The sequence below is a fragment of the Mytilus trossulus genome, chromosome 2 (assembly GCF_036588685.1).
Source record: "Mytilus trossulus isolate FHL-02 chromosome 2, PNRI_Mtr1.1.1.hap1, whole genome shotgun sequence".
In the NCBI taxonomy this organism is placed as follows: domain Eukaryota; kingdom Metazoa; phylum Mollusca; class Bivalvia; order Mytilida; family Mytilidae; genus Mytilus; species Mytilus trossulus.
Window position 1 is genome coordinate 96,727,486 of NC_086374.1, and position 217,503 is coordinate 96,944,988.

Here is a 217,503-nt window from a genome sequence, read left to right on the forward strand (position 1 = left end):
GATTTTGGCTTATAATTCTGAAACCAAAGCATTTACAGCAGATTTGACAACAGGTTAAATTGTGAATCGATCAATATCTATTGAATCTATTATCTATTGAAATATTCTGAATTGCACAACTGGTTGTTTGATTGCTGTCCCCCAATTGGTAATTTTTAAGGAAATTTGATGTTTTTTGGTTATTATCTTGAATACTGTTATAGATTTAAACTGTAAACAGCCATTATGTTCAGCAAAGTAAGATATAAAAAAAGTCAACATGACCAAAATGGTTAGTTGATCTCTGAAGGAGTTATTGCCCTTTATAGTCAATTTTATAGTTCGATTCTGTGTGTTACATTTTAACGTTGTGTTTCCATTGTGTCATTTGTTTTCTTTTATATTTTAGTGTGAATTCACATTACTATAAGATGTGTCATGGTACTTTTCTATCCCAAATTCATGTATTTGGTTTTGATGTTATATTTGTTATTCTCGTTGAATTTTATCTAATGCTTAGTCCATTTCTGTGTGTGTTACGTTTTAATGTTGTGTCGTCGTTCTCCTCTTATATTTAATGCGTTTTCCTCAGTTTTAGTTTGTTACCCAGATTTTGTTCTTTGTCCATGGATTTACCACTTTTTTAAACAGCATTATACTACTGTTGCCTTTATTTAACAATTTTCATTAATTTGGTAAATTTTTATAAAATATTTTTCTCTGTATCTAAAGGGCCAAGTTTATTATAGGTGGAGAAAATTGTAAGTAGCAAGAATGTTCAGTAAAGTAAGATCTACAAACAAAATTTTGTCATGAATCCATAGACCAAGGTGAGCGACACAGGCTCTTTAGAGCCCCTAGTTGGTTACTATCTTGAATACTATTATAGATAGAGATAAACAGTAAACGGCAATAATGTTCAGCAAAGTAAGTTCTAATAATAAGTCAGCATGACCATAATGGTCAGTTGACCCCTTAAGGAGTTATTGCCCTTTATAGTCAATTTTTAACAATTTTCATTAATTTGGTAAATTCTTTGTAAATTTTTACAAAATATTTTCCTCTGTATAAAAAGGGACAATTCTATATAGATAGAGAACATTGTAAGTAGCAAGAATGATCAGTCAAGTAAGATCTACAAACACATCACCATCAACAAAACACTATTTAGTCATGAATCCATCTGTGTCCTTTGTTAACATATAGACCGCTGAAACAGTGAAATAACACATGTGCCTGAACACAAAAAAAATAATCATGGAAATCTATATTTGACTTATATATATCTTATGAAAGATTCTGACATCATTGATACATTTAACTTACACAAAACACCTGTTATATCTTGAATATAATTTCGATAGTATTTGACAATTTAGGGTTATGACGTCTCAACAGGATGCACACTAAACTTTTCTTTGTCAGATCATTGTCACAAACAATCGCCATTGAAATGGAAGTATACCAGAACTTGTATAATTTATTATTTATACTATTGGTATATTATCTTAAAGCCAAGTAATGCCAGTCACCTCCCACTATATGATTGATGTACTCAATCCGTGAGTAAAGCCAAGTAAGGCCAGTCACATCCCACTATATGATTGATGTACTCAATCCGTGAGTAAAGCCAAGTAATGCCAGTCACATCCCACTATATGATTGATTTACTCAATCCGTGAGTAAAGCCAAGTAAGGCCAGTCACCTCCCACTATATGATTGATTTACTCAATCCGTGAGTAAAGCCTAGTAAGGCCAGTCACCTCCCACTATATGATTGATGTACTCAATCCGTGAGTAAAGCCAAGTAAGGCCAGTCACCTCCCACTATATGATTGATTTACTCAATCCGTGAGTAAAGCCAAGTAATGCCAGTCACCTCCCACTATATGATTGATGTACTCAATTCGTGAGTAAAGCCAAGTAAGGCCAGTCACATCCCACTATATGATTGATGTACTCAATCCGTGAGTAAAGCCAAGTAAGGCCAGTCACCTCCCATTATATGATTGATGTACTCAATCTGTGAGTAAAGCCAAGTAAGGCCAGTCACCTCGAACTATATGATTGATGAACTCAATCCGTGAGTAAAGCCTAGTAAGGCCAGTCACCTCCCACTGTATGATTGATTTACTCAATCCGTGAGTAAAGCCAAGTAAGGCCAGTCACCTCCCACTGTATGATTGATGTACTCAATTCGTGAGTAAAGCCAAGTAAGGCCAGTCACATCCCACTATATGATTGATGTAATCAATCCGTGAGTAAAGCCAAATAAGGCCAGTCACATCCCACTATATGATTGATGTACTCAATCCGTGAGTAAAGCCAAGTAATGCCAGTCACCTCCCACTATATGATTGATGTACTCAATCCGTGAGTAAAGCCAAATAAGGCCAGTCACATCCCACTATATGATTGATGTACTCAATCCGTGAGTAAAGCCAAGTAAGGCCAGTCACCTCCCACTTTATGATTGATGTACTCAATCCGTGAGTAAAGCCAAGTAAGGTCAGTCACCTCCAACTATATGATTGATGTACTCAATCCATGAGTAAAGCCAAACAAGGACAGTCATCTCCCACTACATGATTGATGTACTCAATTCGTGAGTAAAGCCAAGTAAGGCCAGTCACCTCCCACTATATGATTGATGTACTCAATCCGTGAGTAAAGCCAAGAAATGCCAGTCACCTCCCACTATATGATTGATGTACTCAATTCGTGAGTAAAGCCAAGAAATGCCAGTCACCTTCCACTGTATGATTGATGCACTCAATCCGTGAGTAAAGCCAAGTAATGCCAGTCACCTCCCACTACATGATTGATGTACTCAATTCGTGAGTAAAGCCAAGTAAGGCCAGTCACCTCCCACTATATGATTGATGTACTCAATCCGTGAGTAAAGCCAAGAAATGCCAGTCACCTCCCACTATATGATTGATGTACTCAATTCGTGAGTAAAGCCAAGAAATGCCAGTCACCTCCCACTGTATGATTGATGTACTCAATCCGTGAGTAAAGCCAAGTAATGCCAGTCACCTCCCACTATATGATTGATGTACTCAATCCGTGAGTAAAGCCAAATAAGGCCAGTCACATCCCACTATATGATTGATGTACTCAATCTGTGAGTAAAGCCAAATAAGGCCAGTCACATCCCACTATATGATTGATGTACTCAATCCGTGAGTAAAGCCAAATAAGGCCAGTCACATCCCACTATATGATTGATGTACTCAATCCGTGAGTAAAGCCAAGTAAGGCCAGTCACCTCCCACTACATGATTGATGTACTCAATCCGTGAGTAAAGCCAAGTAAGGCCATTCACACCCCACTATATGATTGATGTACTCAATCCGTGAGTAAAGCCAAGTAAGGCCTGACACATTCCACTATATGATTGATGTACTCAATTTGTGAGTAAAGCTAAGTAAGGACAGTAACCTCCCACTACATGATTGATGTACTCAATCCGTGAGTAAAGCCAGTCACCTCTCACTATATGATTGATGTACTCAATCCGTGAGTAAAGCCAAGTGAAGACAGTCACCTCCCACTATATGATTGATGTACTCAATCCGTGAGTAAAGCCAAGAAATGCCAGTCACCTCCCACTGTATGATTGATGTACTCAATCCGTGAGTGAAGCCAAGTAATGCCAGTCACCTCCCACTACAAGATTGATGTACTCAATTCGTGAGTAAAGCCAAGTAAGGCCAGTCACCTCCCACTATATGATTGATGTACTCAATCCGTGAGTAAAGCCAAGAAATGCCAGTCACCTCCCACTATATGATTGATGTACTCAATTCGTGAGTAAAGCCAAGAAATGCCAGTCACCTCCCACTATATGATTGATGTACTCAATCCGTGAGTAAAGCCAAGTAAGGCCAGTCACATCCCACTATATGATTGATGTACTCAATCCGTGAGTAAAGCCAAGAAATGCCAGTCACCTCCCACTATATGATTGATGTACTCAATCCGTGAGTAAAGCCAAGTAATGCCAGTCACCTCCCACTATATGATTGATGTACTCAATCCGTGAGTAAAGCCAAGTAAGGCCAGTCACATCCCACTATATGATTGATGTACTCAATCCGTGAGTAAAGCCAAGTAAGGCCAGTCACCTCCCACTTTATGATTGATGTACTCAATCCGTGAGTAAAGCCAAGTAAGGACAGTAACCTCCCACTATATGATTGATGTACTCAATCCGTGAGTAAAGCCAAGTAAGGCCATTCACACCCCACTATATGATTGATGTACTCAATCCGTGAGTAAAGCCAAGTAAGGCCTGACACATTCCACTATATGATTGATGTACTCAATTTGTGAGTAAAGCTAAGTAAGGACAGTAACCTCCCACTACATGATTGATGTACTCAATCCGTGAGTAAGGCCAGTCACCTCTCACTATATGATTGATGTACTCAATCCGTGAGTAAAGCCAAGTGAAGACAGTCACCTCCCACTATATGATTGATGTACTCAATCCGTGAGTAAAGCCAAGAAATGCCAGTCACCTCCCACTGTATGATTGATGTACTCAATCCGTGAGTAAAGCCAAGTAATGCCAGTCACCTCCCACTACAAGATTGATGTACTCAATTCGTGAGTAAAGCCAAGTAAGGCCAGTCACCTCCCACTATATGATTGATGTACTCAATCCGTGAGTAAAGCCAAGAAATGCCAGTCACCTCCCACTATATGATTGATGTACTCAATTCGTGAGTAAAGCCAAGAAATGCCAGTCACCTCCCACTGTATGATTGATGTACTCAATCCGTGAGTAAAGCCAAGTAATGCCAGTCACCTCCCACTATATGATTGATGTACTCAATCCGTGAGTAAAGCCAAGTAAGGCCAGTCACATCCCACTATAAGATTGATGTACTCAATCCGTGAGTAAAGCCAAGTAAGGCCAGTCACCTCCCACTTTATGATTGATGTACTCAATCCGTGAGTAAAGCCAAGTAAGGACAGTAACCTCCCACTATATGATTGATGTACTCAATCCGTGAGTAAAGCCAAGTAAGGCCAGTCACCTCCCACTACATGATTGATGTACTCAATCCGTGAGTAAAGCCAAGTAAGGCCATTCACACCCCACTATATGATTGATGTACTCAATCCGTGAGTAAAGCCAAGTAAGTCCTGACACATTCCACTATATGATTGATGTACTCAATTCGTGAGTAAAGCTAAGTAAGGACAGTAACCTCCCACTACATGATTGATGTACTCAATCCGTGAGTAAGGCCAGTCACCTCTCACTATATGATTGATGTACTCAATCCGTGAGTAAAGCCAAGTAAAGACAGTCACCTCCCACTATATGATTGATGTACTCAATCCGTGAGTAAAGCCAAGTAAGGCCAGTCAACTCCCACTATATGATTTATGTACTCAATCTGTGAGTAAAGCCAAGTAATGCCAGTAACCTCCCACTATATGATTGATGTACTCAATATGTGAGTAAAGCCACATGCGTAGTCTTTGTCTTATCAGATGCTTGGTTCATAGCAGTCTACTAATAGTATAGTTTGCAGAGCTTTTATTTAATTTAAACTACTTTTATACTTGGATGACTTAATATATCTGAGACATTTTGCTTGGCAGAAGAAAATGTTCTCACCCAAGAAGGACTCGAGTTTCTAAATATGAAAATAAAATTACTTCTGATAGACAATGCAACTTAAACATTCCCTCCAACTGTATTAAAATTGAGGAAAAAAATATACTAACAAGGATAAGGACACCAACTTCTGGTCAAAATTTGTGTCATTGAAAATTCAAGATACAATGTATAAAGTACAATGGGGTTAGCTTTTCAACAGATTACTCAAATAGGACCAATTGGTCAGAGAACACAATTATCTCGTAGTGCATTTTTTTTAGAACATATATGAAAATTAAAAAAATCCCACCTGCGCTTTCTCAATGAAATTTTTACAGTGCTTTGTCCTACTTTTGGGACAAATTATATCAAAATTATAGAAAACTTCATCGGCTCTAACTCAAAATATGGACAATTTTATGTTTAGGGCGTCTTGAAATCTTTTGACAGTTTCCAAAGTTCTAAATTTTAATCTTTTTCAGCTGGACCAAATCACTACTTTCCTTTAAAATTCTGGACCCAATTTTTTTTACAGTGTAATTTTACAATGTAAAACATGGAGAAATAAATTTGGAAGGGATATTATAAAAAAAACATTGGCAAGTAACTAACTGTCAACACTAAGGACTATAACTATCGTTCTAGTTATATTAGCCTAAGTACTTTTTCATTATCACCTGCACTGTGTGAATATTATGGCCATGAAATCATTGTAAAAGGTATGAAATCTTTTCAAATATCAATCCGATAAAAAGAAAATCAATAAAGGACCGTAAAACGTACATTCAAATTGTAAGGTATATCAACATGACCTTTTATCTAAAATTCTGGTCATATTCTGCTGTTATTTTGAAGTATTGCATATAACTTCATTAGAACTGATCCATAAACGATAAGTAGACTGACAAATCAAGTACTGGGCATCTCAAAGGGGCAGTCCTGTCTGCCTTTATTATTTCACTGTTTCACAAACTCAAATCTGTCTCTTTACAGATGAATAAATTTTTATCCAACGTTTCTATAACCTTAAAAATTGAAAAACAATGCCATATTCCAATTTGACATTATTGAGGAACGGTAGGACCTTTAAAACGGGACAAAGGAATTTCGTGTCTTTATTTCAGGGTTTCGGAATCGGACACCCTAATCCATAACCCCTAAATCTATAGATTATGGAACTAAAATACCACCGATGCTGCTACCAAATAGCTGATGGAGAAGGAATTAAAAGAAGACTTCGATCATTGTATTGATGATAGTGTGCTACCAAGAAACTGCCTGCCTTGGAAGTACTGAAAACTTGGAAAAGAGCATGCATGATTGTCCGGTCTTGTCATGCTCCATGTTCATCGCAATATGGATATCAGCAGACCAAATATTCTGAAACAATTTGACTGAACCCGCCATAAAAAAAATTGGCAAACTTTACTGAAACGATGTTTGTTCTATGTTCTGGCGACAGACTCAAATTGAGATTTGGATGATTATCTTACATATAAATTTAGATGAAGTTGTTAAAAATTTGGTGTAAGTAAAAGTCTTTAAATATGAAAAATTTATATAAAAAGTGTCCGAATTCAAAACATTATAACTCTCTGGAAATGCCTAGAATGCAGGATTTTGCACCATACATTTCAGAAATTTTTTTTCCAAAAAATTAAAAAAAAAAAATTCGCCTTGCTTCGCTTGGTTCAATTATCTTGCCTCACTAAAATAATATGCCTAATTACGGTCTTGTAATAAAGCAGCAATTTCAGTATTCTATCTAAAAGCGTGGTTGCTTGGCAACAAGAATGGTGTATTTTCGGAAGAAGAGAACCAAAGTAATTATTTTATTTATGTCCACAATATACTCTACACCCACAACACGTCGGTATCTTAATGGACACTTTCTTGTACTGCCAATGAGATCCTTGCCAACAAAGGGCATATATGGAAACCTTCTTGTACTGAGTATACACACACCATGAATGTCCAAATATGGGTGTCACATGGCTGCATCGATGATTACTAAAAATGAAAAATAAAGGCAATATTCAATGATTTACTCCCACAGGTCTTCGAAAATTAAAATAACTGTGACTATGGTGAACAGTAAGATTTATGATTAATTATCTTTCCTCCGTATATAAAAAGATTTTACAATTTACATTATACAAACAGCATCAAAAACATTACACAAACATATTTACATACCGCATAGTCTAAAGTCAGTGCCGTAGCTAGGCTAGTATTTTCTGACATTAAAAACTAATCAATAGCAAGTTGAGCATACCTCAGAGACCATCTTACACGTATTTAATCTTTCATGTTTAGTTTATACATTGTTTGATTTGGAATCTAATGGTCATTGGTGTTAGAGAAATAAAGATAAAAAAAATATCCAAACTAGTTGCTTTAAAATATGTCACGTAAAAATGAACCGTGGCCGTGGGTCAAAGAAGTAACTCGAACAAAACCCTTTTCGTACAAATGTCGTTAATTTATATGAATTGATTGATTTGCACAATTGTTTAGGTGCATTATGAAAATTCGTAAAGGGTTCTCGCCTGGGATTGCCGCTTTCTGCGAATTTTTTTTGGGGAAAAAGATGAATTTATGGTGCCATCTCATACTTTCGATTAGACCTGCTGAGTTATTTATTTTCAATACATTGTAAGTCAGGTAATTTATTTTCAAACAACCACAGAACAGACCATTTATTTTTGTGATTATCAAGGGCTGAGTTATTTTTTTTAATTTATTTTCAAAATCCTCCTATATTTATTCAATGAGTATAGAAGAGCAGGAAGTGCCGAATGATGGCATACAACACATTTTCAAATGGTATTTCGAAATTACGTGGGATTTCGGTTATCACATACATAAATGAATTTCGTAGATATTGCCTTTAAATGTATATGAAAGATGATATAATACTTTTAAAAAAAATTGTATGTAATGGATTTTGTTTCTACATTTCAAAGTGTATATTCACATGTCCATAAATCTTCTAAAATGGACCCTCTTTGAGCATTTCTGATTTGTTGGCATATTCTTAAATACAACCTGGCATTGTTACAACATCAAGTTACGGATATACATGATGGTTTATATCTTTGGTTTAATGACTATTGGCAGTGCATATTTACCAGTAACACAGCAGCTTGTCTCCAGTATATTATGATATCATAAGTTAACAAGATAAACTTACTTAACACATCTTGTCCATGGACAATGACGATGTCTAAATGGCCAGTCTACCCAACAACCGCCATACCATGAGCCTATTGTAAAAATTTCTGTTTTTGCTGGACATAAATCTAAATAATTTGGCTGCCATATAGGAATGATGTCTGCCTTGCTGAAAAAAAATATACATGTTCATAAGAAGAAATATCATTAAAAACTTTAAATGTTTTACCTTGTTAAAATTCTGGTCAGATTCTTCATTTTTTGTCAGAATAACTTCCTGAACATGTATGAAATAGTTGCCACTGGATGTGAAGCAACCACCTATCATCATCTTAAAAAGGACCATTCCTGTCGGTTATTCAAAGCGTACTCCGAAAATAAATATGTGTCTTTGTTGATTATCTATATGCAGTTTCATGTTTATCAAGTTCTGTAAATAGTTTTTAATAAAGATAACAGAGTGGAAAAAATTACAAATCATAATTAGTCAGATCAATATTCAAAGTTTTGTATATCTCCATTTGAAATGAGTCTAAATTGAAAACTACGTTCAAACCTATGATTGCATTGGATAAAAACCGCAATTTTTATACTTGTGGATGTAAAACACATTTCGTTGTAGAAGGGTCTAAATACAGCACAAACAACAGTTTCCAAAAAAAAACAAAAAAGTGAAAAAGTATATTTGAACAAAACGTATTTGACTAACAGGTCGAACAACTGATGTTCTTTAACCCTGCTGACTGCCATTATTGCGATTGCGATTGCAAAATAAAATTGATCTCAAAATAAAATTGATCACAAGATGTAACAAAATGGATCTTTATACAAATTAAAAACTAAACAGAAAACAATTAACTTGTGGCCACGATGTTATGCCACAAACATAAGGTGTCAATATTTTTTTTTGTACACCAGAGCCGGATTTCGACAATAAATGTCTCTTCAGTGATGTAAGGGACGAAACGGTATTTGGAAGGCCAAATAAAATGTACCCTCATTTTAAGATAGACTCTTGAATTTTAAGAGTCAATATAGGATGAACGGCTCATATAAACCGGAGGTAAAATATGATACAAGCTTGAACGAAAAAATATAAACGAGTCTAGATTGAAAACTACGTTCAAACCTATGATTGCATTGGATAAAAACCGCAATTTTTATACTTGTGGATGTAAAACACATTTCGTTGTAGAAGGGTCTAAATACAGCACAAACAACAGTTTCCAAAAAAAAACAAAAAAGTGAAAAAGTATATTTGAACAAAACGTATTTGACTAACAGGTCGAACAACTGATGTTCTTTAACCCTGCTGACTGCCATTATTGCGATTGCGATTGCAAAATAAAATTGATCTCAAAATAAAATTGATCACAAGATGTAACAAAATGGATCTTTATACAAATTAAAAACTAAACAGAAAACAATTAACTTGTGGCCACGATGTTATGCCACAAACATAAGGTGTCAATATTTTTTTTTGTACACCAGAGCCGGATTTCGACAATAAATGTCTCTTCAGTGATGTAAGGGACGAAACGGTATTTGGAAGGCCAAATAAAATGTACCCTCATTTTAAGATAGACTCTTGAATTTTAAGAGTCAATATAGGATGAACGGCTCATATAAACCGGAGGTAAAATATGATACAAGCTTGAACGAAAAAATATAAACGAGTCTAGATTGAAAACTACGTTCAAACCTATGATTGCATTGGATAAAAACCGCAATTTTTATACGTATGCATGTAAAACAAATTTCGTTGTAGAAGGGTCTAAATACAGCACAAACAACATTTAAAAAAAAAAAAAAAAAGTGAAAAAGTATATTTACACAAAACGCATTTGACTAACAGGTCGAACAACTGATGTTCTTTAACCCTGCTGACTGCCATTATTGCGATTGCGATTGCAAAATAAAATTGATCTCAAAATAAAATTGATCACAAGATGTAACAAAATGGATCTTTATACAAATTAAAAACTAAACAGAAAACAATTAACTTGTGGCCACGATGTTATGCCACAAACATAAGGTGTCAATATTTTTTTTTGTACACCAGAGCCGGATTTCGACAATAAATGTCTCTTCAGTGATGTTAGGGACGAAACGGTATTTGGAAGGCCAAATAAAATGTACCCTCATTTTAAGATAGACTCTTGAATTTTAAGAGTCAATATAGGATGAACGGCTCATATAAACCGGAGGTAAAATATGATACAAGCTTGAACGAAAAAATATAAACGAGTCTAGATTGAAAACTACGTTCAAACCTATGATTGCATTGGATAAAAACCGCAATTTTTATACGTATGCATGTAAAACAAATTTCGTTGTAGAAGGGTCTAAATACAGCACAAACAACATTTTAAAAAAAAAAAAAAAGTGAAAAAGTATATTTACACAAAACGCATTTGACTAACAGGTCGAACAACCCTGCTGACTGCCATTGGCAATTGCCAAATAAAATTGATCACAAAATAAAATTGATATATATATATACACACACAAGTCTTAATTGAAAACAACGTTCATGCACACCTGTGATCGCGTTGGATAAAAAACTGCATTTTGTATACGTGTGCAAGTAAAACAAATTTTTGGGTAGAGGGGTCATAGATTAAATTGAACGTTGTGTTCAATTTAGACTTGTTTATATTTTTTTCGTTTTGGGCTTGTATTATTATTTTCATTCTGATTTTAATTTATGATCCGTTCATCTTATTACGACTCTTAAAAATTCAAGAGTCTCTCCTAAATTGAGATAAATTATATGTCCTTTCAAATACCGTTTCGACCCCTAACATCACTGAAGAGACATTAATTCCGAAAATGGTGTACACATTTTTGCATCTCGTGTTTGTGGTATACCATGTTTTCCGCAAGTTTTATATTTTTTGTTTGGGCATGTATCATATTTTCTCTCCGGTTTATATGATCCGTTCATCCTATATTGACTCTTAAATTCAAGAGTCAATCTTAAATTGAGAGTAAATTATATGGCCTTCCAAATACCGTTTCGATCCCTTACATCACTGAAGAGACATATATTGTCGAAATCTAGATCTGGTGTACTAAAGAAATATTGACACCTAATGTTTGTGGCACAACATCGTGGCCACAAGTTAACAATTTTTTTTCTGTGACGTATTATATTAATACTAAGATCCATTTTGATACATCTGCGGATCAATTTATTTGGCAATCGCCAATGACAGTCAGCAAGATTTAAGAAAACCGTTAGTGTAATGCGTTATTAATATATATATATTTTTTCATTTGTTTTACTGTTTTACATGCACACGTAAAACAATTGCTGTTTATTTAATGCAATCATGTTCTCAATTTAGACTTGTTTATATATATATATATACGAGTCTAAATTGAAAACTACGTTTAAACCTATGATTGCGTTGGATAAAAACCGCAATTTTTATACGTGTGCATGTCAAACAAATTTCGTTGTAGAAGGGTCTAAAAACAGCACAAACAACATTTTCCAAAAGACCAAAAAAGTGAAAAAGTATATTTAAACAAAACGCATTTGACTTACAGGTCGAATATATATATACAAAAGACCTACTTTTTATGACAGTCACATTTAAACTTCCTCAAAGTCTCCGTGTAATCTGATGGTCTTTTAGATTTGAATGAACTCCTAGCCACCCTGAAAAGAAACAAAAATAACAATTCATTGGTGTTGCTTTGTGATTTATTTTGTATATTGAATGAACTCCTAGCCACCCTGAAAAGAAACAAAAATAACATTAACGATTCATTGGTGTTGCTTTGTGATTTATTTTGTATATTGAATGAATTCCTAGCCACCCTGAAAAGAAACAAAAATAACGATTCATTGGTGTTGCTTTGTGATTTATTTTGTATTCACATTTTTCTCTGAATAAACTAGGAAATTACCATAATCTGTCGTAAAACATCAACTACATTTTCATCTATTTGTTTCCGATATCTATTTTTATTAAGAATAGGAATTACCCATGTTTGTAATAATTCTCAGAAGCGTGATTTACAGTAAAATATCTTAAAAATCAAGCTACATGTAAGCTTTCTGTCATTTTGTTAGAAATACTTGTTGTGCTTTTATAAATATAAATATACAAGAAACACGATATATATTTTACGACTGTAATGGACTCGTATAGAGTGTTAATTGTGTATAAATCTTTAGTTAAATCCTATTTATCAAGTAAATAAGTGTCACTACAACAAAAGTGTATACTAACTTTAGTGCGTTGTCAGGCTTTCCCCCCTTACTTGGAGTTTCTATATCGTCGGTTCTGTTAGCATTAGAGGATCTTGGACATGATGTTAACTTCTTTTGTGCCTCTGCCAGTGCTAGCACATAGAACAACAGAACTATTGCAAAGACTACCAACTTCTACAGAAAAAAAAGAAACGATATTTCAGCAGTTTAGTTTTAAGTAATGTCAATTTTAATTTTCAGATCATAAACAATAATCGAATATGGAATAAAAGTCTTTTGCTAAATGCAGCAACAACTGACAAATCTTTAGACAAAAAAAAAATAGCAAGTTACAAAATTATTTATCTGAAAAGGGTAAAATTATGTTCTATATATCTATATAATGATGTAAAATAGTTAAGTAATAAAGACTTCTTTTATGTGAAAAAAATACAACACAACGTCGAAATAAGCACAATAGTGGACAAATCAGGCCATGAGAATTGCGGACAGGAATACGTGAACGTGCTGTTCCTAGACAATTTCACGTCCGAAACTCCGCTGTTCTAACAACAACTTGCAGACTAATTTGTCACTTACATGATTTGTGGATCACTAACCATGGCCAGATCTATGTGACTTCAATAAAATTGAGAGACATATTTACGGCTGCAACGTCAAGTGTCTATTTATCAAGCCGTCGAGTACCTTGGCAGACAGATCTACGCAATGCCAAAGACAAAGACTACAGAACACATTTTAAGAGTGTAAACGGTATAAATTCTAAAACACGCTGTAAAGGATGGGAAATAGATTGAACGAGAAGGTAAAAAACAGAACTTAAATGATCTTAAATCATGCGCAAAAGAACTGGTTGACTTTTATGTCAAGCATTTAGACTTTGACAGAGACATCATAAGTCCATTGATAAAATGGAAACCAGAGTTTCAGTGCATATCACGTGATTTAAACCTTAAACTTGGCGTAATCAGTTAAACTTTTTGAACTGGATTTTTTTTATACAATAAAGTAATGAAAATGTTTTTACATTTATTTTACAAGAAATGCATGTATGAAAATAGAATTAAATTGAATAATCTAAGTTCCCGTTTTTAAAGTACATCAGTTTTATTCAACGAGTCAAAGTGACAAACAAAATTGAGAATGGAAATGGGGAATGTGTCAAAGGTACATCAACCCAACTGGAGAGCAGAAAACAGACGAAGGTCACCAATGGGTCTTCAACCCAGGGAGAAAACCCGCATCCTCATCCCATCCAATTTACAATTTCAAAGGAACCCAGAATAGGTCAAAGTTCAATCTTCAACACGGAGCCATGACTCTCATCGAACAGCAAGCAATTTTAAAATATAGTGAAACAACACCCAAAAACACATTAATTAAGTTCAGGCGATGATTTATTCCTACTAGTGATTCTGAACAATTTTATCTATATATGCTGGTCTACGACGCCAAACTTATTTTGTAGCACATCTCTTTGAGTATTCTGCTTCGGCACTACTTGTGTATGGATCAGTAACTGGCACTATAGTATTGCGTAAAAACACAATTTTGACTTAAACATTTGAAAAACAAAAGGCATTGACGCATCAAGAAAAAGAATGTCTATTGATAGCCAATACTTACTTTTGATAAACTTTTCTAGCAAGATATAAGCTATTTTGTTTCGAAATTTCGTATTAGTTTTAGTATAAAATACTAAATACAAAAAGTTATAAAATGTGATTTCTATTAAATAAATTTTCAACTCTACTTACACAATATTTCTCCATGCTTCCAAAAGTTTAAGCAGGTTACCTCACACAGTGAATGTTCCTTATATACTCATGTGACATATTGCTTGATTATCCCTTCTTTGTAAATGCATGTGTAACAGTGTTAAGTGGTTGATGACTTATTATTTTTAATCATATATTTCCATTCCTCTTGAAAGAGTTTTTTGTACTTTTAAATGCATAAATTTGCAAATAACAAAAAAAAAACTGTTACACCTTAAGCTTTTTTATTAAAAAAAATATAGTCGTATAATATTAGATATAAATACTAAGCTTGTAAGTTGTATTATAAAAATCACATCAAGTAGATGCATACTATAAGTTACGACATAGTTAAGAAAACACAGTTTTTTAAACTGTATTTTTAATAAGGTGTCTTATAGCAAACCTTCAAGTCAATGCTTTAGCAGATGTTACACACAAAGACTAAAGAAAATCCAGGCAAACAGCAGTCTTCAATACAATACTGGAGCAATTACTATACTGTAGTATGACAAAATCCAGGCAAACAGCAGTCTTCAATACAATATCATACGTTTTTTGATTGAGTTAAGTCTGCCAATTGATATTTTATCGTATGTTTTTCTATGTTGTGCTGTTATGCTATTGTTTCAGAAAAAGGGAGAAGGTTTGGATCCATTAAAACGTTTAATCCCGCTGCAAATGTTTGCACCTGTCCTAAGTCAGGAATCTGATGTACAGTAGTTGTCGTTTGTTTATGTAATATATACGTGTTTCTCGTTTCTCGTTTTGTTTATATAGATTAGACCGTTGGTTTTCCCGTTTGAATGGTTTTACACTAGTAATTTTGGGGCCCTTTATAGCTTGTTGTTCGGTGTGAGCCAATGCTCCGTGTTGAAGGCCGTACTTTAACCTATAATGGTTTACTTTTTAAATTGTTATTTGGATGGAGAGTTGTCTCATTGGCACTCACACCACATCTTCCTATATCTATTGAGCAATTACTATACTGTAGTATGACAAAATCCAGGAAAACAGCAGTCTTCAATACAATGCTTGAGCAATTACTATACTGAAGTATGACAAAATTGACTAGATTCCTTGTATTGCTTGCTTTGTTAGTTTTTGTTTCCAATACAAAAAGAGGATGTTAAACGAATTGCTGTGCAGAGAATTATAGGGCAACAAATTGTTTGGGTTTTATACTACTACACTTTGGCTATTTAGTACGATATTGGATAGTAATATTGTTGCGTAATTACTATATTCTGTTAGATATTGTAAATTTGCAATTTCTATGTCAATATAACTAAAATATATAATAATAGATCTAGATTGTTGCTATGTAATATAAAAAGAAAGAGATGTTTCTATTCTTATTTTACTTAACAAGGTTTAGCTTATAAACTATGTAAATAAAAGTCATATCTATCTAAAAAGATAAATACATGATTCTTATGTTTATAGACTTTTGACCTACAAATTCTACTGCAACAGTTTGTCATCGCAACTCCTCTGAAACCACAAAACTGAATTTCATGAAACTTTTTAATAATATGGACATACGGCTGCCGGTATGTTAATGTGCTTATCGACAGGAAATTGCGATTCGATTATTTTTCTAGGAGTTATGCCCCTTCGAACGTAGAATTGTGTCCTAAATATACTACTACAACCGTGTTTCATCGTACCTCCTCTGACACCACACAACATAATTTTATGAAGTTTAATGTTAAAACAATTCTATGTAAATGTGCATATTCACAAGAAAAAAATTATCAGTTGACTTTTGTAGCGTTATAAGTATTTGAACTTAGGAACCTGGTGATATTGTGTTTCTACAGTGACAATGTGAGGGCATGGGGTATGTGATCGTGCTCACTTCGGTTATTATGTTAGAAAGCATGTCACACAGCTATAAACCATGTCACACAGGTATAAACCATGTCACTCACACATGTATAAACCATGTCACACAGGTATAAACCAGAACATTTCATTTCACCAGTAAGGAAATGTTATTATTTACATATTAAAGTTATATATGCATACCTTGTTCTCAAGCAGCTAATTCAACATCAATTTCCTTATCATTATTAGATTTGACGCAACTATAATCTATTTTAGCATTTGATATACAATATGTATTTATATGCACAAAGATTTATATACATATGTTACAAGCAGTACATAAAAGTTTTTGAAAAGCTTGAGATTTTCATTGGATTTTGTTCACCCAGGTATATAGTACCGAAGCCATATATGGCATAATATTTGGTCATTTTCTTCACTGATTGATCTGAATGACTTCTGGTATAACCAAGATAATTTAGTTGTAAATGACACTCTTAAGTATTTTGTCAAAACTAGAATATTTGATCAAGCTTATCAATATTTGAATCAATTATTGGATGGCTCGCCAAAGTGTTTTTTATATAAATACTGTGTAAATAATGTTCGTTTACAATTTTACCTTACTAAACATGTGAATTTTAGAGTGTATCTAACTAGAATAAGATTGTCTTCACATAACTTATTTGTTGAAACAGGACGATATCACGGGGTTAATAGATCAGAAAGAAAATGCACTCTCTGTACTTTAAATACGATAGAAGACGAGTTTCATTTTATTTTACAGTGTGATTGTTATAATGAAATTAGGAGGCAGTATATTAAGCCATATTATTATAAGCTTCCATCGTCATTTAAACTTATACAGTTGTTGGGCACAGAAAATGTAAAAGACATATGTAACCTTTGTAAATATCTTTTCCATGCATTTAAACGTAGAACAGACATGTCATAAGTTACCAATACTTAATATAGATTATTACTCTTCTCGGATGTATTCATATATCAGTTATGTATGTTTTGTGTATTTATTTATGATATATTGTATTTGCATATATATCATATTTGTACTGATGAGCATCATTTGCTCAAAGTAATAAAAGAATTGAATTGAATTGATCTGATGTAGGTAAGGCATATCAATTCATAAGCCTTTAAGTCTTGATTTGTTTATTAATTAAGGAAAGTGAGACGACTTTTCTTTTGATTATTGTTAACAATCCTTAAATGATGCCTTCACTTAAACACAAGTTATCGTTTGAAAAACTACAAAAAATGCTTATTTTGAGCCCCTTTTTCCTAAACTATTGGGACCATAACCCCCAAAATCCATCCCAACCTTCCTTTAAATTTTTACTAGGACCTCCTGGTAAAAATCTATATAGAAATTCATTCTCTAAATCCGAAGTTATTGTCCGGAAACTAAATGTATCTTCGGACGAGGCAGACGACGCAGACGACGACGACATGATACCATTATACGATGCTAACCACAAACCCGGGTGATTTCAGTTGCTTTAAAATGATAAACAGTCTTTGCTCCACACAAATAATCCCTTGCTATATAGAATCCTGGCCTCGTAGAATAAATGATAACTTTCACAGTATATGTTATGTAGGATGTTCGAGGGAATACGAGCACATGTCTCCTTTTTAATCCGAATAAACAATCAAATTATACTAGAGTGTTCATATTTCAACTTTAAATTTAATTACCATTAGTACGATTTTCGATTGCGTTCTTATGAGCTTATTTAAACTAATCAACTTGCATGATAATATTAGTTGGGTATTCTACTGCCGTAGATTTACAGACCAGATCCAGGAACCAGGACTATATGGACACTTGCAGGAGGTTTGGAGGAAAACCATTAGATGAACACTCCCGTATAGAAGGGTGCCCAATAAACAAATTTTATCGATTTGCCTTGACGGAATAACACACGGCTATATTTTATATCGTTGGAAAGAGGGGAGCAAGCCTCATTGAAATAGCGTTGTCGTCGTTGTCTGCCGTGGTCACGTTTTTTTTAAACATCATGGTCAAAGGTCAAAACAAAAAATCAAGAAAAATGTACAGTCACATTTAGATAGCGCTTGTTTCTCCTACATATATACGTTTTGAGCAAAATAAAAACAACCAATTTATATAAAAATATCTTTTGTATGTAGAACTTGTTTTATATTTTTATCGCCAAAAATGACTTTAGATTGACTTTTTGCATATAGGGTGCAAATTTGAAATTTTCAAAAAGCTGTTAAATAACAGTGACCATGACCTATTTCAATTTTTCAATTTTATTTTTTTGTATTCAATTTGGTACAAGTACGATCTGAAGATGTTTTAAGATCTGCACTTGAATCATTTGTCGGAGAGGAAAAAATGTGATTTTCACGTCTTTTGATAGTAAGGTGTTCGTCAATTTCTAGATAAAAATAAAATTTCTGTTATTGGGTGTTAAAGAGTATATATAAATGATTTGTTTCGAAATTAACGTCGAATTTGGTTGAATATAAAAATGACAATTTTTCAGCATTAAATGGTGCGATATGATTTTTTTTCTGTGGTAAGTTGACTTTTGGTTGTTGTTCGAGCATAAACGTATTTGATCATGTGTCATTGCAAAACAAAACTACAAAATATCAAACCTTTAACATTTGCTTGGTGAATTTTCAACTGTTGATTCACCGTTAGCAGATGGTAAAAGAACAATGACTATAATGATGATGATTTTTAAGAGACACCACTTGGTCGATGCCATTGCTAGTGGATGTTTCATCCTGGAGGGTATCACCAGCCCAAGAATAAGCACTTCGGTGTTGACATGAATATCAATTATGTAGTCATTTTTATAAATTGCCTGTTAACAAAACTTTTAATTTTTCGAAAAACTAAGGATTTTCTTATCCCAGACATAGATTACCTTAGCCGTATTTGGCACAACTTTTTGGAATTTTAGATCATCAATGCTCTTCAACTTTGTATTTGTTTGGTTTATAACTATTTTGATATGAGCGTCACTGATGAGTCTTATGTAGACGAAACGCGCGTCTGACGTACTAAATTATAATCCTGGTACCTTTGATAACTATTTACTTATTTGCAATATAAGTATTTATTCAAACAAACACACAATTGATAATTGATTTGTCTTCCCCTCACAATGATGATGAACAGAAAAGCAGAGTATATACATGAGAACAGCTATTGACCATCCACAAACCTATTGGAAGAGGGACTAAAAAGTCGTAATAAGACAAAAATATTTATATCCATTTTATTTGGACTAAAGAATTCTGAACATCTTCTTTTCGAGATAATCTTTTAAAAGTCATCTTTCACTGGTTGGTACCTTATCGGCTTCAGATTTGGTACTGTAAGGAGAGAAAATGAAAATAAGATTAAAAAATACTTTGTTTAATACTTTTTTACCTTATTTTTTTCAATATATAGCAATGGATCATGCATTGATTTTTTAACGTCGAGGTTGCATACACACTGAAGCTTTATCAAGTTTCAAATTAGTAAAAAATTATAATTATAAAACATTAAAGAATTAATTTTGAAAATACTTCAGACTGTTAATTGACTTGAATATGCATTGAATGCATGTAAAACAACTGATTACTTTTTATTTAAAAGTTATAGACAATGAAATTTGTGTTTACAAAACATGTTTCAAAGAGATCACTGGTGTCAATGTATATAATTGCTACGCCTAGGGAAGTTCTTCCTCTGGAAACATCGTTATACACACTCATATTGTTTTTCCTGTTGGAACCAATATTCTATACCATTTATTCCGTTTGGAACATAATCAACATATACTGTTACATTTATTCCAGTGGAAATAATATTCCAGAATAACTTCCACATGCATTTGGAACTTATATTATGAAGGATCTTCTATTTCGTGACATGGCTAAAACGGAAAAAGACAATGATAGTAATGTCAAGAAAACAGTCGTATCGGAAGTCAAGACAATTTGTTGGTGACTACTTACTAATTCCTATAACTGGTCCCCTGTTGGGTGAATGACCATATCTCGTTGTGTTCTGGTTTTTATTAAGTTCGGGAAACCTCGACGGTGGACAATAACTAACCCTCGACGTGGTATCTTCTGCGTAGATGATTTCTGGTGCCTTTCCTGGTTAAATATAGACTCGAAAATTACATTTTTAATACGCTAATTGATATACTAATGACTATTGTGTAGAACGTCAGCTTTGTATCGTATAATATTGTTGGTCCGTATTGAACGGCAACAAAAAATAAACAAGAAGTGAAAATACTATTCACTTTTTAGCAGTCTGCGAAATTAGCTAATAGGACCAACTTTAATAAATTAATAACGTTTTACGTATAAAACTTTTTAATGACATGGCAATAGATAATCCTATGTTTCCAAATCTATCTGATACACAAAAACTAGTAATCCTACTAAATCCTTCTAATATAAACCCAGTGAAAAAAACAGGTTCCTATATAAAACAGTCTTTAGAGCTGAGGACAGGGGACTCTTAGTTAGTTTTAATTTTATATATATAGATATTATGTGTGTGTTCAACTCAGTTATTTTATTGTTGTTGTTACTTTTGTTTATGTCACAAGTATAATGTTACTTATATGACAAATAAAGATTAGTTTATTAATAAAGTATCACGAATTACAAAAGCAATTGATTCGTCTTTACTATTCTAACAAGAGTGCACATGCTGAAATGTCTCTCCTTCTTAACTAATCATTGATATTATGTTGGTAGTCCTAAATAATTGTCACATAAACATTAACCAAGAAAACTAAACATTGACCAATAAACCATGAAAATGAGGTACGAATGAACCATGCCAGGCAGGCATGTACAGCTAATAATTCTTCAATACATCAAATATAGTTGACCTATTGCTTCTTGTTTAAGAAAAACAGACCAAAACACAAAACTTAACACTGAGCAATGAACCATGAAAATCAGGTCAATGTAAAAAAAAACCTGCACGACTGACATATAGATCATAAACTATTTCCAGACGCGATATATAGTTAAACTATTGCATATAGTATAAGAAAAAAGACCAGAACTCAATAACAGAACTTTGATCACTGAACCATTAAAATGAGTTCAAGGTCAGATGATACCTACCACTTAGACATGAAAACATTACAATCATTCCATACACCAAATAAAGTAGACCTATTGCATACAGAATAATAAAAAAAGACCAAAACTCAATAACTTAAATTTGACCACTGAACCATGAAAATGAGGTCAAGGTCAGATGACACCTGTCATGTGGACATGTACAGCTAACAGTCCTTCCATACACCGAATATATTGCTTACAGTATATGAGATATGGACTTGACCACCAAAACTTAACCTTGTCCACTGATCCATGAAATGAGGTCGAGGTCAAGTGAAAACTGTCTGACGGGCATGAGGAATGAGGACCGTGCAAGGTACGCATATACCACTTAACTTTTTTTCAAGAAGTCACTGAACCATGAAAATGAGGTCAAGGACATTGGACATGTGACTGGCGGAAACTTCGTAACATGAGGCATCTTAATACAAAGTATGAAGCATCCAGGTCTTCCACCTTTTAAAATATAAAGCTTTTAAGAAATTAGCTAACGCCGCCGCAGCAGCAGCCGCCGGATCACCATCCCTATGTCGAGCTATCTGCGGCGAAAGTAGCAGGCTCGACAAAAGCTGTTATAACTAATTCCACAAAATTCGTCTGTGATAATAATGATTTCTACTGGACATTTCTTGATAATGCGCGGATTTATTTCAAATGTAAATATGTAAATAAAACTAAGTTTTAAGAAAAAAAAATGATTTCTTTCTTAATATATAATTCAAATAATATTTATCGGAGGTCCTAAATATGCTGCCGTAATTTCAGTTTTGCTAGTGTTTTCTGAACATACAAACTGCCCTAGAGTCGAACAAGAAATTTCTTACTTAACAATGAACCACAATACAATTCCACAGTACCTTTTTCTGAGTATGGTGAGCTGTATCGTCCATTACAAAAATTAACCCATTCTGCAACAAATTAATAGATATTTTCAATAATTGCATAGACAACATTAATTTACAGAAACATAATAATATCAAATTTGCTATTCAGGGAAGAACAAACTTAGAAAGTCCCCCGTGTACAATCATTTGACAATTTGAAATCGTATTTTTTTTTACCGCTATGGTATAAATTTGAAAATAGATTTTTAATTCCCGCAAAAATAATCACAACATTTATTTCGTTCGATACTCTTTTTATGTTAACAATTTTTTTAAATGCTTACACCAAATCCTTGGCGCAAATTTTAAATTTACTTATCTTATCTTATGACAATTTTTGCCATTGCTCGTATATGAAAAAAAAATGTCTTACTTGTATGCCGTTTCATCGCTGGAATTCTTACGTCTATCTTCTGGAAATTGGGATGCCAAATACCATAACTCTATAATAAAGACAGATAAATATTGGACTTCTCCACCGTAGAGGAGGGGAATTAAAGTGTTACCGTACGTCTGTACGTCCGTCCGTTCTCTAACTTTAGTTTCCCTCTACCAAATGTTCTGAAACTTATACACAATGCGTATTACCACAAAACAAAAATCAGGTTTTAATTCTGGAGTTATGCGCCTATACAAATGGAAAAACAAATGTTGAATTTTGTTTTCCGTTCTCTAACTTTAGTAAGTCTCAACCAAATGTTTTGAAACTTATAATCAATGCGTATTACCACAAAACAAAAATCAGGTTTGAATTCTGGAGTTATGCCCCTAATCAAATGGAAAAAAATGTTGAATCTTGGTTTCCTTTCTCTAACTTTAGTAAGTCTCAACCAAATGTAATGAAACTTGTACACAATGCTTATTATCGCAAAACATCAATGTATTCGGAATTTTCGGAATGTCACTTAAATGGTTCTAGTTTCCATCAGTTTTGGATTATCAGTCATATGATGGCAGACAAAAAGATCAAGAAGTAAAAGAGGGGAGAAAGATACCAGATGAACATTCAAACTCATAGATCGATAGTAAACTGACAACGCCAAAGCTAAAAACGAAAGAGACAAACAGACAACTTAAAGTACACAAGACAGAGCATAGTAAGATGGCTTTATGTTATAGATATTTCATATCTTTTGGACAGTTTTGTGGTGTTTCGTAAATTATACCATAGCTTTTGTTGAAACCCCGGCATTAACCTCACGAGACGGAGTCGAGTGAGGTTGCCGAGGGGTTTCAACAAAAGCTATGGTATAATTTACGAAACACCACAATACTGTCCAAAAAATATGAAATATCTGTTTTAACCTATTGCATTCTTCGCTGTTAAAAATTGTGTATTTCACATATTTGTGTTTGTTTACATCGAAATTACTTTAATAAGAATCTGTAAAATAACCCTTTTCGGACCTTTCAATTAAGGATCCGCCTACTTTTTAAAACTAGCACGGGCTTCAGAAACGGCCAGTATTCAGTTTAAAAAGATTTTTCAACAGCGGTGGATGCATCTTTACATTGGTGATGAAAAAAACTGTTAAAGATGTTCTGGATAAGGACACAAGAACTTTCTAGTACAGATTTCTGATATTTTGGAAGATTGCTGCAATCCCAAACTTACATACAATTGAATTGCAAAGGGTAGGTTTTTTAATTTTATTATTTATTTTCAAAATGCTCGAAATGTTTTAATTTTTTTATATTAACTAATGATGTTAAGGAAATTAATTTCACAAGAATCTGTCTGAGAGTTTGTATGAATTATTCCACTTTTAACTTTAAACTAAAAGTCCATGAGGTAGGGTAGGAGTAGGAGGGGTCCTGATTCCGCAATCCCGGGTTTAAAAACACGAAATCACGTAATGCCGGGTTTTAAAACACGAAAATCGAAGAAAAAAATAAATTCCCGGAACCCGAAAGAGTCAATTTCGAAATCCCGAGCTTAAAACACCCGATCCCGGAGTCCCATCCTCTCTTGCCAATAGCGTACATTAATTAAATAGGATTTCAAAATGTTCTCGATAAAATTCATTAACATGCGACGATATACTTAAAAAAAAAATCGCTCATTTAGAGGTGGGAAGTATATCTAACATATATAAATTCCCGTTTAGAGTAAGGGAGCTACCATTTGATTTTTATGGGGGGGGGGGGGGGGGGGGGGGCTAGGATGAAACCTCTTGCGTCGTTTGCTTGTTGTACACGAATTTCAGTCAACTTGCCGAAAAATTGTTGTTTTTAGGTAAAAAATGACCGGATTATATCACAATTATTTTTTATGAAAAAAATATTAATCAAATATTTGAAGTCTGAACTTGAATGCGATACCACGGCAGAAAAAAAATTCCTGTAAGAAATTGCTTAAAAAAATAATGAAATCCAACAAAAATGATTCAAACAAATATAACTAATGGGTTCTGTATACGTGTCGTGACTAATTTTTATCTTAAAAATGACCGACTTAAACCTAGAATAATTTCAATTAAAAAAAAATCAACTCAAAGATCCTGCTTTGAATTTTCTAAATATGTCACGGCAAAAAGTTAAACGTCAATGCAAATGGATAAAATCTCAATTCTTAAAATTTTCTTCTATATATTTCTTTATAACGATAATAACTAAATAACTTGGATAACTGGCGCATGCGCAGCAATGGATGGAACAAATTCTGCCATATGCTTATTTTTTTAGTTGTAATCTCTGTCCTGCCTTTTTATTTCTTACTCTATTCGGTCCTGCCTTTTTTTTTACTGGTTTATCCTGACTTTTTTACACAAATGGTCATCCTGCCTTTTTTTTTTACCAAGTTGCTCATCCTGCCTTTTTTTTTTACCAAGTTGCTCATCCTGCCTTTTTTTTTACTCCTGTCCTGCCTATTTTGTTTCAAATTTCATCCTAGCCCCCCCCCCTTCCCCCTAAAAATCAAATGGTAGCTCCCTAACTTGACAAACGCTTTCTAATTTTAACGACCAACATAGAGTAGCCTCATTTAAAGTCTACATGTCAGCAGTGTTTGATAAAAGAAATCAATCTGCAATTTTTCAGATAATAAAAGAGGTAAATGTATTATTTTTTCGATTTTCAGTTGAAGTTCAACGAGCCAAGGTTGTATGCAAATTTTTAGCAAAATCTGCGACATAGCCCTTTTACTGTTCCTTGACCTTAAAGTAGGGGAGGGGTAAAGCAAGCAAACTTTTGAAAGTACTAATTAAAAGATTATTTGTTCATAATATTTAAAGTTCTTCAAAAGGAGCGTGCTGTGCTCCCTGTCGCCTCCATCTCCAAAAATCTTGCCTTGCCAAACAAACGGTTAGATGTGATTCATGTAAATGTAGCTGTACCATGGAACCTATAGAAAGTTTGCCATTTAATAACCGAAAATCAACATATTTTTAAACTTTTTTGTTTGTTCTGGGAGCGAATCTTGATTCATTTAAAATATAGGACAACAGAGTTGGTGTATGTGGGTTCGATTCCCACCCTAAGCAATAATTTATTTCAGCTGGTGCAAAGCGGGCAGTTTAGCTTAGTGGCCCCACACTAACTTTGTTGTTTCTATCAAAAAATTCAGGCGGCCGCGGCCAGGTCTCGACATTTTTTTTCTTTTGAATTCCTTATACACCAAACCATGGTATAATTGTGAAAATTATACCATGGATAGCTATGGTATAATTTTCGGTTATTGGGATTTATACTCGGGTTGCACTTCCATAGGTTACATTGTACAGCTATAGGTTAAAATACCGGTATACGATACCTTACTTTTTTCTCTGTAAATATGTTTTGAAATATCATTTAAAAGTTGGTAACCTGAACCTTGTAACATGAGATATAATCTTCCAAGATGCTCTTAAATCCGAACAAATCAACACAATTCTAATACTAATGAACACAAGGCAAAGATACCATGTTGACAACAAAGAATAGCAAGTCAAAGAAAACAGAAAGCACCATGGACAAAAAGAAAAACGCCGAAAAGACATATGAAAAGTCAATAAAACACTACATAGAAAACTAAATACTTAGCAGTACAAATGTTTATCAAAATCGCAAGCATAATTCAAACTCGCGCGAAAATATTTTACACTATGTAATACATGTATACCCTTTGGTTCTATAAATAGTATGGTACAAACCTTTTTCTGATTACTTATGGGTTGGTAAAACAGGCCAACAGGATGTGGGTTAGCTAGTCTCGTTGGAGAATGTGCTCGTGGAATTAAACGTGAAGCTGTTTTCTCTGGCCCACAGAAATCCCCAAGCGTCGTGGATCTAGGTTTCCCTGTCCGTTTCGTGAAAACATTAGCCATTCCTACGACGTACCGTAGTTGAAGCGGTTCTCCTCTATCGACGCGCTGTCATGACAATAACGCAAACGCAACAGTGGCAGACAATGCACCCGGGATCATTGGCGATACGTTGAACGAATCATTCAACGTTATTGACGATTAAGATGGTTTATCTCCGAGTGGTACAAAGTTACCAACTGTAACATTGTAACATTCTTTTAAGAATCCAGTCCTAAGCAAGGAAGAAGAAAGACCTTATAAGTCTCATAACTTTATTTTATATATGTTTCTAGTACTTTTCCTGTAACTTTTGTTTAAATGTAACGCTAATCACAGGAAAGTATGAGGTCAACTCCTTACCAAAAGAAGTACCAAATAAAAAAATAAAAAATGTCAAATGTCAAAATTATCCCTTTTTGACAAAAATCATAATTTCGAATGTAATTAGCTGTTAAAGCCGCAAAATGTATTATCTGGATACAAAGCAAACCATTTTGCCGTTTGAAATTTCATCTGACCAGGAAACAGGTCGGCCAAATCAAATGATGAAAATGTTCGGGGACTTCATGATTGGTTGAAATATAACTGTATACTTTGCACAAATCTTATTGCACTTTTTTATAATTTTGACGCCAGACCTTTAGAATGATAAGAGTTCCAACCAATCCGCTCTGTCCCGTTGCTATAACATAAACCCAGAAAGAGTAATTAACCAGAGATTAATATTGTAAACTTATCATTTTTGAATTTACAAACTGGGAAAAAAAACCTGGGGATTTTGTGACAAATAGTTTCCGCACTTGCAAACAGTAAGAAGTTGAGTTGAAGTTCCGGTCCACCTTTTATTCTAGTTCGTATATGGTCATTTCGATGAATGAGATTATACAAAAGGTCAAAGTTCCATAACGTCATTCTTATCTCGTATATTTCTCAATAAACAGAAACACAAATATATATAGAAATGTCGTACAAAGTCTTTGTTGTTTGTGTGATTCTTATACTCATAAGTTCAACAGGTATGTTTCAAATATGTTCATTTATGGACCTCGGGGTCACTTTTATTGATATTGTATCGTCGGGTTGCTGTATAATTGATTTGCCATGGTACACCACGTCAATATTTACTCAAATACCAATTCTTATTCATGATATACTCACGATGATTATTTTCCTCAGTGCTATCAAAAAAGATACAGGGAAGTGTAAATACAATTTTAAAGAGAGGGAAAGGACACGGCCAGCACAGACAGGACATCCAGTCTACTACTGAAATCCAGCCTGGGGCTAAATGGGGCGATGATATGTTTGGTCACGGATGTAGATGTACATTTCACCTTCATTGTCACAGTGACACACAGTGTCACCACCATGGTTCACATTATACATGTCATTATAGTTGTTGTGGAACGAGATGTGTCAGATCACCTATCGTGGGACGAGATGTGTGAAAAGAGGGTTAGTATTTTTTAAGATTATATTTTTTGAGTTTTAACTTAGTGTTGTTTTTATATACTATACCAGTGACACCGTTGGATAGTAAACTTTATATCTATTCACATTATACAATAAAACTCGAATATACTGATTGAAATAAATGAAAAACAAACTGAAAATGGATTTTGGAAGAAAAAAAGGGAAGGGTGAAAACAATTGCTCTATCCGCAAGTACCAATGGTACGATATCTTGTATAACCAGAGACGTAATACAATTGTATTATATGTCTCTGGTATAAAATTTTACATTTATAGCTGTCTTGCGAAAAAAATAATATAATAAACGAAATTTTAAGTCTCCTTTATCATTTCAGGTGATGTATGGCAAGGATGTTTAATTCAATAAATGTTATGTGAGGTATTGAAGAATGATATTGTTTTTTGTCGATAGTCTTGCATCATACTGTAAAGTATGTGAACGAATATTGGGACGAAGACATTGGTAGATACAGGCACAAAATGGAAACTAGAAGAGTGTTAACAAATATCTAAAGGAATTTAAACTCATAAGCCGAAGTCAACGGCATAAACATAAAAACAACGAAAAAACAAAAAAACAATCTACCAAACAAAACACAGAAAACTTAAAACATGACCTATACGATCCCCATCAAATACCGAGGGTGATCTTAGGTGGTTCGTTATGGTACGCAAATCTGGCTCCACGTGTTATACACATCCGTTGATAATATAAAAATAAGAAGATGTTGTATAATTGTCAATGAGACAACTCTCCAGCAGAGACAAATGTCATAGAAGTAAGTTGTCGTTAATGCAGTAAGTTCATGAAGAAGTAAGTTGTCGTTAATGCAGTAAGTTCACGAAGAAGTAAGTTGTCGGTAATGTAATAAGTTCATGAAGAAGTAAGTTGTCGGTAATGCAATAAGTTCATGAAGAAGTAAGTTGTCTGTAATGCCATAAGTTCATGAAGAAGTAAGTTGTCGTTAATGCAGTAAGTTCATGAAGAAGTAAGTTGTCGGTAATGTAATAAGTTCATGAAGAAGTAAGTTGTCGGTAATGCAATAAGTTCATGAAGAAGTAAGTTGTCTGTAATGCCATAAGTTCATGAAGAAGTAAGTTGTCGTTAATGCAGTAAGTTCACGAAGAAGTAAGTTATCGGTAATGCAATAAGTTCATGAAGAAGTAAGTTGTCTGTAATGCAATAAGTTCATGAAGAAGTAAGTTGTCGGTAATGCAATAAGTTCATGAAGAAGAAAGTTGTCGTTAATGCAGTAAGTTCATGAAGAAGTAAGTTGTCGGTAATGTAATAAGTTCATGAAGAAGTAAGTTGTCGGTAATGCAATAAGTTCATGAAGAAGTAAGTTGTCTGTAATGCCATAAGTTCATGAAGAAGTAAGTTGTCGTTAATGCAGTAAGTTCATGAAGAAGTAAGTTGTCGGTAATGTAATAAGTTCATGAAGAAGTAAGTTGTCTGTAATGCAATAAGTTCATTAAGAAGTAAGTTGTCGTTAATGCAGTAAGTTCATGAAGAAGTAAGTTGTCGGTAATGTAATAAGTTCATGAAGAAGTAAGTTGTCGGTAATGCAATAAGTTCATGAAGAAGTAAGTTGTCTGTAATGCCATAAGTTCATGAAGAAGTAAGTTGTCGTTAATGCAGTAAGTTCATGAAGTAGTAAGTTATCGGTAATGCAATAAGTTCATGAAGAAGTAAGTTGTCTGTAATGCAATAAGTTCATGAAGAAGTAAGTTGTTGGTAATGCAATAAGTTCATGAAGAAGAAAGTTGTCGGTAATGCAATAAGTTCAAGAAGAAGAAATTTGTCGGTAATGCAATAAGTTCATGAAGAAGTAAGTTGTCTGTAATGCCATAAGTTCATGAAGAAGTAAGTTGTCGTTAATGCAGTAAGTTCATGAAGAAGTAAGTTGTCGGTAATGTAATAAGTTCATGAAGAAGTAAGTTGTCGGTAATGCAATAAGTTCATGAAGAAGTAAGTTGTCGTTAATGCAGTAAGTTCATGAAGAAGTAAGTTGTCGTTAATGCAGTAAGTTCATGAAGAAGTAAGTTGTCGGTAATGTAATAAGTTCATGAAGAAGTAAGTTGTCGGTAATGCAATAAGTTCATGAAGAAGTAATAAAATCAACGGTACCAATTTTGTTGCACCAGATGCGCATTTCGACAATACATGTCTCTTCAGTGATGCTCGCGGCCAAAATATTTGAAATCCAAAGCATATATAAAAGATGAAGAGCTATAATCCAAAAGGTCCAAAAAGTATAGCCAAATTCGTGAAAGGAATCAGAGCTTTGCATGAGGGAGATACATTCCTTAATTTATAATAATTTCTAAGATTTTGTAACAGCAAATTTTAATAACACAAAAAATTGTAAGTAAGTTGTCTGTAATGCCATAAGTTCATGAAGAAGTAAGTTGTCGTTAATGCAGTAAGTTCATGAAGTAGTAAGTTATCGGTAATGCAATAAGTTCATGAAGAAGTAAGTTGTCGGTAATGCAATAAGTTCATGAAGTAGTAAGTTGTCGATAATGCAATAAGTTCATGAAGAAGAAAGGTGTCGGTAATGCCATAAGTTCATGAAGAAGAAAGTTGTCGGTAATGCAATAAGTTCATGAAGAAGTAAGTTGTCGGTAATACAATAAGTTCATGAAGAAGTAAGTTGTCTGTTATGCCATAAGTTCATGAAGAAGTAAGTTGTCGTTAATGCAGTAAGTTCATGAAGGTAATGCAATAAGTTCATGAAGAAGTAAGTTGTCGGTAATGCAATAAGTTCATGAAGAAGTAAGTTGTCTGTAATGCCATAAGTTCATGAAGAAGTAAGTTGTCGGTAATGCAATAAGTTCATGAAAAAGAAAGTTTTCGGTAATGCAATAAGTTCATGAAGAAGAAAGTTGTCGGTAATGCAATAAGTTCATGAAGAAGTAAGTTGTCGGTAATGCAATAAGTTCATGAAGAAGTATGTTGTCGGTAATGCAATAAATTCATGAGATGACATGTTTCAGATCAAATTCTGTTATAGAAGATGAATTAATATCAATTCAAGATGTGCTTGGGCTTCTCATGTAGACATAAAGACAAATTATGACAATGCAGCTTTACGTTTTAAAAACATTTAAGCTTAAAGCTCGTATTGAAAAATGTTTCTACTTTAGTTGTCAAACCCTATGTAACGATATCCTATCTATCAAATAAGAATTATGGTTTGAGTCGGGTTAGAATAAGGATTCAGATATGGATTGTGATAAGAGGTAGGTAAAGATTGTGTGAAGTTGAGGTGACATTGAAAGGAGGGTGACATAGCTGTGTGTATTATTGTGAGACACAGTGGCATAGCTGTGTGTATTATTGGGAGACACAGTGACATAGCTGTGTGTATTATTGGGAGACACAGTGACATAGCTTGGTATATTCTTGGGAGACACAGTGACATAGCTGGGTGTATTCTTGGAAGAGACAGTGGCATAGCTGGGTGAACTTTTGGAAGTTACTGTGACATAAAAAAGGATGACAGAGCTGGGTGCATTATTGGAAGACACATTGAATAAGCTGTGTGTATTCTTGGAAGACACAGTGACATTAGAAGACACGGTGACATACCTGGTTGTATTCCTACCAGAGAACCTGGGATCATACCCTGCTTTTCCTACCAGAGAACCTGGGATCATGCATGCTTTTCCTACCAGAGAACCTAGGATCATGCCCTGCTTTTCCTACCAGAGAACCTAGGATCATGCCCTGCTTTTCCTACCAGAGAACCTGGGATCATGCCCTGCTTTTCCTACCAGAGAACCTGGGATCATGTCCTGCTTTTCCTACCAGAGAACCTAGGATCATGCCCTGCTTTTCCTACCAGAGAACCTGGGATCAGGCCCTGCTTTTCCTACCAGAGAACCTGGGATCATGCCCTGCTTTTCCTACCATAGAACCTGGGATCATGCCCTGCTTTTCCTACCAGAGAACCTAGGATCATGCCCTGCTTTTCCTACCAGAGAACCTGGGATCAGGCCCTGCTTTTCCTACCAGAGAACCTGGGATCATGCCCTGGTTTTCCTACCTACCAGAGAACCTGGGATCATGAAGTTGAGGTGACATTGAAAGGAGGGTGACATAGCTGTGTGTATTATTGTGAGACACAGTGGCATAGCTGTGTGTATTATTGGGAGACACAGTGACATAGCTGTGTGTATTATTGGGAGACACAGTGACATAGCTTGGTGTATTCTTGGGAGACACAGTGACATAGCTGGGTGTATTCTTGGAAGAGACAGTGGCATAGCTGGGTGAACTTTTGGAAGTTACTGTGGCATAAAAAAAGGATGACATAGCTGGGTGCATTATTGGAAGACACATTGAATTAGCTGTGTGATTCTTGGAAGACACAGTGACATTAGAAGACAGGGTGACATACCTGGTTGTATTCTTGGAAGACACAGTGACATAGCTGGGTATATTATTGGAAGACATGTTGACATTAAAAGAGAGGGTGACATAGCTGGGTGTATTATTGGGAGTCAACAGTGACATAGCTGGGTGTATTCTTGTAAGAAAGTGACATAGCTTGGTGTATTATTGGGAAATACAGTGACATAGCTGGGTGTATTCATGGAAGACATGGTGACAGTGAAAGAGTGACATAGCTGGGTGTATTATTGGGAGATAGTGACATAGCTGTGTGTATTATTGGGAGTCACAGTGACATAGCTGGGTGTATTCTTGTAAGAAACAGGGACATAGCTGGGTATATTATTGGAAGACATGTTGACATTAAAAGAGAGGTGACATAGCTGGGTGTATTATTGGGAGTCAACAGTGACATAGCTGTGTGTGTTCGTGGTAGACACAGTTACATAGCTGGTAGTATTTTTGGGAGATACAGTGACATAGCTGGGTGTATTCATGGAAGACATGGTGACAGTGAAAGAGTGACATAGCTGGGTGTATTATTGGAAGACATGTTGACATTAAAAAAGAGGGTGACATAGCTGTGTGTATTATTGGGAGTCAACAGTGACATAGCTGTGTGTGTTCGTGGTAGACACAGTTACATAGCTGGTAGCATTTTTTATTCAGTTTTATCTGCTTCTTCTACCAGAGAACCTGGGATCATACCCTGCTTCTTCTACCAGAGAACCTGGGATCATACCCTGCTTCTTCTACCAGAGAACCTGGGATCATGCCCTGCTTTTCCTACCAGAGAACCTGGGATCATGCCCTGCTTTTCCTACCAGAAAACCTGGGAGCAGGGGATCATGCCTACCACAGAACCTGGGATCATGCCCTGCTTTTCCTACCAGAGAACCTGGGATCATGCCCTGCTTTTCCTACCAGAAAACCTGGGATCATGCCCTGCTTTTCCTACCAGAGAACCTGGGATCATGCCCTGCTTTTCCTACCAGATAACTTGGGATCATACCCTGCTTTTCCTACCAGAGAACCTGGGATCATGCATGCTTTTCCTACCAGAGAACCTGGGATCATGCCCTGCTTCTTCTACCAGAGAACCTGGGATCATGCCCTGCTTCTTCTACCAGAGAACCTGGGATCATACCCTGCTTCTACCAGAGAACCTGGGATCATGCCCTGCTTTTCCTACCAGAGAACCTGGGATCTTGCCCTGCTTTTCCTACCAGAGAACCTGGGATCATGCCCTGCTTTTCCTACCAGAGAACCTGGGATCATGCCCTGCTTTTCCTACCAGATAACCTGGGATCATACCCTGCTTTTCCTACCAGAGAACCTGGGATCATGCATGCTTTTCCTACCAGAGAACCTGGGATCATGCCCTGCTTTTCCTACCAGAGAACCTAGGATCATGCCCTGCTTTTCCTACCAGAGAACCTGGGATCATGCCCGGCTTTTCCTACCAGAGAACCTGGGGTCATGCCCTGCTTTTCCTACCAGTGAACCTAGGATCATGCCCTGCTTTTCCTACCAGAGAACCTGGGATCAGGCCCTGCTTTTCCTACCAGAGAACCTGGGATCATGCCCTGCTTTTCCTACCAGAGAACCTGGGATCATGCCCTGCTTTTCATTTGGGTTCATATTACTCAGTCTTTTGTTTTATGTGTTGTGTATATTGTTGTTTGTCTTTTGTTTTATGTGTTGTGTATGTTGTTGTTTGTCTTTTGTTTTATGTGTTGTGTATGTTGTTGTTTGTCTTTTGTTTTATGTGTTGTGTATGTTGTTGTTTGTCTTTTGTTTTATGTGTTGTGTATGTTGTTGTTTGTCTTTTGTTTTATGTGTTGTGTATGTTGTTGTTTGTCTTTTGTTTTATGTGTTGTGTATGTTGTTGTTTGTCTTTTGTTTTATGTGTTGTGTATGTTGTTGTTTGTCTTTTGTTTTATGTGTTGTGTATGTTGTTGTTTGTCTTTTGTTTTATGTGTTGTGTATGTTGTTGTTTGTCTTTTGTTTTATGTGTTGTGTATATTGTTGTTTGTCATTTGTTTCACCATGGCGTTGTCAGTATGTTTTTGTCTTATGAGTTTGAGTATTCCTTTAATATATTTTGCTTCATTTTGACTGTCAGACTGAAATTATTCCTTTACATATATTTCTCATTTCAGAGACTTACAATTAAGTTCAAGGCCCTTTTACAGACACCTGTGTACAATATAGTCCAAGGCACCCTTTCATGTCAAAAAATAAGATTTTTTATTCAATAAGATTTATTGCTAACTGATAACAATGGACATGACAAATTAACAATAACAAACAATCAAAAACAATCTACTTAAGGTATTTTCTAGCTGAACTTCCCTCATCTTTGATCCTTGATTATCTCAATTTTAACAATATCACATCAACGGCCATCACAGTATAATCCTTTACACCCAACATTTTGTTACAACTAAATATGTGAGAACCGGAAGCAAATGTATTTTGAGAAAATTGTATTTCTTTCTTAATGTTTCTTTAAACAAAAAATCTTTAGATATAGCAGTTATAAAAAAAAAAAAATTCCAAACTTAAATAAAAAAATTGATTTTTTTAAAAGATAAATGTAGGCTAGCTATAAGGACAAAGTTCATGAAGTTTTTATTTAACATGGAAAATATGACCTATTGGAAGGTGACCATTTGACTTCTTCAGCAACCAGCCTTATAATTTGAAGGCTCTATTTTAATCCGAAGAGTTTTTTCTTACCTTTAAATCAAGCAACTCATAAATAAAAACAAAAAATATTTCTGAATTTGTTACAATGCAAGTAGTAAAACTTTCCCAACAGTTTTTTAACAACAGGGCTAAAATAACATTTTTTGTTTTAACTTTTGCTTCTTTCCCATTCTTACATACAAGAAATAACAAACAACCAAACAACTGGATCTTTCCAATAATTGTTTTCTATTTACAAAAATGAGAATGACTAGAAATATTGCAACATATCTAAAAACAGTATCAAACTTTATATAATATTTATATATACATACACATTTGAAGGCACAGTTTATTGAGATTTAATCCCCCTAATAGGAACGAAGATGTGGTATGAGTGCCAACCAGACAACTCTCCCCCTAAGTCTTCAAATGAATTGATATTTATTATCTTAAATTATTTATTTTTGTAATATTGACAAATAGTGACCGTCACATTTTTAGTGATGTTTTTGTCCAAGTAAAAAAGTTTTCTATCAGCTGTACTTTAAAATACAAACAATTTCAATCTGGTTTAATTTTGTTCATCAGCTTTGACTTTAAACAAACACATTACAAAAATTGCTTATTTTTGAAGATTCAAACAGAATTTTGAAGGAACAAGATTTAAAAAAATATACTAAATATTCTAGATTTTCACAAGACATCACATAAATACACATTTCTCTGTACATAAATTATTGCAAAATGTTCCGGCAAGTTTAAACATCCCCTCACCAAATCTTTTTACAATAATTACATATACGTGCATGTTTAACAATCTATCCGTTCATCAAATGACAGTTTTTCATAAAGAGCTCATAATACATGTACAAAATTGAAATTATTAACATACAAAGTTTGTCAATAACTTATTTCAATAGTAAATTACATGAAAATATCAAGTCAAAACTGTGAAATAAATGTTGTTGCAAAAACATCATAAATGCTATGACTTTTCCAATTTCCAAAGACTTATTTCAATTTAATTAGAAGTAGATTATAAATGTATATCATACATGGTACTCCTATATAATAAAAATATTTTGAGACATAAATTTTACAAAACTATTAACACTATAATGCATCTTATCATTTTCATCAGACATCTATAACAATTGCACAGATCATTCAAAATTTACAGAAAACAACCTTATTATTCAATAAAATTATTAATCGTGCATATACTGAACTGGAAGACATCAATTATATAATAATATATATGGAAGACTTTTTTAATAATATTTAAAATTTTCTAATATACTGGAATGTCAAAGTATATAATACAATATATTGATATATAAAATATAATTGCACAGTTTATTGCAATTCTCTAACCTTATCTAAACAACATATTGTGAATACAATTCTGTCAATCATGCATGAAACCCTCAATACACAAACACATTTTGTAGATATAAATTTCTTCAATTGCAATGCCATCATACAAATCATGTTTTTGAGACATATTTCAGAATGCCCAAGAATTATGAGCAGCTATCAAGTTACAAATAATGATACTAAGGTAATACCTTAATCCAGATAGGAATACATGTTCTATTGCACAAAGACAAATGCTTAGATTTTGTAGATTCTAAAATGATTATTTTTACACAAACTATTATGGAATATGATGTTAGCATATTTTACATCTAGTTAAATTCAATGTCATCAAATTAAATCCAATGTCATCAAATTAAATTCAATATCATCAAGTTAAATTCAATATCATCAAGTTAAATTCAATGTCATAAATTAAATTCACTGTCATCAAATTAAATTGATGGTCATTTAGTTAAATTCAATGTCATTGTCACTAATTAAATTCAATGTCATCAAATCAAATTTAATGTCATCAAATCAAATTTAATGTCATCAAATCAAATTTAATGTCATCAAATCAAATTTAATGTCATCAAATTAAATTTAGTGTCATCAAATCAAATTCAATGTTTTTAAGATGGTTTGAATATCAGCACTATAAATATATACAAGAATCAATTGTTGTTTTTACTTATGGAATTCCTATATAACTAATTGGTCCTATTTTGTGAATTTGCACTATGAAAGCTAAAGCCACTCTGAGTACTTGATCCACTTGAAATACTGGAGAATCTCCCTCTCATATATGATGGTAAAATTGTCTGTTTGGTTTTTGGACACATCACTAAAACTGGTTCATTGGTCCACAAGCGCTAAAAAAGACAATATTAGCATAAAATATAAATCAAATTATTACAAAATTGCAAAGTATTTAAAAGAATGCTCATCTTGTTGTGCAAAGTATCTGAACTCCTAAATGACCTATTCTTTTGACATTTTTACCTATTATGACTGATAGTTTTGTTTAAAATTGTTGTCAATATCAATGTATATGGAATTTCATGTAACTGTCATACAAATGAGAAGTTTAGCCAGCTATAAAACCAGTTTTAATCCACCAATTTCTACAATGGAAATGCCTGTACCAAGTCAGGAATATGACAGTTTACTATCATTTGGTTTGATGTTTTTGAGTTTTTGATTTTGCCATTTGAAAGGGACTTACCAATTAAAATTTTCCATTCTAGTTTGGTGTATTTGTCATTTAATTTTTTTCAAAGTATTTGAAAATGGTTATCTTTTGTCTGACAGTTTGAAAAGCACACACACTTTACAGCTTATCACTGTTGAGTTGCAGACCAATAATGAAGTATTTCTGTCCAATGGTATTGAAGAAAATATTCATGGATGAGCTGGCTCTTGCAATATCTTTTTACAAACGACAATATTTAGCAAATGCTACCACACCAGGAATTCTCATAGATGCAACAAGACAAATTATTAATGGACATAGCTGCTACAGAATAAAATGGCTTTACCTCATTTGGTTCTTTTCTCCATTTCAAAACAGATTCATCATCTCCATAGCAACCAGAAAAGCTTATAACACATGGCTCACCACAACTCCTGTTAAGATAATCATATAAAAAAAATATAAAATAAGAGTGCATACACTGACAAGTCTCGCCTTCATTACTAACCATGATATTATTTTGATAGTCCTAAATACAAAGCTTTACTACAACTATCACATAAACATGACATGATCCAAGAAAATGAGGTTATAATCAGATAAACCAAACAAGAAATACATGTACATTTTACAATCATTCAATACACTAAGTTGACCTCTTCAAACGGTTATAGTTTCTACGAAACAGACATAACAAATAAAACTAAACATTGAAAAATGAAAATGAGGTCAAGGTCAGATGAACCATGCCAGGCAGACATGTACACCTTACAATCAATCTATGCATTAGATATTGTTGACCTTTTGCTTATAGTATGTAAGAAAATTTAACCATGAACACTTAACATTGACCAATCAACCACCAAAATGAGGTCAAGGTCAGATGATACCTGCCAGACAGACATATACAGCCTACAATTCTTTCATAGAACAAATATAGTCGACCTATTACTTATAGTTTCTAATAAAAAGACTAAACCAGGAAAAGTAAACATTGACCAATGCAAATGAGGTCAAGGTCAGATGAACCATGCTAGGCAGACTATACACCTCACAATCAATCTATTCATTCAATATAGTTGACCTTTTGCTTAAAGTTCAAGCAAAACAAAAAAGTCTTAACTTTTTAGTCACTGAACCATGAAAATGAGGTAAGACAATGGACATGTGACCCTATTCACCTTAATTTCATTATAAAAAGTGGTCTGTATTTCTAAAATACCAGATATTTTCAAAACATTGTTTGTTAATGTGCAGAATTCCTATATATTGTACAACCTGATATATCGACCTAGTTAAGTAATTTACTAATATCTGGATTTAGTTGAAAAGTGACTGATTTAAATAAGATGTTTATAGAAACAACTTTGAAATGAATGATGCAATACTATAAAAAAAAAAATGATGTGAATAAGGTTCTACACCTTTTTCTTCCAAAATGTTTTCTACAAAAGAGGATCACCCACTCTGAAAGATTGACATTGCATCTGATCTGTCAAACTTATTTTGACATAAATTTAGAGTTATTTCCCTTTACTGCCATGTTTAATAATAAACCAAATTTAACTTGATTTACTGAAGCCTACCTTTTAGACTAATATATAATTTGCATTTGATTAAGTCTTGCATGGATCATCATTAAGGACCTGTTAAGGATTGTTATAAAAGCTTGCATGTACCACATATTTTTATTTTGAAATTTGGCTATTAAAATGACAAAATCAACCAGTTTGCCGTCATCTTTGTAGTCATGGGAAATAACTCCAAATCAAATTTTGTCAATAGAATCTACCTTTAAGTCAATTTTGATATTGTATGCTAGCTCACCTTGTTTTGACAAAGCTTCGCACAGGTTTATCTGATATTTTAACTTTTGCCTGCAATGTCACATCCACAGTATATAGTGAATCCACCATGCTACATAGAGAAGAATTACTTGTTGTATGAGAAATCAATCCACTTAAAGTCTGTATTCGTCTTCCGAAACCATCTGCATCTACTTCATCATCTTTAACAGAGGGAGTTGATATCTCATCGTAACTCGACCAAACAGAGCTAGCTTTACTGCTGATGCTTGGGGTCCGTAGAAAATCTTGTACCTTATTGAAATCCATAGAGCTACGACCACTTGTAATTGAAATTTTATTGCTACTTAAATCATTCCAGTCCAGCCTTTCACGAGCTACTTTATTTACCGATATGTGTCTGCTCATCAGACTTGGTGTCTGCATTAGTTCTAACATTTTTGTATCTGCCGGAGTGGTGACGGCTGAATTACTAGCACTTGCACTAGCGCTAGCACTAGCAATTGTCCAATTATCTAATTTGTTCAATTCCATCATAAATACTTTATCCATTGCGGGCGTGAATGGTTCATCCATTCCACTTTGTCTACGAGATTCTAACAGACTTAAATCACTTATTGAATCTGACCTTGACTGTCTAGCCCCATCCATTTCAGAATCAGTTTCTATGTACATTCCAGAAAAGTCAAGTCTATACTGAACTTCTGGGTCATGTGACCCTATTTTAGCAGCTGCAGCCGCCATTTCACTGTCGACAGATTCTATCCTCTCCATTGTCTTCTGTCGATGATTGTATGCAATCATTCTCTCAGAGAGTCTCTTTGTACGTAACCTAGAACCCCTGTTATTAAAACTTTCATCTGAGTTAACTGACTTTCTCCGAGGGGAAGAACTGTCACTATTTTTACAACTACTGTTATCTGACTGAACGCTGTTTTTCTTTGTTAGTGCCAATTTGTCCACAGAATCCTTTGTTTTTTCAGGGGAAGTTTTCACTGCATCATGTTCAATCTTTTTGTCTGATTTATCATTAGAACTCTCAGATTTCATATTGTCTGAATCTTGTGCTATACTTGAATCAGAAAAACCACTTTCATTCAAACTGTTATTATCTTGCTCTGCCCCCTGTTCAGAATTAGACTCTCCCAACTTTTCTGTCTCTTCAAGTGAACTGAGCCATGTGTTGACTTTGTGATGTCGAGATATTTCTTCAAAATTGCACAAAGTTTTCTTTTCCAAAGCGACATTTTCTTCCAAATTAGATTCACCATTGCATTCAAGATATCCTTTTTCATTAGCATATTTTTGTGTGTTTTCTTCACTGCCTTTCTGTGTTATTTTCATTTCCTCTGTTTCATTTAGTTCATCCTTTTTGTCTGTCTGCACCACATCATCTTTTCCAATGACCTTTTGACCTGAGGACACACATCCATTTCTTGACTTAGCCTTGTCTATAACACCATTTAACTGTGTAAGTGCAATATCAAGTTCATCAATAAAGTTTTGACCTTTAGCTTTGTTTGATGATAACCAGTTCTTTCTATTATTGACCTTCAACTTTAGGTCAGTAGGTCGATTTTGTAGATTACCATCATGGCTTATTTCTTGAGGTTGATTTTCTTCAACATTTCCATCCATTTTCAAATCTCCTTCTTCAGAATCAAAAGATAGTCCCTTAACTATTTTTTCTTTCTCTTCACTTTCATTCACTGGTTGATCAGCCTCTTTTTCATCATTTTCTACAGTTTTACGAACCTCTATCACACTATCATGACTATCTCGTCTCTCTTTCTCATAACTTTCTGTTGAACTGTCTCGTTCTTCTAAGATATTTCTTTCAATAGCTGGTTTCTTTTCTAGATGTTTTAAACGAGGAGAAATATTTTTAGGGGTCACAGATCCCGTTGAATTGGTATCAGAAGCAAGGTTTGAAACTTCCAAAGACTTAACTTGTAATTGAGAAATAGAAATTTCACTAGACAGACTTCTCTTGAGTGGCTTTTTATCTACTTTATCTATACATTTTCCCGTATTTTCCTCAACTCCTAATGAGAAAGATGGTTTTGCTATACTTTCCCGTGGACTTTTACTTCTACTCCTTTCTCTGTCTTTCCGTCTCCTGCCCCTTGAACTTAAAGAACTACCATTTCTGGGACTAGGAGATAGAAATAATTTCCCTGATCGGCTTGACGGTGTGTCTATTGATGGAGACATATCTGTGGTAGGAGTTTTAAAGTTTATGTGTTCTGCTACTTCGTATACCATCATATTTCCCTCCCCTGTACCAATCCAAACAGAATGTCCCATATCCATAACAGCTGTAATCCGTGATCTGTTAAAGTAAGTGTCATCCTCCTGGAACACAATCATAAAAATTAAAACTTTCCTTCATTAATTTAGTATAGTTGAATTTAACAACAAAACAATAATTCAAAAACATCAAAAACAAGAATATGTCCAATAGTACATGGATGCCCAACTTGCACTATCATTTTTTCTATGTTCAGTGGACCTTGAATTTGGGGTCAAACTCTAATTTGGCATTAACATTAGAAAGATCATATCATAAGGAACCATACCACATCTTCTTTTTTATATGTGTACTAAGTTTCAAGTTGATTGGACGTCAACTTAATCAAAAACTTTCACCTGAAGCAGGACAGACTGACGATCAAACAGATGAACAGAGGCACAGACCAAAATATATAATTCCCCTAGGTGGGTTATAAAAAGTAAAATTTATTAACAGTATCTGACTCTGCAGTAAACATTTCCAGTTTTCTGTTATATGCACATTAACTGCTTAAGAAAGAACATGACAACCTCAGTATATAAGTTTTAAGGGAATATTGTTTGTAGATTATGCTGAAAGACTAATTTTCTTAGTTTCACATTTAAGATTCTGTCATAATTAGCAGGAGAATTTTAAAAGTAAATATCATTAAAAACAAACTGCACTTTATTTACTTGTGTTTATCGATGTTCATTTCCTATTACATTTTGAAAGGTGTAAACTGTGTATTCTGTTTTAAGAATGTACCAATTTTCATGCATTGAAGAAAACCTTTTTGTGGTTTTGAAATATTCTGTATAAATAATTAATACCAATCAAATAATAATGATTTCAAGGATTTTTTCTCCCTTTCTAATTTTTCTCTAAATATTATAACAGTTACAGAAAACAACAATACCTTTCTGAGTTGTGGATATCTGTCTGTTCTGGTATCATACAACATTTTACAGTGTAGCGATCTTGGATCCCACAGTTCCAGGATAGACGACCCTCTCAATGTAATCCAGATCCCGTATTCACTTGACACCATGGCAAGGATATGATCATATGGATTAACAGATACGTTAAAATTGTCCATTCCATCAAGGGTTCTGTAATAAAGATCATAATACTTCTACATTGAACTTCCAAATTATGATGAGGTTAATAATTTTTGTATGTGTTTCAATTATTGTATGTGTTTTTTTTAAATGTTAATAAAACAAATCAAATTGATCTATGAATGACTTTTATTTTGGTATTGGTATTGCAATAATAAAAAATCCCATTTTGATATCAAAAGACAATATTAGTCTACATCATTTCCTGATATCATTTAGAATTGTGATCCTGTTGAACAACTACAAACATTTCTGCATTTAACAGTCTATTATTTCAACTTGGAATTATTTTTAATTATGGAATTTGCATAATTTCTTGTGCTTGAAATTTTTAGTGGATTTTATGATAATCTGTATTTCAATGTTCTGTGCCACACACAACCCTTTCTATTACAAAGAAGATAGCAAATTTTCAATAGAATGTACTGTGCTGCGCACAACACTATCTATACAAAATACATTGTATGGAAAATCTTAAGGGTCACTCAAAAGTTTTTACTACAGAATAAACGTGAAATTTATTTACTCAATTTAAAAAAAATCCCTTATATAATTGTCTGTCTTAAATGGGATTGTCACATAGAAATCTGTTAAAACCCAACTGAATCATAGACAGTTAATTCAAAATAATAAATTATCATAGGATAAAACATATTTATATGAGGTTATTGATGATCTAACTGGACCAATGGGATAGCACAGTTAATTCATTTATAAATTGAGGAAACTCATGTGCTTTATCCTGAAGATTGTTAACCTGTATATATGTTCCTCCTTAATTCAAGATTATTTGTAGAACCCATGCCTCCATTCATATGCATTGTTAATGAAGAAATTGTTTATATATTAAAGCTGTGAAAATAGGTCAGTTTGCTAACATGGTCTAACAAAGTGTAAACCATGGAAAGAAATTCAAACTAACCAATCAAAATCAAGTATTTGTAGATATGCAAATCATGCTGATTAACTATTATTAAATTAGAACATAGGGACACACAAACACAATTTTAAAGGGTTACATTTAGAGCTATTAAAAGTCCAGATCAAAAATACTAATATCTAATCGTAAAAAAAGTCTAGTACAAACATTTCAAAGAATATGTAATAATAATTTCCAGAAGGAGCTAGGCTTGACTAGTGGATGCAAAACCAGACATGCAATAATGTACAAGATCAGATAAGAATATACTCAAGTCATTTGTACTATTCTAAATATATATGTAAAAATATACTTTTTAATTAAAGTAAGATAACTACATAAAAATAATAGAACATCAACAATCAAATATTTGTCAGAAAAAAATCAGTCTTACGTCAAGTTTTCAGAAAGACTAAAATTAATAAATGCATTAAAAGTAAATTATTGTATGTCTGTATAAATGGGGAGGTACTCTTCAAATAAAATTGTTTGGCATTTTAGCCAATGCACTTATAAAGGAGGGACATAATGGGGGGATCTTCATGACAAATAAAGATAAAAGTTCTTGCCAAATGATGTCATTGGTAATTTTGTTGTGCTCTTTTTTTAGGAGGATAAAAATACAATTGATTTTGACAGTTCACATTATTTATTTTTTCAAAATTAACTGTTAACATAATTATTTGAGACCTCCGACAAATCAAGATAAAGATATTTTGATGCACTACAGTATTTTAACTTATTTGAATTTAACAGAAGCCAAAACAAAAGTTTGAAGCCTGAATATTAAGTGCATTCCTACCATAAAGTTCAACATGGCACACATGATTTGTTAGGAGTTTTGATGACAGAAAGTGCTACGGACCCCATCCACCTGTGCTAAGTGCAATGCCATAAGTGTCCCTAGCTGGCATAGTTTATATGAAAATAATTATAAGGAATACTACACATACTAATATATGATGGGGTGACCACTTGATTTCATTTACCAATTTATATATTATATGCAATGGCATGGTAGTAATGTATACCTGCCAACTGTGACTATTTTCAGGGGATTTCCCTCATGAAAGCTCAATTTTGAAAGAGCAATTTTGTTCCCATATTAAACAAAACGGTTAATTTTAAACAATGGCTATAGGCTTTAAAAGGTATGAAGAGGCCAAAAAACAACATTAAAATACATTTGAAGGCCTGCTTGAAGCTTTTTCAGGACTATAAACATAAAAACCCCATGGTCATTTGGAAAAGTTGGCAGATATGAGGGGGGATAGGACCTTTATCAGGACCCCTCCTACCCCCTCTCAGGTATGTTAAAGGAAGGATGTTAAACTGCATCAAACAATTGGAATTCTAAGTATAACATTTATTTGGGTTTTTGACATTAGAGCTAATTGTACTAACCTTGCATGTATAATGTAAACTGTGTTACCACTGGCGCACCACAACATTTCATCCAATAGCAGAAGACAAGCTACAGGTGCTTGACCAATGGAAATATACATAACATCATTTCCTGGAGCTGGCTTCTCTATACTTTGTTGCTAAAATTAAAATATGACAGAATTGTCTACTGTAAATTTGAAATGAAAAAAAGTAATAAAAGGGCTGTTCATTTTCTTTTTGTGATTTTTGCTCTGCATGTACTTATTTCGTGTTGTTTGATGGATACCCCATATCTTTTCATTTCTGCTAAAATAAAGGCTAAGGGTTTGAATTTCGTTGTACTTCATTTTCTCAAAAACACCAACTTTGAACTTTTTATATAATAAAGTCTTGTCTTGAATAATGGCATAAAAAGGAAATGACAAAATTACCAGAAACCAATATTAAAGTTATGTACCATGCGTACAGAAACACTTAGCAGAAATACCATATAGTTTTTTTAATATGTTTTTATTTTTGGATATCTTTTAAAATTGATATACATTCTATAATATTTTTGTGTTTACCTCCAAAACTGCACATGTTCCGTCTGCTAACCCTGCAAAAATCCTAATGTTTGGTGAATCATCATCAGAGTAAACACACAGTGACAAGATGGCATCGTTCAGACGTAAACTCCATAAACATTCTCTGAAATCATTGAAAAAACATCAGATATTGAATACCATAAACATTCTCTGAAATCATTTGACAAAACATAAGTTATACTGTTCCCAGATCTACCCTGAGACTACTTTACATGACAATGTGCCATGGGAGATTTTTTTTACTGCACTGTAATCAAAGATAACCCATGACAGAGTCTTAAAGGGAGATAATTACCTTGTGACTGCACTGTAAGCATAGATAACCCATGACAGTGTACCAACCAAGACCACATTAGCATTAACTCTGCTCATACACATGACAGAGTCCCAAAGGGAGATAATTACCTTGTGACTGCACTGTAAGCATATATAACCCATGACAGAGTCCCAAAGGGGGATAATTACCTTGTAACTGCACTGTAAGCATACATAACCCATGACAGTGTACCAACCAAGACCACATTAGCATTAACTCTGCACAAACACATGACAGAGTCCCAAAGGGAGAAAATTACCTTGTGACAGCACTGTAAGCATAGATAACTCATGACAGTGTACCAAAGGGAGATAATTACCTTGTGATTGCAATGTTAGCATAAATCACCCATGACAGTGTACCAACGGAAGCAAGTTAACTCGTACAAACGGAAACTCGTACCATGTTAACACGTACCAAAAAAGTTAACTCGTAACACAGGAAAGTTGTACCACTGCAAACTCGTACCATCAAAAATATATAAAATATTAAGAAATTTTATTTTTTGTAAACTTAATAAAACTAATGTTGAATTACTTGAATTTTATACTGGATTTAATAGACAAAAATACGATTTTTTTTCTAAAAAGCTTTATTTTTTAAGCTGATCTTTCAAAGTAGTTATAATCCAGAAGAAAGAAAAAAAATTGTTTTAACTGTACCTTAAGTTGAATATCTATATCCAAATTAAATTAATTAATGCTGTAATCCATGATCACACATTGAATGCTTTGTTTACAATTGTTGAAAGCCATGTGCTTTTTGGCGGGAAAATTCGGGAACAGGAAACGTTTAACTTACATTTCATTGTAACTTGCTATTTATAAAAAGTAAGAATTTCATTCATGAAAAATTACTTTGGAATGATTAAAAATTAAATTCAATAATTATCAGTAAAAGTTTTAAAAAAGTCTTTTCATAAGAGACAACAAAGCAAATCTGCCACGGTATTTTCTATCCAAATTTTTATAGACAGGGAACATTAGCTACAAATTGGTCATTGTACTTTCAAATTATATACATTTTACAGACTTAAAGGTATTGAGTGAAAGTAAATTACATACATCATAAAACACCATTTAAATGCATTTAAATAAGTTGTTACGAGTTAGCAGTGGTACGAGTTTGCAATGGTACGAGTTTTTGTAAAGTGGTACGAGTTGACGTTGGTACGAGTTTACAATGGTACGGGATAACTATAATTCGTACCAACTAAGACCACATTAGCATTGACTCTGCACATACACATGACAGAGTCCCAAAGGGAGATAATTACCTTATGACTGCACAGTCAGCATAGATAACCCATGACAGTGTACCAAAGGGAGATAATTACCTTGTAACTGCACTGTAAGCATAGATAACCCATGACAGTGTACCAACCAAGACCACATTAGCATTAACTCTGCACATACACATTATTCTGGTGTCAAACTGAAAATAATATGCATAAAAGTATAAATTCAATGAATGATGCTGTAAATATATGCATAAGCTAGTTTCCTAAATACATACAAAAAAAATTCATGTTTCATGTTTCTGAAACCAATCCTTTAGCAGTACATTATAATCAATGAAAGCAAGCTATATGTATTACATTCAGAGTCCTTTGTTTTCAAACAATTGTATTCAGACTTCAACTTATCCAGAACTAAATCACCTTTAATATTTTCTTATTAAATATATAATAAAATTAATACTTCTTTCAATGGAGAGGGCATAAATGTTATTGAACAATTCACCACTCCACTAGGCATTTCATAATTGTGATGGAAAATTTAGCCTCACTTTTCTTTAGCTTGTAATTTGGATCTCCCTGTAGCCTTATACTTGCCCACATTTTGCCATATGACAAGAAATAGTAGATGTGTGGTTATAGCATTGGTAAAACCAATTACTGAAAAAATATAATTATTAAAAAGGACCCCCTTTCTAAAAAGATATGTGTTGAAGAAATATCCTACCTGTACAGGCATATCAAACATCAGTCCTTCTTCACATGTGACTTTACAGACCTTTCCGATATGCTGGTCACCATAGCAATACCATACTTTACCTTCAAATATTGAGAACAAAATGTTTGAAGGTCAAATAATCAGAATAAAATGTATGAAGGTCAAATAATCAGAATAAAATGTATGAAGGTCAAATATTCAGAATAAAATGTATAAAGGTCAAATTATAATAAAAAATAAAGGAATGTAGGTCTAACTAAAAAAAAAAAGATTAACACTATTAACATACAAGATGTATCTCATATAATTCCCAAAGCACTATCATGAAAAGATGTGATTATACTAATGGTATGTTTATTGTTATTTAGTACCACTTTTAGCATCCTTGGTACTTCATGGTAGTCATTTTTTTTTATGGAGATAGGAAGCCAAAGGACCAAGGAAAATACAAGAATATTCAGCAGGAAAACCTGAAATCCTTGTCAATTTAGAAGTATGTGCACTAATTAGACCTCTCTGCTAAGATAACAATGGTGATTGGACAGAAGTAAAGAAATGTTATTTAAAATAACATAGACAAACACTTCAATCAAAAATTAAATCTTTTTATAAAGTACATTTACACCTACCTTCATCAAAGACAACTGCTGTACCTATTGCCATAAAATTGCCTGATTCTGCTTCCATTTGCATATACTGAAAAAAAAAACCAGGTATAGCTGTTACAATCTGTTATTCAGTTTATATAATCGTCCAAATTTCTTTTAAAGAAATGGGTTTTTTGTGCTAATGCGGCGTAAAGCAACCAACAATCAATCAATTTAAAGAAATGGGAAATCTTTGAAATATTTTGCTTTTATCCTATTTGGACCCAAAGTCAACTTTATAGAAGCTCACACAATTCCTATGACCAGTTTTTTTCTGCATGGATAGGCATATTTTGGGACCTTGAAAATGTGTTGGTTAAAGCAGGATGTTGAATACTCAGGTGTCAGATAAGGCAGGTTACACTGTAGTTCTATTTTATATTTTAGAATATCAAAAATGAATTGCAGAAAAAATTACTCCATGTAACTTAGGTAAATATAAGTTCAAATCACTAAAAGCAAGGGGTACATGTATTGGAATCAATATTCACATAATTTAAAATATCGTATTGAAAATTCAAAATCTAATTACCAGTCACAAGAATATGACTGGTTCCTGGTTGTACTATAGAGTGTTATATTTACCAGATGTTCCCGCTCAGTAAAGGCAAGCCTCTGTAGCTCTTTCTTTTTATATTTCTCCTTCAGTGTATTCAAATAACATGTTTGTTTTGTACATATTATATTTCTCTTTGTAAATTGCCCTTCAAAAGCCACCTGAAACAAAAAATAAGAATAAGGTAAATGCCTTTTAAGAACAGGAACTGTTTAGCCTTTAAGAACAACTGAGTTCACCCATGGTTGGAGTTTTTTTGTAATTGTTCTTTTGTTTGTCTTCTATTGCTTTTGTTTGGCCATAGTGCTTTCTGTTTTTATTGGACTTCTGATTTTTGATTGCCCTCTCATCTTCTCATATCTATTTTGTTATAATTTTCAATGAAATACCCTTTACCTTTATCCTTATCTATATCTCAACGCCAACTTTCATTGACAAGAGCTGTCTGTTTTCATATCGAAGGTAGGTAGTTTTCTACAGGCACTGTGGCTTCCTCTACCAATAACAACTGGCTTCCACAAAATAGCCCAAATGTGGCACTTAAAAGTGGCATTAAAGCCCCAATAATCAACAATCAATCATCTAATTTTTGTAATCCTCAATGAAATACACTTTACTCTTATCAGTATCTTGACCATAACTTACCTTAACCAAACCTTCTACATCAAAGGAAAGTTTGGCGCTGGCCTTCACGTGTCTCATTACACTGATGGTATCTGATCGCTGGATAATGTCCTTTTCATGAATCTTCAAAATTGCCATCGAAAATCGAAACAGCACTTTTGGTCCCTCCATCAAAAAGCAATCCCAAACTCTCAGTAATGTCTGAAAAGGTAATATATTATTTAAATATCTTTTATTTTTTGAGAAGATAGTATGAGTGGAAATTTGCCTGATGAATTCAAATTTATTCCATAATGAATAAAATTTACATCAACAACATATTTCGCTTTTTTCCTAAACACACAGAATAATGTTTTCAGCACTAAAGCATGCCAAACAAGAATGTGTCCATAGTACTATGTTTTCCATGTTCAGTGCACCATGAAATTGTGGTCAAAACTCTACATTGGCATTAAAATAAGAAAGATATATCATAGGGAACATTTGTGCTAAGATACAATTTGATTGGACTTCAACTTCATCAAAATCTATCTTGACCAAAAACTTTAACCTGCAACTCCAACTTTAATATTTAGGTACAAATGACTGTAAAATTGGGGTCAAAAGTCTAAATTGGCTTTAAAAGTAGAAAGATCATAGCATAAACAACAGGTGTACTAAGTTTCAAGTTGATTGGACTTCAGCTTCATCAAAAACTACCTTGACCAAAAACTGAAGAGGGACAGACGGATGAATGGACAGACAGATGAACAGACAGACGCAGAGACCAGAAAACATAATGCCCCTCTACTATCGTAGGTGGGACAGGACAACCAGAGTGACACAGACATTCTGGAGATACAAAAATGAATAATAAACAGTGATACTTGAGAAATGGATTCAAGAATTATTATAACTGAAAATTTAGTTTCCATCCTAATCAGTTAAATTAATTTACCTATTTCATCTTTATCTTATAATTTACCTACAGTATTTCATCTTTATCTTATAATTTCATATATTTCATTTTTTTCATTTCATCTTTCTTTGCTTTCGATTGTATGTTAATTTTTATCTATTTATTCAATAAAAACAGAAAACAATGCTTGACTGGTGTTTTTTTATCAGTTAATAGAAGGTGTAAATTAGCCTTAAAGGTTACATGAACTTTTGACTAGACCACCCAAACTAGCTGTTATCCTAAACAATTACCTTATAAATTGATTATTACTTCACAAGAAGATCACTTTTCTATTCCAATTATATATTCATATTTCATTTAAACCCCAATTAGGCCTAGCAAACTTAACTACTGAAGCTGTTCCGTTCCATTCATTTCATAAATAAATAAATGGTTTGAAACTTTGAAATTATAGTTCTGTTATCTATATGTGTAGACGAAAAGGAAAATGTTCTTATATATCCTCCATACTGGTTATTCTAATTGAAAACTTAACCTACACTTTTAATGATTTTTTTTTTCATTTTGATAAAAAATTTACAGGTCTCTAAAAGTGTACTTTTATCCATATTTTTAGGGGATCTGATTCATTTATAAAATATAAAGGACATTAGTAGAAACATTCTGTACAATCAAATTTGTCTAAAACTGACAACCAGAAAAAAATGTATTTTTAATATTAATTATATTGAAATTGGTCCATTATGGTACTATCACCAAACACAGAGTTATACTGATGATAAGAAATTATACAGGTCAAAAGTCAAATTAAGGGTCAAAATTCATGAGGTATCTTAGGGATTACTTGGAAACCAGGAACATAATGTATACACTCGTGTCAATTTATTGTCCAAAAGAAGTCAGGTTCAATAATAAAGTATTTATAAAAGTAGAATAGGTAAGCTTAAGGGCTCATCAATTATAATGGCAGTGGGCTCACATGGAGACTTATCTTTGTTAAAAGTTGACTGTTTATAATTCTCAAGCTGGGTTAGAAGTGATATTTTCTAATCAATTTGATATAGAACTTTGACTTTATATACAATATTAGTATTGTTTATATCATTTCTCAAAACTTGGCCTTTTTATTACCTTTATGAGCAGATTGATGAGTATGCGAGAAATATTTAAAATAAAAATAGTTACGTTCAGGATCAAAAGACATAAATTTTTAAATTGACATATATAACAATCAAAACCTTGTATTAGCTTGAAATTTTTCAAATATTTTACTACACCTAAAAAAATATTTAATTTATCATATTTATTTCACATAACTAACAATCAAATGTTCTTGAATAATGTACCCTTTATGTAGCCTCTAATAATTACAATGGATTCTAGCCTCCAATCAAAACATACTCACATGTCAAATAACCAGCACTGAATAGTGACAGTGTTACCCAAGCTATGGAGGGTTATCTATCAAATTATTATTTGGGGATCAATGAAGTTATACTATTCTGATTTTACATTCTTGAAAAAAAATCATTTTTAAAATGTGCAGGAGGCTTGCAACTTTATTCTTGCTTCAATTGTTTTGTTTCATCAGTGGTCAGGTGACTGAAAAGCAGACGACATTCAGTCATGTGACAGAACAGCAGGAGACAGATGTGACAACTGAGGACAAGGTGACAGTTCTAGAGGCTGTGGTAAAAAGTTTACAATCAAGCATTGAAGAACTAAAAAATGAAAGGAAAACTGACAAGTAAGTTTATTTTTTCATTCTTTTTTTCAATTATATAAAAAATATTTAAACTGCAGATTAACATCTGGTGCCAAGCACAGTAAATGAGTTATCAACTTAATTTATTATAAAGCAAACTTGCATGAACTTATAAATCAGATATAATATTATTTTCTTCAGTTACAATTCTTCTTTTTTCATCAAGCAAACTGAATGAACTCATAGATCAAGGGGTTTTTTCAGTCTTATTTTTTCTTGTATTTCAAACCTCGATGAACTCATATGTATGATATATTTTTTTCCGTAAGTGAAATTTTTTCCTTTTTTTTCACACCCATCTGCTATACAGATTATCTCATAAAAACTATCTGCTTTTTTCAACTTTGATAGAACACATCATAAAACAAAACAGATCTTTTGATATAATCATATAATAGTGCAAATGTATGAAAATACAGATTAAAATCTAATTATTAACTCAGACCAGCTGCATGGGAGCAAATTACACACCTGTCTAGGTTAAAAAGAAAGATGTGTTTTTGTCACAATAAAAATAAATGGACAGGTAAAAATGGATGAGATTTTTTGTACATGTTTGTACAACTTAGTTTACAATTCTTTTAAAATAAATCAATCATTATTATTCTCTCAAAATTATTTTCAATGTTAAAAATGAGACTTTTGACCAGTTAAGCTGTGCAAAAATCCCTGATATTAACTTAAAACCAGAAATTCTACACACGAAGTTGGGTTAATGAATAATTATTATTCTGTTTAAACAAACGATACTTGATGACTTCTGATACTATTTTGTTTATGTTGCATAACTAGTATTTTTGCCAGAAATGTCATATCTATCGAAAGTCTTGTTACCGAAATAAAACTGTCATATTTGTATGCCAATATGCCTCCTCCCTGATATTTTTAATTAGTAGTGCTGTTGACTAGTTCACTCGGTATAAATAATGAATACAAAAAATAACATGTTCATTTCTTAAAAGGGAGATAACTCTCATTTTCATTAAGTTTTTGTATCCGTAGGCTTAGGGATTGTAGGTGTTTGTATTGAATCTTATAAATGAAACATTAATTATTTGTGCTCTTTATTCCAAATGTTTCTTTACAATGACAAGTGTGGATACAGATCAGTGTGGATAGCATGTTTAGATGTTAGACAGTGTTTTCTGATAAAGAGTTATCTGTTTTCACCATAGAGTTCTATGTTGAACTGAAATAGCAGTGTTGTTTTTTTAATATTGAGTTTTAATGTTCAAGACTGTCATGGAAGAGACACTACTCTTAATATTATTTTAATTTTATCAATTTAGATTTTATTTATACCTTGCTTTTAATATCAAATCTACATATTGGCCAATTTGTCTGGTATTAAATTAAGTGATTGTAGATTTAGAAAACATAATGAAACATTCATCTCTCTTTTTAACATCCATTCAAGTAATTTTTTTCTTCTCAATCCATGAAAATCAGTTACCACTGAAAATGAATGAATCCACAGTACCAAAGAGAACCAATAACAAGGTTCTTGGATTGATAAATGCACCTAACAAATGTAACAGGATTAATTTATATACTCAAATCTCCCCGTTTTTTATTTCAATCAGTGAAATTGTAAGAAATTAAAATCAAAATCAATGACTATGAATTTGATTTTTTAAAATAATATAATTAGATAAATATATTTTCAGACCCTCATGAATTTTTCTCTTCTTGACAAGGAATATAACGATACATTTTTAAGAGTAAATATAGTAAAAGTTGGGAAATATCTAAATTCTAATGGTCATTTTTTTTACAAGCATTTTGACAACCTTAGCTTACAACTATTTTGGTTTGTGCATTCTCCATGAGGCAAAATACAGAAAATTACTTTGGTCTAAAGCACCTGATTTATATAACAAGTCTTTTTTTCAATTTCAGGACCTACTATGGGGAGGTAGAAAATAGGATGATCCTGACCCATGCAGAAACTGTAACACTCCACAGTGATGTCATGCAACTTATAACAACACAGACAGAAATACAAAACAAAATAACCACACTTGATGAAAGTGTCGGAGATCTTAAGCTAGAGTCAAAACAGTTAAATTTTATACAAAAACAACTGCAAAAAGATATTGGAAGCTGGATGCAACTGAAAGACAACACAAGAAGATCCCAAAGAAGACTAGAAAAACGCCTGAAAGAAAAAATAGAAACCCTAGATAAAAAGTCAGACGTTGTGTCACAAGACTTACAGAAAACAAAAGAAAACCTTTCTCAATATTTTGAGAAGTCTACAAAAGATGCAGCAAGATTTAAAATATTTGTTCAAAATAATACTGAACAGCTAAAAGAATTCATTACCAATCAAACTGCACTATTCACACCTCTGAAGAAAGAAACAATAGGTAAAAGATTTGAAAAACTCTACAAAATATACAATATAAGCAGACCTATTGTTCCTGATAAAAGCAAAGTTTTTCAAAGCTCTGAAAGTACTGATAGAATTGAATCAGAATTTTTTCAAATTTCAAATTCAGTGGAGAATAAACTATGGAACGAGGTAGGAAGTGGAGAGGAAGGAAGTGGAGCCACTATTCCAGTCCTTACAGCTCATTCACATAGTAATTATGTGCAAAAAAATGATCTATTGATAGAACTCCAAGAACGAGACGTTGAAATCACAACTTTACTTGATATGTATGACAACTTAAAACAAGGGCTCGCAGTAATGGAAGGGAGAATTCAGGAAATAAGACTTGGAAATTTCATGGAAAGATTGCAAGATTCATTTATAAATTTCACCCAGAAAGTTTTGACGATTGACCAGTGGAAAATGGCTAGTGGCCAACTTATAAACTCTACACAAGTAAACCAACAGCATATAGCGGGTCTAACAAGTATGATATTTAATAATACAAACTTTCTCAGGGAATTAGACATGAAAATATCTCATGCTCAGTCTCTCAGTTATCAACAATTCAGTTTGTTACGAATTCATATCATACAACTTAACAATACAGTACAAGACATGAAAGAAGAATGGAATCGTAATGGACGTAATAAAAATACGCATCATATTCCTCCACCTGTTTATGTGCATAGGATACAAAACGACCATCAAAATACAGGAACACTTCTGTCAAGGATTGAGGATATTGCCTTACAAGTAGTGTATAATGAGAACAGAATCGCCAAAATGGAGCTGAAAATTTTAAATGAAAGTTTGTTAGAGTGCAAAAAGGTGAATGCCGATATATATCAAGATTCCAGAATGATTCAAATAGAAAAGTCTATGGTAAAAATGTCCGAAGCTTCTCATATGGTGAAAGAAATACTAAATCAGGTCCAGCGTGACTTGTACCAGGAATATGTAATCAACAGAAATCAGAGTGATGTCATTAATGTAATCATAAAAGATATCAACAAAATTGATCATATCTTCCCTCAGATAGCCAACATACAACGTCAGATAAACTACTTCCAGTTTATGATTCCAAAAGGTAGTCTATACTGAACACTATAATAAAAATCTGCATGATTTCTTATGTTTTTCAATATTGACTGATTAATCCTATATTGGTTCTATAATAAAGTCATTAATAAGTGCTTCAAACAAATATCTAAAAAAAAGACCTGTTTATATGGGAAAACAAAGATTCATTGCTTGACTGATTGTTAGTGTTTTCTGCACACAAGGCTATATCAAAGCAACCTGTTTTTTTTGGTTTTTTCCCCCTTAAACTGGTTAATAATATTGATAACCGAGTTTGCAGTCATTAACAAAATTGTTTCATTACACATACTCACATACTACATGGGTAATTGTGATATAATTTCATTTTAAAAATAACATTTTTTCACAATAATTGAAAAAAATAACACTTTATTTGCTTATTGAAAGGTAAATACATTTTTCAGAGATAATTTCAGAACAGAGCCAAATTTGTGGTTTGGACAACTGTAAGAATGAACTAAGAAAAAAAAGAAGAAGCCTGTTACATTGTATAAATATGTTTTACTCAAATACAATAATTCTATGTAAATCTTTGTCTTTTAGACTGCTATGGTTACCACAGAAGAGGATTTAAGGATTCAGGTGTTTATATAATTAATCCAGCCAATACAAACTTATCAATTCAAGTTTATTGTGACCTTGAAGATGAGGATACTGGCTGGACATTGATACAAAGAAGGATGGATGGGACATTAGACTTTAATAGACCATGGCAGGAGTACAAGTTTGGGTTTGGTCCGGCTGATAGTGAATTTTGGCTTGGAAATGATCTCATTCATATGCTTACTACCTCAAATTCAACGTTAAAAGTAGACATGATCGATCAAAACAATCAACATTGGACTGTTACTTATGATCAATTTTTTATTGCCTCTGAACGGGAAAACTATAAAATTTCAGTTAGTGGTTTCCATGGAAACAATACAGACAGTCTGGGTTATATCAATGAAATGGGTTTCAGTACATATGACCGTGACAATGACGGCAGCAGTTCACATTGTGCAATGTTTTATACAGCTGGGTGGTGGTATAAACACTGTCACTATGGCAACCTAAATGGCCGCTACCGTTTAGGCATGGTTTGGTACAATTTTTATGAAGGTAAATGGATTCAATTAAAATATGCTTCCATGAAAATCAAACCAAATCTTTGATGTAATTTGAATTTTAGTTTCTAAATACTTGCTATTTTAAAAAGTAAGTAGACTTAGGTTGCTCTGAAGTCTTCTGGTCAATTCATCAACTTATCCCATGGACCAAGATAATCCCCAAAAGTCTGTCATAAGTCAGCGCAGCCTTTGTCTAGATTTAAAATGCAATGGAAAATGTAATTTTATGCTGCTTCTGTAAACCCTGAAGGGGAATTGGTTGATTTGTATTAAATATATTTTTATAAAATGAGAAAATTTTGAGTTTTATTCAAACCAGCTTAACCAAGTGTGATTCATGTAAAAAACAATAAAAGAAATCAAATATAAAACATGTATCAGCAACAAACTATGAAATAAGAACAGGCATATTAGTTTAGTCCAAAATGATCCTAGGATCCTTTAAAAGAACATTTTCCAACACATAGGATGCAAAGTTAAAACTGTCAGTATGGTTTGGTTGTTGGATTAACACTCAGTCAGTAAATCACAAGGAACTTTTCAAATGGATGTGCTTATCTCAAGAGATTGTTTTAAAACATTTCCAACAGGCTTCAACATTTAACTAAGTTCCAACCAGATTCTCCGCAGGGCGCAGCTTTATACAACCGCAGCGGTTGAACCCTGACCAATCATTAACTATCCATGTACAACAAAGGATTCATGTCCATTTCCCCCAAGAGATTTCCACATCTCCTTTAATTTATATATAGGGGGACTTGTTGAAGAGACTTTCATTTATATTTTAGATTCTTATTCAAGGATAAGCTTATATTTTTTACTTGTTGACATCTATCCTTCTTCCACATTTCAACTTTTCCATTTGGATGAATGATTTGTCTTAAAACAATGTAAGTTAAAGTGCGTAAATTTCTTAGGTCAATTTTACAAATACATTATCAAAGTAATTAAATGTAAATAGTTTTATCTAGGACTTAATATAGAAATAATTAACAAAATTAGGTTATCATCAAGAGTACTAACATTGTCCCCTTTAAAAGTAATTTCATATTCATTAGTATTTCAAATTAATAAACAGTTTGTCCTAATAACATGCCATATATATCCTGACAAAATCGACTGATATATTGAACTTTTGGTTTCTAATTGGGTACACTGTAAATTCAGAAATTATTGTGATATTTTTATTATTGCAAAAAAATATGACAGGGTTATAATCCATCAATTTAAACTTGTATTTTGAAATCTAATTGCAATAATTAAATTCTTTTTATGAATTAAACTGGATTTTTCTCAGTATTGAAAAATTAAATCATATTTGTAAAGCAACAAAGATTTTTCTCAAAATCATAAAATTTTTAAATCGCATTTTAGTCTGAAATGACAAAAACACAATAATAAATGCAGGCAATAGTTTCTGAATTTACATGTATTATATTCTTCTTCAGAAATGAACTCATGATTTTTTATACGACCGCAAAATTTGAAAAAATTTTCGTCATATATTGCTATCACGTTCGCGTCGTCGTCTGCGTCGTTGTCGTCCGAATACTTTTAGTTTTCGCACTCTAACTTTAGTAAAAGTGAATAGAAATCTATGAAATTTTAACACAAGGTTTATGACCACAAAAGGAAGGCTGGGATTGATTTTGGGAGTTTTGATCCCTACATTATAGGAATAAGGGGCCAAAAAAGGTGAAAAAAAACATTTTCTTGTTTTTCGCACTGTAACTTTAGTTTAAGTGAATAGAAATCTATGAAATTTTGACACAAGGTAAATGACCTCAAAAGGAAGGTTGGGATTGATTTTCGGAGTTTTGGTCCTAACAGTTTAGGAATTAGGGGCCAAAAAGGGGTTCAAATAATCATTTTTCTTGGTTTTCGCACCATAACTTTAGTAAAAGTAAATAGAAATCTATGAAATTTAAACACAAGGTTTATGACCTCAAAAGAAAGGTTGGTATTGATTCTGGGAGGTTTGGTCCCAACAACAGTTTTGGAATAAGGGGCCCAAAGGGTCCAAAATTAAACTTTGTTTGATTTCATCAAAAATTGAATTATTAGGGTTCTTTGATGTGCCGAGTCTAATTGTGTACTTAGATTCTTAATTATTGGTCCTGTTTTCAAATTGGTCTACATTAAGGTCCAAAGGGTCCAAAATTAAACTTAGTTTGATTTTGACAAAATTGAAACTTTGGGGTTCTTTGATATGCTGAATCTAAAAATGTACTAAGTTTCTTTTATTATTGGCCCAGTTTTCAAGTTGGTCCAAATCAGGGTCCAAAATTAAACTTTGTTTGATTTCATAAAAAATTGAATAAAAGGGGTTATTTGATATGCCAAATTTAACTGTATGTAGATTCTTAATTTTTGGTCCTGTTTTCAAATTGGTCTACATTAAAGTCCAAAGGGTCCAAAATTAAACTTTGTTTGATTTTAACAAAAATTGAATTCTTGGGGTTCTTTGATATGTTGAATCCAAACATGTACTTAGATTTTTAATTATTGGCCCAGTCTTCAAATTGGTCCAAATCAGGATCTAAAATTATTATATTAAGTATTGTGCAATAGTAAGAAATTTTCAAGTACACAGTATTGTGCAATAGCAAGGATTTTCAAATGCACAGTATTGCACAATATCAAGAAATATCTAATTTCATAATATTGTGCAATAGCAAGATTTTCAATTGGAGTTATCTTTCTTTGTCTAGAATAGGTAGTTGAATAAACTTAAATCATTGTTTTATTCAATATACAATGTATATTCACTTTTACTACCAACTGATAAATTAAAACAATCTGTACCATTCAGTGATAACAAGCACTTTTTAACATTTTAATATTTTATGATGTATTTAAATGAGTAATTATTGTTGCAAACTCAATTAGAAATTTGAATTGAGATTAGTTTTGGAATAAAGGATAGGGGGTGTGAAAAAAAAATTGGGGGGGGGGGGGGGGGATGGGTTCAATTTTTCTCATTTGAAATTTCATAAATAAAAAGAAAATTTCTTCAAACATTTTTTTGAGAGGATTAATATTCAACAGCATAGTGAATTGCTCAAAGGCAAAACAAAAAATTTAAGTTCATTAGACCACATTCATTCTGTGTCAGAAACCTATGCTGTGTCAACAATTTAATCACAATCCAAATTTAGAGCTGAATCCAGCTTGAATGTTGTGTCCATACTTGCCCCAACCGTTCAGGGTTCAACCTCTGCGGTCGTATAAAGCTGCGCCCTGCGGAGCATCTGGTTTTATTTTGTATAAAAATTTCTGTATTAACAATGAAAACAAAATAGTGTATACTTTTCCTATATAGTTTTTATCAAGTTGTTGACATGTTTTCTTGACCAAACAACATTTGACTTAAACTGTCTGAAATCATTTTTGAATTAGATTATCACAAAAAATATATTATTTTGTTTGTGATGGCTAGCTTGTATATACATAAACATTGAATTAACAAATGACGGGACTAATCATTTATTTTAAATTCCTATCTAAAAATTAGTTTTGATATTTGAGTTGCTTATATCTACCCTTTCAAATTTGACAATTGGTTCTCTTTGGTTGAATGACATTTCCAGAAACTAATTTGGTCTTTAAATAAACACAAACTCCTACCATTAAGTTGTGAATCTATGCTGCTGTTGTAAAGATATCCAGTCAAATGCATTTCACTGTTTCAGAATCTAATGCATTCTGGGTAATGTTTTCAAAAGAATAAACCAAAGCATTGTTACTGGTTAAAAACGTCATACAAAATTCAAATTCAATCAATGACATGCCTTTTTTTTCATTTTGTTGTACGAACAATAAAATGACTCATAGTCCTTTAGATTCTGCAACAGCCTTATTGGCATTTGAGTATAATGTCTTTATTCTTTCTTGTTTTATTTCTACCCTTAATTCCTTTAACTCTTGAACTGACACCAAACACTAAGCTCAATCAAACCAGAAATGCTATATTCTTCATCCCTAAGACTAGCAGATGCTCTTTGAACTCATTGTTCTTATTTTGTTTCTATAATCCTAGTCAACTCTTTACCTTAGAGCTAATTTCCTCATGCATGTAGAGCAGGACTTTGGTTAGCTTGCTTGCTATGTTTGTACATTGTTCAATTGTATTTGGGATAACGTCCAATCAAATTTGAATATAATATATACAAGTCTAACTATTTCTATGTGTATTTTTTACAGACGTCAATCTTATTACAAATTTTCAGCAAATATTTAAAAAAAGAAAGCAAGCGAGCCAACGAAAGTCTTATTCTTCAAGCTTTAGAAATTAGCTCTAATAAAACAAATCAATTGCTTACCATAAAAGGAACAGCATCAAATAATATGGCAAGGAACCAGTTTAGTGTGACTGTTGATAGCTCTATATCAATTGCTTACCATAAAAGGAACAGCATCAAATAATATGGCAAGGAACCAGTTTAGTGTGACTGTTGATAGCTCTATATCAATTGCTTACCATAAAAGGAACAGCATCAAAGAATATGGCAAGGAACCAGTTTAGTGTGACTGTTGATAGCTCTATATCAATTGCCTCTAGATGTCTATAAAGTTGGGGTAGTCTGTGAGCCAGTAGATCTTTCAGCACTTGTTGGTCTGCCTGAGCACCAATGAGATTCTGGTCAAAGTAATGATTGGAAAAGAACTTCTCAGCAACAGCCACTAAAGTCCTGAAATTTGAAATTCATGTATCAATTACTTACATATAGTTTTTGAAAGCAATTTGACTGTTACTGAATAAAACCACCATTTAAGAAGATATGGTATGAGTGCCAATGAAACAACTCTCCATCCAATATCAGTTTTCTTTTTATAGAGCAGAAAATGTCTTGCCATTGATAAGAGAAGTTCTACAGAAACTTATGTGAAATCCAGGGGAGACAATTTAAATCACAACTATGGGTGTTTTTTTAGTGAAGTAAAATGTGAGAGAAATTCCAAAAGGCCTCAATAGATAGTAACCCAATTTAAAAAGTGCCATCCAGAGGCAGATTTATGAGGGGGGGCCCAGGGGGCCGCCACTCCCCCTTTTAGGGAAACAATTTGGTTGCTTATATAGGGAATCACTGAAGCATGACTGGAGCGGCCCCCCTCTTAGGTCAGTGAGTGGGCCCCCACTTATGAAAAATTCTGGATCCGCCACTGCCATCTGTTGAAAACATACACCCCTAAAAGTTCTACAATTAACTCCAAAATAAGTATTTCCATAATATCTGGCTTTATTTTTGTTTTTTTCACTACATATAATCTCAACTACAACAATTTAGAAAAAATGTCAATAATCTGAGATGAGTGGTTGAAACCTCAGGTTTGAAATTTACATGCAAACTCCTATCATATTCCACAGCTTTAGAGTTATCTCCCATATCTTGAATTTGAAGAACTGAATAACATTTGTAACGGTTTGACAATTTAAGAAATTTAATAATTTACCAGCATAGTTGAAATAATTTTCAATTGATATGTTAAAATATATAAATATGAAAAGTGTCAGCAGAGTAATGCTTCTGGGAATTTTCTAAAAATAAAAATGTCTAAATTTGCTACACAAGTTTAGAAACGTTCAGCCAAAAGAGGAATAACTCCAACTGACTTAAGTTCAAAGAATAAGAAATAAACACACTGCATGCTGAATGACTTCAAACCTATGCTGAGAGACTTTTGTTTTATTGAATTTACTAACATTTTTATTCAATGTGGAAAATATTATGTTTTCTGGCAAAGGTGAAGTAAATTTCAACAATCAGTTTCAATACTAACTGACTATGCAGTATGGGCTTTGTTCATTGTTGAAGGCCATACGGTGACCTATAGTTGTTAATGTCTGTGTCATTTTGGTCTTTTGTGGATGGTTGTCTCATTGGCAATCATACCACATCTTCTTTTTTATATAACACAATGAATCTCAATTAGCCATATTTGGTTATATTTGTGCTTTTTGGTGCTGACTAACTCCAGATCAAACATTTCATTTCAACTACCACGCATTCATGTATAAGACTAGAACTTTTCTCTCATGTATAATTCTTTTTCTTTGTTAAATTACCCAACTACTCACCAGAAGGCGTCTTGTGCATCCATAAACAACAATGCCATACCAACTATAAAGTTCATTCCTTGACAATAGCCAATGGTTGGATTGTGGCAGCAGTAAGCTAGCAGTACATCTTGTAAGTCCATTATCTGAAATCAAATAAGTCAAATTCTGATGCAACATGGTTTATAAAGTTCATTTTGATTGGATAGTGTCATAAACCTTCATGGTATCAATTCACAATTGATGCTATGAAAAGATATGCCCAAGTGAGACAACGTTTGCCATATTTTAAATGTATGTTTTGATGTAGTTTTCTGTCAGTTTCATTAGAAGGGAGATTACAACGTTGTATTTCAAGCTCCAACAGCATCAATTGCCAATTGATAGTAGCAAATACCTGTTTTCTGGCTCAGCTTACGTGTCACCAGTAAACTTAATTTGCGACCATTAAATCACCAATTGATGTCGTCTGTGCTTAAAATACAGTACAGTTATTTCAATATTACTGATGTCATGAAACATTCTTGTAATTGTTCAAAGATGTCAATGAATAAAAAATCTAAATATACTATTTAATATTTAAACAATAAGATAACTTGATCATTCACTTATCTTATTTTTAGAGTGTTTTTTTTCAGCTTTTCTGCTTTTTCTAGGTACTCTTATTCTCCAGTGGAGATACAAGGAGAGACATAATGAAATGGGTGCCATATTTTAGAGTGAGTTACCCTACGCACAGTTTGTAGGGATTTGGGAACTGCAAAACTTATATTGACATGATGGTAAAATAGGTTTTGATCATTATTGAAGGCTGTACCGTGATCTATAGTTTTAAACTTTTACATCATATAGTCTCTGGTTTAGAGCTGTCTCATAGACAATCTTACAACATCCTCTGATTATTTATTTTTTTAAAGAAAATGAATTTTGTGGTGATCAGTTTTTCCTGGAATAATCATGACTAATTTATTTTGAAACGCCAATCATTATACTTACTCCTTTTGAGCCTGGAGCTGAGAATTTGATGTTGCTTGGCATAGTTCTCATCAGATCTAATGATATCTGTTTTCTGTACTGAGAGGCCAACTGGAAATGGAAAAGTTCATGGTTTAAGGAGTACCCAACACTTAGACTAAAATAGATTTGGCTGGTTGCATTTTCATAAAATTTTAACAAAATATTCCCTTTGACCTGTTGACAAAAATATGAAAATGTTTAGAAATTTGAACCGCACAATCTGCAGGAATAATTTGGTTGGATAAAAAAATCTAATTTTGATCATTGAAAAGCATGATTTCTCCTTACTAATAGTATGTGATTATAATGTTCAGCTGATATTTAAAAGTTAACTCCATAAGGTGTTAGTGAGTTACATATAAAAAACTTTTTTGTTGGGAGGGGGGTGTCCAAATTTTAACTTGAATTTTATTTCTTTATTCATAATCACATGCAAATCATATAAGTCACCTGAATTTTTCATAGCTGACAAAAAGTTGAACAGGATTATTAGGTCCGACACCACAATTGTCGTCCCTTGATTTTCGTTGTTCACAAATATAGTCCCTAGCGTTAACAGTGGGTTACTTGCCATTAATTTTTATACCCATTCCAAATTTATTTCTCCATGTTTAATGCCTAAAATTGTAAATAGGGGGATGAAATTACACTGTAAAAAAATTTGGGTCCAGAATATTACAGGAAAGTAGTTATTTGGTCCAGCTGAAAAAGGTAAAAATTTAGTACTTCAGAAGCTGTCAAAAGATTTCAAGACACCCTAAACACAAAAGTGTCCATATTTTGAGATAGAGCCGATGAAGTTTTCTATACTTTTTATATAATTTGTCCCAAAAGTAGTACAACACACTGTAAAAATTTCATTGAGAAAGCGCTGGTGGGATTTTTTAAATTTTCATTTATGTTCTAAAAGAAATGCACTACAAATTCCTATACAAATTTCTGAAGTTTCTTACAGGAAAATCAAGCAAGTGATTACACAAATTCCTGAAGTTACTTACATGAAACCAGGCAAGTGACTATACAAATTCCTAAAATAACTAACAGGTGAATCAGGCAAGTGACTTCTCAAATTCCTGAAATAAGTTACGGGTGAATCAGGCAAGTGGCTATACAAATTCCTAAAATAACTTACAGGTGAATCAGGCAAGTGACTACACAAATTCCTGAAGTAATGTGGTCCTTTCTCTTCCATGATATCTCTACATTTGAAATGTACCAGCTGTCTCCATACTTGTTTTCTAAATCTGTCTGGGATTCCTCCTCTACACAATGGTTTTAACTCTTTTGGCTGAAAAAAACAAAAATCCATTTTCCAACTAAAAAAAGTGTCATGAAAATTCACAATATTTGTTTATTAGTCATATGAAATGAGCCTTTGAAATAAACAATATGAGATCAGTTCTCACTTTTAACTCTAACATCAACCTGGTGTTGTAACAGCACTGGTTGATAAACAAAACTGTAAACAATTCCATTTGTATATGTTTGTTTGTTGGTGTTTAGAATCACTTTTAGCAACCTTAAATATATCGTGACGGCAAGTATTTATTTGATGAGTTATGGGAACCTTAAATATATCATGGCGGCAAGTATTTATTTGATGAGTTATGGCAACCTTAAATATATCGTGAGGGCAAGTATTTATTTGATGAGTTATGGCAACCTTAAATATATCATGGCGGCAAGTATTTATTTGATGAGTTATGGCAACCTTAAATATATCGTGACGGCAAGTATTTATTTGATGAGTTATGGCAACCTTAAATATATCGTGACGGCAAGTATTTACTTGATGAGTTATTGAAGAAAAATGACAAAGTCAGTAAAGCAATATTTGATTGTCTGCTAAGGTTTATGTATTGTTGGGTTGCTGCCTACATGATACCAAATAAACATATCCTTTTATTTATTTTGTCAAGGGTACTTGTTAGGAAGTTTGTGAATTATATCACAATTATTTGTGATATATATATTTATCGCTATTTTGTGCATTTTTCCTTTGATCTTTTTTTGTGATAATTGTCATATCATGCTTCTCGCTTGATATGGAAAAATTATTGCTAGAAACTAAGGAGCCACGTGGCGTTGCTAACGAAATTGACATTGAAATTGACAACGTCGTCACAGGTAAAATAGCGATAAACAGATTATCATTGGTCATCTCAACTCGATTGCTTTTCTCACTTTCGCTGTACCAGCTCAAGCGAGAAAGTCAATCTCGTTGAGATAATCAACGATAATCTATAAATATAATATATGAATATAATATATATATATATTTCGACCTGCTAGTCAAATGCGTTTTGTTTAAATATACTTTTTCACTTTGTTGGTCTTTTCAAAAATGTTGTTTGTGCTGTTTTTAGACCCTTCTACAACCAAATTTGTTTGACATGCACACGTATAAAAATTGCGGTTTTTATCCAACGCAATCATAGGTTTGAACGTAGTTTTCAATTTAGACTCGTTTATATATATGTATATATATTCATCACAAATAATTGTTGAGCCCTTCCCATAACTTAGTGTCACTCATTGCCCAACATCACAGGTTTGAAATTTCATTGACATCTTGACATTTATGGGTTTACAACTTCTCAAAGTAATTCTTTTTCATTGCATAAAAGATTCATGTATCTTGAAAGCTTTTTTCAGGTATAAATAAATTACCATATCTTATAAAGTTACTAAGATCTTTCATAGGACGATGACATTTTGAATCACTGCAAGTTAGTGACCAATCAATACAAGCTGATGTAGCGGACTATTAAATAACACTTATTGTTCATGATGTAACATATCACAAAACTAGTTCAGAAGTGTCAGAAATGTATAAAATATTGAATTAGGCTTTATATTAATAATTGGAGATGTGTGGAGACCATAATTTGGTTGTTTCTGTTTGAAATGTTTCAGTCATTTTATAGCTAGATAAGTGTGAGCCAAGGCTTTATAATGAAAGCTGTTCTTTAACCTATAATAATATATAACTTTTTACAAATTGTGATTTGGATGGAGAGTTGCCTCATTGGTACTCATACCACATCTTCCTATATCTCTCTACAGTACATGTCAATATGACAGGAACCCAATAACAACAAGAATGCACACTTCTCAATTAATTTGCCAAAAAGACATTAAATTTTTCATTTCTGTCGACTTTATTTCATGGTTCAGCTTAAAATTTTGGTAAATATGATAATTTTCTCTTACATGACTAGCAATTGATTTGCCATGTTGTCTCATGAAATGTGTCCATCGTTTCTGATGTTCCTCATATGTTCCAGCCTGCGACAGATAATGTTGGGCCAGTTCCTGACACAGGTAATGCAGTAGCAGGCTCTGGTCCTCAAACTTATGTCGGAATCCATAACTATCTACATGGACTTCCTGATTATTCAAACTAGAAATAAAACCAATATAAAATATTATAAAAGAATTATATACTTGTCTGTACTGAAAATTTGTCTTGCCACAAACGTGATACAGTATAGTGGGTTATTTTCTCGGGGTGTATTGCTTATTTTGTCGAATAGATTAAAATCTCCCAAATAAATTTTGCAAATTCCAAACTGTACATCCAAAGGTATTGATAAAAGTTTAGAATCCGCCAAAATCTTTTGTAATATTATTCAATAAAAATTAAGCGAAATTTTACACCTGTGGAATATAACCTGCTATAGGGTATTAGATTAAGAATCAATTTCTTCATGATATGTCAGTCATCTATAGAAAACATTTCATCTGATGGGAAAAGATGATGTTTGAGCTGAGTTCTGTGATGAATTTACCTGGCTTTGGAAGGGTTGGTGTTAAATTAATATGGAATTAGACATTAGTTTTCATCCTTATTGAAAAGTTGAATATTTGAAAAAGCTATTTTTTTACCTTTCATAAGTTGGCAGCCCTGGATTAATCCTTCTTGCTTCTTCAAGTAACCTCTTTATCCTAATTTTGTGCTGCAAACAAAATATTTGAATACATTATATTTTACTTTTGAGTCTTTATAGTTTCATCAGATTCTACATGCAAGCACTTGTCAGATTTAATAGTTATATTGAATATAAGTAATACATTACTAGAGGTTTATAATGCCCTTGACACCTTAGTAATTAAATTGACCAAGGAATACATTTAAAGAAGAAAACATCACAGGGTATAAAAAGTCAATATCACAGAAAAATCAGAGCATTTTTTCATTTTTTATTGACCTTGAAGTGACTTTCAAATAATTGATCATTTGATCGATGGTTACTTACCATCTTGCTATATATATTTCTCATGATTATTCGGGATGAACGATGTATAATAGCAATAAAAAAAGAAGGCCTATGCTTCACAAAATGTTGAATCATCTATAAACAGTGGCAAGTTATTTTAAGAAGCTAAATAAACTGTTACTGTTCCTAAATAAGGCCACCTTAAACGTTTTTTTATGTATATCATTTCATATTTCAAACATCAGTGGCCCTCAAATCAGACCAGTTGAATTGTTAACAAATTAACAAAGTTATAGGACATTAAAAACTGAAAAATTCTAAAATTTGTGCCAAACAGGGAAAACTCTTGTCATTAATTTCTATACCCTATCTCCTCCAAAGAGAATGAGTTCTGCGTCCTCCACACTATCCCCTGTAGGGAACCGAATACTGGACTGTATCAGGAGCACATAATCCAGTTTCCATTTCTCTATTTCTGCCTCTAATGTTCTTATTTTTCTGTAAAGAATCAAAGACAAACTAATTGTATTGAGAAAACCTACTTCATTCTTGCATTTAATGTCAAAATATCAAAAAACATGAATATTTCTGTAACAGTTGTTTTTATTTGTTTATTTTTGTATTTTGATATCTATTTTTGTTTTTGTGGGAAAAATTTGGTTGAATAAGGAGTCAGTACCAATTTTTCGTGGATAGAGGAAAACTTGGATATTCAGGGATCCTAATTTGTGGTTTTGGCAAAGTTTGCATATTCAAACTTGGAATTATTATTAATTCAGAATTTCTTGTGCCTGAAATTTCTAATAAATTCCATGTTTATTCTGTACTTCAATGGTCTGTGCTCCGAACAACACTTTCTTTTACAAAGAAGATAGTACATTTTCAATAGAATGTACTGTGCCGTGGACAACACTATCTATACAAAATACATTATATGGAAAGTGTTATGAACCGCTCAAAACATTATTATACCAAATAAACATGGAATTTATTAAAAAATTTCCAGCACAGAAAATTTTGCAAATTCCATAATTAAAAATAATTCCAAGTAACTGTTATACTTTCTTTTAGTAATTTTGTATTTCGTTGAACATTTATTTTCGTGGTTCCCCTGTTCCCACTAAAGCTACTAATATTGTTTTCCAACCAATATTAATGAATCCACAGTATCTGATTAAGTTGGTTTACAGTATGTTACTTGAGCTTCTTCTATCTCTTTCCCTCTATTGGCCATCTTTTCTAGTTAATGAAAGGTAAACTTACTCCTCTTGTTGATAAAAACTGTTACGATCTGTCTCTCGTAATTTGGCTAATTTTTTCACTTCTTCATTTAGGAACTTATTCTGATTCTGCAGCACTCTCAATCGCTCTTGTAAATCTTTGTCATTCTTTGATGATGACTTGCTGTAATGGACAAAAATCAGATGAAATAAAATGGGACCTGAAGTGTAATTTTCGTGCTGAGGTAAAAAGTAATTCTCTTGCTTGTAACAACATATTTCAACTAAATTGGTGAAAAAGCAATGAGAATGTTATTTTTATTTTTTCTTTCATAATGAAATGCCTATTTTATTTCAAATTCATATCCATGCACATACCCTGACTATCATAAATCTAATCAGCAACCAAAAACGCCCATGTTGTACAAAATTGGTGCCCTATTTTAAAGAATAATCTTACTGAAATTTCCATATTCTAGTTCTCTCTGAGCACTCAGGGTTCTCTCAACATGAAAAATTGATAACCCACGAGATAACACAAAAGTGCCGAAAATGGTGTTATACATCTATCAATCAAATCAAATAAAACAAATCTAATAAATATTATTGCATCGCGTTTAACGGTGTCATGTGGTACCACCCTTTAAGACCGTAGGAGTTTAGTAAATTTCATAGGGGGTCCTTGACGCGGTAATGGTGACGTCATCTATTAAGGGCATACGGATACAGTTTTGATCCTGTATTTACAGGTTCGTGAATTGAGGAAAATACGTCATTTTTTGCTGCATGTTTATTAAAATTTAAAAAAATCCTCTATTTACAGTTTTATAAAATTTGGGCCACATAATCTCCCTGCAAAATGAATCAAATTGCTGTTTTGAAAAATAGGGGACCATGAACTTGTTTTCAAATTAAACTAGTTTGAATGATAAAAATCAGTTGAAAAATGCATCTTTTCCCGATATGTCAAAGTTTGACATCGCGAAAATAACATTTTAAGTTAGCAACGTCATTACCTCCACTGTAACTGTATCGTATGCCCTTAATGTTGTCATGTTTCATTGTTTATTTTACAATAAAACACAGCAGAAAAGGTCCAGCGTGTGATAAATTCGTTATACAGTGAACTACTGACCCCCTACGGATCCATAGAGGGGGAATAAAATACATAGGGGATTCAGACTCAGGCCTCACGCCCTATGGATTTTACTTACCCTCTATGGATCCGTAGGGGCCAGGGGGTCAGTAGCGAACCATACAACTTATAATATCTTACCCAGACCCTGTTTTAGCAAGTTCACTGACTGAAGAAGTATCTAATCTTCCCTCTAAGAATCTAATTGCATCTTCTCTCTGAACCAGTAACTCTTGGTAACTGGACTGTCTGTTCATTACCTTGGCAAGCTCACATTTTGTTGATCTAAAATTTAAAAAAAATCTGAATCGGGAATTCACCATATTTCTAATACCTTTTTATAATCTAGACAGTTAAATTTAGTTTTAGTAAAAATAAGTTTTGATAATAAAAAAATTACAATTGATAATTATATGAACTTATGCTTATTTTCATAGTTAACAACCTGATGTACTTACTGGCAGATCATAATCCAATTATTTGGCCATTAAATGCATTAAATGCGAAATGATTGTTGGATGTGTGAATTTGAAAAAGAATATTGGAGTTGACATGTATAGATAGTAATCTTCTGAAATACTTAAGAATTATAGATTATCAATGGTTTTAAACAAGAGGGTGTTTTTTCAGGTACATCAAAGGCAACAGCTGTGAAATGAGGTCACAGAGAAACATCCTGAGTTTGAAAGACCACAGATATTCATAATATTTTGCTAAATTTCATTTCATTTATAAAATTTTGTTGAAGTTATCTCCCTTAATAGAAGTTTTATAATGCATTCTATATTGTTTGTTCTATGATCGGGTTGTTGTCTCTTTGACACATTCCCCATTTCCATTCTCAATTTTATATAATTTATATCTAACATGGTGGGGGCCCATATGAAAAATTATAAATGAATTTCAACTTATTTTTATATCCTAAATTTGTATCAGATATAAAAAGTTTATTTTTGCATGCTTTCCACCCATGAATTACATTTCGTATGCTTTCCACCCATGAATCACATTTTGTATGCTTTCCACCCATGAATTACATTTTGTATGCTTTCCACCCATGAATCACATTTTGTATGCTTTCCACCCATGAATCACATTTTGTATGCTTTCCAACCATGAATCACATTTTGTATGCTTTCCACCCATGAATCACATTTTGTAGGCTTTCCAACCATGAATCACATTTTGTATGCTTTCCACCCATGAATCACATTTTGAATGACTCTTTAATGTACTGGTACAACTTGTCTATTGTTGAAACCTATAATTATGCTGATCATTTTAGTCTGGCCTTTATCCCACTTCTTTAAAAGTTTTGTGCTATAGTTGCAACCTCCACTTTTTTGTTCTCGATCAATGTATTAGGATTGGGACATATGATTGCCCCCCCCCCCCCCCCTTTAATCCCTTAATCATGGGTTTGGAACTCCCTTTTGAAAACAGCTGAATACACCCCCTTAAACATAAGTTGACAGTACATGTACTTACAAAATTAAGTTATTTTGACATTATCCAGTATCCAAATTTCCACTTACTAGCACAGTATAAAATGTTGAACTATAGTATAGTGTTTAGTGTAATTGAAATGTAATGATTGTTTTGCAGATCCAGTGGATTAGATGTGATTTTTTTTTTAACATTTCTCATTTTATAACTTTCTGCAAATTATACAGATAGATTCCTTCAATAAAGACTTTCTAATTTGTTATCCTTTTCCTGGTTATAAACCCTTTATGAACTAGAACCATATGGTGCTCTAAATATATCAAAAACATTAATTAATTTACATAAAAGAACTTTCATCATTTTTTTATTTGAAATAATTTTCCTACCTTATTGAATCAACAAAGTTAGCCAACATTTTTATGAAATAATCTAAAATTCTTATGTTTTCATTATATCCATCCCCAAATGTTACACATAACTCTATGTAATAAATATACTACAAAAATCAATAAAATGGTTTACCATAGAATACTGACTAATTTTATGAAGGCCAATATCATGTTTTTGATACTTTACTTTAGGCACCTATTTTTATAGGAGCGCTACACAACTACAGCATATTATAAATAATATGGAATCCAAAATTATAGAATGAATTACAAATATTAAATTATAAAAAATGGCAACTTCAACCAAATTTTTGCCCAGCAGGAAATGAAAAATGCCAAAAATAGAAACTGTATACAGTTATTAACATGAAACTTTCCCTTTCATTGGCTATTTTATTCATTTTTGTATTGTTTTAAATATAATTTCAAAGTCATCGTTTTCCTTTTAAATATTTTTATTGAAAATCTAGTTATATATAAATGCCTGACATAAAAACAAAACTTAATATTTAATGCTAAACAATATGAACGTCTAAAACTCTCTAATACTAGTACCATGAAGTCGTTATGCTTAAATACAGGCCCACCAGCCAAATACTTGTAAAAGATATATCTAGCATGCAAGAAATATCCTACAGTACAGGGCAAACAGATCCTTTTTACAAAATTATAAATAAAAAACCTGAGGATCAGACCTGTGATTCCAAAAGTTTACTGGAAAGACTGTACTAAACAAGTACTTTTCTTTATGGGTATCAGCTCCGATACATGGTTTGTAAACATAATATTGGTTCATAGGTTGTCCAATTTATAGTATAAACATTTACACTTCAGACTCAATGGAAAATATGTATTTTGTAGGGTACTAAATTTAACACAAAATCAATGTAAATTTGTTCTGTTAAACAATAAAACTTTCATAGTAAGTGAATCACCAGTCAGTACACAGTACTCAACAGGGGACAAGGACAACAACTGTTTCCCTGCCCGAAAGACCAAGCTGTTACCATCAGTCAAAAGTCCAAGGGTTAAAAAAAACAGCACTTTTCCAAGTGCATATTGGGTCTAACATAGATGCTGAATCTAAATTGTGTCTTATATCTTTGGTTTCAAGAAAGAAAAAGCATTTGTGGATAAGAACTTATTAGCAAAAATACTGCAAGCAGAAATATGACTATGGTACTACTATATCAAGATATAAAACAAGCAATGCAAAAAGCCTTATAATTGAAAGTCAACATTTTGGTTGGATAAGTGGTAAAACATTGCAGTCTGATAACATTTTATAATTATATTTCAAGAAAAAACAAGAAACAAGAAACAATTATGAACCACATCAACAATTAATGACAACTACTGAACATCAGGTTCTGTTTATTTTTAAATACAACATCTTCTTATTTAAATTTAATGTACAGCAGTTGTATGAAAAGTGTTATAAAAATCTGTGACATGACAAATATTTACTGTAACTTGACCTTGACCCATTTACTTACTGTAAATTGACCTTATTTGAATGCTTGACAAGTCAACACCTATTGGTAGATACCGCTCTTATTGATTTGGAAATTAGAATGGCCTTCATTATCACTGAACTAGTAGATATTTGTTTAGGGGCCACCTGAAAGACACCTTCAGGTGCAGGAATTTCTCGAAACATTGAAGACCTGTTGGTGACCTTCCGCTGTTGTTTTTCCTATGGTCCGGTTGTTGTCTCTTTGATACATTCCCCATTTCCATTCTCAATTTTATTTATAAACAATTGAAAATTCAACCAATGACGTAACATTATTTTAATTATTGTACAAACAATGAGATTACCCATATATATATAGTCCTTTAGATTCTGAAAAGGTGAATTCTGAATCTAGACTGGTTAGTAATTATCAGACAGTAATCAAAACTAAATTTGGCAACTTTCGTTTGACCTAGTGGAAGCCAGTGTTAACCTTTCAACCAGAGTAAAAGAAAGAATTATGAGTGACTTTTTACGACTGCATGACCTTTTGTTAAATCATAGACATGCAAGATCTAAATACACATACTTAAAGCTTGCAGGTGAGAATCTGTAGTCTGAATACACAGTACTAAGCTTGCAGGTGTGACTTATGACCACATGTTAATTCTAACTTACATGAGTTCTTTCTCCAAGTCCTGTAAGCGTCCGGCCAGTTCCGCTGAGCTTGCATCTCCTCTATCTATGGCTGAATCACTGGACAATGAACTGCTGAAAATAATAAAAACATGTATGCTCCTACTCTGTCATAAAAACTATTATGAGGAAGGCATTACCTGTAAATGGGGACGAAGTCTGTATGAATTATTTTTTGTAACTTAAATATTTGTTAAAAAAAAGAAACGAAAATACCGTAAGGTTTCCCATTATGGTTCTGTTGTAAGGGATTTTAGTTGTGATGTTATTTAAATTATGACATCATATGCAATGTAAACAAAGAAACGCTATCTTCAGGTAACGTTTTTTCATATCAAGGAATTATTAAAAATGAAATTGGTATTGCGTTTCTTCCTATTTTATACTAGACTGATAAATATATATTTTACTCATAGTTTTATACAAACAAGACCGAAAAAGGAATTACATTGTAGATTTCTGCGCAGATGCGGGAATTCAAAACATGACATAAAAAAATTGAACAATTTTGAGTTCATTAGAACAATGAAAATTTCAGGATTTTTTTTCTTTTTTTTGTTACTATTGATTTTTCTACTGTTATTGGGGACTTCGTCCCCATATTACACATAATTCTTTTTTGGCAATTTTTAAATTATACAAATGAAGAAACGCAAAAGAAGGATCAAATGAACTTCATATTTGGTTTAGCAGCAGTGAATACACCTATGGGATGGATCAGACAAACACATATGATCACATACTGTACATCCAGTTTATAGTAATTGCCCTTTGCATTTATAATAAAGTATGAAACAATTGTTTAAAAGTATAGAAAAATATGAATTGATACCAACAGATAAGATTTTTCAATATTATGTCAAAGTGTATTAGTAGATGTTCTTTTAATAAATTGTGTTTCTGCTCCTCCCCTATAGATAATGTTAAGTACATTAAAGTTAGTCTGTGTGATAAGTTTTTAAAATTCCTCAAATAAAAATTTATGTTGATGATTTTTAAATAGTTTTGAAAGTAAAATTATCTGATTCAAATATTAAACTTACATTAACATTTTGACTTCATCAATCTGTTCGTGCAGTTTGAAATAATCCAGGAAAATATTCATTTGGCGAGGCTCATAAAAACTCAATTATTTTTTTTTTACGGAAAATGTCATCTACAAACTGTAGATATTTCACAATCACTTATTAACTACATATTTATGCAGAACTATAAATGTTCTTTCCATTATCCAAATCCTTTCACAAATGTATATATAACACGATTAAGTGCATACAGAAAGCAAACTTTAAGCCACACATCCATTGTGTCATTAAACTTTGACAAAATTTATAACTTTTTAAACTTTTAATTCATTTTAATAGTTTCCATTTACCTTTCAAATTATCAAAACTTGTTTTGACGTGGAAACAATTTATCTTAATGCATCTTAAGTTTAAAATGTCCCCATTTTCAGATCACCGCGGAAATTGACATTTTCATAAAATGTAAATAAGTATTGAACAAGTTGTTGAATTTATTTTCACATAAAACGTGTAACACATGTAAATACCAATCATACCTAAGACTGGCTCAAACTTTTAAACAGGTTGCACATAAAATTTTCGTTTATCCGTTTTTTTTGTTTTTTTTTTAACTATTCATTGATTTAATTGTAGAAATCAAGACTTCTTTAACATTATGTCAGTATTTAATCAAGCAAAGTTAAGACCATCATATACAGACCCACAAACATGGTCATGAATGGTTTTAGTTTACTGTTCAACAGATTTATATATAATCAAGACTTTTGATCCAATATATTCAATAGATGTCAAAATGACCTGATTCAGCATAACAATATATGGTATATTAGTTAGGTCATATGAACCTCAGGACAAAAAATAGAAAATGAAATACCTTAAAAATAGCCAATAGGGTAAATGTTAAATTAGGAAGACATTTTTCGGTGAAGGAGAAACAAACCCCTTTACACCTTCAACGTTTTTCCCCGTACATTTATTCCATATAGGAGGGGTCCTGATCCTGTAATTCCGGAATTCAAAACATGAAATCCTGAGGTCCCGAATTTAAATAAAGTAAATCTCGACATCCCAAATTTGAAAAAAAGGAATCCCTTATCCCGAGAGGATCAATCCCGAAATCCTGCGCTTAAAAACACCTGATCCCGGAATCCCGATAAAGGTCCTATCCCCCCTCATATAGTAAAAGAATTGAGAAGCTCTGAAGAGCCTATAAATAGCTCACCAGGCAAAATATGCAACACTATAGATTAATCATTATTCTTAGGAGACCAATATTTGTCGGTAAAGTCGATTCACAAATTCAAATGGTCAACAATGAACAAATAGTATTTTTAATAACAAGTCATCTGACAGTTTTGATGTAACTACCTTAGATTTCATCATTATAAACATTTTTGCTATGTACAGTTACTTGAAGTTGCATAAATGCAAAAGCTTGGTCAAATATGAACAATTTAAAGGGGCAATAATCCCAACAAGAAGTCATCTGATCATTTTGGTGAACTAGAAAATATGTAGGTTATGACTTTCTTAGCATTTTTGCCATGTCAGATTTCTCAATCTTTTTTCAAAAAAGACGGTTTTATAATTATTAGCACATATTTTTTAAAGTAAGGGAAATAAAATTGCAACTAATTAAATATTGTGTTTAAGGAGTGATTAATTGAATTAAATCAATTTCAATATGAAATCAAACAAAAACATGCTTTTTTTACTGGATCTTGAAACTACTAAAGAATTACTGTTGATTCCTTTATTTTCGTGGGAAAAATATTGTAAGGACAAAATGATTTACATTGAAGGATAGGTATATGGAAGAGACTAAACTGTGACTTTTTCAAATAATATGAATCTTTATACCGAACTTATACTAAACAGATGGTATTTTTTTAAAATAAGTAAAGCTTCTTCTTCTTACATACACTAGTGTATGGGTAATATGGACTGCTTGGTTTTTGTTTGCTTAATGTCTTGAGGCAAAGTGAAATATTAAATGCCAGTAAAAAACACAAAAGAAGTGTTATTTTTTTGTGAATTAAAACATTTGAAAATGACCAATTTCAAGCATTTTTACAAAACCTTTTAAAGTTATCCTTCCACTATCTCAACAGCAACTATTGTTCCATCATGGCTTTTGAACTACCATTGTTTTTTATTTGTTTTAAATACACTTTCGTACAGATTTAAGTTAAGAAAATTGACCAAATACGGCTGTTATGGCTTACCCTGTCCTTATGATGAATAAAAAATTTCTGAAGATCATGGACCACATAGTAATTATGACAATTATTTATAAAAAAAGACTTTCCTTTAATCATCTCTCAAGTAGTGTTTGTGTGTGTGTAAAGGGGGGTGGGGCAGTATCATACACCATTCAGAGTTTAACATAACCTTTTATGCTCTGAATGGTGATTAACTGATGTCTTCTTAATGTCCAGTGGCAAATATTTCTTGCATGTTCAGGACAATGGTCTGAATGGTTTGAATGGTGTGTGATCCTTAGTTATACTATGGAATACAAAGAAGTCAAGAAACCTTTAGATAATAAGAGTTATTCAATCACAGGTTGAGAAGATTTACTAAACTAGAGGCTCTTGAATGTCACTCATCTGTATCTACTGTGGTTTGGGAAATCATTTAAAATAAAGTTTAAAATCATAACAAGAGGCTCTCAAGAACCTGAATCGCTCACCTGAATTTTTTTGGTTAAATCTCTCATCAATGATTATTTTGGCTTTTCAATTTATTTAAATGTTCTTTGAATCGTCCTATTTTCTTCAAAGCAAAAAAAAAAATCAATTTCTCCTATGTTCTTTTTTAGCCATGACGGCCATGTTTTTTGACGAAATAAAAAATAAAGCACAAATTTTATTTTGTACACCCTACTGATCATTCAGTTGAAGTTTGGTTGAATTTGGTTGAGTAGTTTTAGAGGAGAAGATTTTTTAAAGTTAGCAAATATGATGAATAAATTGTGAAAAATTGTCATTAAAGGACAATAACCCCTTAAGGGGTCAATTGACAATTTTGGTCATGCTGACTTTTTTGTAGATCTTACTTTGCTGATAATTTTTGCTGTTTACAGTTTATCTTTATCTATAATAATATTCAAGATAATGACCAAAAACTGCAAAATTTCCTTAAAATTACCAATTAAGTGGCAGCAACCCAACAATGGTTCGTTTAATTCATCTGAAAATTTCAGGGCTGATAGATCTTGACCTAATGAACATTTTTACCCCATGTCAGATTTGCTCTAAATGCTTTCGTTTTTGAGATATAATGACCCCCATGTTCTATTTTAAGTAACGGCGGCCATGTTTTTTGACTGATCAAAAATCGAAGCACACACTTTGTGCAGGATATACTAAGGAACAATCATGCTAAGTTTCATTCAAATCCATTCAGTAGTTTCAGAGGAGAAGATGTTTGAAAAATTGTTAACGACGACAGACGACGATGACGACGACGACGGACGCCAAGTGATGAGAAAAGCTCACATGGCCTTTTAGGCCAGGTGAGCTAATAAATAGTGTTAGATACCCTAATGATTGAGACCAAGTTTGGTTAAATTTGGCTCAGTATTTAAATCAAAAGCAGAAGATTTTTGAAAAAAGTTTTCATAAAATTACCAATAAAATGTAGAAAAAGGCTTTTAAGGACAATAACTACAAGTGGATGTCAATTAACAATTTTGACAATGTTTGACTTATAAGTAGATCTTTCTTAAACTGAAAAATTTCATTTAAATGAAAGGATGCTATCATAAGTCACCCAAGTGAACCCCTCGTCTCCAAAATTTATTTCTCCAGGGCTTGTATAATGCTGGAAATGATTAACATTGTTTTTAGGGATCACCCTTAATAAAAAAAAGTTGGCAGGGGTTCCTCTAACCCCTACTATTCCACCAGGTCTAGAGGGGCATTAACATAAATCCTAACCTGATGAAAAATTTTACCCCATGTCAGATGTAAGCCACAAACTGAATTTTACCCCGATGTTCTATTTTCAGCTGTGTTGGCCATGTTGGAGACCCATTGGTGGCCTTCGGTTGTTGTCTGATCTATGGTCGGGTTGTTATCGCTTAGACACATTCCAGATTTCCTTCTCAATTTTAGTTGACAGGCTGGGTCATCACACATATTGTCTAATTGATACTCTAATAATGATTGTGGCCAACTTTGGTTAAACTTGGCCAGGCAGTTTCAGAAGTAAATTTTTGTAAAAGCTTACAAACAACAAATGACAATGACAATGACCATGGATAACGGATACCAAGTGATGTGAACTAAATTATGACATAGTTAATGAAGCAAAAACCACATGTAAATTATTAATAAATCTGCTTTCTTCATTAAGTAGATCTGAAGTAAGTGAGGCATTAAAAGTAGGTCAATCTGATATATTTTTCCCAAAAGTAATTATTAAAGACATGAAAAGTAGGTCAAATTGATCCACTTTCATCTTTTAAAATGCTGACTTACTCATTATTTTCTATGCATTGTTACTACCTCAGTGATCTTATGGTTGCTTTCATATTCCCAATGTAGGAGGTCAAGGGTTTTCATCCCAAGCCAGGTCAAACCAAAGAATTGAAAATTGAAATTTACCCGATCTCTGCCAAAGATGTGGCATTAAAGAGTAAGAGCAAAGAATGGTCGACTCGAAGTATGTGTCCTTTTGAGAGATATTTTGTGAACTAGTACGCTAAAAATCTGACTGAGTCACTCAGTGCATGACTCTTGTACAAAGCTGATTACATATCATATCAAATCATCATGTTCTTGTCCTGATATGCATGAAATATATGCCACTAGACATAAAATATCAATTCATATGTCTATGCAGTTACAATTATTCTTATTCTATTTTACCCCAATAGGTCCCCTCCTGAGCAGTGAGAGGTGATTCAAATATGATTCAAACACAAAACAGATACTGATATGTTTGTCTACACTTTTAAGATGATTCTCTCTTCTATATCTTACCAGAAATATTCTTCACTGGCTTTCACTAGACCCATATTCAAGTTAACAATATCTAAAATATGTAGTCTCTCTGACGAAAAATGCGAAATTTATGAAGTTAAGTTTATAATTTGTCATAGTTTATGTAAAAATTGTTATGATGATTCACGTATGCCATCTGTTACAGTATATTATTGATTTTGATTACTCATCAAGCAAACATTACTATTTTTTACTTTTATTTAGTACATTGATAGATGTTTCTAGTCATCTAGAGTTATTTCCCATTGCATAACAAAATCTTGAACCTTTTAGAATTCATATTTACTTGGTAGTTTAGCTTGTATAAAAAAAAGTTAGGTACAAATGTATTACACCAAATTTAGAATATAACAAGAATGTGTCCCAAGTACACAGACGCCCCATAGGGTGCAATCAACAGTTTTTTTCTATGACGTCATATTTTGAGGGACCATCTATAATTGACCCTTAGTGGTGTTAATGTTAATGGAGATACTTGTATAAAACTAGATATCATTAGAATCAGAATTTTCTCCAGTTTATAATGAAATAAAAATAAATTGTACTTTTAATAGTACCAAAAAGTTTTATCCAGAGAAAATGGGAAAAACATTGCCTAATCTATGCATAAAAAACATGAAATCAGGCCATGTGCACACCCATGCAGACATGATACATGCACATTTTTCATATTCAAAACTGTATGAATTTCATAGGTTTTTACCTGGTCTTTCTAAAAAATTATGTTTCAGGCTACGTTCGCCTGCTCCGAAAAGAGCTACAGTGGGTGCAAATAAGTTTTGCACTTTTCACTGCCAAAAAAACAGGATGTTTACAGTTTGTCTCCCCTTAAAACATGTGTATTTAGTCTAATTTTTAAAAATTATTTTAATCATTCAACCTGTTTTAATTGAAGCTAATTAACTGATTTTTACAATCAAATATAAAAAACATGATACTTTTTTACCAATTATGTTGATAAAAAGGGACTTCCCTTCAAGTCTATTTTTAGTCGGGGAATAACCCCTAGTTTTTTATACGAAACTGTTTATAGCACCCTTAAGCAAAACCTTGTATGCGATATATAAAAACTTCTCAGCTTTTATGAATCTGTACACAATACCGATTAAAATGATGTCTTACTTTAAGGATTGTGACCCCGAATGGTGAAACTACAGCTAATTTTATATGTCGCATAGTTGTGGTATTTTGGCCAGTGGCAAATAGTTTAACTGGCATATTCCAAACATTTCCTGTATCCTATTGTCATCAGTTTATTTAAAAAGAAAAAACATAAAATTGGGTTTCTTTTGAATAAATAGAATAAAAACTGTAAAATAAGCATAAATAAAGTTACTTTAAACATATTTTGTCCCTATTATTATATGAACTAAGTTGTAGCTGAGTTGAGAAAAATATTGAAATAGTGTATTTCTTATATATGATACTTGGAGCCTTTTAACTATAAAAAGTACAAAAAATATAAATTAATGAAAAAAAATCCATGTTACACTAATCAGTAGTACAAGCCAAAGAAGAAAAAATCAACACTTTGCATGTGCAACTTTTGGTTCCATATATAGGAGAGAATTAATAAAAGTATCATGACGTCGCAATAAGCTGAAAAACTTCAAAATTTGAACAGAGTCTGGTTTTCTTATATCTGGTTGCTATGTACAAATCTGTAATATTTGCATTAAATATACCAAACTGATGCTTTAGAATTAATGTACACATGCCATACAATATTTTTCAGAATTGTTTTAGTCCATTCACTAACACATTTCTATGTGAAAACCTCACTATATTATATGTTTGTCCCTTTAAGCAAAACCTTGTATGCGATATATAAAAACTTCTCAGCTTTTATGAATCTGTACACAATACCGATTAAAATGATGTCTTACTTTAAGGATTGTGACCCCGAATGGTGAAACTACAGCTAATTTTATATGTCGCATAGTTGTGGTATTTTGGCCAGTGGCAAATAGTTTAACTGGCATATTCCAAACATTTCCTGTATCCTATTGTCATCAGTTTATTTAAAAAGAAAAAACATAAAATTGGGTTTCTTTTGAATAAATAGAATAAAAACTGTAAAATAAGCATAAATAAAGTTACTTTAAACATATTTTGTCCCTATTATTATATGAACTAAGTTGTAGCTGAGTTGAGAAAAATATTGAAATAGTGTATTTCTTATATATGATACTTGGAGCCTTTTAACTATAAAAAGTACAAAAAATATAAATTAATGAAAAAAAATCCATGTTACACTAATCAGTAGTACAAGCCAAAGAAGAAAAAATCAACACTTTGCATGTGCAACTTTTGGTTCCATATATAGGAGAGAATTAATAAAAGTATCATGACGTCGCAATAAGCTGAAAAACTTCAAAATTTGAACAGAGTCTGGTTTTCTTATATCTGGTTGCTATGTACAAATCTGTAATATTTGCATTAAATATACCAAACTGATGCTTTAGAATTAATGTACACATGCCATACAATATTTTTCAGAATTGTTTTAGTCCATTCACTAACACATTTCTATGTGAAAACCTCACTATATTATATGTTTGTCCCTTTAAGGGTGCAATCAACAGTTTTTTTCTATGACGTCATATTTTGAGGGACCATCTATAATTGACCCTTAGTGGTGTTAATGTTAATGGAGATACTTGTATAAAACTAGATATCATTAGAATCAGAATTTTCTCCAGTTTATAATGAAATAAAAATAAATTGTACTTTTAATAGTACCAAAAAGTTTTATCCAGAGAAAATGGGAAAAACATTGCCTAATCTATGCATAAAAAACATGAAATCAGGCCATGTGCACACCCATGCAGACATGATACATGCACATTTTTCATATTCAAAACTGTATGAATTTCATAGGTTTTTACCTGATCTTTCTAAAAAATTATGTTTCAGGCTACGTTCGCCTGCTCCGAAAAGAGCTACAGTGGGTGCAAATAAGTTTTGCACTTTTCACTGCCAAAAAAACAGGATGTTTACAGTTTGTCTCCCCTTAAAACATGTGTATTTAGTCTAATTTTTAAAAATTATTTTAATCATTCAACCTGTTTTAATTGAAGCTAATTAACTGATTTTTACAATCAAATATAAAAAACATGATACTTTTTTACCAATTATGTTGATAAAAAGGGACTTCCCTTCAAGTCTATTTTTAGTCGGGGAATAACCCCTAGTTTTTTATACGAAACTGTTTATAGCACCCATATGCACTATCATTTTCTTTGTTAAGTGGACCATGAAAATGGGATAAAATCTCTAATTTGGCATTAAAATTAGAAAGATCATATAATAGGGAACATGTTTACTAAGTTTCAAATTGATTGGACTTGAACTTCATCAAAAACTACCTTGACCAAAAACTTTATCCTGAAGTGGGATGAACGGACGGACAAACAGATGGACAAACAGACGGACGAACGGACGGAAGGACGAAACAGACCAGAAAACATAATGCCCATAAATGGGGCATAAAAATTTAGAATAACGTCAACAAACTTATTTTTAAGACTCATGCAAGAAGAAAATTAACATGAATTCAAATCTTTGCAACTATTACAAAATAAATAATTCTCTAAAAAGAATGCGTCAATAAAGCTTAGGGATCCTAAATGAACATTGCAAAGTCGTTAGAAAGGTCAAAACAGGGAAAAAAGAATCCCCTATGAATAAGATGGTTTATAGTATACCTTGTCTCATAGACATTCCTCAGTATGAACATATTTAAATTGCTACTACAATTGAATGTGTGTATTAAATCTTTATAAAATTAAGCACAGTCACAACTCTGTTTGGCTGTACTGGATGTATAAATTCACAGGTAAGGAACATTTAATCCAATGTCATCAATTGAGAGAGTGCCAGATCTCTTTATACCCAGAAATGAATCTGTGAAGGGTCCAAATGATGTTGTTTTGATTATTTTAAAAACAGGAATTGAGGTTTTAGTTACCAACATTTATTTCCTAGAATTGGGGATTGTGCATTTTAAAGTACCAATCTGCTTAGGAATCAGACAGTGGTGAAAACATGACAAAACAAGAATGTGTCCAAAGTACATGGATGCCCCATTCACACTTTCATTTTCCATGTTCAAAGGACCGTAAAAAATTAGGTAAAAAATCTAATTTGGCATTGAAATTAGAAAGATCATATCATAGGGAACATGTGTACTAAGCTTCAAGTTAATTGGACTTCAATTTCATCAAAAACTACCTTCACCAAAAACTTTAACCTGAAACTCGCACTTTCATTTTCTATGTTCAGTGGACCGTGGAATTAGGGTCAAAAGTCTAATTTGGCTTTCAAATTAGAGAGATCATATCATAAGCAACATGTGTACTAAGTTACAAGTTGATTGGACTTCAGCTTCATCGAAAAATACCTTGACCAAAAACTTTAACCTGAAGCGGGACAAACAGAGGGACAGACTAACAGACGGACGCACAGACCAGAAAACATAATGCCCCTCTCCTATCGTAGGTGGGGCATAACAACTCAAGTTAATATTGATGTATGTTTAAAAGTATATAATATTGCATGTTTGCTTTTCCTGTTCTAATAACTCAAGATATGATTTGGTTGAAATTTACAATATATAAACAATTAAGGGGAGCTTACTTTGTAATTCACTATAATTCTAACCAAAATTTATACAGATATTTTTCAAATTACAAGACACACAGAAACAAAAGACCTAACATTTCTAATTCTTAACCTTAAAATAGGATTGTTAGGTCAGTGGGTTTTTTTCTGCCAATTTTTAATGTTTTTTTTCAAAATTGCCTCATTCTTACAAAGACTGGCACTTATTTTCTCATTACTACTCACCAACTGCCTACTTCTTTCCTTTCGACAGGATCAATTGTTGGTGAGCTGTCACTAGCGGAATCAATTGTGTCTAGTTTTTGTAAGTACGCCAGATAATGTCTATCATCACTTTGTTCTGACAAGTCAAACACCTCGTCACTATCTCCGCTGCTAGACTCACGCCTCAAAAACCTCTTGTTACCTTGGTCTCGGAAGGAACGAGATAAATTTTCTAGTCCTGCTATTGTGTATTTTCTTGGAACATCATAACTTCTGCTCAAACACAAGGTTGTATGGGCAGATGATAGCTTAGGTGCTTCCATTGCTAAAATATTTTAAAACTTTTGATAAATTTCAGTTTTAATTGGTAGTTGAATTCATTTATGTGTATTGAAAATTGAATCAGAAAAATTATTTTGAAATTATTTAAACATCAAAAAATAATTCAATTCTAAAATAAATCTAATTATTTTCTTATTTTATTAAACTCACATAAAAGAAAAAATCTTTCAATCATTTTTCTGAAGCCAAGAAAAAATAGAGTGAAAGTAAATAGACATGAAAAGATATCTTTTGAAAAATGTATATAATTTCTGTTGAAATGAAAAATATCATTCATTGCAATTTGTGAAACGATATTATTTAGCAATTATTTTGATTAGACTGATGAATTGCTGGTTACTTAATGTTCAGTGGCAAATAGTTCATGCATGTTCATGTGAGATTCTGATTAGGAAAGTAAGAATGAATAAAAACAATGCATTTGGCATCATCAACATAAACAATGATCAATAGTTCTAATCCATGAAATCATCCTGGAAATACTTTCAACAGTTTAAGATTTATGTATGTCTTTTGTGTATCACTAATATTTTAAAAAAATACACAGCACTTATAACGTGTTAAACTGTGGTTTTTGAAGTTTAAATTCAAGACCAACAAAACCAGCTTCATTTTAAAGTTTACTTGATTATATAAGTTTCAAGGTTTTTATCTTAAATATGATATTTTGAATTTCAGCTTTGCCAGTTTTCAAGAGATAATCGAAAAGGTTTTGTCTTGGTTTTCCATTAATAGTAAATTAAAAAACAAGAATTGCTTTTCATGTGATTTAAATTTTCAATGTCAAATAAATCAATTTAGAAAGACTGTGTATCGGCATCAATAGTTCATTTGAAATTGACATAGTTCACAATATTATTTTAAATTCCATGATGTTTGACCTTAACTAAAACAATAAAAAGAAGATAAAGAGACATAACCACATAACTTTAAATGATCTGCCTTGATTCAGTTTTCATACATTTATATCAGAAACCATCAAAATATAGCTGTATATCAATTAAAAAAAAATAAAAAATGTCACAGATGTTATCAGATGTTCCTTATGTAGTAACTACAATCCTGTTCCCTTTCCACAAATGTGATCTACTGAATTAGACTGTTTACTGGGTTTGCAATAACATAAGAAACATCAGGAGTGCCACATGTGGTACAGCATCTGCTTACCCGTCTGGAGCACCTGAGATCACCCCCAGTTTTTGGTGGGGTTCATGTTGCTAAGTCTTTAGTTTTCTATGTTGTGTCTTGTGTACTATTGTTTGCCTGTTTCTTACTATTTTATATATAGCCATGGCGTTGTCAGTTTATTTTTAGATCTATGAGTTTAAACGTCCCTTTGTTATCTTTAATACCCCTCTTTTCTATCAGCCAGATTTTCCAATCTGATTTAAACACAGATCCTGTGTCCAATTTCTGTTTAGTTTTGAAACAGTTAATAGGGGGTCTCATTGGGGGGTTCTGATCCCTGATCCCGCTTACTTATGTCAGATTCCCTTATCCCGCTTATACTATGTACCTAAGCAATTCTCATTTTTTGGTAATTTCCCGTGTCCCGCTAGACCTTAATTCCTGTTTTCGCGGCACAATAATTTGACTTTCCCGTATCACGCTCAAGAAAAAGCAGCAATCCTGCGTCACGCTTCGACCCCAATGAGACCCACTTAATAATTTGAAAGTGTTCATTCTTCTTCATGTTTATAAGACCATTCAGGATCCTCTAGTTTGGTGGGACTAATACAAAGATTCAGGAATTGGATGGCTTAAGTTTCACTGGCTGATGTAATAAATACCAGAATAAAAGGGAAAACAGAGTGTAACGTCAGATCCTTGTAAGAAAGCAAGGACACAAGATTTGAATATACATATTACTGCTGTACAGACATTTAAAATATGTTTTAGAATTGGCGTGATCATTTTATCTTTATTAAAAGAAAAATTGATACTTTACTGTGTCTTTCATAAAATATTTTTTCAATTCAAAGTATTTAGAGGAAAAAAAAATTATAACAAAACTTTTCAAAATATGTGAGGCACATTATTGCTATTCATGTACAATATTCTTTTTTTCTTTTTTCAATTTTTAAAAGAATTTGATAAACTATATATATACCTCTCCTAAAACACTTTTGCAAAATTTGATCATCAAGTTTTTTTAATCTTTTCACCTGTTTTCTTTCCACCCAAATAAAATAATTTTAACAAAACAAGAGATTGTTTTACAACGAGCTTAAAAACAAACATTAAAGAATTATTCTTTTCCCAAAACAATCTACAAGTTTAAGTAACTGAATCAAAACAGTCATTCAAAACAGAAAAAAACAACCCCTTTATCTACAACATATAGATACTCACGGATAGCAATGGGTTGTGCTATAAGAAGGAGTATGATATACTTGGTTAAAAGCCACTGTCAAAAATATATACAGCTGGTTCAAATATAGCATTAAGCAGAGAAAATTAGTAGTGTAAATTATAGATTCAGTGAAATATAAGTGGATGTGAAAAGAATTCTGTGATGTGGTTAGAAACGTAAATCTGAAGCTGATTAGCATGATGGGATAGTATGCACTTGTACTAAAAATAGATTTATTCACCACTGTTTTTCTTTCATAGAAAAATATTTTTTGGATTATCTCCCTTACAGTGGTGAATAAAAATGTTAGGTAGTGTCAGTTCAGACCAAACCTGAAACACATTTTACCTTCAAAAACAGGTGGCAGTGACCTAGATCTACTTGCTTCTTGATGGTCTAAACATTGATAAATTAATGATAATTTTAATATGTTTTTTTCTAAATAGATAGTTAGTTAAAAGCAACCTAATAGTATGTAAAATTTTGTGATACTAAAAAATGCTGTTCTTTTTCAACAGCAATTCTATATTTTCCCAATTCAAAATAAATATATTGAAATTTTCTATACATTTTTGACAAATTTTAGTAGAAATGAAACATAGTTTTACAATATTAAAAAAAAATATCATTTTTCGACTTATTTAGAAAAAGAAAAAAAGTCCCCCAAATATATGTTAGGATATATCATATAAATCAATATACCTAGTACATGTATCATACTTTTTTCAATAAAATTAATATAATAAAGTGATATTTATACTAATCTGGTGATGACCTACATTAAAATTAATTCAATATAATATATATAACGATTAAGCCATTTATAAAAGTGATGCATAACATAGATAAATATAAAGCTGTTGCATGAAAAACAAATATCAAAAGTTATTTATAAAATTGATATATCAGCAAAAATCAAATATCATATACATAAAGCCATTAGCAAATTTATACTTTTAAAAAGAAAATTTATCAGGTAATATTCAGTGCATATCAATTGTTTGGTGAATAATTATTCTACTTTATAAAACATCATTGAATTGTTTTAAAAGATTGAAAACTATTTGTTTAGCATGAAGGAGAAAGTATCTTTCAATTTGTAATTCATATATAAACATTTATACAATTTTGAATCAGAAAATTTCCCTCAAAAGTCAGTGGACATGATAAATGACTATAGCTCACCCTGGCCTTTTGCACTAGTATTATAAACATGTATCAATAAAATTGAGAAAGGAAATGAGGAATATGTCAAAGAGACAACAATCTGCCCAAAGAGTAGATAACAGCTTCAGGCCACCAATGGGTCTTTAACACAGTGAGTAAATCCTATCAAGTTTTCAAAATGAGTTTTTACTTCGAAAAAGTCTGAGAGTTTTTCCTCTAGATTTTCCCATATCTTTAAAACAACATGTATTTATGAATTTCAAAAATTGATTAAAATTAATTTTACGAAAAAACCCTACTACAAAAAAAAATCATAATAAATACAAACAAATCCAATGTGCATAAAATAATATAAAAAATCACAAAATATGTATTATAATCATTATTTCAAGTCATATTACATTTATACTAACTTTTTGTTCTGTAGAGGGCAGAGTCGAGAGATTCAGCTATCCTCTGGTTTTTATATGTCTGCCAATTCACTTTCCTTCTTGTAACACCCATCGGTATGTTAGACTCACAACTATCTACTATTCTCTGAAAAAAACCCACAGTCATTGATAAATGTCATTATAAACAATAAAGGGTGGATATATATTTTCTTTGATAATTCAGCAATTTTGTTAAATTCAGCATACAAGCATGTTTTTCATTTTTTATCAGTTTGAGAACATTTTTTTTCATACAGCCAAATTACCCAAATCTAGGAGAAAGGAGTAGGTCCGGTAAGGACTGATTTTGGCCTCAAATTTCAGTTTCATCTGACAAAAGATTTTGACCACTTTTTAAACACTTAAGTGTCTATTTCATATGATTCAATTAATTTATGTGCAAGATTTTAACTTATTAAGTCATTAAAAACGATCTGATTCAAGCTCAAATATGAAAAATCTACCAAATATCCGAAAAAATGTCACTTTTCAGATGGTTTTTGTCAAAAACGAAAGTGGCCGCATCCGTGTTCATCCTCAATCTTTACATATATTATGTATTATCATCAAATACAACTTCCATTTCAATATTTTGGATGAACACGAATGCGGCCACTTTCGTTTTACCCGGAAACCGTCTAAAATTTAACTAAAATGCTGGAATTGTGAAGATTTCAGTAATTTAGCACGACTTCATGGTGCTAGTACCCAATATATGTGCATTGTATTGTCAAAAACAGCCCATATTTATGTAGCAGAACCATTCTTCTGTCCAATAACTAAGTAAAAGTTTATATTTTAACAATTTTGTAAAACCGCTATATTTTGGGGCCAAAAAGAGGTCTTAACGGACCTACTCCTTTAAATTTTTTATTGAGTGAACTCAATAAATGGCCAGGTTTAAACACAAACTGATTTTGTGGAAAGGTTTTAATATAAATTCATAAATTATTGTAAGATTTTTATTAAAGCAAATAATGTGACTGGATGAGTGTCATGAGTATTGCATTTTGATAACTAATAAATAGATCTTTAGACAGATTGTTCTGAAATAGCAATAGTCAAACTCACATTTTGATCCATTCCTGAAACCTCAGCTGAGTTACTATGGTCCACAAAATAATGCATAGAATTCTCTCATTTTTTTTAGAATACACTAAGAGGAATATGCATGCTGCCCTCTACATATGAATACAAAGATATATGGGGTGACAAGACAACAACCCAACAACTATCATCTTGTTCCTGCCAATGCTTTTTGTTAAAAAAAAAAAAAAATAGACAGAACAATGCCTCTCCCCCTACCCAAATAGCTCTGTCGAAATTGGCCGCAATCCACTTAGAGACTGAGAAAAATGTTTGTAAAAAACACACGAAAATGAATGACATATGACTACAGTATAGATTTACACTTGTTCATAAGTACATGTAATTTTGGAAACATTTTGTTTTCTTGTTTCAAAGTTGAACGAAGGTTTAAGGACATGCACTCTAAAAATGTAAAGCATCTGTTGAAACTTACAAGTACCAACTTGTTGAACTTTATAATAATACATGTATATCATATAAAAATAAGATGTGATATGATTGCAAATGAGAAAACTGTCCACCAAAGATCAACCACGTAGAATATAGCAACTGTAGATCCTTGTAAGGCCTTCAACTATGAGCAATACATGTCCATAGATATTGAAAGATGTGATACGAGTGCCACCGAGGCAACTTTGAAAAAAGTAAATAAATATTGGTCAAAGAATGGTCTTCAACCTGAAGACTTAGCTCACAACAAACAACAAGTTATAAAGGGCCCCATAAATTACTAGTGTAAAACCATTCAAACGGGAAAACCAACAATTTAATCTATATAAAAAACAAGAATTGAGAAACACGTATGAACCACATTAACAAACGACAACTACTGAGCATCAGGTTCCTGACTAGGACAGATGCAAACAAATGCAGCAGATATAAACATTTCAATAGGTACCAACCTTCACCCTTACTGGAAAGAATAGTGTTACATCACAATCCATGTTGAGTTAAGTGAATGATTGTACACTTACCTTGCTACAGTGTGATTTGCCTTCTGGGGCTAATACGACTTTATCTTGATCTTTAATATAGGTTTCACGCTTTGCCTGTGGAAATGTTTTATTATATATTTTATTCATTCTAAATAAAATAAACCTGTAAAAGTTATTCAGAACTAATTTGTAGTTGTTCATGTCATAATGTAAAGTTTAACAAATGTCTTTTTAACATATTCAATTCCTGATGCACATGACAGACTTAAAGATACTCCTTTTGCCTCTCATACCCAAAGTCATCTTTTGAGAGACACAAACTAAACTGGGAAAACATATCAAAATGGTCAATCAAAAACCATAAGTCAAAAGGGAACAGCTATAAACAACAGTCCATAGAAAACTAAAGATTAAGCACCAAAGATGTGGGGATGATTCATGTTCTCTTGAGGTTCAGCAGACTATACTGGTTGAAGGTGAAGGTTAAGATGGCGAATACAAAATCAAACTTCTTATAACTTTTCACTTATTATGAAAAGATGCATAAGATAAGATAAGAAGATAAGAATTTTATTAATCTAATCAAGAACCCATAAAGAGCATCATTTTACAACACAATATGATTGGAAAAAGCAAAACAGAAAACTAATACCATACTTTAACGTTATTGTCATATGTTTGAAAGCACATTTTTTTTCTTTTTTTTAAGCTAATGGATTTTTAAGCTATGAAATCATATTTTCAATCAATACAAATACTATCAAACTAAACATCTAAAAACATCTCCAGTTATGAGGCCAAAACTTGGATCTAAATGTTCAAATCTACAGTTGTGACTAGGCCACTCTGTTACATGTCTGCATAAATATATGATAAATAATAAAACACCTGCAACATTTTTATTCATGAATTGCATAATTTGTACTTGAAATCATCCCTATTATTATATAACATGTATTTATAACTTGATTCTGACTTTTCATACAATGTGTCTTTCTATGTTTCTTTAGTTGTTTGGTTGCTGTCTCATTGACTTACACCCAAAATTTCCTTTTATTCAAATACAAAAATGTCAAATTGAATGTGGAAATTTGAAGTATAAGCACATCTTTTTACCATGTCAGAATTAGAGTCTTTTCGTACCCTTACCATTTGGTAATCCCCAATTCGTTCCTTAGAAAAAATCATTTCATACCTTGACCATTTGGTATATAATATATACAATATTAAAATGTACATACCATTTAATACCTCATGGAAAATTTATATTTAAATCATTTTGTACTTCAATGAATATTTCTGTGTATGCCATTTTGTACCTCATGGAAGATTTATGTGTATGCCATTTCGTACCTCATGGAATATTTCTGTGTATGCCATTTCGTACCTCATGGAATATTTCTGTGTATGCCATTTCGTACCTCATGGAAGATTTATGTGAATGCCATTTTGTACCTCATGGAAGATTTATGTGTATGCAATTTCGTACCTCATGGAAGATTTATGTGTACTCATGGAATATTTCTGTGCTTGCCATTTCGTACCTCATGGAAGATTTATGTGAATGCCATTTTGTACCTCATGGAAGATTTATGTGTATGCAATTTCGTACCTCATGGAAGATTTATGTGTATGCCATTTCATACCTCATGGAAGATTTATGTTTATGCCATTTCGTACCTCATGGAAGATTTATGTGTATGCCATTTCATACCTCATGGAAGATTTATGTTTATGCCATTTCGTACCTCATGGAAGATTTATGTGTATGCCATTTTGTACCTCATGGAAGATTTATGTTTATGCCATTTCATACCTCATGGAAGATTTATGTGTATGCCATTTCATACCTCATGGAAGATTTATGTGTATGCTATTTTGTACCTCATTGAATATTTTTGTGTATGCCATTTCATACCTAATGGAAGATTTATGTGTATGCCATTTCGTACCTCATGGAAGATTTATGTGTATGCCATTTCATACCTCATGGAAGATTTATGTGTATGCTATTTCGTACCTCATTGAATATTTATATGTGTATGCCATTTAGTACCTCATGAAATATGTCTGTGTATGCCATTTCATACCTAATGGAAGATTTTTGTGTATGCCATTTCATACCTCATGGAAGATTTATGTGTATGCCATTTCATACCTCATGGAAGATTTATGTGTATATCATTTTGTACCTCATGGAAGATTTATGTGTATGCCATTTCGTACCACGTTGAATATTTATGTGTATGCCATTTCCTACCTCATGGAAAATTTCTGTGTACGCCATTTCATACCGTATGGAAGATTTAATTTTATGCCATTTTCGTACCTCATGGAAGAGTTTTAGAACTTTTACAAATATAAGATACAAAATAGTGAACATGAATATAGTTGATGAGGTACCAAATGGTAGATTCATTTTGGCCATAGGGTACAAAATGTTTTTTTATCATGGGTAAGAATTGTTAAATGTTGGGATTGGAATGGTAATTTTGGGTACATACCTGTAGTCCAATCAACCATATCATATGACATACCTGTAGTCCAATCAACCATATCATAAGACTTTCATGGTTCTCTGCAGTGAAGATATATTCTTTTCCATCAGATCTGGAAAAAAAACATCGTTAAATTAATTTGGTTTCCATCTTCTCAAAAATTACGCTGATTAAATAAAAATTTGAAACCAGAGGTTTAATTGCACCAATTTGTTAAAATAAATGAACAATCAGCTTCTTATTCTACATTAACACAGCTTCTTATTCTACATTAACAAAAAGGTACCATCTTTATTTTACATGTGGGCTCTTTAAACTAGTCATTTTTGGGGCCCTTTATAGCTTGCTGTTTGGTGTGAGCCAAGGCTCCGTGTTGAAGACCGTATTTTGACTTATAATGGTTTACTTTTATAAATTATGACTTGGATCTTTTATAATTAAGTTATGAATTTGATACAGAGTTGTCTCATTGGCACTCATACTACAAATTCTTATATCTATCTTTAGAAATAATTCTAAAGAACAATTATACATATTAACCTTTAGTAGCCTCAGGGAAGATAAATAGAGACTATACTGACTTGTAAATTGTCTCACTCTTTTCAAGTTATTCAGGAATATGTCATCATCGTTTTTTTTCACAAAAATGAAGTATGAATTTCAGGAATAAGATGAAATGAGGACTTTTATCTGAGACTGCCATAGCTTTTAATCAGAGCTTATGGAAAGAACATACATGAACTTTATCAGAGGTATCTACATGGAATGAACGTATGGCCCATCAGAGGAGAATTTAGAGGGGGAAGGGTCAGTCCTTGACCATCTCTTATGGTACTGTATTTATGATAAATACATGCTTTTCAAAATCTGAATCCACAGCTGCCTTTCTTCTCTCATAAAATCATACAATGCTCAGGACACATTTAACCATTTTTAATTATTCTAACAGTAATATTGTAATTTTACTAAATGGTTAATCGTTTTTTCTGGGTCACAGTAGGACCTTCAACAATGTGCAAAACCTGTCACACACAAGTGTACTTTAATTAATACTAACCGAATTCCTTCATTTTAAAATCATAAACAATAAGATAAGTTATGAAATGTTTATATAATTCCTTTTATGTATCTTTGAACAAAAGATAAATAAATTATTGAATTTATATTGCCGATATGATTCATACACCAAATGTTACCTCCCTTTAGTGATGATGTGGGGGCATTCAGAACACACAGTAATCTCTATTGATTTGTGGCTCGAGTACTTTTATTTTTCTGTTCAATTCAGTTGTATTATAATATAAAACCCTGACTTATTATCAGTCTAGTACTGAATTACTGTGTTGCACATTTAAGAAAGCTGTATGCAATCTACTTATAATTCCAATATTCACTTAGTACTGTGGAGTGTGGATTCATTATCATTCATAGGGCATTGATTTTATGGTTTCTGTGGGTATAGTTAAACCATCAATTCAAACATTTAAAGAAATACATATTTTCTATAGGCTTGTATGCAGATTTTTTGGGAATACCCCAAAATTAAACATCCACGAAGAATAAATGTTTTTCTTTATCCATGAAAATTGGAATCAACAAACATATATGAATCCACAGTCATGACAGTGTGTTATGTAACTTTTGTAACTTAGCTACCTGAAATATGGACAAAGTATCAGCCCATTTTCAACCTTTCAATAGTGGATATTATAAATATGAATATTTCGGGACCTTTTACAGCTGGCTATGCGGTATGGGCTTTGCTCGTTGTTGAAGGCAGTTCAGTAACCTATAGTTGTTATTTTCTGTGTCATTTAGTCTCTTGTGGAAACTTGTCTCATTGGCAATTATACCACATCTTCTTTTTTATATTGTACATACAAGTTACTCACATATAAATTAAACTAAATAACAAAATATTCAACTTAAAAGATAATGGGCAAAACTTTCATTTTGCCCCCAAATTGTTTTGAATGAGTTGTCTCAAGAATGATTCCTGTTTCGATTCCCGTTCTGGGATGAAAATTTCAGGAACTGAATTTTCGGCCCTCCCTTGACACCATATGCAAGTATGGTCCAAAGGAAATGATGATAGTGCAACAGAACTCAGAAGGGGACAATAAATGGTTGGTCAGTGTTAAGAGAAAGCCTTATATCTTGCACGTAAAAGACACCCATGTAGATTGCTACCAGGCAGCACTCACACCCGCAAAATGGAAAGGGATTAATATAAGTTGCAATAACTTGTTTCCCAATCCACTAAAAATAAATATGTTAAAACTAAGAATAATTCTGATCCAGTTTGCTTTCAATCGGTCCAGCAGTTTTATAGATTTTTCTTAAAGTTAATGGATGATGACCGATGCCAGGCAACAAACAGTTTGGTTAAGCACTTGCTTTTTTTTTTATCTAAGCACTGGCCTTTGTATTCCTAATAGATTTTATATCCTTTGTCCTTGAATTTCTGTCTGCTATTTATTTCTATTCTTTCATACGTAAGTTTACTGCATAAAAGACATTACAAATGTTGTTTAAATTGAAGTTTATTTTTTTACTCCGATACTGTGAGAGAGATTACATAATTGTGCACCATACTGTATCAAAGCCAAGTTAAAAGTAAGGTTACACAAATCAATACATATATTGCCATGCAAATCCTACTTTATACACATCAACAACACAGTGTAAATAATACTTATAAAATCTTTTAAGTGTAAAACCATTTAGGGACCATCCTTGCAATGATTACCTGCCAATGAAGCATTTCTAGGAAGGAGACTAGCACATTTAATCATTGCAACAATGTAATGAGGCAATTGTGAAACTCCCCAAAATGACAAGTAAAGAACAACACATGCATTACAATTCCCAACACTATAAGACAACAACCCATTCATTACAAATATCTCACTTGAAGACAACAATCCATACATTACTATTCCCAAATATTCCACTAGAAGACAACAATCCATACATTACAATTCCCAAAAATTACACTTGAAGACAACACTCCATACATTACAATTCCCAAATATTCCACTAGAAGACAACAATCCATACATTACAATTCCCAAATAATCCACTAGAAGACAACAATCCATACATTACAATTCCCAAATATTCCACTAGAAGACAACATTTCATTCATTACAATTCCCAAATATCACACTAGAAGACAACAACCCATTCATAACAAATATCATACTAGAAGACAACAATTAATTCATTATAATTCCCAATTATCACACTAGAAGACAACAACCCATTCATAACAAATATCACACTAGAAGACAACAATTCATTCATTACAATTCCCAAATATTCCACTAGAAGACAACATTTCATTCATTACAATTCCCAAATATCACACTAGAAGACAACAACCCATGCATAACAAATATCATACTAGAAGACAACAATTAATTCATTACAATTCCCAATTATCACACTAGAAGACAACAACCCATTCATAACAAATATCATACTAGAAGACAACAATTAATTCATTACAATTCCCAATTATCACACTAGAAGACAACAACCCACTCATAACAAATATCATACTAGAAGACAACAATTCATTCATTACAATTCCCAATTATCACACTAGAAGACAACAATTCATTCATAACAAATATCATACTAGAAGACAACAATTCATTAATTACAATTCCCAAATATCACACTAGAAGACAACAATTCATTCATTACAATTCCCAAATATCACACTAGAAGACAACAATTCTGTGAACAAGGTCCATGTTCCATTAAAAGTATGTCAACCGATAAAAATGCATATTTGATCTGATCAAACTTTTTTTAATAGAAACTAAGTTCCATTTGTTCCATGAAAATTAAGTGAACAAAAAAATCAACACCAAATGTACCATTAATTAAGAAACTACATACTTGAAATTCAGAAATCCTTGGAAGGTTTTTATCATTGCGAATAATGGGAATGGAAGAGTATTAATAAGAACACAAATTTTGATATGCTATACATATATGGTATGCATATTGTCTTCAAATCACAAAACGTAATTTTGAATTCTATTTTTCAATAATCACAAAAGAGAAATGTATGCAATAATTTCTGAATTTACAGTACATTTACTTAAAATCAGGTCAATATATAAGCAGGCCATGTATTAATTTAATGATCAATAGCACAATTCCATTTTTCTATCAAATGCAGATCAAACTGGTCCTCGATTTAATATTTTATTATAATATCATAGCCAAGCTATTTAATAAAAAATAATCTCAATATCTGATATAAAATGAGAGTAAAAATCCTAACAACTGTTGTTCTTCTAAAATGATGGAATGATAGTCAACCCTAAAACTATATGTCTTGGTCACTTTATTGAAGCCTGATCGTAAATCAATTCCATCATGTCTAGGTTATTGTCCTCTAGATGATAGTCCTTATAATAAACAAACCTCCAAATATAAGTTAATGTGTTCAGATGGCCTTATCAATATATATGTTCCGGACCATATGAGTATCTGGACCATACGCGTATGGTCATGACCATATGGGTATATACTCATATGGTCCGACCATACGCGTATGGTCGGACCGTACGCGTATGGTCGGGGTAATCAACACGTATACTTTTAAACTCTTCATTAGGTGTGACCCTTCTGGTTGTTACGTCACTAAAATGTCATTTTATTATTTATTAAAAAAAAACCAGTTTCACACAGTTAATATTACTTACTATTTGTAAGTACAATTATAAGATGTCAAAATCAAACGAACATATTGTAAAAAGGAATTTTATTGTTTAAAGTAGGTGACATCACCGGCAAGGATCATGATATAATTAATAAAGATCATGATATTTATTAAAAAGTAAAATATTAAAAGTGTACGTACTATGTTTACTTTTTTTTCTATTCTTTATTTCTATTCTTCTATTTTAATCTTAATTATAAGACCGGTAAAATAGCATTTAAGAGCCATGAAATAACTACTTCCGTTATTTAATTTGATCTGTGATATTCATTTTATAATATTGAAGATCTACACGCTCTAGAGTTTCTTAAAAACACCGTAGACACATCGGAATTGTCCGAGTCGACATCACTGCACGCAGCCAAAACAAGCAATCCGTGCAGAAAAGCTACATGTATGGTACCTTGTGAATGTCATTCTAAGTATACAAAAGCATCCACGAATACAATTAGCGATGAAAACTAAGATCAACTGACTGACTGTGCCATTAATATTTAATGTTTATGTAGCTTTTGAAATGTAAAATTAATACGTATTATTTCTATGACTTCTATTGTATATTTGAAAAAATACCTATATGGTCCAAATACTCATATGGTCCGGCCCGTTAATAACCAAACGAGTATAATACTCATATGGTCCGACCATACGCGTACGGTCGGACCATACGCGTATGGTCGGACCATATGAGTATACGCATATGGTCATGACCATACGCGTATGGTCCAAATACTCATATGGTCCGGAACATATATATATATACATATATATATATATTAATTTCGAAAGTTAAACAAGAATCTGGGCGTACAGTCATAAATCAGGAACCTGATGTCCAGTGGTTGTTGTTTGTTGGTGTGTTTCATAAGTATTTCTCGTTCCATGTTTTTCATATAGAATAGACCATTGACTTTCCTGTTTGAATGACTTTACACTATTATTTTGGGGCCCTTTATATCTTGCTGTTTGGTGTGAGCAAAGGCTCTGTGTATAAGGCCGTAGGACCTTTAATGGTTTACTTTTATAAATTGTCACTTGGATGTAGAGTTGTCTCATTGGCACTCATACCATATCTTCTTATATCTATAAAACTTTTGAGTATGATTCATATACTCAGACTCAAATATCAACCAATCAAAATATTTAATTTTGCATTTCAAGCACAAGTTTTGTACTCAAAGTACTGTTTATAGTTTTCAAATTACCTATAGCCAGTTTTTTTTTTATTATAGTCTTTAAACTAAATGGCCAACAGTCATGTAAGAATAAGAGAGATTGTAAGTCAAATAAACTATCGATTGGTCCATCAAAATAATAATTGTAAATAAATGGGAAATTTGTTCATTTGTAAAGGGGCATAACTCTAAAACAGTAAAAGTGAAGCCACCAAAATTCAAACTTGATCTGTGTTTTGTAGTAATGAGCATTGATTGTAAGCTTTTTAACATTTATTTGAGGCAAACTAAAGTTAGAAAATGGAAACAAAAAGTATAGTAATGTTTCCTATTATAAAGGGGCATGAATGTAAAATGTTAAAAGTGACAACTCCAAAATTCAAACTTGATCTGTGTATTGTGGTAATGGGTATTGCGATTTAGTTTCATTACATTTAGTTGAATCAAACTAAAGTTAAAGAAAGGAACAAAAATTCAGCTAATTTTTCCATTTGTAAAGGGGCATGAATGAAAAAAGTGATCTGTGTTTTGTGGTAATAAGCATTGTGTTTAAGTTTCATAACATTTGGTAGAGGCAACCTGAAGTTTGAAAACAGAAACCAAAGTTAGAGAACAGAAACGTACAGATCTCCGCAACGGCAGGGGCATAAAAATTGTGATCTAAGGTACCACTCCATATTTCTATGCACCTTAATGATTCAGTTTCATTCTGTACTAAGGCCGTAGTTTTTTTATTTTTAGTTTTAAGAACCCTCCTACCCTAATTTTTGCCAAATAGGAAAAAAAATAAAATTAAAAATGTTGATTTTTATTTTTTTTTCTCCTCCGACCCAGTGTTTTTCATGCAAAAAAAAATAAAGTTTTGTTCATAACTGCATGAAAGAATCTAAATTTATGCTCTTGGTGATTTAGTAAGTTGTTGCACATTGATTTTCAATTCAAACCTTGTCAAGAAGAAAAAAATAGTTGTTACACTAGTAGAAAATCTCCTGGTGAAATAAAAAAAAAAAAATTTTGATATTGACGGTTGGTATTAAAAAAAAAATCAGCAGCAGCAGCAGTTTTTTTTTTTTTTTTTTTTTCGTCCTCCTACCCATTGGTTTTGTCAAAAAATTTCGTAAAACTAAAAATATAATAACTATGGCCTAATACATGTAACCCTGACATTCATTAAGTGTTGACATATTGCGAACATATACGTTTAAATATAGCTCTAAAATCAATCATTGCATTAGTTGTTAGACTGCATGAAATAAGCCTTTTTACTTCTTAAACAATAAAATTCAATATAGACATAATCCATAATTCTTTATATATAAATGTGTTTGTTCATGTGATGGGATTACGACCTTCAGTCATCAATTTGTATTGTGTTATTAAAGTCATGGACAAAGAAAAAAATTAAGGATGATAACATATACGAGAGTCATAGAAGGGGTATTTTCAAGAAGAATGATAATAAACTAATGTTGCCAACTGACGTTAACATTAATTTCGGGTGAATAAAGATTATGTACGTTTTCTGTATGAAGATTAAGAATTTGATTGATTATGATGAATCAAATTATTTTTTTCCCCAAAAATAACAATGAAGGATAATTCTTTCAGCCCTCTGCTGGATCAGGATAAGAATATTTTGACAAATCACAATAAAATTTTAACCAATGTGACAATAACAGTAGCAAAATTGAATGTTTGGTGCCTGAGGGTAAAGGTCATTCCTACCCTAATATTCTTTTAAAGTTTTGATAAAATGGTGTTATATTTATATACTAATATCTGCAGATTTTACAGGGAATCCATACAATACAGTGAGCAGGGTTTGTTCCAAGTTGGAGAGGGTTGAGCACTCACAAAATGTCTAACCCGACCACAATCTTTATTTGCCTGTCACAAGCTAGAAGCCTGTATTCCAATGTAATTGTTAGTTTCAGTCTAGCTTAATCACTTTAGAATAAGTGTTAAAATAGAGTATAAAAAAGAAGATGTGGTATGATTGCCAATGAGACAACTATTCACAAAAGACCAAAATGACACAAACATTAACAACTATAGGTCACTGTATGGCCTTCAACAATAAGCAAAGCCCAAACCCAATAGTCAGCTATAAGACATTGTAAAACAATTCAAACGAGAAGACTAACTGCCTTATTTATGTAAAAAAATGAACGAAAAACAAATATGTAACACATAAACAAACGACAACCACTGAATTACAGGTTCTTTTTATTTCTGAAAAAAAAATCACTTTAAAGCTATATTTCCTTATTTTGGTAATTTTATCCTCAAGTTTTCTTTCTAGTTTCATCATTCATGATGATTACCTCGTATTATCCTTACAAGTTATACAAAATGTTAGAACTTTACAAACCTTTAGGTCAAGAACAAGTTTGCTGACTCATATTTCAACCTCATTAAGCAAAGCATAAAAAAGTTCATTTGTTTATGATTATAGTTCAATACAAAAGTGAAACTATAAACTTTGAACATTACATCAAACTGAAAATATTCCTTAAAAAAATAATTTATTAATGAGGCCAAATACTAGATTTGCCCTTTTTGTCTATTAAAGATATCAGAACAATGACATTTCTTGTCAACTAATTATGACTGTATACAGCAATGTCAACTAGAGGTCAGGTTTTGCTTTTAACATATGTTGCATCCTGTTTGAAGCTTGATTTCTCTCTTAGTCACTAACCTATAGAAGGTGGTTGTCTTTAAGTTATTAAAACAATGAATAGGATCTTCCATAATTTGTATATATATATTGAGTTACTTAGTTATTGTCTTTATTTGTTTTTGTTGTTTTTATATGTCACAAACTGTAAAGTTTATATACCAATAAAACTTTGAAATTCAAAAAAAAAAAATATAATAATAAGCAAGATTTACAGGCATTAGCATCACATTTATTTCAACAACGCATGTCTCTTCAACAATGCTTGTTGATTCCAATGTAATTTCCAATGTACAATTTGGAAATAAGTATGGCGTTCATTATCACTGAACTAGTTTATATTTGTTTAGGGGCCAGCTGAAGGACGCCTCCGGGTGCGGGAATTTCTCGCTACATTGAAGACCTGTTGGTGACCTTCTGCTGTTGTTTTTTTTATGGTCGGGTTGTTGTCTCTTTGACACATTCCCCATTTCCATTCTCAATTTTTTTTATTTCTATTGGTATTATTTGAATTCTTTATGAATGGCAATATAGAGATTGACAAATGGTATATATTGGAATATCAATGTTTAGGTTCATGTTTGATTGCAGGGGTCAAAAGCTTTGCACAGTACTTAGAAAATACAAAACTTGTGGTCGAAACACTGAATGCTGTACTTTTATTATCTAAATTCTGAGTCTATGAAACTGATCTCCAAATTTGTATGCCCTCAAGGTCATATGTGGATATCTACAAATGTAGATATAAATAAAGGAGACATTGGGTTTTTATAGAATCACTTGTCAAAATTCAAATAGAGAAAAATATTCAACAAGTGACGGACAACACATTAATTGACGAATAAGGGCAGTGCATGAGTTAACAAGTTGAATTCAAGAGCGACAATCACAATTTCTATATAGACAGCCACAGTATTGCAGCATCTTTTGTTATAATCATGTGCGTGTGATTTTTTCAAGAAATTTATTATTAAAAACAACTAAACTTCCAACAATTAGTTACATAGGTAAGTTTTACAGGTGACCATGCTATTTTTTCATCTTAAAAGATTTTATTGCACAATAAACAAACTTCTGAAAAAGGCAAGTGACCTTGTTGTTATGGATAATTTAAATATGGCGGGTTCTATCTTCTTCTGTAAAAAAAAAAAGACATTTGCATCCGTATTGATATTCAAAATTGACCAAAAATAGTATCTATGATGATGGGAGTCCCTTAAAATTTGCATAACTACCAATGACTTAGTGTTAAATTGTAACTGAGGCTGTGAAAAGGAAGACTGAAGCACATTAATCAACGCCTTTTTTCAACAGATCCACATGAATATAGTAGTTTTCTGAGCTCACGAAATCCAATGATTATTACTTTTTAATTGTTATTTCAGTTGTAGAATGATCTTAACAATGCCCATTACATAATTTTTATATTTTGTATGTACTAAAATTTATTTTATTTTATCAGGAAGCCTACCATCTATGTCAATGACCTTGACACAGAAATTGTTTACAATCACAGTGTAAACCTTCACGTTTAAGGTTTGCAACACATTGTCTAATAATCACATTATATAGAATTAATCATACTTTTAGCCATATTTAATGACAAATGTAAACATCTGTTGCTCAGAGTCATTACTAAGGAAAACTTTGATCAGCAAATGCTTTTTTTCCTGGTTACTCAGATGGTGCACCTGTAATTAGTTGCCATCTTAAATACAGGTGCATTGGCTTTGGTAATACGGGGGAATTTTAATGTATTACAAGAGACTTGAATACTGGTCATATATTTTCAAAATAGAACTAGAAAGAAGATATGGTGCCAATGAGACATCTCTCAATCCAAATCACTTTTTTTTTTTTCTTTTTTTCTTTTTTATTCAACAATATATTGCTTGCTGTTAACAATTGACTCCACTAGTCCAGCCTCCAAGTGAAGAGTACCTGCATTTTAATATCATTTCTCTCTGTGTAACAATGATAAAGTACAATTTATCTAGACTATAGTGTATATAATTCATTTTCAACCGTAAAATAAATAATTATATATGAAATTCTAATTTATCAATATGTATATCTAGTTTGTTTAGAAATAAAAAGTTTCCGGAAATAATTCACACTTGCCGTTATCGGTTTCCTCAATCCAAATCACAATTTGTAAAAGTAACTTTTATAGGACAAAGTACGGCCTTTGACACGGAGCCATGGCTCACACTGAACAGTAAGCTAAAAAGGGCCCAAAATGTAAAACAAGTAACAGTAAAGGATTCAGATTTTTTAATTCAAAACTTAAGTACATTTGTACTATTAGAGGTAGAGTTATAACTTTAATAAGTTCCAAAACTTTCATTTTCTTATTACACAGGAATCAGAATTAAAAAGTTTCTGAATATTTTTTTTTCAAAAGTTCCTTATTTATACTTAAACTAATACTATGAATAAATTGTAAGTTCCTGCAAATGTCCTATAATGTCTTTAAAAAGTAAAATCCCAAAAATGCTGAATTCAGGATAAAATTCAAAACAGAAAGTCCCTAATTAAATTGCAGAATCAAAAGTTCAAAGTCAATAAAAAGTCAGTCTATTGGATATCTTGCAGAAGTTAGACCTTGTTTCAATTCTTATCAAACTGATTCTTAATAAAAAGTCCAAATTTAAACACAAAATATTCTGACCAATAAAAATCTTTCTGAAAAGGTAATACTCATAGAAAATAATGAGTTACTTCAATATTACTGTTTGTAAAATGAAAACACTCTCTCACAGATCCATGAAACGGCAAATTGAAACTTACACATTAATTTTATAAATATATTTCTAGCAAAATTTTCTCATGTTTTATAGATTGTATGAAAGTTGCATTCTCATGGGTACAGAACTTCTTGGTTTGATACAATTTTGCATAAACTTTACAGGGGAAAAGTTTGTATTTTGTCAAACATAATAAAAGCATTCTTGTGCTTCTAAGGATATCCCACTCCTACTTTAAAGTAAAAGTATCAGAAAACAGGAAGAAGGTATGTATATGACAAATTTGAAAAAGTGCACACACATATCAACTGATCAATGTTGAACTGCTGAACAAACATTTAGTTCAATAGTATTGGAGATATGTCTGACAAATTTTATAAGATAATTCCTCATATCAAAATGTTCAAAGTATCACTGCAGTCTTCACCCTGAATGGCAGCCCAGGCCTGTAAAATTGCTTATGGGCCTATAAAAATCATATCTACAGGCCTGTAGAATTACAATTCATCTTGAAGACTGTATCAGTAAACAAATAAACAGCTGCGCCATGAGTGCATGAAACGCCCGACGTCTTGTGTGGAAGTTTTATGCAATAATCATAAATAGTTTCTGAAAAAGTTTTAAGCAATAACCATATATTGTTTTTGAGACACTGCGGGACATGTGAAACCCTCAACCCTGTTTTTTTTTTACAAAAAACTAAATATCACTAAAATAAAATTTTGAATTAAAACCAAAAAGTATACAGATCTTTAGATTAATATAACAAAGAAGTGTGTAAAGTTTTAAGCAATAATCATAAATTGTTTTTGAGATAAGGCGCGACATGTAAAAAAAATAAACAGCTGCGCCATGAGCTCATGATACGCCCGACGTCTTGTGTGGAAGTTTTATGCAATAATCATAAGTAGTTTCTGAGAAAGTTTTAAGCAATAACGGGACATGTGAAACCCCCAACCCTGTTTTTTTTTTTACAAAAAATTAAATATCACTGAAATAAAATTTTGAATCAAAACCAAAAAGTATACAGATCTTTAGATTAATATAACAAAGAAGTGTGTAAAGTTTTAAGCAATAATCATAAATTATTTTTGAGATACGACATGTTAAAAAAAAACTCCCTTGTTTAACAAAAAATACTCAATTACTCCATAATAAAGTTTTAAATCATCACCAAAAAGTATACAGATCTTTAGATTAATATAACAAAGAAGTGTGTAAAGTTTTAAGCAATTAACATAAATTGTTTTTGAGATACGGCACAACATGTAAAAAAAAAACTCCCCCTTTTTTACAAAATACTCAATAACTCAAAAATGAAATTTTGAATCATCACCAAAAGGTAAACAGATCTTAAGATTAAAATAACAAAGACATGTGTAAAGTTTAAAGCAATAATCATAAATCGTTTTTGAGATATGGTGCGACATGTAAAAAAAAAACAACCCTTTTTTACATAATACTCAATAACTCAAAAATAAAATTTTGAATCATCACCAAAAAGTATACAGATATTGAGATTAATATAACTAAGAAGTGTTTAAAGTTTTAAGCCATAATCAAGAATTGTTTTTGAGATACAGTGTGACATGTGAAAAAAACACACCCCTGTTTTAGTTACAAAGTGCCTTAACTCAAAAAGTTTTAATCTTATTTTCACCAAAGAGTATACAGATCATGTGACCATCATAAGAAACATAAGAAACAACTATGTTAAGTTTCATGAAATTTGGATAAGTCGTTCTCAAGTTACAGTGCGACATGTTTACGCCGGACAGACAGACAGACAGACGAACGGATGGATACCGGACATTTGTATACTATAATACGTCCCGTCAAAATTTTGACGGGCATATAAGAAGTAAGTTACTGGCAGATACAATAGGTGATCAAACATTACAACTCGTTACTGTCAAGCTGCAGAGCAAATATGAAATCCTCCTATGACTATGAGGTAGTTTCAGGAAAAGTGTGTTGATGAACAGATATGTGAATGGTTAGACAATGTGAATACAATATAGCCCCACTCTTAGGGTGGGTGTATCATGTAGTTTATTAATGATATGCAACATTTTAATGCATGTTTAAGATGAAAAATTATATTTGAATACACTACTTACAAGATAATAAACTGGTTGTGTGTATCTAAATCCAGAGATATCCCAGCTCCTTTAATGTTAATACTGCCGATTGGTGTTTTGTTGTGTCGCAGTTCCTCCTCGTTCTTGTAATAAACTAATTTACATTGACCTTCATCAAGGACACACCAAACTTTACGCTTTGTTTTCAAAATACTTAGACCTGAAATCAATGATTGAAAAATAGTATATTCTTTAAATAGGCCAAAATTCTTAAAATCAAATGTACAGAATTGAACCCAAAAAATCACATTTTTCAAAAAGGGGTCTTTTATAGGACCCTTTATTCGGTCTACTTGGTGACCTTCCGAATTAGATTTATCATCAGGTTTGTACTTACATGAACAACACAACAGGAGCCTCATGTGGAGCAGAACTGCTTAACTTTTCAGCACCTGAGATCATTCACCATGTTGTGTTTTGTAAATCATCTGTTGTCAATTGGTTGTTGTTGTTTTATTGACACAGAGTTGTCAGTTTGGTTTTGACTTATGAGTTTGAATGTCCTTTTGATTTTTTTTGCCTTTTTTGCACAATAGGGGTATTAAATAATAGCATTATTTTCTCCATTAGTATGTCTTAAATTGGCATGGTTTTTTTTAAAACTGCAGAAGTTACCATTATTTCAAATAATGAAATACATACTGCATAAAAAAACTTAATTTTCCTGGAAGTTAGTTACTGTGGATTCATTTATTTTCGTTGATACCAATTCTTTGTGGATTAAGGAAAACAGAATGCAGTGTTTTGAGGCCCATACTGATGCATATAAATGCTTATATCACCTCCATTTGAACTCTGATGGCGGCCGGGCCGGATCATTAAATTTTGCACAACAGGGGCGACATGTGGGGCAGGATCTGTTTACCCTTCTGGACCACTTGAGTCTTTAGTTTTCTATGTTGTGTCTTGTGTACTATTATTTGTTTTTTTGTCTTGTTCTTTTTTAGCTATGACATTGTCAGGCAATCATACCACACCTCCTTATTTTCATATAAGTTCATGAGACTTTGAATTTTACAAATTATAAGACCTAGGACTGAATTCAGATTGTGAGGCTTCAGAAGTAAATTCTGAAACTGTGTATTTTGACAGCAATTTCATAAATGTAAGGTAACCAAAAAATTTGTACACTGGAAACAGGGGAGGATCCAGCCATTTTAAAAAGGGTGTCCCAACCCAGGACAAAGTGGGGGGGGGGGGGGGGGTTCCAACTACATGTATATGTCCCCATTCAAATGCATTGATCGTCCAATAAAAGGGGGTATTCCAACCCCTAGAACCCTCCCCCCTGATCTGCCACTGGGAAAACACAAATTTGAAGAAAGAAATTACATACATGAAAAAGCAGGTGCTTCTCAAAATTTGTCATTCTTAAACAAAAACTAAGATTTTATCACAATTGCTACCAGGGAATCAATTTTGGAAGTACATTGTATATCAAACTCAATAATCAATTCAAATCGAAAAAATATCTTAAAATGATATTTTGTGAATTTTCAAACAAAAAGTCTATAGTCGAATCCCGGAGAGGGAAGAACAAAAAATTTGCAAAAGCGTTTTCACAGATCTTACATTGTTGGGTTGATGTTTAGACGAGTATATACAAGGAATAAAATGTTAAACCTATCTATAACTTTTGTAGAAATCCTACCATAAAAAGACATTTTGGGAAATTTTAACAAAAAACTAAGAATTTACTAAATTAACATTTAATATGAGCAAAAGCAATTCCTTAAACGTACAACTACTAATTTGGTTATGAAGGTCAATTATAACATATTTCTTACCGGTAGGTTACAGTAACATCAACTTTTCTGCCCTAGAGTATTATTATTAGGTAACAGTAACAGCACAACTTTTCTGCCCTAGAGTTTTATTTATTAGGTAACAGTAACAGCACAACTTTCTGCCCTAGAGTTTATTTATTAGGTATCAGTAACAGCACAACTTTTCTGCCCTAGAGTTTTATTTGTTAGGTAACAGTAACAGCACAACTTTTCTGCCCTAGAGTTTTATTTAGAACTAACTTTTATAGTTTGTAAATACTGCCAGAAGAATAATACTACAAGTACATGTACTAAGTACTGTAAATTCAGAAATGATTGTGAAGTTAATTTATTAATATGAATAATGTAATTGAAAAGTACTGCAATAATAAGATCTTGCATTCTGATATCTCATAATCTGATACATCTTTTATCTGTTTATAAATCTCTATAATTTATCTCGCATTTTGTCCATTCTTCAAAAATCAAAATAATTCTGAAATTAAAGTTTAACAGTTTCATAAGCTTAATAATGGTCTTATGAAGTCTCTGTGTGATATTTAATCTTCCAAGGAATGATAAACTTGGCTGGATTTAGCAAAACTTTTAGGAAATTTGGTTTCTCAATGCTCCTCAAGTTTTTTCTTCTGTTGCACTGTTATACCACTGTCCCAGGTTAGGGAAGGGTTGGATTCCCGCTAACATGTTTAACCCTGCCACATTTTATATGTATGTGCCTGTCCCAAGTCAGGAGCCTGTAATTCAGTGGTTGCAGTTTGTTTATGTGTTACATATTTGTTTTTTTCGTTCATTTTTTGCACATAAATTCGGCCGTTAGTTTTCTCGTTTGACTTGTTTTGCATCGTCATTTCGGGGCCATTTATAGCGGACTATGCGGTATGGACTTTGCTCATTGTTGATGGCTGTACGGTGACCTATAGTTGTTACTTTCTGTGTCATTTTGGTCTCTTGTGGAGAGTTTTCTCATTGGCAATCATACCACATCTTCTTTTTTGATATTCATACTTTATTTGGCCTTTTAACATTTTTATATTCGAGTGTCACTGGTGATCGAGTCTCTTGTAGACTAAATGTGCATCTTTCAATCATGGTATGTATGACAATGAGTTTATTTATGGGACAATATAATATGAGCAATTTTTTTAGGATTTAGAATCAATTTACCAGAGGGTAAGACAGAGGTCAAAATTAGTTACTTTATATGTCCTGTATAATATCATCTATAAATAGAAAAAATACTCAAATCATTGGATGTTCCCCAAAATTTTCAATCAATTGAGACTTTACATGTTTACAATGTCAAGGTCAAATTATCTACTTACCACCTCCTCCAGGTCGAAATTGGAGGTATCCCGAAAGGCTATTCCAACCAGACATTCTGTACTCATCTGTGCTAATCCTTATGATGACTGTATAGAGAGTTGATGGGAATGAAAAGAGTTGATGGAGATGAGGTCATCCTTTATAGTTCACAATAATGACTGTCCTTCACATCTGCTGGCGATAAGAAATAAGTTATATTAAAAACTTAAATCTCCAAAACCCACTGAATTTAAAAAGACATATAAATACACATCCAATTAAAGACAAAATAGATTAATTATGCAATAAGTTCAAATTCACGTAACAGTCTTTATTCCGATCAATAATTCAGATTGTAAAGAAAATCCAACTAAAACTTTTAAAGTGTATATGCATAAAATTAGTTGTATCAAAACAATTCAAAGTATCCGATCTCTATATCTATTGTTTCTCCGTCCAGTATTGGATTTTTCCAAATGAACAAATTTAACACTGGTATTATATAACTGACCGATTATAAATCACATCAGCTGTTTTTCAATTTTGTCAAGTAAGCAAAAATATATTAGTCCTTGCGGCTCGTTCTTTCTTCAGTGAAAATTAAACTTCAGTTTAATGATCAATGTTTTTTATCACTCAAAATACATCAATGATGCATCTTAAATTAAAGAATAATTTTAAGATTTTCTTTAAAATATCACGAAGGAATATCCTGACTCAACCAGGGATATAAGAATAGAAAACATCTGTGACGACAACCGTGGTTCAATAGCTACCGGCTGATTCATATACACTCATTATTGATGTATTGTATAAAATTTATCAAATTATATACTTCAAAAAATTAATTTTAAGCATTAGTTGGAGCAGAAATTTATTAATGCTTTTAAGTTCATATTTAATAATCTATGCTTGGTGTACTGGGTGCATGCTCAATTTTATAAAAATTAGTCTTTGGTAAATGTTATAAAGCGAATAAGCAGTTACCATTAATTCATAGTATAAAATGCGTTTATTTCACGATTGATAATACTTAAGTAAACTAAAATTAGACAAAAACACATGACTTCCACATATTCAATCTAGTAAGGAATCTGTTGTTCAGAGGTTGTAGTTTGTTGCTGTGATTCATAAGTGTTTCTAGTTTCTCGTTTTTCATAAAGATAAAAGAGTTTGTTTTCCTGTTTGAATTGTATTACACAAGTAATTTTAGGGCCCTTTATAGCTTGCTCTTTGATGTGAACCAAGGCACTTGTTGAAGGCTGTACTTTGAGTTTTAATTCTTTACTTTTTACACATTTTGACTTGGATGGAGAGAGATCTTATTTGCACTCATATCACATCTTCTTATTACTATTGTTTTAAGAAAGTTGATGTTTTATTGAAATTCATCCCATTTTTGGCTTCATTTATATCTCACTTTTATTACAAAAAAAATGATTGCCAATGAGACAACTCTCCACTCTCCCTGAAAATTATCTAATGTTCATGAATTATGCATAATCACAAGAAATTCTGTCAGGGATTAAACATAATAACTGGAATGAAGATACAGTGTTATTATAAAGAAACAGTTTAAAAAAAAAAGAGGTAAAAGATAACAGAAAGACAATAGTAATAGCATGACAAGAACAAAAACATGATTCAAAAACAAACAACAGTATACAAAACTTAACATAGAATACTTTTATAAAAAGACTTAAAGAGCAACATGAATCCCACAAAAACTGGAAACTCAGAAAGGTGAGATGTTATGTGATATATTCTAAAAATCATAATATCTGCATTGCAACTGGTCGTTTTGTATTCAGAGGGCAAAGAACCACACATTTTGTCATAGGATCATGAGGCCCACTGCCAGGTGTGGGAGTTTCTCAGTACATTGAAGACTTATTAGTGGCCTTCGGCTGTTATCTGCTCTTTGGTATGGTTGTTGTCCCTTTGACATATTTCACATTTCCATTCTCAATTTTACGGTTGAAAAATATTTAAACAAAATGTTAACATGACATTTGACTTATTCATACTATTTAATCTTTGTTTTATTGAAAGTCCCTGAAACCAAATCAGGAAATGGTATAATGATTAAAATTTCCAGTGATTATTATCAGGGATTATATATAATCATTAATGATTTTAGTGATTATGAATTAACTTTTTGAAAAATCATTTTTTCTATAAAACCCCTGATTATGCAAATTCACTGTAGCTTATATGTATTTATGAGTACAAAAAAGTTAAAGAAGCAAGGGGTCAACCAAACATAATGAGGTCAGGTAAACATATATACAGAAAACACCATACAAGACAAAAAGATTAACAAACATGAGGGACAAATTCATCTTACCCCCCCCCCCCCCCAAAAACCCCACTTGATCTGAAATAATCATTTTGTTTTCATACTTAGTACATTTTTTACACCCTTTTTCTGCCCAAAAACAATTTCATAGAGCCTAGAAACCTATGCTAAGATTGATTTGTATTAACCTCAGCAATATAGTGTTCTTTGTATAAACAATACTAGCATTACATATTAGTAACCTAACTACATTGATTCAATTGTAAAAAAAACCAAATGGTTGAGGATGACTTCACATGTTGTCAGTACAACTATAAATGCAGTACAATCAAGTAATCCAAGAAAAAATAGTCCTGAATGCACTGATATTGATACAATTGAATATAAATAAATCCAAAGAAGATAAAAGTCAAATTCTTGTTATAAAACCTTAGCTAGATATAACTAATACGGTTGTACCTAGAAAAGTAATATGTTAGAACTGTTGACATATAATTTGATCATTGTGAAAAATTTCTCCCGTAACTATGAAACCACTAATAGTCATTTAAATTTGCAACTTTTTCATCAACAATTTCTATCAAATCTGATCAAGAATTTGGTCTAGATTTCTGTGATATGTGGGATGACAAGTTTTAGATATACTATGTAAGGTATGGTGGATTAACTTTGATAACATGAAATTGTATTGGTCTAATCTTATATATGATCTATGTTTTCTTAATTTTTAGACTTAAGGACATAGTGTTTAAATCACAATTGGTTAAGTACGTTAATATAAGAAAGAAGATGTGGTATGATTGCCAATGAGAAAACTATCTACAAAAGACCAAAATGACACAGGCATTAACAACTATAGGTCACCGTACAGCCTTCAACAAGTACATATGATACAATCAGCTTAATTTGTGAACTTTTTCTTTTAATAATTTAAAAAAAACTTTTTAGAAGCAGAGGTCAAGGTTAAAATAAAAACCAAATCACTATAAAGAGTCTTTTGCAAAAGATGCATGTTCTAACTCCATGGATCCAGGATTTTGAAAAATGAGAGTTCTCAAACTTGGCAACTTTCGGAGTTTGAAATGTTAAAAGTCTTTTCATTTACCATATAGCTCCATAAAGGAGGGCCTTATAAAGATAAAAGAGGTCATAGCACCTTGATACTTCATTTTGCACAAATTCTTTCCAAAATTAAATTGTCCAGTGGAAGACATAAAATGCAAAAAAAATATTCAAATATCCATAGTGATCAAAAGTAAACTTTTCTCAAATTCTGTGTGTCTGTTAACTGTTTACTCTATTTGCAATGAAGAAATTGTTTAAATAAAATAATTTTAAATAGGAATATAATGGGTTTGGAGCTTGAGCAAAATTTAGATTACCATATTTTACTAGGAACCAAGTACACCTTATTTGTGTGTGTTGGAACATAAATGTCATAGATAGCTGTATTAGCAGAATTGTGTTCTGTTATTATAAGAAAAATGTTAGATTAATCAGTGGCGGATTCAGGGTTGTTGTTCCAGGGGTTGGAACACCCCCTTTTTTTTTGGCCAAACAATGCATTTAAATGGGGACATATAGTTGGAACCCCTCCTTTTTTTTGGCCGATCAATGCATTTGAATTGGGACATTAGATTGGACCCCCCCCCCCCCTTTTTAAAATGACTCAATCCGCCCCTGTTAATTATTGTGATTTTAGAAAAATCTGCAAAACCCTTATATGTATCAGATATCACAATGCCAGTTGTTATTATTGCAATACTCACCCAGTTGCAGTATTGACATTAATCAAACCCTCACAATAATTTCACAGTATCAATCTTATTAGAATATCTTACCACAGACTACATGATGATGGTATTACATTCTGTCAACCCTGAAATAGATAGTTAAATATCTTTCTTATTTTTAGTAAATATTAAATCAGCCATGTATTGTTATATTTTAATGATAAAAGGTACAAAAATCTATAAATGGCATAAAAATATTAATATTCATTGCACACATCTGAACAACTATTTATATATCAACCTGCACATCTTCACTTTTTATAATCTTGGGATATGTAAATTACCAAATAAAGTCTTTCCCTGTTATTTGTGGGTTGTTGTTAGGGTTTTTTGATACGATACACCTAAATCAATGAAATATGGGTGACAAAATGAATATCAAATATAAATTTTGGTAATACCGGGTTGTTGTTGCCCAGTTTTTAGTTTTTATATTGTATTTTGTTTACTGTTGTTTTTATTGTGATTGTTTTGTTTTGTTTTTTGTTGGTTTGTTTTAGACTTTTTAATGTCTGTTACCATGGTTACATCGTGATCATTTGTTTTGTGACTAGATGGCAGTTGTTTCATTGACATGATACCACATCTCCTTTAACTTATGTGAGAAATATTCAAATTGAAATGTTTTTCTCTTTTATTGTATAAAATGTAAACATTAAAAGGTTATATTTGTCCTATTTGTTTTGAATTTATTCATCTTTTATTAAAATTTGACTAAAACATACGTAAGTAGATAAACAAAGAACAGCTAGTGCATCATACATCATTTGTACATGGAAGAGTTGGTATTTTATGTTATTATTTGTCTAGGGTGCAGTAACTTCCTACACATAAACCTAATGTCAAAACAGCAAATAGATATGACCAAATGCAATATTAACCAAATCTTTTGTTTATAAAACTAAAGAAAAAAAAATTGAAAAGATTTTTCAACAAATTTGATGATTTTTGGCCAGAGGCCTAAAGATCTGCAAAATTGTTTTTAAACTGCAATGAATATGAAATAAAATGTTCTTGCACTACAAAAATACACTATTTTATATTCAAATGTTCAAACGTTAACCAGTAGTGACATCGTTTATAGCTTAATTCTTTTTATATATTACAGATTTCTATAAATCTTTTTCTCCCTGATCTGCCGGTCCTCACTATTATTTCTATACTAAAATTGTGTTGGTCCTTTGCAAACTTTTGGTGGTTAGGTCTTTAGGATCACCACTTTTCAAGATCTTTGCAGTATTTATCACTAACCAATGTTTGTAAATATTTAGATTATTCATGACATGATAAAATCCAACAGAAACTTAATTTGAACTTCCTGGATAATGCAACCAATGAAATAAATGGCTGCATTATTTTTAAGACACTGGTAACAGCTTTAATTACCGGTAGGGCGAAAAGGATGTCACTAATGCTGAAATAACTTGTGTCCAATCCCTTTTGCTGATTTTGAAAATAAAAGTACATGTGTATGTTTAAACAAAACAGCTAATCTGTTCTATCTTACTGATGTAACCAATGAAAATAATGATTCCTGTTCCTTCCTTTTGACACATGCCAAAATTGCTAAACAACTCAAAATTTACGACAAAATCAAAATGCCTTCAATAATCATCTTTTGCGATTCACAGCAAAAACAAAACCTCCTCTTCAGTCATCATTGAGGGGCCTGAGACAGTGGTTGAGTGGTCTAAGTAGTGGTCTAAGTTGAACTTCCTGGATAATGCAACCAATGAAATAAATGGCTGCATTATTTTTAAGACACTGGTAACAGCTTTAATTACCGGTAGGGCGAAAAGGATGTCACTAATGCTGAAATAACTTGTGTCCAATCCCTTTTGCTGATTTTGAAAATAAAAGTACTTGTGTATGTATAAACAAAACAGCTAATCTGTTCTATCTTACTGATGTAACCAATGAAAATAATGATTCCTGTTCCTTCCTTTTGACACATGCCAAAATTGCTAAACAACTCAAAATTTACGACAAAATCAAAATGCCTTCAATAATCATCTTTCGTGATTCACAGCAAAAAACAAAACCTCCTCTTCAGTCATCATTGAGGGGCCTCAGTGGCCGAGTGGTCTAAGTAGTTACTACTGTAATCACTAGCCAGTCATCATTGAGGGGCCTCAGTGGCCGAGTGGTCTAAGTAGTTACTACTGTAATCACTAGCCAGTCATCATTGAGGGGCCTCAGTGGCCAAGTGGTCTAAGTAGTTACTACTGTAATCACTAGCCAGTCATCATTGAGGGGCCTCAGTGGCCGAGTGGTCTAAGTAGTTACTACTGTAATCACTAGCCAGTCATCATTGAGGGGCCTCAGTGGCCGAGTGGTCTAAGTAGTTACTACTGTAATCACTAGCCAGTCATCATTGAGGGGCCTCAGTGGCCAAGTGGTCTAAGTAGTTACTACTGTAATCACTAGCCAGTCATCATTGAGGGGCCTCAGTGGCCAAGTGGTCTAAGTAGTTACTACTGTAATCACTAGCCAGTCATCATTGAGGGGCCTCAGTGGCCGAGTGGTCTAAGTAGTTACTACTGTAATCACTAGCCAGTCATCATATGAGGGGCCTCAGTGGCCGAGTGGTCTAAGTAGTTACTACTGTAATCACTAGCCAGTCATCATTGAGGGGCCTCAGTGGCCGAGTGGTCTAAGTAGTTACTACTGTAATCACTAGCCAGTCATCATTGAGGGGCCTCAGTGGCCGAGTGGTCTAAGTAGTTACTACTGTAATCACTAGCCAGTCATCATTGAGGGGCCTCAGTGGCCAAGTGGTCTAAGTAGTTACTACTGTAATCACTAGCCAGTCATCATTGAGGGGCCTCAGTGGCCAAGTGGTCTAAGTAGTTACTACTGTAATCACTAGCCAGTCATCATTGAGGGGCCTCAGTGGCCGAGTGGTCTAAGTAGTTACTACTGTAATCACTAGCCAGTCATCATATGAGGGGCCTCAGTGGCCGAGTGGTCTAAGTAGTTACTACTGTAATCACTAGCCAGTCATCATATGAGAGGTCTGTAATTACTAGCTAGTCAACACAGAGGTTGTGCATTTGAACTCCTTGTTACAAAATAGAAGAACAACAAATGTGTTTTAAAGAAAAGAAAAATGGCATATTTCATCTTATAAGCATTATTTCAGTGTTCTCCTCATTGATTCCTTATTTCACCCTGGTAAACAGAAAATTCTGAAACACCATCTTGTTTCTACAAATCAGGGGCAGATCCAGCCATTTTAAAAAGGGGGGTTCCCAACCCAGGCAGGATAAAGGGGTGGTTCCAACTATATGTCCCCAATCAAATGCATCTATCGTCCAAAAAAAAGGGGGGTTCCAACCCCTGGACCCCCCCCTCTGGATCCGCCACTGCAAATTATAGCCTCACATTCATAACACTATCTATAAGATAATAATTTTGGATAGCATCAAAATCTAGCAATATAGCATCACATTACCATCATGCTAAAAGGCCCTGAGGAGAACACTGTATTTCTAACCTCAAAAAGTCCATATCAAAACATATATCTTAAAGTATAAAAATAACCTGTAAATGCTAATGGGTTTTGTGCAATATCTTGTCTTATGTGTATTTACCGCACATCTTTTCAATTTATAGTATAAAGAAGAAGTCACCATCATCTCTATAAGTATCAGATAAAAGGTCTTAATGTTACAAATATAATAGAAATCTTATCTACATGTAAACAAAGTTACATAAGTACAAGTGTAGTTAAACTGTTGTCATCATGTTTAATTCTCACATGATTTCAAACTAACCCAATAACTGACTTTACAGGATCTTGAAAAGAATAATTGGAAGTGAAAGGTCCTGGACTTTTTATCTTCAGACAATTTATACAGCCTACTGCTCGGTGTGAGCCAAGGCTCCAAGTTGAAGACTGTACTTTGACCTATAATGGTTTACTTTTGCAAATTATGACTTGGATGGAGAGATGTCTCATTGGCACCCATACCACATCTTCTTATATCTATATATGTTTCCTTGAAAACTTTGGAGCCACTTCAACCTTTTTGTGGAACTATAATCACCCTTTTCATATATTTCGTATTACATAAATACATAACCTATTATATATTTTTGACAAAAAAGACAGCTATTGTTAACATGCTAACATGCTATTTCACTATTTCATAGGGACATAAATAGATTTGACAAACATCTGATGCATGTGATGACTAGTTTTAATCGCTGATGACTAGTTTTAATCGCATCTGTTATTAAAAATAAACATCTGATTATGGTATCACCAATGTTATTTTAACTGATCGGGCGGAGCTAATGTTTTAATTTGCATAAAGACAGTCTATTTGAAGATGTGTGTGATAAGGATGCATGATTGCCGTTATAATTATTACTTATTTCTAATCAGTGTCATCAAAGGAATTTACAAAACAATAACTGGACACTCCATTGATGAGTTTATCATAAAACGACTAACTAAAGATGGACTGGTTTATTATTAGTGAACGGATTAGACTCCGCCCAGTCGAGTGAAATAAATCGAGTAAAAGTCTCAATACTTATGATTCAATTAGCAAACTTGTCATGTATTTCATATTAAATTCTCTACCTAATCGCATTTCATGATTTTACAAAAAGCAAACTATTGGGGCTCACCTCTATCACATATTACATAGGAAGTGCACTTCTAAGCTTTAAACAAGAGGCTCCTAAGAGTCTGAATAGCTCACCTGGTAAAGACATGTAATTTTTACCTTTCAATCAATAAAATACTTCTGGTAAATCTTGTATTGCTGATCTTTAAGTTATGGTGTAAATCTTGTATTGCTGATCTTTAAGTTATGGTATAAATCTTGTATTGCTGATCTTTAAGTTATGGTGTAAATCTTGTATTGCTGATCTTTAAGTTATGGTATAAATCTTGTATTGCTGATCTTTAAGTTATGGTATAAATCTTGTATTGCTGATCTTTAAGTTATGGTATAAATCTTGTATTGCTGATCTTTAAGTTATGGTATAAATCTTGTATTGCTGATCTTTAAGTTATGGTATAAATCTTGTATTGCTGATCTTTAAGTTATGGTGTAAATCTTGTATTGCTGATCTTTAAGTTATGGTATAAATCTTGTATTGCTGATCTTTAAGTTATGGTATAAATCTTGTATTGCTGATCTTTAAGTTATGGTATAAATCTTGTATTGCTGATCTTTAAGTTATGGTATAAATCTTGTATTGCTGATCTTTAAGTTATGGTATAAATCTTGTATTGCTGATCTTTAAGGGCATACGATACAGTTTTGATCCTGTATTTACAAGTTCATGAAAATTTGCATAAAGGCTATTTTTTACCTGATTAAATCAAATATGTAATAAAAAATATACCTGCATGTGCTACTTTTTGAGTAAAATGAGGTCGAAATTTTGTATATTTGCTCGAAATTCAGATTTGTGGCCACAATTTCTTTTTCGAAAGAAAGGCATAACTTTTTTGTTATAAAAGATAAACACAATTTGTTTTTTGTTAAATAATCGGTAATTTCTGTATTTTATAAATATCCTAAAAAAATATGCATTTTTTTATTCAGAAATAACTCATATTCATCAAATGTTCATGAATTGAGGAAAAAACGTCATTTTTTACTGCATGTTTATCAAAATTAAAAAAAATCCTCTATTTACAGTTTTATAAAATTTGGGTCACAAAATCTCCCTGCAAAATGAAACAAAATGCCGTTTTGAAAAATAGGGGTCCATGAACTCGTTTTCAAATTAAATCTGGTTGAATGATAAAAATCAGTCGAAAAATGCATCTTTTCCCGATATGTCACAGTTTGACGTCGCGAAAATAACAAATTACGTTAGCAACGTCATTACCTTCCCTGTAACTGTATCGTATGCCCTTAAGTTATGGTATAAATCTTGTATTGCTGATCTTTAAGTTATGGTATAAATCTTGTATTGCTGATCTTTAAGTTATGGTATAAATCTTGTATTGCTGATCTTTAAGTTATGGTATAAATCTTGTATTGCTGATCTTTAAGTTATGGTATAAATCTTGTATTGCTGATCTTTAAGTTATGAATCTTGTATTGCTGATCTTTAAGTTATGGTATAAATCTTGTATTGCTGATCTTTAAGTTATGGTATAAATCTTGTATTGCTGATCTTTAAGTTATGGTGTAAATCTTGTATTGCTGATCTTTAAGTTATGGTATAAATCTTGTATTGCTGATCTTTAAGTTATGGTATAAATCTTGTATTGCTGATCTTTAAGTTATGGTATAAATCTTGTATTGCTGATCTTTAAGTTATGGTATAAATCTTGTATTGCTGATCTTTAAGTTATGGTATAAATCTTGTATTGCTGATCTTTAAGTTATGGTATAAATCTTGTATTGCTGATCTTTAAGTTATGGTATAAATCTTGTATTGCTGATCTTTAAGTTATGGTATAAATCTTGTATTGCTGATCTTTAAGTTATGGTATAAATCTTGTATTGCTGATCTTTAAGGGCATACGATACAGTTTTGATCCTGTATTTACAAGTTCATGAAAATTTGCATAAAGGCTATTTTTTACCTGATTAAATCAAATATGTAATAAAAAATATACCTGCATGTGCTACTTTTTGAGTAAAATGAGGTCGAAATTTTGTATATTTGCTCGAAATTCAGATTTGTGGCCACAATTTCTTTTTCGAAAGAAAGGCATAACTTTTTTGTTATAAAAGATAAACACAATTTGTTTTTTGTTAAATAATCGGTAATTTCTGTATTTTATAAATATCCTAAAAAAATATGCATTTTTTTATTCAGAAATAACTCATATTCATCAAATGTTCATGAATTGAGGAAAAAACGTCATTTTTTACTGCATGTTTATCAAAATTAAAAAAAATCCTCTATTTACAGTTTTATAAAATTTGGGTCACAAAATCTCCCTGCAAAATGAAACAAAATGCCGTTTTGAAAAATAGGGGTCCATGAACTCGTTTTCAAATTAAATCTGTTTGAATGATAAAAATCAGTCGAAAAATGCATCTTTTCCCGATATGTCACAGTTTGACGTCGCGAAAATAACAAATTACGTTAGCAACGTCATTACCTTCCCTGTAACTGTATCGTATGCCCTTAAGTTATGGTATAAATCTTGTATTGCTGATCTTTAAGTTATGGTATAAATCTTGTATTGCTGATCTTTAAGTTATGGTATAAATCTTGTATTGCTGATCTTTAAGTTATGGTATAAATCTTGTATTGCTGATCTTTAAGTTATGGTATAAATCTTGTATTGCTGATCTTTAAGTTATGAATCTTGTATTGCTGATCTTTAAGTTATGGTATAAATCTTGTATTGCTGATCTTTAAGTTATGGTATAAATCTTGTATTGCTGATCTTTAAGTTATGGTGTAAATCTTGTATTGCTGATCTTTAAGTTATGGTATAAATCTTGTATTGCTGATCTTTAAGTTATGGTATAAATCTTGTATTGCTGATCTTTAAGTTATGGTATAAATCTTGTATTGCTGATCTTTAAGTTATGGTATAAATCTTGTATTGCTGATCTTTAAGTTATGGTATAAATCTTGTATTGCTGATCTTTAAGTTATGGTATAAATCTTGTATTGCTGATCTTTAAGTTATGGTATAAATCTTGTATTGCTGATCTTTAAGTTATGGTATAAATCTTGTATTGCTGATCTTTAAGTTATGGTATAAATCTTGTATTGCTGATCTTTAAGTTATGGTGTAAATCTTGTATTGCTGATCTTTAAGTTATGGTATGTACTAATGAAACTGCATGTCAAATATCAAAGGTCTTATATTACCGTAGTACTTCCGCACAAATACAGTTACTCTGATTTGATTTTTGATTTTTAGTGTTTTAACGCCACTTTAAAGCACTGCTTTTGTGCTATTAAGCTGGCAGCCAGTTTTTATTGGTGACAGTAAGCAGGAGAAAAAAAATGACCTTTGATAGGAAAATGCTAGTCAATTAAGATTGGAGTCAAGTGCACAAGCACAAGTGAGGTTAGAAATCACAGCCTCAGTGTTGATTGGCTTAGGTGATTACAGTAGTAACTGCTTATACCACTCAGCCTGACCAAGGCCCTAGTTACAGTTTAGAAAGGCAGGCCTTCATGAACTGTACATGCATACCAAATATCAATGGTTTATTAACAGTAGTACTGTTATACTTATTTATAACAAATTTATACAGCATTAACATTAATGAAGAGGCCTTTCATAGGATTTCCCTGTTGGTCAATTCCCCTTTTTTATCCAGGGTTGGAACTTGGGACCTCCTTTTAAAATTGGCTGGATCAAAAAATGATTCAATGAAATTGTTGGAACAGGAGAGAGGAAGAGTCTCCTTTTGTGATTTTTCTTTATAAATCCAGTAAAATGCTTTTATATCTGGTTGAAAATTCCCGTTTTCTTGTTGTGGTACTTCAACACAACATCCTTCAAAACATTGAGAATTTTCTGTTTTCCTTATTTAGGCATAAGTTGTACAAACATTTAAGACCAAAACTGGACAAGTACTAATAAAATCACTATACATGTAAGTATAACTACATTTCCAATTGTACGAATTAAAGTAAATGTTTTAATAGCCCTTGTAAATGACAGTATTATGTTGTATTATCTGTTATTGTATAACAGTTTTCGTGTAATAATTTTAGCCATGAACCTGACATTTAAAGGTCTGTCTCTTTGTACTTTTTGTTCTGGAGAACATGCTTTACAAATATATATATGTACATATATGTATTGTTCAAAGACAATTTTAATCAGAAGGAATAGATAGTGCATGTTACGTACAGGACGCTTTTTGGAAGTTCTAGTATTTAACTTTAATATTTAAAAACAAAATATATCAGTTTTCCTACATAAATTTTATGTTTAAATTCCTATACTTAAATTCCCATTGCATAGTTAGATTAGGCACTAGAGGCTATTGTTGTGATAACTTATAAAGTAATTTAAAAGTGTTAAGCTTGAAAAAGAATTTGACATGGCAAGATTATGAATATATAACATAAAATTTTTATATAATGTTTTGGTTTCTCTTACCAGTGAGGATTTTGTGAAGTCATCAAAAATTATAATAGAAATCTTTACATGAAAAATAAACGATAGCAGCAGAAAAAAAAACGAAAAAAAATAAACCTGTGAGACACAAATCAAAGCACCATCTTAGACATCCTAATTTATGATACAATCTTAATGAAAAATTTATGCAAATTTATTTTTTTTGGCTGAAGGTTATAAAAGCATTAAAATTTTGTTTAACATCAGAGAATATTGGATGTTCAGTGAATTTAGTCTAGTTATCTAAAAGACTTCGTCTGAATTATCTTACATTTGTCATTTCAGGGAATTTTATAGCTGACTATGCGGTATGTGCTTTGAGCATTGTTGAAGGCTGTACGGTGACCTATAGTTGTTAACTTCTGTGTTATTTGATCTCTTATGGCGAGTTGTCTCATTGGTAATCATACCACATCTTCTTATCTTTATATTGTAATATGATATGTTTTATGATGTCATCTCATTTTAACAGTGGTCACTAAGACCGAAAGTAATAAAATCAAATGCTATATAAAGACTAATGCCTAAAACAAAAAATTTGTGTATTGCAAACAATTTCAAATAAAACATAAAAAACGCTATGTTGTAGTATCTATTCCTATTAGTTCTAATTCGCAGCTTAAAAAGGGCTCAATTAAGGGTTAAAACAACCCCCAAAAAATCTAAATTTTAAAAATTATTACATAATCAGTAAATAAATAATTTACAAAATAGAAATTAAAAATGATTTAATTATAATTTACTCACATTACACTGCCACATAAACTTTTAATCCTAAACAAGCCACTCCAAATAACGTAATAACATGAATGAATTCACCTATATTATTTCAAAGGCTGAATAAAAGTCCATTAGTTGCCCTTGAGCCCAATAACAAAATTCACTATAGAAAGCATATTTTCAAATTTCACTTTTAACGTAAAGTTAATAACAAATACATCATTTTCCATCCATACTCTGTCAAGTGAACGTAACTTCTTATCAAAGCTAACGAAAGCCAAGTTTCAATTAAAATAATAAAACTATTCATAAAAAAAACTGTAAGTAAAAGTTTTTACCTGAACAGGTAGTAAAGATAGGTCTAATCTGTTGGTTTAAATGATTTTGAAAGTATGTTTGTCATGTAACTCACGTTCGTGATTAAAACCTTCTTCAAATCAATTAATTTTTTGCCGATTATTTATAGAAAACCGTGTTAATAGATTACAAGCATGTTACTAGTTTACAAACCCTTTTTGTGTCAAAGTAGTGTATACCATATTTAAGGAAGTTTGCATCAAGTTGTTAAAACTTGTTCAAGTGATGTACCCATAACCTTTCCTTCAAGTTTAGCTTCAGAAACAGGTCATTTAGTGCATGGTATCTTTTTTTATGCTTCATATGAATAAACAAGATGTATCCCAATTTCTCATTAATCTAATGCTACATAGATATTTTAGCTATCACTTCACAGTCTGCACTGTTAGCCACTTCATGGCTTGATTGATTCTTGGTGTTTTAAAACCACTTTTAAGTGCCTCCTTTGTGCTATTTTGTGGCGGCCAGTTTTTATTGGTGGAGAAAGCCAGAGTGCCTGGACAAACCACCAACCTTCGATAGGAAAACTGACAATCGTGGTCAATCAAGATTGAAGTCTAGTGCACCTGTGCGGATGGGGTTTGAACTCACAACCTCAGTGTTGACTGGCTAGTGAATACAGTAGTAGAACTACTCAGACCAGTTGGCCACCGAGGCCTCACCACTAGAAGGATGCCACAGATCAGTAAAATTTGATTTGGACTGGCAGGTTTTTGAAGAATTTTGGTTTGGCAAATAAGAAAAATGTCAGAATATTGGTCTTCCGATTGGAAGTTTATATAGATTTTTGTGTAGAGTAATTTCAGCTTGATAATTTGACATCGGCCAGGCAGCCACTTCCTGTTTGATGATAGTTTGAAATTAACTGTCATTAAAATGGAAAATTTATTTCAAATTTGTTTGGCTTGTATGGAAGGGAATGATTCTATATGTAGACTTCAGCTTGATTATGAAAGAATGGTCAGTTATGCTTCAATATATGCAATCTCAATTATTATACTTCATGCAACAACACAGTTACAGAACTGGTACTGGTTCTGAATAATATCCTTTCCAAAATTGTTCAAAATTTAGCATATATCAGGAATTAAGCTATCCATATAAAAAAACATGTCTTTTTTTCTAAAAAGTTTACTTTTTCCAATTACCAGTGATGTCTCCTTCTCATCTTCATAAAAAATTGTTTTTTTTCAAGATAGAATTTCTTTCTTTTCAATGTCTTATTTTAGTTTTAATGTGGTTTATTTTCTTATATACAGCAAAGAGCTTCATCAATAGTATTTAACAGACAATTTGATTATTCTATTATATCAACTAGACATTATTGAGATGCTAGCCATCTCGAAAGGTGCTGCTTAAAATAACATGTGGTAAAAAATTTGTATCTTTACCACAGGACATGGAGTTCTCAACTGAAACCAAAAGTTTTTGACCTTGACCTTTGACCTAGGAAGTTATGAAACATCCTCTGATGCTAGTTAATATGCATGTCAAGTATTAACTTTGAAATTATAACTGTTCTATAGATATACAGCGGACACAAATTGTTAAAGACCCAGAACAGAAAAACTGATCACTGTAGGGCGATCTGCAATTAGTGGTGGGGCCCTGATAAAAAGTAATGTGGTTATGAAACTGCAACCTGACAACACAACACACTAACTTCTAACATCCAACATACCAAGTATTTTAACAATAGACAAATGTCTTAACCATTTGTCAAGCTTTAAAGCGTCATAATCCAGTTTGTCTAGACAAATTGTTAATGAGATTGGAGATGAATTTCACTTTATCTTAGAATGTCATTTTTTTTTAAACAAGAGAAGAAAGATGACATATTGTTTCGATCTTTCTTTTAAATATAAATTATTGATGTCATCAAAAAATGAAAGAAAGCTTATCAAGCGTTGCAAATTTATAAAAAAAAAAGAAATGAAATTGGCTCTTCATTCTTTCATTTAGTTTGTGATTTTAAAAATTTTGGCCTCTAGCATCCTTAAAAGACAACTATTTATGTTATTGTTGAAATCTCAGCTGCTGCAATAAAATTGGTAGCTGTTAATGTTATTACATTGACCTATGCATACATCCCTTAATGAGTTTGGAAACTTTAATTTTCAATAATTCTACCATTCCAATGCAACTTACACAAGATAAAACAATTTGGTGTCATAGCTATCTTGGGGAAGTTTAATTCAATCAAAGTTCGTGCAATGTGAAATAGAAACAATGCGATCAGACCAATCCTGGTAAAGTGACAATGCGTTTTTATCACTGATCACTATTTCAAATATCAAAATAATGCAAGATACATTGAAACTTAATTTAACTTAACTGTGAGGGAGGTCTTTTACCTTGTTCAGGCTTACTTCATGACTTTAACTTTCTTTTGAAATTCAGTAATGTTTATTCATTCATTGTTACAAATAAAGATTTAAATGAACTCTCTACTCTTTTCTTGTATAATTTTGTTTCAAATTAATATTTAAAAATAACTTTAAATTAACTGATTATGTGCAAAACTTTAGGTGAATTAGTTTTAAAATAACATATTTTTTTAAATGCCTGTATAGTGCCAGAGCTTTTTTTGGTATTGTAAAAAATAAGTATGAAGTACCGTATATTATATATATAATGATCACATGCACCGCAGTGTGTTGTTTTTTCTTCTGGGCGCCTTGAATAAAACTAATTTTATTTTTGTTTTTTATAAATGCATTATAAAAAACAAATCTTAAAACATTAAAGTTAAAAAAGTTTAAAAAATAAATAAAAAGCAACTGTCTGCAAAACAAAACTTACATTAGACTTAGTAAAATCCTATTGGAAATATTATCCATGTAAACGAGGCACCATCGGGGAAAGTGTTCAAATTAAATATTGGGTAAGTTAAAAAGCCAGACAAGGACATTTCCTACAGAAAATAAGGTTACCAATAGGGTTCCTTAAAGCTTCATATAAAGTATAAAATAACTTACTTAATTTTAGTCTATCTCAAAGAAAATAATTAATAATCATTTCAATAGTTATTAACTTTCTTTGAAACTGTTCTCTTTTTTTACATTCTTTTATCTTATGAAGGCCCTCTATTGGACCTTTTTATTATGTATTACAAACATATTTAGCCAGATGTTGCCATTTATTGGATTGTCAATATTGATAAAAGTTTGTTTCAAGGTCATTCTAGGTAAATATACTGTGACTCACAAATCAGAAGATTCCAAGATTATACAGGGACCAATCTGGCCTTATCTTGTCCTAAAAATAGAGACCAGCTGATGGGCTCAGGGTCCCCTAATCAACAAGGTCTCCACAATTATATATAATAGGCTTACCTCTGTTCTAAGAGTCATAGGGATCACCGATTATTGATCTTAGTTGTTGCCTTGGAAGATTAGGCATTTGTTCTGTATGTTTAATCTCTGTGATGCTGCAAAAGGTGATATAATATGCACTGAACTTTGGTGCAAGGCTGCTATACATAAGGCAAATGTAATATATTGCCTGTATCTGAAAAAGATGCAAAATACACAAATATTGTAAAATCAAATGGGCATCAAACATTAACCAAGGCTCTGTATTTTGACCAATAATGGTTTTTCTTTTACAAATTGTGACTTGGATGGAGATCGAGTTTTCTCATTGGCACTCATACCACATCTTCTTATATCTATCAAATATTATCATATTGAAGTCCTACCAAATATACTGAAGATAAAAAGAAATGCAAAAATCTTTTAGACTGATTGTTTACTTGTTGTTTCCTTAAGGTTTAGTGTTTTCTAATAGGATAATCATTATTGTGCTTGATAATATCCACAAGATCACTAACAAAATATTGCTGTAGTTTCCAAAATTATTGGGTGTTTTTATTATTGCAAATCCTCAACAAACAGAAAATGAGAAAACTTAATTAGAGCCATTGCAAAAGTTTACTGAAGGACCATCCTGAATGAAATTTAAAAAAAAAATGTTTGTTAACCTGATAATGTCATATCATTTCCATTCATCAAAACATCAAAATTATTTTTAGATTTTTAGAACTGTAAGAACAAACAAATAAACAATGCACAAGATTAAGAAGAGATGATAATCAGTGACTATGCAGTCACCATATATGCTCCTAAGATATTGAGTTTACAGAAGCAAGATGTTATCTACTGTGGAATCATCTATTTTTGGTGGGTATCAATTATCGTGGATTGCTGAAAACTTGCATATTTGTTGATATTTGATTTGGTGGTTTTACTAATCTCTGTATACAAAGCCTATCGAAAATATGGTTTGTTGGACATGTGAATTGTGGTTGACCTGTAGACAAGAAACCAACGAAAATTGGTATCCAACGAATAATAATGAATCCACAGTATTAAAAGGACCACCTCCGGATGCAGGATTTTCTGGCTGCATTGAAGATAGACCCATTCTTTGCCATTCACTATTGTCTGCTCCTTGGCCTGGTTGTTGTTTCTTTGACCAGTTCCGTTCTCAATTGTATTGGTCAAACCTGTAGCATAGAAAAGGGTGATGATGTCCACTTTTATTGAAAAATCTGTGTAACCAAAATTATGAAGCCTATTGCAATAGTTCACAAATTTTATGGTTTACATGTACCCAAAAAATCCATGAAAAATTGATTACCAACATATAATGATGAATCCACAGTATGCTAGAAATTGTACTTTTATGATCCTCCTTATAATAAAAATATCTTTAGTCAGTCTTTATAAAAGTTGCATTCTTGCATTGATAAAAGATAGAATAACACTTTGACTGAACTTTATTGTGGAGTAGTTTTTAAATAGTTTAAACAGAAATAGATTTTTCAGCTAATTTCACACTGAGGCCAAATGTCACATAACAAGTGTGAAGGTTATTGAACCTTTACTTGATTATAATAATACATTGAATAGCAATCTGTAACTTTCTTTACATAAATATCAAATAAAATAACAAGAAATAAAGGCTTTATATGAAAATCAATGGTTGTATACAAACATTTTCCACAAAAGAAGAGCCATATATATATATGAATATATTTTCATTGAACTGTATTTTTATGTATGTATTTACCAAATACATGTAAAAGGGGGCTGACCAATTTCTTTAAATTACTGTAGACAGGTCACATGACTGCAAATAAAGTGCTGCTTTGTGACAAATAGGTGACATAAAATTTTAAAAGTACAGAAAATAAATGAAATTGAGATCAGATGCATTCATATAACAAGTTAAAATATGAGCCATTGCGTACTAATGATACTCCAGCTATCATTTACAGCAGAATGCATCAAGTGTGTAGGTAAAGGTATAATCTTTGGTTAGCTTGCTTGTAAGCTGACCAGTTAAGTCAATATAATGCTAGGTATATACTACCCTCCTTTCGAAGTAGTTTATACGGTAGTCATACAGACAGATAAAGTTGATTAAATGTTAGACTAGTCTACTCTTAAAGGAGATGGGATTACTTAACCTAAAAATTTGTAAGGGTTCCACGGAACCCAGTGTCTCGCCTACTTTTGCTGAAAATCACAGGCTAAACAAAAATGAGGGAAAAAATCAATAAAATTTTTCATCTTTATACTATCTTTTGATTGTAAGAAGCTTCTGTCCAAGTTTGGTAAAAATCCAGGATAGTCTATGAATCTTATAAACCAAAATCCCACCTGCGCTTTCTCAATGAAATTTTAACAGTGTGTTGTACTACTTTTGGGACAAATTATATCAAAATTATAGAAAACTTCATCTGCTCTAACTCAAAATATGGACAATTTTATGTTGAGGGCGTCTTGAAATCTTTTGACAGCTTCTGAAGTGCTAATTTTTAACCTTTTTCAGCTGGACCAAATCACTACTTTCCTTAAAAAAAATTGGACCCAAATTATTTTACAGTGTAATTTCACCCCCATTATATTATATTTAAGAGCAATACTGGATTCAAAATAAAACAAGGATATTATTAAAAAAGAAATACAGAATGCACAGACACTTTGATGAGGGGCGTAAAGAAGGATATCTGCATGAAAGAACATGAAATGAAATTGCCATATCACAATAAACGAACAATTAAAAATTTCTTGAACATGTATTGATCTTTTATCGATTTCATGAAACAAGGTGAATAACAAATAATAAATAGTTACAAGATACCACAGCTACTCTTTGATTTGCTCCTAAAAAAAAACAAAGGTTAATAATAACAAAACTTGCAAAAAACAAGCAACTTTGGTACCAACATGTTTAACTGTCTAACTTGATCTGTTGTCAGTGTTGATTGTAACTGTGTGTTTCTATTTCTGGTCGCATTATGATTAGCCAGAGAAATCTCTGTTTTAGCTCATACTTTTTTCAGCAATTTTTCATTTTTGGGTAAAACGCCTGAAAAGCAAGGATTTCTGTCAAATCCTTATTATTAGAAAGACGATTATTATTGGCTGCATTAAACAACTTTTCTTATAACCCCATTGACTCCAGCTTGTTGTATAAATCTTTTGCAACGTGAAGAAAAAAAATTGAGCATCAGCACCAACAGGGACAAAAAGAGACCGGGGAAAGGAACTGTCAAGATGTTGTTATTTTCAATACAGCTTTGAATGGAAAGTGTCCACTAACTGAATGTGGTCAAATGACAGTCTGTCTAAAGTATAATACCAGAGACTAGATATATATATACACATGTGTATGAATGTCTCTGATTATACTTGTATTTTTAATCTAGATCCTTTTCAAGGTCTTCTAGTAGTACTGAACAAGAACAATTTACCATCAGAAATTGCAGTTTTTCTCAAATTATTTTTTACAGGAACTCTTAAGGAAACTGTTAATTGACAGAAAATTCCGCATTTTCCTATCTTAGTCAGATAAAAAAAAAGTAGTTTTTGATATATGAAGTAAAAATATTTATGTGAAAATATCAACACAATGCCGAATTTATACTATATATTTCTTCATTATTCAATTAATGGTAAAGTAAGGTTAACTGGTAACTGGTCCTCAACCAGTACATATCTGTGAAGCCAGGTTCTCGTCTTGAACTTGACCTTATTTCCCATGGATCAGTGATCAAGGTTAAACAAGTCATGATTATTTTACTTTCTCAGATATGTTTAAGCAGTAAGCCAACTGTATGTGGTGTATGAAATAATTGTAAGGTTTACAAATCTTTCTGGCTGGTATCATTTGACCATGACCTTATTTTAATGTTTCAATGGCCAATGTTACGTTTTCATGGTTACATTATTCTTAATTTATTTCATGTAATAGGTCAACTTTGCCAACTTGTGTTATAGACAAGTCATGCCATTTTCGAGTATGGACTGATGTCCCATGTCTACCTGGCAGGGTTATCTGAGCTTGACCTTATTTTGAATTTTTCATTGCTTAATGTTCAATACAAAATTTAATCCTGGTTTCTATGATGAATTAATTTAGTTTTCTTGGTAAAATATTCTCTATCTCACATGTATCATCTGACCTTGACCTCATATGCATGTTTCATCTGGTCATTGTTTTGTTATTCATGGTTTGTTGGCTGGTTTCTCAGAAACTGAGCAATATATCAACTATATTTGGTTAATGGAATTATAAATTGTCATGAGTTCATGTATATCTAAAAGGGTAAATCTGACCTTGACCTCCTAGTCATGGAACTTTGGAAAAAGTTACTTGTAGTTTAACCTTTTATTTTCAAGGTTTTTAACATAGAATCATGGTAAAATAAAGCCTAAAGCAGTGAGATATATCTGAAATTGCCCTCTTGTTTTATTAGTTTTTATTTTTTTTTAAACTACCTCTCAGGTACTGCAAGTAATTGTGTGTCTTTAGGGATTTTGTGCTTTTTATCACTCTTCCGCCACATTCTATATGTGCCTGTAACTTAGTGATTGTTGTTAGTTGCTGTATAGCATGTTTGTTTTGCTTTCATGGATTTGTACATAAACCAGGTAATTTTTACTCATTTACATTGTTTAACATTTGTCATTTGTCTCCAATAGCTTGCTATGCTGTATTGGTTTTGTTCATTGTTGAAGGTCGTGTATAGAGTAACCTATTATTATTTATTTCTACTCAACTAGGCCTCTGATGAATAGTTGTCTCATTGGCAATAATACCACATCTTATCTTAAAATATTTTGGATAATACAGCTGATGTATATAATAACAATATTTGTACTTATTATCCATTCGGTTTGAGCGTTCCAGATGTAGATAAATTCAGAATACACTTTAGAAGCACCAACATTACTTAAAAGCTTTGTTTTCATTGGCAATAAATAAAACAAGCCATTTAACTCTTAAAAATTGATTAAGTCTACTTCTTCCAAACTTCTTATATTGCTTGTACACAAGTAATATATTTGTTTTCTAATTCAATTGTCTTTCCTTTAAGATAAACAATAAGTGTTGGAACTAATAGAGTTTTTTTAACTGATTTGTAAAGTTTGTTTTTATGTTGTATTGTTACACAACTCTCCCAGGTTAGGGGAGGGTTAAGATCGTGCTAGCATGTTTAACCTTGCCACATTCTGTATGTACGTGTCTAAACAAGTCAGGAACCTGTTATTAAGTGGAAGTTGTTTGTTGCTGTGTTACATATGGTGATTGTACATTAATAAGGCCATTATTTTTCTTGTTTCAGTTTGAATCGTTTTGCATTTGTCATTTTAGGGTTTTTATAGCTGACTACCAGGTATTCAGTATGGGCTTTGCTCATTGTTGAATGCTGTACAATGACCTATAATTGTTAATGTTTGTGCCATTTGATCTCTTGTGAAGTTATCTCATTGGAAATCATACATTTTCTTTTTTTATATCCAATGATAAAACCATTAACAAATGATAAGAATAGGCTCCAATGATAAAAGCGTTGACAAAATGATCTGATTTTTTAATTGACATGAAATGTACATTGATATACACTGTATTATACTCATACATTCCTCAAGTTTAAAGCACAAGTTTCAGTTTAAATATACATTATTTATAAAAACATTCTTACATTAAAGCAAAGCATATTTTGTTAAAATTGTTTTAATTGTTGTATAAAACTTTTTTCATAAAGAGCACTTAGAAATACACTTTGTATACAAGTATCACATGATTATTTAAAATTTTGTCACATGACCACCACATGATCTTAAAAAAAAATACCAAGATCACATGATTAACTTGGTTCTTCCTCACATAATTGACTCACTTACTCAGAAGCATATTTACATGCACATGAAGGACAGTTAATGAGTTATTCAAGTAAAATGCTATCTGGATAATTTATATACTGTGGATTTATTATTATTCGTGGAGTAAAAATTTATGTGGATTTTATGGGTATTGGTATTCCACAAATTTTTAATGTAGAAAAAAAGTATAAATTTTCTATAGGCTGGAAGTCAGACTATAGCGAAATCAAGATAATAAAATATCCATATTTTTTCCTAAATCCATGATTGAATTGAACAAAGTTGAATGAATCCACAGCACTCAGTTTCCATAGTCTTATAATCAAAAGATTATGACTTCTTTAGATGTCTAATTTAAAAACTATTTTGAAGATGCATCTTGATCTTATAAAGCATAATGAGATAAATGAACACTTTTCATGTGTGGATGAAACACAAGCTTCAAAGGATAAGAATTGACCAATCAGAACTGATACATCATAATCAATGTATAATTTAAATGCGATTTGTTCTTCTAATTACCAAAACTCTTCTATAAATATTACCAGCATGAGAAACAAGCTGATAAAAGCTATTATTATTTTTATGTACTTATAAAGTTAGTCTTTCGTATTATTATTGGTTTTCTTCTCTAAACTGCTGGTCAATTTGAGAAGAACAAATCAGTTTATCAAATTAAACGCAATATACTTGTACAAATAGCTGTTATCTAGCGACAAAGACCTTATCCCAAAAAGGACTTAGGCTTTTAACATAATACTTATTACCGGTACTCAATTCAGTGATATGATTCAAGGCTAAATTTTTTTCAATTCTTTATCCCATGCAACTTGTATTTTCTTGCATGTGCACTGCTTTTTAAGCAGAAAGAAGCAGAAAGTATACAGACATTTTACTAAGGAAACACAAACAGATGATTGCTATAATTTGGCAGCAATTCTATCAAACAGGTTATGTCCATGTTAAGGTATTAGCAACTTCAATTACAATTGTTTAAAATGTAGAGTGAAAACTGTTGTGACTTTCATTTTTATTGATTCATTGTTTTCTTGATGGGTAGTTGTAAATATTTCATGCAAATTTTCTACAATTAATTTAAATTAAAATGTCTTATTAAAAATTCACGATCAAGGATCTCTGATTTTCATATTCAAATTTTTATTTTAGACCATTTTGATATGATTGTCAATTTTGTTGAAAATCTCTTCTAAACATTTTATATAAGTTTGTTCTTTTAAAATAACCTTAACATGGACACAAACCATCAGACACTACATGAACATGTTCGGACATTCTAGTTATATATTCAATTCTCTTACAAGTCTCTCAAAATTATGCAAATGCATTAGTTTTCACCAATACAACTCAATAAATTACAAAAATGCTGATATTTGTTTATTACATTTAGTTATTAAATATGTACTATTTACATAGAGTATTATAAGAATGACAGAAGAAAGAAAAAGCAAAGTTTTCACACATTTTCAATAAAATATAATCTTTTCCAAGTACAATTTTAATCTATTATTACATATCATATCAGACAAGGTAATATTATCTATATGTTACCACGATTACATGAACACTTCTATTTTTTGTTAAATACTAGCTCAATCTTATTTTTAAAACCATGGTGGCTTCATTTCTAAGAAATGTTAAATTGAAAGAATAAATCTCAAGCATTAATTATTTTCCCCACTCAAAGTAAGTTTACAGGGAAATATCATTTAATAAAATAAAGGCACATCAAATTATCAATACAAGTTGTATTTCTTTCAACTCTTAGTAAGTTACAAAGGGAAGTAACTCGATGAACTAAAAAAATTGCATATTCATCACATTATTTTTTTTTGCACTAAGTCATGATTTCTTATCACAAATCTAACTTAGACTTTTTAAGCACAGTTTTTTTTATATACATTTCAATTTTACCAAAGTAAGACTTGAGAAATTTAAGATATAATAATGCAAGTTAAATCAGATATTAGATTGTTTCTCTCTTCAAAAAATTTATTTAGTAACTTTTAAAGCCTAAACGAATATATTTGAAATGCGCTTACATATATATAACATGTATCATGTGACAACCCTGAATATTCAATGCTTATTTATATAATTCTGAAAAAACTATACACTACACAACTAGTTTCTAATTCCTATTGGGCTTTCTTAGACCCTATATAACTTCAAATGATCTAAATATTAAAACAGATGTGAATTTATGCATATCTTAAAATCTAGTCACAAGAATCATGTAAATTTATCATTGTGTACTGAAAAAAAATCACAACTCTGCCTCAAGTCATAAATCACAACTTTTCTTGCAGGACTTTTCAATTTCTTAATGTAAAATATCATAAAAATCCAATATTTCATATATATTATAAAAATTATTATTTGTCACAACTTAGTGTACTTTTCCAGTACTTATAACTGCTTCAAAAAAAAAGTTACACCCTTCAAACGTTTGCAACAACTGACTGTAGGATAATGCAGACATAAGTTAGGATTTGATAAAAATCAAACAACTGATGACCATTCCAAAATCTACTGATTCAAATATATTTTAAATTATTCGCAGAATATCCTTTTGGGTATTTTAAGCCAAAATACATTAAAGAAAAAAAGTTGATATCTGCAAACTAACTTTCTTACAACAGGTATTTTTTTTTATATTTACATTGTTGATCGTACAATGTACCTGATTTCTTTTTCACGCCATTATTTCAAATCATTTTGTCTATAGGAATTGAACTTTGTATTTGATATACCTAAACAAGATTTTTTTTCAGCAGGTTTTTGATTTTTAAATAGGCAACCATTTATAACCTCTATTTTCTCTGAAAACTTGTTCATATTTACAAATGAATAGCTTCCATTGTAATTGTAAAATGGTTAGCACAAGTAAAATATATTATTTTTTCTTATCATCTACTTATATACCTATAAACTTACTTGTTTCTATCATGAAAATTACAGCACCAAAATTTGAGATAATTTTGTACTACTTTATGATGAAATAGGAAATGGGAATAACCTAACGACAAAAAATTTCAAAGCAAACAATTATTTTTTTTAGATTATTTGTAAATGGCAATATTTGTATACCAGGAAAGACCAGTTCAAGCAACAATATAATGCTTAGAGCTGTTCCAAAATTAATCACATTAGATTGGAGGCACTTTATTCATGTTATTAGACCCCAACAACCCATGCAATAAAAATGTCCATTTTGTATAATTCTATCAAAATTCAAAGGTTAATTGAACCACACTTATTAAATTATTTTGAGTGTTTCCTCTGCCCATCCCCCACATGATAAATTTTGGAACAGCCCATAATTAACTTTGCATGTCATGTTTAAAATATGTTTAAATATTTCTATAGTTATAATCCATACATTAATAATCAATATCAAAAGTACTGGTCCGATTAATTACAAACAGATTTGAAAAACTTGGTCCAAAATTATGATTAGAATAATTTGAAAATCTAACCATACACATGTACATTACATGTATTTAATACATATCACCTCATTTATAAACATCTTATTATTAGCCATGTAGCACCAAAAAATCTCATTGCAAAAAAAATTATCACATTTTTTCTTCTGAAAGATGACATTTTGGTTGGATATCACACTATATGCTGTTTAATTGGAATCTTCCATTTAAATTGTGCAGACGACAGATAAATTGGTACAATACAAATACTCCAACAAAATCCTAGGCAGTGAAAGATGTAGGAATTTTATTTCCATTTATGAAATTGACATGTGCAACATTAACTGAGTGCAATTTGTTCATTATAAATATAAAACTAAGATGTGGTATGATTGCCAATGAGACAACTCTCACTCAGAGACAAAATGATGTCAAATTAATTAAGCAACTATGGGTTACTGTTAAGCTTTCAACAATGAGCAAAACCATGTCTTTTACAACTTTTTCTTAAACCTAGCCAAACAAAAAGTATGCATGGTTTAGGGATTAATCTGTGAGAAAAATCAGGTAGGTAGGTAGGATTTCTTATGAAAGGTACATCCAAATGTCAATATGTGATCAATAGAATAAGAGAATTGTACTAAAAGTAACACTGAAATAATGTCTGAACAAAATAATGTATCAAAATTGTTCAAAAATGACTTGAATGTATTATGTAGTTATTTTGGTATGTAATGCTACAGCTGCAGTATAATTAGTGCCAGGTTCCTACTTTTCATTTATATTTATTTCCAAAATAATTAGTTATTTCAATATTTATAATTTAACCTAAATCTTTCACTGCATAGATGACAATCTGTAAATGCTTGGTGTACAATGACAATTCTTTAACTGAAGGGGGTCTAGAATAAATACATGTGCAAAAAAGAATCTACTAGTCGTTTAGGCTTCATACAATAGCCAGATACTTCTTTTAATATGAAATAACACTTATAACTGACAACCCTTATTGAGTTTTTTTATAATTCTAAACATTACAAACTTATAAGAGTCGATTAAAATTAAGGCGAATAAAAAAAATCTGTGACAACCTTGAAAAGAAAGCATTCTGCCTCAACACAAATTTTTATACTACATTTGTACTTGTTAAAAAATACATGAACAATTCATTTAATCTTTTTTGCTGGCAATTAAAATGTTAATTTATAAACAATTTATACAAGTTATATATTACTGACCATTGTCTTTGGCAGGTAAAACCTAAAACATACACTGTATTATGCTATTGTGCTTATATTTGGGGAAAAGGCAGGGGGGAGTTGAACTATATAAAATATTTCAAGAATAGATTGATGTAGATTGGAATCAAGTCTCGAAAATATTCTTCGAAAAGTCAGTTATTCTGAAGTGATTTTATATACAAATGAATACGAATTTGGAATTATTTATATATTTAAAAATGATATTTATCTATGCCTCTATACGATCTCTTTGTTCTCTTGTATATTGTACTATCATAATATAATTATTTTCAAATCCAAGTTCTTGATTATGAAAAACAACATATGGCTATGCAAAGACATCATTTTTCTTTTTTTCAAGTCAACTATTCTGATATAAACATATATATCATATATGCTTGTGCCTTGTGGACACTTAAAAAAAGACATTTTTTTTTAATTTGCTTGGCCTGCCTGTGTTTGACAAAATGATAACACCTAGGTAAAATTTTCTATGATAAGTTTACATTAATCACCGTTGTATAAGACTTAGTATTTCTTGAATGGTTGCTTTAACGTCGTTGGTCAACTTGATTCCACTCGCTGGGTTTGCACTGTTGTAGATCTTTAACTGTTCACTATGAGCCTTCAATTGTGATAACAATTCTTTAGCATGAAACTTGGCATGTACTGTTAAATTGTCAATAAAATGTGAACATAGTTCATGAAAAGTTAAAATTTGTTCCGACAGAACCATAAAATTTGTGCTCGTTTTGTTCCCGGCAGCTGTCAGTGACTCTATACAACTATTCAATTCATTAGCAGACTTTAAAACACTTTCCTGTGTCACTTTGGGAGCATCTGAATCAGAATTAGGTCCAGAATATTTTTCAGGCACTGTTTCCAAAGTATCAATCATGGACTTTGACATAAGTGCTGATTGTAGTCCAGATTGAATATTTTTTGGTAAAACAGGTTTATAAATATTGTCATCTTTACTAACATGAGATTTATAATTCAGATCTGATAATGGTCGTGCACCTTCATGTCTCTCAGAAAATGATTCTCGGCCATTTTCATTTCTCGTAAAAGGTTTGAAAGGCCCACCATAATCAGAATTGCCTGGTTTTTGTGATTGAAACATTGCAACTTTTGACAAAACAGAATATCCTTCTGCTTGTTCCTCAGTAATAGATTCTGAAGTATTTCCACTCCACGAGTTTGTAACATTTATATTTTCAGCTGCAGGAGATTCACTTTGCAAAGGATAGTCTCCTGTCGAAGCAGATCTCATTTTATGAGAAAAGGTGGGTCGAGGCGATTTATAATCCGAATGTTTACGTGAATCAAGAACTGAATCTGGACTTCCAATTAATGTCGAGTCTGTGCTAGCTGGACTATGATCAATTCCAACTAAAGGTTTATGTAAAGGTTGAATAACATGTGGGGGATGATCCGTCTCACTACGAGGTTCAAACATACGTGATAACCTTGGACTAGGTTTGGGTTTTTGATCAGGAAAGTTTCTAGCTAACTCATTATTACTATGTGTCACGTCAGACTTTTGTCTCTGTAACCCAGTGCTAGGAAGGTTTTGATTATCAACTATACCATATTGTGACTGAGATTTTACAAAACTACTTGGCTTCACATTAGGTTCTGGCTTTATACCTGGATCACTATTTTCTCGTTGACCATGTGAAACTAGTTTTTCTGCAGCATCTTGTACTGCTTCAACCGGCATTAAGTTAGGACATGATGCAACACTAGCAGTATCAGTTCCTGAATCCTGATCGTCCACTACAGGCAGGTCAGGAATTTGATTTCTTTCTACTTCAGATTCCATTGAAGCTAGATAGGCCTCTATCCGTCGGCCTTTAGGAATAGTTCCATACCTACTGATTGCTTTTGTCACATTATTTACGTCTAGCCGTCCTATTGTCACACTACTTTCTGCATCACGAGTCTTATTAGTCCTACCTGATGACTGTCGCCTAATGAGAGCCTGCTGTGGTAACGGTAATGCTTTTTTAGGATAAAATTTCCCTTTATAATTAGATACCATGTCTTTTGTTTCTTCAGTACTTGTCTCCTTAGAAACACGGTGAGCACTTTCACCACTTTCAATACTATATTGTCGTTGGTATGGCAAATTAAAACTTCGCCCACTACTTCTCTCTTTAGAATGTTCGAAAGCAGAAGATTTCACAGCACTATCAGTATTGATCAAATATTTCGATTTGTCAATTTGAGCACGTTTTAAACTTTCGGTACTACTTTGTGAAATCCCACTATCCTCCATTTTCACATCCTTTCCATCTCTTTGATAACTTTTTGGCGAGCCTAATTCTAGTCGTTTTGAAGGCTGCAGTGAAATAGTTAAACCAACATCACTACCAGTTTCATGATATTCATCATCGTCATAATTTTCTAAGAGAACTGAGCTTTCAATTTTAGCTTTCTGAAGTTTCATTTTAGCCTTCAGTTCATTTTCCATTTCTTTTTGGCTATCAGTTGGATCCTTACATGATGTAGTCCTTCTTGGAGGAGCAGGAGCAGGTCCACCCTTTTTCTTAGCAGCAGCAGCCTTGGCAATAACTGCTTTGGAGACTTGTTGACGTAACAAAACATCAACATTATCCTCCTTTGGTGGCAGCCCTCGTCTAGTAACTGGTGGTGTAGGACCTAAAGAGAATATTGAAAGAGATAATTAAATTGCATTATAACATATGAAATAAAGAAATCAGATTTAAGGTAAATTCTTGCAGATTGTCATACTAACATTTTTTTAAAAGTAGCATTAAGTATGTGTTATTCTATGTTTCAAATTTAAAGAAACTACTCAAGAAATATATAATATCAGAGTCTCTGATAACATATCAACTACTATATTTGCCTAAATAAAAATAACTAGAGGCTCTAAAGAGCCTGTGTCGCTCACCTTGGTCTATGTGCATATTAAAGGACACAAATGGATTCATGACAAAATTGTATTTTGGTGATGGTGATGTGTTGGAAGTTCTTACTTTTCTGAACGTTCTTGCTTCTTACAATTATATCTATAATGAACCTTGCCCATTAGTAACAGAGAAAAATATTTGGTAAAAATTTACATAAATTTACCGAATTAATGAAAATTGTTAAAAATTGACTATAAAGGGCAATAACTCCTTAAGGGGTCAATTGACCATTTAGGTCATGTTGACTTATTTGTAGATCTTACTTTGCTGAACATTATTGCTGTTTACAGTTTATCTCTATCTATAATAGTATTCAAGATAATAACCAAAAACGGCAAAATTTCTTTAAAAATTACCAATTGGAGGGCAGCAAGCCAACAACCGATTGTCCAATTCATCTGAAAATTTCAGGGCAGATAGATATTGACCTGATAAACATTTTTATCCCATGTCAAATTTCCTCAAAATGCTTTGGTTTTTGAGTTATAAGCCAAAAACTGCATTTTACCCCTATGTTCTATTTTTAGCCATGGCAGCCATCTTGGTTGGTTGACCGGGTCACGCCACACAATTTTTAAACTAGATACCCCAAAGATGATTGTGGCCAAGTTTGGATTAATTTGGCTCAGTAGTTTCAGAGGAGAAGATTTTTGTAAAAGATTACTTAGATTTATGAAAAATGGTTAAAAATTGACTATAAAGGGCAATAACTCCTAAAGGGGTCAACTGACCATTTCGGTCATGTTGACTTATTTGTAAATCTAACTTTGCTGAACATTATTACTGTTTACAGTTTATCTCTATCTATAATAATATTCAAGATAATAACCAAAAACAGCAAAATTTCCTCAAAATTACCAATTCAGGGGCAGCAACCCAACAACAGGTTAACCGATACATCTGAAAATTTCAGGGCAGATAGATCTTGACCTGATAAACATTTTCTCCCAGTCAGATTTCCTCTAAATGCTTTGGTTTTTGAGTTATAAGCCAAAAACTGCATTTTACCCCTATGTTCTATTTTTAGCCGTGGCGGCCATCTTGGTTGAATGACCGGGTCACGCCACACATTTTTTAAACTAGTTACCCCAATGATGATTGTGGCCAAGTTTGGCTTGATTTGGCCCAGTAGTTTCAGAGGAGAAGATTTTTGTAAAAGTTAACGACGACGGACGACGACGACAGACGACGGACGCAAAGTGATGGGAAAAGCTCACTTGGCCCTTCGGGCCAGGTGAGCTAAAAATCTTAAATTGAACAATTGAAGCTTATTTAAAATTAAAGATCAAAACATATATAAATAGTCCATTGCAAACAGTTTGTTTTGTAGCCGCCCAGTTTACCTGGCTAAAACGATGAAACTGGTATCAATAGTCTATTTTTGATATCTTGATCATAAATCACAATACACTTGGTATTTTTTCTTCCTTCCTAATGGACAGTATAAAATAAGATGAAGTATGATTGCCAATGATACAACTATCCACCGCTGACCAAATGATGTATGTCAAAAAGGTGAATCTGATATACTGCAGTACCAGCTAAACTATTTTTTTAAGAAATAATCAACAGTGACTATAAAACCCAACACTTCATGGTTTTCCAAGAACAAAAATGTCTTTACTTCAAGGATTTTTAACTGCTTGTTATGTAAAATGTGTTGTCTCCCTTGACAAAATTCTTTCCCTAACAAAAAACTTAAAAAAAGAAAAAAATATTGAGTGGCTAACCTTTAATAATTCTTTCAAATAAGTGAAAATAAGGATAGAACACTTTTGACTATAATTCAAGGTTTACCATTGATTATCTTTTTCGCTCTTTAATTGAATAATGAGTTATTCAGAAACAGTAGTAGAAAGTTGTCCTTCAACATTTAAAAAATGCAAGTTTGGTGGGACAATACAAATCAGTCTCTGTCATTAGTGTAGAAAACAAGGGTTATATTATACAATAAATCAGTCTCTGCTGTTTATGAAGAAAAAAGGGTTATATTATACAATCAGTCTTTTGGGGAAATAAATCTGTAGTTTCATTCATTTTGACAAACCTAATTTTAAAGATTATGGTGTATACCTGCACTGATCCTTCCCTCCCCAAGATCAGGACTATCCAATCCTTGTAAGTTAGCACCAGAACGTACCTGCACTGATCCTTCCCTCCCCAAGATCAGGACTACCCAATCCTTGTAAGTTAGCACCAGAAGGTACCTGCACTGATCCTTCCCTCCCCAAGATCAGGACTATCTAATCCTTGTAAGTTAGCACCAGAACGTACCTGCACTGATCCTTCCCTCCCCAAGACCAGGACTATCTAATCATTGTAAGTAAGCACCAGAATGTACCTGCACTGATCCTGCCCTCCCCAAGATCAGGACTATCCAATCCTTGTAACAAGGTGTAATTTAGCACCAGAACATACCTGCACTGATCCTTCCCTCCCCAAGATCAGGACTATCTAATCCTTGTAAGTTAGCACCAGAACGTACCTGCACTGATCCTTCCCTCCCCAAGATCAGGACTATCTAATCCTTGTAAGTTAGCACCAGAATGTACCTGCACTGATCCCGCCCTCCTCAAGGTCAGGACTATCTAATCATTGTAAGTTAGCACCAGAACGTACCTGCACTGATCCTGCCCTCCCCAAGATCAGGACTATCTAATCCTTGTAAGTTAGCACCAGAACGTACCTACACAGATCCTGCTCTCCCCAAGATCAGGACTATCTAATCCTTGTAAGTAAGCACCAGAACGTACCTACACAGATCCTGCCCTCCCCAAGATCAGGACTATCTAATCCTTGTAAGTTAGCACCAGAACGTACCTGCACTGATCCTGCCCTCCCCAAGATCAGGACTATCCAAGCCTTGTAAGTTAGCACCAGAACGATTCTTCTTTGGGGGAAGTAAACCTTGAAATTTCTTTGGATCTTTATCCAATTCTTTCTCAATCTCTGAAAGAATAAAACAGAACAATCATTTTTAACATTTTCTCTATCGTGAATGAAATTAAACAGATTAAATTTAACATAAGTATTAACCTTAAAATCAATTCCTATTCAGAAGTCTGTTCTCAAAATGTCAGAGTTTTTAATCCAATTTTCAGAGATAAGTGAGCTAGGAAAATCAAAATACATATACAATTAATGTATATTTTGTATATGAAATTTTCTTAAGAATATACAAATGACACTTGGTGATGCAATTTCACATTTTATGTTTCAAATCCACTCAGACCTGTAATATTCTTTCTTGTTCTTTTTTTTTTTTAACCTTGTTGGCAAACATTAATCTATTCTATTTTCTCAATAAGTTAATCACAGTATTTAAAATCGATATTTTATGTAAAATAAATTGTTCAAATTAATAGATTGGAAAATCCAAATTTCAATTGAGCCTGCACTTTCAATCTTTCTCTTTAGAATATCAGATTTGATAGGTATATATTTCCAATGCCTTGTTTACAAAATATAATGGTAATGGAATTCAATTGGTTGAAACGTAGAGAATAACCATCCAGCATTGAGTGTTTCACAGTAAATTCTATACGATTAAGATTCAAATGAATTATAGTCTTTCATAATGTTCATTAAAAATTATTCTGCATCTTATTTATAGTGAATTATGCGTTCTGGATGACTGGTACCAAATTGACCATAACCTAAGCAAAAGCACAATCGTTTTTTTTTAATGTTAAAAGACTACCTTCACTAATACTGGATTTTTCGAACATATGTTCTAATACGTTGTGAATTTCTTTGAAAGTTGGTCTGTCTTTAGGATCCCATTGCCAACCTACAAAAAAATTACAATTTAGAAAATTAATATACCAATTCTAACTTAATATTTGAAACAATTCAACTAAATACATATTATTAATTTCAAAAAAGGATTAACTATAAAAAATTGATTAATTCCATTTTATATCTCTTTCCTTTATTAATTTAAACTTGTTAGATAATAATGATTCATCTAAAATAAAAGTTTTTAAATTGCAAATTTTGTCATTTTAATTAAAAAAAATTCTATCCTGCAATCAATATGTAAAAAATCCAGGTCAACCTGCTTTTCTTTTCAAAGAATATATCATCTGTGTGTACATAAAGGAAAATATTTTTTATTTTTTTTACATAATGGTGCAAGACGTAGTGACGTTTTTTTTCCATTTATAACATTAACAGCTGTTCCATGTAACTTTGTACAGATGAAATAGAAGACCTTCAGTCTGCAGCCATCATTGTACAAATCTTCTGGATGAAAGGATAAATACAAACACAAAATCTTTTATTATTTGCTTGGTTAGTTTCATATGTCTCTTGTTTATTAAATGTTTTAATGTACAATAAATGGGTATTAACACTAAGGGATAGTAAGAATTAAAGGGAGATAATAAACTCTTACATCTCATCATCAGTTCATATACACTGGCAGGACATCCAGCTGGTCTGTCCATCCTGTAACCCCTCTCTAATAAATGGTACACCTCGGTCAATTCCACTCCTGGATAGGGAGACATCCCAAAAGTAGCCAACTCCCACAGTAATACACCAAATGCTAGAAAATAATCAAACAATAATAAGATGTTAAAGTTATCATGCATAACGAAATTTAGAGATACCTTATTTTCCAGTTTTAGTTTTGAAAACATGCTTTAATCAAACTATATACATTATATAGCTGAATGTATATTTGTTTTTTAATGATTTGCAAACTTAATTTCTAACATTTGTTTTGATGCTTGTAATTAGTTGAGAAAGATGAATAATTTTTTTGATACCTGTTTTACCCTTATCTGCTTACCCTTCTGGAGCAGCTGAGATCAAGGCTAGTTGACCAATCAACACTGATAATTAACTCATGTGGTACAAGCTTTCATCAATTGATGTATAGTTACTAATGAGTGACAATGTGTTAGGTCACTCATTGAATATTTTTTTATATTGGAATTCCTGGATAAGTTATTCGTTACTTTTTATTTCTTTTCTATATCTACCCTAGACATCTGACCTTGTAGAGAACCTATTAAATGCCAACCCTTCAGTTTAATCCTATTTCTATACCTACCCCATACATCAGATCTTGTTGAAAATCTGTTAAATGCCAACCCTTCAGGTGCTGTCCATTTGATAGGAAACTTAGCTCCAGCATGGGCTGTGTAAGTATCGTCTTTCATTAATCTGGCCAAACCAAAGTCGGCTACTTTAAGTAGATGGCTTTCCCCTACCAGACAGTTTCTAGCTGCCAAATCTCTGCAATAAAAAAAAAATCTTTTAAAGGGAGAGAGTCTTAAATTCTGTATAATCTTTCCTATATCCTGGTTTAATCTTGATCTTCAAACAAACTCAAAAGTATAAATGCAGTTGTGTGAAATCCTTTTTATGGAGCCTGCAACTTTTTGTCTAAAAAAAAGAGCGAGACAGAGAGATCCTACATTCCTTCCGCGGCAGAGTTCACAAATTTTCATTCTGTGGTTAAAGTTTTTGGGATTTTATCAACTATCTTAAACTATCCTGGATTTCCACCAAGCTTGTATTGTATTGAATTTTATGTCATAATTAAACTGTAGTTATTTTTTCCTAGTATAGGCAATGTGATTAGTGAATAAAATTATGTATTATATTTATTTGTTCCCGTTTTGATGCTATTTTGATCAATAACATTTATATATGATTTTGACTAGAATTTTCAAATGATTTATACGAAAAACTTTACAATTTCTGAGTTATTTTTGACTAGATTCCCTCATGTTAATTTGAAAAAAATATTCATTGATATTTGATTCTAGATTTTAGAGAATTCAAGCACTTTCAATCAAAGAGTATTCTTTCAATTTATCCAATAACAAATATCCTATTCAGTTTCTTTGAGAAAAGCTTCTTTTTAAATGTTTTATACAGTAAGTATCTTTGATATTTTTTCTCAATACCAGGAGCTATATGTATAACAATTACTACCTATGTATAAACATTCTAGCCTCTAGATAGGCCATTCCTGAAGCTATCTGTGTTGCCATGTACATAAGAATGGTGGCTCCTATATCTTCCTTGTTAGCACTACGCATGAAATCAAGGAGGTTTCCATTAGGCATGAACTCTGTTACAATGTAAAAGGGTGGTTCCCTGGTACAAACACCTTCAAATATACAATATAGTAAATCAGAAACGGTTCATGTATAACAAGAGCAAAACACTTTGTAATCAGTATGCTGTCATGCTGTAATGAATATTCATTTACAGTGCAACCTGTCTTATAAGACACACTTGGGGACAAATAATCAGATTAAGCTGGGTGTAGGTATACTGTTTTTTTCAGCAAAATTTGACATATTTTTTTGGACCAGAAAAATGTGATGTTTTAAGCAATTTGTTGGAATACTCAGCAGTCAGATAAGGCAGGTTACACTGTTTTTACAGGTAAAGCAATTTGTTGGAATACTCAGCAGTCAGATAAGGCAGGTTACACTGTATTTACAGTTAAGGTGGTATGGGAGTCTAAAATAAAAATGATAGAATTTGTCCATACTTTGTCAAAATGTAGTATCTATTGATACATGTTCAAAAATATTATAAAAATGATAGGTCACCGTGCATTTTCTCAAGCTACAGGTTGTGACAAAATGACAAATTTTGTATGGATTATACAGGAAAAAACACAATTTTGTGAATAGAAACTAAACAAAATGATAGAATTGTATAATAGTTTAGAAAAAGATAGCTTTCAGACAATGCTTTAAGAATATCAAAAGAAAAGATAGGGTCACCGTACGTTTTTTCCGGCTAAAAGACAAAATAGGAAAATTTCATGAAGAGTCCTTCAGAAAATGCACTGTTTTAGAGTTACCTCCCCTTAAAATGCCAATTTGAAAATATTAAAAAAAAAAAAAAAAATAATCTACACTTGTAAAAATATTAATTTATATTCTTGTAAATTGGTACTTTTAAATGAAAATTCACATTAAATATCTGAATTCCTGCATCCAAATTTGCTAACTTGATAAAAAATATGGACCTTAGATTCTCTGTTTTTTACAATCCAAGATGGCGAAAGGACACCCATACCACCTTAAAGCAATTTGTTGGAATACTCAGGTGTCAGATAAGGCAGGTTACACTGTATTTACAGTTAAAGCAATTTGTTGGAATACTCAGGAGTCAGATAAGGCAGGTTACACTGTATTTACAGTTAAAGCAATTTGTTGGAATACTCAGGAGTCAGATAAGGCAGGTTACACTGTATTTATAGTTAAAGCAATTTGTTGGAATACTCAGGTGTCAGATAAGGCAGGTTACACTGTATCTACAGTTAAAGCAATTTGTTGGAATACTCAGGAGTCATATAAGGCAGTTTACACTGTATTTACAGTTAAAGCAATTTGTTGGAATACTCAGGAGTCAGATAAGGCAGGTTACACTGTATTTACAGTTAAAGCAATTTGTTGGAATACTCAGGAGTCAGATAAGGCAGGTTACACTGTATTTATAGTTAAAGCAATTTGTTGGAATACTCAGGAGTCAGATAAAGCAGGTTACACTGTATCTACAGTTAAAGCAATTTGTTGGAATACTCAGGAGTCATATAAGGCAGGTTACACTGTATTTACAGTTAAAGCAATTTGTTGGAATACTCAGGAGTCAGATTACAAGAGGTAGAAGATATATCTTTTTGTCAAAGTAAATGAAAACTTAAAGAAAATGTGTACCTTAGTTGAAATTTTAAATTCCTGGAAACTATACTCACGAAATCCATAAAAATTGATATCTCCCAAACAATATTTAATTCAAAGTATGAAACACCTGGACATCTTCTTCTGCTATCAGGTGTGTAAATGTTAGTTATAATCTTACCAAGTAACTGGACAAGATTAGGATCAGGTGTGTAAATGTTAGTTATAATCTTACCAAGTAACTGGACAAGATTAGGATCAGGTGTGTAAATGTTAGTTATAATCTTACCAAGTAACTGGACAAGATGAGGATCAGGTGTGTTTATATTATAATCTTACCAAGTAACTGGACAAGATTCGGATCAGGTGTGCTTATATTATAATCTTACCAAGTAACTAGACAAGATTAGGATCAGGTGTGTTTATATTATAATCTTACCAAGTAACTGGACAAGATTAGGATCAGGTGTGCTTATATTATAATCTTACCAAGTAACTAGACAAGATTAGGATCAGGTGTGTTTATATTATAATCTTACCAAGTAACTGGACTAGATTAGGATCAGGTGTGTTTATATTATAATCTTACCAAGTAACTGGACTAGATTAGGATCAGGTGTGCTTATATTATAATCTTACCAAGTAACTGGACTAGATTAGGATCAGGTGTGCTTATATTATAATCTTACGAAGTAACTGGACTAGATAAGGATCAGGTTTGCTTATATTATAATCTTAACAAGTAACTGGACTAGATTAGGATCAGGTGTGTTTATATTATAATCTTACCAAGTAACTGGACTAGATTAGGATCAGGTGTGCTTATATTATAATCTTACCAAGTAACTGGACTAGATTAGGATCAGGTGTGCTTATATTATAATCTTACGAAGTAACTGGACTAGATTAGGATCAGGTGTGCAAATATTATAATCTTACCAAGTAACTGGACTAGATTAGGATCAGGTGTGCTTATATTATAATCTTACCAAGTAACTGGACTAGATTAGGATGCTTCATCTCTTTCATAATGGCCGCCTCTTCAAGAAAATCTTTTAATGCCATGGTATCCTCCTGTATAAAAATAACTTCAGGTTTTAAAAAGATCACATCTATAGTGTTCTAAAGACAAAATCAGTAGATAAGAATGGTCATGTTTTGAAGCTTCAGTGCTTCCCCTTTATTCTAAAGAAAATATCATAATCAAGGATCTGAATAAGCAATGCAAAGGTAACCTCACTTATTGAGGTCGGATTTCCATATTCCTCGTCTGTGATCTTTATAGTTTTAGTTGTTTTATTCGTTGTTTGGTAGCTGTTTTATTCATGTTGTTTGGTAGTTGTTTTATTCATATTGTTTGATAGTTGTTTTATTCACGTTGTTTGGTAGTTGTTTTATTCATGTTGTTTGGTAGTTGTTTTATTCATGTTTGTTTTATTCATGTTGTTTGGTAGTTGTTTTATTCATGTTTGGTAGTTGTTTTATTCATGTTGTTTGGTAGTTGTTTTATTCAGGTTGTTTGGAAGTTGTTTTATTCATGTTTGGTAGCTGTTTTATTTGGTAGTTGTTTTATTCATGTTGTTTGGTAGTTGTTTTATTCATGTTGTTTGGAAGTTGTTTTATTCATGTTTGGTAGCTGTTTTATTTGGTAGTTGTTTTATTCATGTTGTTTGGTAGTTGTTTTATTCATGTTTGTTTTATTCATGTTGTTTGGTAGTTGTTTTATTCACGTTGTTTGGTAGTTGTTTTATTCATGTTGTTTGGTAGTTGTTTTATTCATGTTTGTTTTATTCATGTTGTTTGGTAGTTGTTTTATTCATGTTTGTTTTATTCATGTTGTTTGGTAGTTGTTTCTCATTATTTTATTTTTGATATTTTATGTATTGTATTTTTTCTGAAATTCCAAATTTTAGAGATACATTGAAACATGCAGAGCATTAAAGCAGACTTTTCAAACCTTAAGTGTTTTAACTGCCACAGTTTTGTTGTATCTCTTCCATATTGCTTCATATACATCTCCATACTGGCCACCACCTATTAAACATAAATATATATCAATACATATTAACTCATTCTGTAAATAAAAGAAACTTTAAAGCCTGTGTCACTCACAAAGGACACTCTACAACATTAAAGACAAGAATAGAATTCATGACAGAGTTCTTTGTTTTGGTGATGGTGATTTGGGGTAGATCTTACTTCACTGAACATTCTTGCTGCTATCTCTATCTATGATAAACTTGGCCTAGTAGTTTCAGGAGAAGATTTTTGTAAAAGTTAACAAACGACGGACGCCAAGTAACCTCTGGAAAATAATTTTGGTCATTTCGAAAAATGTCAATTGGATTTAAATCAATCAATATCAAAATAAGGACTTGTGGTATGATTGCAAATGAGACTTTCATTCACAGAGAATTAAGAATGTGGATGTTAGCAACTTAAGGTCACTGTATGGCTTTTCGCTAAGAGCAAAACACATACTTAGTAATAAGCTTAAAAGGCCCAGCATGACCAAATGTGACACAACTCAAATAAGAAAAAAACAACAGCTCGATTTATACTTAAAACATTAATTGAAAAATAAATATGAGACTGAAATCAATATGTCTGTTGCTTACTAAAACACATACAATAAAAAGATTACAAAAGCAACTCTACGGTAACTGCAGAACATTAATGACTTATAGTTGTCAACTTCTACGTCATTTGTAATCTGGTGGAGAGTTGTCTCATTGGCTATCATACCACGTGTTCTATATTTATTTCTAGGAAATTGAATGGCTGTGTAGAATGTTGTATGAAAACGTTCCAGGAAATAACAAACAAGAATCTGAAAGCATAATGCTTATATAATACCTCTGACTTATTTGAAAGTCAAATTTGCTTCAAATTCCTTAAATTGCAGATAACAGAATCACAAATTCAATCTTTATAAGCAAAAAATATAACCAGTAATGGAACCGGTGGTTGATATCACATATCTTATTACCTAATCTATGTTTCATTGCTATTTCTGTTCTTTCTATCTCCCATCGGTCTGGTTCTGGACTCAGACCAAATACGGTAGGTTTCTGGCGTTTAGGAGCGGGATATAGTAAAGTGGTTACCAGTCCATCTGAGTGAATTGAATGGTGATGGACCAGTTCAGCCAAGGTGTTGAACCGGTGTTCTGCTGTAACATACACCTAAAGAAGAAAAATTTATTAATGAAATTAGTGAAATGTAAAATATTTTCTTTTCCAGAAGTAAGTTCAAGAATTTGAACTGAGTCTGAATTCTATTTTTGACTTATTGTGAGTTTTTTTTTATGATATAAAAAATTCAGTTCAGATCGTTTATCCATTGTACATGTATACTGTCTTCCAATTTTTAAGAACCTGACAAATAAATTAAGACTTATCTACAAGGTAGGTCTACATATTAATATATGTGTGTCCAAAAGGTTGATAAATTACAAGAGTAAGGATTGAACAAAGGAAAATTTGCAAAAACTCTATAACCAGAGTAGATCGATAACCTTTGACACTTGTTGCTATAGCAATTTAACTTATAAGATAATAACATCTGGTGTGAAATACAAATTCTTCAAACTGACTTACCTTGCCATCAGAATCCTCACTTATTCTGTAGTGGTATACACGACCTTCAAATCTGACAGAAATCGACCTCTGACCAGGGCTACTTTCACTTTCTCTAACAAGGAAGCTTCCATTTATACCACTACTTAGGAGGTATTCTGATGCATTACGAGATATCTGACCATGGTACCAGGAGAATTTATCCAGACTGTTGACAGGGGCGATGTAGTTGCTAGGCACCCAGCCAAGGTCATTGGCCTTGTTTTTAACCTCACACCATTCCCCTCCTTTGTTGTAACCAAGGATAGTTATTTGTTCACCTTAAATAGAAACAAATATGAGTTACTAATCAGTTATAAATATAGAAACATAATATAATATCATATACATTGTACAATGCAGAACTTAAAAGCTAATGTTCATATTTTATTACTATAACTTTATAGATATGCAAAGTTCATATCTTATAACGCTTCCTGTGTATTGTACTATGAACTGGAAGAATTATAAAATAACTCAACCTTAGGGCAAATAATAAGGTCACATGTCACCAAATCCTTCCTTCTTGTTTTATTTTATGAATGAAATTATAGTACTTTAAGGAAATAAATCATCCAAAAATATAATTCTTACATGAATGGCATATCTTAAAATACTTCAATGGGATTGTTCAGTTAGAATTTTTCTTTTGGTTTACACTTAGAGAAACAATATCACTGAAATTCTTTCGTAATCTATTCATGAGCAATACACATGCAAGGGATCCTGAGGCTCTAAGAAAATTGAAATATGAGCTAATAAAAACACCACAGAACAGTTAATCCTCATTTATTGTCACTTACAAAAACAAATACAAGTAAGAATGAGAGCTTGAAAATATATAAATTCAGCAAAATTTCATGTATGATTTTGGCCCATCAAGGGCTTTAAAATTTAGATAATATCTCATTAAAATAAGGGTTTTTGAGGTAGGTGTTGTTTCATTTTCGATTTTTTTAAATTAAACATTTATATATTGCAGGGGCAGTCATTAATTTATGGCGGCTAACTCCTCATTTACAACATGTCAACTGTGGATTTGACAATAAATAAATGTCAATAAATATCAAATTTTCATTATAAGATTTGCTTTACAAACCTTTAAATATACTTAGTTGGTTTTCACCACCTTGCTGGAAATCATACAAAGCAACAAACAGGTTTGGGTCATCTTCACCCTGATTGGCTAACAGATTTTCTTTAGACATCCATTTTGTATCTAGCAGACCTAAGGGGGCATCAGGTAGTGGGCGTGTCTGCAGCAAGGAATCTGCAAATAAAAATAAAAATATTATTATAAATCATGTTTATGGAAAAATGGTAAAATTGTGTACAAATTTTTGATGTTCAATCCAATAGTATAAAGAAAATAACATATAAAATTATGTACATGTACCAGTTGCATTCTTTTCTTACACTATTTATACAGTGTGATTTTTAAAAATACATTCATGACATTTGTGTGTGCAACATGTGAAAGTTACACCTTGTACTATAAAAATGCACATGTGCATTCATTCCATGGCATGTTAATTTTGAACTGGAATCTAAATGTCAGAATTAGCTAAATACTGTAACTTGACTCCATGATACTACATGTATACAATTAGGCCATTTGGATCTATGTCACTCTAAGTAATAAATAGATCAATAATTGATGACTACTACAAGTAAGTCTGGTTTATAATTTGTCCAGTTCTCTCTTCAGAATCAATTCTGAATTGTCAATGACCATTTGTTTATTAGTAGTACACAATTATTTATCAATCATTAACAAGCATTGACAGATAATTGCTACATTAACAGTCATCCTCTAACTAACGGTCAACCTCTAATGGACAACAACCTTTTAATGGGTTACACCTTCAAGTATACAAAAAATAATGTCTATGCCAATATATATATACATATATATATACATATATATATACTTTCCATACCTAAGTACATGTATTTAGCTACTTGTTTTCGAATAAATACAAAGACATTTTTCAAATACAATTGGTTGCAGATATTGATACAATGAGTATAAACTACATTTATAAGGCATTAGAGACATCTATATCTGATTAAATCAACCTAAATTGCCTTTTGGCCGGAATATATACGGTATACACACTACATGGCCAATGGCCTATGACTTGTCTGACTTTTCTTATTTTAATCTCTTAATTTCTGATATAATTGATTCACTTTTTTTCATGTACTTGGTCAACAAACTGACCTCTAAGCCATTTGGCCTTTTTACAAATAATTCCTTGTTAGCACACATGAGTGCACATGTGACAGGTCAATTAAAGGAAAACACATGTCTTTATAACAGTGTCATTTTTATTTGATCTTTATTTGAATGCAGATGTATATAATCCCAATGGGGTTTGATGGCATTAGAAATTGCTTTTTTTTAAGTTAGAACCAGATGGTATTTGTTTAAAGTCATAAGAAAGGAGTGACTGGTGAAAAATAATGTTCTTCCAATTCTTGAACCAATGCATACAAACATCATTAACTTAGTCTTCTGTGCTCGAATTTATCATTTTTTTCGTGTAAATTTCGTATAATTGTCAATTTTTTTTTCAATCGGTCAGTGTTGTTGTGAAAATATGGCAGGTAATTAAAGTTCGTGTTTTGAAGCCGAAGTTTAACGATTGTCACCTGTTTGTCAACAATTGACGAAAAATAAACAAAAAAGCATGGAAATTGAGCACGTGTTTACCATGTAAATTCAGATAGTAGTTTATTTTAAGGACATCCATGCGTATTGTAGTCACCGGATTTTTACGAGATGGGTCACACCGATGTCACCTTGCATACGGAAAATATGTCGGGGGAATTGCTTGCTGGAAGGAAGCTATTCAAATAAAGTAAACTTCTTCTAAATATGAATAAATTAAAAAAAATTCTTCAGAAAAAAGTATATGTACATAAGTTTTATAATGAAAACTATCCATTGAGTTATTAAAATCATATGCATTATTTTTTTTTTATTTGAGGTTTCTTATGACTTTAAGAAAAAAAAGAAGAATATTTTTCAAGGATTTTAATACTGTAACTTCTGAAGTTTTTGCATGTGTTTTTTTATTGCAGCTAGACAATTGATGCAAAATATGAGAATATAACATTATCTCACATTCCCACACATTGTGCCTAATTTTCTTGTGTTTGTTACAATGATACGATCAAAATTTGAAATATTATCGTCTTTATCAGCTAAAAACTCTGCGACCTTCCAGTGATAACCAGTGATAATAAAGTTATGCCTGAGACTCTCAAAACTGTCAACAGAAAGGGGAGAAATATATTTTAATGACTACAAACAGGGACAACATACAGCTGTTAAATGATGATAAAAGAGTACCGAAAATGACACTAAAGAATACTTAAATACAAGTTAAAGTAACTCTATGAGTCACACATACAGATCAGTAATTATTACATTCCCTGTGAATTATCTAATGCCTGCTACAATTATGTATCAATTTACTAAGTATTTTACAGACTCTGTTATGTCATCTGGTGCCTTTGCCTTTCGATACAAATGTAAGTCATCAAATTCAAGTATCTGTTGTATACAGATATAGAGGATGATTAGAATAAACATAGCATACAAGTATAACTTAGGCCAAAACAAACTGGATAGATGTTCTTCACAATTTTGTGTACAGACACTGGAGCAAAAAAAGGAATGTTGAATCCCCCCTAAAATCATTACCTTTGCAAGAGCTATCTGAAATAAACTTAGAGCCTAAAGGTAGTCATATTTTAAATTTTGTTAGACAAAACTTCTATTTTCAGGATTGGAAATCTTTTTAAAAAAAAATAGAACAATTTTTTTAGGAATTGACAAGCAATATTTTAAAAATTAATAATAAAATTCTTTATTTAATCTAAATGGAACAATAATTTGAAAGTACTCTGGTAAGGGCAGTTAACTTTTTAAGGTTTCAAAAAATTTGAAGCCAGGTGGGATTTAATCAATTAATCAATGCATGCATTTTTCGGTCCCATGTGTTTAATAAAGGGTCCAAGATCTCATTTGTTTCTTTTTGGCTTGTTTCAAGAGACCCTATCCCACAAAGGACAATGTCAAAATTCTATGTATGACAATTCCTCAACTCCACTCACATGTACAGGTATATTAACTAGTATAAGTAGTTTTTCTCAGATTTACAATAAATGCAAAGTAGAAAATAGAGGAGTTTCAAATAACTTATATAATTATAACCAAAAAAATAATTTATACAACTGTGACATATGACAACACCTGAACCTTCCTTACTTAATACTAAAGACAGAATTGCCTTAAACTATATTGTTTTATCATAGGCCTAATTAAGCTTGTAGAAACAAAGCCTGGAAGCTGTCTGCTTAAAAAATACGAGAATATTGAGGAAACATGACTCAGATGTTTGATGAATGGTTTTTGAATCAAAGACTTTTATATCAACAATACGGTATGAATTTAACAGGAATTTTTAATAATCTCAGCAGGTTTACCATGTAGTGTTGCAACATAATAATAAAATCAATACACAATCCTGTTATATCATACTTGGTCACACATCAAAATGTGTCAAATGCAAATATCAATTAATTATATTTCAGTAAATAAACATGCTTTATTGTAGATGTTAAAATTGTACCCACTTGTGCAATGATCACTGTCACCAAATTTTGATCAGTAAAAAAAGTGATCCTGGAATTGTATTTTGTATTTGGACTGATACAATATTTCAATCTAACATTATCACATCCCAGTGAAAACTTCACAGACCTGCAGTGTTATTGTACTATGGTCACCTATCCTCAATCAACTGCATCAGCTACATGTACATTTGTACCATGTTACATACATGTAAAATCTACATTGTATATTGTGAATTGGTCTTTCAATAAAGGAGTAGGTCCAGTAAGAGCCCTTTTTGGCCTCAAAATATAGCAGTTTAACAAAATTGATAAAATGTAATATTTTATTTATTTTTTTAACAGTAGAGTGCTTCTGCTACATATATATATGGGCTATTTTTTACTATACAATAAACATATATCGGGTACTGGCATGCTAAATTACTGAATTCTTCACAATTCTAGCATTTTAGTTAAATTTTATACGGTTTTCGTTTGAAACGAAAGAGGCCGCATTTGTTTTCATCCTTAATATTCAAATAGAAGTTGTATTTTATGATAATACATAACATATATAAAGGTTGAGGATGAACACGGATGCAGCCACTTTCATTTTTTGACCAAAACCATCCGAAAAGTGTCATTTTTCATCATATTTGGTTGATTTTTCATATTTGAGCTTGAATCGGATCGTTTTTAATGATTAAATCAGTTCAAATCTTTCCCATAAACTAATTGATTCAAATGAAATAGACACTTAAATGTTTGAAAAGGGGTCAAAATCTTTTGTCAGATGAACCTGAAATTTGAGGCCAAAATCGGTCCTTACCGGACCTACTCCTTTACTGACAATTCAGAAATTATTGAGATTGTTGAAGAACAGACAAAAATGTGATATTAATTAATGCAATTGTAGGACGATCTGCACATACCATACAGATATATATATCAGATATAGAATGTAAGTTCTTATTATGACATTCTTACCCATCCCATTAAAACATTCCAATAATTTCTGAATTAACAACAATTCAGTTTTTTTGGGGGGGATGGAGGATTGAATCATATTTTTAAGTGTATCCCCACTCCTAGTAAGGTTGTCTAATTGTGTACTTATACACATATTTTCAGAACCAAGAAAAAGAAATCCTGAATCATTAAAGTCTTCTCTAGCTCATGAATCACATGATGCAGTCAAAACTAACAAGAGATTTACCCCAAAATAAATAAATATCATCAGAACAGTCAAATGTATAAATAAGTAATTAAATTATGTATTATGTAACTCCTGTCAAATGTTTGAATCAAAGTCAAATTATAATAAGTTAACAGTTTCTCACCACTTTCTTTAGTTTTTGCCGAAAACACAAGAGGCATAAACAAATGGACATTTAAATACGATCACTCCTATAAACAGTCTACTGACAAAAGCGGTTAAATTTAACTGGTAAATTATGGTTGCAAACTCTATTAAAAATTTGAATTGAGATTATTTTGAGGGAAAGAATTTCTTTCTGGAATTACCGAATAAGGGAAAGTGTTATCTGAAAAAAAAATTGAGGGTGGGGCAGGTCATTGTCAGATAAACCAAACTGGAAACACTTGTAAACCATAAAAATAAGGTCAAGGTCAGATGAACCCTACAAGACAGACATATACACCTTTCAATCATTCTATACATCAAACATAGTTTCCTTATTGCATAGAGAACTTAACCAGAAAAGAGATACAGATCAGAGCATTTACCCGTATGAAATGAAACCCCAAAATCCTATTTGGAACTTTTATACAATACATTTTTTTATTTAAAGACAATAAATGGGGAATGACAATTTGTCTGTGGGACATAAAGATGATGTCCTGCTTCCATATCATCTTAAGTTATGTAAAGGGACATAACTTAAGTTAACTTAAACAGATAAAGTGACACTACCCAAATGTGTACTTGATCTGAGTTCTGTTGTAATTAGTATTGTATTTGTTTAAGGGCCAGCTAAAGGACGCCTCCTGACCTTCTGGTGTTGTTTTTTCTTTGGTCAGGTTGTTGTCTCTTTGGTATATTCCCCATTTCCATTCTCAATTTTACATAAGTTTCATAACAATTGGTTGTGGCAAACTTAAATTAAAGAACAGAAATGAAAAGTTCCGCAATTTGTTTAGGGCATAACTCTTAAACTGTTAAAGTGATGCCACCCAAATTCAAACTTGATCTGTGTTTTGTGGTAAAAAGCATTTCTGACAGCCAAATTATAGTTGTTAATTTCTGAGTCATTTGGTCTCTTGTGGAAAGTTGTCTCATTGAAATTCATACCACATTTTCTTTATTATATTGTGCATAGGTTATAATTAGATATTATATTTTATTTAGGGAAACTAAAGTTAAAGAATGGAATCGATAAATTCAGCATTTTGTCCATAAAGATGCACAACTCTAGAAATATACATCTGCTGTTTTGTTGTAATTATAAGCATTGTGTAGACTGTAGAAGTTTCATAACATTTGGCAGAGTCAACCCAAAGCTAGGTAAAGGAAACCAATTTTGGGATGTACGGACAAAGGCAGAACTTATGCCCCCTTCGCTATGGCAGGGGCATAAAAACTTTTGAATTGTGGCATCAGACATATTCTCAGTAATAGTGTTGGATAATCGGTTGAAATTACCAACCGATTATCTATTACAATCGGTTGACAGCAACCAACCGACTATCGGTTATAATCGGATCATAATACCTTGCCCTTTTTTTTTTTAAAGGAAATCATGTATTTAGTCTCATTGTACATGTCTTATGTGTACATTCCATATCACTGCAGAGTTTATATATTCATATTTGATCTTTTGTTTCCTTTTCATATTCTTTTGTACTTTTTTATAATCCTGGTACCTTTGATAATTATCTATTCAGCAGTTAAAACAATGAATTGTCTTGATAAGAATCAAGATTCATATTGAACATATTTTATCTCATAATTACAACATTTATTACCAACAGTGACACTAACTTTTCTAAATTTCAATGGTGTAACTCACAAAACAATTTCAATAACATAGCTGTATGAACATTTGAATGCTTCTAATTAGGAAAAGATATATAAAGTTTTTAATTTTTAGAAATTTAAAATTAACACAAAAAAATAAAATAATGCATTTGCATTATAAGATATACAGTATACAAAGGGTATTAAGCCATTGTCTGTTAATTCGTGAAGAACGCTTTTTTTTCACTTTTGTGATCATTAATTTCTGTCAGTTGTGTCATTCGTACGTCTGAACTTATAATTGTAAGAATGCGGAATTATTACATAGTTGAACCGTATCCGATTCGTGATTCTTATATTTTTATAAATGGCGGACAAATTTCGGAAAATTTCTCGGGGAAAATTTACAACAATAAACGATGTTTGGCAAACAATTTGGAAAGGAATATGACGTTTTTGATGCAACACATGGATAAACATTTCTAAAAGGCAATTTGCAACACGTTCTAATGAAGCAACGAAATTATTTTGTCTAAAATCAGAATGATTTGCACCGCTCTCAAGTAACAAGTACACACATGAAGTACCGGTAATGAAAGAAAGTATTTCATACAAAGTTATTAATGTTAAATAACCTTCCATCATTCTGCAAATGCTTTTGTCACATTTATAAAGAAGGAAATTGGTTTATTCTTTAATTATTGGATGTTTGACATTGTTACTGTCATCGACTGGTTAATATTGTTTGACTGCGCATATAAAATGCAAACCGTAAAACAGACCGGAAGTTGACAAGCTAAAGGTCCGGAAACTTAAATGACAATCTATTGAACAAAATCCCAATCGATTATCGACATCGCAAGGCCCAACCAACTGATTTCCGACTTATTCCGATCATCGGAACAACACTACTCAGTAATCTCAAAATCTTATGGGAATGTATGTGATGACTAGTTATTCACCAGGGGAAATTGGATGTTTGTACTCCGCTAGACCCCCCAATATGGCAGATGGCAGTATCTGTAAGATTTCATATTTCCCATTTACTTCTGATCCAAAGCATTAACTAAATGGTACTTTAACTGTACATGTATATCAATATATGTAAGCTAAAGATACCAATTTCAGCTTCTACCAACATGAGAGAGATACCTATTGACTGTTTGGAAAGCTGCCCTGAAGTTCTTGACTGTATTTGTGCAGCTTTCCATTTAAAATAATTGAATATTCATTGACTGGTAATCCAAAATATTCATACTTCACTTATAACTGCTGTCATCCATCATTGATACTTTTTTATACTGATTAAAATTTATCACCAAATCCTCCAAAGTCAATATACAATGTAGTTTATTCCATATTTTATTTTTGGGGTCAGATCGACATGGGATGGATCAAATTGGGCCAGATCATTTCAGGCTGTGGGGATTGTATACCTTAGTTCCAATCTATTATGATTAACAAGAATCAGGTGCATGGCATCATGTAATAAAAACTGGGTTTTAATTTCAGCTTCAAACCAATTTAAAACAACTAAATAAGTAACATTTCCTAACAAACCCATTCATGCATGACCAGGTTACTTTTGTCTGCCTTCAAAAGGCATTGTTTTCAATTACAAATTTGAGCATATGCAATGCATAACAAGAACACTGTTTCTCTAGCAAAATGAATATGAGGTTCGATTGCCTGTCGAGGTTTTTTTGTAAATTATTTCAAGGGATAAAGTAAATCTTCTTGTAAATCTCGAGTGGAGATTATGAGTCATGTCCTACAAAGGGTTCACAAACTTACCAGTCGGATCTGTAAATATAGAAGGATTTCCGGGTGATGGTCGAGACTGATCTTTTGTTTTACTCTTAGGTTTACTTGAGCTACTACTTTTTCCTTCTTTTCCTTGTTGTGCGCCCATTCTTCATTTGAACAAAATAAAGGGTGTAAATTAGCCCCCTACACCGCTCATGGCACTACAAATGCTACGCTACATTATTTGTGCTTTTATGTCATGCTTTTATATACTCAGGAAACATTATCGATAATTGTATAAGGGTTGTATAGTCAAAATTAATCAGATTTGTATATCATTTCCTTCCCTTTTCGGTGGCCGCCATATTGTCTAATTCCAGAACGAGTCTATTTTTCCGAATGAGGTGACCTCATCACGAAAATGACGTAGCATCGCAAATTTCGGGAAACCCCTTCTAAAAATAAATTTAACAAAAAAAAAGAGATAATTTACCAAATATGGTAACTTATCTAATTATTGTTGTGACCGAGATAAAAAGTCGATGTCAGTGTACCAGACAAATTAATCTGATATTTTATTCTTAGGAAACATTAAAGAACAGAGAAAATGGTATATAGTTTATGAACAAAATATAAATTTTGCATGCCAAATATAAAAGCCGCATATATATAGTCCTCTATAGAGATTTTGGTATGAAAAACAATTAAAAGAAAGAAAAAAACGAAGTCCCGTAAATCAAGACACTCACATAGGCCTCTACGGATGTGAAATAATAAAGCAACATTTATATACAATATTTGATTTTTGGTAGGGGCAGAGACATATATACATGTGTATATATGTCTCTCAGGGTAGGGGGTAGTCGGAAGGGTGATTTTGGAAATGTCAATAACCTGGGCTCGAACTATTGGTTTGTTCCTTGAGTTCTTGCATCTTTCGATCTACCGACAATTCAGTTTACTGTAAAATTATATTGGCGTTCGAGGGATAGGTGTAAGAAAAGAGGGACAAAAGATACCAGAGGGACAGTCAAACTCATAAATCGAACTGAAATAAACTGACAACGCCATGGCTAAAAATGGAAAAAGACAAACAGACAAACAATAGTACACATGACACAACATAGGAAACTATGAAAAAAAATAAGAATTCTTAACCCCACAAAAAACTACGGGTGATATAAGGTGCTCCGGAAGGGTAAGCAGATCCTGCTTCACATGTGGCACCCGTCGTGTTGCTTATGTGATAACAAATCCGGCAAACAGTATAATTCGGTAGGTCACATTCATGAAAGGGAAGGGAATTCAGTATAGTTACGACGTTAGGAACATATCCGATATCATCTGTGAAACGGTTATTCCATAACGGTCAACCAACTCATCAGTGATGGCATCCGTAAATTTTACGAAGGAAGTGATTTCAACTTCACCATTTGGAACTCTTGGATTAATAGCTTCCTTGTGAGTAGTAACCCTCTATCAAGAAAATCATGATGGGAAATGCAAGCACGGGAATATCGTATCTATTTGGAGATATATACCCCGTATGGAGGTGCTGCTGGAATGCTGTTACTTAGAAATGGAAAGTTGAAATCGTCTCTTTTGTCGTAAAGTTTTGTTTTCAATCGACCCTCATTGTCAGTTTCTAGATGTAAGTCAAGATATGAGGCTGACTTAACTGTATCTGTAGTATCCTTTATCTTTAGTTCGATGGGAAAGATGAGTTCAACATAGTCACCAAATTTTGAATTATTTAGTGAAAGAACATCATCTATACAGCGGAAAGTAGTGTTAATGTCTGTATCATTTTGGTCTCTTGTGGACAGTTGTCTCATTGGCAATTATACCACTTTCTTTTTTTATAATTAAAGGATGTTGCTAACTTCTTGCCCTTCTTCATAAAAAGTTCCTGTATGAAGGCAGCCTCATAATAATAAAGAAACAAGTCGACAAGAAGAGGGGCACACTTTGTACCCATTGGAATGCCGACAGTCTGTTCAAGTGAAAAACACGTCCTCCGAACACAACAAATATGTTGTCAATCAAGAATTCAAGCATCTTGATAATGTCAGTTTCAGAGAATTTTTTTGTTTAAATCAGAGTGATCCTTTACAAAGTAGCATTTGTCCCTCCCTAAGACAAGCTACTTGTATCTAGTAGTATGTAAGAAGTTATCCTTACAAAAGTGCACGCTTATCAAAACAATAATATTAATAAACAAATAGGTATATTAGAGGTAGCTAAATCTAATTCATGTCTGTCAAATTGTTTAAAATTTTGCTGTTGCTGCTTGAACAAATATTGGTTCTCTTAAAAATGGAACTTTGAAAACTGTTCGTCACAAAGTCAACATGTGCATATTGTCAGGAATTACATTATGCACAATCTTTTGACTTTAGTGTTTCTTTTCAATATTTCTATAGGTGTGTATGCTGTGTTATTCCACTGCATGTTGATTTTGACAGCGAAGCTAACATTAGATTGGTTGTTGCCCAATAGTTGGTTCCATATCGTTGAAAACAAAATATAAAATTGTTCGAGTAAAACACACAGGTATTAAAGTTGGGCTACAACAAGCCTCTTTTAAATGTAATGGCACACATATTTGCAAAGTCCAGCAAGTTCGATAAAAAAAATCTGCTAACAGTTTGGAGGCAGCCGAAGGGCCCAAAGAAGTTATAGAAAAAATTGTACAAAATCTTGCATACCGCACTTTTTCCAGACCCTTTATTTATCTGAAACACAAGTTCTGTTTTACATGTAATTATTTTTTTAACAGTATTTTGGTCTCAAAGCTAAATATATAAGTCACATTTACTAAATATTATCAACGGAACAAGGACAGCATTCGTAACTATAAATCAACACGCAGACATCTTTTCAGGGAGCTACCATTTGATTTGTAGGGGGAGGGGCTAGGATGAAATTCGATTAAAAGGCAGGACAGGAATTTTGAGAAAAAAAAAGGCAGGAGGAGCAACTTGGCAAAAAAAAGGCAGGATGACAATGTATGTAAAAAAAGTCAGGATAAACTAAGACAAAAAAGACAGGACCGAAAAGAGTGAAAAATATAAAGGCAGGACAGAGATTACAACTAAAGAAAAATGCAGGACAGAGATTACAACTAAACAAAATGAAGGACAACATTTTTCATCCTAGCCCCCCCCCCCCTAAAAAGATGGCATATGTTGGTATTAATATTAATATACTCATAGGGTCTTTGCATGAAAAAAAACACACATTTATACTAAAACCAGTTGTTTGCATAATAAGAACTATATATTATATGATGGTATGATACTTAATAGTTATCAAAGGTACCAGGATTATAACCACTATAACTTAACCACTAATGGGAGGGATTGTATACTTGATTTTCATACGATGAAGACATAATCTTTCAATCAGTTTGATTAATGTCTGAAGATGGCTTGCTAGTAGTCCTTTGATCATTTACGTATTATTGTTATTTTGCTTAGTTCCTTTTGTTACATATTCTGGCATCGGACTCTGACTTCTTTTAAACTAAGTTTTACTGTGCGTATTGCTATGTGCATGAAAACTGTTTCTTCATTCTGCATTGGCAAGAAGTATAGGGAGGGTTGAGATCTCACAAACTTCAGGATCCTCTGGCATTTGTTATTCCTGATTTTTTTCCATTTTATTCTAGTTCATTTATATGATTGGGATTTTAGTGTGCAGGATTTTCTTGCTGCGTTGAAGACCCATTGATTGCATTCGGCTGTTGTCTGCTCTTTAGTCGGTTTGTTGTCTTTAATTTTTGATGTATTCACCATTTCCATTCTTAATTTTGTTATCAGTGTAAGACTTAGGGTTTTTGGGACAATATCAAAAGACCAATATATAGGATATAGCAAAAAACGTAACGCACATAGTAAAGTATGTGTCTGCTGGGTTTTGTTTTTTGTTTTAACCCTCCCCCACAAACCGTAGTAGAGGGGGCATTAAGTTTTACCATTGTCCGTCTGTACGTATACGTACGTCCGTCGGTATGTACATCCCAAAGTTTGTTTCCGTTCTCTAAATTTAGTTTGCTTCAACCAAATGTTATGAAACTTATACGAAATACAAAAACTTTAAATCAACTACAACTATGGACAAAGTAACATAACTCTCATTTAAAAAAAAATGTTAATCAACAACAATTATGGACGAAGTAAGATAACTCCAATTTTAAAAATAGATTTTAACCAACTACAATTATGGACATTTTAGGAAGAGAACAAAATAAAACTAGCTTTACCCTTCGGTTTTTACAAGCAGTTTGGTTAATGGTGTCTTCAGTTTTGTCCCTTTATACTCGAACCTTATATCATGTGCATTGCAAGCTGGGGGCATCATCTGTGTCCCATGGATACATTCACCATTTATGTTTAGGTTTATTATTTTCTCACTGGGATACAATTGAAAGTAACTAGTAAATTTTGATAAAAAGTCGGACAATTAATCGACAAAATACAATCCCGGGAACAGATAAAATACAAAACGAACTTAAAAACAAATGAGAAACGTGGATCCAGAAAACAGCGGCTACGTCAGAGGGCGAACAGAACCTAAATCTGGCAGGAGCCGCATTTACAATATAATATGAAGGCAAGCTTTCGTTTTTGAAATTTCCTACACAAGGCATTAGCCTCAATGTAGTTACGACCTGAAATAAAAGTGACAATATAACTTATGTTAAATTTTGGAATAATAACTGAAGATTTAAAAAAAATAAAAATATTAACTTACTTTTATTTGGGGCATGGGTATTTTTTTCTCTGAACCAAGGCAACATTTTTTTCTCATTTTTTTTGGATTTAGTAAAAAAGTGACTGTTTATTTGTTAAATAATGTGCATTAAAATAACTTAATTTTCGATACTTTAAAAAGGTATCTATTGTTTTTTTTAATTTTACACTATTGCAGAGAATAAATTCTATTTTTCTCTAAGAATAACATATTTTACATTTCTTTCTATTCTTCATATATTATTCTTCATATATTATACCTCACCTAGGGACATTGTGTTTTTTTATGATTGTGTGTCGCTTTGTTCATTCGTTCGTCCGCCCGTCCGTCTGTCTCGCTTTAGGTTTTTGGTCGAAATATTTTAGGATCATGTAAAAGTTGGAGTCGTAACAACTTGCAACTTAGTACCGTGACATGTTCCCAATGATATGATCTTTTTAATGTGATGTCAAACTAGAGTTGGACCCCAATATCAATGTCAACTGATAATTTTTTGAAAATGATAATGCGAATGGGGCATCCATGTACTATTTGTATGGCTCTGCAACGAAGTTGTCGGTGCCATATAGTTTTACCCTTGTCCGCAATTCCGTAATTCCGACATTCCGCAACAAACCATTATACGGAGTTTTTTTTCTCTAAACGCCTTCAGATATTGGGATGATTTTTGTTATGTGAGTTAACCTTGATTAGTTACAGATCAAGTTTAAGTTTCGTTCCACTCTGCCAATTTTTACCGAAATTACGGGCTTTGGACTTTGTTATATTATTGACTGAAAGCACAGTTAAACGGATGTTTTTCTAACCGCTTTCAGATATTGGGATATTTTTTGGCATGTGAGTTAACCAAAATGAGTTACAGATCAAATTTAAGTTTTGTTCTGCTTGGCTAACTTTTCCCGAAATTACATGGACTTTGATAAATTGTTGAAAATCACAGTTATATAGACTTTTTTTCTTAACACTTTCAGATATTCGGCTGATTTTTGGTATGTGAGTTGCTAATGATGAGTTGCAGATCAGGTTTAAGTTTTGTTTCACTCGGCTAATTTTTACTGTAATTTTTGGGCTTTGGACTTTGATAATATTTTGCCGGAAAAATCACACTAATACGGATTTTTTTCTAAATGCTTACAGATATTGGGCTGATTTTTTTGTATGTGAGCTAACTATGATGAGTTGCAGATCAAGTTTAAATTTCATTTTTGCCAAAATTAAGGGTTAACAACTTTAAAAATTGTTGAAAATCACAGTTACACAGACTTTTTTTCTATACGCCTCCAGATTTTGGGCTGAATTTTGACATGTGAGACTACCATCATGTGTTATTGAAATTAGAGATTTTTCAACATTTTGAAACGGGGCCATTCGTGTCGTTTTGACACGTCTAGTTTAACACAATTTTTGTATATCTTCCAGTATCTATTTAATAAAAGACAATGATCGCTTTTATAATTTTTGTTTACATTTTCCTTGCTTCGTTGTATTGTGACATTCCATTTTATTATCTATATTAGATTTAAGATGTTTATATAGATATATTTTACTATTTTTATTCAGATTATGAAAAGATATAAGTTTTTTTCAAAAAGACATACATGTATCTAAAATTGTATTTTTACAGCAGATGGCCGTGAGGGCATCCCGGTGTATTGCTAGCGGCCTATATTTCAATTACGTAATATTCGTTTTGGGTTTGAAACCGATCTATAAATATGATGAATACGTAGACATCATCAAGTGGAAACTAACATTCCTTTTCGCTTGTTATAAATTCATTTCTCCAATGAATACTCATAAAATACCTTTTAAAGACGATACAGTAATAATATTAAAATATTTTTGTTAAATGTACATACATATCACTACTGTACATATAATTGAAAAAAAATCATTAATATCTATGCACACGCATGTTAATGATTATCCAAATAACGTTTGCAATCTTAAGGAATGATAACTCTGCATGGATGTTGCAACATTTTTTTGCGGGGAAAATACTAATGCCTTCTCAAATTCATCAGTCTATTAGAAAAATCGAATTATTACAGAAGAGTCGCAGTGCAAATTCAGACACGTCACTCGGAGTTTATTTATATAGTAGAATAGAATGATATATAAATGAATCAAAATTATCTATACATGTAACTGTAATATACAAGTATCAATATAATATATAACAATAAACCAGAGTATACTGATTTGTATCACTACACTATAATAGTCATTACGTTGAGGATGAGTTCCCCGTCATTCATTTATCATCCACGCACGATCTTGACAGATAAAAAAATATATTTGTACATAAACTTCACTTTCATGTATAGAGATGTGAATTTTTTTCTGAGACAACTGCTTGTCGGAGCATCCACCAGAACTTGCGGTCATCCAATGTTCAGTACTTCAGTACTTTGATTTGATTTATTATAGAAATTAGTATGGAACAACATACATTTCTATTCAGACCTATACATATACATGAATTTTAAATGTACGTATTGTTATGCGATAACTTTTCTACATTGGCTAGAGGTATAGGGGGAGGGTTGAGATCGCATAAACATGTTTAACCCCGCCGCATTTTTTATCATTTTTGCGCCTGTCCCAAGTCAGGAGCCTCTGGTCTTTGTTAGTCTTGTATTATTTTAATTTTAGTTTCTTGTGTACAATTGTGAAATTAGTATGGCGTTCATTATCACTGAACTACTAATAGTAGTATATATTTGTCACCATTTTTTAATTATTTAGTGTAAAAAGTGGAAAGTAAGGTTAAAGGATATTTCTGACATCTTATCTTTCTTCCTAAGAAGAAGTTCCTATATAAACCAGCCTCATACTATTAAAGTAACAACCCCTCCCCTTGTTGACTTGCCAAGTCAGCAAGAAGAGGGGTACAATTGGTTCCCATTGGAATGCCGACAGTCTGTTGTAAAGCATGTCCTCCAAACGTAACAAATATGTTGTCAATCAAGAAATCAAGCGTCTTGATAATGTCAGTTTTATATAATTTCTGGTTTAAATCAGAGAGATTCTTTACAAAGTAGGTTTAATCCCTCCCCAAGACAAGATACTTGTATATACGTTGGCTATTCTTTTTTTTATCAAACCAAGCAATAGCAATTCTTTCAATTTGTCTTTTAGTTCGGAATTTGGAATACTTGTGTAAAGTGTAGAAAAGTCAAATGTTTTAATAGTGATTATACTATTGCAAGAGGAAAGAGTATTAGATTGTATGTTGTCTAAAAGATCTTTGGATGTTTTTAGAATCCACATCTGATTCACACGCCACCTCTAGACTAGGCAGTTTCACAATATACTTGACGGCGGGCTTTGATTGCTGATAAATAAAATATATGTTAATAATTTAGAAAGAGGTTTCGTGGAGCACTTACTTGGCCGGAGACCCAGCAATATAAGTACCGTTTTTTGTTATGACACTTAGAGCGGTTTAGTTATCAAATACAGTGATGGAAGATCATGCCAGTTCTTCAGGCTTTGGTTGAAATTCCAACTGTACATGTATATTTTTGACCTGGGACCAGTATACCGTTCTCTTTATATCATTCTGTTCCTGTGTCAGTTGTATATAAAGAAGGTGTGTTATGATTGCCAGTAAGACCATTCTTTTAAAGAGACCAAGTGGCGCAGAAATTAACAACAATATAGGTAACTCATTATGGCCTTCAACAATGAGCAAAATGTTCTTATATTTAATAGAATCATAGATTAATTTTTAAACCACGTTTTGTATAAGCAAGTGAAGTCCTCATTAACAAATACCAGGTTTTATAAACCAATGTTAAACTTATAGATTTACGTATAAATAAAGAGGTCAATAAAGTATAACAGAGCATGGCATAATTATCGGTAACTGGAACATATTAAATACATGAATATCGTCATTGATATAAACTGTTCGGGCCAGATTAATGTACTGTCTACTGATAATTTGGTCAACTGAGGAACTTGACGTCAATCAGATGCTTTTGACCATAGACTATAGATAACCGATTAAGATACGTTATTCGCATTTAACCAAACGGGCATTAATGAAGATGACATGCAAAATGTCAAAAAGCACGTGCTACTTTCGTGATGGTTTATTTCTTTATTTTTGTGGGAAATAAAATTTGCAAAATGTGTCAAAAAACGAAACAAATATTATGGAGAAAAATAACAGATCAAATGACTATGAAGAATGAAAAATAGTTCAATTTTTTGAACCCTTTTAAACTTGATACACATTGTGAAAGTTCAGTCAGAAATATGTATAATTCAGTATTTATAATACTCTAAATTCGTTTTGTAATAAGCTTTGGTTAAGATATTTAACCTCGGTCGTTAAGTAGGACATTCGTTATTACTTCATGAATCTCAGCTGTTTATTTTAAGTACATATTGATATTATTATAAAAGGTACTGTTAAATGATTTGAAGCATTACATTTGAGCATATCTGGAAAGGAAGAAAGATGTTGTCAACATTGAGAATTCTACCACGAATGATTGGCATCACTGCAACGGAAAATCTGGCTAATGGGCTTCAGCTACAAAAATGTTTAAACAGAAATTTTCACAAATGTAGAACTTTATCGCAGAGAACAAATGTGTTGCCAGTATTTGAGGATTTCCCACAGATAGACGTACCAGAGTACAAGGAAGAACCTGAAGAACCTGAAGAAGCAACGATTTTTCGAGGGATGGAAACAGATTTTCCATGCTTAACAAGAAAGTGAGCATTTCTTTTAATTTACATACCCTTTTGAGGATACACAACAGAGCTAATCATTGTTAACAAATGTGTAAAACTAACCCTATATTTTGTGACATGATATAAACTTGTAGAAGACATCAACATTTGATTTCCAATGTTATGATAGTTGTATATGTCAATATTTACCTACATTCTTTCAATGTACATGTTTACATAGACTAGGGTCATATATATGACATAATTCATTCATAATTTTTCTTTCTTTATCTATAGACAATGAACTGAGCTATATGATATGACTTTATCCATACAACAACCCAGCAAAAACAATAATGCCTTTCTAAACTAAACTTTTTATATCATATTGTTGACTCTATCTGCTCAGCACTAAACAGCTAAAGGATGTAGTGCTCACATTAAACATGTAATGTGAGATTACTATAGTACTATATCAAAGAAGATTGGGTTCTCTATGATTGTTACTGTATAAAAGCAGCAAATAAATGGCCCATTTCTTAACAGATGTTACATGTATTTTCAAATTTTAAGAGAAATGAATTTAATCAACATGATCAATGAAAACATTATTTCATCTTAAAGAAAATTATTAGGTTACTAGATTATCTTATAGTTAACTTACTACTGTGTTTTACAAAAACAGATTTTTTGCTTTCTTTGATTCAACTATATCACACAAGGGAAGATAACTGAGGGGGGATAGGAGGGGTCCTGATCCCGAATTCCCGGGCTTAAAAACACGAAATCCCTATTAAATAAAGTGAATCCCGACGTCCCGAAACTCGAAAACAAGAATTCCCGGATCCCGAAAGGGTCAATCCCGAAATCCCGAGCTTAAAAACACCTGATCCTGGAGTCCCGATAAAGGTCCTATCCCCCACTCATAACTCATAAAGGAATGTACAGGTACACAAATGAAAGGTATCATGTGTATATGTTTTGCTGCATGAAAATAAATACATTGTCCTCAATTTTTAATTTTATTTGATCTGATAGCACATCATGAGAGCTACCTTTTCTTATTTCATTTTAAATTTCTATTTGTAAACTTTCTTTCTATGCACACAAAGTACATTTTGCAAAGTACATATTAGAAAATTCTATCATTGTTGGTGATATTATTGAGATGTTAATAAGTCTTTGATATTTATTTTCCTGTAAATTTTCATCAGTGCTTCAAATTAATTTCACTCCACTATTAATCACAATATTGGTAAAATATATACAGACACTATAGAAACCCTGTGAATGCTACTCTTTTATGAAGGCCTGTTTTTGTCTGCAACAAATTGTTGGAGTGGTAGTAGTGTTTTCATTTTTGCTATTTGAAGGTAGTGGAAAAGAAATTATGAATATTATACATTGAACAGATATGTAGCATAATCTGTATACATGTATGCAGTCTCAGTGTATATTTATATTATCAGACTATTATTCCTTATGAATAATTCAGTTTATTACTGATGATTATCAAGAACATTCATATTCTGATTTTTTAATTCATATATTATTTTGTCATACTGATTTATTCATAGATGAATTAGTATGAGTGCCAATGATACAACTGTCTATCCAAGTCATAATTCATAATACGGGTAGTAAACCATTATAGGTCAAAGTACGTCTTCAACACAAAGTCTTGGCTCACACAGAACAGCAAGCTATACATGTAAAGGGCCCCAAAAATTATTAGTGTAAAACTGTGATGTATATTTTCCTCTCTCATAACTGTCTTTTGCAGATGCGTGTATGAAATATAGAACTTTTTTTAATGACAAATCTGTAAAATCACAAGGAGAACTGGGCCACAAGGCAAATGTATCACATGTGTATAATTATATTTGGTGTTCATTTTTTAAGGTTTTAATTACATTTGTAGTCTGCATCTATTTTTTATGTAGAAGAAAGGGTTTGAATAGTTAGAAGAAGTTAGAAGACTTGCACGTTAATGTCGTTTAAATAACATTTCATCTGACATTACATATATATAATTTACATCTGATAATAAGTAAAGTGCATATTATATGCACTTTACTTATTATCAGATGTAATTATTTCTCTAATTCTATGGAAATTTATTTCTTTCCAAACCCATTGTATAATTTTTTTTTATCAACATGTGGTTGCTGGTGATCTCAAAAGATCATAGGATGATTTTAAGGGTCATAACTTTTTTAGCTAACAGGATGAATCAAAATATTCTTAATACAGGTGAGATTAAGTTAAATAATAAATTTTTTAAGTCCTCGCAGAGGCTCAGACTTAAAAAACTGATAATTTAACTATCTTGATTGGATAAATCTGATAATCCACTGGTGTCAATGTTAGAATTTAGAATTTATATATATGGGTCAACTATGATATGATAATAATTGATAAGATAAAATATCAGACCATAACTGACCATATGATTAGACCAAAACTCAAAAGTACAAGTGTATGAACTATTGTTAAATAATCACACAGACTAATGTCAACTTCATTCTGAGGACATGTGACCTTATAATTAGTACAATATTTGTTATATACATCTTAAACAAAAATATAAAACAATAATTTTTACACTATTATAGGGTGAGGGAAAAACTAGCAATTACTGCAGATACTTTCTTAGAGCGGGAGTGGATCGTAACCCTTGGCTAGCGAAGATGATACTTTTGCCATTCACAACAACAGTTTGTACTAATGTGTACAGTAGATTTACATCTGTTGTTCCTCTTGCCATTGTAATACATGTACCGTAGATTTTGCTCTCATTTACTGTGACACCAGATTTATGTGATAGCCAGTAAAAGGATGGAATTTTAATTTATTTAGTAACACCTTGTCTTTCTAAAAAATTATCACCAATCACAGAATTTTTTTACTTTTCTTTTCAGTAAACTCAATGGACCAGAGCCTGAGTATACCAAGGTTGTGTCTGGCTATAAGACATTTACATCTCAGATGCCCTTCCCACTCAAGTATAACCATGCAGTGCTCCCAAATCTCACAATAGCTTATGAAACATGGGGAGAACTGAATGAAAATAAAGATAATGTTGTACTCATTCATGCTGGTTTGTCTGCAAGTTCACATGCAAAGAGTCATGAGGTATAGAAATAGTTTTGTTTTATTCACTTTTAATGTTTTACAAAATAAATATTATAGTTTCTTACATCTGACTTCAAAATGATTGAGTAGGTTTTGAAAATAAAGGGGTGTGGTATTTTTTCCAATAAGACATTTAGCCAAAGGTCAAAGATGTATGATTCAACTACAAACTTTTATATTATTATCCCACAAATAATGAATTGTAAGCTGTTCCTAAGGAACTTTTTTCCTTTTGAGAACTGTCAGAATTATTTCAAGTATTTGAGAATTTCAGTTAAAGAAATAAATATAAAATATATACACGTAAATAGAAATAATTAGATGTGGCATGATTGCCAATGAGCCTACTATTTACAAGAGACCAATGGATGAGAATGTATGGTACACAGCTACAGTTCATCATATGATCTTCAACAATGAACAAAACACATATGGTAAGCTATAAATAGAGATCAAATAACCTGACTTATGCATAAAAACAATAAACCAAAAAGCATAATACATTTTCCATGACACCTGCAATTTTGGCAAATTTTATTATAGGTCTATGGTTTCCATGCAATTTACTTGATTTTCAAGAATTTGTCAACATGATGGTAGTTTCTATATGGTTTACAACAAAAAATAATTGTTAGCATTTATTTATTTTTTAGGACAACATGTCTCCAGGTTGGTGGGAGAAGTTCGTAGGATCTGGATGTGCTCTTGATACAAATAAATTCTTTGTTATTTGTACAAACAGTTTAGGCAGCTGTTATGGTTCGACGTAAGTCATAAACTCTTTTATTTTAATTTAAAGTGTTATAAATACTATAAAAGTATTGTAACAGTATTTGGCAAGAGATCTTTAAATTTGCAACTAAAGCTCATTTGCATCAATTAATTTAAACCTATTTAATTATAAAACAACTTAAAATTGTTGACAAACATGAAAAAGATACAAAACTTCATAGATGTTGGGAAGTCACATTGCATCACCGAGGATGTATGGGTTTCCTTTCTAGAAATATACAACTTGTAAAAACCTAACGAGTATGTTGCTTTTAATGCACCAATGAGGGATGTTAAATAAAATTAACATATTGATACACCACAATGCTACATGTATGCTGAATATCACAATACAAAATGTGTCCAGTAAAATTAACTTAAGCATAATAAACTTCTTTGGTATGCTCAAACCCAGAATAATCAGAAGGCATATTTGGGCGACTTGTGTCTTGGCAAGTGTCAGGACATGTAAATTTTGTTTTTATTTTATATCAATAAAAAACTGTGGAAACATTACTTTTTACTTTATTTAATCAAAGATCATGTGAAAGTCTGATGTTCGGTTGAAGTAATCATGCTGTACCTTCTTTGTTCCCTGCCTTTGATCTGGAAATTGTTCAACTAGTTTCCATCAGCAATTTTGTTTCTCAGATCTTTTAGGCAGTTGTGTCATCTGTAATTTTAATGATCATCAAAGGACTAAAGCAAATAAAGTTTTTGTCTTTTTCAAGCATTCCAATTAATTTAATTGCTGAAGTCTTGAAAACTTCTCATAAAAAACAAAGGTAAAAACCAGAACCTTGCCAAAGTGTTAGAGTTATCCTTCTTTGACTAAGAATTGTAAAATTTTAAGAAGGTGGAATTTCTACCAATGTATTTGTTTTGTTTTTTTGGCATGACGATAAATACAATACAGTGGTGGTTTTTTTGGCTGACGCTGCAGAGTCATGAGAACCATAGAGTAGTTTGAAATGGCCTAATTTTATTGATAGTGTAGTGATGATGTTTGTTAGTAAATTTTTCTCAAATTCTGGATTCTCATCATTAGGAAACGTTGAATTTGAATACATCATCTATATCTATACTTGCTTATTTATCATAAGCCCTTGTTATATAAAATATTTGTTTTGGAAAGCCAGAACCAGTATTGTCAGACTCATTATATAAAGTTTGAAATAAACTATGTGTTGCTAATGCTTGCAGATTTTTATGTGGCATATTTTCTTTCAGAGGACCATCATCCATAAACCCAGTAACAAATAAGGTATGCTAGTTCAGGGGACATGGACATTCATGTTCAGGGCCTTCTGTAACAGTATATTCAAACCGATTGGGTTGTGCTGCTCAGAATAACAAATCCTGTCATTACTAGATTGCTATTTAAATGTTGTTTATTCACTTCTTAAATGAAGGATATAAAGATTAAAATAAAGATATCTTACTCTTCTGGATACGTTTTATATAGGTGTATTCATTAAGATAATAAGAATTGTTATAGACATATCATACTTAATAATTGTTGTAGATTTAACCAAGAACAATTTGAGCAGCACAACACTGCGGATTATATTTTTAATTTATTTTTATTTGTAGCTCAACTAGACCAAATTGTCTACTTGAGCTAATGTCATCACTTGGTTTTCATCCTCTTCGTCAAATCATTTTAAAACAGATATTTTCTTCTTTGAAACCACTCAACTGGTTATAACTAAATTTTTGTGAAAGTTCCTTTAGTATAAAATTGAGAATGGAAATGGGAAATGTGTCAAAGAGACAACAACCCGACCGTAGAAAAAAAACAACAGCAGAAGGTTACCAACAGGTCTGCAATGTAGCGAGAAATTCCCGCACCCGGAGGCGTCCTTCAGCTGGCCCCTATACAAATATATTCTAGTTCAGTGATAATGAACCCCATACTAATTTCCAAATTGTACACAAGAAACTAAAATTAAAGGTATGTGTTGAATTTTCTCACTATGTTGAAGACATATTGCAGTTCCTGTCATAAGTAATCAATGAAATGCATGTGAAGTCATTCGATGTTTTGTATGCATGAAAATTGTTTTACTAACCAATTAATTTTATTTCATATTCATATGTTAAGACAAATTGGTGATAAAAAGAATGAATTAAATGGTAGTTTAGTTTCATCAGTACTAATATCAGCTTGTCCTAGCTTGCTTTCCTGATATTCTTGCTTATAAAATAAGTATCAAAAACAAAAATGGCATTATTCTCTAATGACTTCACTTGCTACTTGAGTATTCATGGCTATATAATAATTAAAATGACAATGTCTATAGAATATATACTAATGTATGACTCACAATCGGTAGCTGTACACACTGGAACCTTTGTAAACATTTCATTAAGGGACTCTTCATTTTAAAACTTTTTGATGTTTATAAGAAGGTAGAAACACTTGTTAGATGTATTGGCCAGTATCCCCCTTTTCGTGGAGGAATAGAATAACCTCTATTTTTTATATAGATGGTTTATTATTTAAATGCACAGTTTCACAGCATGGAATACATAATTATAACATGGGTTTTATAATTTCAGAAATATGCAACAACTTTCCCGGTAATAAGTGTTGAAGATATGGTGAAAGCACAATTTCTTTTGCTGGATAACTTGGGCATTGAAAAGGTAAGTTATTCTCTAATAGAAGAATTTTTTGTTTATCACCAGTTATTGTTTTATTTTTCAGTCAAATGGTACAACTATGCAAATAAGTTTCTATATTTTTTTCAAAGGCAAATGTTTTCTTTTCTGAAAATAAAAAAGAGAAATATTGTACTGATTTGGCTGTATCTTGTCCTACCAAACTGAAACTTTATCTTATGACCCCTTTAATGGATGAAAAATAGTTGAAATACAGACATGACAGAGGTTTTGTAGAAAAGTTACACATAAAACCTTTTCTTTCACAAACAGCAAAATACTCCGTTCAAATGACCCACACTCAACACATTTGGAACTGTACATTCAAATATATTCTCCTGTCATGTACATGTATTCAAAATCTGGTGATTTCTTCTTACTGTAGTGTAATCTCTGAAAAAGCATAAACAATGTATATAGAATATAAACATATGCTATGAATTTTAAAATGGGTGCCACATGTTTCTTCAATACCCTGGTAACCTTTTCAAGTATGCTAAGCACAAGAAAAAAAAACCAACCAATAGGGTACTTCTTTAAAGGCCTAATTGTCTTTTCTCATTAACTTTTCTTCATATCTATATTAAAGCATAGTACCTGTTATTTATGGAATAATGTTGTATTTTCCAGTTACACAGTAGTGTTGGTTCATCATTAGGTGGTATGTGCTCTTTACAAGCAGCAGTTATGTACCCTGAAAGGGTAGGCAGGTAAGAGATTAAAGCCAGTCAAAAAATAAATTGCTCGTTTGTCTCTTCTTGACATTATTTTAGTTTGCTGGATATATTTATAAAAAGTAAAGGGTGTGATATTTTATAGAGTAAATTACCGTTTTTGTTAAGACTATTTATTATATACTCTTAAGGTGGTACCCAACACTTTTACTAAAATTAATTTGGCTCGTTTAATTTTCATAAAATTTTGTCAAAGTATTTACTTTGACCCTTTAACAAAAATATAAAAATTTCAAAATCTTTCAACCAACCGTTTTGTCAGAAAAAATACACTGGTTATATAACAGTTTGACAAACACCAATTTTGATCATTGAGAAGCTTGATATTCCCTTTACAACACAACGCAATTAAAACATTTAGCTGATTTTACAGAGTTATCTCCCTGTAGTGTTAGGTACCACCTTAAAGAAACCTTTTATAAATCCACTGATTGAGATTTAAGTTGGAGAGTTAAAATCTCAAAAAACCTCGTATAACCTTGCCACTTGTTCATGCATCTACACAGTCAGTTGTTGCCCTTAATAATATCAAAAGCCAAACGAAAAGTTTACTTCCAAAAGATTCTGATAACTTATAGGTTAGGATTTTCCCATTAAGCTAGATGATCATCTATCGTCATTGCCTTATGATATTTATATTTTTTGCAGATTAATCTCAATATCATCATGTGCTCATTCCCACCCGTCCTCCATTGCTATGAGATACCTACAGAGGAAAGCTATTATGTCAGATCCTAACTGGAACAAAGGTCACTACTATGGTGCAAAATATCCTAAAATGGGGATGAAACTTGCAAGGTAAGTTTCTGGGAGTTGAAAAAATAAAGCAACAGTTTGAAATCATGTTTTTTAATTTTGTAATTTGAGAATGAACTCTGCATTCGGTGATATGACCAAGTAGAATAAGGCATTTTTATGTTCTACTGTGAATTTATTTATTTTCAATTCCACCAATTTTTGTGGAATTAAGAAAAAATGTGTAATTTTGTGGATTTTAAATTTTGTGGTTTTGTATAGTGTATAGAAAATTTGTGGTTCACCAATCCGACTAAATCCAGGAAAATTTTGTGACACAAATAATAAGGAATCCAAAATAAATATGTTTATGATTATATTTGTAGAGAAATTGCTACAATAACATATAGAAGTGGACCAGAATGGGACCGTCGGTTTAATCGAGACAGAATTGATACCACATGTCCACCCACTCTCTGTCCAACATTTTCTATAGAGAGTTATTTAGAACACCAAGGAGAAAGCTTTAGTACTAAATATGACCCAAATTCATTACTTTATATATCAAAAGTAAGTATCTGTTATCTTAAAGAACATAAACTTGAGAGCTATTTCATATTTGTATTTGTCAAAACTCTTTAATGGTTGATTGATGCAGTAATGATAATTTTAGCACACAAAGACTTCATTCATATATATTCCCTTGTAAAATCAAACAAAAATTCTTTGATTACTCTATAAGTAAACCAAAATTCTTTTGGAATTCAGGTTCTATCATTTTGAAACTATCGCTAAGCCAGACTTAGACCCTGTTAACACTTGTACGAAATTGAATCGATCTTAAAAAAGTCCAGTTCAGGTTTACATTTGCACAAGCATGATCGATCAAGATCGATCTTGTTTAATCTAATGCGTTACACTGCAACATAAAAAGAACTGGTCTGACCTTATTACCTTATATTATGTAATCAAATAATCCTAAAAATAAAATAGTAACGATAATTCTTCAGTTGCGCAGACTGTCACACACTACGAAATCATTTAGAAAATAGTTTGGTCATTATTGGAATTTTGTATGGAGTAATTAATTATATTTTTGTTGCAGCAAAGAAATAGAAATTATTGATTTATAGAAGTAATCGAAAAAAAAACGGCAGAATGTTTGCTACTTTTCTTATTCCAATCATCATTTTTAAACATGTGTGTTTTTGACACTAAACATTCACAGATTTATTTTCATATTTAGATATAACATTCACCTGCAAAAAGATCAATTGCAATCGATCTTAGCATTCAAATAAGAGCGATCTTTTAAGAACCACCTCTGGAGGTGGACTTTTGAAGACTGAATGAAGATTGATCTTTCCCGTTTACAGAAGACTAAAAATCAATCTCAGGAAAGATCTATTTTTTACAAGTGTAAACGGGGTCAAACGTTCACGGAATTTAATGAATTTTGGATAGAAGATTCATTTTGACCAAAAGATAATACCTTGAGCAAATTTTTAAGATATTTGTTTTCATTTTCCCCTATTTTATTGACAAATAGATATTTTCTTTTTAAAATTACTGTTACATTCAGTCAGTCTAAAGTTAAAGTTTTTCAGTCAAGAACTTTATCAAATCTTCCTTCAACTTGAATAAAGCTTTTCCCTGACAAAAAGAGAGTATCCTGAGCAAAATTTGTAAACGTTTATTTTAATTTTTCTGTTTGACTAACAGTGTCAGTATATTGTAAGAAGGAAAGTAGAAAGGTGGTAGTAGGGTGTTAGGAACTTCAAAACAGTTAGGTTGATATAATCATTAACCATGATTGGTAAAATAAAAAAATGTTGCCAAACAACTTATTTCAGTTATTGGATCCAGCTGCTGAGAATTTACTGTATTTTCATGTTTGAAAAAGTTTTTCTATATTATTTTATTTTTTATATATTTAGTTAAAGACATCAAATTTTTTAGAAGTGGCTGTCAATGTGACATACTTTGGAAATTAATCAAGACTTCATACTATTGATTTTGATTTAAGATGTATTATTATATTTTCCTTTGTTATGTAGCATTGATTAATATATGTATGTCTTTTTTAGGCAATGGATTTATTTGACATAGCAGAAAGTTACGAATCCCTTCATGCAGGATTATCTCGTGTCAATTGTCCTGTGATGGTTATTGGTGTACAAACTGATATTTTATTTCCAATTAGACAGCAACGAAAACTTGCCACAGCTCTACAGGAAAGTGGTAATATGCTTTTGATTTTCAATTAAAACCATTTAGCATACTTGTTGCAAAGTTTTGTATATAAGACTCGATATGGATTTTTACTTCTAATGTTATAAACTATCCTCTACTTGTGTCAATAATAAATATTGAGTTATCTCTCTTTATCCAACAATCCAGATGTCTCCTCTTCACCAGTCACCTGTATTTAGGTTTTATTGTGCTGTTCCTATTTAACATATCAACAGTTAGCAAAATAAAAAAGAGTTGTATAAAAGTTTGAATAAACGTGTCTCAATAAGTGTTGCCAGAATTTGGTGTTTTTGGTAAGGAAAAAAGAGAATTTGAATTTGAATTTGAATTTGTATTTTGAATTTGAATTTGAATTTGAATTTTGAATTTGAATTTGAATTTGAATTTTTTTGAATTTGAATTTAGAAATTGAAATTGAAATTGAAATTGAAATTGGAAATTAGGCAAGTTATAACAAGCAATTTATATTTGGACAATTTTTGACCATGTGAGTAATAAGCCATTAATTTTTGTACTAACAAAATTTTACCCAATTGATTTTCGTTACAGGTAACCCAACAGTGACATTTTATGAACTAAATTCTTTATATGGACATGACACATTTCTACTGGATCTGAATGGTGTTGGAGCTGCTGTGAAGGTACAGTTTTATTTTTAAAGGTCAAACAAGGTCAAACAACAAAAATTCTTGACTTTGAGTTGATATTTCTGTTTTTTAGACTTTTCAGTCCTCAGGTTTTATGATACACACCTTTAAAAACTTGAAGATATAAATTTCATTGGCTGATGTAATAATTACCTGAAAAGAAAGTAGTACTGACTTTTGTCAGATCCTTGTTAGCAAATAGCAACAAAGGATCTGGAGTCGGTTTCACCAAAAAAACTTAGCACCAAGATTGATGTTAAGTTTAAAATGAACAATTCAATGTACTTTATTTGTGAAATCAACTTCTGGATTTCAATCCCATTGTGTTAATTTTGACTGAAATCTTAGACAAATTCTTATATTTTATGCCCCACCTATGATAGTAGAGTTTTTCTTTTCTATGGGTCTGTCTCTCTGTTTGTCTGCTCATTTTGTCCGTCTGTCCCACATCAAGTTAAAATTTTTGGTCACGGTTATATTGCATAATGTAATATAATATAAACCTGATGCTCTGCTTTAATATGATCTTTCTCATTTTATTGCTAAAGTAGAGTTTTAACCCCAATTTCACGGTTTACTGTTCATAGAAAATGATAGTGCGAGTGGGGCATCTCTGTATTGGGAACACGTTCTTGTTTTTATACATCTGCAAAAATTTAAAAAAAATTGGTTGTATATTGGTATCACATCATCGGCAGCAGCGGCATTGTCGTCGTCAGCGGCGTCTGAAGACCGATTATTTCCGGATAATAACTTTTGAATAAGTAAAAAGAAATCAATAAAAATTTAACACAATGTTTGTTTATAATCACAAAAGGAACCCAAAACTGTATAGTCAGATATAAAAGGTCACAACATAAATATGAAACAATTCAATTGAGGAAAAGCAGATATGACATGTTTTTTTTGGGGCAAGTAATGCTTTTTTGTCAAATTTGCAGTAAACATTATGTATTGATTGATTTGTTTACAGTATATCATATGATAAGAAAATGCAAATTAATTGTCTGGAAAAAAACAACATCTGTTTTATTGACGCATTTCCTCATGTGATGATGAACATGTGATGAATATTGACTGTACAATATATATAGACAAAATGCAAATGTATAAGGTGGGATTGAAAGTCACAGCTGTATATGAAATATATACATTGTAAATACAAAATAAGTCCCACACATCAACTGTTTAGCTCACCTGACCCATAGTTTGTTAGTTAACATTACTTTACAGCTGTCAATTGTTTTTTTACATGTTTTCTTTTTCTAAGATCATCTTTAAAATGTCAACAGTTGAAATTCAACTTTTTTTTTAGTCATCCTTTGGACATCTTGTTTCAAAATATTGTTATAGAAGAAATATTCTTCCAATCTGTATGTTGTTAAATCTCAAATGATCATGTATTTTTTTTTCCGATTATTTGTTCAAGTGTACAAGTAATACATTCCTTTAATAGATTCCTTCAAAATTATTATCAAATGTATAATTTTTTTCAACAGGGCTTTCTCGAGACAGATTTAAGAGAATCAGCACAGATTCCTTCAGTATTATTATCAAATGTATTTTTTTTTCAACAGGGCTTTCTCGAGACAGATTTAAGAGAATCAGGAATTGAAGTGCCTAAATCTCAATATGCCTCAACATTTTCACACAAAAAAGACAGAGTTTTGTTCTAAGGAGTGTGCTGACGAGGTTTATTCTAAGGAGTGTCCTGACAGATTTACATGTTAAAGTACAGTGTTTAATACTAAACCAACCAACAGTATGCTAACAGATTAACATATGAAAAGGATCAAAGTCAATTTTTATTTATTGGAATTTTTCATTGATGAATATGATGAAACCTGTGTTTTTCAAAGATGTTTAGCATCATTTAGCATCAACAGAATTAGCTTTGATTTTAGCTACTTTTTTTTCAAGAAAAAAGATGATGTAGTGATACTATATGGAAGAAATATTTGTAAAGGCCTATATGAATAGTTAACCATGTCATAGTAACTTCCACCCTCAAAATCATCTGTAGTTGAAGATTTGATTTTATTGATTTGCTACATGTTACTTAATTGTAACTTAAGGGGTTTCCTCATACCTACTGTGGATTAATTTGTGAGATATAATAATTTTTTGTCGATTTATACATGTTAATAAGTGAACAATGAATTTAAATGTTCAACAAAGTAACAATTTTTGATAGGCTTATAAGCAGACCTCAACAAAACATCGAGATTTAATATCAACGAAAATACAATTTTTCTTCAATCCACTATCTTGAACTGGTACTGACGAAAATAACAGAATCCAAAGTTTAAAACATTCAACCTCCTAAAAATTGTTTGTACTAAATGGATATTCAATTTTAGCAATATATCTTCACTAAGTCCTTACTCAGATAGAAAAGAAAAGGCTATTCACCAATATATTTCTTTTCATTACCAATCCTGGTTTTGAACTCGCATCATAGGAAAGGACTTCAAAGCACAGACAGAATGATCCCAATAGAAACCAATCGTTGTATAAGATATAAAGAGGTATCCAGTCCAGTGCTTTGGGAGGAAAAAGCAAAGAGTCCACCAGAAAATCTTACAGTTGTTATCTCTGGGTTAATTAGATCCAAGGTTTTTAAAAAGTATTTTTTATTTTATTTTCTTTAAAATTATTATATTCATTATTATATTCATATGCTTCTTGGCAATGAACAATTGATATAACTTTTACTGCAATCATTCGTGTTCATTATTTAGTGGCAATGAACAATTTATCTCAATTGCAATCATTTTTTGTTCATTGATGCATCTTTAACCTTATAATATAATTGCAATAGTGTATAGAACATATAAAATGCCTTTTTTATAAGACAAGCTGCTTATCTCCACTTTCTATGAAACTTCAATTTTGAATGGGAGCAAATTCATATACTTGTTGAATTAAAATGTATAAACATTTAGACTATTTTTTTTAGTTGCCTAATGAAATTTTCATATGTGGTCAAATGAAAATTGGAATGTAATTATATAAAATTGTATTCAGGTTTGAGAAATTAATATCTCTGTCAAATGAATACTCTCCTTTAGAATATTTTTGGATTATTCCCCTTTGATTAGAAAAAAAATAATAATTGATTTATTTTTTGCTGTATAATATTGTTTGTTATTTATTTGTTTATGGTTGTGTATTTTTTAATCTATTATTTTGCAAAGTCATAGATAAAGTACACTTAAGGTGATAGGGCTTTTTCATGCTTTGCCAAAATATAGTATATATTGTGATATGTTCAAAAATATGATAAAAAAGATGGTCACCAAGCTTTTTTTCAAGCTGCAGGTTGTGATAAAATGAAAACATTTTGTATGGATTATCCAGAGAAAAAGAATCATTATGTGAATAGAAGGTGAACTAAATGATACAATTTAAAAAAAATAATATATGAGAATATAGCTTTTGAAAAATGCTTTTTTGATTATATTATTTTTTTACTATTAAGCAATAAATTTGTATGTATGTATTAAAAGATGCCTTTGAAAGAGCTTAAAATGTACTAGTATGGTACGTACTAGATGAAGGATGAATGTATGATTATCAGGCTGTAAGCATAACAAGGACAACGTTGTTTTTTTTAAATCTTCATGCTTCGCTGATTATGCCGTGTATGATAAATGAGCTGCTCTGTATAAAACATGGGTCAAAGATTATTCTGCTTTGGACTGACTGTTTGGAGAGCTGTTTAGCCAGTCACAGTCGTTAAAAACTTTCATCATCCTTCTGCTTTGCATTATATTTTAAGATCATTGTTATTACTTGAAGTGAGATTACAATGCAATTTAACTTCTAGGAAAATGAAAATAGTGTTATCAATTATAGTGTGATCAAAAACATTTAAAGAATTTATGACTAATAAGTGCAATAAACACTTAAATAAGTGTTTTGATGGTTATGGAAGCAATGAAGCAGAAGTTGTGTAAGAATTGATTTTATGTATACTCTGGGATTATTAAATTGAAAGTTTATGACATTTCAGATTTCTCTGGTTGATGATATTCTATTTAGTATTTCCTATGTAGGTTGAAGTATAAATCAAGAGTATATATAATTCTTTTGAAGAAAAAAAATCCACTAATATTTGAAATCTGTTAAAGGTATTAATAGTTGTAACGTATTCAGACAATTGATTTTTATTAAATTTTCCAATGAAATTCACACTTGATTTTTTCAAGAAAGCATTATAATATTATGCTCATGTTTAAATTGAAAAATGTAACTTGCTTAATTTTTTCTCTGTTTCAAAACATAACATCAAATCATATATACCCTGTACTCTGCCTTAAATACCGACCGGCATGAAGAGGATAGGTGAGGTGAGATTAAGCATAATTATGTTTTAATGATCTTTTAAACCAACCAATTTTTGCTTGAACAATGTGTGACAATTCAGCTGTAGATCCTTGGAAACTTTGTGAGGGCAAAATATTTTTTTAACAAATTTGTTTTTTTTAAGATATGCTGTGGAGGGTTGGGTAGATCACTATTGACCATTTTGAGACCCTACACATTTTTTTTTTTTTAGCAGACATTTTAATTTGTTGACAAATTTTGTGTAATTGGTGATAGTCTTTTTTTTAGATTGCTTATATTTATAAATTATCATTGGTCATCTCAACGAGATTGATTTTGTTGCTACGCTATAGCCAGGACAGCAAAAGTGAAAAAAGCAATCGAGTGAAGATGACCATTGATAATCTGATATTTCTATTTTACCTATGACGACGTTGTTAATTTTATTGACAACACTCATGCACCCTTAGTTTCTAGTGATCATTTCTCATATCACTCTACTGTGCTGAGAAAGGATATTGTCAGTCAGTAAGATCAAAGGAAAATTTCATAAAATAGCAATAATAATAATTTTCCATATTTATTTGTTATTTGTTTGTGTCTTTCTCTTCTCCACTTTGTGTTTATTTTTTCTACTCATTTAATTCATAATTTTGATAATCATAAAGCAATAATATTTTTTTTAGTGTTACAAATGTGTATCACTGGATGATTTGAATGATTTATGTTATATGTATGTTCAAATTACGTACTTTAATAGTACAACATGTAGTAGTGTGTAACTGCAATTTATTTCATATAATTTACATAATTTATATTATTCAATAAAAAAATAGATGAAATAGTTTATTTTCCTTTTATATGAACATGCAATGACATAATGTTGTGCATAATATGAAGACCCAACCCTTGTTAGACTTTGATCAAAAATTATATGTTAAGTGGGTTTAAAACATTTAAAGTATTGTCAAACAGGAAGTGACTTTCAAACTCGAGGAAGTTAATCAACTAACTAGTCAACATTTCATCTTAGGGTGTTTTCTATTCAATGATATTAAAGCTGAGAAACTCTCTCCTGTTTTAAAAACTGTAGATATTTTTTTTTAAAAACATGATAAAAATCTATTCATTGAATAGATACTATCTATACTATTAAACGAGAAGACCTCATTTTGGGTGCCGCTTCTCTTCTTTCCACAATAAATTAATCAACACGCCTCTGTGTCCTATAGGTACAGTGCATAGTGCCATTTGTCATCCATTCATATGATTATTCAGATTGAGTTATTTTTGGACGAAATTTTAAGTCAGATTAGACTTTGAACATGCATATACAAAGAATAACGTGTATTTTCAGAATTCTATCTGCTATCATTTTCAAGTTAACTATCCACGGCAGTCACATAGTTTATTAAATAGAGAGGGTTTGTATACTATATCAATGACCACTATGGATCGGTTAGTAAACTTAGCTGCGGAATTGAAAGTGAATACACTATATTTATATAGTAATGAATGTTCATAATATACAGATAAGCGCTAAAAATATTCATGTGAACTTTTGATACCTTTTCTGAAATTCTCCAGTCATTAAATCTTTTACAAAATTCATTGATTACAAAAAAAAAGAAGATGTGGTATAATTGCAATGTTGAGACAACTCTCCACAAGAGACCAATATGACACAGAAATTAACAACCTTAGGTTACCGCACAACCTTCAACAACGAGCAAAGCCCTTACCCCATACTCAGCTTTAAAAGGCCCCGAACTGACAATGTAAAACAATTCAAACCAGAAAACTAGCGGCCTTATTTATGTACAAATAAATGAACGAAAAACAAATATGTAACAAACAACAACCACTGAATTACAGGCTCCTTACTTGAATGTTCATAACATACTTAATGTATGTTCATATTGAAATTGATAGAAAACCAAAAAATGGGAATATTGGAAATAAAGGAAAAAAAAACATTTTCCCCAGTGTCCCCAATAACCTATGACGTATAATACTTTCATTAAATATTTTACAAAATTCTTCCAACAACATTTTAAATACTTTAAAATACGCTCTGAATGCCCGCGATTTCGCGGGTGTGTTCTAGTATTATTTATAGTAATTACATTACTCCTGTTTATTTATCGAACACCAGTTGGTGTGTGTGCCAGATGATTAAATTGTGTTACGATACATGTCAAGAAACATTCACGAAGAATGTGAAAAGAATTCAAAATTTGGTTTCAGTAAAAAGGCTAAAAAAATCATACATAAATATTTTCAAGAGCTGTAGACCTTTTCAGTATCAAAATAATATTATTTGATTTATTCAGTTGGAGTTATTTCCCTTTGAACAGAAAACAAATAAATATATGGATAAAATTAAATGTTATTCATTTCTTCATATAATGAATATATATATGGGTTCTTTCAAATACTGATTCTAAACCTGTTTTTTTTAAATTGGAATTTTGGGCCAAATGTTCAACTTTGTCCAAATCAAGGTACAAAATTAAACTTTGTTTTATTTCAATAAAAAAATGAGTTTTTGAGGTTCTTTTAAATGCTAAATCTAAATATATATTTAGAGATTTTAGATTTTGGGATTCTTTATCAAATTGGTTCATATGAAGGTTCAAAGAATTTAAATACTGGGCCATAATAAATTACGGTCCAATTTCCAATTTTTCAGTTATTTGACCACATTCAATTTGTGTCGCAAACCTATGACATATTCCTGACTTGGTAATGGGTTTAACCTCTGCAGATAATCCAGTTTGCTGTCACTCTTTACAGCCTATTGTTACTCTATAAGTTATTTAATTTTCCATCAAGTTGTCTCATTCACAATCATTCCATATCTTCTTTTTTAAAGGAAATACTACTAAAATACTGAGCAGTTCACTGCAGTAAGAATAATCACATCTGCACTTTTAAAAATGAAAAAAAAATGACTTAAGTACACAGCAGAATGAAGCTTTATAGTTCAAATTAATGTTCTACAGAAGTACACAAAAATCAGGTTTTGTCGTTTGATGTAAACATTGATTGCTTTAGGCAACAGTGGACCCATTACGGGCATAATCAGTACATTGATTTTTTTTATCACACAATGAATTGCAATAGACAATAAACAAAAATTAAATAGAAATATGTTTGACAAAAAACATGAAATATAAATTGAGATAATAATACATGAAGTCACATATCAAAACCTGTATGTTAAGTGATTATTGACCATGCACCAGAACTGGCAGAAGCAGCATCACATCCGTTATAGAAAAAACAACTTTGAGTTAAGTCCTTCCTCGTGACTGGTGATGGAACGAGAGAGATTGAAGATGGACCAAAGTATACAATACCTGGGAGGAGTGCTATTGTATAGAGTAATCTGTGTATGACCTAATACGGCTATGACAACGATCATAAGATACACAAGTGGCTAATTTGAAAGGATATTGATATAAACGTTTGATGCACTAACGATTGTATAATCATAATGAACATCATCAGATGATTTTAGATCATAGCAGTGTAGGAGTTAAACGTCTGCTATTGAGGGAAAGGTCGTGAACTTTTAGCCTTTAGATAGAATCTTGTGACATCAAAAATAGAAATTAAATGATGATACATTATAAAAACTCATTGACAACAACTAAAAGTATAGTTACCCTGGAGGCGAGCAAAGTCCAATATTGTATAAGGATTTGTAGAATACTTATGTAATAAAAGTAGTAGACAAGTTACATAAAGATATTGTATTGCTGTTATTCAACTTTGAAAGGGAACAAAGTTCAATTGATATTTGACTGTTTGATTTAGAGTTAAATAAAAAGGCGACAAATATAGAAATATATATATCTGAAAAAAAAAGAATTTTGTTTAAAAAGGATGATATGATTGTTTATTGTTTGTTCAACGTCCAGTGGAAAATATTTCATTCATATTCGGTCCGAGAGTTTTAAACAAAATCAACAATAAATACACTGCTTTGGTATCAGCACAATTTAGATATATTCATTATATTGGCATCCAAATGCACTGCATTTAAACTCATCAAGAGTTTGCATACTACACAAATCCTTCAATATACATATAATTAAGCCGGAGATGTGAGGTCTTTATTATGCAAGATATACATGTCCAGTGTGAATGTTAAATGAAGGCAACATTTAAATGAAGTTGGTTCTGTAAAAATAAACTTCCCAAGCATTGTAAGATTGATATATCATCGCATCTATGTCACTAAGAAACTGTATAATGCATTTAAGTAATACGGATATATCTGGTTGTCCCCAATGATGAACATCAAACGGTGAAAGAGATCCGGTTAGAAGTTCTTTTTTGTACTTTTACAGAACTACAATTATCGTTATCTCTGTTATGTAATATGACATTACATAATTATAATTTGGAAATAAAATATATCTTATCTATATTATACCATGCACTTTTGGTACAAGTAAATGGTGTTCTTTTTTGTTTCATGTTTGGTTCACAAATTAAGTAACTTAATGCGGACTGAATATAATCTTTATTTTTATAAATTAATTGATAACGGTGTTAATTGGGAAAAAAGAACTTACTTGGTAGGTGTTCTTTTGGATAGCATATTCCCTGTTCTTTTGAGAAGAGCGAGTGTCTTGTTCTTTTATAGAGCCAGATCTCTGTTCTTTTGGAGGGTAGATTCAAAGTTCTTTTGGATGATAAGTTCATGTTCTTTCTGAGAGTTATGTACCTGTATTATATTTAAGCACTGTTTTATCGAAAGGATGAGACTTAACTCTCATTCGGTTTTAGTTTCTGTAATAATATCCAGATCCATAATACATATTTTAATATCATATTTTCATCTTTCAATTAAATTGTACTTTCTCAGTTTTCAAACCATTTATCTCGGGGGGAGGGTATGGCAAGCCGTTTTACTATTTATTCGAATTTTAAGATATCTCATTTAATATATAAGATATCTCATATAAAATATAAGATATATCCTTTAATATATAAGATATCTTATATGATTTCATTTTTAGAAGATATCTTATATATTATATAAGATATCTCATAAAGTTTCAAAGATATCTTATATACTTTATAAGATATCTTCTAAAGTTTTATGAGATATCTACTAATGTTTATAAGATATCTTATACAGTATATGAAATATTTTATTAATATCTTTTATATAAGATATCTTATATAATTTATAAGATATCTTATACATTTTAAAGATATCTAATATAGTTAATAAATTATCTTATATAGTTTATAAGATATCTCATATAGTTTAAAAATATCTTATCTGCTATAATATATAAGATATCTTATACACTTATATAAGATATCTTTTAAATTATATAATATATCTTATATAATAAATAGTAAATAAGATATCTTATATAATCTGTTTTTATAAGATATCTTATATAATATAGCAGATATCTTATATAATTTATAAGATATATCATATAGTTCAAAAACATCTTATCTGTTATATTATATAAAATATCTTTTAAACTATATAAGATATCGTTTATAATATATAAGATATCGTATGTAATATATAAGATATATTTAGTAGATATCTTACAAAGAAAAGTATATGAGATATCTTATAAACTATAAAAGATAGTTCATACACTATATGAGATATCTTATAAACTATATAAGGTATCTTGTAAAGTTTATGAGATATCTTAAAGTAAGAATAAATAGCAAAACTAAATTAGGTGGATGGATAACAGAACCCCAGCGACACCCCTACAATTAAGTATTGACATATTCCCCATTTCCATTCTCAATTTTACATATAGTTAATACATCATGCAAATGAACAATTACCTCGACACCAAAGTGTAAGAATAACTTAACTACATAAATATCATACGAATCGGTCTGACATGATCTCACGAGTTTGTCGTCCTCATTTCTATAGACCCCCAACATGACAAACAATATCAGGGATAGAGTCGAACTAAAAATGCATACTACTTTATTAAATGGATCAAAATCTTGAATGGCATGATTTTACATAATACGATTGCTAGGGATAAACAGAGTAAGTGAATTAGATGTAAACACTTCTAAAATGTTCTATTAGTTTATCTTAGAATAATGTCAGGTTGATGTTGTATTGTCAGTCACGGTCCATTGCAATCATAAAGGTCTCTGCTGTTTTCTACCCAGACAAATTCATTCATAATAGTTATACAAAGTTCAACTCTGGATGCACCTGCCTTCAATTAAAGACTATGATATTCCATTAGTTTAGAAAAATCTGTTCAGTGTTCTTGACCTATTAACATTTATCATTTGACACAGTATTTTGAAATGGACTCTAATTCATAAAAAAAAAGTTTTTACGATTTTAGCTTTTTTGTTGAGTTATCACCCTTTTTAATATCCATAAGTGGTACTTTTTTGTGATTGAGTTATTTCCCTTTGAACAAAAATTGTTAATTATATATACATAAAGTCCTTTATAAGTAATTTTAACCTGTTATCAGTTTACTAAGCACGTGGTTAATGTTTTATCTCACAATTATTATTGGAGTGACATACAATTTCTATATAGCTTTTAATTATCATCACTTAGATAATAAATATAAGTATAGTTAAAAATTTACTGTTCATTTATAGTCGACATTTTGAAGATAATTGCAGAAAAGTTTTATAGATTTTTAAAAGACATTGCTAAATGATAAATTCAAAATTTTAGTTTTTGTTCTTTTCTTTTGTCAGAGACATATACACACACACATATATATACGAGTTATCATCTCCATGCCTTATATATCATGTACTGTGGTATGCCGCTAGATTAAAACTGACGAGGAAAGGTAACACACGGCCACTGATGGCTTTATTATTGTAGAGCCCAGGTGGTCGTGTGGGCTGCAGTGCAGGCGATTTTGTGTCACGATATCACAGTAGCATGTGTTCGAATCCCGGGGAGGGAAGAACAAAATATTTGCGAAAGCAACTTTACAGATCTAACATTGTTGGGTTGATGTTTAGACGAGTTGTATATATATATATGTCTATGCTTTAATTGGTAAATTGTTTGAATAATTTTGTGGTAGTTTTGTTTGTTATTCTGTGAAAACTAATTTTCTGAATGCTATATAATTTTTTTTATCATGAAGTGAACGTAAAATGAATGTACATAGGATTGTTTTGAAAGATGAATCTAAACCAGTATGTATTTTCACTATTAATTAGAAAATAGCACATTGCGTTCCAAAGTGTTTTGAATTACACATTGTTTTATTTCATCTTATTTAATTTTAGGGACTATTTAATCATCACTAGTTTTTGTTTATTAAATGAATTTGAGTTATTTCCCTTTGAACAGAAATGAGTATGTCATAAAAAAACGTATTCTTGGGTTCTTTGATATGCGAATTCTATCAATGTACTTAGATTTTGGATATGGAATCCTAAAAGGTTAATGTTAAATTTCAAATGTTGGTTCACAAACCTATGCTGTGTCCAATATGCAACCGCAATCCAAATTAAGTTTTAAGCTTAAATGGTGTGTCCATATACTTAGTATATACTTGGAAGTTGCTCAACTGTTCACGGGTGTTGACCTCTACAGGAAAAACCGGTTTGATGTCTCTCTGATGGCTTCTTGTAAAAGTTTAGTCCCGAATCAATGCGACTGGGACCATCTTTGTTCCCTGAACATTTTTTTTCTTTTTCATATTATATCTGTAAATTCTGTTTAGCAATCGATACTTAAAAATAAAATCAGGTGTATAGAGATGAATATGAGATATAAGTCGTATTCAGAACGCTTTATTTTGTTATAGTCTTTCTTGGTATAACGTCTAATTATTTACTACTTGTAACGCTTCATCCTTTTTTGTATCAAATCTAAATTATTCGAAATGAAGAATTCGTTCACTCACAATTCCTTCCCTGAAAAACATATCATGAGAATAAATGATTGGGCTAAACGTCAGTTGTTTTGACAATTAAGAAATTAATAAAAATAAAACAAACGATAAAATATCGGTCGCGTGTCCAAATTTTTACCACCAAAAAACAAACCAATCAAATTGATTTGGTATAGCCAAATGATATATCTAAAAAAGGCATGCTGTGAAACTGAACAAATTCAGTTGTCGTTACGCAAACCCAATTTTTCAACTTTGATCAGGACAAAGTATATATATGCTTTTCTTGCTTCATCATTGAATTGAAGTAAATCACTAGGTCAAAACTAACTGATAAGTTATAGGGTCATTTTATTTGATTTTGTTAGATAACAGAATTAGTGGGTTAACGGCCTTCGTGTCATTCTAAACAGACGTGATGATTAGTCGACATAGCAATTGTTATAAGAATGCAAGTTTTTATACAGAACGGTCGGCAGTAGAAGCCATGATAGTATCCCTTTACAAGTTCGGTCGTCAAAGAACTCAGCAAAACACTATGATTAAAATTGTGAGCGCCAGACGTGCGTTTCGTCTGCAAAATACTCAGCAGTAATGCTCGAAAATACAATATGATTCTACAATTGAAAAGGCTAAATATAGTACGAAATTGAAGAGCATTGAGGACCAAAAATCTAACAGTCAGACTTTCCACATCAACGTTGAACTCTGGATATGATTCGAGTTTCTTAGGACCAACCTATAAACTTTCTATTTTTGTTTTGTAAAAAGCTTAAGATCTTCGTGAAATAAAAATATCTGTTCAAACGTGCATTTGTTAATTGGTCTGGTGATTGTCATAAGTACGAACTCTTTGCTTCGAGACTGACATATTTTTTTTAATGATACCTTTTTTAAATTTTCTGTTGATAGCATAAATATACGAAATTATAATTAAAGCATTTTAAAGAACCCTCAGGAAAACTTGACCTGATGTGGTTTTACTTTATGTGGTTTTGTGTATTCTTTGTCCGTGCAAGTAATACATAAACCCTCAGCCAAGCATTCACGTACTTGTATATCAAGGATACTCCTTTGGCAGTTGCTTTCAATATTTGGATTATTGAATTCTGATGAAGGTTAACACAGTAAAGGCGCGCATGTCGCACCAAATTTAAGAGGTGTTATTTTCATTTTTCGAAAGAGGTACATGGGTAAAAACTGATTGCAGTTGTCATATGACATTAGTCCTTGACTGATACACTGCGTCTAATGATTATCATACGGGTTGTTGAACTTCATTATAACTGTACTGTTTACACCTAGTCAAACTATTTACATGTACTGCGTATTTAAACTATACATTATACGTAGTTGTACTATGACTCTAGTACAATCTGTATAGAGAGAGGTCGGGGCATTGTTTTATCATGTTTCAACATTCAGTTCATTTGCAGTTGAAGAAATACGCCAACTGATTATAGTCAATGTATCGCTTTTAATTTGAAAATTAAATGAACATTAGAGATGGAGAGTTGGTTGTCTCATTGGCACTCATACCACATCTTCCAATACCTATCAGCGATGAAACTATTTACTGTTTTTGTCTACACCATATGTCTACAAAATGACAGATTGGCCACTCACCGTGACCTCAGATCGATAATTTTAGTTTTCCTATTGTCAACTTTCCATCATGGAACTGTAACCTCTTATCATGTATGTTTTAAATTCACACAGGCCTTCAGTGATGGGGCTTCGGTGGCCGAATTCTCTAAGTAGTCGAACTTGATTGTGTGTTCGAATCCCCACGTAGAAGGTATGCTCAACTCACCAAAAACCTTGTGTGATATCGAGTGTTTCTTAGTATAGGAATAATTGTACTTCGTTGTTTTTTGTCAACAATACACGATCTTTTAACAGCGTATAAGGGTATACCAAGAAGCTCGTAATATAAGAATGTAAGAAACTTTGCATTATAAAGCCATTCAAATAGTGATACATTTGTGAAAAATGCATGGGCTGATGGCAGTGTTTTTTTATTATTGTTTTTCTGTTATTAATATCGTCGTTATAATTATTGTTAATCTGACTGAAACTATCTCCTTTCAATGTTTCATCTCTCATTTCGTGTGTTAACGGCCAGAAAAAAGTAAGATGGTTCCAAATAGAAGGCTACTTAAGTCTTATTTAGGTATGTTAAGAACAAAGAGCTAGTTAGAATTAGGACATTCTTAATGTAGCTTACGGATAATAAATTGTCTTAACGTTAACTTAGAATATGGTCAAGGTCTGCATAATAATAACAATCAACAAATCAGTAAACAAAAAGTGATTATATGTTCTATTACTCACATATTAAACAAAATTTTTGCGCAATCTGATTAAAATCAGATCTATCCACATTGACTCAATTTCTTCTTTCTGATGGGAATTTTTTTTCTAGCCCTTATCTTTATTTTTAGGGCATTTTATTTTGTCACTTTTATATGCCTTGGTAAATTAACTCATAAAGATACACATTAAAAAGAGAAAAGACCTATACACGAACACATTCTTGAAAACATTTCCCAAGCACTCACTAAACACCCATTCGTGCTATTTTTACTAAACTATAAGTTATGTAACTTATTTTGAACAGGACTTTACATAAACACATTAAAAATTCTTCCGTTGTCAGTTGTAAAATAAATAAAATAAATAAATAATCTTTATTTCAAGAGGATGATCCCATTAGTTAAAACTAATCTTCCTGAGAGTCCTCAAAATAATAATATAGTTATAAGTACAAACAGTATAATAAAGTTATATTATACACAATATACAATTGTATTGAAATAATAATGAACATGCATATTAATTTGCACAATTGATGAAAAATTTGTAACATTTTGTTTTAAAAGATACAAGTGTATCACTCATTTTGATTTCATTTGGTAAACTGTTCCATATTTGTGAACCTGAATATGTAAATGTTTTCTTTGAAAAAAAATTGTTTTTGGTTTTGGAAGATTTAATAGTTTTTCATCAGCTGAACGTAAGTTATAGTTTTGATTATTAGTAAAATGAAAATTTTCTTCTAAATAGTTAGGAACCATGCCATTAACTGATTTAAATACAAGTATTGCCTTTTGGTATTGAATTCGTTTTTCCACATTTAACCAGTGTAAACTTTTAAACAATAAACTGGATGATGTCATTATGTCAGCTTCTACTATAACCCTAGCAGATTTCTTTAATAATTTATTAAGTTTATTTATTCCACTTTCACAACAACTTCCCCATATATTGCAACAATAATCAAATAATGGCAGAATATAAGCATTAAAATAGATAATACGTATATGCATAGGTAAATATTTTCTTATCTTTTGTAATAAGTTGATTCTATTTGATATAGTAATTGACATTTTATCTATTTGCTGATTCCAATTTAAGTTTTTGTCAATATATAAACCAAGTAGTTTTTCACAATATACATTTTCTATTTGTTCATTTGAAATATTTATATCTAAACTGTTTCCAGTTAAACAAAGCCTTTGTTTTGAACCAATAATCATTGATTTACACTTTTTGGCATTTAATTTCATACAATTTTGCAAACACCAGTTTTCAATAACATGAATATCATTTTGAAGGTTAGAAGCTATCTGAATTACATCATTACCTCTACAATGTAATGTAGAATCATCTGCATATAAATCTATTAATGAATGTTCTATATTAAGTGGTAAATCATTGATATATAAAATAAATAACAGAGGGCCCAGGATGGAACCTTGTGGTACACCAGTTTTTATGCATTTAGTATTAGACATGACGTTATTGACCTTAACTTGTTGGCTTCGTTCAAACAAGTATGACTTAAACCAGTCTAGTGTACTATTTGAAACATTATAATATTCAAGTTTTTTCAATAAAATTATATGATTAACCAGATCAAAAGCTTTCTTTAAATCTAAAAATATAACTCCGTTTATCTCTCCATTATCTATATTTGCTAACCATTCATCTACTAATTTAGTAAGTGCAGTAGTACACGAATGCTTAGGTCTGAAACCTGACTGTGTAGTATTAAGAAGGTCATTGCTATTTAAAAATATATACAAACTATTACCTATATGTCGTTCTATAATTTTAGAGAGACAAGGCAAAACTGCTATTGGTCTATAATTATCAGGATTACAGGCATCGCCACTTTTAAAAATTGGGCATACTCTTGCAGTTTTAAAAATACTTGGAAATTTACCACATTTGATACTTAGATTAAATATATATGTCAAAGCTGGTGCTATGACATCGCTGCACATACTCAAAATATTTGGTCCGACATCATCTAAACCAGTTGCTTTCGACTTGTCAAGTTTTTTTAAATACATATTTACATCTAAAATACTCATTTCTGGTATAATGAATTTTTCACTACCCCTTTGTAACTTTGATTTTACAAATTTATTGAGTGCATCAAAATTGGCACCATCATCACTATTACATAATTTGTTATCAACCAAACCTTCAGCAATATTTGTGAAATGCAAATTAAATGTATTTGCTATATCAACATCATTTTGAATTACATTATTTTTATATTCTAAATGCGTGATATTATTATGTATTTTTTTAGGATTAAGACTTTTGACATACTTCAAAATAGTTTTACTATCTTTACAATTTGAAATAGCATTTTGAAAATATTTTGAAAACACCAATACACGCGTTAACGACTTTGCATATTGGCAATGAGCTACTAGTACTTTTTGATACAAGGTTTTGGTATCATTTTCTGAATTAATAGGTATATTATTACCTGTTCGATTACATTAATATGAATTGTTCGACTGTGAGGCCTTAAGTATCGTCATTTGACAAATTTATTTCAACATCTATGTCGTTTTATCTTCAAAGCTGGTATATTTATGTACATTTTATATATTAATATAAAGCAAATGTAGCCTTTCATATAGAGACGGGCTACAGATGACCATGCTTTAAAAGATGACTTGACTTTTAAGTAACAGACATGAGGTCAGAAATTATCCAAATCATATATTATCATGCCCGTTATTGTTCTGTATTAGATATAACTCCATATATTAGCAAGATTTCAGTCAGTGTATCTCAGTTGTATTTTACTGCTAGTCTGCGTATCCCATTTTCAACCTATTCAAGTTTGCGGCGAGTGTCTCATGCAAAACAGGCACTATTTCTCTTTCAAGAGCATCTAGCATTAAATTTACTCAGTCGATGCATATTCTTAAAACTAAGTTTTCTGTGTAGTTTTTGTGCATTTTGAAGGTCTTTTGGGATTTGTTTCCCTTTGTTATTATCTGTCCATTTATCATTTCTGTAATACGTAAAGTAAGTACCCTTACATGTTCTTGCTCTCGTCCTAAATACACAGAGCTATATTTGTCACTGAACGTGTAGTGTAACAAACAACCAAACAACCTTACATAATGAAAATATTAAACTTCTACTACTAGTATATGGTTATATAGTGCCCCCTATTCAAGGATAACCTATTTATATGTCATTGTTCTGAATATTTCAGAGCCGACCTTTACCCTGTTGTACATGTATCCGTGAGTCAGATTAGTACACCCAGTGATAACATAGGTCCCTGACTTCTATAGAAGATTAAATACTCAATAGTTCAACATCCATGATATATACATTCTTCGTCATAATAAGTGGATTATATCACGCAATTCGAAATGTCTACCAGGAATACACATTTTTTCACTACATATAAAAAATGTCAAAACTATTATCCTTCACCTGGCAGCATCCGTTATACCATAAACCTGTAGTCAGGATGAATCTGTTGAGGAAAAATTTCATTTATTAGTCGTTAGTGGGTTTTATTCTCGAATGATCCAGTTTTTTGTCGGAACTCGTCGTATTAGTGGTGGATCAAGGGGTGAAAAAGGGGGGGGGGGGGGTCCGGGGTTGGAACCTCCTTTTTTATTGCATATGAACGGGGATATGAGGTTGGAACCCCCCTTTTATCCTGGATTATGAATTCCCCTTATTTAAATGGCTGGATCCACCCTGCGTATTATATATATATAGTACAACTACTATCTGCTATATGCACAAAAGCTTTTTTAAAGGGGGAGGATAACATGTTTCTTATATTCATTCAACTTGATACTGAATCCCTCTCTTTCACTTTATTTCCTTTTGAGGCAAGTTTGTTTGTCTTTTTAAGCAGTAAACCTTAAAATTCATCTCACTCAGTGTATATAAAGTGCGAATCCAGCTAGTTCATTTTTACTGTTATATGCGGGTATGTCTATTGTAGAATAAAGGATCATGGGAAAACTGTATTTGTTTACGTTTTGAAAATACCAAATTAATTGATTTGAAGGAAAGTTTTTACATATTTTCATTGTGATATGTCTATATTATGTACAAACATAGCATTAAAGTTCAAATAAGTGTTATTAAAGCAACATAATATAGCATATCGATTATTGAAAGCGATCCATTTTAACTATAGATGCGATGAATTATCACTGTTAGTGCAGTCATTTCTGATGTGGAATTTTCGAAGATGCGGGGAATTTTTATTGTAGAATTATGTGATAAATGCACTTGAAACAAATGAAAAAACTTAGTTGATGACTTTAGAATTTATGATAAATGTATTTTCAAATTGAAATACTAACTCCTCATTCATTCTTTATCAAATATATAGCTTATCAAACTTGCAACAAAAACGCTTCTCAAAATGTCATATTGTATTCTTCAAATTACGTTTTTCCTTGATTTAAAAAAAATTTAAAAGATATTTCTGTATTTTTCTTAAGTCAAATATTGATATGGCGGAGTTTAAGGGCAGTCTGTGTAAAATAGAGACGAGTACATTTGAGGACGTTATCTTCCACGCAATACATTCACTTGCGAACAGAGAAATATGCATCCTTAAACGCAATGGTGACAGAAAAGCTTAAAAAAGATTACTTTTTCCAGTTGTACCCTCAACTGCTTCGATTTCCATATTCTGAAAAAGACAGTTTTTGGTAGAATAAATGTTCTTGACTCGATTGTTGCTTGCATGATTTTTACTGTATAAGGTGAAACGGTATGTGACATAAATTATCCACAGTCATTAAAACATGAAGTGTAAGGTGTGTAAGCACAGGCACTTGTTTGTCTGTCAATATGGGGTTTACTATACATACCAGTACAAAAAACTCGTGTTTTTTTTGTACTGGTATGGATATCATAGTAAACCCCATATTGACAGAAACAAGTGCCTGTGTGTGTAAGCGAACTTTTTTGTTTGCATTGGTACGTGACGTACACCCTTGATACAAAAAAAAATGATCCGTAATGCACACCTCGATACCAGAGGAAAATTAAGGGGGGACAGGGGGTTGTCCCCTTTTTGGGAAAACATTTGATTACTTTCATATGGAATCACTTGAGCGGGCCCCCTTTAAGGCAGTCATTGGGCCCCTACTTATGAAAATTTCTAGATCCGCGAGTGAATACTACCACAGAGGTCAAACAATGCAAATTTGGGTAATTGTACACGACATGCATGCTACAATTCATGTTTGATGATCTTAGACCCTTTGGAACTCAGTCTATGTGGGCTATTTCGGTAACTTGGCAACAAATCCCCAACTTGGATACACGGTTAGATTCAGCATGTCAAAGAACCCCAAATATCCATAAGGAGTTTTACTATAAATTTGGAGACCACAAACTTGAAAAAGGGAGCAAAAATATAAAAATGCATGCATGGGATACATTTGTTATTGAAGGTATGACTGTAACAATAGGATGAAGATAAATAAATATCTTATTCTGGCGTCTCATTGGGTCGGGGGGGGGGGGGGGGTCCGATCCTTAATTCCGCTTACTGCTTTGTTAAATTCCCGTGTCCCGCTTATACTATGCAGTTCTCATTTTTTGAAATTTTCCGTGTCCCGCTACCGTCCCGCTATACTTTATTTCTATTTTTCACGACACAATCATTTGACTTTCACGTGTCACGCTTACAAAAAAATCGGCATTTCCGCGTCACGCTTATACCCAAAGTTGAAACGCGACCCACTATTCTACTTTTTTCTGACTCATATTAAGCCCATTATAAATATATTAAAAAATTGTGTTTTTATCCCTTTATATTCCGTCTCGTTTCGGTTTGATCCATTGATAGATAAGATGTCATATGTGACAATGAGACAACTCTCCATCCGAGTCACAATTCATTAAAGTATACCCTTATACGTCAAAATACGGTCTTCAACATGGAGTCTTGGCTCACACCGAACAGCAAGTTATAAAGGGCCCCAGTGTAAAACCTTTTACCGGGAAAACCAACGATTCAATCTATATCAAGATGTACGTAATTAGTGGTGAAGTGTCATGAAAATGGATAAAAAAACAAGGACATGGAAGTTGATAAAAAAAACAAGGATAAAGATCCCTAAACGATTTGTAAGAAATTTTAAAATGGAATACATTTGAAATAAATGTTATTTCTATTGAATTTATTTAGAGTGTTTTAAAACCAAACTTTCCTCCGTAAGTTAAATTTTATCAAATCCGTCTCTTACTTTATCTATTGTTTAAGCAAGTCGGCTTTATTAAGGCCTTATAGTCCAGCGGATATCAGAATAATTGATCACTTTATGGTAAAAGCATGAAACTTGGCAAGATTAAGGGGTTTAGAAAAAAATCAGATATGGAGCCACGAAAAAAAAATCCAATATGGCCGCCAAATTCAAGATGGCCGACATAAGTATAACATAATTCACTTGATGAAGTATTCCATTTTTAATGAGTTCAGAAGATGTCACAAACTTAAGGAAATACACTTAAGATATGTCAATTATTATTTTTTTAAACCTTACAATACAGAAATCATCAAAATGGCGTCCAAATTTAAAATGGCGGGTCAAAATGTCTAAGTTTGGCAGTATTTGTATGTTTACACCATCATTGTGTGATAGAAAGTTACCAAATCCGTGAAACTGATGAAATTGATATCGACAAAGGCCTACAATGTATCATTAATACCTAGGTGCATAGATAATATTTTCAAAATGGCGGCAATATTCAAAATGGCGCCGTTTAACATGTCAAAAATTGACGTTTGTTTTAAACATGGTATAAAAATAATTAAAAACTAATGGATCAATTATTTCAATACAAGCACGTATAAACAAACATATTATTCTTTACTGTAACAGGTGACATTAACTATGACATAAAAATGGCCGATACAACTCAAAATGGCGTCTTATGCGAGTTCTTATTTTTCACAGTTACAGGTAATGAATGACCTTAGAAAATTTCACAATTTTCCTGAAATGAAAACAAAATTCAACATATGCAGTATTGAATCTGTGCAAAGAGTATTTCTTTTTTAGAAATGAGATAAGAAATAAAGAAAAACTAACAAGTAACTATTTAACATAACAACAGATTAAAATTATAATTAAAATAAGTACAAATGCAGGAGAATCAAAAGAAAGCATAGTCTCAATCAATTTCTCTTTCACAGTCCGGTAAGAAGTTGCATAATGCTGTGCGTTTAAATGCTGCTTTCAAGAGTTTACATTCATGACATTGAAACTTTAGCAAGCACAGACCAGAATGGTACCATCAAGTTTTTGCCAACCAAATAAATCTGGTGATGACATACTTGGATTTGCAACTAAACAATTGCCCCAAATAACACTACCTTGGTAAGCTGCACGTTTCGTATGTTCAATGTAGAAGTGCATCTCGTGTTGGAGGAATATTGTCAATTGTTCTTGTCTTCTGCGTGAATAATATAATTTAGTACGCTACTCATTCACCATATTAGCTGTACTAGACCGATCATACAAAAGCACAACATATCGTTCTACATGTATTACTTTTAAACACTTTTAAAATTTCCACTTCATTTAAATTCTCAATAACCTGCAGAAATGCTTCTGACTTGTAAGTCCTCATATACGAACCATGTATCCCAAGCTGATTTCTAACCTTTCCCAGAAAAAACTGAGACTGTGTCACAACCGGTAAATGAATGGAACAGTGGAAAGAATCTCAATTTCAATGGTCCTAGAGCAAGGCACAATCCATTAATTGAAATATATCGAAAGTTCTTTCCAGTGCCAAATCCTATCCACAGCTGTTCAGCCATTTGAATTCCCCTTTTAATTCAGCTGGGAATAAGGACATATCAACGGAAAGTTCTCCTTCAACTAATGGGATATCTGGTTCACTAATCTTAGTACAGCTGGTGGAAGATTTGAATAACTCTCTGGTAAAAGAGACACTCTCTTTGACTGGCATTTCAACATAAGTTCAGATTGGTCAAATGTTTGAACAACGCCTTGAGCACCCTCTGAAATATGTTGGAATAAAGATATACCTGTACCATGGTATGAATCTTTTAACAAGATACTGCTTGGATTGTGATAAATGTTGTCTACAGCATATGAAGTAAATACATTTTGTAGTAGATTGGTAGGGCAAACAAAACCTTCTTGGACACAACGACGACAAGCATCATTGGCCATGAAAGTTAAAATTTCTAACACTCGGTCGTAGTAGACAGACAGTCCAAGTTTAAAGAAAGTATCTACTTGATCATGTTTTCTTGTCTTACAGTGGATCATGATTCCCAAATAAGAACAAATTGGAGGTTCATGATCTTTCATGTGACGGTTGGATAGGTTCTCTGTACAACTATAAATCAGAAGTTGTAGTATAGTTAATGTCGACTGAGAATATGGACGATCCTGAATGTTGGTTCCAGACTGAATCATACTGACCAAAGAAAGCAATGACTGGGGTACAGAAGCTTCATGAAAACCCTTTGGGAAGGTTCCTTTAAATTCTGAATTTGATGCAAAAATATCTTTACGAACAAACCTAGCTGCTTTTGATATGTTTACAAACTTGTTATCAAAGTCTTCTAATCAGACTCTCTTCAATGCAGGACCTATGTCATCTTTGAAAGCAAGAATGTTTTCAAGGCCTTGTTTGTAAGCATCTAAGTAAGGGAAATTAGATACAATTCTGTGTTCAGTCGTGTACTATTAAATCGAGATGAAACATCTGCACCTAGACATGTTATTCTTTCCGTATAAAGTTTACATAGATCTGACAACTTGTAAACACTTATGGTCTCATTGCATGACCTTGTTTCATTTATATAAGAGACTAGTTCTAAAAATGCAATACCATGGATTTGACTTTGATCCTTCTTAGATTCGACATTATCATTTTTCATTTCAATTCGAGATGCACGATTATATAAGGAAACTAAACATTTTAAGTGGTACTTTGCTTCCTGTGGAATTAGATCACCACCACTTAACTTTGCAAGTAACAATGTGTCATTTAATTTTACTGCACATTATATCACAGGTGTATCTTGTTCAAACGTTGAGGACTCATGAAGAGCTTCTTGACCATTTTCATTACAGAAAAAGCACGCAGACGGGTTACTGGTGGACTAAACTGAAAGGCTTTGTCTAGTTTTCGTTTAGATGTGGTTGCTTTATTATCTATTCTCTCATGTGAGGTTCGTTTCTCTGCTCTATTCAACTTTGTCATGTATAGTTTTAAGTTGCCAAGATTTGTGCCAACATGTCTTTTGGTCAATGAAAGACTGTGCTATTCCAGATTCCTCATCTAAGTTTTCAATGCATACATTAATGCCTTTAGACATCAATCGTTATTCATGAAACTTCTTAATATTGTCAGCTAAAGATTGATAACCAGCACCAACATTGAGACGTTTAGAATCAAATAGGCATATAAAAGAAGGAGGAAAGATACCAAAGGGACAGTCAAACTCATAAATCTAAAACAAACTGACAACGCCAAGGCTAAAAATGAAAAAGACAAACAGAAAAACAATAGTTTTATAAGTTTTTCATCTATAATTTCTTGACATAGGATGCAATTTGCCCAATCAATATTATTTGATTTAGTCGGTTTGTCATATTCTACACTTGATACCTTGTATATCTTTTCAGTAGCCATGTTGTAAGAACTATGACCGTAATTCAAGATTTGATGACCTGAAATCCTGAAAGTTTTGCAAAGCACAAATATTTGTTGATTGTTAATAGCTTTCTAGATATACACGATATAGTTTCTGATAATAATACTTTTGGCGGCCATTTTGAAATTGTCGTCCATTAAGGAAATATTTTTGATTGTTCAATATTCAGAAAAGATTAATTAGCACCATTACTAACAATATGAAAAGTGTTGAGCTTTATTTTCAAATGGTAAATTATACCATATTTTTGGACTCTGCCTCATGACTGTTGGCGGCCATTTTTAAAATTAGCAATATGCAAAGTTTTGTGCTTTTATTTTCAAATTATCAATTATACCGGTTTTTTTTGGGGAACTCTGCCTCATGACTGTTGGCAGCTATTTTGAATTTGTCGGCCATTATGGAATTATTTTTATTTGTTCCATATACATGAAAGATTAATAAGCACCATTACTAACAATATGAAAAGTGTTGTGCTTTATTTTCAAATGGTAAATTATACCATATTTTTGGACTCTGCCTCATGACTGTTGGCGGCCATTTTTAAAATTGGCGGCCATTATGGATTTTTTTGTTGTTGTTCCACATTCAGAAAAGATAAATAATCATCATGACTAGCAATATGCAAAGTTTTATGCTTTAATTTTCAAATGATAAATTATACTATAGTTTTGACTCTGCTTCATGACTGTTGGCGGCCATTTTGAAATTAGCGGCCATTGAGGAATTTTTTTTGATGGCTCCATATCCAAAAATGTTTATAAGCATCATAACTAACAATTTGCAAAGTTTCATGCTTTTACCATAAAGTGATCAATTGTCCCAAAATATTGGACTTAGCTGCTGGACTATTACAGCTAATTTCCTAATGCATGTAAAGCAAAACTTTGGTTGACTTGCTTGCTTTCTTTGTATAAATGTTCATACAAACTTTGTAAATAAGATTGACATCTTTAAACAATATGTTTCAGCATAGTTTAACCTGTATTTATATAATTATTATATTTTAATTAAATTGGGTGTTATGATAATGATTGTACAATAAAAAAAAACAAAGCAAGCACGCTAACTAAAGTCTTGCTTTACATACTTAACAAAATACGCTGTAATAGATAAAAAAAAAAAATAATCATACAGTGAAAATGCTCCGCATATACAATAATAATGAATCGCTCTACAGTGAAAATGAAAGAATAGTATCATTACTCGACAGTAAACATGACTCGCATAAAGAAAGCATCATAGTGGAATTCAGTTCAATATGAAGAAACTGAATGACAAAACATATTCTACGTTATACAACTTTAATAATTGTGTTGAAATGAATATTTTTTCTGCAACAACATCTTACCTGTTAGTTATAAAACACCTGCACGATCTGTTCGTGAAATGTCCTAAATATTCACCTATTTTGGTATATATTTCGCAGCTATTTGGCTTTAGGCGCGTAAAAACCCCGTTCGCATATCTTACTTTGTTTTATTAGTATTATGTATTTCTGAACATATTCATTTTAACCAATTTTCTTAATTTTCTTCAAAAATAAAAAAAAAGTTCGTCTGTTTATTTATCATTCTACATTAGACATTTATGGCATATACAGTAAAAAATGATATTTTAGGATCCGCACTTTACATACACTGTCACTGGTTACAACGCACTTTGTCGTAATCAACATTACTTTGAACTAACAGTTCACAACAATCAAGTCCATTAAAGTCATATGTACTTCAAATTCAGCAAACTGACCAACTGACCAGGTCGTGACACGGTATTTATTTATTGTATTACAATTGCCCTTTAGCTCCGACTTTTAAAGCTTGAATCTATTCCTGGCTTGAATAATAGCTAGACTAAAGTACAGGTATATAAATGACAAGATTGTTTTTACAAATAAATAAGAAGATGTGGAATGAGTGACAATGAGACAACTCTCCATCCAAGTCACTATGTATATAAATCAGACAATTATGTTCTATAACATATAGACCTAATTCTTATTCGAGTTCATACAATTACTTTACATGGCATACGGTTATTCATAAATAAATAGGACTATTTATACATAACATATGTAGATGTATTAAACAGTTCAGGTTTGGGTACTAGGGTTAGAATGTTTATAAACTACCGAGAATGCTTCAGAAAACTTACCAGTATAATTTCTTTTTGAAGGTGAATTATTTTCTACCAATAAAACCTACTTGCTTTGGCAATTTATAATGATTACTCTTATTCGAATGTAGTAAATCATCTTAGGTTATAATCAGTGATCATCAGTGTGATACGATAATGGTTATTTTGGGTGCTACCAAAACAATTTAAGAAAATGGAAGAAATTTGATTCATTATCCTATTTTGAAAATTGATTTCTCGGAAAGGGTGCTTGGTATCAAAATTTAAAACGCCAGAGAAAACTATTGTCAGTGAGTGTATATAAACATTGGATAGCACCGTATTAAATCTAACCTTGAAAGATTCATGTTTACAAAACTCTGTTATATATTTATTTATCATATCTTTTAACAAACAGAAATACCGTCTTGTGTCACAGTCCGGTCAGTTGGTTATTTTTCAACATGTTGACTAACATAATGAAGTTGACCAACATTAATGTGAGTCACATGTTTTGGATCTGATTATACTTGTAAACACTTGAGCGGTCATATCATACAAATATAAACAATATGCTCACATGCATTTTTTTGTACATTGCATGTATTTGTGTTTCCAACCACTTGATTGCGACCGTGGTTGTCATGAACAGTGAAGGATATTTGAGAAATCGGTGTCAATCTTGTATTGGAAATCACTCCGTTAAACCGTTAAACTACTTTGATTCTCTAGGTTTGAACTTTCTGTATAATATAAAGGAAAGAACTGATATCACAATTTGTTATTGACGAAATTAATCAAGGGGATGACCATTGAATAAATATACCCGGGGTGGGGTTGTGGATTGCCGCTATTCATTTTCATCTGTCGCGTTCTATATTAATACATATAACCGTGACAAGTGAAACTATATAAGATTCAGTGGTCAGTAATAGAAAATGTGACCTTTGATGCTGAGTTGATGATGTGTTTACAATGGAAATTATCCTATACATATAGGTAACTTATAGGCCTTGACATTTTGACTATCAACGAGTTGTTTTAAACATACTTCTGAGCTTGCACATATCACTGTTATAACAAATCGGGGGAGCGTTGAACTTTCAACATGCATATTGTAACGAGATTGACGGAGATGTGTCTGTATCATAAGAAAATGTATATTTTTTTTAATGGTAGGCATTTAAAGATTTAAATATTAGCTTTAAATTGCATACGCTTTTTATCAAAATGTGTACTTGTTTTAAAGAAATCTGTACTCTGTATGCATCAAAAGTACTTTTAAATGTATACTTAGAGTGGCTGTCAAATTCTTGGTCACCGATTTGACTTAAATTCTCATATTTGATTTATAACATACTTACACGAATCAAAATTACAATCTCTGAAATAAACAATTATCAATGCATGGAGTGGAATATATATATCAGCATCCAATGTGTGTATTTTAGTGTAGACGCCATATATGATTCACCATCGACATTCGAAGACTGTCAACGGTCACATAACCTGATAAAACATAACACATATCAAAATTGAGAATGGAAATGGGGAATGTGTCAAAGAGAAAACAACCCGACCATAAAACAGACAACAGCAGAAGGTCACCAGCAGGTCTTCAATGCAGCGAGAAATTCCCGCACACGGAGGCGTCCAAGTTCAAGGGGTACAATCAAAATCACGTGATGGATATACATGTACCGGAAGTTACAGTCGAACTCGCCGCTTGAAAGGTAAGTGATCGTAAGTAGTTGCATTTTCTTGTTTATATCAATTAAATTTTGATTAATAAGTTGGCACACCGCATGTCGGATAGTATATAGTTTTAAAATACACAATTGTTTTGCTAGAACGCGTGCAGTTATTGCAAACACTTCGACATAGTTATCTGGTGAAATTTTGGAACTGTGTCGAAGTGTTTGCAATAACTGCACGCTTTCCAGGAAGGATAATTGTGTATTTCAAAACTAGATAGTATCCGACATTCGGTGCACTACCTTATTTGTTAAATTTTATTGATATGAACAAACTAATACGACTACTTACCTTTCAAGCGGTCTGCTCGACTGTTACTTCCGGTGTGTGTATATCCATCACGTGATTTTGATTGTACCCCTTGAAGTTAAGCTGGTATAAATTGATTGCGAACACGTGCAATTTGATTTTTCTAGGTCTGTTTTATTCCATGGTATATGATATAAAATAAGTTAGTCATCGTTTGTATCGGTGTAAGAATGTTTCTTTTGTGTGGATTGAATCAGAACACGCTTAATACATGCGCTACCAATCTCTATATTAAGGGTCATATTGAAGGTCATATGCATTCGGATTAAACGAGGTCGAATTATTCATTTGCAAGTGAATAATTCACCAGCAATGTCTCTAAGCTTATTTTGACAAAATTTAACTAACATGACTGCTAATATTTCACTATTTCACTTCCATTAATGATACATATTTACTTTTGTTATGTCGTATGTGAAATCTAATAATATTACTATCCTTCGGTAAAAATCGTCAATGATGCCATATTCCTAAAAATTCCTTTGGGATGGGCAAGCTCGATGACGAGAAAAGCTTCTTTTAAATACAAATTATACGATATCAAAACGTATGTCATGGTTTGATGGCAAATAAAAGTGAAATAACTTACAAGTGAATTAAATTTTGATTTGAATGTGAACAGGAGTTCCACATCAAATATCAAAATTGTTCTTACAAAGAGACTGGTAAAAATAATTATATGATCCCTAAGGTTAGGAAGTGCAACTTCTTTTGATGTTGCATGGAACTAAAAAACCCATTGCAGTTCCTTAAATTATTATTGTATGTCTTTAAAATTTGTATATCAACATCATATCAATTTTAAAGAAAAATCTAAACTTTGTTATTAAAGATTTTAAGATTTTAAGACATGAACGTCTTTTGTCGATTTCTTTAAATAATGTGTACTTATTAAGAAAGAATAAATTCAGTAACTAGTATTAAGTAAGATTTCAACAAGCCAAATTTGAATAAAAAACTGTACCTTGACCTTTAAAAGATGACTGATATTTTGAGTGACGCAATATTAGCTACACATACTGATAACGATGGTCATTGACTTTTAAATCTATATTTAGTACTACTGACTGTATTTATATTGAACTAAACTAGTGGAAAGCATAGATCTGTATGAAAATTGCCTCCATCGCCTGACAGCTGAAAGTATATGAGATATCTTATATATTATTTATTAGATATCTTCTAAAGTTTATAAGATATCTCATAAAGTATATGAGATATCTTATTAATATTTTTTATTTAAGATATCTTATATAATTTATAGATATCTTCTAAAGTGTATAAGATATCTTCTCAAGTTTGTAAGATATCTTATATAGTTCATGAGATATCTTATATTTTTTTTTATATAAGACATCTTATAAAGTATATGAGATATCTTATAAACTATATGAGATATCTTATAAAGTATATAAGATATCTTATATCAAAATATTTATAAGATATCTTTAGGTTTTTTGAAATTCTTTCATAACACATTTCCTATCAAAATTCTAGCATGATTTATAAAACATTCATAGTTAAAAAAAAAAAAGAAGGTCCGAATTGTCAAGGAGATGTATAGATTATTATCTAATATAGATATCCTTGGAGTCGATAAAAGTTATGCAAGACATTGATAATCCTAAAAATGATAATTCATTATAAACTTAGATTGTAAGTACAACCTAAATTCTTTTATTACACTTTCATTGCCCGTGATCGATGTACATTACTAGTATATGATCTTATATTTGCACATCTAAAGTAATACAAGGACATTTATATATACCATAGGTGAGCAAGATATATATCAGTGTCCTAAAATAAGTTTACATGCACCTATAAAAAGATGATTTGTTGAATGCCAACTATAATATATATCAAAAGATTCTAGGACGCATATTCAGGACGAACGACGTAGTCAACGAAAAATGAATATATCTAAGCCGAACAGGCCACACACAGATTAAGGCCCAACCTCTTTACAATAAAAAAAAAATTGCCGCACGGTACCTATACAGTCTTGCGTCATATTATTGGCAATTCTTGTTTACCAATCCAATCTGTTCATATACCACCCTCATCCATTCATCATGTTCGAACCTATTTCAATAGATTTATTCAGTAGTGAATTATTTCAAAGACTTTATGCACGAACCGCAAAAAAAAAACCTGCATGAAAATATCAAGCACGTACCGTATTGTTCGAGGATATGAAACAGATCAACAATGCAGGCGTTTGGGAATTCTTGTCGCGTGCGCGACTGGTAATATTTTTTACGCCTATACCTTGCAAATTCTAAAATAACTTCAAGGCCTAGTCTCTATGGAGTGAAACTTTTAAGGAACAAACCAACAAAACAACAAGAATGCAAAAACAAATATACGAGAAGAAACGAAACGGAAAAAAATCAAACACAAAGACCAACCCCACCAGCCTGCCTCAATTTCACGAAAACGTATATTTTAGCTAAATAATTGTAACTTCAACTTGTGTTACAAAACATTTATAAATATGTTTACTCGACAATTTTCCCTTGTCTTCAGTTCCGTTGAACATTTTTAAAAGGAACATGGATTTAACGTTTCTCTTAGCATCTTTCAATGCTACATGTTTGTAGTGTTTAATGTCTATCGTTTTGTAATTAATATGCCACTGTCCGTCTGTCTGTCTGTTTGTTTTTGTTGTGTATTTTAGTAACAATCCTATTGTTTGGATTTTAGACTAATAAAATTCTTATTCTTATTCTTATTCTTGGTTAATTCTACTATTAAGAAAATAATGTTCCATTGGCTATGTGCTGAAGTATCACAGGCACTTGTTTCTATCCATGGGAAGGTCGACTATCCATATAAATTTTATAGAATAGATAGAATTTGATAGAAACAAGTGCCTGTGTGAAGTATTCAAATTACCTAACTCGTATGCTATGACACTTGTCAATGCATTGAGTCGATATTATACATGACCATTTTCATGTGTATTTTAGTCTGGACGCTAACTTATTAACCATCGTCATGACCTCCGAAGTTTACCGACGGTCACATAACCCGATATAAGCATAAATAATTTGCGGCCATGTCGAATTCGATTTAAAGGTCTGTTTGATTTCACGCTATAGGTTAATTAAAGTCATAAGAAACCTCAAATCAAAAAAAATAATGCATATGTTTTTTTATAACTCAATGGATAGTTTTCATTATAAAACTTATGTACATATACTTTTTTCTGAAGAAAATTCTTTAATTTATTCATATTTAGAAGAAGTTTACTTTATTTTAATTGCTTGCTTCCAGCAACCAATTCCCCCGACATATTTTCCGTATGCAAAGTGACCTCAGTGTAACCCATCTCGTAAAACTCCGGTGATCACAATACGCATGGACGTCCTTAAAATAAACTATTATCTGAATACACATGTTAAACACGTGCTCTCTTTCCATGCTTTTTTGTTTATTTTTTGTCGATTGTTGACAAACAGGTGACCATCGTTAAACTTCGGCTTCAAAACACGAACTTTAATTACCTGCCATATTTTCACAACACTGACCGATTGAAAAAAAAAATTGACGATTATACGAAATTTACACGAAAAAAATGATAAATTCGAGCACAGAAGACTAAGTTTATGATGTGTGTATGCATTGGTTCAAGAATTGGAAGAACATAATTTTTCACCGGTCAATCGTTTCTTATGACTCTAAACAAATAAACTAATCTTCGTTTCTACCTGTGATATTTTTGTGTGTGGATTGAATCGTCAACGAAATTGTTTACCTTTGTTTCACTTTCAATATTGACATTATTTTCCTTTTAATGACCGAACACGCCAATTACATGCGTAACCAATCTAAATTCTCTAGTGAAGGGGGTTAATTGAAGGTCACATGAATATGGATTAATTGAGCTCGAATTATTCACTTGCAAGAGAATAATTAATCAGAGATGTGTCTTCGATTATTTTGACAAAATTGGAATAAACTGGCTGATTAGAAAGTGAAATATTATTTCACTATTTCACTTTCATTAATGATTGAACAATAAAGGTTCATGACAAAAGGGTCAAGGTCAGATGAATCCTGTCAGACAGACATGTACACTTTACAACTCAGTGTTCCACACACCAACTGTAGTTGACCTACTGCTTATGGTAATTGAACACAGACCAAAACACAAAATCTTAACATTGACTCGTGACCATGAAAATGAGGTCAAGGCAAAATTATAATATGAAGCGGGACAGACAAACCGTCCAAAATTATAATGCTCCTTGGTAGGACATACAAACTTTTCAAGCAGACGAGGAACTTTGCCATACAGATGAGGTCAAGGACAATGAACATATGGCAAACGGAAACATACAGATGAGGTCAAGGACAATCAACATATGGCAAACGGAAACATACAGATGAGGTCAAGGACAATGAACATATGGCAAACGGAAACATACAGATGAGGTCAAGGACAATGAACATATGGCAAACGGAAACATCGTAAAATAGGTAACTGCATTCAACGTTTGACGCATTTAGGTCTTCTACCTTCTGAAACAATAAGTTTACATCGCCACAGCCGGATAGAATTCATCGATCACAGATGAGACACAAAGTTAACTGTTTAAACCACTTATGATCACTTATGCTAACCTTTTACAAAAATATATATCAGCAATGCTGAAGTTCCTACATAATGGGTCCAAAGTTTTTGGAATATGTGGAAAGCTTCTAAATAACAAATTGAGACCAACTACGAGTTGAAAACCCTTTAAATTCAAATGTACGCGAGAAAGTGGTTAAAAACTATTTATACAATATATGTCAGATATCAGATATAGGCCAGGACAAAAACGGTGACTATATAACCTCTTCGTGACAAAATTCCATCAGAGAAATATAATACAAATAAAATTGTAAATGTCTATCATCAGGTCGGAATCATAGCTCATAAGTTTGACTGTTAATTAAGTCTCCGAAGTGAAATCAATACAACTTCATTCTGCATGTACCACAAAGTTCTATTCTAGGTCCTATACTGTTTAACATCTTCATTAATGACATATTTCACTTCACCACAAACAGTTCACTCTACAATTATGCTGATGACAACACATTATCTTATGCAAATAGAGATATAGACACCGTTATCTCCACACTTGAAAAAGACAGTTTGGCTCTAATAGAATGGTTTTCTTCCAATCAAATGAAGGCAAACCCTGAAAAATTTCAAGCTTTGGCAATTGGCAAAAAAACAATGGGCAAAAACATTACATTTGATCTAGCAGGTAACAAAATAAAATGTGAAAAAGAGGTCAAACTATTAGGCATCACCATTGACTTTGAACTAAATTTTAACACGCATATATCAAACATCTGCAAAAAAGCATCCAGACAACTAAATGTATTAAAAAGACTTGGCAAATACTTAAACAAACTTGGAAAATTAACAATATATCACTCCTTTATCATGTCAAACTTTAATTTCTGTTCATTGTCCTGGCATTTCTGCAGCGAGGCCAACACTAAAAAAATTGAAAAAGTACAAGAAAGAGCACTTCGCTTCATTTACCAGGATCACAACAGCACATATGAAGACTTACTTTTAAAATCAAAAATGCCATCACTTAAAGTAAGTCGCCTAAGAACCATGGCAATAGAGGTCTTTAGAACACTCAATCATGAAAATCCAGTATACCTCCATGACCTTATAA

General features: G+C 31.9%; 6 protein-coding genes and 3 long non-coding RNA genes across 11 annotated transcripts; 3 read left to right on the forward strand and 6 right to left on the reverse strand.

The window, feature by feature from the left end:
* Positions 1 to 7,449: 7,449 nt before the first annotated feature.
* On the reverse strand, positions 7,450 to 12,457 carry LOC134705564 (uncharacterized). The gene is made up of 3 exons (XR_010105592.1): positions 12,359 to 12,457; positions 8,795 to 8,944; positions 7,450 to 7,611 (listed from the first exon to the last, which is right to left on the reverse strand). It is a non-coding gene; the product is annotated as an uncharacterized LOC134705564 (long non-coding RNA).
* Positions 12,458 to 19,851: 7,394 nt separating this feature from the next.
* LOC134708461 (uncharacterized) lies at positions 19,852 to 27,003 on the reverse strand. Its single transcript, XM_063569012.1, has 5 exons — positions 26,744 to 27,003; positions 22,987 to 23,056; positions 22,587 to 22,637; positions 20,593 to 20,736; positions 19,852 to 19,962 (listed from the first exon to the last, which is right to left on the reverse strand). Exons 1-5 carry the CDS (start codon positions 26,915 to 26,917, stop codon positions 19,913 to 19,915), a joined length of 489 nt encoding a protein of 162 aa, XP_063425082.1. The 5' UTR covers positions 26,918 to 27,003; the 3' UTR covers positions 19,852 to 19,912.
* Positions 27,004 to 27,803: 800 nt separating this feature from the next.
* Positions 27,804 to 28,748, forward strand: LOC134705565 (uncharacterized). The gene is made up of 3 exons (XR_010105593.1): positions 27,804 to 27,912; positions 28,073 to 28,351; positions 28,705 to 28,748. It is a non-coding gene; the product is annotated as an uncharacterized LOC134705565 (long non-coding RNA).
* A 3,666-nt stretch (positions 28,749 to 32,414) lies between these two features.
* LOC134706135 (uncharacterized) lies at positions 32,415 to 32,828 on the reverse strand. The gene has a single exon (XM_063564842.1). The coding sequence runs from the start codon at positions 32,826 to 32,828 to the stop codon at positions 32,415 to 32,417; it is 414 nt and encodes a 137-aa protein (XP_063420912.1).
* A 2,493-nt stretch (positions 32,829 to 35,321) lies between these two features.
* Positions 35,322 to 111,728, reverse strand: LOC134708463 (uncharacterized). 3 transcript variants are annotated; one of them, XM_063569015.1, is made up of 28 exons: positions 111,358 to 111,728; positions 108,228 to 108,408; positions 94,804 to 94,876; positions 92,306 to 92,380; positions 90,225 to 90,348; positions 88,993 to 89,040; positions 85,971 to 86,274; positions 75,071 to 75,160; positions 71,243 to 71,386; positions 70,010 to 70,150; positions 69,112 to 69,244; positions 68,415 to 68,485; positions 67,740 to 67,929; positions 65,659 to 65,814; positions 64,506 to 64,595; positions 63,531 to 63,655; positions 61,932 to 62,142; positions 50,220 to 50,399; positions 49,604 to 49,735; positions 49,001 to 49,067; positions 48,381 to 48,472; positions 47,753 to 47,850; positions 46,080 to 46,203; positions 45,532 to 45,671; positions 43,007 to 43,199; positions 39,838 to 42,170; positions 38,357 to 38,444; positions 35,322 to 37,690 (listed from the first exon to the last, which is right to left on the reverse strand). In XM_063569015.1, the coding sequence occupies exons 1-28, from the start codon at positions 111,410 to 111,412 to the stop codon at positions 37,529 to 37,531; spliced, it is 5,820 nt and encodes a 1,939-aa protein (XP_063425085.1). In that variant the 5' UTR covers positions 111,413 to 111,728; the 3' UTR covers positions 35,322 to 37,528. The 3 variants fall into 3 exon arrangements, with proteins under 3 accessions (XP_063425085.1, XP_063425084.1, XP_063425086.1); XM_063569014.1 differs by having other exon boundaries at positions 75,071 to 75,163; XM_063569016.1 differs by lacking the exons at positions 75,071 to 75,160; positions 85,971 to 86,274; positions 88,993 to 89,040; ... (3 more) ...; positions 108,228 to 108,408; positions 111,358 to 111,728 and adding an exon at positions 72,934 to 73,020.
* LOC134708462 (protein scabrous-like) lies at positions 52,515 to 57,679 on the forward strand. The gene is made up of 3 exons (XM_063569013.1): positions 52,515 to 52,846; positions 54,764 to 56,328; positions 56,886 to 57,679. Exons 1-3 carry the CDS (start codon positions 52,638 to 52,640, stop codon positions 57,494 to 57,496), a joined length of 2,385 nt encoding a protein of 794 aa, XP_063425083.1. The 5' UTR covers positions 52,515 to 52,637; the 3' UTR covers positions 57,497 to 57,679.
* Positions 111,729 to 115,405: 3,677 nt separating the features above from the next.
* On the reverse strand, positions 115,406 to 130,175 carry LOC134708464 (uncharacterized). The gene is made up of 3 exons (XR_010105844.1): positions 129,968 to 130,175; positions 128,921 to 129,015; positions 115,406 to 115,515 (listed from the first exon to the last, which is right to left on the reverse strand). It is a non-coding gene; the product is annotated as an uncharacterized LOC134708464 (long non-coding RNA).
* A 4,276-nt stretch (positions 130,176 to 134,451) lies between these two features.
* Positions 134,452 to 163,413, reverse strand: LOC134708465 (tyrosine-protein kinase Abl-like). Its single transcript, XM_063569017.1, has 12 exons — positions 163,063 to 163,413; positions 154,765 to 154,935; positions 153,648 to 153,946; positions 153,038 to 153,233; positions 152,006 to 152,082; positions 151,038 to 151,122; positions 148,340 to 148,517; positions 147,450 to 147,634; positions 146,787 to 146,939; positions 146,091 to 146,180; positions 145,211 to 145,339; positions 134,452 to 142,115 (listed from the first exon to the last, which is right to left on the reverse strand). The coding sequence occupies exons 1-12, from the start codon at positions 163,178 to 163,180 to the stop codon at positions 139,963 to 139,965; spliced, it is 3,834 nt and encodes a 1,277-aa protein (XP_063425087.1). The 5' UTR covers positions 163,181 to 163,413; the 3' UTR covers positions 134,452 to 139,962.
* An 8,694-nt stretch (positions 163,414 to 172,107) lies between these two features.
* On the forward strand, positions 172,108 to 186,817 carry LOC134708466 (uncharacterized). The gene is made up of 11 exons (XM_063569018.1): positions 172,108 to 172,500; positions 175,380 to 175,593; positions 176,247 to 176,359; positions 177,595 to 177,628; positions 178,927 to 179,013; positions 179,659 to 179,738; positions 180,411 to 180,560; positions 180,884 to 181,067; positions 182,585 to 182,738; positions 183,300 to 183,391; positions 184,975 to 186,817. Exons 1-11 carry the CDS (start codon positions 172,241 to 172,243, stop codon positions 185,071 to 185,073), a joined length of 1,467 nt encoding a protein of 488 aa, XP_063425088.1. The 5' UTR covers positions 172,108 to 172,240; the 3' UTR covers positions 185,074 to 186,817.
* The last annotated feature ends 30,686 nt before the right edge of the window (positions 186,818 to 217,503 follow it).

What these genes read in the sequence shown, in the direction of transcription:
- LOC134708461 (XM_063569012.1), bottom strand. Translation starts at nt 26,917, where the DNA reads ATGGCTAATGTTTTCACGAAACGGACAGGGAAACCTAGATCCACGACG. An exon ending in CCATAAGTAATCAGAAAAAG is followed by an intron (nt 23,057 to 26,743) that starts GTTTGTACCATA and finishes TCTTTATTATAG; the next exon opens with AGTTATGGTATTTGGCATCC. An exon ending in AGCGATGAAACGGCATACAA is followed by an intron (nt 22,638 to 22,986) that starts GTAAGACATTTT and finishes AATTTGTTGCAG; the next exon opens with AATGGGTTAATTTTTGTAAT.
- LOC134706135 (XM_063564842.1), bottom strand. Translation starts at nt 32,828, where the DNA reads ATGTCTTCCAATAATATACCCAGCTATGTCACTGTGTCTTCCAAGAAT.
- LOC134708462 (XM_063569013.1), top strand. Translation starts at nt 52,638, where the DNA reads ATGTGCAGGAGGCTTGCAACTTTATTCTTGCTTCAATTGTTTTGTTTC. An exon ending in AATGAAAGGAAAACTGACAA is followed by an intron (nt 52,847 to 54,763) that starts GTAAGTTTATTT and finishes TTTCAATTTCAG; the next exon opens with GACCTACTATGGGGAGGTAG. An exon ending in CCAGTTTATGATTCCAAAAG is followed by an intron (nt 56,329 to 56,885) that starts GTAGTCTATACT and finishes TTTGTCTTTTAG; the next exon opens with ACTGCTATGGTTACCACAGA.
- LOC134708463 (XM_063569014.1), bottom strand. Translation starts at nt 111,412, where the DNA reads ATGTCTGGTTGGAATAGCCTTTCGGGATACCTCCAATTTCGACCTGGA. An exon ending in GCTTACAGTGCAGTTACAAG is followed by an intron (nt 46,204 to 47,752) that starts GTAATTATCTCC and finishes CAATGATTTCAG; the next exon opens with AGAATGTTTATGGAGTTTAC. An exon ending in GAACATGTGCAGTTTTGGAG is followed by an intron (nt 45,672 to 46,079) that starts GTAAACACAAAA and finishes TTTTAATTTTAG; the next exon opens with CAACAAAGTATAGAGAAGCC.
- LOC134708465 (XM_063569017.1), bottom strand. Translation starts at nt 163,180, where the DNA reads ATGGGCGCACAACAAGGAAAAGAAGGAAAAAGTAGTAGCTCAAGTAAA. An exon ending in TGGCAGTTAAAACACTTAAG is followed by an intron (nt 151,123 to 152,005) that starts GTTTGAAAAGTC and finishes ATTTTTATACAG; the next exon opens with GAGGATACCATGGCATTAAA. An exon ending in AACAAGATCTGATGTATGGG is followed by an intron (nt 146,940 to 147,449) that starts GTAGGTATAGAA and finishes ATTATTTTCTAG; the next exon opens with CATTTGGTGTATTACTGTGG.
- LOC134708466 (XM_063569018.1), top strand. Translation starts at nt 172,241, where the DNA reads ATGTTGTCAACATTGAGAATTCTACCACGAATGATTGGCATCACTGCA. An exon ending in GGCAGCTGTTATGGTTCGAC is followed by an intron (nt 176,360 to 177,594) that starts GTAAGTCATAAA and finishes ATTTTCTTTCAG; the next exon opens with AGGACCATCATCCATAAACC. An exon ending in CACAGCTCTACAGGAAAGTG is followed by an intron (nt 182,739 to 183,299) that starts GTAATATGCTTT and finishes TTTTCGTTACAG; the next exon opens with GTAACCCAACAGTGACATTT.